Here is a 288,358-nt window from a genome sequence, read left to right as displayed (position 1 = left end):
ACATGAGGTCATTCTGGGGATGCCGTGGCTCCAGCGACATAATCCACGATTTGATTGGTCAACTCTTCAGCTGGTATCCTGGTCTCCATCCTGTTACCATACCTGTCTAGCTCAAGTTATTCCAGTGAGATCTTCCGGTACGTCCTTGTCATCAGGTCTCCCAGAAGCCTACCAAGACTTCGCTGACGTCTTCAGTGAAAAGGCAGCTGATAACCTGCCTCCTCACCGGGAGTGGGATTGCCCTATAGATCTCATCCCTGGTAAAAATCCTCCTTGTGGACGAACTTATCCTTTGTCAGTACCAGAGACTGAGGCTATGAGTACCTATATTAAAGAGAATCTCCAGAAAGGGTTTATGCGTCCGTCTTCTTCTCCTGCCGGAGCGGGATTCTTCTTCGTTAAAAAGAAGGATGGAGGATTACGCCCTTGCATTGACTATCGGGGTCTAAATGATGTGACTATTAAGAACAGCTATCCACTGCCGCTCATTACCGAACTCTTTGACAGGGTAAAAGGGGCTCGTATATTCACCAAGTTAGATCTTCGGGGAGCCTATAATTTGATCCGTATCCGTAGTGGTGATGAATGGAAGACCGCGTTCAACACCCGTGACGGTCACTACGAGTACCTGGTCATGCCCTTCGGGTTGAGTAATGCACCCGCAGTGTTTCAACACTTCGTAAATGAAATATTTCGAGATGTGCTGTATAAGTATGTAGTCGTTTACCTTGATGACATCCTCATCTTCTCTCAAGATCTCCAGTCCCACCGACAGCATGTCCGAGAAGTTCTGCGACGTCTTCGCCAGAACCAATTGTATGGAAAACTTTCGAAATGTGTCTTTGAAGTTCCATCCATACCCTTCCTAGGGTACATAATTTCCGGTACAAATCTTCGTATGGATCCTGAGAAACTCAAAGCCATTGAGTCCTGGTCAGTTCCAAATACCCTGAAAGCCATCCAGCGATTCCTTGGATTCGCCAATTATTACCGAAAATTCATTAAAGGTTTTTCCACCTTGATCGCTCCCATCTCCAATCTCACTCGCAAGGGGGCAGACCCTACCAACTGGTCGGAGGAGGCCCTGACTGCTTTCCAAAAGATCAAATACGCCTTCATTACGGCTCCGGTCCTGGCTCAGCCTAACGTCAACCAGCCTTTCGAGCTAGAGGTGGATGCTTCCACAGTTGGAGTTGGTGCCGTTTTGTCACAAGTGGGTACCGATGGCAAGATACATCCATGTGGGTTCTATTCACGCAAGTTCCTTCCTGCAGAAAAGAACTACGCCATAGGAGACCAAGAACTCCTGGCTATCAAACTAGCTCTAGAGGAATGGAGGTATCTCTTGGAAGGAGCTAAATTCCCCGTGACCATTTACACCGATCACAAGAACCTACTTTATTTGAAAACCGCACAGTGTCTCAACCCTCGTCAGTCTCGTTGGTCATTATTCTTCTCTCATTTCAATTTCAAGCTTCAGTTCCGACCAGGCTCACAAAACGTTAAAGCAGATGCTCTATCTCGTTCAATGGCTCCAGATGAAGAATCTTCCGATTCAGTCCTACACCCCATCCTGAATCCAATTGTCTTCGCCTCTACTCAAGTATCTCTAGTTCCACCTCCGGGGAAAACGTTTGTCTCTCCTGATCTCCGTTCCAGTCTCCTCTCTTGGGCGCATACATCCAAGTTCAATGGGCATCCCGGGGTCCAGAACACCTATAAGTTCCTGTCTCAAAACTACTGGTGGCCGAAAATGAAGGCAGATGTACAAGACTTTATTGCTGCCTGTCCTAAGTGTGCTCAGCATAAAACTTCACGTCAGGCTCCTGCTGGGCAATTAAGACCTTTGTCCATTCCAACTCGCCCGTGGTCTCATTTATCTATGGACTTTATCTCTGAGCTTCCACCATCCGATGGCTACAACACCATTTGGGTAGTCGTAGATAGATTCACGAAAATGGCCCACTTCGTCCCTCTCCGAGGTCTACCTTCAGCTCCTCAGTTGGCTCAAGTCTTCCTTAAAGAGATCTTCCGTCTCCACGGTCTACCCAGAGAAATCATATCTGACCGCGGAGTCCAATTTGTGGCAAGATTCTGGAGAGCTCTCTGTTCTGCGCTGCAAGTTAAGTTGAAATTCTCGTCTGCGTATCACCCTCAGACGAATGGGCAGACAGAGAGAGTGAATCAAGATCTTGAGACTTTTCTAAGACTCTATATCTCCTCTTCACAGGATGACTGGGTGAGCCTCCTTCCATGGGCTGAGTTCGCACATAATTTCCGCTATCATTCTGCTACTGAGACCACTCCCTTTTTTGCTGTTTATGGTCAACATCCCCGAGTTCCTGATTTTCAAGACCTTCCAGCCATCGATATTCCAGCTGCTTCTTCTGCTCTCCAGCACTTCTCTCAGATTTGGAAGAAGATTCATACTTCCCTCAAAAAGGCTTCCCAGCGTTACAAGTTATTCGCTGATCGCAAGAGACGTGCAGTCCCCAGTCTAAAAGTCGGTGATAGAGTCTGGTTGTCCACCCGTAACCTTCGTCTCCGAGTGCCTTCAATGAAGTACGCTCCTAGATACATTGGGCCTTTTTCAGTGGTTAGAGTAATCAGCCCGGTGGCATACAAGCTTCAGTTACCACAATACTTAAAGATACCCAATGCCTTCCACATTTCTCTCCTCAGACCTCTAGTACTCAACCGCTTCCAAAGAACTCTTCCTGTTGGTCCCAAAGTTCAAACTCAATGGGGCATCGAGTTCGAGATCGAGAAGGTGGTAGACTCTCGGATCCGGTATGGTCGCCTTCAGTATCTTATTGATTGGTCCGGGTATGGTCCTGAGGAGAGGAGTTGGGTTGATGCTACAGATGTCCACGCCCCCAGGTTGGTGAAAGAATTCCACAGGTCTAATCCTTCCAAGCCGCGTGGGTGTTCGGTGTCCACCCCTAAAGGGAGGGGTACTGTCATGAACCGGCATACAGCACTGTTACCTCTCTCACGCTGGAGCACTCCAGTTCACCTGCTTCCTAGTGTCCCTGTTGCTTAGGTGCTGAGCATGGCCACGCCCCCCTTGATACGCTCCACCAATGACTGCAAACCCTCTGGTACAAAGATCAGCTATTCCCAGCTAGCCTTGCCTTGGACTACAAGTCGCTACCAGCAACAAGTATCCTGGCTCTGTCTCAGTTCAGTTCCCTTGTTCTGACACAGTTACCTGTTCCTGCTCGTCTCCCTGTGTGATTCCTCCAGTCAATAATCTCCTGCTGGTTTTTCCAAGTTCCTGATTCTCTGCTCCAGTTACCCTCCGTGGAACTACTGCTCCCAGCAACCAGACTCCAGGTTCCAAGCTGCAGTACAAGCTGCCATTTCCAAGTGCAGCAGAGACTTCCAGCAGGTGTAATCACCAGCAAGCACCTGAGCAACAACCTGAGCTATCCAGCCTGTTAACCCATCTGGTGCTGAAGATTATCAGTGTAAGTCACCTGCCAAGCAAACCTGGTTTATACTGCTGCAGCATTACTGGCATTTCCTGTGTTGTTTACTGGACTTATACTGCTTGCCTTACTGTTTGGACTCTCAGCTTCCACGCTGATTATTTCCATTGCTCCTACCATTTGTTTCAATTGCCATATTGCCTGTCTGCATCTTCAATAATAAATACCAGCGCACATGCGCAGAAACTTCATCTCGCCTCCACGACTAATCCTTCCTTCCACCACTGACCCACAAGCACCAACACCGGGAACATCACTAACCCCAGATTTGACAGTGCTAATATCAGAGTATTACCCAAACCAGGCAGGGATCTGTCGGACCCGGCCTCATACAGACCTATTTCCTTGTTAAACCTGGACTACAAGCTTTTAACAAAAATTTTATCAGACAGGCTAAAACCGGTGGTCCCAAGCTTGGTCCACCCCGACCAGACTGGTTTTGTCGCTGGGCGTCACCCGGTGACGAATATCAGGAAAGTCCTGGCAGTACTCTCCCAATCCCAGGGTTCCGTGTCGGGGCCTTCAAGGGCAATCCTTTCACTGGATGCCGAGAAGGCCTTTGACATGGTTCACTGGGATCACCTATTCCACACTCTCGACCGATTTGGTTTCCCAGAGGAATTTATTATATGGCTGCAAACTCTGTATGGGGCCTCGTCCTCCAGAATCATATGTAACGGCTCTATCTCAGAACATTTCAAAGTACTCAGAGGCACAAGACAAGGCTGCCCCCTATCCCCTCTCCTGTTCGCTCTCGCCCTAGAACCCCTAGCCGTCGCTCTTCGCACATCCCCACTATTATGGTAGGACATACAGATATACGTGTGTCACTGTTTGCAGACGACATGCTGCTTTTCTTGTCAAATCCTCAACATTCCATCCCCGCATCCCTAGAAATTATCAATCAGTTCGGAACATTCTCAGGCTACAAAATAAATATTGCAAAATCTGAATTACTCAACATCTCTGGGCCCCCCCCCCCCCCCGGAGTTCCCAGATAGCCCAGAACTGAAAACCATTAGAATTCAAACCTCCCACATCAAATATCTTGGCATCCTTATACCAAATAAAATTGAAAATCTATATAAATTAAATTTTACCCCTACTATTTTGAAAATAACAAACTCCCTGGCAGGATGGAAAGATCTCCCTCTGTCCCTGTTGGGACGTACTGAAGTTGTAAAGACCATACTCCTCCCAAAACTAACGTATATCATGCAGCTACTCCCACTCAGTATCTCAAGGAAAGATGCCCTACACACCACAAAAATATATAGCTCATTCATCTGGCACTCAAAAAAGCCCAAAATATCCATGAAGAAGCTGCAACAACCAAAACACCTTGGAGGCCTTGGTTTCCCCGACCTACTCCTTTATTCTAAAGCCCTCCTCAACAGATATGCCCTAGACTGGATCCTTGACAGAGACCAATACACTATCCCCGACCTAGATAAAGCTGTACTCTCACCCAGTGGTGCAAGTAGAATTTTTTTCTTGGTGGTACTGATAGCCTCCACCAAAAATGGGCGTGGTCATGTGTCATGAGGGGGCGTGGTTACACAAAGCAAGAGGAGTGACTAAATGACAATAGTGGCGTGGCATCAGGAGACAGGGAATGAGAAACAGAGAATGACTGGGGGTGGGTTGGCTCTTGCTTGGGGTAGAGCCGGGCAAATTGTGCTTAAAATTGTGAAGCCTGCTCTTCATGCTGTCGGCGCCGCTGATGCCTGTCAGTGTGACAGGCTAAATCAGCAGTTGCTGATAGCTGCATACAGCACCAATCATAACGCTGGGTGGGAGGGCTGCGGATGCATCATATTTAGACTTAAAATAAAAATAGAATTGACAGTGGGTCAGGGGTAAGTGGTACTGCGTACCTGCAACAAATTTCTTACAGGTACTCCGTACCACGCCGTACCCCCTTACTTGCAGCACTGCTCTCACCTTATTCACCATGTGCATTGCTGCACTCCCCCAAAAAGCTAATACCAACCCTGATATTCTCCAATATCTTCTTTAAAGACACGTATGAGGCGTGGCTCTTCCTCTGTAAAACTCTTAAAAAAGACCCATCAAATTCTCCCTGGCTGACATTTTGGGGCAATCCAATGTTCACCCCGGCTGTAAACTCAGCGGTGTTTAACCGCATCAAATCAAAAGGACTATGCCTCACTTCCCAAGTCTATGACCCGGGAGGAGGCACGTATTCATTCTCGCAGCTACGAGAGAGCTTTGGACTCCCCCACAGTACTTTATTCCCTATCATGCAACTCACACACTATGTCAAATCCCTCCCAATAGACACTTTCTCCCAAACTCCTCTAGACCCATTCTACAGGATCACCTCCAAATTCCTTTAAAAAAAATTTAAAACAAAAATGATCTATGCAGAACTACTAGCTCCACACACTGAAGCCCTTTGGTCCCGAATCACACAATCTTGGACCCGAGACCTACCAGACACCCTCTCCCATGATACGCTATTTAAATACCACTCGAACATAATGAGTGTATTGAGAACTTCTTTATTGCAGGAAACGCATATTAAGACAATAAACAGAGCCTATATAACTCAATCACAAAGAAGTCACTATGTAGACGGAGAAACTGGGCATTGTCCAAAATGTAAAGGCAATCCTGCGACGATCCTCCATAATCTGTGGACCTGTGGACACATCAAAAAATTTTGGAATCAAATTATAAACTATATTAAGATAAACTTTGAAATTACCCCCACCCTCCACCCCATACCCATGCTCTTTGCCAATTTCGACAGATGGCAACTAAATACATACCAGACCAAACACATCCCCTTCCTTATCATATTGGTCACAGCAGCGAAGAAGCTGATCCTTAAAAACTGGATAACCCCTCATACCCCAACCTTACAAAACCTACTCCTCATGCTAACTAAAATGATGTACTTTGATAAATACGACTCCTCTCTCCCGAGGTCCTCTAGCACAGGATTCCTCAAAAGATGGGAACACTATGAGATGATCTCAAAACAGTAGACAACAGGACCAAATACACTCCTATTCCCTTTACCGGAATAAAGTTTTGACTCACGAGGAACACAAAATATGCTGAATGTCAATCAGAGTGCTTGTTAACCCAAGTTACCCCCCCCCGACCCCCCCCTTTTTTTTTTCCCTCTTCTATTCCATCTCTTCAACTCTTTTTCATTCTCTTCTAAATGTTTTAAAAGTGTTTTTATATTATGTGAATAACATTTGGTAACATGATTCTACTCAAACACAGTAAGGATACTTGGGATAGATATGAGAATACGGGACATCGCAATAATTAAAGGAAAAAACGACGGTCTCTGAGCGGGACTGCACCCATACTCCCCCTGAAATGCGATGCCCTGGACACCTCATTACCCTTATGAGCCAAATGTAGTACACAAAACTACACAGATCCTGAGAATCAAAAGCATCTACCCAAAGTGGACTTATGTTATCAGATGTGACCACTATACACCCTATATGTATGTCGCCTACTTTGATACAGCGTCCGTTGTTACTGTACTGTTTAAACAGCTTTATTTATATGCACCTTAAAATCAAATAAAATTTGTTTGAAAAAAAAAAGAAGGGAAATCCCAGTCCCGACACCTGTACAATACAGTGCAGTCCGGGTCCAGTGCATGAGCAGTACTGACGTATGTAGTGCGGATTTGCAGACCCCACGGATTTTATGGGCTGCTGCTCAGCAGCCCATAGAAAGGCATCCCAGATGGAGGGAACACCTCCAATGGGACTGCCTTGGTGACTGGCAGGTCGGACTTCCAATAGTCACAGTGAAGCCAGTGCAGTCTCACAGACTGCATCTGGTTTCACTACAGTGGCTCATTTTACCTGGGGGAGCTGCAGCCCATAGGTGAAAACCGCCACTGCAGACGTGCCAGGATTGTACTCGGGGAGGGTGGCAGCAAGAGATAAATGCAAGTGTGATAAGGAGAGATAAACGTCCAGCCAATTACCTGCCAACTGCAATGTTACAGGCTGTGTTTGAAAAAAGTCAGTAAGGAGCTGATTGGCTGGATGTTTATCTCTCCTTATCAAGCTTGAATTTATCTCTTGTTAAGGCTTAATGCCCCTTTATTTGGTATTGTCACGTTTTGTGAGCTTGCTGAAGCACCAGCCGGAGTATAACGGAGGCTGGGTGCTTTAATGTAGGGCTGTTGCATGAACGACAGAATGGAGTGAAGCAATTGAATAAAAATTTTTTTTTAATGAAGATACTGCGGTACAATAATATGGATGATGGCACAATGAAATAACTGTAGATATTGGTTGAATGACAAAGAAGACAATACTGATAATACTTATTGAAGAAGCTTGAAGATGATTGGAAGGTTGGATGGTTGGATGATTGAATGATAACAAGAAGGAATGGAAATAAGATGAAGTCCAATAGTAGATCTTGCTGATTGAGGTCATGGCTACCAGAATACCAGGGATAATAGCCATGGATATTACCATCAGGATTGCAGGAGGAAGATGACACCTTTGGAGTGTTTGACCTTGTCCTTATCCTAAAAGGTGGCGGAGGAGTTCCGTGGGAGGATATGGCTTGAGCAGTGGACGACCAGCAGGAATGATCACGATAGACTTCACCCAGAAGTTAGAGGACTTCCCAGCCTGAGGCCTAGAAGGACGCGGATACCATCATGGCCACGCCACCCGGAGCCAGCACGCCAAGACACTGCACACCAGAACTGACACCTGGCAATTGGACATGACGCCTGGGTGACAGAGTGACAGAATGTAACAGATCGGCGTTGGCATCTGCAGCAGAAGTGAGCGCCAGGGTAGAGGGGTAGAGGGCATAGCGTCAGAGGTCTGCAGGGCTGGAACAGCACAGGGAGCACGGGTAGCTGCAATGGTGGTCGTGACAGCACCCTCTCCCATATAAATGGCCCCAGGACACACTTTGGGTTTAGCTGGAAATTTTTTGTGAAAGTCCCGAATCATTCTGGGGGGCATGTACTTCAAAAGCATTGGTCCAAGATCTTTCTTCAGGCCCATAGCCTTTCCAATCAATCAAATATTGAAGACGTTTATACCTAATGCGAGAGTCAAGAATTCAGGCCACCTCATATTCAATGCCCCTATGCGTGAAGACTTTGGGAGATTTGGGAAGTGCAGCATGAAATTTGTTCAGAACTAAAGGTTTAAGTAAGGAAATGTGAAATGAATTTGGAATTCTTAAGTAATGAGGTAATTTCAATTTATAGGCAACTGGATTGATGATCTGTTTTATTGGAAAGGGACCGATAAAACGAGGCGCAAACTTCATCGATGGTACACGAAGACGAATATTGCGAGTGGACAGCCATACCTTATCACCGACTCTAAATGTGGGAATAGATCTTCTTCTTCTTCTATCAGCAAATTTCTTGTATTTCTGTGACGCTTTCAATAATGAACTCCTGACTTTCTTCCAATGCTGACGAAGTTGGCGAAGAGTCAAAGCTACCGCTGGGACACATGTCGAAGGTAGATGTTGGAAGTCAGGAACCCTGGGATGGAAGCCATAATTAATAAAAAATGGTGTAGAAGAGGAAGATGAATCGTATTGATTGTTGTGACCAAACTCGGCCCATGGTAACACCTCGACCCAATCATCCTGAGAGGATGAGACATGCAAACGCAAGAAAGTCTCTACATCTTGATTAACTCTCTCTGTTTGGCCGTTAGATTGAGGATGGTAGGCTGTGCTGAAATTGAGTTGGATTTTGAGAACTTTACATAGGGTTCGCCAGAATTTTGCGACGAACTGTATCCCACGATCTGAAACTATTTCTTTAGGAAGTCAGTGGGTTCTGAAGATCTCTTTGATGAAAAGATTTGCTAGTTTAGGAGCTGATGGTAAGCCACGGAGTGGTAAGAAATTAGCCATTTTAGAGAATCGATCTATGACCACCCAAATGGTGGTATGACCATCTGATGATGGGAGGTCGGTGATGAAGTCCATCGATATATGAGTCCAAGGACCTTGAGGGATGGAGAGTGGCATCAATGGACCAACTGGAGCTGAATGGGAGGGCTTGTGTTGAGCACAGAGGACAGGAAACAATATACTCTTTGACATCTTTTTTCAAGGCAGGCCACCAGTACCTTCGGGACAGAAATGCGTAGGTCTTTTGAATCCCCGGATGACCGGAGAATTTGGAGTCATGAGCCCAACGTAATATTTCTTTCCTTGAACTTGGTTTGACAAAGGTTTTACCTGGGGCAAATGATGCCTGTACAGTTGTTGCGGAAAAAGCAAGAGGATTAATAATAGGACTTCCCTTATAAGACTTGGATTCCTCTTCAGTCTCCTATGATCTAGACAGAGCATCTGCTTTGCGATTCTTTACTCCAGGACAGAAGGACAATTTAAAGTTGAATCTAGAAAATAATAACGCCCATCTGGCTTGTTGAGGATTTAGACACTGAGCATTTTTCAAATATAGAAAGTTCTTGTGATCAGTGATGATGTTTATGATGTGGGCCGCCCCCCTCTAGATATCGCCACTCTTCTAAAGCCATCTTGATCGCTAGTAGTTCTTGATCCTCAATAGCATAGTTTTGTTCAGCTGGGGAAAACTTTTTGGAAAAGAAGCCAGATGGATGCCAATGTCCGTCAGAACTTGTCTGGGAGAGAACAGCCCCTACGCCAATAGCAGAGGTGTCGACTTCCAGCGTAAAGGGTAAACTGACGTCTGGTTGGTCCAGGACTGGCGCTGAGATGAACTTTTCTTTGAGAAGAGAAAAAGCTTTGGAGGCATCTGGGGGCTAGTTGAAAGGTTTGACACCCTTACGAGTGAGAGCAGTTATTGAAGCTACAATAGTAGAAAAGCCTTTGATGAACTTTCTATAATAGTTTGCGAATCCAAGGGATCTTTGAACTCCTCAGAGGGTGTGAGGATGAGGCCATGTCTGGATTGCTTCAACTTTAGCTGGATCCATCTCCAGACCGGAGCCTGATACGATATACCCCAGAAAGGGTATGGATGAGACCTCATAAATAAATTTTTCTAGTTTACAGAAAAGAAGATTCTTTCTGAGGCGAGAAAGTACTTCTTTGACAATTTCTCGATGTTTCTGAAGACTATTGGCAAAAATCAGGATATCGTCGAGGTATACTACGACATGTTTGTAGAGAAGATCACGGAAGAGTTCGTTCAGATAGGATTGAAATACAGCTGGCACATTACTCAGGCCGAATGGCATGACGAGATATTCGTAATGTCCATCTCTGGTATTGAAAGCGGTCTTCCACTCGTCTCCTTCACGAATGCGAATAAGGTTATAAGCTCCTCGGAGGTCTAGTTTTGAAAAGATGGTAGCCCCTTTGATCCTGACAAACAGTTCTGTGATTAGAGGCAACGGGTAACGATTTTTTATGGTGATTTCGTTTAACCCTCGATAGTCAATGCAAGGCCGTAACCCTCCATCCTTTTTCTTGACGAAAAAGAAGCCAGCTCCAGCAGGAGAGGAAGAGGGGCAGATAAACCCTTTGGCTAGGTTTTCTTGTATATATTCCGACATAGCCTGTGTTTCAGGTAAGGACAAAGGGTAGGTGTGACCCCGAGGAGGACTCTTTCCAGGCATTAGGTCAATTGAGCAGTCCCAAGGACGATGAGGAGGCAACTTGTCAGTAGCTTGAACATCAGAGAAATCTTGATATGGAGTAGGTAACCCTTCAGGAACTTGAAGAGAGACTTGACATGTAGGTGCCACGGACTTAAGACATGACTTAGTGCAAGTGGCACCCCAGGTTTGGACCTGGGACGTTACCCAATTGATACTGGGATTATGGGCACATAGCCAGGGGAGACCCAATACGATTGGGTAAGAGGACTTAGGAATGACGAAGAACTGATTTTTTTCAGAATGTAGAAGTCCGATTTGTAAAGTCAATGGTTGGGTTTGAAGAGTAACTGTCTCACCCAGAATACGGCTACCATCTACGGCGGTGAGATAAACCGGGTGATGGAGAGGTATGGTAGGTAGATGCCATCGTTTGACAACATCGGTGGTGATGAAACTTTCTGCCGCTCCTGAATCTAGGAGAGCTGGCAGTTGTCTGAACTGATGTTTGACTTGCAAAGACACTTGAAGAATACAGTCTTTATTGTTTGGAGAGGTAACAACAACCCCTACACTGCCCTCTCTCTTACAGGTTAGGTTCTTGCATTTCCCGGTTTCTTGGGACAAGAATCAACAGCGTGATGTGGATCGGCACAGTAGAGATAGAGACATTCAGTACGACGACGCTTGTGTTCATCAGGAGTTAACTTGAAATGGTTAATCTGCATAGGTTCCTTCGCTGGTGGTGGTGGTGGAGGTGTAGGAATATTGAAGGATGAACTGGTATTAGCTCGACTTTTCTCTTGAGCCCTCTCTCTGAGCCTTAAAGCAATTTTTGTGCAAAGGGATATCAAATCTTCGAGTCTAGAGGGTAAATCTCTTGCTGCAAGCTCATCCTTGATTTTATTAGAGAGACCATTCATGAAGGCCGCAAGAAAGGCTTCCTCATTCCAGGCCAGTTCAGCTGCCAGAATCTTAAATTGTATTAGATACTGTCCTACTGTTTGAGTACCTTGACGTAGGCGAAGGATCTCAGTTGCAGCTGAGCTAAGTCGCCCTGGCTCATCAAAGATAATTTTGAAGGTGGAAATAAAACGAGGATAATCAGCTAGGAGTGGGTCCGCTTTTTCCCATAATGGAGATGCCCAATTTAGAGCAGAACCAGAAAGGAGGGATGTTACATATGCCACTTTGGTGCGATCGTTAGGGAAATATGAAGATTGAAGTTCGAAGTGAATTTCACATTGATTAATGAAGCCTCTACAGTTTTTTGGATTGCTATCAAATTTAATTGGAGTGGGAAGTTGGAGATGAGCTGTGTTACCTGTCATTGGAGACACGGGTCTAGGCGGTTGCGCTGGTGTGACTGCTGACCCTTGGCCCTTCTGAAGTGTTACTTGAATCGTATCCAGTCATTTTGACAGTCCTTGGAGGGCATGAATGACTTGCTCCTGTGCGACTTCCTGTTGATCTAGGCGGGCCGCCAGTTGTTGAACTGGAGCACCCCCTCGCTCCTGTCCCGATGCTGGATCCATGGAGTCAGTACAAACTGTTATGTTTCGTGAGCTTGCTGAAGCACCAGCCGGAGTGTAACGGAGCCCTGGCTGCAGAAGGCTGACAATTTGGCCTTTTACGTATATATAGCAGCACTACCTTCAAAGATTTTTCTGATCCCTCTGATGTGTCAGCTTATCTGAATGAACTTTCCCGCTACTCCACAGATGACCACTGATCACTGATAACCCTCCTCCAGCTGTCAATATGTAACCTCCATTTATATTCTGGACTCTCAAATATCAACAAAGATCTGGACACACTTTGATACCACATATATGGACAGCCACCTCTACAAACTACATCTCTTCTAGAGACTTGCCAAAATGCTTCTCAAAATATCTCCCTGCTCGGTGCTGTTGCTCCTTGGAAAATAAGAAAACACCATTGTGATACTCGTTTCCAGAAGATACTGAACACCGTTACCCAGTATTAGTGCAATCTGCACACCAATACAGTATCAGAACAATTTTCTAATACAATATACTGCTTCAAAAAATGTCTTAATAAGTTCCCTCTGTTCTTCGTTGTTTACAACTTCGTAAATATGTTTGTGGTTATAGGAAGTCTAACCCCAGGTCTCCACATCTGCGGGCTGATTCTATTGTCTTTACTCCCCCTATTTTACTGTTCCTTCTCTATCTTCTCTTTTACTCCTATCCCATCCCCCTTTGCACAGGTAACCCCAGATCAAGTAATGTCCACCACACTTGGCCACAAAAAGACCTCACTTCCACATTCGTGTTTGTCTATAGTGAGCTTCATAGACACAATAACCTTTCCTTGTATCTCCTTTTCTGGTTCCCACCATGAATCCCACTTTTAGAATAGCCACCTGGAATTTTGGTGGTATCAATTCGCCCATCAAGCGAAGGAAACTATTGGTCTATTTAAATAAATGTCACACTGACATCGCTTTCCCACAGGAGACACACCTAATGCCTTCTGAAGTTATGAAACTACTAATTTAACTCACTCTTCCTTCTCTTCCAGAGCCCGAGGGGTTGTTACGATTGCTCGTCGGTCTCTCGCACTGGAGGTATCACACTGATGTGGTAGATACGCAATTGCAATAATCAGTCCCCAAGGTAAAAAGTACACTATAGGGAACATATATGCCCCACCCCCATATTCTAAATCGTTCTATAGAATGGTCATAGCAGTTCTCTCCCCCTATATGAACACCAACCTCATCATAGGAGGTGACTTTAATATGATTTCATCCCAATATTTAGACAGATTTAATACAAGAGGATCCCTTTCATCCCTCCTGAAAATTGGTCTAAACTTCCTTATTAAATCACTGAATGTGATAGACGTATGGAGAGCTCCACATCCCACAGAAAAAGAATATACATGCTTGTCTGCTGCACATGGTTCCTTTTCCCGGATTGATTATCTTCTTGTTTCTCACACACTCTTCCCACTTATTACCGCTTCCAATATAGCTCCTATACTCATTTCAGATCATGCCCTAGTTTCCTTAGACATTTCACTAACAAATGAACCCGTCCCATCCCATTTATGGAGATTCCCCTCACGTTTCATGAAGTCTGACAAATTTAAGAGCTACTTGAAGGCAGCTGTGTCGGAGTTCAGCCTCAACAATGCTGATTGTAGACAGGCAAATCCACAATTATATTGGGTGACTATGAAAGCGGTCCTGAGAGGAGCCATTGTTTCCTTCACGGCTGCCTCCAACAAAGACTACACCAGACAGTATCTTACATTACAATCGTCCTTATCCAGTGCCTATACTGCATATCAGAAAAATCCCTCCCCTTCTCATAAAGAGCAATATATATTAGCAAAAACTCACATGGAAAGCTACGTTTCTGAAGTTGGTGAGAGATAAATGTTCTCAGTAAACCACAAATTTCATAAATTTGGAAACAAAACAGGCAAATTGCTATCTAACCTTTTGAAAGGTACAATGAAGCCAGCAGTAGTCCACCGATTGCGCACCCCACAAAACACTACAACAACTTCTAACAAAGAAATAGCACAGGTAATGCAAAAATTTTATACACCTCATCCCTATCCTCTACACCTTCACCCAATCCAGACGCGCCTTCTCATCCTTCCCCGCTTTGGGAAAAATTACAATTCCCCTCAATTTCACTAGATCAATCATCCATCCTTACCAGCCCAATCTCCACTGAAGAAATAGAAACGGACATAAAACAGCTGATACCCAACAAAGCTCCAGGCCCAGATGGGTACTGTGGAGATTTCTATAAACTTATGAAACACGAAGTCACCCCAATATTAGCCGTCTTCTTTAACTCCGTATTAATATCCGATACCTCCCTTACATTTTAACTCGGCAATCATAAAAATCCTCCCCAAACCGGGAAGGGATCTTTCTCTGCCTGGTTCATACCGCCCAATTTCTCTCTTAAATCTTGATTATAAAATCTTAACCAAAATTATCGCTGACAGCCTTAAGTTGATTCTCCCCTCTATCATTCATAACGATCAAATGGGATTCATCATGGGAGGACACTCCACCACAAATATACACAAAGTTATCGCAGTTCTAGCCCTCCCCCAATCACCCCCATCTCCACCAGATCACATGATCCTAGCTTTAGATGCTGAAAAAGCATTTGATCTGGTGGAATGGCCTCACCTATACCATACTCTCAAATGTTCAAAACCTACAAACTCTATACCAGACCCCACTTTCCCAAGTCTTGTGTAATGGTTTACTTTCCGAACCCTTTTTACTAGAATGGGGAACAAGGCAGGGATGCCCTCTGTCCCCATTGCTTTTTCGCCCTAGAACCCCTTGCTATGGCCCTTAGAGAATCCCCAATGTATAAAGGCATACCTATCGGCAAAAGAGAATTAAAAGTCTCTTTATTCACTGACGACATGTTGCCATTTATATCTAAACCCTAAACCTTGATACATGAGATTCTTAGATTCTCCAGCATGTCCCCACTCACTGTATGTCCCGTAGCATGCCCCTTCACTATATATTCACCTGCCTGACCCCCCCTTCTCTCTACTCTGCCCCCATTCACTGTATGCCCCCACTTTGCCCCCATTCACTGTATGCCCCCACTCTACCCCATTCAATGTATGCCCCCCACTTTGCCCCCATTCACTGTATGTCCCCAAGCATGCCCCTCCTTCAATGTATATTCTCCTGCCTGACCCCCTTTCTCTTTATGTCCACCAGCCTGCCCCCATTCACTGTATGTCCCCCAGCCTGCCCCCATTCACTGTATGTCCCCCAGCGTGCCCCTCTTTCACTGTATGTCCCACAGCATGCCCCTCCTTCACTGTATGTCCCCCAGCGTGCCCCTCCTTCACTGCATTTCCCCCAGCATGGCCCTCCTTCACTGTATGTCCCACACTCTGCTAATATTCACTGTATGTTCCCCAGCCCAGCCTGCCCCCATTCACTGTTTGTCCCCCAGCCTGCCATCCATTCACTGTATGTCCCCCACTCGACCCCTTCACTGTATATTCCCATAGACTGCACCTCCTTCGCTGTATGTACCCCATTCACTGTATGCCCCCTACTCTGCCCCATTCACTCTGTGTCCCCCAGCCTGCCCCCCTTCTCTGAATGTCCATCACTCTGCTTCCATTCACTGTATGTCCCCTAGCCTGACCCTCCTTCACTGTATGTACCACATACTGCCTCCCTTCACTGTATATTCCGCTGCAGGAGACAGATGCTTGGGCTCCCGCCGCTGCCCTCCTCCACTCCGCATAATATGGGGGGTGATATATGATAGCAGCAGCAGTAGTTGGACACATACTCATCTGAAAGACGGCAAACACGTCTCACAGTGGCAGCCGGCACCCCCTCATCGATACAGACAGCAAGCCACTAAGGTAAAGGCGCGATCGTCAGGGTCCCACCTCTAGAGTCCTGTACTGTGCGTCCCACGTCAGCCTCCAGCCGCCCGCTTCTGCCTGGAGGCCGCTTAAAGTGACATCAAGGGCCGGACTTTGGACATGCCTGTACTAAGCCTTTTAAAGTGATAAAATGGAGAGTGATAACCACCAACCAATTAGCTCTTACCTGTTATTTTTCAAATACAGCCCATGACATGGCAGGTAGGAGCTGATTGGCTGGTGGTTTATCACACTCCATTTTATCACTTTTCAAGGCTTAGTACATCTGGCCCATAGAACCATATTATCTGGTCATTATGTCAGTGTGAACAACGCATTGACAGTTCTTGGGTCACTTGTACACTGGGGCCCCCTCCTCACTAAGAGCCTAATTCAGACTTGACCGCAAAACACATTTTTTTCACAAATGGACAAAACCATGTTGCACTGCACTGTAACTTGCAGAGAAAGTTAAACTCCATACACGCTAGCTGATGCTACACTGATATTAGCGGCGGAGACCCGGCATGGAGGGGAGGCATCGGCAAGTGAATACACAATTGCCTGTGACAGGAGGGGGGAGGGAGTGGCAGTCATGCTGCAACTGCAGCAAGACCGTCATTAACCAGGACCTCCCTCATCTGAACATGCAGGATGAGGGAGGGGGTCATTAGCGATGCACGGGTTCCGTGCCATCACCAGTGCTCGCTGAACAAGCAGTAAATGGTGATTTTGTCAGATTGAACTGCATGTTGAGACGATTGGGGTTTTTGTTAACGCATGCATTGGTAACAATACAGTGGTTATGCACGGAACGATATGCACGATGCTATGGTAAATTATATCATTATCCTGCATATCGTTGTTACATGCTGTCAGAACTGTGACAGTCTGATTCCTGCCTTTTGCTTGGCAGCAGTAACAGCTGTTGTAATCTAGCATTATTGTGTGCGTACAGCTCAGCTGCTTCAGCTGTTGTAGACATGTCACCTGAGTTCAGAAGCTACTAGCCTCAGTGTGTGCACAGCTCAGCTGTTTTGGACTTGCTTGTTACCTGAGCTAATCCTGCTTCCTGTGATTCACCACCTTCCCCTTTATTTTTCAGCGAGCCATGCCATGCCAGTCATAGGAGTTTATTTACTAAATTGGGAGTTCTATTGAAGATAGGATGTTGTTCATAGCAACCAATCGCATAGCTCCCAACATGACCCTCTCCAGGTGGGACACAAGGCTCTGCTCCTGGACTTTCCTCATAAGGTATGATTACCTCCACCTGTGTTGAACAGGTTAATTGCTAATAAAGTTCTTTCAACACAGGTGATGGTAATCATACCTTATAAGGTAAGTCCAGGAGCAGAGCCTTGTGTCCCTCCTGGAGAGGGTCATGTTGGGAGGTATGTAATCCGAATATACTTCATATTTATATGGCACCTTCTAATCTAGAAGATAATAAATAGAACCTGATTAACTGCCCAAAGCAACATCCCATCTTCTGTAGAACTCCCTTCTAAAGCTGGATACACACTATTAGATTACCTTTCCAATCTGACTGGGTGATACAAAATTCTGGTAATGTGTGGAAACAAGTTACAATCAACCATTTGCTCTCAAAAACTGTGAAATGGACAAAAACAGTACTTTGCATAAATAAATGTAATTAATTTGTCTGAATAACCATTTTTGTCTGTTTTCCATATTTGGGAGCAAACAGTCAATTGTCATTTGCTCCCAGAAATTGCCAGATTTTTATTCCAACCAGTCCTATTGGAATTCAGGTAAATAAGCGCCTCTCTGTTCCCAGAGGGTGTTCCTGATCTCAGCTCCTGTTTTCCAGATTGTGTTCCTGGTTCTTGCCTTGTCCAAAAAGGTGTTCTGGTATCCTGGTGACATGTCCTGCCTTGCCTGGAATCCTGACAACCTGCCTTGCATTGCATTGCTTCTGTACCCTGTTAATTATCTGAATTCTAGTCACAGTAAAACCACTCTTAAGCCCCGTACACACGGGGGAGATATATTGCTGAGCAATATATTGCTCTGTGTCTCCTGTTCATCAGCGACCAGAGATGGTCGCTGATGAAAAAGAAACTGCCAGTGGGGACCCTGGCAGTGGAAATCAGCTGGTCGCAGGAGCATGTTCCTGCGACCAGCGATCACTACAGGGGTAAAAACGGGAGCGCGCATAGGGTTACCACCTAGTCCCTTTAATTCCGGACACATATTAATTACACAGGTTCTGTGGCTGGCTGACTTCAAGACTCCACTTCACCTGATTTTAAACTGCCACAGAACCTGTGTAATTAACATGTGTCCGGAATTAAAGGGACTAGGTGGTAACCCTAAGCGTGCACCTGGCGATATATCGCCGGTGCACACTCCCATCGCGGGCAATATGGTCGCTCAGCAACCATATTTCCCGCGATATTACACAAAATTGCCCCCGTGTGTACGCACCTTGATTACTTACTTGCTATATCAACCCTGCCTGCACTAACCCTTGCCTTGCCAGTTCATATTCTCCAGAAAAATTATCCTTGTCCAGTGCAGATACTAGGTGGCCCAGGCAGAGGGCAGAGACCTGCACGCCAGGTGCTGTACACCCCCCTCTTGTTAGACTCTGCGCCTCTGTTCTAGGTCATGCCAACCACCTGGTATCTGCCTACGCAGGGTCGGTGCTACCCACTCAGCATGTCTTGCAAATATGGACCAACACTCAGGTCAGTGTGGTCCAATATGGAAATACAGTAACTGGAAGATACTGTCAAGATACCTATACAAACCTTCTTTGTCTGGATCTTTGCTGGGTTACCACTGCAAATTCATATGTAGGAGTGGTGTTCCTTAGTGGATACTAAGCGGACGGTCATAGTGCACTGTTAAACCAATCATATCTAGCGGCAATGGACATGTGAGCGTGTGAGACACTCGCACATCCTTGGACACCAGCACGCCAGCCGCCATGATTGGATGAACACAGCTCCATCTGTATAGATACTGGGCCAGATTCAGCTTGTAACCCTGAAGTGTTGAAATCACTATTTGACAATTTCCACATTTCTGCACATACGCGTGTGTCAGAGCTCGCATGCGTAACCCCTGAATCTACAATCACTTAGGCTGAGGGGGCTGATGGACTGTTGCGGGGGCATTGCTTCAGCATTTCATGTGAGCAGTCTAGACAATGCAGGCGTTGTCAGGGGGAGGGCTTTGACGGCTGGGTGATGTCACACAAAACTGAAAACATGGCCATCCTGTGTCTGGCTTAATAGCTAGGCTGCGCAGCCAGGGTGCAGCTGATACTACGCAGATGCTTCGCTGTGTATCAAACCGCTCGCATCTCAGTGATGTGTCTGCACAATGTTGCAGGCACATCACAGGGTGGGACGTGGCAAGCAGAAGGAAGGAGGCAAAATGTATGGTTTGCAGGAGGGTGCCCGACACCCTAGCACTGGCCCTGTGCCTACGGTACACGTGTAATCTAAAAATCGTTCATGCATATCGGACAGTGGGGGTTATTCTAGTTCACTCGGAAAGGCACAATCACACTCTAATGGACAAAACCATGTGCACTGCAGGTGGGGCTGATGTAACATGTAACTGATGAGGAACTAAATCAACAATCAATTGATGAATAGTATAAATTTAATTGCATAAATCTTTACACATAAAATAATACAATGTTAATATATGAATAAATCATAGTTTAAAATTACATGGAGTGTGCACTTAATGGCCAGTTGGAAGTTGAATCTGTGCATATGTGGCACTTGGCGGCTCCACTTGTGTAGTGGACCCTTTGAAAAGAGTGTCCCCACTTTTTCTACCTATAAATGGATAAGGTTATCTTGCTCCTCGGACAATAATCATGGGAGGTGGAGAAATGCAGTCAAAAGACACTCACATATCTCACACTCACATATTCATTTTATTTCTATCCACATCATAAGTAAATACATATATAAAAAACCAATAAACATTTAATGGACAATTAGTAGAAGGCAGACATGTAAAAAAGTAGTATAATTCGTATATTTAGGCATGCGTTTTTTTGTTCCGGTCACGTGACTTCTTTGTTTATGTCACGTGATTCAGAATTGTAATATGACATTTCCATACCAATATAATATAATCTAATTCCTAATTTGTGAGACTAATTGTCCATTAAATGTTTATTGTTTTTTTATATATGTATTTACTTATGATGTGGATAGAAATAAAATGAATTTGGATGTTTTTTAAAGATACCACATCCATGAGTAACAGCTGGTGCAATTAGGCGCCATATTGGCACCCAGGTATAAATACAGCCTACCTGGAGATGAAAGATCACCTTTGAAAAAGCTGGGAGCCCCCCAGCGAAACGCGTTAGGTGCAGTGCCACCACTCTACCTCCAAACTTGGATTACAAATCGGGTAACCACTTTGTACCCGGGACTCCCTAATTATCGGACTGAGAACCACCATTGGGACTTACAAAGGAGATCCAGCAGCAACCATCGACCCACGGGGACCACATCAAGTCCAATCGAACAGTGGATAACATCCCAGATATGTGAGTGTCTTTTGACTGCATTTCTCCACCTCCCATGATTATTGTCCGAGGAGCAAGATAACCTTATCCATTTATAGGTAGAAAAAGTGGGGACACTCTTTTCAAAGGGTCCACTACACAAGTGGAGCCGCCAAGTGCCACATATGCACAGATTCAACTTCCAACTGGCCATTAAGTGCACACTCCATGTAATTTTAAACTATGATTTATTCATATATTAACATTGTATTATTTTATGTGTAAAGATTTATGCAATTAAATTTATACTATTCATCAATTGATTGTTGATTTAGTTCCTCAAAGAGCGCAGTTTTTCACCTTTTTTTTCTTGCTTTTCATATTGGGACTGGCAATCCCTAAACATAACTGCTGCTTGATTTGTAAGAGGAGGACATACGCAGCGCCTGATAAATTGCCCAGGGGCAATTCTTCGCCACTCTGATGTAACATGTGCAGAGAGAGTTAGATTTGGGTGTTTTATTCTTTCTGTGCAGGGTAAATACTGGCTGCTTTATTTTTACACTGCAATATAGATATCAGTTTGAAGTACAAACCCCACCCAAATCTAACTGATCTAGCGGCGGATCAGATTTGGTTAGTGATGACAAGGTGCACACTATCTCACAAAAGGGGTGTGTCACAGAATAGTGGATGACAGGGAGAGGCAGTGGGTGATGGGGCAATAGAGAAGATGATAAGCAGGGAGTTACTGACAAGCAGTGGAGGGCAAAATGAGGGTAATAAGGAGAGGTAGACCAGACACAAAGAAGCAGTAGGTAATAGGGAGTTTTAAAGGGTGACACAGAGTTGGTGAAAGTGAGTAGAGTGTGATGGAGAAAGCAGTGGGTTACAGGGGGAAGTAAAGTATAATAAAAAGAATCTGACAAGCAGAGGATGGCATGGAGAGGCAGAAGGTGAGCAGTGGTGGAGGGAGAGGCAGTAAGGGCCTTATTTTAGTTCACTCTTTCTGACAAAATCCTTCTTAGATGGACAAAATCATGTGCACTGCAGGTGGGGTAGATGTAACTTGTGCACAGAGCATTAGATTTGAGTGGGGTTTTACTTCAAAGTGAGATCTATATTGCAGTGTAAAAAGAAAGCATTCAGTATTTTTCCTAAACAAACAAAATAACTCACCCTAATCTAATTCTTTCTGCACATTTTACATCTTCCCCCCTGCAGTGCACATGGTTTTTTCCATCTAAGAAGGATTTTGTCAGAAAGAGTGAACTAGAATAAGGCCCTAAGTGACCAAGGGGGTTTACCGTGAGAGCTAAGGAGGGTAGGGAAAGAAGGGAGAGAGAGGAAGTAGACAGAGAGAGGAGGGAGGGAGGAGATTGAGAGAGATCCTCCCAAACAGGCAGTCACAGGTGTGATTGGGTTCCCCCGACTCTGCCCCCTCCCCTCTGTACAGGTATAAATGTGTACCCCCTTCCTCCCCAGAGCACATGTATGACTGGCATCCTCCTTATCTCATCCCCCCCAGTACAGGCGCTGCCAAACTGTGCGGTGGGGGCGAGCTTCAATAATAGTTACGCCACTGAGCAGATGAGATATTATTTGAAACCTTTAGTTGGTAGTAATTATGCCAGGCACGGATTCAGAGGGGGGCAAATGGGGTGAACTCCCAGGCGCAGGTCACATTAGATTCCTCTACTGTAATTAATCAACATAATTTGTTGATTGAGACTGCTTTTATCTTCTCAGCATCTCCAGTCCACAGTGCTGATAAGAGGAGGCCCAGGAACTCAGGAAGTTGTCAGCATGGTAACAATACTTTGCATAACACTAAAACTGCTTCAACATTCTCCCATGCATATAATGCTTTTGACATTTTTACCATTGAAAAAAGGTATGGAATCTGAATTGAATATAAAGCATTCTCCTTCATATTTTGAGCTGATAGGTATAGGGCAGGTAGCTTGAGTGTTGTGTCCCTGGCACAGATATACAGATAAATTGTAGCAGCAATGGTCAGTAGGGATTAATGTGTCTGCAATACAGTGTTTACAAGGGTTTACATGGGCTGGGAAATAGTATGCATAATCACTGGGGTGTTTTGAGACTGAATAAAAGTGGGATTTTTTGAGTAGCAGGCTTTATTATTTTATTTTAAGGGACAGAGGATTCAATTAGTATCCATGTTTACAATATATTTATTTTTGTGATAGCAGAGTCACTGGGAAGGGGAGGAGTTGGTAGTGGGAGGAGTCAGGACAAGGGGGAGGGTCAAGATTAAACAGTAACCCCCCCCCCCAGAAGAAAATTCTAGATCCGCCCCTGAACTATGCATAAATGAATGTGTGCCCTGCTGTCACGCTAGGGGTACCTTGTGGATCTGTCTGAGACCTGGAGGTCAGGGGTTCACGGCTTGAAGTAGACTGGAGAACAGCAGGTTTAATATAACGCTTTATTGTAGTACCAACACTGGAAGGTAAGACCATTTAGGGAAACTGCAGGACAAAGAACTCAGTGGATACTTGGGCAACAAGGGAATGTCCACCATAACAAGGAATGTCCAAGAGTCTCTGTCAGAGTGCCGAGAGGGACACTGACGACTGACCGCCGGTGCAGACGGCAGATAGCAGCGGTGGTTGAGTGTCGACGGACACGGATGACTGGCAGCAAGTGCAGATGGCCGACAGCTGGAGTGGAGAGGCATCAGCAGGCACGGATGACTGGCAGCAAGTGCAGATGGCCGACAGCTGGGATGGAGAGGCGTCAGCAGGCACGGATGACTGGCAGCAGGTGCAGCTGGTCGACAGCAGGAGTGGAGAAGTGTCAACAGGCACGGAGGGCTGGCAGCAGGTGCAGCTGGTCGACAGCAGGAGTAGAGAAGTGTCAACAGGCACGGAGAGGGCTGGCAGCAGGTGCAGCTGGTCGACAGCAGGAGTGCAGAAGTGTCAACAGGCACGGAGGACTGGCAGCAGGTGCAGCTGGTCGACAGCAGGAGTGGAGAAGTGTCAACAGGCACGGAGGGCTGGCAGCAGGGGCAGCTGGTCGATAGCAGGAGTGGAGAAGTGTCAACAGGCACGGAGGGCTGGCAGCAGGTGCAGCTGGTCGACAGCAGGAGTGGAGAAGTGTCAACAGGCACGGAGGGCTGGCAGCAGGTGCAGCTGGTCGACAGCAGGAGTGGAGAAGTGTCAACAGGCACGGAGGGCTGGCAGCAGGTGCAGCTGGTCGACAGCAGGAGTGGAGAAGTGTCAACAGGCACGGAGGGCTGGCAGCAGGTGCAGCTGGTCGACAGCAGGAGTGGAGAAGTGTCAACAGGCACGGAGGGCTGGCAGCAGGTGCAGCTGGTCGACAGCAGGAGTGGAGAAGTGTCAACAGGCACGAAGGGCTGGCAGAAGGTGCAGCTGGTCGACAGCAGGAGTGGAGAAGTGTCAACAGGCACGGAAGGCTGGCAGCAGGTGCAGCTGGTCGACAGCAGGAGTGGAAACGACTGGAGCAAACCTGAGAGAGCTGGAAGCAGGATGCAATTGCGATGTCCAGGAAACAGGTGTTGAACTGTAAGGACTGGAGGCAGAATGCAAATGCAGGGATCCAGGTAACAGGTGCTGATTAGAAGATAATGAATACAGGATACCGGTGTGGACTGCAGACAGGGAACACTGGAATCAAGGATTTCACAGAGCAAGGGCAGGAGCACAGGCAAAAGCTTCCTCCCAAGGGATTGACAACAAAGCACTGGCGCTTGTATGCCCCAGAGGGCTCTGCTTTATCCCCCAGGGCAGATCTTGATTGGAGGAGCTGAACTAGGGATCCGGCCCATTGGTTGGCTACCACAAGATGGCGACTGGAAACAAACAATTTTGGCTGGTTCTCATACTGGATGTGCACGCTACAGGCCCCAGAAAGATGGTCGCGGCCGGGAGACCCAAACGCCGCGCTCCCCGTCCTGCACCCGGATGGATGGCCCGCAGGCCCCGCCGCCGGAGATGAACAGGTGAGCGGCGCGTCTTAGCAGCGGCCGTGACACCTGCACTTTGTGCAGCAGGCTCCTTCCAGTCTCTGGGATGTTAGAGATTATGCAGGCCACTTTCTCATGACATTTAACTCAAGTGTTATCTTTCATGAAGAAATTGTGGGGTACATATATCTCATTCCCTTTTGTTAGTCTGTGTGGCAGGACCTGATGGTAGCTTTCCATAGGTTCTTACCATTCCATAAAGTGTTGGTAGCCATAGATTGTATCCACATTGGAATCAGAGCACTTCACCTTGTGGGTTATGTGTATGTTAATGATCATTCCCTCAATATGCAGTTGGTCTGTGATGCTCCCCTCGATATACTCATTTTGGTTACAGGTTTTCTGGGGTCTTGCCATTATGCCTCTATCCTGCGTCAGTCCGCCCTATGGGTGAAGTTTGAATGTGGACACATGCCAGAGGGTTCATTTTCTGTGTTTGCGTCTATGAAGGTCACCTGGATTTTGCAAAAGTGCTCCAGGGACTGTGCCATCTTTTTTTTTTTTTTTACAGTTGGGATGGGCTATGGCAGAGCCTGATGCTATCAGCTCTCTATAATATGGCCTACAGCTATGACCTCTGCAGAATAACTGGATACACAGGCATCTGGGAAGGACTGAGAAGGACTCTAAAAGAGGATACTAATGGTAAATAAACATACTTGTTAAAAACAAAATACACTGTTATGAGTAATTTGGTCAACATAACAATGCATTATAAGATTGAGGGGGTGGACCACACTCTATATGGGGTAGCGGTGGGTTGCAGTTGTGTGGGTGCATTATGTGAATAGAAAACTTGTACACTGGTGTGGTCATAAGAATATATATTTATTTTGAACTAAATAAATGAGGGTGCCCCAAATGGGGTGAGGGTAATTCTTGGGGTTCAGTTCGTGGGGGTACGTTCCTGCCGTTTCCAGTTAGGACACCGCCCTATCACACTGGGGGGAACTGGGAGTTGTGAAAGGGGGTCCTGTGAACTATGATGTTGCGGGGTACAAAGTCAATTCCTGGAGTGGTACTCGACAGGTGGGCCCGTGTGCTGTCACTTATGGAGAGCCCTTGTGGGAATGAGGGTGTCAACGGATCTCTTTTTACCATAAGATCTAGATGGGGACTTATGTCTCTATCATGTGGCTGCAGTTGAAATGATTGGGCCGGTGGAAATGCCACTGCACTGCTGTATGTCAAATTGTAGCTGGTGGAGTTGTGATTGACAACAGTAGTGAGGGTGGGATTCAATGTCAAGGGGGAGGGGGTTTGGCAAGGAACGGCATCCCACAACCTTGCCTCTTACCCTGTCCGTGCTCGGGCTGAGCGATGCGGTGCAGCTCTGTGTGTGGCTGCACAGTCGTGATCCGGTCCGTAGATGATGGAAAGTTGCGAGTGCGCCTGGCACCCGGTCTGCCTTGGACTTGGGTATCCTGGCATCCGTCAGATGCCTGGTTCCGCGTGATCCCCACTGTCAGGGTGACAATACTCGTGGATGCCGGTCTTACAGGACCTGGGCACACCAGAGCACGCCACTTCTGTGTTAGTGCACTCAACTCACTTGCGGGGAGGAGACTTAGCTGCCGGATGGCAGATGTTCATGTGTGGGGGCATGTGGGTGCTGTCCAATGCATTTCGGCTGTAAAGCCTTTGTCACGGATTACGGATTGGGACGCCGCTACTTGCTAACTTGTTGGAGAGAAATGAGGAGAGACCAGGAGGGTGTCAGGAAGAGACAAGGAATGAGAGGGTGACAGGGAGGGAAAGGAAGTGAGAGGGTGTCAGGGAGAGAAATGAAGTGAGAGGGTGTCAGGAAGAGAAGACCGGAAGAGAGGGTGGTAGGGATACAAGGGGGAGAGATGAAGTTAAAAGGTGTCAGAGAGAATGATAGGGTGTCAGGGAAGAGAAAGGGGAGAGATGGAGGGAGAGGGTGTCATGGAGAGAATGATAGAGGGGGTCTCAGGGAAGACAAAGGGAAAGAGAATGAGAGACAGGATGTCATGGAGAGAATGGGGGAAAGACAGAGATTGTGTCAGGAAAAGAGACAGGGAGAGAGAGAATGATATAGGGTGTCAGGGAAGAGATTGTGGGAGAGACAATGAGAGATAGGGGGTGATGGTGTGAGGGTGTAATGGAGAGAAAGGGTGAGACACAGGGTTTGAGAAAGAGGGGGTGTCAGGGAGAGAAAGGGGAGATGAAGTGAGAGGGAGTCACGGAGAGAATGGTGGAGAGACAGAGTGAAAGGGGGGATGTCAGGGAGTGACAGGAAGTGATAGAGAGGGGGTGTCGGGAGAGAGGGACTGTCAGAGAGAGAGGGAAAGTGTGGGGAAAGAGGTGAGGAGAGAGATAGAAGAGAAGGAGAGAGCAAGGGAAGAGAGCAGGTGAGAGGAAAAGAGGGAGAATGGAGGAGAGGGGGGCGAGGGGAAGGGAGAGCAGGGGTAATCTCCTCTGTCTCTTCCTCCCCTCTAAGCACAAGTGGGGGTTGTGTACCTCCTCTCATCAGTGCTACATTTTACACGGTCACCGGCAATGGTAGCACTGGGTCTTCTGCTCCAGCTCCCAGACACTGTGGGCCTGATTCTAATCGCGGAGCGATGTTTGGTGTCTGCGCATGTGCAGATGCCGAAATATCACAGACCAGTGCGGGTCAGCTAAATGCCCTGTTACTGGCGTTAAAATCACATACAGCACTGCAAAATTCTCAGCGCTGCGTGTGAACAAGAATAAGGTGCTGTGTCTGCTTCACACTCTCCCCATCGCTGAATTTGATGCATTTTCTCCCTGGGATGTGTCTCCTCCACCAGCTCCCGGGGCTACTTCACACTCCCCGCCCCCCCGGCACTGGGTCTCCTCCTACACCCCAGGGCATGGTCCCTAGCTCCTGCTCCCTGGCTCTGGATCTCCAGATCAAGCTCCTCCGTGTCGAAAACCACTGATAGGTGGCATAATTGAAATAAAATGAAAATAATTAAAAAAAAGGAAGCAGGGGATTGCTTTGGGGCTCCTGGGCCCTGTAGCAGTTGCATTCCCTGCACCTTCTATAGTTACACCATTGATTACTGATATGTTTTTGGCCTCACATTATTAAAAGGACGTAGGGCTTATTGAGCGTAGACACAAACAAGGCCTTTGACTCCGTGGCTTGGCCCCATCTGTATACAGTTCTAGAAAGAAGGGAATTTGACCAGGCTTTTGTGGACTTAATCAGATACTTTTATATCCAACCATCCACCTCCCTATTAATCAATGGCTGTAAAGGAACAAGTATCCAGATGTTCAGGGGTACACGGCAAGGCTGCCCGCTCTCTCCCCTATTATTTAATTTATGCATTGACCCACTGTTCCGTATCTTACAAGATTGGACGGAATTCAAGGGTGTTAAGATCGGCAATTCAGAACTAAAACTCTCGGCATTCGCGGACGATGTCCTACTATATATAGGCAACCCAGAACAATCCCTGGGAAAGATACTGAGCAGGCTGGAGGATTACGGAGAAATCTCTGGATATACAATCAATGCCTCCAAATCCACAGGGCTGTATTTACACCCCCGGGCACATACCCCCTCCTGGGGTGGGGGATTGCCGATTAAATGGGAAAAGGCTTCACTGGACTACTTGGGGATACACCTTCCGAAGCGAGGCGCAAACCTATATAGAATAAATATCTCAGAAGCAATCCAGACAACTGCTAGGGAACTGGAGGGGTGGAAACATCTAAAACTCTCATATATAGGTAGGGCTAACCTTATCAAGATGGTGACCTTCCCCCGCTGGCTGTATCTACTCCAGGCCCTACCACTACTGTTGACACAAGGCGATTTACGCTTGCTAGATTCACACTTTCGGAAATTTATCTGGGGCTCAAAATGTCCCCGTATCGGGCTATATAAACTGCAGCAGCCAGCTTTTAATGGGGGAATAAACTTCCCTAATATCTTACATTATAATCATTCCTCCATACTCCGCTTTTTAAGGGATTGGCTGCACGGGAGTGAAGTTTACGCTAACACACAAATAGAGGGGGAATTCCTGGCTGACGGTGGTTTGGTGAGCTTTCTGCACATTCATGATGGGGAGGTGGATGAACAGACTCGAATTAACCCCTTGTTGTGGTCGACCCGCAGATTATGGCACATCCTTAGACATAGGCTACATCTGAACGCCCATAAATCCCTCTTCTTACCTTTCCTGCACAATTTAGAATTTCAACATGGTGCGGCCGGCCATCCATTCAGGAGTCTTCGTGCCGAGGGCCTGTCCTCCGTCAGAGCTCTGATTAACTGGGACCTGAAAAAGCCAATGTCATTTGACAAGGCTTCGGAGGCCTTTCCAACATTGGGCAGACACCCTCTTGCATATATGCAGGCTAAGCACTATACCTTAGAGGTGACGCGCAACTTCTCAGAGACGGACTGGGCGAACACTCTCGATGGGATGCTCTTGTCTGGGGTGGCCGACCGCAAGGCCATATCAATACATTATAACTTCCTACGGCAGATTATAGATCACGACACCATCACCACAGGCATGAAAGCCTGGACCCAAATAATGCCGGACTTAACCTGTACCCAGTTGTCCAAGGCACTCTTGCGCTCTAGAAGGCTACTGCCCGCCATTCAATACCAGGAGATGTTCCTCAACATTTTTCACAAAGCATATTTTTCTCCCCACAGGCAATTCCTGGCCGGGATGACCCCCTCGGCAACCTGCCCGAGGTGTCAGACTGGTGAGGCAAACCTGTACCACTACTTTTGGAATTGTCCTATAATTAAATTATTATGGCTACGGGTTAGGAAGTTTGCGCAAGATCATTTAGTGAACTATGTACCCCTCACAGATCAATGGGCTATTTTCGGCATATTGCCAGAGGATCAAAGAATAACTAGGGGGTGCAAGAGACTCTTGGGGATTGTTAAGTCCATCCTGCAGACATGGATCGACGCTACCCCCCCTTCCTTACAGCTGTTCAAGACAAAGTTATTTCATGTCTTTAACATGGAGTGGATTGAATGTTTACTGGTTAAGGAACGATACACTAAAAAACTCTTTGACACCTGGGAGAGCTAAATAACAATACTCTCCTTGGAAATTAGAACAAAACTCCATAACTCACTCAAAGATACGCAATGGTATCTGCTGAGAACTATCTCAGGGGACCCCCCGGTGCTTTTGGATGTCTTAACACAGTAAATCCTGTTATAATGCACTCCCTGAGACAGCCCTGGGCCGTACGCGCCACATAAGAAGACACAGACATGACTTATGTTTTTTCCAACACATTTACTTAATGTTGAATTGTACGTCTGACATAATAATATTGAATAAGAACCTTGATTTCATATTGTACCTGCCAATTTCAATACCTTTTTTCTCTGTCATCTAATTGTAAACTGTGATTTATAGTGTTTCAATAAAAATATATTTGAAAAAAAAAAAAAAAAAAGGACGTAGGGCTTAATGTCACAATAGTACTGGCTTTAATATTAGGTGTAAAAACGGGTCCAAATTCGGACCTGTACAAAATGGTCTGAATCTGCCCCAAAGTCAGGAGCAGGAACATTCACAACTTCAAACTAAGTTCTCTCTTCAGATCTAAAGCCCTTCAAGTCCATAAGATATTCTAAACGCTCAAAGCATTGTTGGGAATCTAATATTTTCTTGACTCCACATTGAGACCATTTTAGGAAGTGTATTTTAGTTTTAGGAAGTGTTGTTTGGAAGTGGTTCAGCATCAAAGGCTTTAAGAAAGAGATGTGGAAGGTGTTAGGAATCCATGAGGTAAGTTTAAGCTTGAGCCTATAAAGAGAGAGAACTGTAATGATTGAGTAAGGGCCAGTGTATCAAGAGGTAAATTTCATTGATAGTATCCTTAAGTTCTGAGTCGAAAGACAAACTGGGTGACATTTAATAGACTGCGATAGTTTTTTTTTTTTTTTGCGAATTTTAGGCAACAAAATGGCGTTTTTGAACTTTTTCCCAAAATCGCGTACTTAATAGGGTGGGCTAAGTCCCATAATTTGCACATTTTGTGTGATAACTCGCACTTTCTTACTTGCCGGTTTTAATTCGCATTTTTATCGCATCCAGATGTTTTCGCATTGAAAAGTATCAAAATTGCTTATTTAATGGAATGCACAAACGGAATTCGCATTTCAAAAGTGACTAAAAATCGCCACTGGTGCAGACCAGGTCCTGATGGGCGAATTGACGCAGAAGCAACTTTTGTCAAGTGCAGAAATGGTTAAATTTCACGCAGGTGTCCTCATTTTTTTTTTTTTTTTTTTTTTAAATATTTTATTGGTTTAATGCATAAAAATTTGCATACAACATACAATGTTTTCAACACTTCACTTTGGGTTAGGTATTGCATACAGATCGTATAGGAATATACAATTACAGGTCTTTTCACAATTGAACAGCATGAAATTTTCCATATGTCTACATATTTTCATATGTTATCATGAGGCTATTCTCTCAGAAGGGGGGCGCACCGTTTGTTATCATCTCTAAGTCATACCAGGTTGTTGACTTGAGGCTGTTTCTTAGGGCATCTTTTATCGATTGGTTTAAAGTTAATATGTAGGGTAGCCATAAGCTGACAAATTTGCTCGTTAATTTTTCTTTATTTGTTATTGTTTCGGTCCAGTCCATTGTGAAAAGATACTGGATTCTGGGGTGTATTTGTGATAATGAGATAGGTGTTTTATCGACCCATTGTGAGAGAACAGCCTTCTTCCCTGCTGCCGCTATTTTGTTTAACAGGAGTCTTGTGTCCCTAGGTATCCTGCGTTCGTCTTGTTTGGAGTATATATTCCAAAAGACCCAGTCTTTGGATACTTGAAATTGTATTTTTAGTTGCGTGTTGATATATTGCTGTGTTGTTCCCCAGAAATCTGCCACAACTGGGCAGTCCCACAGACAATGTACCAAATCTGCCTCCTGAGCTTGACATTTATAGCAATTAGAATCTTGTGCATCTCCAATTAAAATTTTTAATTTTGGCGTGTAGTAAGATCTGTGAAGTATTTTCTGATGCATTTCTAAAAATGTGGTGGCTATTAGTTGCTTGTTCATATTGACATAAGACGCAAGAATTTTTTCCATGGGTATATGGGGGAACTCAGTCTGCCACTTTAACAGGCCCACCCGAGATGATTTAATATTGAGTAGTCTACGAGACCTTGAGTATATTTGTGAGGTAGATAATGTGGTTGAGTGATTTCTGACTGCGCTATCTAGGATATTGTTTTTATCGTTAGTTTTTAGCTCCCTTAAAGTTGTTGTTATATAACTGTGTACTTGTGCATATTGAAAAGGCGGGACATGAATGTTCGGGTATTTCTCTTGCATCTGAGGCCGAGTCATAGGTTTCATAGTGATAGGGTCTAGAAGCTGATATAAGTAGCGTAGCCCTTTTTTATGCCAATCAGGAAAACATGGGTGTGTCGAGTATGAAGTAAAAAATGGGTTGTCCTTTAGTGGCATAAACAGGGAGGTATACATCTTTAATTTTTGGCTGGCTCTTAGTGTCCGCCAAGCTACACACGTTGTGTTTAATAAGATATTATCCTTAATGTCTTTTTCAATTGTATTTGGATGTGTGTGTAATAACATTATTAGGTCTTTTTGTGGACTAAAGGCTTGTTCTCTGGATTTTTTGGTGTATGTATCACCACCCTTTATCCAGTCTAATGCTATTTTGTAATTCGCCGCTAAGGCGTAGTTCTTTAGGCACGGTAAGTTCAGGCCTCCTAGTTCTTTCTGTTGCTGGAGTTTGAAGAGAGAAACTCTGGGTTTCTTTCCACTCCATATGAATTTTGATAATGCTTTATTGAATGCCTTCAAATCTTGTTTTGTGGGCATTATAGGTAACATTTGGACTAAATAAAGTAATCTTGGGAAAGTTATCATCTTATATAAATGGCATCGGCCTACATATGATAGTGGCAGGTCTTTCCATTTCTGGAAATCTTGGTATGATTTTGAAAACGCTGGGGTATAATTCAGGTCATATAGCTTTTTAATGTCAGAATGTATAGTAATGCCTAGGTATTTAATTGTACTTATTGCCCACGAAAATGGGAAATTGTTTCCCCAACCCGACCTGGCCTGGGTTCCCAATGCCAATGCCGTTGTTTTAGAATAGTTTAATTTAAAACCTGTTGTCAGCTCCAATCGTTCTAAGGCCCTCACCAGTGTGGGTATAGCTTGTTTAGGTTTAGAAAAATATAGGAGTAGGTCGTCCGCAAATGCAGAGAATTTATACACATCTGTGCCAATTGTTATGCCTTCCCAGTCTCCAAGGGAGTCAAAATATCTAAGGATGGGATCTAGGGCTAAATTAAAAAGGAGGGGAGAAAGTGGACATCCCTGCCTTGTTCCTCTATATAGACGAAATTTTTGAGATTGCAAAGAATTTATAGTGATAGACGCCTCAGGTTCTTTATATAACATATTAAAAACATGTATGAACTCAGGTCCAAATTCCTGGTGAGCAAAAACCCTGGTTAGGTGAGACCATGATATCCTGTCAAATGCTTTATCTGCATCACAACTCAGGACTAGGCTATCATGGTCTCCCATCAGTTGTGATTGCGTTATTGCCGCTATAAGCATCCTGATGTTATGTGTTGATTGTCTGTTTCTGATAAAGCCCGTTTGAGCTGGGTGAAGCATGTCAGGGAGGATCAGTTGCAGTCTTTGTGCCATTATTTTAGAGAAGATTTTGAAATCCTGGTTTAACAGGGATATAGGTCTGTAGGATGATACGTCTGTAGGGTCTTTATTAGGTTTGGGGATCAGACTAATTTTTGCCTCATTAAAGGTCTCAGGAGTTGTGCCGCCAGCAAGTATTGAGTTATATAGTGTAAGTAAATGTGTTGTCAGTAAGTTAGGAAACATTTTGTAGTACGCTGCCGAGTAGCCGTCCGGGCCAGGTGATTTTCCGGTTGGCAGGGATGAGACCACCATATTAATTTCCATCTCTGATATAGGTGCCGTTAGTTGTTCTCTTTCTACGGGCAGTAATTTTTTAAGGTTTATTTGGCTTAGTAGTGATTCCCCATCTTGTGTGTCTTCTGGTGCCTTTGTATATAGGGATTTAAAGTAGTCTAGAAATATTTTTTCAATTTCTTTTGGGTCTGCGGTAAGTTTACCATTGTGTGTTTTCAGTGATGTGATATGTTTAAACCCTTTAGCTGCTTTTGTCATTGTTGCCAGTAGTTTCCCCGATTTATTGCCCCAGCGGAAGTACTTGTTTTTTTGGAAATTGATGTCCATTTGGGCCTTTTCTGTGCTTAACATGTCATAATGAGATTTAGCTTCTTTATATAGGTTCCTATTGTGGTCACTGGGTGTATCAATTAAAGTGGAATACGCATTTCTGACCCTTTCGCTGGCTTCCATGAATTTCGCGTTTAATTTTTTCTTTTGATGACTAACATATGAGATAATATGACCTCTTATGACTGGCTTCGACGCCATCCACAGTAGGTTGATATTTTGACTATGTTCCTTGTTGTCATTGAAGTAGTTGATTATGTTTTGATTCACGTATTTCTTAAAATCTGCAGAGTTGGCCATATAGTCCGGGAATCTCCAATTAGTGGAGGTTATTTGGGGTCTATGCAATTTAATGGTGAACCAGGTGGGTGCATGGTCCGAGATCAGAATATCTCCAATTGCCGCAGAAGTGACTATGTAGTAACGATCTAGGTATCAACCAATAGTCTAGTCTGGATGACGTATTATGAGGATGGGAATAAAATGTGTACTCCCTGTCGTTGGGATGGTGGTACCTCCATGGATTGATTAGTTGAAATGTGTCTATGAGTAATGATATACTGGGAGGGGTTTTCTTTCTGACACCACCCCCAGTTCTCCCTGTGGCATCTAATATCGGGTCAATTGTTATGTTAAGGTCTCCGCCTATTAATATCGGCCCTTCTGCCCAGTCTTGCAAGTGTGTAAATATATCAGTAAAAAAATCAGCATTTGAATTATTAGGGGCATATAGGCATGCTAACGTGTATTTTTCCCCTTCTAGGTTAACTTTCAGGAACAGGAATCTGCCTTCTGGATCTGCCCATTCTTGTGTGATTTCATATGCCAGATGTTTACTAAACAGTATTAGCACCCCTCTTGATTTGGATGTAAAAGATGCGTATTTGAAGTCCTTCAACCATTTGTCTCTAAGAACATTAGGATCACCTGCTTTCCAATGGGATTCTTGGAGGAATACCACATCAGGTTTGTATATTCTAAGGTGTCTAAGTATCTTTTTCCGTTTCAACGGAGTATTCAGGCCTTCTACGTTCCAGGATAAAAATTTAATATCTGTTTTAGACCTGTGTGCATTTCCTATCATATTAATGTTAGCCATAATTATCCAATGCCCACTCTGTGTGCTTTAATTATAAAGAAATATAACCTGTTTTTGAGGGGCCCCCTCCTGTCCCAGCCTTCAGGAGTGGGGAGTGTTGTGAATAACATTTTGCTGTGTTCCCTTATCGAACCTAATAATGATCTATGTAGAACATTGTATGTGCATATAAATTGAAACATAAACAGTAATAAACTTTGCATTATAACCATTGTTTTTGTTTTCTGTACCCAAATTGAGGTGCTGTTGTAGCTCCTCTTTATATCATAACATTTATACAGATAAGAATAGGGATATAGTTTCCCAACTATATGTGTTTCATAAGACCACCTAGGCCTAGGCGGAGAAACCAGTAATCGACATAACCAAGCAAAACTATAATAGCATATAACAGTAACTATAAAGTCTTGTGTGAGTCCCAATGACCTTCCTATCATGGACTAAAGAAATAGGTGACATATTTACGGTTTAGTCGGACGTTGATTTGCGTCAGCCCGTTTCTCCCCCAGTAGGGCTTGATCCAAGTGTTTTCAATGATTGCAGGAAATTTTTTGCCGGCTGGACTTCGTCGAAGTACGATGGTTTGTCGTTGTGTATGATTCTCAATTTTGCTGGGTACAATAGGGCGAACTTTATTCCACGTGTGAACAGTTCTTTGCAGATCGGTGTAAATTCCCTGCGTCGATTCGATACTTGGAGTGAAAAGTCCTGAAAAAGGAGGAGTCTGGAGGTCTCATATAACAGTTCCTTCTGTTTTCTGTAAGCTTCCAGAATTTTCATCTTGTCTAGATAGTTAAGTAGCTTGAAGATAACAGGACGTGGTCTTTGTTGTTGCTGTGTAGCCCTGTTTTCTGGGCCTATTCTATGAGCCCGTTCTACTATGATCGGGCTGTCTTGTATGCGGATGTTTAGGGCTTGAGGTAACCAGATGGTCACCAGATGTAGTAAGTCTCTGGGTTTGACTGACTCGGGGACCCCGATTAGGCGCAAGTTATTGCGTCGGTTTCGATTTTCCATATCTTCCATTCTGTCCTGCATTGCTAGGACTGCAGATACGTGATCATCTAGTAGGGTTTTTGTCTCTTGTAACTCATCCTCCAGGGTAGATATTCGTTCCTCTGCTTCATCCAATCTGGTTGCGTGTTGTTTTAGCTGGTTCACCGCCGAGGTGATTGCTTCTGTGAGTGGGGCTAGTTTGGTATCCAAAAGGGGGGATATTATTTCTGAGATCTCTCTCGCTCTCTGTATAGATATGTCACTGTATGATTGTGATGCGTTCAAATCAGCCAGGGGGTCACGTGGGCTAGGTGAATGGGGTGAAGCCGGGGAGCTTTCAACTTGCTGTTTTTCTTTTGCTTTATTCTGTTGTGTGCCCCTTTGGGTTCTTTGTGTTTTGGCCACATATTTCTCCATTGAGCTGAGATGTGATTATCTCTGCCTGATGTGATTAGAGTCACTGAGTTAGCAGTTCTTGTAAGAGGTACTCTGCAGGATATTTGTGTTCAATAGGCTGTTAAATGGGCAATAGTGTCCACTTCAATTCTGTTAGATGCAAGGTTTCCTTCCCTTCCCTTTTCCACACAATATATTGGTGTTAGGGTAATTAGTAAGGGGCTTCCCTTTTGTGTTGTGCTCAGGTAGGTGAAGGTTTTCAGTGGGCTGAGACTTCTGCCTCTATTTCTTGCGTTTTGATGCGCTATGCTGCAGTGACTCTAGTTCTTGTGCTCTCAGGGGACTCTATTGCAGCACGTTTTCCCAGCTACTGCACGAGTGGGTCATATGGTTCCTCTTTATTAGGTACCAGTCCAGTACTCAGCCGGTGTGTGTCAGTGTTATGCTGCTATTCTGTGTCCACTCACCGAATAAGAGGATACCTCTCCTCGTTGTAATCAGCTTGATGGTTCCCCTCTGTGACACGCCAGGGCTTAGGTAGCTTTGCTGTCTCCTCTTGTGGTTTATCACGGTTGTGCTTTTCCCCCCTTGCCTGCTGCAGCCGTAGGGAGTGTGTCGCGGGTGTATGCCTTCTGTGCGGCTTCTTCCCCCAAGATGGCGGCTGATCTCTAGCGCAGCCTTTCAGACGCTGGGCTCCGGAGTGAGGTGTAGGGCGCAGGTATTCCTGCTGTCTCCTCCCGTGTGTTCGCGCGGTCCCACTCACTCGTTTTCTCCCGCTGTATATGCCGTACGTGGCCGCGGGTGTGTATCTCCTGCGTCGTCTCTTCTCCAAGATGGCGGCGGGCCTCTGTTGCGCTTTCTAAAGCGCTGGACTCCGGGGTCGAGTAAGGCGGTGATGAGCCGGGAGATGTCTCCTCTTCCTCACCGATATCTCCGGTGCCGGTAGGTGTCTCGGGCGCTGTGTTTTTGATTGATATCTCTATCTATATGCGCCGGGCACGGAGAGCTCCTGTAAAACGCGGCCACCTCTCAGGTCCGCCTCCCGGAAGTCTCGGTGTCCTCATTTTTAATCATAAACTCCCCTACATATACTCCAACATCATTAAGGACACCTGTGAAGGTTTGAGAGATTGTGTAGAGTGGTGTGGAGCTGACTGTTTGTTACTTTGATCGTTTGGAGGAGGGAGGAAGCTGCGCGCCAGTTCCATGTACCCCGAGTACTGCGTGCTTCACGTAGGTATCATGCTAGGCTGTACCTGGACTCCCTCTCTGATCAACAGGTTGTGGAAATGTTTAGGCTGAACCGCAATAACCTGTTGGACTTATATGAGCAGGTGAGAGATGATTTGGACCCTTACAGGAGTGTCAACTATGCAGTGTCTGGGCTGCAGAAATTCATTTGTGCCCTCTACTTCTTGGCCACAGGTTCCACTCAGTTTGTGACCTCATGGTCGTTGGGGGTCTCACAAGCCACTTTCTCTAAACATTTCACTCAAGTGCTACTTGCTTTCAAGAATTTGTGGCGCACATATATCAGATTCCCACGTTGTGAGTCCGAGTGACAGGACCTTAAGGTGGCATTCTAGCGGCTCTCAGCATTCTCAAACATGGTGGGAGCCATAGATTGCACCCACATTTGGCTTCGGGCACCACGCATGAGGGGACACGTCTACGTCAATCGGCGTGGGTGTCACTCTCTGAACGTGCAAGTGGTATGTGATGCTAACCTAAAAATACTCAGTGTGGTTGCAGGCTACCCAGGGAACTGCCATGATGCCTATATACTGCGGCACTCAGCCCTCTGGGACCGATTCCATGACCACCAAATGCCGGAGGGCTGGCTACTTGGTAAGTACATTTTAATATATAGACATGTTTGCCCACTATGTATAGTGCTACAATGTGTTCATTTACATACTTAACAATTATTACACTCCTGTGTAGTGTCCCAATAGTGTGTAAACTTTACCCACAAATGTATCTAACCCTCAATCACTTTTAAAGCTGATGTCAGTCTGCCTAAAATATGGGTATGCTTGTTTGTAAAAACCATGAATATCCAACAGTGTACCCTGTACTATAGTGCATGTTTCATTAACTCTAAAGTGGTACTTTAGTGTGTAGTCTTTTCTGTTATGTCCAATATATAGGTGCAATCAGTCCCTCTCCCTTACCAGACTTCTTTCAATATTGGTGTTGTCCCCCTTGCTCATGTAAAACTAATGCACATAATAATGTTACCATACACTGTACTGACCTCATTTTTTCTGTAAAGGTGACTCAGGATATGGGTGTCTTCCATGGCTCATGACACCTCTGCAATCCCCGGATACTGCTTTACCGCCCAGCAAAAGTAGTGATGAATGTCCAGGCTTGCTGCATGTTACACAACATTGCCCTTTCCCAACCACGTTATGTGGAGGATGGCACTGCAGCAGTCGTGCAGGAAGCTGAAACTACCCAACCCACGGTAGTTAGGGGAATGCGGAGGGGGGATCTGATGCGTAGGGAGATAATCAGGCGCTATTTATCAGATAATTGCATTTTTAAACTACTGCTGGCCTATCCGTGTCCACCACATGAAGCCCACGAAGGACCTCTGGTGGTATGATTCTCTTGAGTTTTTGCTCATAGGAGTTATATGTGATGGGTTGGATGGTACCTCTTCCAGTGCGGCTGGCCTCTTTCACTTCGGTGGCCATCTTGGCTTTCAGTTGCCTTTTAATGTCATTGAATTGCTTCTTGACATTCCTGGTGTCCTTTTGTGGCTGCTTACTGCATTAACTGCGCCTGTAATAGAGTCCCACATGGCCCTCTTCTGCTGTGCAGTGGTCCTGTTGTTATGCTTCCCTAGCAGCCGGTCATATACAGGGACTATAGCGCGGACAAGTGACGCATTTTCCTCATAGGAAGACCGCAGCTTACATCCACTATTGGTGCGACCACTTTCTGCCTCCTCCTCTGTGGCCATGTCCCCCTCACCTCCATCTTCCTCCACCTCAGGCCAGTCAACATCAGACATGTGGGCCTCCTGCTGCTCCTCCTCGGACTGTGTGCTGAACAGGTCCTGTGTGAGTGGATAAGATGGGATGCAAAAGGGTCCTCCACCTCCTCCTGCTGTGCCTGCTCCTCCGGGGTCTGGCCTGGCCCAGACCTTGATGTGGCCATGCTGCCTGGCACACTGCTGCCTCTCCCTCTCACACTGCTGCCTCTCCCCCTGGCTCCTCTGGTGCTGCTGCCTGTGACTGGCCCACTGCTCCCTCTGCCACCTGCACTCACTCACACTCCTCTACCAGACATCGCTCCTCTCCTCTCCATGCTCCTTACTACCTTTCAAAGGTCAAAATGGTGCCTGTGACCCTTTATATAGGGGGTGTGATACATATTGTAGGGGACTTAGGTGGGCTAATAGGTTAGGTTATTTGGCATGCGGAGGCAGTGTTGTAATTCGCATTCTGGTTGGTCATAAACTCGCACATGACCAGCAGGGGAAATCGCTTTTTGGGCGCATTTTCGCATCCCATTAAATAATCGGTTTTATAGGAAAACCGAATTGAAAAAGTGCTATATGGTGCGATAAGGTGCAAGGTGAAATGTTACTAAAATTCGCATTCTATTAAATGTCACCCCCTATCTCCAATTTGTAAACTTGGAACTGCTCGTCTATGGTGGTCTGCAAATTTCTTAGAGCAAATTGATGCTTTTGTTAGTGAGGCATGAACATTCTTCCATATATCAGAAAGATATTGGAGCATAGAATTGACTTCTAGAACATCAAAAAACTAGTAAACTTTGGGATTTGGAATTTGTCAACTTGTGGATTAGTCTACAAACTATGAAGAAGGGTCTAAAACTAGAGTATGTATGGTAGGAATTATGTGCAAAGTCAGCCCATGGGAGCAACTCAGATTAATTTTCTTGAGAAGAGGAAAGAAAGACTGAGAAATGTTTCCAAATCTTAGTTCAGTCTTTCGGTTTGACCGTTACTTCATGGATGATAGGCCATGAAAAGTTTGTTTTTCTTGAAGAACGGAGGAGAGAGCATACCAGAACTTTGCTACAAATTGAATATTTCTATCAGAAATTAGTTCAATTGGAAGGCCATGAAGATGAATACTACTATAAATTATTGCACTAATTATTTGCTTTTGGAAACCCTTTATGAGGCACAAAATGCACCATCTTAGAGAACCGATCGATAATTATTCAAATGGTGTTGAATCCATTATAGGCAGAAAGGTTGGTGACTAAATTCAAGGATAAGTGGGTTCATGAATATTGAGGTATTGGTAACGGCTGGAGTTCACCTGCGAGAGCTTGTTGTGATTATTTGTCCTGAGAGAACCTTATACAAGAAGCAATAAAATCCTTAACGTCAGTACTGATTGAAGGCCACCAATAGTTATGCTGAAGGAACGCCAGTGCCTTAGAAAAGTGTTGCTATCTTTTGAGAGGTAAATTAATTTACCTTTTTTAAGATATATTTATTGGATATGGTAGCATAGACAATCAAAACATAGTAGTATTTCAGGCTTATGACATTAGCAGACAGGAATCCTGATGCCAATAAACACAAAAGTATACAATATTTAACCATATAATAAAACAAAAAGTAGAAATGAGGAAAGGTGTAATAACTGAGAGAGTCTGCCTTGCTGCCAGACAAATAAACCAAGAGAGAAATAAAAGCAGAGAGAAGTTAGAGGAAGAACAGAAAAAGAAGAAGAGAAAAAGAAATATAGGAAGAGAGAGGTAGAAAGAAAGAAAAGGGTGGGTCCTCGGCAGAAGTTCGATAACTTCACTCTTTTAGTGCAAGCTTGGTATCTAGAACTCCTGTTCTCTTATTCTTCTCAACAGGTAGGAATTTCTTTGAAAAGAAACCACAGGGGTAAAGTTTCTCACATGCAGACCTTTGTGATAACACTACTACTACACCAACTTATGAGCCATACACTTCTAAAATAAAAGTATGATTGGCAGCGGGTTGTAACAGAACTGGTGTGGATATGAATGCTTTCTTTAGAAGCTGGAATGCAGAAATAACCTCAGGGGAACATTTGGATGGGACTACTACTTCATGGGTAAGAGACACGATAGGGGCTACTTGTGTGGGGAATCCTTTAAAGAATTTACGATAATAGTTGGCAAAGCCAAGGAACCACTCAATAGCATGAAGAGTAGTTGGCAAACTTCAGTTATTGATTGCTTGAACTTTTTCTGGATCTATTTTTAATCTGGAGCCTGAAATAAAATATCCATGGAGGGTACCGAAGTCGAAATGACCAGAGAGGTGGTTTAAAGGGAGAAAGGCAGTTAGCCAAAACAGAGAATTGATGGTGCAGAGGTTATGATACAGTGTAAAGAGATGCATGATGAGTATGGAATTGATGGATAAGATTTGATGCAATATAAATATTACACAATTTAATGTGTGTGGAGTGTGTGTTTGTTTGTGTGCACATATTTATAATTAATCAAAACAAAATACATTTAACAGAAATTACAGAAACTCACTCTTTGAAGCTTTATCATATATGGACATTGCATTACAAACCTCTATAATAGAGGCAACATCTGTCTTATTGTGATTTTTCACTAAATCAAGATTTCTAGTTCAAACTTATAGCAGAAGCAGTGCTGGTATTTTTCCTTGCAGCTAAGACCTCCCAGGGAGTGGCACCTTTCGTGGCATGATCTCCTTGCCATATTGTGACATCATAGCCCAGCAATATCCAAGCTATTGTTTTATCTATAAAGGGTGCAGTGCAGGAAATCACACCGTACACCTTTCTATCATTAATGTGGTTTTCACCAGTTATTGAGTATGGGGTTTATTTATGGAGCATTGGGTCAAGGGCATATCTACCTCTTAGCCAGGATGGCACTCGCCATGGATGTTTGCCATGCCACTTGTCAAACTAAAGAGGTGTACACATGCTTCGAATTTTACAAGTTTTTGATTCATTTGATTTTGCTTATATAAGGCTTTTAAGATGCTTTTGATCTGAATTCGATTTGATGCGCGCTCTAGATCAGATAATAAATATCGAATTTGATCCAGTAAAATCGAATGTGTACACTGTGCCTTGAGTGCACTTAAAATAGATATGCAAAAGTGCAGGTCGAATGTGAAATCGAATGGAAAGCAAAAGCCAAATCGAAAGGGGGTGGAATTGGGGAAATCCAAAGCAAATTGATGCGTGTGTACACACCTTTACACCAGTGGCTGCTCTCTAATAATAATAAATATCATTCCCTGCTGCGGGATATAACAATGGCTGCTCTCTGTTCCTGCTTCCTATTGAGAATGATAGCAGAAATGCAACTAATTAGATATTCCCCTAAAGAGAGATTCAGTGAAACAAGATGAAAAGACCTGTCCAAAACAATTCATAGGAGTGCTTTAGCAAAACAATAATGCAGCAAAGTTAAAGTAATCCTCTGCAATAATAAATCTACAGAGTCCAACAAAATAATATCCCTAATGTAGTATCGTTCAGCCTGGTTGTTTTGGATGCTTGTTCTCCTGCAGAGGTCAGCAGAGTAATGTTTAATGGAGGTTCTGAGTTTAGAAGATAAATGTTTTCTACTACATTCTACGGTACTAGAATATGTCCTCTACCTGCTTGTCAGAATAAATATTTTTCTTATATTGTTATCAAATGTTTTATAATCAATGTATTGCTGAGAATATGACTAAGTTATAAAGCATGTGTTTTCTTTTTTTTCTGAAAATCAATTTTTTATTGTTTTCCATATATGAATAACATACAGACATAATAAATACAAGGCAGAGATAACAAAAGCAATCTAGACATTGGGATGAAGTTCAAGGATAGAAAATATACAATGCACAATTATTCAGGTCCATTCGTTCGGACCCCTTCGTTTGATAGTCCGATGGTGGGTGCATGCGCAGGGTAATTTCTGAGCATGTGCATACGCCGGGTGCATGTGGTCTTGGCGAATAGGGTGCTCGCTGGGCGCATGCACCCAAGTGTGTGGGCGTGGGGTGGCATATGCGTATGGGAATGGCCAGCATTTTATGAGCGTTCCCATGAGAATGCTGGGTGTTCTCATGCATTCTCTGGATGTCAATTGCCCACCCACTTCCTCCCGAGCGTCCAAGCATATGTAAGTGACGTAAGAGTCACTTTTATATTCATGCACCTTCTCCATCATTCGATGATCGCCGACAAGTAAGCTGCAAAAATCAAATAGTGCGGCATAAGAGATATGCCCTCTCGGGGTATTAATTTCTTATAGTAGTTCAGAGTAATGGTACCGGGTGAAAGGAGGAAGATTGTGGTATACCTTGAGTAGAGGCCTTTAGCATAGACCAGGATTGGAATTCAGAGAATTGCAATATTCTGGATTGTGTCTCGGCATCTAACGTGGTGATATAAACATCCCACTTACTGTGGAAGCATTTACTACTCTGGTGGATTAATGGGGAGGTGGTTTTACGGTCATAGTATAGTTGTTGAAGTAACATTTTATGCAAAGTAGACATGGAGGGTGCAAATTTAGATACCCAGTGTTTCAAGATTAAAATTTTAGCAATTGTAATGAAAAAGGGGTACATGCATTTGATGTTGGTCATTGAGGAGGCCCAGACACTAAAATTTATGCACAGACAAGCCATGGGTTGTGGTGTTAAGGAGAAACCAAAAACAGAATTAATGAAGGAAAGCAATTTATTCCAAAACAGTCGTATCTTAGAACATTCCCAGAAACAGTGAAAGAACGATGCTTGCGCCTTGCTGCACTTAGGACATCGGTCATCAGCAGGTGGAGTAAAGTATGCTCTGATCGAAGAAGGTAGATAGGCTCTATGTAGGGATTTGAAGTGTACTTCCTATAGGTAGGCAGAATTTAGCACTATCATGATGGAGGCATAATGTAAAAATAATAAGTCGTGGGAACCTCACACTTCCATTTCTCGGCTAAGGAGGAGGGAAAATTAGTTAGGAGGGAGTAGATACATTTGGTTTTGTACGGATGGGATTCCTAATATGTGAAAGCTTTGACTAAGTCTGACATAGGTGAGGATAAGTAAGGGTCCAATCGGAGCGAATGTACATAGTGGCGTGACTGGAGGTACATATAAAAATGGGCGTTGGGGATCGAGAATCTTTCCTTCAAACTGTCAAAAGGTACTATGTGACCACCATGGTAAAACATCTGATGCGCTGCGCATAACCCTCGCCCCTCACCACTGCAGAAAAGAAGGGTTGTGTAAGGAAGGAATAAAAGATGGGTTGCCCCATAGGGTTACATATACGGAGACGCAATGTGATTCAGCTTCAGTTTTTTATACAACTTCACCCAGCTAAGGTAGGTGTTATGAAAGAGGGGGTGGCTAAGGAGAGAAGGGGTATGAGGGTTTTTTTTGTATGCAAGAGAGCACAGTGAGAGTAGGGATGAACTATGGCTGCTTCCAATAGTAAGTCAGTGTAAATCCCGTGGAGTTAAAGTGCAGGGGGGTATCAGTGGATAGCAGCGAGTTAAAAACCGAGACTAGTATGGGACCTATCTTGGGCAGAAAAGCTTTGTAAAAATCATCATCTTACCCATCAGAACCCGGGGCCTTATAGGGTTTTAGACTTTTTTTACAGCTGAAGTGACATCCTCCAAGATAATGGGTGACTATAGTGCGGAGGATATTTCAAGCAATATAGATGGGAAGTCTAAATAGTCCCACAATCTTGATGGGGGGGGGGGGGGGTCTAGTGGATGTGGAGAAGGGCTATTAGAGGGCAGGGAAGAGGAATATAAATCTTAGTAAAAAAAAGCTGCATTATTTCAGCAATGTGTTTGTTGGAGGAGGCGAGTTTCCCATCAGCCATACGCAAGGATGTACAACTGCAGGTTTTTGGGAGCCCTTCAAAAGGTTAGTGAGAAGATGAGTTTTATTCCCAAATCTGGGAAATTTGTGGTTCACAGAAAAGAGATAGCGGTCGCCCATTTCCGATAAGTATTCGTCAAAGTGGGTCTTGGCCAATAAGTAAAGTTGGCTATGATGTGGGGAGGGAGAAGTCTTGAAAAGCTGAAAGGCCTCAGTTATGGAATTCTGTAAAAGCAAATATTTTTTGGAGCGTTCCCTGTTGGAGGCTGCAGTGAACGACATGATAGTACCCCTGCGCACTGCTTTAGAAGTCATCCAAAACAAGATCGGATTTGATCGGGCAGATTCAGCGTTATTGGAAGAGAAGTTTTCCCACGCAGTCTCCAACATGCAATGACATTTTGTGGATTTGCTAAATCTGGATGGGAATCTCCATAGTTTACATAAGCCAGGATCATCTGGGAAAGATATACTGGAAGCAACCACAATATGATCAGAAAGGAAGATAGGGGAGATGAGAGGTAGTTACCAGGGGAAAAAAGTGTGTGTGAGAGAAAGAGATAGTCAATACGGGAGAGCCATGTGCAGCGGAAAGGCATGTGTAATAACTGTCTGTGGGGTGAGCAGCACACCAAATATCCACCACACCCAAGACCTTAGCGAATAGGGGAATACCCAATTTGGGGAGCGTTATAGACCCTGTGGTAGCCTTTGACCTGTCTAGCAATGCTGAGGAAATAAGGTTAAAATCTCAGCCAATGATGAGATTGGTATATATATATATATACCAAAGGGGTAAGAAGGTGTCATGGCTATGAGTTTTGTGAACCCGGCATGTGCCTGTGCAAGAGGGTGGAAACAGACGAAGAGACAGAGATCAATCCCTGACCGGGAATCAAACCTGGGCTTCAGCAGAGAGACCCGTATCCTGACCACTGGATACTGAATGTATAGTTGTATGACTGGATTATACAGGTTATTAGTGTTCTATGGATGAGACAAGATATGAATAGGACTGTACCAGACTGGATACTGGAATCAACTGAACGGACTGGACTGGCTGGATACAGGATACGACTGGAGGCCGGAATGATTCACCAGGAGACTGGACCAAACGTCAGGAGGTGCACTGGTGCTGGAAGCCAGAAGCGCACAGGAGCTGGATAACATGCACCAAGGAAGTCAGTAGATACACACAGGAGGCTCGGATACAAAGCTTATGCTCGGTACCAAGCTGTGTGACTTAAGGAACTGACAGCCTTGGAGTCCCAGGTCTCTCTATGTATACCTAGCTGATGGATGACTGGAGACAGGTGATTCAGAGATTGTCAGGCTGACACAGGATTGGATAGTTCATAGTCAGACCATGTGATGTCAGTACTCCAGGTAGGATTTGAAGTGGAGAGAGGCCTAGTAGGCCATAAAAAAACTAAAGCCTAACATGCACATGGATTGCTGGCTTTCAGATCCAGATACCAAAGCGCAGATTTGCAGGGGTTAATCAAGGGCTGCACCAAGGTTGTACTAATTACTCATAAAGGAATTTAATGAAAGTTCAAATGGAGAAATGCTGAACTACTGCCAGCAGGAAGCTAAGGGATTACAGCTGTCAGAACCCTGGCTAGAGTCTTTCAGGTATGTAATTAGGGAGAGCTGACGATAGTTCCACACACACAGTGTTTGCAGCCTAGGTGCAGGCTGAATGAATCCAGGCAGAATATACTGAAAGACTATGTAGTAACTGGAGAACAGAAGAACAAACACCCAGGTTCGTGACAGAAGGGCTATCAATTTTTGGAGAAAGGACTTGGAGTATGGAGTTGGGGGCGTTAGCTAGGGTAAAGCATTTTCCAAACACAGTGACACATGCTATTGCGTATCTAACTCTTTCATCTGAAAACACCTGTGTTACCTATAGCGGAAGAGCTCTCCTGCAGAGAAGGACCACACCTCGTGCCTTGGAATTGTAAGATGATGAGGCAGCTACAGACCAGCCAAGTATCTGAAGTGTCAATGTCTCTGGGGGTGTTCGATGCATTTCCTGCAAAAAGACCAAGTCAGCATTTGTTTTGTTGAGATAAAGTAATATTTTTCTCTGTTTGGCCAGGGAATGTATGCCACCTACATTCCACATACGATGTGAAGATCAGGCATTATGTGGTATACCAATGGAAAAGGTGCAGTGCACAGTGAGAAAAAACAGAGTGTACATGTATACTATATGACAACAAGGAGTTGGAAAGGGAGGGGTATAGAAAGACAGGAAAATGAACAGCCCAGAATGCTAGCATTTAGGGCCAGACTTCCTGAAAAAGCAAAGAGCATTCAAATAAGCGTATATTAATCTGGTACATGCTATATACGCTTAACCAACCACCCCCAAAACATTATAAAGGAAAATAACAATCGAAGAAATGTAAGGGACCCTACCAGAACTTAAGGTGTGGGCCAACAGGCACAGCAACAAAAAAATCACAGACCATTACTGTTCTACCCCCATCTTATACTGTCAGAGATGAAGTAAGAGACAGCAGAAAGAGGGATTTCGTACTTACCGTAAATCCTTTTCTCCGAGTCCACAGGTGTCACTGGAGTTACACTGGGGAATAGAAGGTGACCACAGGGAGCATGGGCACTTTAAAGATAAAAATTAGTGTGGCCAACTCCTCCCCTTCTACTTCCCCTCTCAGGCAGTCCTAAAGATTGTGCCCGGAAGGGAGCAGGAATATAAAACTCACTTCCGAAGAGGAGGTTAAACATCACATAACATCATTCAATACATAAGTATAAAAAGAAAACATAAGTAGATAAGAACAGTGAGAAAACACTGCAACAACACATACAGAGTCAACAGACCATGTGTACATAAAAACATACAGTAGTAAAACCGTAACAGTGAAAACTCCAAAGTAAGAACCCTTAAAGGTAACCTGCCCTAGGGCTAGGTAGAGAACAGCACTGACGCGGGTGTCCAGTGACACCTGTGGACTCGGAGAAAAGGATTTACGGTAAGTACAAAATCCCGATTTCTCCTTTATCCACTAGGTGTCACTGGAGTTACACTGGGGATGTCCCAGAGCTTCCAACCCGGATGGGTGAGTGCTGAGAACCCCGTAATACCGTACAGCCAAACAATGAAGCTTGAGCCGCAAAGGTATCAAACCTGTAAAACTTAACAAAGGTTCTACTGCCCGACCATGTAGCAGCTCGGCAGAGTTGCTGGAGGGGGACCCCTCGGGTAGCCGCCCAATAGGGACCCACCATTCTTCGTTGAGTGTGCGGTTATGCAAGCAGGAGGAGTCCGAGAAGAAGTGACATAGGCCTGACGAATGCTCAGCCGAATCCACCTAGAAAGCGTTTGTTTAGATGCTGGCTACCTACGACGTAATGGGTCGTAGGTGACAAACAGAGCATCAGACTTTCTAATGGGGGCTGTGTGAGACACATAGATGCGCAGAGCTCTGACAACATCTAGTGATCTTGCCCCCGGCGAGTCCTCCGTGGATGCTGGAACCACAATGGGTTGGTTCAAGTGAACGGTAGATGCTACCTTAGGTAGAAAGGACAGACTAGTGCGGAGTTCCGCTCTGTCAGGAATGGAACTGAAGGAAGGGGGAACGAAAGGAGAGAGCCCCCAATTCAGATACGCGCCTGGCAGAGGCCAGTGCCAATAAAAGGACCGCCTTCTATGTCAGATAGCGAAGGTCCACCTCCTCCAAAGGTTCAAACACTGAAGTTTGAAAGAACTGGAGAACCAAGTCGAGGTCCCAGGGAGCCGTTGGAAGTCGAATGGGTGGTTGCAAACGCAGCACCCCCCGAAAGAAAGTCTGCACTTCAGGAAAGAAGGCCAGTTTCTTTTGGAAAAAGATGGAAAGAGCTGAGACCTGCACCTTTATGGTATTCAGCTTCAGACCCGAACTCAATACTTCTTGTAGAAAAAGGATGAGTCTCGCCTTTTTAAACAGGGTCGTGGAAACACCACGCCGCTCACACCAAACCACATAGGAACGCCAAATACGGTAATAGTGTGCTGAGGTGACCTCTTTCCTTGCATGTAGCATAGTAGGTATCACAAGAACCCTTACCCATGATTCCTGACAGGACTGGAGCCAGACGTGACTGAAGTTCCTTAGTGGAGCTCCCACCCTGGGGTCCCCCAGATGGGACGGAAGACTGTCATTTGGTGGTCTTGGGGTCCAGTGTGGTTGTAGAGGTGCCTCTGCCGCGACCTCTGGAACCTCGGTGTGATGAAGCACCACCTCTGGATTGATCCCGACTGTCAAAACACGACAGCTGGATTTCTGACGGCCACCGGCTATTTTCCCTTGTGGGGGTCAACGACCCCCATAGAGGGAGAATAGAATAGATGGCAAGCGTAGCGAGGCACCGTGCCCGCAGCGTGGCGAGCCCGCAAGGCATTTACCCAACGTCGGGATCCCGACTGTCAAAACACCGACAGCCGGGTTCCCGGTGGCCACCGGATATTTTCCCTCGTGGGGTACAGCGTGGCGAGCCCACAAGGGGCTTAGTTGCACTCACCATGCTGTCTGGGTCCAGCCAGTCGGGATCCCGATGTCGGGCTAATGACTGTCGGACCCCAGTACCACACCCAAAGTAGCATGGGGGAGAAAAGAGTCTCAGAGAGCCTTGTAACTGTGTCTAGAGGTGGCAGTGAGCAGAGTGGCGGGGAGAAACAGCCTACTCCATGAGCCGGTACTGGAAGTCTCCATAAAGCATGGGTTAATTAAAATATTTTTTAAGATGGTTTCATCCTGAATTGAAAATTTACAACAGACTGTATACATTGAAAAGGGGCAAAATCAGCAGTACAGACAGAAGACTGTGGGAACTAATTGGCTGGCTCTGATAAGCCTCAATCTTTATTGACCCATTGGATCTAAAATTACTTACTCTTATGAATTTAGATCTTTCCTGGGTCTCAATATATTGCAATAGTGTTTATCTGACTCTCCAGTCTGCTCAGGGCATTTGTGTACATGGGTCATTTGGAAATTTAAATTCTTTGGTGAAAAAAGTCGAGCACTTTGCATAAATCTATATTGCAATTATGGATACAAACAACTCCCTAACCATTGAATTAAACTCTAAATTTTTCAGCGTCACTTCAAAAAGAGGCATGTGCCAAAAATGCTTTCAATATCTTGGAGAGTTTCACAGAGGACTTACCACCCACTATCAAATACACTATTTTATACTTGTTTTCACAACACCCTGTGGTACCTATAATTTTGTTTTTGAGATTTTATTTTTCTGGACATTATGGTTTCATTGCAGTCATTGATAACTGATTGCATTGTATATTTAACAATAATCTTGTTATTTACCCTTTGAGTGACAACATGAAATGAAATGTTCGAAATATCAGCTAAAAGTGCCAGTACATTTGTTGAATACATTTAAATAAAAAATGTGTTTAAAAAAAAAAAGATATAAACTATATAAAAAGGTAAAATTTACATTATGATGAATTAAAAGGTTTGCTTGGCAATTTTTACACCTTTTTTGTCAAATTCACTTTTGCACTCAAAGGGTTAAAGTTAAAAAAAATTGGTGGCAGTACAGACTCAACCAGTAGATTAATACCAGCATCACAAAGTGCAGGAATGAGGAAGTGCAGTTATGAGGGGGAGTGATAACCACATTTTAAATAAAACCAAACAGCCTGAAAAGTGATATATAGAGAGCTGGATTATGATACCCCTTCCTTACCCTAATTTGCGAAGTACAGGCAATAGAGGCAAATACTTTATACCCAGAATGCTCTTGCTTGGCACATTCTATTTTTCTAATGAATCATACAACTGTATTTTCATTCAGTTGACAGCAACTGACAACACAAATCACAGTGTAGTGTAAGAATAGATCTTTTACAAGAGCAGTTCTTTCAGTATGTGGTCATCATTCAGACTTTCAGAATATGAACTACAGCACTTTTAGACAGAAGTTTAGAAACTTTAAATAGACACCTGTGCTTGGTTTCCGCATGCTCCTGAAAGGGGACGTGATCTCAGCAAAAGGAGTGTGATTTTGCCTCTATGCTGTGATTGTGAGTCATGCCAACATTATGGAGGCATAGCCAGTGTTCTGTGAGCAGCTTATCATGCCCCCGTCTGCTGTGAATAGATGGTATGCACATGCGGAGTAAGCAGAGTAGCAAACAACAACTGCCCCTTATCTCAGGACACTGCTGCCCCCGGGTGGGACAGCAGGTCAGTCCCAAATAAACAGGATTGATAAATCAGAATATTTGGGAGGTATGCTTCTTGATCGGTCATCAATGTATTTCTCATAGCATAGTTTATTGATGGCACTACTTTTTACTTTAGGTCCCAAGTGCATTGTCTTTGAGTAATCCTTCACTCCTCCCTCTCCTTCAAACCACACATTCAGCACCTCTCACAAACCTGCTATTTTCATAAAAAAAAAATGATTAAGCTATCCTTAATGCTGCAGCTTGGCTCATCTTACTCACCCAAAGCATTACATCCACCTCTCCTCTTCACAAGCCCTTCACTGGCTTCCCTTCACTTTCAGAATTTAAATCAAGCTTCGCACACTCACTTAACAAAACCCACCCACTTCTCTCCCATTTACATGTCCGACCTCATTTCCCTTTTCACTCCCACCCGTACTCCTTGCTCTGCTAATGAACTCCACCTCTCCTGCCTACTGATTTTTCTCCCACTACTACCTCCAAGACTTTTCATGTGCCGTTTCCTACCTCTGGAACTCTCCACCTCTCTACAAAACATCAAAGGGGCTCTAAAGACCCACTTCTTCACCAAACCCAGCCAAATATCACCTTACATTGTTGTATGCCTTCTACCCCTTCTGTGTCAACCCTGTTTGTCTCCCCTCCCCTTTAAGCTCCACAAGCAGGGCTCTTTTTCCTCATGTGCTTTTGCTGATCTTACCTAAACCATCTTTAATAACACCACATCCTGCAGTTTTCTGCCACCGATACTTATTCCAGCGCCATCTGCTGATGCAGCTGTGTTTATGTACCCTGTCCACTGTATTCAACTGTAAATCACTGTTTTAATTTATGTACTCTGTATTTGGGTGTGCAGAGCCCTTGTGGTGCCATATAAAGGATGATAATAATAAGCTTAGTCAGAATGTCGACATTTAGAAGGTGAACATGGTCAAATTCGTATAAATGTCAATTACATAGACAAAATGTCAATTTACATGGACCAAAAAAAAAATCAATATGGTTAACACAGTGATTGTCCACAGGCCCAATGTCAACAGTCCATGTTAGTGTTTAGCGCATAAATACCCCCAAAACACTAAGTTTATCATATAAATTGTTGACATTGAGACCATGCAGTGGGATGTAATACAGTCAGATCTCACCGGAGGTGCAGGATGCTGGCTAAACTTGGACTTTTCCTAAAGTGGCAATCATTTATAAGGCAAAACCATGCATTGGAAATGATTAGCACTTTAAAAAAATCATCAGAATTTACTGCGTGTTGGAATTCTGGTGTTAATATTCTGAATAGACTACTACGAGAGACACTTTAAAGATAGACTTAAACCACTAGTATAACAAGCAGATGGGAAACCTCCATCTGGAACTCCTCTTTCATAAACAGATTTTTAAAAGGAACATAACCAATCACTGGCAGGGCTGCAAGACCCAACAGGTAAACATTTTTACAATATCTCCCATAGCAACCTGTGATGGAAAAAGGACCTACATCAGTGAATCTATTATGTGTTTATTGTAGAATCTGTAACACATTGCCTACATCTACTTTGGGAACAATTTGGAGATATAATGAAGTCCACAATTCGAAATTCTCTGTGAAGTACAAAGATACCATACACCATTATATATATATATATATATATATATTTTTTTTCTGAGTCCCAAGCACCATTTTTGCCTATTTTGTCCTGGACAACCATCTCAGTACACCCCCAAAAATGCCCAAAGGCACCAAATTTCTTTTGAAAAAAAAAAGTCCCAAATAACTTTCTCTGAGAGCCTAAACAGTTAGAACTTAGGGAAAATCCCCTTTTCACAAAATACATTAGGATGTGGTTAGGTTAACCTTTGCAAGTGCAGGTATGTTATACTTAATCCAAACACAGTTATCGATAATATTCCAGTAACTAGTAGATAAATGGGAATGAGCCTTTAGTTTGTCTCCTACACATTTTCACTAAAGTCCACTATTCAAGGTGTTATTCCTCCTCATACAGACACCAATACATTTGCAGAATTACTAATATGGGGTCAGATGAGGACATTTCATGTAACCGTTCTCTCATGTAACCTCACCATCATGTGGTAAACAGAGTAAAGCTTTTCCTAAGATAAGCAGGCCGTAATTGCATTACAAGGTTTAAAGTTTTCTTTTTTAAAGAACTATGTTTCACTGTCCCCATTTTCGAATATCCCAAAAGATATTATGTGCACAATGTGTTTTTCCCCAATAGAAACAGGTGAGGTCTTCCAAAGAAACAACATGTAAAAATGACTATGAGCTTCTTACTGCTAATCATTACTGGTGGCAGTGGAACATAACCTCCGGCGTTTAAGTTGAGTTTTACAGTTGTGAGCTTTTCTTTTGTTTGGTAAACTGTGTATCTACTTCCCGCTATGCAGAATAGATAATTGGATGCTGCAGAATGAGCACACAGGGCTCACAGTTTGTAATTTGAGGTTCCTTTATGTGCAATGACCTCAAGGAGCATTCGTGGTAAATACAGCCTTGTCTGTGTAATTTCTGGGTGATTTCAAATGCACTTCACCAGGTTGGCACAACTGCTTTTATAGACACAAAACAACACAACGGTTGTAGCGGTCGTATTCATAGTATGAGATGTGAGACTTTATTGTGGGGCTGAAATGTACAATCAGATGCTGGCTGCGGTCTAACATCACATACTGCATTTTACATTCTTATGTAGAGATACAATAAAAGGTGCTTTTTGGGTAAGCTACCAGGAGCAGATGAAAGATTCTGGTAACATTTTAATACAAGATAAACATATTAAATCTTTACATAATCATGTCAACTTGTACTTCATTGACACACAATTAATTACATTTGGTCACAGAAATAAACCAAAAGGAAAAAAAAAAAAAGAAATCAGTGACATAAATAAATCTTCTATATTCTTTACAAAATCATGTAGCTTCAGTCTTTAATTAACTGGTACATATAAGGCACATTAGAATGTAGATGTATATATAAAATAAATTTCAGAATAAAATAAAAAAAAGAAAAGCAGAATTAAATTTGTGCTTCCTCTAGTCTTACTAATATTGGCAGCTTCTTAGAACTCCATTAAAAGCCAGGTAGCAATACATTGCATTGCAATATCCCTCATGGCACTTGGTGGAAGGTGGAAAGATCGGTCATAGATTCACATTACTTGTCCAGTTATTGAAACAGAAAGTGTAGGGAAGCATAGGATTAACTATGTCCTAACGTGTTGAAATGATTGCTTATTAAAATGTATTGCTTCACTAGAAATGACACTACAAATTTAGTATGTTTGCATAATGAATTTAAAAACGCCAATGCTATAGTCAGCATTGCATAATGACATCAGTTATAAAAATTGTCCTTTCCCTTCCCACATATAACACAGGTTTCACTTGAGGCGTAATTTACAGTAAAAACATCTTTCTCCTTTTTTATACTGTGCAAGACGAAATCGGTCTAATTAAAAAAGGCAAAAAGGACATTTTTAAAAATATAACACTCTGTTCCTTAGGAAGAAAAATTAACATCTTTGATGTCACACTTTCTTTTGCTGTCCAGCTTTTCCAATCAAAGGTCGGTGACTTTATTCTCTAATGCGGCGGCTATTTGCTGTAACCGGATTGCTAACTGCATGCGCTGTGCTGATGGATCCTCTTCTAGAGCATTTATGATCTAGAACACACACAAATCAGAAAGCAAACCGTTACACATACAGGCACATGAAAGTCTTACAATAAATTTAGGAAAAAAAACAAACCAGACAGCTTTATACACTAGGTAAGTTTACTGATGGCAAGCCTAATTAGGTATTGGTAACATACTCAAGCACATGAGAATATAAAGATTAATGAACAACCCTGAAGTTGCAAAGCCCAGTGTCTGAATTTATGGTAACATCGCTGTTGGTGCAGAAGGTTGTTTATAATTTCAGTTTGAAATGACGTGGCTTTAGAATTGGTTGGTGAAAGTCTGCAATCTAGGGGGAGATGTCGAAAGAGTTATTTGGGGAATTTAATAGGATGAGAGATTTGGTAAGAAATCTCCAGTTTTTTTAAAGCAGCAATCATTTACACTGCAAAACCAGTTTGTTTTTGAAATGTGATTGCCGCTTAAAAAAAAAATCACCCTTATTGTGTCACATGTGCTATAACCAGTACTAATTACATTAAACATACACATGCCACATACATATACAATTGAGAAAAGTAATTTTCTCTTTATCTCCTCCACACCGGCAGTCAAGATGTTAATAAGTATCATCGATCAATGATCGTTGATCGAATCCCCTTGCACTAACTTAGACATATACTCCCTCCCTCCGCTCTCACTCTTCCATCCTCTCTTCCACCCCAACCCCTCGACTCTCCTTCTAACCTCTACACCGATTGGATCTCTCCGTGGATGGGTCGGCGGTCCAGGACGGCTGCTGGGCAGGTACTCTGGTTCAATTTGTCTTGGTTGTCTACCATGTTGAGGTAGGACCAGACAGTTCGTTTGTATGTTTTACTTGCTATTATTCATAGCTCATTTATTCGTTCTTGTTTTTCTTTTTTGTTTATTTTTATTTATGATTTTGGATACTCTGACCACTATGTCAATTTAATGATATAGCCGGATGATAAATGGGGAGTTTATTTTAAAGAATATTTGTCGAGAAATATTAATAGTACCGTTTGATGACTATGCCTCTATGAACACCTCCGAGAAATACTTCCCGTCTTACCCATATAGTGAACTGTTAGAAAATGTTTTGGATCCTCATTGATGCTATTGTAATGTTATCATCCGAGTAAGGATGCACTGTATCACTGTTCTATTTTATGAGATTCAATAAAAAATATGTTGGAAAAATGAGGCAATGCATGAAAAGCTATAATGGCACAACATGGTACATCTCTGTTAGAATTAAGAAGCAGTTAATAAGATAGGTTTAAAGGATTAGTAAAACAGTACAGATGGTGTAATAGTTAGCATTACTGCCTCACAGAACTGAGGTTCATATCCTCCATACCCTAACTGTGTGGAGTTTGTATACATTCCCAATGCTTTTGTGGGTTTCCTCTAAATCTGTGTACACACGGTGCGATATTTGGCTATGCAATTTGTCTTGAAGACACAGTGAAAATCGCCTTGCCTGCACAGTCTATTTATCCATGTGATAGTGACCTCGCCATGCATCGGTATCGCAAGAGGGGAAACTGAGATTTTGGCAAACTTTCTATACGATAGATTATTATATATTCAAAATTGTAAACTAAAATCGCACCATGGAGGTTATTCTTATCACCACGCATAAACTTTTATGCGGATGTGAAGCCACTTTGTGCGAGCGGGCGGGGCAAAGTACTCATTCGCCGTCGCGTTCACACCTAGCAGGGCATGGGGTGTGGGCGAGGGGCTGTGCCCATAAGAACGCCCAGCATTTCATGGGCGCCCCCATGAAAACACTTGGCGTTCCCCTGTAAATGCACCCACTTCCCATACAGCAACATGGTCGGCCATCATCGAATGAATTTGTACCCACGTGCAAGGCTGAGAATGGATGTTTATGCTAAACATCTATTCGCATGCGAGTGGGGATATTTGGCGTGTGGGGGGCATTCCTGTGTTTAAATGACACCCAAAGCTGCAAATTTCGCAGCTTTGCATGTCAACCAGACTTACCCGACATGTGTTTACACACATACTAAGTTCTTTGGTTGCTAACGTGCAATGGACTAAAACACCAAACTTGCATGTTTTACTTTGTTAGGTGGGGTTGCATGTATTGGATGTACAATACTAATTAATAACTAAACTATAATGGGTATGGATTGTATCGTTGACCTAAAGATGGTTGACCGTCATAAGGTTGACATACTGGAAGGTCGACAGGGGTCTAGGTTGACATGGCACAAGGTCAAAAGGTCGTTAGGTCAGCACAAGCATTATGTCGACTGTCTAGGTCGACAGTCAAAAGCTCGACATGGGGGTTTTCACAGTTTTTTTTACCTGAATATCGACACAGTGGACACGGACACGCACCACGTCCCCTTGCATGGCTCGCTACGCTCTCCAGGCTTGGGGCACGGTGCCTCGCTGCGCTTAGCACACTATTTTATTCTCCTACCACGCCCTAGTGGATGGTAGGGCATGAAATACAGCCTGTCAGCACGTTGGCTCAAAAAACAGTGAAAAACCCCATGTCGATCTTTTGACTGTCGACCTAACGACCTTTAAAACTAGACCCCCTTCGACCTACCAGTATGTTGACCTAATGACTGTCGACCATCTTTAGGTCGACCAACCGTATCCCACTATAATATGACTATATATGAAACAACTATTCCGGAAACTTTGAAAATCCCAATAAATCGGAATATGGATCTGTGCAGCCCAATATTTCTAGAATTCGTATCCTCTTTGAGCACACTTACCTCATCATAATATTTCTTAGTATACTGGTACAGCTGGTGCAGTGCTACAAGTGTGTTCAATGATTCTGTATGTGCCTGTGGGTTACAAAACAGAATAAAATATAGGTATATATAGCAGCTGTTATTCTGTACCAAGCACGATCCTTAGGCGGGGCACAGACACAAGCCATAAGAGGCATGCATTGCATGCTGACATACATTAACCCCTTGAGTGTTATGACTGGAAGCTCTGGAGTACTAACGCCGGAGCGGAGGCGAGGGGGGGGTGTATGGCCCAGTGTGTATGGCCGGGCAATGAGCGCTGCTGCGCGCTCCCGCAACATCACCGGGAAATCTGTTCATCTGCTGGTTACACCAGCAGATGAGCGGCTTTCAGGACGGCTTTGCACAGCACTCCGCTCTGCAACGCCGCCCCCCCCCCCCCTCTCCGTCGGCGCCGGGCAGGGGGAAAGCCGCTCAGTGTGTATGCACTGAGCGGCTTTCCCCCAGCGATGATGTCATCATCGCTGTCCATACACGCTGGGCATAGTCGCCCAGTGTGTATGGACCTTTAGAACCACTAGTCTGCACTTAGGCCAGGTCTGCCAGCATTAGAGAGCTTTTTCACAACTGCTGAAGCATTTCTCTTCAATATAGTGGATTTAGATTTTGTGAATTCCAGTTTTCTTAACATTTTTGCATCTGTATTCTAAAAATATTTAGTCTTACATACCCTTGAAATTTCTGCTAAATGTGTATTCATGTCCTGGTCACTGACTTGTACCATTTGGCGAATTCCTTTGTAATAGCTGGAAAAAAAACAATTATTAATGGTCACATTTCTTCACTATTAAAGGATTCAGCGCTGGATAGTCATCATACTGCTTTAGGGCTAGTTACATACTAGCGTGCAAATGGTGGGCAACAGCTGCCATGTTCAGTGAATAAAGTAAAAAAAAATCTCTTCTATGTGCTCATACTAACCTCTGTTCATACTGGTGCCTGTGTGGGATGTACTCTAGTGAGGTTTGTTTGGTGCAGGTTGTAGAGCAGTTAATGCAAATTGCCACACTTCTAGATCTACTGATCTCAATGGGAGCTCAAAGTGTATAAATCCCCTATTAATTGACAGGAGTCCATTTTAATGAGCATTGTACACAATTTTTCTATTGATATAAGGGGCCCATTTTTTTTAAGAAAGGAAAATTCAGTGCTTCCATTTCAATGCAGCGGAGGTCTTCAAGTACAAAATTATATCCTATGAAACAAATGTTCTATAGAAATCAAAGCAGTCGCACAGCATCAGTCCAGCATGCCACTCTCCTACCTCTATAGAGATTCAGTTTGAGGTGTGATTACAAACCCTCCAAGTACAAAATTGAGAACATTTTCCTCTCTCAACTGAATCAATCTGCGTTGGAATCAAAGTATAGACAAGTCTCAGGACTAGAACAAAGCTAAGCACTGGAACATCCCAGGACAAGGAGAGGGATCGAACGCCTCTCTTTATTTTTAATAAGGTAATGAATAACTGTATGGGAGTAATATTTAAATGTTATTTTTAGAACTGCATGTCAGTGTTTTACTTACTTTCCTATACTATATTTTTAGAACGGTGTCTTAAGCTGGCCATACACTACTAGCGTTTGGCCATCTCATCCCCCAATTTGGGCCGATTACTTGGCCTGATCAGTCGGGATTGGGTGAAATCGTCCCAAATCGCAGTAGTGTATGGGGGGCCTTTAGAGAACACCTCTCATTATATTGGGACATATGAGGTGACAGTTTCTACTGCAGAGGTCCAGGTGTTCCTTGCCCAAAGCCTAGGAGTGACTGGTAGGAATCTCAGTGATCTCACATTTGTTTAACACTTGTGTTTTACCTGGAAGTTAGTAAGTAACTGGCCTAATAAACCTGCAACATTACATGTGGTTTGTAAAGCAAATCTAAAATGAATAAACATTAATACTTTAGCATGTTCTCTTTTGTACATACTGCTTTTATACATCATGCTATCTTAAATTGCACCATTTCATAGAAAAATGTTACTGGGAAATATATAATGAGGACTGGTAACATTACAGTGTACATATAGAGGCAGTCTGAGGACTTACTCTTCCACCATTTTCTTGTACGTTGAGATCTCTTTTGCATAAAGCAATTTGTTGCTGGGTGACTCCTATAGGCATGGAAACAAGTAAAAAAGTGTCCATAATTACACAAGAACACAGAGTACAAATGGTATGCCTGTACATGTATATGGTCCTGACCAGAAGAGGCGCAGTTCTTTCATACAACCTGACATACTGTAGGATTATACAGCAACATCATCTGCATCATTCACAGCCATACCAAAATATTTTCCCTTCTAAATGACACTGCAACTGTAAAAGCACTCGCTATAAGGTTTTACGTAGACTGTATGGCTTGGTAATGCACATGTTAGCATGAGCAGCGGGTGTCACTGTTCTACTGCAATTCATTCTCAATAAAAGGACCGCTACCAGCCATTGTGATACATGCAAAACACAGAGAGATTTTAGTTACATAGTTGCACTGCTTTGGTCCAAGCAGCGCTCCGCTACCCGTTCTTGTGTAACTGGCAGCAGTACACAAGGGGAAGATAAGCAATAGGACAAGCTGTCACACACACACACACCGTGCCTGCAGTGATATATATGACATGCCCAATTCTGCCTGACAGAGCAGTAATGCCATTCACACCGGCACTAAACATGACACATCTGCGACCATTTAAAAAAAAATAAGTAGATGAAAGCTGACAGATTATAGACCTCAATCTGCTGCTCCACTTACTCTGCTCAGTTTGTGCTCTGTCCTGCTGCACGCATCCATGAAAGTCTGTGCAATGACTGACAAGGAAGCATCCACCACTTCGTGCACATGTACATCAAAGATGAAATGAGGGTTCTTCAGTATATTAACCCAAAACCGCAGCGATAAACTGCAAGGAGGAAAGACACAATTTCATGTTATTACACACTGAACACAATATAACAGAATGATTATATCACAAAGATATTTATCCATATGTAATTAGCAACTAAGGGCATTTAGGCCCGATTCACTGATTTATGTAAACCTGTGACTGCAGATCTGGGGCTACAATGTCACTCACAGGAGTATACTAAGAAGGGACGTTGGCCATAGCAACCAATCAGAATCTACTTATTTATTTAGGTACTTATGTAATATCTGGGCTTCCGTTTTTCTTAAGAGACTGCGTCCTCTCGCGGGGCTCGCTGTGCTCGCCACGCTTCGGGCACGGTGGCTCGCTGCGCTCGCCACACTATATAAAATCAACTCCATGCGTAATTGGATAGTAGGGGTATGAAAAAATGGGGTGCATTTAACATGGGAGTCCAGATAATACATAAGTACCTTTATTTAGCACCTTGAGAAAATAATAGATATAATCTGATTGGCTGACCATTGCAACATCCTATGTGAAATAGAACTTCCATCTTTGTAAATAAACCTCACAGTGGCCCAAATACTGCAGCATGATTGTCGAGCTGCTGGTTTGGGGGTCAGCATAAAGAAGCATTGCAGAAAACAGGTGGGAGGGGAATGCATTCGATTATGATTAAGATGCACATCAGAGTGAAAAAAAAAAAAAAAAAAAGAGTAGCTCGGAATCTGGTGAGCCAGGAAAGGAAGATTGGTGCGTTGTAAAAATAGTGTGTGAGGACACATTTAAAAATCATAATCAGCATAATTTAAAGTATTCATATTCTATGGTTATTAAACTGTAAATGAAGCCTGTTATCTAGTGCCAGTATAAAAGCGTACCTGTTTGTTTTCCATATGTGTACCGTATCTTCATCTTTAATTTCATATTTCTCTGCTTGATCATCCAAAAAGTCAAAGAAATATTTAACAGCTGGTGGTACCACTTGATGGGAATTAAGAACACTCTGAAAAAAGTTATCCACAAACTGCTGGAGCGTACCCTGTTAAAATCAAAAAGAAACAAAATAAACCTATCATCACTGGACATCAGTACACAGAGACATGTATTGTCCAAATAGAGACATCACACATAAGATCACCTTGACAGACAGAAGCCTTGTCAGATAGATCTCCGTTATGGCTTTGGTCTGTTCTTTTGCTTTCATACTTCCTCTTTTAGATTTCCCTTCATCTACTTCATCTGCTGGACGGACGAGATGCCACACTTTGTTTTCGTCTTCTAGTAGTGCGTGCCCTAAAGTATGAAAACAGCAGAGATCCTTTAGCAACCAGCCTAGGCAAATACATATACTTTTAGGGGAAAACAGAAAGGGTAAATGTCCCCAGCTGTATTCAAGCACTATTTTGTCTACAAATTTACATTTCATGTTTAAGCCTCAGCTGCTGCAAAGCCCTAACAGGCCGAGTTAAAACAATTCAAAGTTTTTATCAGACAGAAGCAAACCTCCCAAATGTCGCATTTCCAGCAGGACAGTCCTGCTAATTACATTTCCCGCTATACAAACACTAACCTGCTGTCCCAATCCAAAATAATTAAATAAAATGAAAGATTTTTCTTTCATTTATCAGCCTGTATAAAATGTAGCAGCAGTGGGGAACAGCACGGAGGAGGAGGAACAGCACGATAGGCAGCAATAGCTGGCACTCAAGGCAGGAAGGAGATGTGTTGAGTTACCGCGCAAGGCATGTACCCAGCAAGTGGTGTGAACTGATGGCGGCGGTAGCCGCACATGCAATTTATCTGACGGGCAGCCACTAGACTGCTGTGCCGCCGCACAGTGTTTGAAAATCACTGCACCACTTACACAAACCATCCCTGGATAGAATCCTCATACAGGTTGAGTATCCCTTGAGATCAAAAGCATTTTGGATAACGGATTATTCATTATTTTGGAATATTTTTATATCCGTAGGAGGTATCTTGCATTTATGTTGTATAAACACATTAAACACATGAAATACACACAAATATAACAAGGTTTTAAAACATTAAACAAGGTTTGTGTCAGGCACTGAATTTGAATGCCAAGCAATCATTTTTTGCATATATTTAGTGCCAGTTACATCATGTCCCCAGTAGTACAATTTGGAAATGGTTTTTGGAATAATTTGGATGACGGATATTATAAGGTATACTCAACCTGTATTACTATTCTGCAGTCTGACTAACTTCTCGCTTCTATTCCTAGTCTTACATGTTGCTATTGCCAAAGAACCATACACCTTTCCTAAAACCTAGCCAGATGGCTTAATTTGGCATACTACCAACTCTGCAATTAAGCCATGCCTTGTGGTTTTCTTAAAATATGCTACTTTAATGTGCTGCTTACAAAAATCACTACTTGTAGAGGAGCAGCTTAGTATTTAAAAAACTAAAAAATTATGCAGGCTTCCTGGTTGATTTGCAGAGAAACTTTGAATTCAACAAAGGTGGTCAGATGGTACAATAACACTAAATAGAATATACATACTTTCTCCTGGGAAATCTTGGTGATTTTCCTCATGTTGCTGAGAAATTCCAATTCTTGATAAAATGAGTGTGGCATTATCTCTCACCTATATAAACACAAACATCGGAAACATTAATAGCTGCCAGCATTGTAATGTTACATTGCATGTTTTTTTGTGCAAACGGTAACCATCTGCACAACCACACATGAAATGTAAAATAAGGCCAACAAATCTGTGCACTCTGCTCTTGTGATAAGGGTTTATATGGAAATATGTGGTGGGTGGAGTTGTGTACAGTTAGAGGTATATTTATCCGGTGCTGAAGATGCCAACACTGGAGGTAAAGAGGGGTATTTAAATGCAGCCGGCGAGGGTAATTGTACGGCAAAGATGGCTTTTCCTTGCCAAAGACAAGCCATCCTCGCCTTATTCAATGTAAGGGACAAATTCTTGCCGTGAGAGGACGCCGAGGATCCCCTTAAACTGCGAGGTTCACCCCAAATGACGCAAGCCCCGCCGTTTTCATGGCCACACTCGCTATTTCCACCTCGACTCAGGGAAGTGGAAACAGGGAGTGAAGGGGGGGTGTGTTGATTACGGATGGGGAGCTATTGGCACTTCACGCCATCAGGGACAATGAATACCCCTCAGTTAGTGAGATCGAGCTATTGTGGACAATATTGTAGTGTATATATGGGAGGGGCCATAGACTGCATGCCCTAACTCTATGTAATGAGAGGTGCTACCATGAGGAGACTTGTAGTGCCACACAAAGTGTAGCCAGAAAAAGCATACTGAGGTTAGGGAGTTGAACAAATAGAACTCAAATTATAGCGAATGATCATTTTCTGTGCAATAAAAATGTAGATATTTGTCAGGTAATCAAATTAGTATAACTGAACCCTTGGTGATCACAAATGAAAAGATAAGGCAATAAACATGACTAACTATTTTAGAAGTGACAGATAAAAAATATTTATTTTAGAGGTAAAACATGCTTACATTGTAATGCATTAGTGTATTAATCCGTTTCCATCGGCCTTCTTTCTGTGAGGTTACATCCAAGTCTGACAATATCTGTGCTGTTGAGCCAGGTCTCCACTCTGAAAGATCATCGAGTTTCAGTAAAAGCTTGTGTAAAATGATATAAAGATGTGTCCACGTACATCTAGCTTCCGCGCATGTTCCACAGCAAATCTAGCCACGCTGTGGCTGTGTAGCACCAACCAATTTCTCATGCAACTTTTTAAAGTAAAATGTGTCTTATTTGCAAAGCAGTGAGGAATGAGATGCACAAGAATCGAATGCGGATTAAAATGATATGCAGTATGCCTGTATTCTGTGTGCGACTGCAGCTGTATCTGTATATCAAATGCTAAGCTACAGTGTTTTCAAACACTAACATACCATTTCATATTGTATACATATACAGGTGTGGTTTATTGAAATAGGTTGCGGGAAAAAAAAGATTGGAAGCACACCTTATGCGCAATGTGTAAATCAGAATTAACCAAGTTGCCACATCTGTGTAAAGAAAATATGTAGACTAGAGAAAAAAAAAAATCAAAGGACACAAAACTCTTCATAAACACTACAATGTGTACAGCCACACAAACTTACCTAGTGCTAAGCTGTCCGCTTTAGGCCGATGTGTGTAGGGAAGGTTTTTGTAAACCTGATCAACTATTTTCTCCTTAACTTGTGTGATTGTATCACAGTTTAACACTTTTACTGGCACCGGCTCCAACCCCTCATCTTGAACAATGACGTTAACAGTCTGTAGAAGAGATATAAGTCATTGGTTATCACTACTGAAATCGGCAATGATCTACAATTCTACATTTTCACTAGGACTGGTTTATGCGAGCTCTGATGAGATTAAACCAATGATAAGTGTGAATTATATGGAAACAAGTGGTACAATGATAAAGTCCTTGGGGTATCTATAAGCAAAAAACACCGAGATCACAAGTGTATGAACAGTACCACAAAACACATGATGTAAAGATCAGAGTATAAAGGAGCTAAATATCTACAAAACAACTGGGTAATCAACACAAGCCTATTTCCAAAATGATCACATTGGCAGGAGAACAGCCAAACACTGAGGGGTAAATTTACTAAGGTGGGAGTTTTTAGAAGTGTGAGATATTGCCCCTAGCAACCAGATTTTAGCTAGTATCCTCTAGAACAGGGGTGCTCAAACTATTTTGCTCAGTGACCGCGTCAGACAATAAAATTATTAGGAGACCCCTAGAAAGTTACTACTGAATGCCCGCCACATGTGTTGTCAGTGAAGAGAAGTGACCGCTATTGTAACAGGGAGGTAGTGGGTAATGCGGAGGGGGGGGGGGGGGGCTGGACATAAAGTCTGACCCCATGCTGAGGTGGTCAGGACCCACAATTTGAGATAAATGATAAATAGAATATTAGTTGCTAGTGGCAGCATCTCACACCTCTGAAACTCTAATTTTAGTAAATGTACATCTGACTGGCTGCTATTCTTAAATGTGGCATAAAGACTAATAAAACATATACATGCAAAATGTAAACACAGACAGCAGTCAATATTGGTGAATGATGAATACAAGGACACTGCAAAAGACCAATTTGTGCTTTCATCACCAAGGGGTATCTGCGGAGGCGTCTATGAAAATGTTCAGAATGCAACTAGCTGGCAGAGAAGTTCTGGAGACCTGTCCCTGCACGACAATTTTAGTACATCTAGTGAGAACTTTTGTTAAAAATGATTTACAATATGGACTAGTAATCATTGCAGCAAAGCACATATGCCCCACAGGATTAATATTTGCTGATGACTTAAGCATTACAGATACTTTAGTTTGTATGTAAACATTTTACTCCAATTGGAATACTGTTAAAAAAAGAACTGTTTGATGGGAACTTTCACTCAAATTATCCAGATACACCTTAGCTGCCCTCTATAGTAATTCAGAAAGAACAGGCATCTGATGCTCTCTGAGGTTCAATTCAAAATGATTGCTCTGACAGCACAAACTCACTGTGCCATCTATGCAATTGCATTCTTTCCAATTTAAAATAAAAGAGCACACTTACCAACTGTGAGTATTCTACATCGTCGCCCAGCAATCCTGTGTCATTCAGAGTGTATTTGGCTTTAATTTGCACTGCATCCACAGGCCCCTTCTCCACTTGGTGTTTGATTGCCTTGAAGAGTTTGTATAGATGTTCGCCAGCTGTGTCCTGCATTCGAAATAAAAAAAGAAAAACAGTAGGCAAAATGTATATAGGCATATATATTTTTAATGGTATTGTTAACCAGCCAAATCCTTATGCCCTGTGTTCCGGGCAAGCAGGAACATACACTCCACATGTTCTGCAAGCTATCATCCTCATATACACCACAACACAGTCATTTACCTTCAGATATTGATATAAACAAATGGACATCCAGTTGGAAAGCATCCGCTCAACAACGGTTTCTGATCTGTGAACATAAGAAACAATATAACCATTGGATTTGCATATATACTAAAGCTATAAATACTTGTACATTATGCCCACTAATGAAACATCACATCCATGAGTCATGCATGACACCAATGAAGACTCGCAGTTGGAAGAAGGGATGGCTAAATGAATACAGATTTCGGCATCAATGTATGTGGTGAAAGTGAGGAGAATAATTTTGTATACATTTTATACAATGTAACATCAAATATGGGATTCTGCAAACATAAAGGTTTCAAAAATATTGGCATGGAAAGTATCATAAAAAGCATGCAACACACGGAGCCTGACCAAGCCAATGAGCCATGCTTATACGTTTGATGCATTGTGCAAAATAAAGAGAGGCCAGATTAGACTGGTGGCCATGCTGTCTGTCAGTGAGCCTGATCTCCAGAGTTAGTGTAAAGCACAGGTTCTTAAACTCAGTCCCCACACAGTTTAACCTACAGGTGCACTCATTACTGACTGATATATTTTTAAAAATCCACAGGTGGAGCTAATTATTTCATTTGATTCTGTGAGGAGACCTGTAAAACATGCACTGTGTGGGGTCCTGAGGACTAACTTTGAGAACCTGTGGTGTAAAGCATTGCAGGGTATTAGTCACATGTGCACATATAAATGAGCCAGACGTTCCCTTACCTTCTCAGCATAAGCTTCGGATTCTTAGCCACATACTGCTCCATCAATTCCACGAATAAGGTGTTCATAATATCAGTATAGTATTCTAGCTTTCCATGCAAAGCAACTGTAAGCAGGGATGCAAAATAAAGCTTTTCCCTGGCAGAGAAGTCCTTCTGCTTTTCCAGTGTGTGGATAAACTAAGAAAAAATGACAGCGATTAAAATACTAAATAGATGGACAGTAGTTAGCATAGCTGAGGATTAAGTAAGCCATATAAATGTAAACTTCAGAATTATACAGTTGCGTAACTGGTATGACAATAAGACAGACACATAAGGAATACTCACAATAGTGAGGAAGGATTTGCTGTTGAGAAGGTTAGAAAACTGGTTGAGTGCCTGCTCTACAGTCTGTCTCCTGGCTTCTGGAATATCCAGTTTTCCAGTGATCATTACATCTTTCTCTCCATCCTTAGAGGGCCAGAAGAAAACTCTGTCCGTGTACATTTTGTAGTCCAGAACTGGAATTCCAGCTTCATTCAGATCACTGGTTTGGTCCTCCATCTCTATCATAAGATCTGAAAACAACAACGCATACAGATTGTTAAATAAAGACATTGACCAAAGAAGATTTTGAAGCATTCAATATTAAGATTCATTATAAAGTTGTTGATTCAGTGTAAACAAAACTGGCAAATAACATTAAATGTTTCGTTTTTAAGAGGATTCATAAAAAAATTGGTAAGTTTACATTTTAGTCAAGTAGTGCTATTACATCAGTCCCAAGCCCAGTGGAACTTCATATTAACTGATCTATCGGCCAACTAATTACCAGTATATTTACATCTAACTGTAGATATATATCTGTATCCCTCTACAGATCTCTATCCAGCAATCTAATTTATTATGAAAAAAAGAAAGTGTACAATTTGGGCCACCTAGCTGAAGATGATGGAGGGTGGAGGGTAGTATCATCCAGGCCTTGGAATATGTAGGAGTGTGGGAATACCCTCACTAGGTCTGCCCTGTGCCTACCCCTCAGTGTGTAGCTCACCGTTTTCTGTGGCTACAACCACACCCCCACAGCACCCGGGACCATCAGAAGTCCCAATGGCCATGGGTGCAGTTGAAAGTGAAGTTATAAGAGAGAGTTCCCCAACAAAGACAGATTGTTTTACCTGTGAATTCCTTCTTGCAACGGTCTCTAACACTCTCCTCCAATCCTTCCAGCTGCTGTTTCACTTTTTCATATTCTCTCTCTGCCTGTTGACTCTTTCTCCTTTAAACACAAATGTCATAAGTAAGATACAACTTGAACACAAAATAACTAACCAAATGCATCATTTTACTACATGCTGTAAATAGTAAGGATTTCCTTCCTTAGTTTGTTAGCTATGATGTATACTTAATGGACAATGAATAAAATTCATATACAAAATTAGTAAATCTCTTTCTAAATGTATACAGCTCCCATTTAGCCACATTGTGCGCTGTGTGGTTTGGTGTGTTGTGTCATTAAACTCATTAGTACGAGTAGCCAGACAGGTGATTCAAAGCATTGGGGCCCCTCAACTGGTCGGGGCCCGGTACGAGTGTCCCCTTTGACCCCCCTGTCGCCTGCCCTGTGCAGAGCTGCATATATAATGTTGTGTGCACTGACATTTTAACAAGCACTATAGTCAGATTACAGTTCACAACCAGATTGTGTCTACTGCAAAACTTTATTGCTATACACATTTTTGACTTAAAGTTTTCTGTGTGCTAGAAACATTAACCTTATGTATTAGCCACCTTATATTTTCTGTACTCCATCTTAGGCAAGCTCCATTTAGCATATACAGCTTTCTTTTCTCCCATCATACAGATATGATTGATATGTATGATATACAGCTTTCTTTTCTCCCATCATTACAGATATGATGGTACAGCGAGCCTGTAACCATCCTAGATACCAGCTCATTAGTGTAAGAGCGTACACATGGTTCGATGTAGTCTATTTTTCCATTAGACATTATAAGCCAAATCAAAATGAATGAAAATACATTTGAATCCTATTCGATCCCGATGAGCGGCCCCGCGGCATCGAAATCGAATAGGAAAATAGACTGTGCAGGCAAGACTGTATACTACAGATTTGTACTATATAGACTCAATTGAATGTGTGATTTGATTAGAGAGTAATTTGCACTTCTTGACCTAGACCTTATTAAAATCGTGATGCAACAATGAATCCCCCTTCTAGCTAGAAAAGCTGAGACATTACATACCGGTAGAAATAAATAGAAATGGCAATAATTAAAATCATTGGTATGAGGACCACTGGAATAATTATGTTTAGGGGAATTGCTGGTGTCTGTCCATATTCTACCTTTCCCAGGACCCATTCTCTGTTTCCAAATTGAACCTAAGTAGGATAAACATTAAAAAAAAATGAAATAAATTAAAATAAAACCATTTAAGCATGTACATGTAATAGAATAGGACTGGTTAAAAAAAAAAAGTTTGTGAAACAAATATTACTATAAAGTGTTAATTTGATCAAAATAGACTGAACAAGTATTGTGCCCTTTGGGATCAGAATTTTTGGCAATTTAATGCATAAACATATTCCCATTTAGATTTACAATGCCTTAATACATCAGCAATACTGTTATAGTCTAATTGGTCAATCCATCTGAAGGTTCATTCTGCCATGTGACAAATAAAGTAGTCCCATGGCCACAGAAAACAAGATCTACATGCATGCTTGGAGAAAAGCAGAACATACTGTGAACTCGGGTAAGTTGTCAGAGGTGTCCCTTTTGTGGCGTCTCCTGGGCTGAGGTTGCTCTTCTGGTGGGACGCAGTACAAGTCTGTGTTGGTGAGCGTATTTATCTTGCAGACACCTTCACCAACAAATGCTTTAGCCTCTTGTATGGTCATTGCACGATTAAGATTATATCCCTAGAGAATGAACAGAGAAAGTCAATAATCTAACCTTCCTTCGAACAAAAATATATGGCAAATGTCCATTATTGTATTGAAACCAGCTTTCACTGTCCCATGTGCACATTTTAGATGTAGAAGTTTACTGTGTGGTTATAAATCACATGGCCCCACGTCAACTCCAGTTTGCACGAGATCCTTCCACAGCACATAAAGTTATCTGCATTGTGCTGATGAATGGACCATTGTTGTAATAATATATAATGATGCATTGTAATATAAAAAACAGGTAAAGACCATAGATTAGAGATTGTGGAATATACTCAAGATCGAGACTGGGAGTTAACATATAATATAAATGAAATAGGTGTTGCAAACACCACGTAAGCCCTCAATACAAGTTCCACGGAACCAATCCCCATATACAGTATCCGAACGATACCCACCCTCACTGTACTTTTGACTACAATTCCCATCTTGTCCTTTTCTTTATGTATGTACACCCATTATTTTACCTCACGTTTTTATTTAGAAAAGATGGTAATTGACGTGACCACTCAGTCCTATTTCTTTATTATCTGACACTTTGAACACCTAAACAGATAAGGCAGCGCTCATGCCCACTCTCTAATTTAAAGATTGTGTGGTTTGGCAGATTATTATTTGGGATCACATGGGCATTTGGGATTAAATGTGTAATTAAAAAATGTGTCACCCCGTTCCTAGTGTCTGTCTTCAGTAACATTTTTATTGTAAATTTCTGCTTTTATTTTGTCTTGTAATATTAGTGAAAATTTCTAAACCGTTTCATTAAACTGTCCAGTGACCACACACTGACAAATAGGTCTGTTTAAATTGCTATATTGAGTCAGAAATAAATAACCATGTGGCAAAGTAAAAATAAAATCAGAACACTAGGTGGCACTACAAGCAAACTAAATCATTATCAGGTGGAATGCTGGACTTTGTACACACTGTAGTTAACTATTCTTTTCATCCAAAGACTGACATGTGGTTTGGTGCAATGCAGACACAAAACCTTAATATCTTAACTCAATAACTAAAAACCTATTTATTAAAACATAAAATACAAGCAATACAATAATATGAAAACCGAACAAAATATAAACTAATTCTACAATACACATGGGCCTACATTTGAACAAAACAATCTATCACCTGACCAATGTAATGAGCCCCGTTACCTTGGCATTAATGAGATTGTTCACTTGCTTCTTGATGCCATCTGTAAAGTTATCAAACGTGGGATCATCGACATAAATAAAAGAGAGATCAGTTGTTTGCAGAGGTGTCTCGTACCCATCCATTTTAATCACAGAAACAACCCCAGAGGCCTGGTAATGCTCTGGGACTTTAGGAGAAGCGAATATTATTACTGTGTCATTGACTCTTTCAAGGATGTCTTGCTTTTCAATCTGTAAAGAGTAAAGGAAAAATGTTGATCTCACTAAAATTGCACATTGTATAACTACATACGAGACGGAACTTTGAATAAATATTGTTCAGTAAAATAAATGACTACAGTAAAACGATGAACTTGAAGAGTGAATGTTACCACAGAGTTACTGAAAGAGAGAAGGAGCGACGATATCCAGTTTGGTATTTATACATTTGGCTTTAGAGTCAGCTGTTGAGCGACTAGTCCTGTGTACAGGACAACAGACAGCATGTTCTATAACACAATATAATGTCAACTAAATTATATAAATTGGTTGGGCACAGAACCATTTTTTCTTCATATGCTCCATGGGAACAGTAATATGGTGTATTGGCCATATTTGGGCTTTACAAATGCTTTATTAGAAATGTACTAGATTGCCAACACAAAGGCAAAAAATAATTATTATGTAGAATAAAAAATTATGCAATGGCTCCTTCAAGATCCTCAATCTCTTTTTAAGAATAAATGTTTGGCTTGGTTCCAGACTCCCTCCACAGTATGTTGGGTAACCTATTAGTTCGTGTGTGTGTGTGTGTGTGTGTGTGTGTGTGTGTGTGTGTGTGTGTGTGTGTGTGTGTGTGTGTGGTGTCTCACCCCCCCCCCCCCCCCCCCAATAAAAAAAAACAACAGACTAATTTTACGATTTTAGCCCTTTGATATCCAGATATACTATTAAATTCCGTTTTTCTTTTTAGATGAAAAATGTGCTGCTATTGTGGGAAAGTACATGGGATCCGGAATAAGTTTCAGGACCTATGTGTTAACGACACTCTGTAGGGCAGCTTAAGGCACCCAAAGCATAATCCCTGATAAGTGCTGGCATCGGGGCTATTTAGCAGTAGTAATACAGCTGTGAGCCAGCACCAAAAGGGTGTGTGGCCTCAGCAAAAGGGGCATGGCTTCATAATATTGATGCTATCACAAGCCACTTCCTGTTTGAGGTCACTGTTGGGGGCAATGCATAGTGCCCTGTGAGCTGCTGGCATGCACAAAGGATTTATTCACCGCTGCTAAGCAGAGTTATGAATGACAGTGGGACTTCCAAGTACTTCCTCACCATGGGATAATGCAGCCCCTGGGTGGGACAGCCCCAATACCCAGGACTGTACTGTGAAATTCAGGACAGTTGGGAGGTATGCTAAATTTAACAAATAAAATATTTTGCATGAATAAGACTACTATTGGCAACATTTAATGCTGTGTAAGGGGGCATATACACAGGGCGATTCTTTGCGGTTTTCTAAGCGATCTGTCTAGATATCTTAGAAGTTAAGCACACATTGCCCCATGTGTACACCCCATAGCGATGGCGAAACACTGATCTGCACGCCGCCATCACCTGCTCAGATCTTAAGCACATGCAGTCAAGATCCAGATAGATCGTCTGCATGTGCATAAAGAACACTGTGTGTGTGCGCGATCTAGTCGCCAGTCAAATTGCCTGCCCTACATCGCTTAGCACACTGGGAAAAGTAAGATCACCCTGTGTGTATGGGGCTTTAGAGCTGAACATACGGCAATGTTTCGTCTAGGAAAAAGCCAAATAAGAGCCAAGTAAATGCAGCCAATGGAATTCTAAAAATCTTGTCATGAAATCACTAAAAAAACAAACAAAAAATCCTGCAGATCTACTTTAGGCTAAAGCAAATTCCTAATAAAATGAAATAAAGAAAGCTCTCTTTTCTTAAAAAACAATGGGCCTAATTCAGGATGGATCGCTAATTAGAGAATCTGCAGTATGACAGATTATTGTGCATGAATATTGCAAATAAATATCTATATGCATTATCAGTCGAATTTTGATTGACAGGAAGCCACCGTTTAGGGGTGGAAACATGGTGTTTTTTGGGTGTGTTTGTGAAAAGGCAGGTGTGCCACAGCGTTTTTGGGGTGGTTCTCTGGCGTCAATGATGACCACTTCCAGCCTGGTTAGTGGAAGTCTTTTAGACTTACTCCGATGGAATTTTTTTTTCTTTTTTGCAGAATGCATCTCTATTTGCCAGGGGCGTTTATTCTTTCTTTCTGGTAGATTGTGGCAGGAAACGGCTTTTTCTTTCATTAGCCATCCACGCTGAATTAGGCCCAATGTTTGCATATATTTAATTATCTATATTGAAAGGATGGGGGCTGACAGAGCAATGAATATGTTGTTTATGCTGAAGTTAGTTTTACTATTATTCACTTACTTTCCAAAAGATTTGTATTGCATTGATGCTTATCTCTGTAGAGATGATGTGATACAAGGTTACTCACCAATTGCAAATCATTCCCATCCACCTGTCTTTTCTGCCTGTTTGATCTCCATGTGGCCATCATGCTGAAACTCTGAACAAGATTGAAGCCTTTCCCTGAAACGGTGATATTTCTTCCTCCACTATAACAACAAAAATAGCCACAGTTACAATGGTAACCTAAACATTTAAGTTCTACTGATAAATTTCAATATACGGTTTGCCCAACAGAAGTTAAAAAACAAAACAAAATGCTAGATATGTGACAGGACATTACAATGTAGACCTGTTTGCTGGTATGGTATGCTTTTTGTGCAAATCATTGCCGGCTAAACAGTCATAATGATTCTGTGTAAATGACAAGTGAACATGTTACCGGAAAATTAGGTTAAAAAAAAAACAAAAATCTGTTCAATGACCGTATATATTAGGAGTAGGTTATAAATGGATAATCGTAGAAGGGAGGTCCAAACAATTAAAACATATTAATTAATGCTACCTACTTATTAAACCTGGTCATATACACAGAGAACAGATTGCTCTCAACATTATGAACTCTATGAATTCGGTACTTGTTTCCTAGCACGGCCACACCGATTTACATCGGGGTGGTCGTGTCGGAAAAATCGGGTCGATCGCATCGCATGCGATTTGGTCGCATGCGATGCGATCGACGCGACCGACCGATTTTCGACCCGATTTTTTCATTGAATGAAATGTAAATCGGGTCCCTGGGACCCGATTTTACATTGGATTCAATGTAAAATATTCCCAACCCCCCCAAATTTCACGGCGTACACCCCACCCCACGATAGACGCCATCCCGAAGCGTGGCGAGCGCAGCGAGCCCGCGAGGGGCGTCGGTGCGCGTCTTCCGACCTTTTCATTCCCCTACTATCCACGTCGGCGTGGAGTTGAGAATAGAATAGTGTGGCGAGCGCAGCGAGCCACCGAGCCCGAAGCGTGGCGAGCGCAGCGAGCCCCGCGAGGGGACGCGTATACCTGTGAAGTTATATGCGTCCCCTCGCGGGGCGCGCTGCGCTCGCCACGCTTCGGGCACGGTGGCTCGCTGCGCTCGCCACACTATTCTATTCTCAACTCCACGCCGACGTGGATAGTAGGGGAATGAAAAGGTCGGAGGACGCGCACCGCCGCCCCTCGCGGGCTCGCTGCGCTCGCCACGCTTCGGGTTGGCGTCTATCGTGGGGTGACGACGGGGACATCTATAATGTGAAATGGGTCATATTGGCCCATTTCACATTTTTCAAATTTTTTCACGATTTCAATGTTAAAAAATCTTTTAACATTGAAGCCTATGGTCCCGACCGACGCGATGCCCCCGATATTTTACCTTTCCCGACACGATTTCAATGTTAAAATATTTTTTAACATTGAAGTCTATGGAAATATCGGGGGCATCGCGTCGGGACCAATGTTAATGGTCCCGACCGACGCGATGCCCCCGATATTGTCTCCTAGCTGGCAAAATGGACCTGATTTCAAAGGAAATCGGGTCCATCGTATGGATCGTGTACCTTAACTTAAAGGTACACGATCCATACGATTGTGGCCGTGCTAGGAAACAAGTACCATGAATTCTTCTGCGATTAGGTGCCTTTTACAAAGGAGTACTTACTTACTTACATGTTAGTTGGGCGCCCACTATAGTTAGAACGCTCATACCCCCACTATCCATGTCGGCATAGAGTTGATTTTATAAAGTGTGGGGAGCGCAGCGAGCCACCGAGGCTGAAGCGTGGTGAGTGTAGCGGAAACTAAGCAAATAGCTTAGTGGGAGCCCAACTAACATATAAGTACCAGGAAGGTTTATAAGTAAAACATCTGTTTGGTGCAATTTATCTTTAAATTAACTGTTTTTTCTTTAAAAAGAGTCAGCATTGATACATTTTACCCTAATACTTTATCATAACGCACCATTAATAGAGCATCACTGCCTAGGACACTCAAAAACTCTGATAAGGGAGATTCAATAAACCACAAGTTGATTGAAAGTAATCCTGGGACAACCCTCCCAATAAATAATGGTTTCTGAGGTATTTAAATAGAAACATTAAGCATGGCCAATAGATGTGATTGTACATGTCCTATTCCGAAAAATGAATTAAACTATGGGCAGTATTCAATGCTCCGGCGAGCGCGGCACAGCGTACATATTTTGGAATCAGTATTAAATCCCGGCGGTCATGATCCCGGCATTCAGAATCCCGATCGCCGAAATCCCGACAAGGGGGGGACACGTGGATTGCCCCCCCTTGCGGGCTCGCTGCGCTCGCCACGCAGCAGGCCCGGTGCCTCGCTACGCTCGGCACGCTAATTTATTCTCCCTCCAGGGGTGTCGTGGACACCCCTGGAGGGAGAAAGTGTCGGGATTTCGGCGATCGGGATTCCGGCGTCGGGATTCTGAACGCCGGGATCCCGACCGCCGGGATTTACACTGCATCCCCATATTTTTCACTCGTCACCATGCCTCCTGCTCACCCAATTAAACATGTCAGCTGCTCGCCGCCCCTGACGGCGAGCATTGACTAATGTGACGTACGAGGAGTAAATATAGGCAGTGTTTAAATATTGCAGAGAAATGCAGAAAAACGCAATTTAGCCTAAAAAAACCATTCCAAATCAGCAGACCACTAATGCTGTGTCTCCTCAAAGGCCAAATGAAGGAGTGAGGAAGAAGAGGTGAATCATGGGTAAGAACTGAGTTGAATCATGGGTAGAATAAACAGTGAGGAAAAAAATGCATCATGGGAAATTACCGCAAAAAAATAAAAATGTTAATGTGGCGCTTCTAAAGAAATAAAATAAAGATCCTTCAAATAATAAAAAAATAGACTTTGCAGACACCATAAAACAAAGATTTTTTATTTAATTTACGTACACAAATAACATTCATATACACACACACACACACACACACACACACACACACACACACATATATATATACATACATACACACACACCAAAAAGTTTAGCTTCTGTGCATTAATTTTTTTTTTTTTTTAAAGTTAAGAATTATAAAATACCAAGATAAAACACTTTTTGTCAGTAAACACTCTCATTCACTGAGTCCAAACCAACCTCTCAGAAAGTGAACAAAAAGGGATTTTAGCAATTACAAATGAATAATGAAAGACTTGGATTACAAGGAAGTTAATAAAGGAAATACCTGGCAAAACTTTGATCAGGGCTAAATTGATGAATAACAGGGTTACTTCTGTAGGAGAAGGTTCCAGCTTCTTTCACGGTTTCAGTACCATAGTACATCTTTACTCTGACATCCCCTTCCTTCTTAGATGCACTTGTAACACATACCAATTCTTCGCCGAATGTAATGCTATTGTAAAGAAAGCAATCAAAGGACATTATTCTCATTAATAAACAGTGTGAGACGCATGATGAGAGCAGTAAAGGAGCATTACACAATACATAGGGGCACGCTTCACACCTCAGATTTTCCATGGGCAAAAATAAGATAGCTTTCCAGCAAACCTTGCAGTGCTTAAGATTTTGACTGTACAGTCAAAATCAGAAACTCAAATTGCACCGTGTATTTGCACCTTTACTAGACTTTCCAACGTAACATACAGTTAACAAAACCAAACTACATTGCCCAAAAAAACCCCACACAACTTAAAAAAAATATGATAGCACAAGACAATTGATGTATGACCTTTTTAGTACCATACTTAGAGGTGGGCTGATCAGCCACCAGAATATATCAATATACTGTTCATTGTGTATACAGGGCAGGACTGTTTTATTCATTCTTGTAAATTGGTGACCATATACATGTACTTGTCAACACAATGACTGGCCTATACTCCCCATTTTCTACTCCCCTGGGGAATTGCCCTAACAGATTAAAGGGGAAAGGTACTAAGCTGTTGACATAGATAAAGTAAACAGTCTTCAACATGGCAGTATGGGGCAGATTGACTGGTACTTTTCCGCTGTTTGAAAAGTGACTGTTAGGAGCTGGCTGGTGTGTACTTTCTCTCTCTCTCTGCAAGGCTTAGTATGGTGACCCCCCCCCGCCAAACATGGGTGTGGATCAGCTCACAGACAAAGTCTAGGTCAGCAGTAAATAGATCGGCACCAAAAGGTCAACATGCACAAGGTTGACTGACAAAAGGTATACTCTGAAAATGTCAACACTTGAAAAAGTCAACATGAGTTTTCCACTTTTCTTGGTGTCAATGTTGACACCTGAGCACTTTCACATTGGGCCAATCGGAGTTCTTATAGATGGTAAAGTATGGCGGTCCAAAAAAATGGAAAATATTGCGAAAAACTCATGGTTGACCTTTTCATGTGTCTACCACTGCCATGTAGACCTTATGCATGTTGACCTAGACATTGTCATCCAAATACCCCTCAACCAGGGGCGGATTGGCCATTGAAGTCACCGGGAAGTTTCCCGGGAGGCCGGCCGCCCCTGAGGCCTAAAAGTGCAGGTGACACTGAATCCAGGTCACAGGAGAATAACTGAATCCCTCAGTGCCCCATCGCGAATGTATGTGATGGTAGCAACTAGCACTGCAGGAAACAAGGGGCCGGCCACTGCGGAGTTATGGGTAGCAGTGGCCGGCCCGGAAGCAGTTTCAACAAGTACCTGCCCCTGTTCCTGTTTCCCATCCAGCGCGCATTTGTACCTGTAGACTGACTGAGGAGCATGGAGGCCAGCCGGAGTGATCACCAGCAGCAGCTCATCAGCTGGTGGAGCTGCAGCTGCGAAGACACTGACAGCGGAGCTGCTGTAGGAGGATTGGGCTGCAGCACAGCATCAAAGGAGTCCTCCGTGACCAGTGGAGTCAGCAAGTGGAGGAGCAGAGAACCCCATGCAGGACGCTCTTCCTGCTCTGCTTCCTGGCTGCTGTTCTTTGTGGCTGCTGCTGCCTGTCACACTGCATGACAGGCAGCAGTGCCAGCAACATAAGGCTGAGGTTGAATTCCTTCTCAGCCAACTCCCAACCCCCCTTTAACTATACGGCCACCAGTGTCAGCAGTGATTGAACAGATGGGCGGAGCCACACGGGACGAGGGGGCGGAGCTACAGTGGAGCACAGCAGGGCTGATGAAAGGAGAGAATGGGCTGCCAGACAGATTTTAAGGTAAAAAAAAGTGTGTGAGAGGGAGTAATCCTGTCAGCAAATGGTGTGGGGGATTCAGTATGAAATCCCGGCGGTCGGGATCCCGGCGTTCAAAATCCCGACGCCGGAATCCCGACCGCCGATATCCCAACAAGGGGGGGACGTGGATCGCCCCCCCTTGCGGGCTCGCTTCGCTCGGCACGCTAATTTATTCTCCCTCCAGGGGTGTCGTGGACACCCACGGAGGGAGAAAGTGTCTGGATTTCGGCGGTCGGGATTCCAGCGTCGGGATTCTGAACGCCAGGATCCCGACCGCCAGGATTTAAACTGCATCCCAGTGTGGGCATTGTCCAGATGGAGCCATTCTCATTGCACCCATCCCCTGCACACCAATCGCCGCTGTGTGCTGGGTATTCTGGCATGTGTGCGTATCCGATGCTCCCCCCCATTCCCGGCACTGGACATGCGAGCATCCAAGATGCTTGCATGTCCACGTATGCAAAGGCTGAGACTGGGTCCATCTGTAAAAGCAGCATAGTACTGTCGGCAACTGGCGTGGGTATTAGGTATAAGCAGCGCTACTACTGTCTGCATCTGGTGTGAACGTTATGTATAAGCAGGGGCATAGGGAGGGCTGAGCCGGTGGAGCACAAGCTATGGGCGCTGACGGGGTACAGGGCGGCAGCGCGCACCGCAAATGATACCTGACTGTGTGCTGCTGCTGCTCGGCGCCTGCCCACCCACCCGGCTGCAGCTGCCCGCAAACCGAAATCTTCCCCCGCCCGTGACGGGTACTCCACTCCGTGCTCTGTCCTCCTGACGCCTTCCCAGGGCCGAGTTAACAATGGCGGCCCTGAACCTGCAAAATAGGCCTAAGCATCCGCAGATGCCTTCACTGCTTATACAGGATTTTTTCTATTGCTTGCTGCTAGTACAGCAGACTGTCGTGTTCTAGGCCCCACCCCCTCTGGCACCAACAACACTCCCACCCGTCCCCAGCGCTGATGAAGGAAATACCGGCATCCATGCTCCCTGTGGCTCAGCGCCGCCTCCGCCGTCGCAACAAATGATGTCACACAGCTGCCAGCTCGATAACATCGGAGAGACTCTGCAGTACATCCCCAGGCCAGGACTGGAGCAGACAGCAGTCACAGGTTAAGCTGCTCCGTAACAGCGTAAATAGCAGCCACATGTTACACAGACTTAAGTGTGAAGTCCACTTTCACGGCTATTTAGCAGTGACTAGCTTGTCCTCAGCCTGGAGCATGGACTGATTACAGATGGGCAGTCTTCAAGGGGCCCTAGGCCCACACTGCAGTAATTATTTCCCCAGCCTGCAAACTCTACCTAGCTGACAGCAGGGCAAAACACAGTGGGGGAGGAGCCTAATGTCTGAAGTGCCCGCCCCCTCCAGAGACCTGTGCTGAAGCTTAAGTAGATTGTTAAGGTAGTGTCCCTTCCTTCCTCTGTTTCTCCCTCTCTCCCCTGCCCCTCCCCCCTCCTTCTCTCTCCCTGTCCCCCATCTCTCCCTCACTCTCTCTCTCCCTCTCTCTCCCTCCCTCTCTCTCTCCCTCCCTCTCTCTCTCTCTCTCTTTGGGGTCCATTCATTATTGGACCGCATTTGCAATGGGATCTGTGTGGCATTTACCACCCAGGATCGCAGTGCAATATGCAATCCTTTGTGTCCTGCAGACACAGGGACTCAGAAAGGAACCCGTCCCTGCGCTTTTCATCGTTGGGTGCCGGCCCGGGTCTGTACATGCACGGTTAGCACTGACCCACGACCGACCCTGCTTCCTGCGGGGCAGTGCGGTCTGTAGCCCATGGGCTACCGCCATCTCAGAGTGGCGGTAGCCCCTGGACCCACTGTGATGCTGCCCAATGTTGATACATTGGGAAGCTTCGCATCCACCATAGTAACTTACGGAGCAGGAGGGACCGCAGCAGGGATCGGAGATTCCTGTTGCGGTCCCGCCTACATATATTCTTGTGATACTTAATATGTGCTGCTAAGGGAATTAGCCGCATATATTATATGATAAATGGGTCCTTGTCTCTTCAACAGCACAGGTGATACCCGCCACTGCTGGCACCGAGAGGGGAGAGACCAAGCGCTACCTGCAGTACAGCACAGGAAACCCACCACTGAACAGGACATCCAGCGCCAAACAGAAAATCAGTCCAGCTCCAAACATTGCCGGCACCCCTTAGCAGGAGACCCGGCACTACTGCCAGTGTACAAGAGACAAGTCACTGCTGGTGATGAAAGGGAGAATGGGAAACCCAGCGCTAACGGCTGATAAATGGAAGACCCGTCACTGCTGATGCTGTTGAGAACGAGACCTGCCACTGCCAGAGGTACACAGTGCCACTTGTACGGGGGGGAATTAGAAGGGACAAAATTATGCCCGTCAAAACCCTTTCAGACCAATGCTCTTCATCCTCCACCTCTCTTCTTTCCCTGCTTGCCCCACTGCCTCACCCCCCCCTACCCCTCTATCTCTGTCCCTATCTTAGTTCCCCTCCCCCTCTCCTCTCTCCATAATGTTTTTCATTCCCCCACCCCATCGCTCCCTGTACCCTTTTCTCTCTCCTTTTTTCTCTCTATCTCTCCTGTAATCTGTCACCCACCCCCTCTCTCCCCTGCTGTTTCTCTACTTTTTGTCTCCCCCTGCCCCTCTCTATCTCCTGTTCTTTTCCCCTTCCCCCTTCTCTTTCTCTCAACCCTATCTCATTCCCCTCCATCTCACCTCTCTTTATAGCTCTTTGTCTTGCCCTCTTTATCTCACTGACACACACTCTCTCTCTCCTTGACACGCGCTCTCTCCCTGACACTCACTACCTATCACTGTCTCTCCTCCCTCTCTATCTCCCTCTGACACATTTTCTTAATCCCCCTCACTCTCTCTCCCTGACACACTCTCTCCTGCTTGCTCCCCCTCTCTCCCTGATAACTTATCTCCCTTACTCACTATCCTCTCTTTCTCTCATTGGGGCCCATTTATCAAACCATATTTGCGGCTAAATCCCCGAAAACACCAGTTTTCGGGGTTTAACAGCAAATATTAAGTATCTCCTAAATGTATCAAAGGGGGACCGCAGCAAGGATCTCCGATCCCTGCTGTGATCCCCCCTGTACCACCGCCGGCCGCATCCCCCATAGGTTTCTATGGGGGATGCGAAGCTGCCCGATGTATTAACATTGGGCAGCCCGGCTTCGCATCCCTGGGCTATCGCCATTCTGATATGGCGATAGCCCATTGCAGCCTATGGCTGCGGGATTGCACTGCCGAGCTGGGCAGTGTGGTCGTGGGGTCAGCGCATAACCGCACACCCCCCGACTTCCGGCTCTGGGTATCGGAGGGACGGGCTCCTTTCGGAGCCCTGTCCCTGCGTCCCCATAATGATACATCCCGGCGGTTTTAAAAGCAACTGCAATGCAATGCCCGGCGATGTCACCACGCCAGCATCGCACATGAATGATAAATGCGCCCCATTGTCTCTTGCACTGACTCCCTCTCTCTCACTGACACCCTCTGTCTATCTTTCTTGCAGTGACACCCTTTTTCTCTTATTCACTCCTCTCTCTCACTGACACACTCTCTCTCTGACACCTACTTTCTATCTGTCTCTTGCTCTCTCCTTATCCCATTTCCCCCCCCCCCCTTTTCTCTATCTCCCTGACACTCTTTGTCGTTCACTCCACTCACTTTTTCTCTTGTGCCCCTAAGGGGACAGTGCTGGGGTTCAGAGTCAACTTTATTAAAGGCTGGGTACAGTGAAGCGATGTGTACCCAGCGAATATGATGACAGATTGGAACCTGGGTACACATTGAGCAATGTTAATGAAGGATGGAATGATCACGGTTCTGTCCTTAATTAGTCCCTGGTGATATTGTCAATTTTGATGTGCAACACAACAAACCTAACGACATCATTAGCAACCGCAGGCATTGCATATTGGGCATACAGTATACACTGCTTGATGTTCCCTGTTGTGAGCAATTTGACGGACCCTCTAAGTAGAGGGGAGGGTGATTGAGGTGTGTGAAGAAAGGTGAGTGGGACACAGACCACCCCCACATATCAGTAGTCACACCCCCTGTGGCGGCACAGTCAGTAATAGGCCTTTTATAAATTTCAGCTCCAGAGCCTTAATCTTGCACTGCTCCTGCCCACCCACCCGGCTGCAGCCGCCCGCAACATGGCAACTGATGTGGGCGTTGCATATAGGCAGTGCTACTACTGTCGGAAACTGGTGTGGGCATTACATATAGGCAGCGCTACCACCATCGGCAACTGGTGTGAGCGTTATGTATAGGCAGCAATACTACCGTCGGCAACTGGTGTGAGCGTTATATATATATGCAGCGCTACTAGTGTTGCCAACTGGTGTAAGCATTATGCATAAGCAACGCTACTCCTGTCTGCATCTGGTGTGGGTGTTAAGCAGCACTACTACTGTCGGCAACTGGTGTGGGTGTTAGGTATAAACAGCGCTACTACTGTCGGCAACTGGTGTGGGCATTATGCATAGTTACTTCTGTCGGCAACTGATGTGGACATTAGTTATAAGCAGCGCTACTACTGTCTGACACTGGTGTGAGCATTCGCTAAAAGCAGCCCTACTACTGTCAGAAACTGGTGTGAGCATTAAGTAAAAGCAAGTGCTACTACTGTCAGCAACTGGAGTGGGCATTGGGTTTAAGCAGTGCTACTACTGTCGGAAACTGATGTGGGCATATGTATAGGCAGCGCTACTAGTGTCAGCAACTGTTGTGGGCATTACATATAATCAGCCCTAAGACTTTCTGCAACTGGTGTGGGCGTTACGTATAGTCAGCGCTACTACTGTGGCCAATAGTGGGCATTACTGTATGTGTAAGAGGCACAACTACTGTGGACATAATGTGTGTGTGTGTGTGTGTGTGTGTAAGGGTTCTACTACTCTGGGCATTATATGTATAAGCAGCGCAACTACTGTGGACATTTTTTGTAATGGGCACTACTGTGAATCGTAATGTGAATAAGGGGCACTAGGTGCTGTGCAGGGCAATAACTAGGTGTGTGCCAGTGGTGCCTTGCCCATTTGCACTGTGGGTACATCATGTGGTCCAGCAGCTGCAGTTATTGATTGCCTGTCGGACCAAAAGCTCTGATTGGCTCAAAAGCTGGGGCCATATTTGAAAATCAATTCAGTGCCTCTGCAGGCTCTGCTGGGCTCAGGGCTAGACAGGATTGGATTACACAGTGAGCAGTACTGAAAGCATACTGCAATACGCACTTCTCTGGGCATTGTGAAAGGGGCACTACTGGTGGTATTATGTGTATAAGCACGAGTACTTGGGACATTACGCATAGCATAATGTCATATGGGCATTAAAGGGTTCAGCATATTGTGTAAGGGGAATTACGGTGTGTGGCAAAAAGTGTAATGGGCATTACGTTGTGTGGCATAATGTGTAAGCACATCACAATGTGTGGCATAATGTGAAATAGGCAGTAATGTGTGGCATAATGTGCATGTGGCATTACCGCGTGTGCCATAATGTATAATGGGCATATTGGTACTGTTACGTTAAGTTTTTTTTTCACTTTGTTGAAACTTTTTATAAGCATCTCCTTGTCATATTGCTTATATACCGAATCCACCCTTGATTGTACACCCGATGCAGCTAGCGATCAACCTGATTGACAAAAACTCCCACTTCGGACTCTGAGAACCACACATAACGGAGGGATGATGATACAGAGGTTTGGAACTTGAGTGAAGCACATACTTTCGGGTATAGTGCTCTCCATGGAACCACCTGTGGAACGCATCCTTCCGGTTACTATGCGTCCAAGTGACTCGAGCCGTAGAGACAGAAGTGAAGTCATCGGGCTGGACATGGGCGCAACGCTGCACCAGGTGAGTGTGATCTTCACTGTTTGTAAGCCCTATTTAAGGCAGCTTGTTTTACACTTACTGACCAAAAAAAATAAAGATTTGAAACGTTGAAATCTAATACAGTTTGGTCTATTTATTTACTGAAAAAAACGTGTGAGTGCCGTCCTGCTTCCTGCTCCATATTGACTGTTTTCAACAAACAGCCTGGGAAAGGCACTGGGGTATTATTTCTGTCAAAAACGGTGTGCCGGCCATATCAAAAAAGCTGGATGGCACTCCCAAGATTTTGTAATACTGCACGGCGGCAGATTCAAGAAATAAAAGTCAAACACCAAGCTAGTGTGTCAACGTTTCGGGCAAAGCCCTTTATCTTTGTCTTGAACATGTTCCCCCTCCCTGAGAAGTGCTCTCCATCCTCCCATTGTTCAGAATTAAACATGGGCTGAAAACTTTATATACATATTTTTAAGTGTATGTATTCAAAGTAATCAGCCTTGTTTCCTGCAGTGTCCATGGCTGAATTGCTTGGGCGTTGCAACACTAATGATTAGGTAGAAACACTGATAGTACTGATGTAGTAACCCCGCCTACTGCTATGCTGGCCCTGCCCATTTTGGTTTGGTGCTGCCCACATGAGGCCGCTTCCAGAAATTTTCCAGGGCCACTTTTGGTCCCCAATCCGCCCCTGCCCTCAACACATATGAAATATACATTACACACGTGAATTGTTATCCATAGCTTGCTCCATTGTTGTAGCCATCACTGTGGGCCCTTTTGTAGAATTACTTGGTGGACATATACTGACTTCCTCAAACCAATACAGAACTATTAGGGAATTTGGACTTTGAGTTTGGGATACCACTTTCTAGGAAATCCAGATAACCTTCTATGTTTTTATTATTATACTGTGTGTTTACTAGTATTTACTACTAACACACATGTGGATTTGTTTTTCGTTTTGCTGAGTGGAATGAAGACACCCATATTGATTTGAAAAATAGTGTTTGCGAATCATCTGAGTTTATTTCAGGCCCTCCATGTACAGGTGTGCAGATTTATGTTAATGTTATGCTATGGAAGTACAATATATATATAGTATTACATGAATTGCATAGAATTATGATGCGGAAACATAGAACATTTTTTAAACCATCTCTACAGGTTGCAATGGTAAATCTGTGTTGCTAGTGGCCGCAAATTGAACAATATGACCCAACACCGGCATCACAAGTCTACCATTTAAAATAATGTGGCTAGCCGACCGCTGCTTCATCTGCAATATTTCGTTGACAAATTATAGCGCTAGGTGGCTTCTATTGGTGTGCTTAAAAAAAAAAAAAAGTCCTGAAGAAAATAGACAAAAAAAGTTTTCGTACTATAAAAAAATGCCTCCTTTCATGAGTGAATGTTGTATTTTGTTCACTCATGAAAGGAAATTGTATTTTTTAAGCATAATGAATACGTAAATCCGAGGAGTGCGGTCTTCAGACTATGCAGCATATACAGTGCCTTGTTTGCAGAGGTGAACATTAGTTGAAGAGCAATTGGCTGAAGTTACTTATAATTTAAAAGAGAATTGATGGGAAATCATAGACCATTTGTTGCTAATCACTGCAAATCTTTTCAGCCAAATTGGCAAATCTCTAAGCAAAGCTTCAGAAAACAACAGGGACAGCTGGAACAATTTGGCATGTTCTCCTGCACAGCTTGAAGTCAAAGGTTCTACTGCGCAGCACAATAACCCCTTCTCTCACTCAGTGGTCCAACCAACTACTGGCCCTCCCAAAATGAAATAAATCATGCATGGTCTATATTATTAAAATAGTACGATAGTCATACTGAGCACAGAAGCTACACTTTACTTGTAGTTTAAAGATACCATCTCCATGAAAACCTATTATATACTTGGTTGCTGTAATCTAGACACTGCAAATAATTTCATATATCCCAGGACCTAGATAGTTAAAGTAAACAGCCCTAAAGCAGTGATTTCTTATGAGACGCAACGCAAGAGGAAGGGGCATTCCAAAAATCATTTCACTTAACAGTATAATCTGTCAGATGTGCTCATTATTATCTGCCCTAATTAGTGAAACATTTTAAACATAACTTGGCAGTCATCTGATGCAGATCCAAACCCTATTGTAGAACACCCTAAACAAAGCTCTAATTCCTCTGCTCTGTTGATCCAGCATTCAGTGAATTCCCTTCACTCCTAATTAATTTGCAAGTTCCATTCAAAATTCAGTGACTCTCTGCAAGACTATGACCCATTTCATTTGCCCGCTGATTGTATAGTATATTATTCCTAAAACACATGCCCCAGCCTGCTGTACTGATCTACAAGCTAGGATTTCAGGTTATTTTGCCCAGAACAAGTTATGAAAAGGGACATTACTCAGTACCGAGAGGAAGCTGGGAAACCACAAATAGAAGCATGACATACACTTCACAGTTGTTATCATCAAGGGTCACCCGGACATCATTTTTGGATCCCGTCTGTAAATTATTGCCAGTTATTGTTATGTGTGTTCCCCCAGCTAGAACACCTTCAGCGGGTTTTAAAGATGTAGGATCCGGTTCCTGGAAGCGAACATAAAGCCATTATTCATTGAAGCATATATTCCAATAAAGTATGTTACTATTTCATTCGATCGGGTGAATAAAGAATTAAGACTTAAGCTTTTGATTCTGTTGAAAACTTATAGGAAAATTACAAACCAACCTGATTATCTGAGCCTATAAATGAAGGAAGAGCCAAACAGAAGGTTTGAGCCCTCCCAAAAGGGCAGATGTCAGCTTTGATCTGAAGCTACCGTGCCAGACAGCATCAGAGATTCCACACTTCCTGTGTGTACTAGGACTGGAGCCAAGAGAAGTAGACAGCTTGTTGGTACCCCCCATCTGAAGCTGTCAGTATCCTCTGACACAAAGGAAGCACAGAGCACAGATCGGAAGAAGCCTCTGCAGTGGTGTCAGCATCAGTCTGCAGCTCACATTCTCATTTGCATTGCCTCTAGTTATGATAGGAACTTGGGAAGGGTTACTGCAGCTGAATCTTGATCATTACAGATCAAGTCCTGCGGCATTCTTAGGTGTCATTCTAGCCTTGTCACAAACGAGAACATGACTGTTGTTCACAGAAGGAAACTTTCATCTGCTTAAAATGTACAATACAAATCCTTTATTAAATTGCAAAATACCCATCAAAAAGAAGATTCCCTGTTTTAACCAATAAACATTTCTGAAATAAAATAAATTGAACAGAAGATCAGCTGACATATTAAAATCCCCTGGTTCTACAATGAGTTGGCTCCAGAGTGGTTTCACAGGGCTACACGTCAGGACTGTATTCCATTGAAGGCTAATTAGGCAAATAGGGAGATTTGACGAAGGACACAGGCTGCAGTGGAAAAGAGACCTCCAGTAACGATTGCATACAAAGTGTTTCAGGAGGTGGAGGTATTGGAAGCATAGATGGGCAGCACTCTGTGGGCCATATGTATCAAGCTTCAAAAGTGATAAAATGGAGAGTGATAAACAACCAGCCAATCAGCTTCTATCTGTCATTTTTCAAACTCAGCTTGTGACATGACAGTTACGGGCTGATTGGCTGGCTGTTTATTACTTTTTGAAGCTGGATACATCTGGCCCTCTGGGTGTAAAAAAAAATCTAATTCACATTAAAATTTGCTTTGTCAACGCTTCAGGTGTATTTTGTCAGGACACTGATACAGATTCCTCAGAAACATTGATAAAGCAAACTTATTTATTTTAAACTGACAAACTGTGTTGGAGGGGAGCACCCAGAAACATGCTGCATGCCGGTCAATGTTTCTATACAGAAGTTCACACACTATCCATATCTTTTCTTCTAGAATATCATATACAAGTTTAAGAGAGTCATAGGGAAACACTAAACCAATAAATCTCACAGTATTCTCTTGCATGCTCCATATCTTTAGCAGGATATACTATATATAAAAGAAAAACATAAAAAAAACTTACCTGGTAGGTAAAAATAAGATTGTCTGGTGATATTCCATGCTTCTTTTTTATGATTATTTTAATTATTCCTGACTGATCAGAAGGGGCAGCTCCGACCTCACACACAACCCTACAATTAGAAAACCGATTATTACTGTATTTACTGCTGCAGCTAAGAAAATCAATTTTACTTTTACTTCTTACTAAGAACTTGGAGATATAACTGTATTTATAAAATATAAAAAGGCTAGCCCTGCTCCTCATCTCTTTAGAGGGAATTTACAGTAAATGGTTTTTTTGTGACCACAAGAGTGCACCTAGTGAAGCAATTCAAGTGCTGCGCGTTATAGGATAGGACACAAGCGGCTTCTGACAATTGAAATGATGGGGGTTATTCAGACCTGATCGCAGCTCTGTAATTTTGCACGGTGGACAAATATTGAGAGACTGCGCATGCATCTGGGTCACAAAGTGTGTGCGTGACACAAGCCAGCAAAAAACAAAACTAACATCTTTTCTGATCGCAAGCCATTCGCTAGGAGATTTTCAGGAAGCCGCCGTTCGTGGGTGTCACCCAGCTGTTTTCTTGGAGTGTCAGGAAAAACACAGCGGTACACAGGTGTTTTCAGGCTGGGTGAGTGACGTCAGCCCCAGCCCCAATAACCCAATAAGCCTTTTCCTATCACTCTGGAAGAGTAGGTTCTGGGTTATGCACAGTAGAAAAATCATTCGATGGCGAGTGATTTGCAAATGGATTTGCGGCTGTGAGATGAGCTACAATATTTACGAAAGCCATTCGCAGCCTTGCACAGAGAGGGATATCCCTCTGGCAGGCCATCGGATTGCATGATGCTGCAATTTTACACTGCAGCGACTTGGACTGAATAACCCCCCGATATGTGGCATGCCTATATTCAGTGTGTGACAGCCACTGTATCTGCATAACGAATGGAACTTTACAGTGCTTTCCTGAAAAACACTGTGACATAGCATGTCGTATGCAGATACAGGGTTTTTGCAAATTTAATGGAAAAAGTTGCAAAAAAAGATGCCCGGTGTTATAGACTAGAATGGCTGTTTAACGTAAAAGGATGCTAGATGTACGTGGCTGTATATTTGCCATACTATCCCTTTAAACAGGGACACTAACTACACAGGTTCTGTGGCTAGCTGACTTCAAGCCTACAATCGGGATAGCAATGGCATTCATAGCATTGACTATCAACATAGCAAATTATATATATATATATATATATATATATATACACACATACATACATACATACATACACACACACACACACACATACACACGAGGTCTTAATTTAACAATATTTTTGCATTTTTTTTACAACTAGCTCATTAACCGCAAACAAATCTTCCAGTGAAAGACGGCACATTTCCACTTTTAGAGGTGTTGTAGCATCCAGCTCTGTGTGGTGTCTCACACTTTGAAATGTTGTAAAGTTATTCCCAACAGAAATACACACAATTATCAAGAGGTCTGCAGATCTGCTCCCGAAACTATACCAAATTATTCTGGTCCTTCTTTCACACCTCTCCACAGTGTGACTACTGCCTGCTACAAAGGAAAAGCCCTTTAACTATTGCTGTATTGATTTACTGTAGCTACATCAAATGGATAGCAAATCAGCACAGCTCAAAACAGTCAGGTGACCGCTCCGCATAGAACATCGGACTATATACATAGTTATCACCAAGAATATAAAGCATTTCAGTTCATCTTGCTCTCTGCTCTGATTTTGCCATGTACAGTAAAGTTTAAGTGTTCCATGAAGATCCACCCCCGCCCCCCCTCCCCTCTCTGTGGTTAGACTGCTATAGACGTCCGAACATGAAATGGATTCTAAATGTAACACACACCTGGGATCCATTTCAACTCAACAACCGTGCAGTAACATTGTGCTTTTAAAGGGTAATCCAACCATAAACTGATATTTATCCTTTACTACTTCTCTTTAGAGTATGGGTTCATAATATTGTCAAACACCAATAGAGGTGTTTTTAGAATGCAATTTGGATAGATTTCCACTTTAGGTTATTTAAAGGAGCATCTAGCTTCGCTTTCACTAAATGTCAGAACAAAAAGCAGGTCTATTTGCATTGGGGATACAGGCATGTGAAAAATAATTAATATTTTGCTTCTGTTTCTTTTTTTTTTTAGATTACACTGAAGTCACACTACACACTTAATCAAAGATTAAGCAGGGTACACACTTAACCAACCGACCAACCAATTTAGTAAGTTGCACACACACAATTACAAATCAGAAATTTGATATATGTCTGGCCAGAAATCACAACTAAGCAGTCATTTAGAGTTGCTCGTCCAAGTTGTGATGTTGTGTCAGTGGTCCATAACAGGTGAGTTGGTGCTCATATAAACAGACTGCAAGATAGATCAGCATCGGACATGCGGCAGCGCACATATGATGTCTGTGAAGGACATCATTCATAGACATATGTAGCCAGGCAGTTACTCAATTGGCTCCTCCTGTACCATTGATGGCATGTCCTCCATAACTTACAAAGGATCATTCCATCTGGTACAAGTTCGTCCAATAGAAAGCGCCTCCACCTCTCTCTTCTCGGTCACAAAATTCTCTGGTGTTGGCTCCTATGCTTAGCTGCACCACTGGGTCCAGCTTCTACACTCTCTGCCGCTCTTTAGGTCCAAGTGCCACCTCATCTGTCTAGCAGAGCCAATTCCTTACTAGACTATAAGCATTTGGGGAAGGGAAGGGAGGGGGCAATGTTGAGCCTAGGGGCTGCTTAACCCTTAAATCCGCCATTGCGTATTATTGTTTATGTGTCCTTTGTCAACATTAAGCAGATTATTTTTATTATGGGTAATTATGATAATTATGTGTAAATAGCAGGAAGTTCTACTTTAAAAGTACAGTATTTATCAAAGTTTGAATGGTTCCACGACATACTGTATGTAGGTGTATTACTGGTTAGAATTTACTGTAATGTATATTTTTGTCTTAATTAATTCAAGACACTAAAATTGTTAACACAACAGCCATACAGTGCATGGATAGCAGCCAGTTTAATGTTTGTACATGTCTGGCATTTTGTGATAGTATGTAGTCATTTCCTAGCATGCGTGCATTCCCCAACGGATGACATAATACAGACCATCCCAAGGTAAATTGTTTACATTTTTTAACTTACTGAAGAAAGGCAGAGACAGCTTTTACCATACAATTCTGTTAACCAATTCTTGGATGAATAGACATCCAAAAGCAAACCAGTAATCCAGGCTGGACTGTCCTGTTCCCTGAAACCATTAGCAGCTATAACATACACAAAAGTAGGTGTACCTCAGAGTAGAACCGATCTGGCAAGTGTTTCAATGAGTACAGTGGAATGTCCATATTTAAAGCAGTAACTATGCCAGTTGCTGATAAAAGCATATAACTGAAACAGAAAAACTTTCATGGGTCCAGGAACATGGCGACATCTGGCAGAAGAAAAGAAGCGGTGGCGCCGCTGGCCGGCGGCAGAAGATTGAAGAGGGCCGGAGAGGCCAGCGGGGTGGAATGCAAAAGAGCTAGGAAGCCATGGGCCACCCGCCCTTCCCCTCCCTAGACCACCAGATGATCAGGCATTAGGCCCATGGGCACAGTCAGGCCCTCTTGGCCCATGGATACAGTAAGCGGGCGTCTAGTGAGATGGCTTAGAAAATGCCAGAGGATTGCTACCTGTGTAGGCCCATTATATTAAGTGTTTTAGTATTGTTTATACAACATTAAAAATATAACTCCTCTCTGGTGTATCTACACAAGAAATGCTTTTCAATCAATTGAGAACTCCCACACAACAGACCATCAAAATAACATTAATAGTCACCTGGTAGAAACAGAGTATGCTTCTGGCTGGAATTTACAATCCACGTCTGCGACTTTAATTTCTTCTACATCCGTGGGGATTATTCCCAAATTAGATCCCATTATTGTCAGCAGTATACCTCCGTTTAATGGAGCAGCTTTTGGCGTAAACTAAGGACATAAGAACAGCAGACCTTAGAATGCACAAAGTAAACGAAAAAAAAAAAAAAAAACATTTTTCCTGACTTTAAAACACAACATATTTACACTTTCCTTAAATCATAACACATGTAGGGGGTGAACACAACAGGTTGCCCTGGTAGATTTAATAGAACTATGATAATATCACCTAAGAACATTGATCAAACATTGATAAAATCTAATATTTCTTTGTTGCAACCTGCAGTTTCTCAGAGCCAGTAGACAATATGTGATCATAAATCAACCAGATAGTTCAGAAGCAGGATAATTAGTGTGAGCAACAAACTATATGGCAGATGTATTAAGCCTGGAGAAGAGATGAATTCAACGGAGATAACACAGCATAAGCTATACAAGAACTGTAAATAAATAATAAAAGGAAATATATAAACACATCCCCAATTGAAAAAAATAAAATAACATATATATATATATATATATGACAATGTCACCCTTTCACTGCGCTGTAGTATAATTAAAAGTTGGGCAGCAGCTATGTATGTCCCCCCTGTTAGTGGGGGAAAAGGAAAATAGCAAAACAGGTAACAAAGTGCGCCCTATTAGAATATGTCCACCACCATAAGAATTTGTGACAATATAAATCACAATACAACAGATTTATTATGTTATAAGTATAAAATGACAATAAAACATTTTGTTCATCTGTGTGGAGTCATGAGTTCAACAACGGTCAACAGTATAAGGACACCCAACGCGTTTCGTCGTTAAGAACGACTTCCTCAGGGGTAACCGTCCGTAGGTAACCTAACCTCTTGGAGAAAGATGTTTCCTTCTCAGGTGAAAAAAAGCCTTTCAATTAGACTCGATATATAGAGGAGTGGACCCTTTTGTAGATCTCAATCCTGATGCCACACTGCATCTAAAACAAAGTCAATTTCCGTATAAAACAGGGGAAATAAAAGCAATATCCGGGGAGAATTCAGATAACTCCTTATAGCAGTAGCCAAATCCTTAATCATGTAGTGCAATAGTCACTATTAGAACCAGACTCCAGGTATATACATGTATATACATACACACACGTTTCTGCTACAGTTACAGTTATTGTGTCTTCCTTTAATGATGTCACCTATTATGTGCATTCGCTCACACTGCTTGGCAGGATGAGCCTTCCTTTCATGCTGCCATGTTCTGCTCTATGCTTTATATGCCAGCATAGACCATTTCTCCTTTTTATGCCTCTTTATTATTAGTAATTACTAGTGTTTTCTGTGTTTATCATTTTGCATGTCAGCATATTACATTTGTACCAGATTTTTGTACAGGAGCTCATCACATGCATCCATCACATGCCTGCTCAACAGCTGCCTTTTCCCCCCTGCATGTCAGGTCCCTCCGTCCAGTCTTCTCACTGCACTGTGCTGCACACACTACTCATTGGTTTCCATGGCAACCGCCAGCCACGGTGGTCCACGCCCCCTGTCACTTTGATGAACGCCGTCGCCCACTGCGCCGATGACATCATCAGATTCACGCCGGGAGCAGGTCAGGTGATGGTTGCACGAGGTGCCCCCTTCTCTGTATATATGTAAGTATCGGTTACTCACTCATGTCTTGATAAAGGGTATTGCGCCCGAAACGCACACACTTATGTTATGCATCTATTATTGCCTCTTTGATACATAGAAAAGCTTAGGAGTGCCATCCACCGTTGTTGGCATACTTTCCCTTTGGGGACAGATTGGCACTCAAGTTGTTGTTATTGGTATGTAAGTTCCTGGATTACACACACACACACACACACACACACACACACACACACACACACACACACACACACACACACACACACACACACACACACACACACACACATATATATAGAGAGAGAGAGAGAGAGAGAAAGAGATGAAGTTTCACTAGCTGCCAATAGATGGCAGTGTTTCGGTGACACTAGACATATATTGATGATTATATATAGCAGTCCAATTCAGCCGGCACTCAAACAAACTGAATACGTTGGCCTTGGTGCCTGGAAAACATACCAAATACCAGTCCAAATGAACAGCACTCAAGAGGCAATAGTGAATATAAGAAAGAAAGTCTATATTAGAATACAAGCTTTCGGGGTTTACCCCCTTCATAAGTTATAATTTCAGGACACTAAAATGTGCAGCCGACGTTTCGGAGTTTAATCCGTTCAAGGCATGACTTGCCTTCAGAACGGATTCAACTCGAATATGCTGGCTGCAATTTTTTGTGTGATTGCGGCTAGAACCGTCCACTACATACTCTCCACGGCTATTTACGTTTGGAAACATGGCGTGCCCTCATTTCCTATCTCTATGAGGTGAAGAACCGCCACTTGATGGAGCAAATTACTCAAAAGCAATGTTTTCAGGGACACTGACCTGTTTTGGACTTGGTGGATATGGAGAGAGAAAGCTGTGAAGACAGAGGTTGGAGGAAGGAGCAGATGGGACTGGGAGCGGGGTGGAGAGTTTGTGGGCTAGAAATGGTCACAGCTCAAAGTCAAAAGTAAAAACAGTCACAGCTCAAAGTCAATGTACATTGCAGAAGCCGTAATTACTTAATAGAGGTCATTGTCCTTTACGGAGAGTTATTTTTGGTGATTTATTGATCGGTTATCATTGTATATTCAATCTTGCACAGATTGTTCCATTATGCAGGAAATCTGCCAATTAAGCTACAGTACAGCCAACAGTATTATCGTATCAAAATGACCGATGGCTGTGCGCCCCTGAACGGAGCAACATTTGAATTACTGCGCATAACACTGGAATTTCTCTCATTGAGGTGAAAATCCACATTAGCCTTTTATAAAAAAAAAAATGAAGGAACTAATATGTTTTTTTTTTTAATTTTGTATTTATCTAATGTAAATATTAATGGAAGAATGTACAAAACTTTTGCTGTTATAGGACTATGCCCACAATCTGTGGTAGGATAAGAAAGCCTGTTTGCAGATCTCATTATTCATTACATCTTGGCATTATTTTCCCCATATTTCCTTCCTCTTCCCCCAGAGTCCCCTGTCAACCTTACTGAACTCAGAATGCATCAGTGTAACTGTATAAGCAGAAAGCATAGATAGGACCAGCATTTGGAGGGAACGTTGGCTCTTGTAGTGCCATTTGGAGGTTCTAGAGTTAGTTGGTTCTCCACTTAGATATATATTTGTATGTGCTATTCTCATGCAGCATAACAATAAGCAGATATATGACCCAGAGTTGTTGCTATTTCTATGTAGCCCTATGGAGCACAGTATCATGGAATGGACAGACATATGAAAGAACAGGCAATAAGGGGAAACTATTATGAAAATAAAGGTAGTAAGTGGAGGAGATCTTACGTCTGTGATGATAGGAGCTGGGCACTCTGTGGCACTTGTACCCCTGCACATCTCTTTATAGACACATTTGTTGTCACACCAGACACAGTGGTATTTTGGATCAGCCGCCAGGCACAAGCTGCAGTCACTTCTCCCATAAAAACAATTATACAGATTCACTAGGAATAAAACAAAATTGCAGTGTTAATAAAAGAGAATTATTATGAAATTGTAAAGAAGTTTCTGGTTTTGTCCAGTTTTACCGTGAATGCCCCTCCCTGCAGAATGTCAACAATATATACAATAACTTTAGAGACACTTTAAATGTACTCCAAAATCCACTAGATCATTTTATTTGCGGAAATACACTTGCCGACTAGAATTTATATTTTATGTATAAAAGTATCAAAAATCTTATTTGCCGCTTTTTGAGGGGAAACAGGAAGGACTCCCCCAATTTCATGTACAGTAGTTCACAGAGGTAACAGACTACAGCATTAATGCACAGCATCTGTAACTTGCCATTTCAAAAGGAATAGGTTGCATGCTTCATAAAAATGGCCTAAAATACATGCAATGTTAAACCATAAACACACTAGCATTACTCAAGGGGGTGGGGGTCGCACCAGAGTGTCATCCAAGAGTGGTTGCACCAAAGTGCCAGCTCCTGCTCCGTGGCAGGTGCTGTCCTCCTGTAGTGTATAGAGGCCAGCACTGCAGCCAGAGCACTCCCCAGGAGCAGCTTGCACCTCCTGGACACCTGGGGTGATGATAAATGAGGGTTTGGGCTGGGAGACCTATCATTCCGTAGAAACCACACCCCTTTCTGCAGCATGCAAGTAAAGTCCTGCACTGTGGTGCCATAGGGGCAATTGATGCCCCTGCAAAAACACAGGGTACATCTAGAAACACATTACTTCTTTGAAATGAAACATGATCTCATTAAAAGCGTAGAACACAATATAAAAGGCACCTAAAGCTCTAAGCAGGTATATAATGAAATATCAATTGCACAGTAAAAATGACTCTGAGCCCTTTACACATCAATCATTTTAATAATCTCATGCCACACAACTAAATCTCCTACTTTAAAATGTATACACTCATCGCCCAAAACAGATTCCTTCCCCTAGCCTGTTCCTCTCTACAGATACTGTATTCCTACTCCAGAAATATGCGTCCTTCTTAAATTACATATAGAGTGGGATGAATTAAAAAGAAAACACGGCCAAAAGCCCATTTTCAGGCACTGGCTGCATTTCCCATATGTACTAAGCCCGGCAATGTTTGCGGAGCATCCCTCTAAGTACCCGTACAGAGAGTTCAGAATTTCCAGTTTGCCATAAAAGGGGATTTTTGTAAGAACTTACCAGTCGAACCCCTTTCTCTGAGTCCATCCTGGTGACGCAGCTAACTTTGGGATGTCGGAGAGTCCGCAGGAGCCAAGACACCTATGCTCAAGTTTTTGGACGCAGACTCCTCCCTTCTGCATCCCATCATGCTTCAGTTCAACTTCTAAAGCACACTAGGATACATAACTCAGTACAATGCCTTAACATCTTACATGCACAATCATATAACCATAACTTGACAATCACATGAACGGTATAACTTACTGAGCGTAAGGGAGGGATCGCTGTGTCACCAGGATGGACTAAGAGAAAGGGGTTCGAATGGTAAGTTCTTACTAAAAGTTATTTTCTCTTTCATCCATCCTGGTGACACAGCTAACCTTGGGACGTTCACGAGCCGGTCCTTCGGGAGGGTACGCTCAGACTGACAGTTCTCATCTATGCCTGCCCAAATGAAGCGTCCTCCAACGCGAACTCAAGAAATCTGTAAAATTTGGTAAAGGCATGAACAGAGGACCAAGTGGCAGCCCTGCACAACTGCTACGCTGTAGCCCCATGACACACAGCCCAAGAGGAAGCAACTGATCTGGTGGTATGAGCATTGATCCATGAAGGAATAGGTCTACCTACGTTGGTGTAGACAAAGGCAATCACCGACCTTAACCATCTAGCAATGGTCTGCTTTGAAGCAGGCCACTATCTTATACACATCATACAGCACCAACAGCAAATCAGTTTTTTACTCTTTCCACGTATATCCGCCAGGCGCGAACAACGTCCAATTTTCTTAATTTGTCCCTATTTCTAGCCCTTTTGGGCGGGTAAAACACCGTTAGCACAATCTCCTGGTTCAAATGAAAACAAGATACTACCTTGGCTAGAAACTTAGGTACTGTTCGAAGCACAGCCCTATCTTCATGAAAAATCAAAAACGGAGACCTGCAGGACAAGGCTCCCAACTCCAAAACACGCCTAGCCAAAGCAATGGCTAACAAAATGGCAAGTTTCCATGAAAAATGTTTTTAAGGTCAACCGACCTTAACGGTTCAAAAGAAGGATTCTTTAAAACTGACAACCCCAAAGACAGATCCCAAGTTGCCACAGGCTGCCTATACGAGGGTTTAAGTCTCGTCACGCCCTGTAAAAAGGTCAGTACTTCAGGTAACTGAGCAACTCTTTTCTGAAAGAAAATAGATAACACAGAGAGCTGCACTTTTAAAGATTGCAGGCTCAGCCTGGCCGAAAATCCATCCTGAAGAAACTAACAGTCTAGACACCTTGAACCTAGAGGTGTGTACCCTTTGACGTTCACACCACCTGATAAAAATCTTCCAGACCCGATAATTTGCAGCTGACACAGGCTTGCGAACCCTTAGCATATACAGGAACAAAGATGGTGCCAGTCGCACTAGAAATATAATATTTGATGCAGGTTGTGACCCCTTTTAAATTGTATTTGCTGTATGGGTTTACTATTTTCCCTTTGGTATTTTTAATCTTATAGATAGGGGTGCTACCATGGACACAGAGCAAGGCAATTAAAGAAGAAAAGGATGGAGTGTCCCTGGGTGGTGCACAGAAAGAAGTTTATATAAAATATAACCTTTATTGGATTCTTTATTAAAAATGTTGCGAAATATTGACATACAAAAACAATACACAAAATGACAAGACAATGTGTTTAAAAAGGATACTCGATCCTCGCACAGTGGTTGCCTGCTGCACTCACTTCCCTAATAATGTTTCACTTTTCTGTAACTGCAAACGTTATACTGGTATTTTTACAAATAAAAGGATGTTATATATATCGACTGCAACCACCTCTTATTTTAGCGTATATTCTTTAATAATGTTTATAAAGAAGACGATTGTCTCATATTAAAGAGATAAATGCAGAATTTGCAGTTTGGTACGCGGATACATTGGTTTCAATCAGGTGTACAATATCGGGCAGTGTGTACCGCTCTTAAGTCCAGATTGGTGGACAAAAAACATATGTTTGTGCTGAATACTAAAATCCCTCGAGCCGGCCGGGCACAGGATACGGACGGAATTTCCGACACTGCGTCACCTGCCGCTCAGGGGGAGATCATTTGGCCGCGACCGCTGCTGGTGCTCAGGCGGGGATCGGGGTGTGTGCGTGTAGCACCTCCGATACCTACACCGCTCTGGGAACAGAAGGTGATGGGCGCCACAACCATCGCTTTTCTGTTGACACGGACCCAGTGTCGACTGGCATCTATGAATAACGCTGCTTTCTTAAACTAAACACAAATCAAAATGCATTCATGGGGGGGGGGAGGCAGGGGGATGCACACACTGTGGGTACAATGGTCTGCGTACGCTTCGCAAACAAGCTTCGGTCGGCCCTTCTGAGGAAATCCGCTTATACATTCCGGATCCCCAGAATGAACACCGCCGACAGGGCAGGGATGTTTATTTCTGCCCTCCTGAAAATCTGCGAGACTTCTAGCTGCGAGTCCCACCTGGATGGTTCAAGTAAGCCACAGCCGTGGCATCATCCAACTGTACCCGCACAGGAGAGATCCCCTACGAAAATCCTATGCCTGCAGAAGAGTATTCCAAACCACCCGTAGCTCCAATATGTTGATCGGCAGCCTGGATTCTTCCTTGGACCACAGAACCTGCAACCTTAGGTAAAGAGCTACTGCCCCCCAGCCCCTAAGACTGGCATCGGTTGTGATAACCAGCCAATCCCACAAGCAGAGCGAATGCCCCAGCTGCAGCTTCTCCAAATCCATCCACCAGATCAGGAACTCCCTTGTCTCTTGAGACAGCAACAACCGTTCCTGTTTCATGGTCCCTCACCAAAAGGCTGGAATGTTCCACTGAAAAATCCTTGAGCGAAACCTCGCAAACTGCAAGGTCTCGAATGTTGCCACCATCTTGCCTAACAACTTCATTCCCTGCCAAACTGTCGGGCTTGGAGACCGCAAGATCTGTAGCACCAGCTGTCGGATGTCCACTGCCTTGGATACTGGAAGAAATATCCGATGTAATTGAGTATCCAAAATCACCCCCAAAAACTGCAGTCTCTGTGTGGGACCTGGGAAGGTTTAAAACACATTCCTGCTCTTGTAAAAACTGAGTCGCAGTGTTCAAATGTTCCTGGAGTTTCTCCGCTGACTCCACCTTGAACAGGAGGTCGTCCAGGTAAGGGATAATAACTATCCCTTTCAGTCTGAAAGTTGCTGCCATGAAAGCCATCACTTTTGTAAAGACCCTCGGCACTGTGGCCAGACCGAAAGGCAGAACCTGGAACTGTAAATGTGTCTCTCCTACTGCAAAACATAGTAAGGACTGATGTCCCTTGCATATAGGCACATGCAGATAAGCATCTTGGATATCCACTGATGCTAGAAATTCCCCCGGCTCTATGCTTAATAGCACTGACCGTAGGGATTCCATGTGAAAATGGTCCACCCATAGATGCAGGTTCAAAGACTTTAAATTTAGAATGGGTCTGAAAAAAACCGTCGTTTGGGGACCAAGAAAATAATTGAATAAAATCCTTTCTTCCTTTCCTCCTGAGGTACCGGCAGAACTACCCCTTTGTCTATGAGAAACGATGCTGCCCCGAAAGAGCAGTCCACAAACGAGCCTCCCGTGGCAAAGGGGTAGGAAGAAATCTTCTTGGGGGTAACCCCCTGAGATTTATCTGGTAACCCCTGGAAACAACGGAATAAACCCAAGGATCCGTGGTGGAATTTTTTCACCTGTCCCGAAACTGCAGGAGGCAACCCCCCCCCCCCCCCCACTCTAAGGCCAGAACGGGGAGTCTCTGCTCCTTCATGCAGAGGACTTATCCTCTCCTTTGGAGACATGTATCATAGTAAAGGCCCCGAACCAGGATTTGGGGGCCCTCCCTTTACTGCCTTTCCTCTGTTGGATGCTGCCTTTCCTCTGTTGAATCAGGCTGGAGCTGACTCCCTACTGCTTCAGCCAACTTAATCATTGCCTTGGAACCCCAGGCAGAGGCAATAATGGGACAAAGTGTGAAACCCACTCCTTCAAAGACCGCCTTAAGGCATCCTTCCACTTTTTTGTCTACTTGATCCTTAAAAGCCGCACCACCCTGAACAGGCAAAGCCATGGCGTTGGACAATCTAGCTACAGGTGCATCTACCAAGGGAACCTTTTCCCATAATTTCACATGTTCCTCAGGCATGGGGTACATATTAGCAAACCTCTTAGACATAATGATTTTTTTGCCAGGAGCATTCCATGCTTTTCCCAGCAAGGAAACCATACTCTCATCCGAGTGAAAAGTCACAGAATCTCTGTGAATTTTCTTAAACACACAGTGTGCAGGCACCCTGTCTTCCTCAGACAAATTTTATGTCTGTTTTACAGCAAGGATCAAATCCTCAATACCAGGGACAAGAAGCTTCAGCTTCTTCCCTCTGGTCCCAGCACAAATCCTCCTCACACACACCCTCTTCCTCAGAATCCAAATTCAAAATTGGGGGTGTAGAAACTGGGTGTCCAGGTGAAATAATAATTTCATAAGACTTGGCAAACTGTTCCATAAAAGAGTTCATCTTATGAACCCCTTGTGCAGTGTCCTGCATGACCTGCAATAATACAGGATCCCCCTGAGATGGGGTAATGGAGCCTATAGAAGTTTGGAAGGAAGAAATTTCAAGAGACTTCACTAAGTTATATTTCTGCCTGTTTAATGCCTCCACCAAGGCATTCATGGACCTCTCTAACGCAGCAGCCCACGCAGGTTCAGACTGCTCAGACCTCTGGGCTTGCGCTCCACTGGGTACAGACTCACATGAGGGGCACAAATCCCCTTGATCCATCTGTTCACATGTTAATTTAACCCCCCAATACTTGCAGTTAAGTAACATGGCACGCACTCCCTCCCCCAAGGCAGCTGCATTACACCCTTCAGTCATGTCTAATACACAGTGCACAATGTCAGGCAAAGCACAGAATCATGTAACAGTGTACTTATCTGTCTGCTTTCTGCTGCCAGTGACCTTAGTGATCAGCGGAGGAAGCGCTGTCCAGGAGAAACTTCACTCTCTGTACTGTGAATGAACAGCCTTGCTTCAGCTCTGCAGCTTGAGGAGAAAATGGCACCAGCACACAGAGCAGGAAGAGACCAAGTCTCTGCTTTAGTGGGGAAGTACAGCCTTTTTGGAGCCTTTCCCCCTTTAGCTGCTCCCACAAGTGTTTCTCCTCACCTTCAGTCCCTCCTCTTCTCTCTGGGACCACTTGGAGTTGTCCAGCAGTGCTGGACTCCAGTAATAGACTTCAACTCCCACAGTGGGATTTCAGTCTATAAGCCCTTCCAAGATGGCGGCCGCCATCGCGGGGGGTCCGTCCCCCACGATGCCCCCTAAGCAGGGAGACTGTTCTGGACACCCCCAGAGCCCAGGAAAACCTCACAGAGCCTGAGGTGAAGCGCTGTGCAGAAAGAGCAGACAGCGTCCCTCTGCACACAGAGAGCTGACAGGACGCGCTTCTGTCAGCCTCTGCTGAGCTCTCACTGGGGCAGATGTATCATAGCAGCGCTTATCGCGCCGCTATGATACTTCCTGCTTCGCCTCAATAGCGAGGCGAAGCAGGAAGGGACATCGACAAGATGTATTAACATCTTGTCTGCCGAAGCGGGGGAGCGTTAACTCCCCCCTTCAGCGATGTCCCTTTCTGGAGATAGCGCATCAGTTAATACTGATGCGCTATCTCCTGACCCCCGGCCGGCCGCACTGGGCATGCGCGGGATCTCGCTGTTCACGCGAGATCCCCAGTGCAGCCCAGACCTAACAGCAGGGACAGCGCTGTCCCTGCTGTTTAGATAGGGCTTCGCCAGCCTGATGCTGGCGAAGCCAAAGCAGGCTTCGTGCGGAACGGTCAGCGATGCTGACCGTTCATACATTCGGCCTGCTATCATTTTGATAGCAGCGCCGATATGGACAGGGGCGCATAGCGCCCCTGTCCATTACCGCATCCTGGCACGATCATACATGGGGGAGAAGCGGTATCAGTGCACATAACGTGCGCTGATACCCCTTCTCCCCCATAACGACGGATCATACATCTGCCCCAATGTGTGCAAACTTCTTGTCAGAAGTAACACACTGGAATAAAATCTGCACTAACTAGTGAATTAATAAAATAATAAACTCCTAGCAACTCTATCTTTAAAAAATCCAAAGAAAAAAACAGGCTGCACCAGATCAGCATAGCACCCACTCCTGTGGGCACCTAAAATGAACTGAAGCATGATGGGACGCAGAAGGGAGGAGCCTGCGTCCAAAGACTTCAGCATAGGTGCCTTGGCTCCTGTTGACTCTCCTACATCCCAAGGTTAGCTGTGTCACCAGTATGGACAAAAGAGAAATCAGGGTTATCCAAATTGTGGCTGAACATGACACAGACAACATATATGACAACATATAAACTCTACAGTGTAAATGAAAACAGAGGCATCACCTTAGTGTGCCAGCTTTGTTTAAATAGCTGTTTAACACAACTGCTATTAATCACATCCTCCAGCTTTATGACAATGTTCTACCCAAATATATGCAGAGTACTTGGTCAGTACACTATTCGCATAAAGATTGGGCTTTCCCTCTTCTTGATAAATCTAGTCACAAGTTTTTATAAAATATAACAAAACAACAAGACTCTAAGGGTCAAATTTACTATGATGTGAAATACACTTCACATGTCATGTTGCTATGGGCAACCAATCAGATCCAGTCTACTATCTTCTAGAGGGTGGTAAATAAATAAGACGTAGATGGTGATTGGTTGGCCATAGCAACATGACCTGTGATGTGTATTTCACCCTAAATGTTAATAATTCAGCACATGAGAGCTATACTGTAAAATAAATATGGTTCTCTTCATGGAAATAATAATACTGAGCTAGAGTAAATGACCCTCACTCTGCAGATATAAATAGGAAAGTACTGCCACATGATCATACCATTCAGTTTGCTGTCAATCTTCTTCTTATTCACTTTAACGTAAATATCCAGCGGAACAATTTCCTTATTTTGCATTCGGAACTAAAAGGAAAGAAAAGGATGACAATGCATACAATCTGCCATGTACCGTTCTGTTTGTACAGTGAGCTATGGAAGGCTATGGTTATTAAAAAAGAATGGCAAATAACAGGGTATTTGGTTACCGGCATTTAATTTGATTAAAATTCCATATAACCTTAAATGCTTAAACATCCACAAAAACGTAATGGTACTTGTGTAATAGCACGGCGCCCGGCTACGCTACGTTTTCAGAATAGCCTAAGCTACACTGTCAACGTAGCCCAACGGCTGCCTACCGTAGGGACTCCGCGGCAGCCCGGCTCTGTCCCAGGCGTCCATAGCTCTGTCCCCGGCATCCATGGCAAGCCTAGTGAGCGCCTCTCACACAGTGCAGGTAACTGCCAGATCCCCTGCACTGGCGGAAGCCGGTGGAGAGGGGACCATGCGGGCACTGGCGGAGAGGCGCTCCAGCTGTCTGAGATGCAGGTGCGTCTCAGACGCAACCCTGCCGTGTCCGCAAGTGCGTCTTATTCACAATAAAGGAGGCATTTGCCAGTGCTCCATGTTACATACTGACAAATGCCTCCTTTTCAAACCCCCACTATCCACGCCAGCCTGAAGCGCAGCGAGCCTCGCGACGGGGCGCATTACGCATCCTTCTGACTTGTTCATACCCCCACTATCCACGTCGGCGTGGAGTTGAATTTATAAAGTGTGGCGAGTGCAGCGAGGGGACGGGGAATACATGTGAAGTAATCCGCGCCCCATCGCGGGGCTCGCCACACTTTATAAAATCAACTCCACACCGGCGTGGATAGTGGGGGTATGAACAAGTCGGGAGGGCGCGGGGCTCACTGCGCTCAACACACTTCGGGCTGGCGTGGATAGTGGGGGTGTTTCAGGAACACATTCACACCTGCCATATCATACATCTGAGACAGTAATGAAGACGTGTTAACTTTTAACTTGATTTTACGTAATAATAAAGAAGAAAAAGTCGAGATTCTGGCGCGCGGTGCCTCTGACGTTTGTTGCTCAATTTACAGGATCCCCAAAGGCGTTCAATGTTTTGTCTGTGAACCCCAGTCTCCGGATCTACGAAATTAAACCGGTGGTTCACCCAAGCATGGTGGTACCCTGCGTGCTCCAGCTGCTCGGTGTTATAGGCACGCAACATGCACTCCTTCATATTTAAGCGTTTGTGTCCATGGCAGCAAACGGTGCTGCTGAAAAAAAAAAAACAGGGACTCCTCCTCTGTCTGTGGCAAGTTAAACATTGTGACAGGTTCTGCAGCCATTATGCAGTCACTGACAGGGACGCTGACTCACTGGCCGCGGGAACACTACACTTCTACTGACTACGCTATCTACACTGGCCGCGTGAACACACCACTGATTCTGACAGCGCCGCTACGCTAACTGCGGGCGTCATGCTAATACACAAGTACCAATGTAATTTGTTGAAACAGTATATGTGATCATGTTTGTCTTTACTGAACATAATATGTGTAGATTTAGTTATTTACACATATAACAAGTTATGTGACACAAGCAGCTCATTTATGTAGCACATATGGGGGTATGTCATACCATTCCGATATTGTTTCGACAGAATGGATTAGTTACCCATTATTCAATGCAGCTGCCAAATCCGGATGTCTGATTTGGCCGCTGATTGATGCTCACCCGGCCGGCGCGGGGACCGTGTGAGCGCGGCGGGAGGCAGGATACTTCCAGAAAAGTCAAATTACCACTCCCAAACATGACATCATGTCTATCAAATTGCAAGGGATTGCGATGATATATTTTCGTATTTGTCTCTATTTTGTGTCTCGCATGGACGATATGATCATATGTATGAAGTCATTTGATAATAGATAGGATTGCAAATACCCACAACACCTCTCATCAACTCCGAATCAGATCCATTATCCAGCCATCTGGTCTGGACACAGAATGGCCACATAATGTTCAATTTAGCCCAACATATGAGTGGTCAAGCCAATAAATGGTTGGGTTTCTCAGCATTGACCACAATAGGGAGAAAGAAATGGATGTTTTGTTTAAAACAAAGTATTGATGAATTCAAATTGAAATGAACATGGCAGATCCCCACATAATCATGTTTGACAGTCTCACACTACTTTATTTAATAACTAATACATACCGCAGGGAGAGAGAGTGAGAACATCCCATTTTCTTCCAATACCGTGTCTTTGTACCTGAGCTCATCATTACCAGCAATAAACGATTCACCCTGCATTAGAGAAACATGAAGTATACTTAAATAATGTATGATCTATTTCGATTTTATTTCACAGAAATAACTAAACCATGTGTTAATAGTTTTCTCCCAGAAGAGAAACTGGGGGGTAATTCATTTGCGGACGAAAATAATTGCCTGGCTAAACCCTCATGGCACCTTACCACTATAGTAACAGGATCTTACTCAAAAGTGTTCGCCACCTCAATTGGGTAGCGAGCACTTTGGAGCAAATAGGGAGTGATTCAACCGGGCAAAGGGTGTGAGTTGGGCTGCCATTGACAGCATTTAAACCCTGTGGCAATGGCAACTTGCCCCTTTCACAGTTGTCTGCAAATACTTATTTTTTTTATCGAACTGAATGATTACAATTTAAAAAAAAAAAATTAAATATTTCTGATCATCATTTTCTTTTCTTTTTTTAAATTCGATCATCTTTATTAAAGTTTTTCATTTTCTTAGTACAAAGTACGTGTTCACTTTAAGTCCACCAGTTAGAGGACGCATGTAAAAAACCCTTTCTCCACTTGTGCAGTACTGTGAAAAATATTCATCTTCTTATTTACTTATTTGAAATGCAAACAGGAATTACTACTAGCATTTCTTTACGCACATCTCATATATAATATAGAAAGCTGTATTATTAAAGTTTTGACTCCCCGCCCCTCGTCCCTCCCCCCCAGAGATGCATGTCTAATATATGGTAAAAACATAGTACTCCGAACAAAACATATTATAAAATAGACAATGAAGAATGTTAAATTACCGCAAAATAGTCAAGATTCTTTCCATTAAATGTGATTGTCATTTTTTGCTCCATTGGGACATACAATGGTTCTGGCTCTAAGAACTGGGGGCACTTGTTTTCCTGAAAAGCAGTGGAGAACATAATGTAATAAATTCTGAATCATGTTAAGAGGAATACGATTTACAGTATATGTAGCAAAGCATTTATCCCATAACCATTGTGTCATAACAAGCTAACCAGATACAACATGCAGAGCTACTAATTAGCTAGTAATACCACCAATCTATTCCACTGCTAAAGTTAAAATCAGCCACTGATGTTCTGTTCGATGCCTCGCCAACACTCCTCCTAACATCATTTTTACTCATTCAATAAATAGAAAAAGTGAACACACAAATAAGAAACACACACACATATGGGATAAATAAAAGAAAACAATGAATAGGTAACCACAATATATGGCCAGGAGAGACGGCAACAAATTATAATATAAATATTGTTAACCATTTCTTAGGTCAAAATATTTTAATTACACCTGAATACTAAAAAAGTTACATTTTGCATCAGTGAATGACTCCATTGATCAAAATGATGTTGACAACCTTGTGTAGGATACATTTAGATGTAGGGCTTTTATGAAATACTTTTAATACAGAAAGTCAGGACAGGTCAGAGGTTTTCCATTTGAGCAATTCAGATCATGGTCAATCTCAAAAAGCAGCACAGATGTGATTACATACATCTATACTCAATGTGATAAAAGTTGCGCTATACGTAATGCATGAATACTGTGCCAGGCATCTTGCGTAAAAAAAAAAGCTATGTTACAGTGTTTTCCTGGAGAACACTATCATTCCATTACGTCTGCAGAAACTGCCTCACATACAGAACATCATTTTAATAAGCAGAAGCTGCCTGTGTGTACTATTTGCAAAATGTTTCAAATAAGACACAGTTTAATGGAAAAAGAAAGGCTGTTTAACGTGAAAGGAGGCTAGAAGTATGTGGACATCTCAGATCTTATTTGGAATCTAGAAAACCTATATGGATGTAAAAAATGCTAGGCAATCTCACTCCTTATCCAGTAATACCTACATATGACCCATTATTATTTATGGTTTATACAGCATCACAGCTTTATAAGCCATTAACAATAGTGCTGGAATAAGAATGTCCAATCAATTCATATTTTATTAGGGGGTGATTTTGGTCTGCATAGTCACCGAGCCATTCACAGGGAGAGGGGCGGGCTAGGGACGGATAGAGGCAGGGTCGAGTGTCGCCCATGGGAACGTCCAGCATTTTATGGGCCATGGGTATGCGGGTGGGACAAAGTGTGCTGGGGGCAGGCAGTGACATCAGCCGGCCGCCCTGTCTTCGTCCCGGCAGCCGCAAATACAATTTAGTCTTTGAATTATTTGCGACGGTTGGTGAAATCATTTGATGGTCGGGGGCCACTGAATGATTTCTCCTGCAGCTGCCGCATGCAGGGGGATGTGTCTTCAGCGGGACACAGCGGGGGTGGAGGAGGCAGGTATTCGCCAGGGCATTGGGGTGGGCTCTCTGGCACTCGGTAAGCTGTGGAATCAGCTCCTACTTTCAAAAATACTTTTAACCACAATATAAGTAAACGCTTGAGTAACTGGAACAGGTTTGATCTTGGCTGAAATGGTCATGGGCCTAATTCAGACATGATCGCAGGACAAATTTGTTCTTAAATGGGCAAAACCATGTGCACTACAAGTGGGGCATATGTAACATGAGCAAAGTATTTGATTTGGGCGAGTCATTTTGTTTCTGTGCAGGGTAAATACTGTCTGCTTTCTTTTAAATTTCAGTTTCAACACATCCCACCCAAACCTCTGCACATGCTACATTCGCCCCCCCCCCCCCCCCCTCCTCTGCAGTGCACATAGTTTTTCCCATTTTGAGAACAAAGCTGCAATAAAGTCTGAATTAGGCCCCATGTGCATGCTATAAACTGGCAAAACTGGCCAAAATTCCCAGCAAAAATTAAGTTGTACTGTAAAGTTGTACAACAATAAAAACGCAACTGAGTTCAGATACATTTGAAGTAGATCAAGATAACGTATACCACAGGTGGAAATCTATTAACATTACAAAATGAAAGTTGAGGACAAAATATTTAAATATATCATGAAATGTCTAATTTTTGCATATGGCTATTACATACACACAGAAAACACTGTCATGTTTCAAGAGTTAAAATACAAAACAAAAGCAAAAATAAAACAAAAGAACAGTCATTTGTAGCTGTGGTGATACAAGAGATTTTCCCTATGCAGTTAAAAATCTCTTTTTCCCCCATTCTTCTTTCCTGGTTTCTTACTTGTGAGCAGTCTTGTACTTACACAGCACTTAGACAAATCAATTACAAGTACTCAGATCGAAGCTGCACAACAAATTGCCATTTAGAGGAAGCAAACTAGATTGACAATTTAATCAGATTTATTAAAACGCCTGTATTAGCCATAAAACTTATACAATCAATAGGGGTACATAAGGTGGAATTGATTAATGCATAATGGTTGACATTTTTTACCTAACACAGGCAACACATTAATATGGACAGGCTTGACATTTTTTTTCTTTTTTCATTAATTGACCTACTATCCATGCAAAGCCATTGTTTTTGTGTCTAAAGTATAGGAGGTGTTAATGTGAGACATCACGGACGTTGTAATGGTTAGCATTACTGCCTCACAGTGCTGAGGTCATGGGTTCAATACCCACCGTGGCCCTAACTGTGCAGAGTTTGTATATTCTCCCCGTGCTTGCATGGGTTTACTCCGGTTTCCTCCCACAATCCAAAAATATACTGGTAGGTCAATTGGCTTCCAACAAAATTAACCCTAGCATGTCTGAGTGCACGTGTACATGTGCTACATGTGCTTGGGAATATAGATTGTATGCTCCACTGGGGCAGGGACTGATGTGAATGTTCAACTATACTCTGTAAAGCGCTGCGTAATATGTATGCGCTATATAACAAACTGTTAATAAATAAATAAATAAGACAGGATTTACACTTTGCTAATATGGTACTCTAGCTGCTAGCATATGTTACAGTTTTATTTGTCAATTAAAATTTTATTAGTTATCTTCATAAATCATATTCAGGCATTAGATACATGATGGGGTATTCACAATGCTCCGCCGATATTCGACGGGGGAAATAGCGTTGGGTCTCTCTTCAATGCGGTCTTTACCAACAGCATTGAAGAGGGTTCGCAGCAGAACGAGCCTGACTTTAGAAGCTGTCGGGCACGTTCTGCCGATAAAGTCCGTTGATTGTCGCGATCCTGGCCCCTGACCGACAATCCACGGCCATTTACGCGGAAGCGCCCACTTTTCGCCAATCGGCAGACATTAAATCCCGCCTGCAGATTTGCTGATGGTCAAAACCTGGATCATGGCTGTCGGGAGGGATAGACTGCTGTGATCCAGGATTGAATACCCCCATAAGATGGGAAAAAAAAGTGAGGGGGGGGGGGGGGGGGTGTAATTAACGCTATTGAGTGTAGTTTCTAGCCTGTATGGGGCTTAAGTCAATTTAAAGTGTGTAGTTTTCAAGTATTGGGCAGCACCTTAAACTATACGTTTCATAATCCATGATTACCCTTTATAATATTACATGCTTACCATGCTGATTGTAACAGGTTCATCATTTGTAGAAGGGTCAACACACTTATGATTGACAATGTCCCATCGACATTCCCACTCTGTATTTACACAAGATGTGCACCTGGGAATGAAGAGATGTTCCAGATTAGTAATGCTCTAAACAGGAAGCACGGAGCATGCAGCTATTTTAAAATTTACTTACGGCAAGTTTTCTGAGAGGTTCATTGATTCTTCACAGTTGTAGAACTGATATGAATAATTTGCTAATGGCACATATCCTGCATTTGCAAAGTATAGCTTGATGTCAACATTAACATAATCTGTAAAAAAATTAAAGGGTTTTAGCAAGAGAAGTTATGCAAAAAAAAAACCCTACAACATATTCAGTTAATATTTTTTTACCTTTGCCTGGCTCAGTGGCAGGAATATCATCTGGGTGAGGGCAAGAAATTGTCCCATCAACTCCCAATGTTGCGATCTGGATTTTTTCTCCAAAGTTGCACATCAGCTGGTCTTCTTCCAGTAATACTATGGAAGGCTCCAGTTTTAACACAACCTATTCCAGAAAAATAATAATTAGTGTAATGAAGTGGCAGTCCATCCTTTGTTGCACAGCCAATTCTAGTTTTCTCCTAAATGATGTGCGCTCACTACCATATCATATACACACATATATTTACATCTGTGCTTGTCATGCCAAGGTGCGCAAGCAAATATAGGTATAGTAATTTCAAAAGGCTGTACTCCATAGACTTTTTACAATGTTTAAGAGATGGGTCAACATATATATATATATATATATATATATATGCATATGCAACAAGGGGGTTATCGGAGTGCGCTATACAGAGTACCACCTAGCCAAATTAGACTTTCAGTATATTCCACTGATATATTAATCAGTCATTTTTAAAAACACATATCGTTCTTCCATCCACTTTTCAAATCAGGAAATGACTCCTAGTCAGACAAATGGTCCTTTATTCATAAAAACCCAACGCGTTTCGTCACAGAGGACTTCGTCAGGGGTATGGCAGAAGGAGTTATCAACCTCACAACAAAGTTTGTGTGGGTTAGTGTTTTCACACAGTTGTAAAAAAATCTAAAATACTTTAAGGGCTCAAATTTAGGAACATGTCCTGTTCTCAATCGGTGAAAGGATCTTCGTATAATCAGAGGATTAAATGACCATGGTAATCGTGACACATGGATAAGCTCCTCCTATTTGGATGATCTCTAAGTTAGACCCGCTGGACCGCAAGTGCCTTTGCTTCAGATCAGAGGCATTCCAATAGCCTTTGCCGCTGTATTTTTAAAATGACGCTGCTAGCAGACAAAAAGAAAAAATGCTGGGGTGTGACCCAAGACTCAGCATCCAAACACTTCTGATAGCAGGCTGCCTGCTATCAGAAGTGTTTGGATGCTGAGTGAAAACACTAACCCACACAAACTTTGTTGTGAGGTTGATAACTTCTTGTGCCATACCTCTGACTAAGTCCTCTGTGACGAAACGCGTTTTTATGAATAAAGGACCATTTGTCTGACTAGGAGTCATTTCCTAATTTGAAAAGTGGATGGAAGAACGATATGTGTTTTTAAAAATGACTGATTAATGTATCAGTGGAATATACTGAAAGTGTAATTTGGCTAGGTGGTACTCTGTATGGCGCGCTCCGATAACCCCCTTGTTGCATTTTGTACACCCCTGGTTCTCACTAACAGGAGAACCTTATTGGAGGAGCTGCTGTTAGATTAGGAATAGCGCACCACGGAGGTTAACCCATTTGTTGATTATATATATATATATATATATATATATATATATATATATACACACACACATATATACATACACATACATATATAGAGCCAGTGGAGACGGCGGCACTCAAAGGGACTTTAAGAAGAAATAAGACCACTCTGGGGTTCAAGTCCTGGAAGGCACCTGGGCAGGTAACCATTCCACAAGGAGGAGTGCCGGTCTTTCCCCATCCATCCATCCATCCATCCATCCATCCATCCATCCATCCATCCATACACACACACACACACACACACACACACATATATATATATATATATATATACACACACACACACACACACATATATATATATACACACACACATACATTTACACACACATACGCACACATATGGGCATCACCGGCTGAAAGGACATGTCACCTGGCACCGAAGCGCTGCTGCCGGCTCCCCTGCCCTGCTTGCCCGCTCCCTGCTGTGCCCGGCATCAATCAGTCAGCTCAGCAGACCCTGTTGCTTGGGGGAGCTAGTGCCAGCTAGCGCCAGCGGCATCTGCGGGACGCACTACCAGTGCAGGGAACTGGGAAGCGCATCGGGGTCTGCCGGAAGTGACAGGGAGAGCGCCCGCACACTGGGAGACCATATATTGTGCAGGTAGACATCCACCAACCCCATCCATCCCCTCTACTACACCCAGTGATGTCAGAGGCTCTGCCTCTGTGCCTACCAGAAAGCCCTGCCTCCTGGCTCAGTTTGAAGCCCCGCCTCCTGGAACTGACAGAAGTTCTGCATGTATGCTGCTTGTAAGAGCTTCTGATGAGGTGAGTAGAGCTAGTGCCCACCGGCCAGTAGGGATGCCGAGAGGGGAAGGGGGTGAGTGTGATTGCTCATTCAGGACATAACGAGCAGTTAGCACAGGGGTTGCAATTCTTCCTGCACATTTAGTTTACACATACTGTGTAAACTAGTACAGTATTTAGTTTACACATTTAGTTTACACATACTGCATCCTTCTCCGGTGAACCCCCACATTCGGCAAACCAACACCATCCACATGGGGCACCCCCGCACATGCAACTCCACCACCCGTAGTATCCCTACAACCGCCGCACCCCCACATCCACTTACGTGTGAAGAGCACCCATAGGGTGCGATGAATCACCTAGTATAGTATGTAATGGGCATCATGTGTGGCCTTATATGAAATTTGAATTACAGCATGTGGGTATTACAAAGTTCTCTAAAATGTGCAGTGGGCATTAGGGTGCGTGGTGGTGGTGTGGGGGGGGGGGGGGGCGCGTGAAACATGCCCTTGCTCCGGGCACTGTGGAACCTAGCTACACCACTGGCTGGAGCAATACTTTTTTTGAGGGCGTTAACTTATTGCACATATCAACGGTTAATTTAACTTAAAGCATGTATGCATGTGTTAACTTATTCTGCAATCCAAATAGTAAATGGGTGGTAAGTGTTTCACCTGATAATTATTCAGTTTTTTCCACTTGATAACTAAAGGTGGAAATAGGAAATCCCACTGTAGCCCTTCCAAAAGACAAACTAATATTGGATAACAGTATAGAAGTCTATTAGCCATTATAAAAGTATTTGGGATTCTTAAATTGTATCTAATGACTGTAATAACCATTATTCTAAAACAGTGACAAAATGATATAGAGCAAGTGTTTTTTTCTACAAAATCAACGCTCTGGTTAAATTGTCAGTGTATAAAAACGTATATATCGGTGTCATTTTAAACCACTTCTAAAAATATCATCCTGAAATACCTCTAACACCCACGTGCCCCCGTTTATAGAGCATCCCCGATATACAGGGCCAACATCAAATAAGCCATCTACCTGTATTTTCACTCAAAATGACAATGACTGGCCAACTTTACATAACCAAAAAATCTGAGTGGCTAATTAAATCATTAGCAGTGGTGTCCCAGTGGTTGTGACCCCATCCCTCCCCTCCCTTCTCCAACAACCATATTTCCAAGCAAGAATGGAAACTACTCACAATATCAAGTGCCTTAACACTCATATTATTCGGACTGGCACTTTCAATCTTCAGACAGACACCATCAGGACTCCACAACCAGTGATTTGTATCATCGGCGCGAATACAATTACTTTTTCTAGTACATCTGCAAAGGACAAAGTAACAGAGAAGGGATAACGAGTCAGATCTAGAGCAAATGGTGTCAATAAGACCAGTCCAGCAGTAGGTAAAGCAGGCATTTCATAATGTCGTCTTATAAGTAATGTCATTACACAACACAGCACCTTTGTGTATGACTTCCTCATAATCATCACTTTAAAGACATGGACTTTAATGGATAATCATTGGCAAACCAATTACATAAAATTAAATAACTAGCAAACAGAGTACAACGGACTACTCTTTCCAGTGTTTGGCAGCGGATGCTGGCACTCACAATACCGGCGCTGACATCCCAACTAACACAAGGAGACTGTCGCCAGAATATCGCCTGTAGGGATGCCAAAAGTTAAATACTCGGGCGGTTTAGATTAACGCCAGGGAAGGGGGGTGGTAAGGATTAGGGTAAGGCTAAAGGTGGGTTATCATTAGGCTGCGGGTAGGCACAGTTAGACACATTGAAGGGCGGATTACTGTAAGGCTGCAGGGTATAGTGGTTAGGCACTAGCATGGAGGGTTAGGTTGCAGGAAGGGAGAGGTAAGTATACTTCCCTTACCCCTGTCTGGATTCCCTCCATTGGGTTGCCAGCATCTGTATTCTGACTGCGAGCAACCCCAAACCCGGTCATCCCCTATCGGGAAAGTAATCAACAAATCACCAAACCTCTCCACTTCCTCACTGCTTTTATTAGTCATCGTGCACTCAACTGTGATAAGCAGAACAAACACAGATATGTATGGCCAATCCCAGAAGCCATTTAGGTGATGAAATTGGTGGTACAAAAATTTGTGGTTGGTATCTTCTCGCATAAAAAAGGTACAATATCCTTCTATTTAGTCTCTGGTAGATCTGTCAAGGTGGCATATTGTTGGCAGCTATATTTTTTATTCAATAAGTCTTTGAAGAATGGCAGAAATAACAATCATTTCCATAGCATAATCATCCTTTACCTAAAGTGGTCTTTACTTACTTTCCTTCTATGACACACCAACCACAGTAGGGATCTTTCGCTCGTGTGCATTCATTGCAGTTTGCGTATTGCTCACAGTCCTGAACAGGAACACGATGCACCTACACACACACAGAATTGTTTCAATATGGAAATAGGTCTAAACTCTGTCAAATTATCAATAGTGTATATAATTACATATCCATCTTCAATTCGTAACCAAAATTATTCCTGTATGAATATTTTCAAACTCATATTGCATCTAAACGTCACAGATATTCTACATTACTGAATGGTGTGCCCTAGCACTGCCGCCGATTATCAAATGCCAAAGATTCCTTCTTTATTGGCACACCCCAACTACCAGGATTGTTATATGCAATCCATAAATATATGTTGTGCTGCTGTTTTCATGAGTAAATAAAACTTGATCCTTGACATACATTTTTGATGTTTGTTATCTGTGTACATACAATAAGTAAAAGAAAAATAGTAGCACTAGACAATATAAATAAATAAAAGAGACACATATAATTTAATATATTGACATTAATAACCAGTAATGCACAATGATCAGAAGCAGAGCACCCAGCCACCTACCTGTCACCTTGCTTTTTGGATCCAGACCAGCCGCCACCGGAATTTTTGTCACTTCAGCCGCAGTTGCTATGGAAAAGCATCTCTCCCATTGCCATTTGAAGGATATCCCTGCTATGCAATCCAATTCGGATGCATTCCTCCAATGGATACCCACTGTGGTAAATATACATCTACTACTACAAACTAGAGAGAATATTTTCCAGATATTTATATAAGGACTACCTCTGGTGGTATAAATAGGAAAGGATCCTGATAATACTTCCAATTAGCAAAGTGTTCTAGGTGCCTGTGCTTCAAGGTTATATTAGATTTCTTAATTGTTATCATTGTGCATTACTGTTTATTTAGTCAATATATTAAATTATATTTATTTTTAATTTATATTATCTAGCGCTATTTTTCTTTTTCTTGTAACATTGTTAAAAGGGACCTCTCACTCCCTTTTTAGTAGCAGCTTCGCCACACACCCCATTTTAGCACCTGATTGTGTTGTCACGACAACCACACCTATACATACAATAAGTGACTAAAGCATGTGGACATATTTATACCTTTTTCTTAGTCATTACGTAAAGATGTTCTTTGGCGTCATCGAAAACCATTCCATTCTTGACAGTACTTTTGAGATCAAATGATACAGTCCTGTACTCCTTAGACTGTTCCCCCAAATAAGCCTACAAAAACAATTATATGTTCTAATTAAAACATGCAAATTTCAGTTAAAGTCGTTTAATTTAAAGATGGATAACTGACATCTATAACCCATTCTCTATAAATTCTGCATATATGGGGCCGAAGTGTTAAGCCTTAAAAAGAGATAAATGCAAGGGTGATAGAGAGAGATAAACGTCCAGCCAATCAGCTCGTTACGGACGTTTTCCAAACACAGCCTGTAACGTGACAGTTAGGTGGTGATAGGCTGGACATTTATCTCAATTTATCACCTTGCATTTATCTCTTTCGAAGGCTTAATACGTCTGCCCCATTATCTGCTGATTGAATAACTGTGCAAGAAATCATAGGTAATATACCAGGGTGTTTTCCATTGTTGTGGCCCGATTCTAAAGGAATAACTTGTCACTAACCAACCTGATATCCCAGTGTTTCAGGAATAAAGGCAGCTGTATGTGGAATACTGCACATTGTGCCAACAGAATTCTATGTTTAGTACTTGGCACACCGAGGGATTGTGCAGAAGGTGGGATGAAAGGAATATCTGAATAATTATTGTTTTCACTTTCTCCCTCAGCGACTTGGGAAAAAGCAATTTAAGATAAATAACTTATTGTAACTTAACCATAGCCTCCAAATAATGTATACATTTTGCAGAAGGACTATATCTAGACATACCTAGATAGCACATAATAGCAACAAGCAGGGCCTTAACTAGGTGTGTGCAAGTGGTGCCTTGTCCACAGCGCATTCGCACTGTGGGTGCACTATCAGGCTGCATGCTCCCCCTCATCACAGCTATGCTGATCCTCCACTCTCCTCAGGGCAGTGCCGCACCAAAATGTCTAGAGGTATTTTCTTTCAATGTGAAAGTATCCAACTGTGAAAGTCACAGGGGATACAAGTATTACATAGTACAGAGTTATTTTTTTAAAAGGGGAGTAGAAACAATATCCCAGAACATAAAAAAATAAAACTATAGATATGTTCCTTTACACCTATAACTGTTGGGGCATATTAAGCAAGATGCCTTGCACAATCACTGTGTTACTTTTGCCTCAATTTTGCACTGTGGGTTAGCGCAGCTAAGTTGTAAACTCCATGGTTAATAAGCTAAATTGGGCTACTTCTCTTAATTTTAGGATTGGTGTATATGGACACATCAGTAGAGCATTTTAGGGTGGGAACCACTGTCTCCTGATGATTTAGAGACAAGTATTTTAATGTTAAGTACATTTCTAAATCTCTGACCAATTGGGGACACTGGGATTCCTGGAGATGTCCCAAATATGCAAGCAAGAGTGGGTATACATATTTAGGAGAACTGGTGCAAAACACCAACCACTGCAAACTTACATTAAACATAAGTAACAGGTACAAAGGAAACCAGATGGGTCATGCAAACCTGCTACTATTCCTAGGCTCTGCACCAACCCAAAATGTGCTAGTATGTAAACTGAATCAGGCTGCCCTGTTACTAAGTAAGCCTGCCAATTTACTGAAATACTAAATCTAGAAACAGTTCACTAAAAAGACCGGAAACCACTATCATAGACACCTCACAGGTCCACTGAGAACAAGATCAGAGAGTAATGACAACAGCCAAAAAATGAAGATGGAAATTATAAACCACTGTAGGTTGAAATAGAAGGTTGTTCAAAGAACAGTCCCATTTCAAAAGCTCCCCCATCAATAGATAGAACAATAAGTGTAAAGTAAAAAGCTATCACATCACTGCATCCAAATATCTGAAAAAAAAAAAGAGTGCATGAAGGATGACAACAAAATGCTGAAATTCAAAGCAGTTAAGTAATATTTGTGGGGGTTTCATGATGTATATGATAATCTGCACAGCTAAAAATAGTAATGGATCGAACTACTAAAATATAAAGAGCAAAAGATTTTTTTTTTTTAGATCGTTTTCTAATCCAAGGTCTTCAATACCTTACCTAGACAAACCCCTAGCCACAAGTATCATGGCTTCAACAACTACACTATGTTAACCCAGGTGATGAAAAACGGCAAAGACCTAACAGGTCATGTCCAAGAGGTAGGCACAATGACTGGCCTAATGTCCTGGGTAGAATCCTCATGTACTAGGATTAACTTGGCCGGACTGGTGGAGCACTAAGCCAGACTCAAACCCCATGACACATACATGGCATCTATGAATATTGCAAATAGTCTCCTTGCTTTTGAAAGAAGTGCCGATATGCCATTGTTTTTTTTTTTTTAAATCAGGTATGTCTTTTTATTAGAAATTTTTTCCTTTTTAACATACATACAGAAAAGAAAGAAATAACAAGCATGACAATGCATTGTAGTACAGTGCTGTAAAGTTACAGTTACATGGTCTTGTGGAGTATCTGTTATGTTATACATTTCTAGAACATTCTAGAGCAAAAGTTGACATGTGGGACATTTTGCACTTTGTACTTAAATATATCATTACAACCTTTACAATAAAGAAAAGAAAAGAAAAGAAAGAGAGAAGAAAAAAAAAAAAATAAAAACATTGTGATTTGTCCTAACAACAGTTTGTGTCTTGGTCTTTTATTTGTTACATTTAGATGGTTAATTAGCGAGCAGCATGTTAAGGTTAGAGTTCCGAGGAGGCCGCACCCAGGCCGGCGCGGCCCCAGTGAGCCGGACCCACGCGGGGGGGGGGGGGGGGGGGGGGGGGGGGCAAGGGGGTGCCAATTTAATATCGTAGTATGGCCACTTAATCATCATCCATATCAGGGGGAGGGCCGAAGGCCAGAGCGGAGTCATTCCAACTGTCCCATTTGGCATGGTATTTTGGGAGGGCCTCCCGTTGTTGAAAGAGAAAACGTTCGTGCTCTGAGACTTGGTTGACTAGGGCACTCCAATGTTGAACACTAGGAGCGGACACGGCACACCAGTTACGTGCTACAATTGTCTTAGCCAGCGTAATTAGACATAATATATATTTATATATAGCAGGGGAGCATGTCTCATCCAAGTCCAGCGCAAATATACACAGGGGGGGTGTGAATGGAGGGAGAGAGGGCACCGTCAAGCGAATGCTATTCCACACTTTTTCCCAGAAGTCAAGCACCCTAGGGCAAACCCACAGCATGTGCCAAAAGTTGGCGTTCTCTGCACCGCACCTGGGGCAGTTTGAGTTGTCCCTAAGCCCAGCTCTATATAGTAGTGATGGGGTACGGTAGGACCTATGTAAAATGTAGAATGAGATCTGTTGAAATCTCACACATGGAGTCGAGGCTTTGACTGTTTCAAGTATTTGTGTCCATTGCTCGTCGGTAATAGGACCCAGATCCTCCTCCCAACCTCCCTTCAATTTATCTAATGTTTCGAGGTTCGCCCAGGAGTTTAGAACCGCATATATTGTTGAGACCCTTTTACGTTGCCCTAATCCCATTAGCATTTGTTTAACCGGTGAGTTAGACATAACTGGCGTGTTGCCATGAAACTGAGTCTGTACCGCGTGCCTTAGCTGAAAATACCTGAAGAAGGCTCTATTCGAGACATGGAATTCCGTACATAATTGTTGAAGGGATTTAAGGGTGCCCTCCACAAATATCTGTTGTATAGAAATTACTCCCGCCCTCCGCCATATATTGTCATCGGAGATGGTAAGGAGCTCATTGAATGTAGCGTTGTCCCAGAGAGGTGCTTCACAATCTATGTCTCTCCAGTCAAACATGACGTGGGCCTGTTTCCACACTAGCCTACATTGTCTAAATAATGGAGGAAGTCCCCTTATTGAACCATCTGCCAATAGGAAATGCAGCGGGAGACGACCTACCCCCAAAAGTTCATCGCACATATTAGGGAAAGTGGAGCCTCCTATTCCCCTAATCCACTCCGAAATGTGAACCAGCTGGGATGCCAAATAATACAAGCGGAGATTTGGAAGGCCTAGCCCACCCTCAGCACGGGTTCTAGTAAGAGTTTTGAAAGCCACCCTTGGTGCCCTATTCCCCCAGATAAAAGAAATAATCAAACTATTAATTTTAGTAAAGATTTTTTTTGGCACATATACAGGAGCATGCTGGAGGGCATACAGGTATTTGGGCTGGATAGACATTTTAAGTAGGTTAATTCGACCGGTCACAGACAGGGGAAGTTTTTTCCAGACATGTATTTTATTTTGAAAAATGCTCGTAATTGGGATTATATTATGGAGTACATAGTCTTTACTAACAGGGGTTATCCAGATGCCTAGGTATTTAAAGCGGGTAGTCCACTGTAGGGGGGAGCTGATCGGTGGGTGCTCCGGTACTTTACCTGAGAGTGGGAAAATGTTGGATTTATCCCAGTTGATTAATAGACCGGAGAACACTCCGAAAGTATTGACTGTATCAAGTAGAGCCGCAAGGGAGGGGCCAGCATCATCCAGAAACAAAAGCATATCATCTGCATATAATGCTACAACATCTGGATGCCCCCCTACCCATATCCCCCTAATCGCAGAGTTATTCCTAATTAGGCAAGCCAGTGGCTCTATTGCAAGAGCAAACAGGGTCGGGGAGAGCGGGCAGCCCTGCCTAGTCCCCCTTCCCAGCTCAAACCCGTCAGACAGACCACCATTAACAGATAACCGAGCTTTGGGCTCAAAATAGAGCAGGTTTACCCAACTTATAAAGTTGGGGCCAAATGCAAACCTACGCATGACCTCCCACAGATATGACCACTCAACCGAGTCAAAGGCCTTGGCGGCGTCCAAGGACACCACCACTGCCCCCGACCCGGCCACGTCACCTCTCTGCAGATGACAGAAGAGTCTGCGCAAGTTCTGCGTGGTCGATTTATTAGGCATAAAACCAGTCTGGTCACTGTGAATGATCGATGAAATAACAGTGTTGAGCCGAAGGGCGAGAATCTTTGCCAGTATTTTAATATCTGAGGTGAGAAGAGATATAGGGCGATATGATTCCGGGGCTGTGGGGTCCTTGCCCGGCTTAAGGATAACTATAATTGTTGCCTCTCTCATAGAGGGGGGGAGAGCTCCCTTCTCAAATAGGGCATTATATAATTTCAGCAGATAGGGAATAAAATGTTCTCTATATTTTTTATACACTTCAATAGGAATGCCGTCTCCCCCTGGTGCCTTCCTGTTAGGGAAGGACGCCAATGCAGTCTCAATCTCAGTATGGGAGATCGGGGCCTCCAGGGCCGCAACCGAGGAGGATGACAACTGGGGCAAAGAAAGTTTATCTAAATAGCCGCTTAATTGTTCCAAGCTATAATTGGCTTTGGTGGCATATAATTTTTCATAATATGTTTTAAATTCCTGTGCTATCTCTGGGGTGGAGTATAGAAGTTCGCCATTGCTGTTTTTGACACACTGAATGGTGCCCGCTCCTCTCTCATCCTTGCTAAGGTACGCCAAGTAGCTGCCTCCCACCTCCGCCTGGGCATACATAGAGTGTTGATTGAATAATAATTTACGCTTGGCCTTATCTCGCAAATAGGTGGCCCATTGTCTTCTCGAAGTATCCCAAAGTATGCGGTCGGCCGGGGTCCTTGAGATGATGTATCCCTCCTCCCTAGACTTGCATTCTGCCTCCAATCTAAGCTCTTCCCGCCTGCTAGTTTTCTTAATATTGGCTATTTTTTTTATAAAAGTCCCTCTCATGTATGCCTTAAAGGCGTCATGCTTTACCGTTGGGTCATTGTATGATTCATTGCAAGTCTCGAAAGTCTGCCAGTCATCTGTCAAACCCCTGTCATCCTTCAGTAGTGTCAACCAAAAGGGATTGAGCTTCCAGCTACCATATGGGGAGGTCCCTTGATTCTCTAAAACCACCATCAATGGTGAGTGGTCGGAAATACCCCTTTGCAGGTAGATAACCTCCAGGATTTTTGGAGATAGGTCAGGGGATATGAGAGCGAGGTCAATTCTGGATAGGGCATTAACACTAGCCGAATGGCACGAGAAGTGGCGCGCCAGGGGATTCCGCACTCTCCATATATCTATAAGGCCCAACTCGTCTATTAGTCTAGCAAACGGGGTAGGCTGAGTCTGAGGCAAGATGGTAGGGGGCGTGAGTTCGTTCCATTTATCAAGTTGTTTATCTAAATAGTTGTTGAAGTCTCCCAAACATATCACTGGAGTGCCAGGGGACAGAGAAACAAATGCCATAGCTATTTTCATTACCTCATTGTTGTAGGGGGGCGGTATGTACACCGCAAGGATATTTAATAGCTTGCGGTTAACATAGGCTCTTAAGAAAACGTACCTACCATACTGATCAATTTGACTGTGAACCAGTTGAAAGTTAACGGTTTTTCTAATTAAAACAGAGACCCCTCTAGCATTATTCGAGAAGGTTGAGTGATACATAAAGCCCACCCACGGTTTCTTCAGTGCTAAAGTTTTGCTACCTGTGATGTGTGTTTCTGAAATACAGGCAATATCCACTTTGTGACTTTTAAGCTGATTAAAGACCAAGGCCCGCTTGATACGGTGATTCATCCCCCTTACATTCCAGCTAAGCAACCTCAAGCCGTCTCCTTGACCAGCCATGGACCTAGTTGCAAGAGATTATTATATGCAGTTGCTATACCAAGAAACGGCCCCCAGTCCCGACCCAGCAAAAAGATTTTCCGCCCCTCCGCCCCCCCACCCAAGCCCAGACCACACCCCCCCCCTGTCATCAGTATGTTCACATAGCTACTCGCAACACATAGATAGAAACCAAGACACAATAAACCTATTATATAAAACAAACCCTCAAACCCCCCTCCCTGCATATCTACCCAACTAGATATACCTATTCCCTTAAACCAACCTAACAAACACTAAAGTTGCACAAGAAAAGAAATTGTGCACTAACAGATGGAACCCAAGAGGTTATAGGAAACAGTTATTCCTACAAGCTATTTACCTGCATGGGCTCCGCTAGACAATATGTACTGGTATCGTTGGATACCCTAAGCGCGTATCCCCGCCCACCATATAACATATAACCATTATGTTTATTTGTAAAGACCCTCCTCTCTACTGCGACATGTTAACTAGTAATCATACTGTCCAACATTACCACCACAGCAGAACAGGGTTACGTGTCAGCTACATCAGACAGAGATCCAAGAATTCAGTCCCGTGTTCTAGGAATGCGTTCCAGCCATGCCTCAGCCTCTCTGGCTGTATTAAAGAAGTGAGTAGTGTCCGCATGCACCACACGGAGGCGAGCCGGAAATATCATGGAGTACTGGATCTGTCTTTCTCTCAGACGCTTCTTGATGTTAATGAACAGGGATCTTGATTTCTGCACCTCAACTGCAAAGTCTGGGTAGACCGATACAGTGTGATTTTCAAATTTTAGTGGGCCTTGTGTCCTGGCCAGGCGTAGCAAGGCGTCCCGATCCTTGTAGTTGAGAAAGCGGGCAATAAATGTACGGGCCGGGGAGCCCGGTGGCGGAGCTCTAGAAGGTAAACGGTGGGCCCGTTCAACCGAGAACTGTGGGGTGAAGTCTTCACGTCTAAAAAGCTTGAGCAGCCAGGATTCTAGGAACTGTTCCGGAGCAGGTCCCTCGGCCCTCTCGGGAAGACCCACCAGACGCACGTTATTACGTCTAAGACGGCCCTCCATATCAGACAATTTGGCCTTTACAGTGTCCACTTGTGCCGCCAGTTCTGCAACCGTGGTTTTAAGGGGGGTGGCAATGTCTTCCAAGTCTGATATTCTGTGTTCCGTCTCACCAACCCTCTCACGAAGTTTCTGCATATCGTGCCTTATCAGGGTGATATCTGACTGGACTTGCCCTATTTTATCTGTGACCCTGTGCTCAGACGCTGCTATCGCCTCAAGGATTTGTTGGGTGGATTGGGCTGGGGGTGCCACGGACGCCGAGCCTGTGTCTCCATCAGGTGGGGACGGGGAGTCCTCAGGTTGCGGCGGGGTGGTGGACTGTGAGCCCCTGGCATATTTTTCAAGCCTAGAAGCTGCCGAGGCCTGTCCTGTTTTGCCCATGTTTAGCGAGTAGGGTAAAACTGAGCTGTGCTGGCTCTTCACCTCTCTGTACTTGATAACCCTCCCCGGTCTGAAGCTGATTTATGCAGTGGTGTAACTTGTGTGGGCAGTGTTGGCAGTCAGACTTCACAGCAGCTGGGGTATTGGAAGGGTGCAAGACGGATCCTTCACTATAGTTAAAGTTACAGTGCAGACTGTGTCTTGATAAACAGAGGGGTGTACAACAGGGGGCAGATCGGTGCAATGCTGTAGTGGTAGAAGGCGTTTGGTGTTGATCAGGTGAGGGCCTCTGCAGCTATGCTTATGTCTGATACCAGTTACAGACTGCCTTGAGTAAGTACAGCTTCTCAGGGTATCAGGAGATGGCGTCTGTATTGATCCTCTGAGGTCTCCCCTCCTCCAATTACTCCCAGGTTGCTCAAGTGGTATGTGGCATATAAAGGGGGAGCCTCTTCTGGTACCCTCAGTTCTTTACCCACTATCACACCCCTGGTTTTATCTCACCGGCTGTCTGGCTTCCGAGTCTCCGTGGGGGGGGGGGGGGGGTTTCCCCTCCTCAACAGCCCCACGCCGCGCGTGCGGTCTGGTGATGGCGTCCGTACAGCGCGGCTAGCGTGGTCTCACCTCAGCCGCTTGAGTCTCTGCTGGTGCCGCCTGGGGCCCGGCCAGTCCTTCAATCACCGCCCGGAGGCTAGAAGTAGCGTTCCGGGTGAGTCACACCGCGGGGTAATCGCCGCAGGCAGCTGGATCGTCTGCACGCCTGGATCCAAGATGGCGCCGGGACCGGGGAGACGCCGCCGCGCCCGGCCTGGATGTCTCATGCCGGGATATCTGTGCAGCGCTGGACTGTACCGGAGGGCTGGTAAGTATCTGGAGGGTCTCAGAGAGCTGTACAGGGGGGGAAGGCAGCGCCCAGGATCTCCAAAGCAGGATTTTTATCTAAGATTCTAGCGGAGCTCACAGAGCCAGCGTCCGCTCACATGCCGGTCCAAGCCACGCCCCCCGATATGCCATTGTGACGACATTCATGTTCCCCAATTGTTAAAAGATTGGTAAGGCAGCATATGTTTACAGTTTACTGCAGACACCAATTAAATACTTTAAACTGCATTTGAACCTTGTCGGCAAAATAAATATTCTGTATCTAACAGAAGCCCAGGAAGACCAAATGCTGGGAAGGATTTCTCATCGTAACTGAGATTTTAAGATATGGGGGAGGGTGAATTTACTAGATGGGAATTCAATTTCACCGGGGATGTTGCTATGGGCAACCAATCAGAATCTACTTCTTATTTTTTTATCACCTTCCAGAAGATAATGTAGTGTCTGATTGATTGCTCACAGCAACATTCCATGTGAATTTCCCCTGGGGAGTCTACATAATATGAGCTTGCACTAAGCCAGAAGATACCAGCTTCCACAAAAGGAAGGACAGCCACTATCCTTGTTCATTGTAGGACAGCTATCACTGATCTTCGTGAAAACACCCTGTCAGCAGCCAGGAGAGCCCAAAATAAAATTAGATTAAAAAGCAAATATTAGAAGGCAATAATGTCCCTCACTGATTGAAACATGCAAAAAATGCATCTTCTATCTCCTTGAACACACAACCATGCATCCAACAGTACTTGTATGTATGACTCACAAATGCAAACTACCAAGTGATCGCAATTTAATCCTGAGTCAGGGAGTGCTCTATTGGCCTCTACTAACTCCAGCCTCAGTTAAAATTACTGTACAAAAGGATAAAAACGTATAGTCCACGATAGGTGCAGCATTGGGAGTGGTAATGATATACAGTAGGTCAAGGATAGCAATGCAATGCGGGCAACTACCATAGGAGGCCTCCAATTAATGAGATCTCATCATTTAGATACTAGCGGGTCTGTTAATTGTGTGAAACCCGGAACCTACACTCCTATACTTCAAGAAAATCTTATATTTGAGGGGAGGAAGATAATTAAAGCCATTGTTTATCAAATAGGTGAAAGCATGACTTGTCAGGAACTAAAGGAAACTGTGCTCAGAATGTTTAGTACACGATTTACAGCCTGTTTCAAAATATCAATGTTCACTCTTCCAAAGGAATCCTCCACCATCTCACTATCCTGACCGATGGTGCCTTGGGCAGGAATTGAACTGATGACATCAGAGCTGTGAAACTGCAATGCTAATTGCTATACCATTCATGCTGGTAGGTAAAATCTTAATTGACATTGTACTGCCAGCATTAGCTTTGAAAATTGTCCCTTTATTTGACATAACTGAAAAGAGGAAGTAGAAGGAATTATAATTGTTACCAGTATATAAAATGTAATCACTTCTTTGAGGGTCATAGAGAGAGAGAGAGAGAGAGAGAGAGGAGATCAAGTTTGTGTAGAAATCCTGCTTAGCCTCTAGACCAGGCATGTCCAAACTATGGCCCTCCAGCTGTTGTGAAACTACAAGTCCCATCATCCCTTGCCACAGTTTTGCTATTCAAGAAGGATAAAACTATTGCAGGGCATGCTGGGATGTGTTGTTTAACAACAGTTGGAGGGCAACAGTTTGGACATGCCTGCTCTAGACACTATAGTATCCAGTGTCTCTGAATTGTACTCCAAAAATGCCAGTCATCCAGAAGTATTTGTCTACATGGCCACCACAGACCTGTAAATTACATATTCAGTTGAGTATCAGATACCGGACTTGGGGGGCGTGGGGTCAGACAATATGGTTAATTGTGTCATGTGGCTTGTAGGGAGGAGAAAATCCTAATTTATTTCTATAACATAAGCACCAGTAATAATGGTTACCAAACAGACCCTTTAAACATAATTGTGCCATAATGTTAAAGTGGCGGAATATTCCACTGGGTTACAAGCCTGATTTTGTACTCCAATACCTTTGCAGGGGCCTGATTTATTAATGTACCCTGGCACTAGGGCACTATGGAAAAGTGGTCAAAGGAAAAGGATCACCACCACTCAGGATAAGGGAGACTGAAAACGTTTAACTACAATTTTTAGAATGTGGTATTATTCCCATACCTATATTTGAAGTGTATGAGCCCGAAGTCCTAAGGGAGAAAATTGGCTAAATAAATTGTTATCATTATTAATAAATATGTCCCACACGTTTATAATTTTTAAGAGATAAAATAATCATCAAAGCTGAAGAAATCGTACTTACTTTTACCAATTTTCCTTCCGCTGTACCAAGAAACGCAATGGTGTGCTCATTCTCTACAGACACTGCTACAGCTGTATAGGGGTTAACCACCCGCGTGAGCACAGCTACTGCATTCACACCATTTTTGCTCTGCAGTGGGTAAGGCAAGTGTTCTGATCCACAAAGATATTTCAGGGACTCATTGACATTGGGAGTCTGGTTAAAAAAAAAAAAAAAAAAAACAAGCTCATTATATGCCTGTGTCATTGTGATTCTGCTTCATATTTTAGTGTACGATTTAAGGACTGCACTGATTAGGTACAAATGCACTTATAAAAAACTGATATGGTTCTTTGGTTGCATAGTATTGGAAACAATAAAAATAAGCAGTTACTATGGCCTTTTTATGTGTGTATGACACCACAAACTTGATTTATAAATATGAAGATGCAATAGTTAGGGTGTACTTTGACCGTGATCTGCACATGCAATCAAATAAAGTAGTTTACAATCAAACTAAACAAAAAAAACTAGAGCAAAACTAGACATACTACTAAGGCTAATGTGTTAAATAGAGCTAAACTGAAGAATGTAATGCCCATTTTGAAGCTTGCACAAAGAATAGCTGGCAATCACAGGTGATGTGAATCACCACCAACCTCTCCTCTCTTTACTTTACAGACTTAGTGCCCTTCTTATTCCATATACAGTTCCCAGTAACCCACATTCCAAGCATTCATAGCATTTCCATTCTATTGACCAACGGACCAGTTTTTCTTACTCTAAAGTCAAGAATTTTAAATTCCTGCTTTGAAGCCTGTTCTAACACGCTAAACAGTGCAGTCACATCAGAGAACCGAATTTAAGGATAATTAATAGAAGAAAACAGCTTTACCCAGTGGAAGCCTTGTCAGCTGGGAATGTCCTCTATGAATTTGACTGCCAGAGGAAGATCTGGGAAAGTGATTGGCTGGCAAGCATAGTGCTGATCCTAGAAGACTGCAGGGCTAGTCTCTCTTAGCTAGATCTGTCTAATTATCAGGACTGCTTTGTGATTTGCACATTCTGTTTTACCAGGCCAGATGTTCATACAATGTGCTAAATTGTCCGGGAATATTAAATTTATATGACATATGTGTCTTTAGTGATTGCTTTGTACTTTTCTAAACAGATCGCCTCAACAATTTTAATGTCACAGCTCACATACAGTAGCTATCGCTCTATAGGAAATGAGTTCATGCCATTAACTACTTAGGCAGTGTTTCTTAAGGAGTGTACACACGGAGCGATCCTGCTAGATTTTGACTACATAGTTAAAATTGCTTAGAAGGTTAGTAAAGATCTCTGTCAAGGTTAGACAAATCTCCCTATAATATTGCTTAAAAAAGAGTTGCCAGGCAAGAATATTTTGACTAGATTGTTGGCTGTCTAGTCAAAATCGCTGCTATTCACCGCTGAGGGAGATATTCACTAGGCGATCTGCAATGAATACCAACCAAGTATGTTAATTCGAGTATAGTCAAAATCGGCCATAGACAAAATAGTTCAGTCAAAATCGCTGTTGTATCTACTCAAATCGCTTAGTCAAAATCGCTTAAAGTTGCTCACTAGAAAAAAATCGCTCCTTGTGTACACCCCTTAAGTCATGGGGGAGATGTATTAAGCCTTAAAAAGAGATAAACGCTGGGGTGATAAAGAGATAAACATCCAGCCAATCACCTCCTAACTGACGTTTTTCAAACACAGCCTGTAATTTGTCAGTTAGGAGGTGATTGGCTGGAAGTTTATCTCTCATTGGGGCAGATGTATGAACCAGTGTTAAGTGCAGAAATGCACTTAACGCTGGTTAACTGGGGGGGGATTATGATTTCCCTAATGTATTACTAGCGCACCTAACGTTCGCTAGTGACAGCCCGCTGAGTTACGCTTGGCGGGGCTGTCCCCTGCAATCCCCCCCTGCGGCTGGGGGATGTATTAACAGCCGCTTCGCCAGCTCAGGTCTAGCGTTGTCCTATCCCCCACTGTGGGGACAATGCTAGCTCTGCTTCTGGCTTGGGCTGCGCTGGAGATCTCGCGATTTTAGCAAGATCTTGCGCATACCCAGAAAGCCAGCCGGGGGGGGGGGGGGGGGCGGAGCCGCAAGTGCGCATGCGCAGGACATGGGGGGAGCCGATAAGGAGAGCCATTAATGCTGGGCGTAACGGCTCTCCTTATCGGTTTGGGGAGGGGGGTTAATACATCTGCCTATAACGTGTGCCCGGTTCTCCACCTTATGCTGGAGAAGCGGGACTCGTTATTTAAAAAACATTATAGGCAGATTGATACATCTGCCCCTTTATCACCCTTGCATTTATCTCGTTAAGGCTTAATACATCTGCCCCATTGTTAGAAGATATCTTGATATGTGCATAGTCACTAGATCTATACCTGTAATGGTACACTGTATAACTTTAAGTAATGTTAAAGCACCTAAACAATGTAGACAGGCATCAGGTAAAAATAAACATACTTTGCAAAATAGGAAAATTAAGGATATACAAAATCAAAAGTTCAATCTGTACTTTTCAGCTGAGCAAATGTGGAGCTGGAGCTTGTAAAATGGTTGGATAATGACCGCAAACACAAGAAGATTGGGCAGTATTCAATGCCGTCAGCTGCGGGGACCCAGGGCAAGCTCCGTTGCCACTGGGCGCACGAGCGTCTTGTGCGCATGCCCCTAGCGGGAGACGGCCCCTGGCGGGGGCTGCCTATACGAATCGCCAGCCCCGGCAAGGAAGACAGCGGCTCCATCTTTATGTACAAGGTGATAATCCACCAGCCAATTAATTGACAGTTAGAAGCTGATTGGCTGGAGCATTATCACCTTGCACATAACGTTCTTTATACCACTTCTCCAAGCTTCATACATTTACTCCTCAGTTTGATTTATAACTGTATCCAATTGTAAAGCACAACAAATTTTGCTGAGCTATAAAAGAAACGGTTAATAAATATTCAGAAAACATATGAAAGCTATAATTAGAGATTTCCTGCTATCAAACAATTGTATACAACCAAAAAAATTTATTTTTATGATTTGTCTCTGTCACTATGTGGTCTAATAGTGTTATTTTTGATACTACATAACTGTGTAAAGCTGAATACACACTAGAGGAAGTTTTAAACTATTTGGCTGATTCCAATGGTTTGGAACAACAAACCATTTAAACCTTCCAGGGTGTATGCACATATCAGCGTAAATGCAGGAGGACTGAGGACATTGCTAGGGAAGGCTATGATGCTGTGTTCAGCATGGTCTGCGCCAGGGCTCCATCACTTCCGACATCAGCATTTGCCGATGCCGGCTCCCCTGCAGGGTACACACAGGGTCAGCTTCATTATAAGATCTGTGCATTCAAACACAGAAACATTAATAAATATAGATGTATATGTTAAGAGATACATTACCTGTTTTGATACACAACCTATTTTATCACCAAATGGCTTGGAAAAAATTGGTTCTCCATCTTTATTTAATAGTTCTGTAGTGCTAGTGTAACATTCTTCCCTATTTTCTTCAAATTTCTTGTTAATACTCTCCATAGAATACATGCAAAGAGCAGATTTCTCCTGATTATTTATGAAAGTGCTGAAAACTCCAAAGAGAACTTTACTGTCACTGGAAACCCCCATCGTCCTTGCTAACTCTTGTCCTGGATGGGCAAGGAATGCAGAAGTGCAGATGTTGTAGGGAACGTCATTCTGGTCTTTACATCCAAGATCCATCTCCACATAGGAAAAATAGTATAAATCCTTAATACACAATCGGGTGATGAGGGTCCGATTTCTTTTTGAGGTTTTGTCTATGCGACTAGAGACAAAGTAAACACGTTCTGTATCCTCAAACACTGTGACAAACTGCTGGAGATTGACAGATGAATAGCCGTACTTAAAGGTTGCAGAATCTGAAATGGTTTCAAAGGGTCCCCTGTCATCATTTACATTGAGTATTCTGGTACTAATAATTATTCCATTGTCATACTGACTTGTACCTTTCCCAACAAATAGAGCCTGTGTGACGTTGGGCATGTTGATTGATTTGGGCATATTGGCTATCAGACCTACAGTTTCGACTTGCTCGTCATTGCTGGCAACAAAAGACTTCTCTCCCTTGGTATCATCATAAAATAGCTCCTTTGAAATGTTGTTCATACCCCTCAAAGAGCAGATTCCTTTAAATAGGCTTCCACATACGATTACTCTATTATTTTGCTCATCGAGCAGAAGCAGTTTATTATAATTGTGTGTTAAGTCTGCATCTGTACATTGGCCAATAATAGTGGTCTCAATAGGTGGTGTACATTTCTTATGATCAAGTCTTGGTCCAGTGGTAAAATTGACAAGTAATTCAAGGTCACCAGCAAGCTGGTATAGGCGGTCAATTGCTCCGATGTAGACATTGCCCGTGACATGGTTAACAGTTAGATGGTTTAATTCTGTGTCACTCAAAAAAGATCGAAATTGTTCTGCTTTTGACACTTGTGTAACAGAAATCAAAATGCATGCAAGCTGAATCCATATGGCCATTTCTGGATGAAGCCTAGAAAAAGAAAAAAAAGAAAATGATCACTACCGCATTTTTAAAAACAGACACACACATACACACACACAAACTTTAATGCCAAAGATGAGCATTCCTCATCTAGCTTACTAGATTACATTATAAAATATTAAGAAAAAAATATAGTACATTCCAATTCAACTGACAACAATTTAATGGCAGCCAGGAGGTATTATTTGAACATAATTACTTTTTCCGTTCTCTTATTTTTCAATCTTCCCTCTCTATCTGTTATTCTCACCCTAATCCTCCCTTCTTGAAATTAGTGCAGAATTAGCATAAAATTGTAATAAATACAAGTTATGCCTGGGAATGTGGAATCCAGAGACAAGCACACTATTAAAAAAGTTTTACTCTAAGGGGGGTATGCAATCCCGGATCATGACGGTCGGTCTGTTTCGACAGCAGTGATCCTGGGCCGTTTGCAGTTTCCCATGCAGGAATTCAGCAGATGGGATTCAATGTCCCGCCTGCCAATCGTCGAAAAGGGGGAGTGTTCATTTAAACGGTCGTGGATTGTCGAGATACAGCCAGGATCACAATAATCCATGGCCCTTCAGCAGACCGGGCCCGATATCGTTAATGTGGTCAATAAAGACAACACTGAATAGGCACCCACCGCTATTTCCCCCGATTGCATACCCCCCTAAGTCACAGAGGAGGCAAAGTGAGGATAGTCCATACCTTCCAGCTGTCCCAATTTTGTAAGACAAACCAGAATTATTTTTCTCATAGGAGCACAGTTTTCCCAAAAGTGGGCATTTCAGTGGCAACAATTGGTGTTTGGGTGGATTGGGGCATAGATTAATTTGTGCCAACTACTTGCATCTAATTATTGGAAGGTAGCACTGAATTAAATATGGCTGATACCCAACCACAACCACAGTGTTGTGCAATAAAAAGCTTGCAGAAAGGTTTACCAGTTAACTTTTACACATGGTAAAATGATCTAATCCAAATCCTGATAGGACCACCGCACACATTACTGATGCCTGATTTGGTGCTGCTGGGTAGGTTAGAAAGAGCTGGAGGTTCAACACTATCACCGTAATAAGACAATACCTTATGGGAATACGTACAAAGCAACAACTGCTGTTCAAATGACGTTAACAACCTTTTATAGCATTTACTACAATAAAAAAAATAAAACCTCTTTTCATCTTAACAAAACCATAAAAATAGGGATTTAATTCTATACTGACTTGCAGATGTTAACCAGGGACTGCCTTGGTCAACTCTGTTTTAGGATCGTATGAAACCTGTTATTTTGGAAAGAAATGTTCAAATTAAGCAGGGTTCGAGGCAGGAGTGCCTTTAAGCTCCTTCGTTTGTTGCATATGCCCAGTGATTTGTAGCCATCTGATTTGCCTGGCATATAATAAAACCCAGATCTTAGTATCCATTGGGACTGGGTAAGGAGAGTGCATTGTGTGAGCTTACAATGGGTTCTAATAGGGAGTTTAGTTTGCTATTTTGTATTTCCAGGAGTATCATACTAATCTTATTGCTTGTTTACATTTTCTTACTGTTAACTTTACTTTATCTTTTCCAGTGTCCAACTTCACTCCTTTTATACCTTTCTCCACATACATGTATCTACTAAATTTTAGAACATTCAGATTTTGCCTCTTTTGTGCCTTTCCCTTTTCAAGGTTGAAAATATTGTTTTTAACATGCGCGTGCATTCTGCTGTGCAGACAATTCACCAAGGACAGTCCCACGAGGGACTGTCCTTGGTGGCCTCACTAGTAGTTTTCGGAAGCTGTTCCTTGCAATGGTTGGCATGGAGTTGGCCTTTTGACTTTACTCTCTTCATTCATCGAATTTCTTGGTGGACATTGGAGTACTGCGGTGACTTTTTTAATTTAGCATTTGCATTCCTATAATGCATGATTAGACAGAGGCTCAGAAACCTGTCTTATTTGAACAGAGACTGACCCAAATTTCAAGCTGTGCAGGTTCCACAGCAAATGGAACAGCACTGGTTGGAATATTAAGAAAAACTTACAAGAGGACCGCTGATCATAAGTATTGCACCATTTTTGGGAGTGTCTTGGAAGTTACAACTATTATAAACACTGCTATATGGGAATGCAAATGAATAATGCTTTACTTTTCACTACATACTGTAAAAACACTTTGACAGACCGCTGCATTAACAAGGACTGCTATACAAAATGATTCACTGCAGTAGCAGTAACATTTGCTCTCCTTTGAGAGTTTTTCAAAAACGGCAGTTTTAGGAACCATATCAATTAATGTATATTATTTTATTAGAATTTAATTAATATTGGCCAATATTGTGCGCTTGTATTTTATGTGAATTTTGACCTATAGATTGTAAGCTTGCAGCAGGGCCCTCTAACCTCCAAGTCTGTCTGTCGTTACCCAGTTTGTTTTATCACTGTCTACCATTGTAAAGCGCAACAGAATCTGCTGCGCTATATAAGAAATGGCAAATAAACAAATAAATAAATAAACTAAGTAAAACATTTTCGTAAAATATTCCAACCAGCGCGGTTTCATTTGTTATATGCTGCACTATATAAGGAACTAAATAAATAAATATATATATATATATATATATATATATATATATATATTTGGTTATGCATTTAAAGGGGGCAGGTATTTTCTTTCTGTCTCAGCAGCAGGTTGGAATACCATAAAAGACCAGCGCTCAATTGATTTTTTCGAGAGTTGTTTTGTTTTCCACAGCAAATGGCCCTGAAGTTTCATGAGCAGAGTCTACTTCATGCAAGGCTTACATATTGTCAATAGCGCTACATGCTTCCTTGTGCAAGGCGAATACTTGTGACTTGCTATTTTTGGAGAATGTGAAGTATACGCCTCAATTTTTCCCCTAAGGGATCCGGATTCGCTTTTAGACTCCTGGAAGTATTCTTTGGTACTTGTGTAGCTGTTTCACGGCGCATGATATATTGGATGCGATATCGGCCGATATCTCGGATGAGATATCGGCCGATATTTCGGCTGAGACACCGGCCGATATTTTGATGCGATCCGAATCGATTTTTGACCTGTTCATAACCCCACTATCCACTAAGCATGGAGTTGATTTTATATAGTGTGGCGAGCGCAGCAAGCCCCCGAGCCCAAAGCGTGGCGAGCCCCGCGAGGGGCCTCGGATTACTGCGCTCACCACACTATAAAAAAATCCAACTACATGCGTAGTGGATAGTGGGGTTATGAACAGGTCAAAAATTGCTTCCGATATATCAGGCGCCGTGAAACCACACAAGTACCTATTCTTTTTAGGGTTTAACCTCCCCCTGTCCCTCATTATCATGCTTGTTACAACAAAATAAGATACTTAGCACTTATATGACAGGTGAGACATTTTGTGTTACAGTCAATATGACCCTGTCTAAATGATTGGTGGGGCATTCCATTTTTAGGGGGACAAACACCACAGTGTGAATTCCCCTATGTTAGATGGTAGTGTACCGTAGTTTGCCATCCGCAGTATTTGAAATGGTTAGACTTTTTGACATGTGGTGGAATTGATGTGATCATGCAAACCAAGCCAAACTTCTATGCCACGTCTACTTGCTGGCGGCATGGTAGAGTTGTTTGGTCAGATATAGTGGCTATCTGGTTTGGGGGGAGGGGGAGAATAGATCCTTTGATTATAATTTGATTATTTAGTTAGGTAGGTAATCAGAAAAATTATTTCCAAAACAGTGCTTTACAAGCTTCTACACATTACAAGTATGAGTTTCTCATCTTTGACATTTGTCCTTTGATTCTTTCATACAATCTCAGTTATACCCAGAAAAAACAGCTACAACTGCACAACCAGCAAGAAACAGCACACCGAGGAGGTTTGTTAGTGAAACCGGCACAGGAAGGAATGATAACCACAGGATTCATAAAAGTATGTTACAATCATTTGGAGCTCATTATTAGCTTCCCAAATGGATTTACCCATAGAAATGCAAAAACAAAAGCATATGCATTCCAAATAATAATACTAAAAACAAGTGCATGTAAAAACACCAGTGAGGTTTGGTGAGAATTGAAATTATTTCTACAATTACATCTGTGCATTACAGTATTGTAGTAAAAAATGCAATGTAAAAATGTATGTAATATACCACAATAAGGTGGGTGTTTTAAGACAAAACATACAATCAGGCACTTACCATTTAAATAGTTTATTGAGTTGACAATGCAAATTGCCACACAATAACAAAACCAACTTTTAATAGTATTATTTGCCCACAAAGATTATATATTTTATAAAAAAACAAACGCAAACATGTTAATGGATTCCATTGAAAATAAAAATATGGTGGTTGATGAAGGAAAACTATTTTTTTTTATGACAACTCTTAAACAGTAAAAGTATCCCTGTAATACAGATTAAATCATATTGTAGTTATTAGCAAAGCATAAAGAGGTCAATCAAATAAGGAGCAAGTTGGGCCTCAAAGCTGTTCTTAAGACACACTAAAGGCCCCCATACATTAGGCCGACTTGTCCTTAGGACAAGTCGGACCCAATTCTCCTGTGAGCCGCCCAGGAGGCTCACATACAATTTGGCACTTGATGAGCCAAATTTGACATGTGATAAATCGCTTGCGATTTATCACGTCGGGGAGCAGGGGGCGGGCGGTGAGGTACAGGGGGGGGGGCGGCGGTGATCCTCATCAGGGGGAGCAGTGGGGCGGGCAGCGGGTCCCTGAGCGCTTGACTGGCGGCGCCGGCGAGTACTGACCTGGCCGGGGCGGTGTGATGATCACAGTCTCTCTCTCATTCAGCAGCACTGCGGGAGCAGCGGGACAGGACGAGCAGTGGCGGGTATTAGATTTTTAAAAAACCTGTCAAATGACTGGCCGTTCTCTGATTGGCTGAGAGCTCTCAGCCAACCAGAGAACGGCCAGTCATTTGACAGGTTATTTTAAAAATCTAATACCCGCCACTGCGCGTCCCACTCCCGTCCCGCAGCGCTGCTGAATGAGAGACTGTGATCATCACACCGCCCCGGGCCAGGTCAGCACTCGCCGGTGCCGCCAGCCAAGCGCTCAGGGACCCGCTGTCCGCCCCACTGCTCCCCCGGTTGTCTGCATGCATATGCCTGTCAGGTGGGCAGGCATATGCATACAGGGAGGTCGGACGTGATCGTACATGCTGACCGTCCGACCTCCCAGATCCGGTCCGATGCGCACGGGACCGTGCATCGGATCGGATCAGATATCACACACCCGCGGTTTTGGGCCGATTTCACCCGGTTATGGGCACAAAGTGAAATCGGATGAAATCGTCCCAAAATCGCATAGTGTATGGGGCCTTTACACTACAAATTCCACTTGCAATTCAGTTGCAAACTTGCATTGGTTTTTCAAAGGAAAGTCACACTTTTCTGTGCACATCTACTTAGCAGGTAGAAAGGTAGGGAAAACCTTTATATTAATGTAAAAAAAGTAAATAAAATGTTCAGACATATGGGTCATTCTATACCATTTAGATGGGCCGAATTCGGCCCCGTTCCGATGGTTGATGGACTGCGCATGTGCAAGTCCACTGTGCGAACGGCTGCTTCAATTTACAATGTCCCCGGGCTGTTCGCACAGGGCAGTGTGGGCAGTGAATGTGGGCGTCCCCATGAAAATGCTGCCGACGTCAGCTGCCGGTTGACTTCAGTGGAAATGCCGCATATATAAGTCAGTCTCCACTGACTTATAATGGCGTGGCCTGCAGAAATCATTAGATGGTCGATTCGGCTGGGAGTGCCATTTGGGACGTTGTAAGCTGTGAGCTTCATAACTTACCGAGTCAACCAGAATCAGGGCCATAGTGCAGAATGATCTGGTGAACTTAGTGAATTTTTATGATCTGAATGAATAATCATGCACTTGGACTTGGAGGTGGTTTACATATCATAAAATATATAGTCTGCAAAGCTTGCGAGCACAGCCCTTCTACAATTTTGACAAACTACCCAGTTTTCTTTATCCCTATTTCTAATTGTAAAGCATAACAGAACTTGCTGCTCTCCGTAAGAAATTGTTAATAATCATGTACAGGTTGAGTCTCCCTTATCCAAAATGCTCGGGACCAGAAGAATTTTGGATAACGGATTATTCCGTATTTTTAAATATTTTTATATTTGAATGATGTATCTTGAGGTATCTTGCATTTATGTTGTATAAGCACATCAAACACATGAAATACACACACATATATATTTATGCATGAAACAAGGTTTCAAAACATGAAACAAAGTTTATGTACAATCTCAGACACTGAATTTGAATGCCAAGCAATCACGTCCTTGCACATATTTAGTGGCAGTTAAATATGTCCCCAGTAGGTTTTTAGCAAAAAATAAAAGTACATTTTGGAGACCATGGTTTTCGGAATAATTTGGATAATGGATATTTGGATAAGGGATACTCAACCTGTATATAATTTCTAGAAGGTGATTTTTGGTGACTATCCCTTTTTCTACTTTCATACTTAACCAAAATGGATAAATGAGGTACAGGTTGAGTATACCTTATCCAATATCCATAGTTTCCAAAATGCAATTGTTTGAATGTATTTTTTTGGTAAAAGAACTACTGGGAACATGATAAGTAACTGGCACTAAATATGTGCAAGAAAATTATTACTTGGCAATCAAAGTCAGTGACGGACATAGTACACAAACTTTGTTTCATGTTTTGAAACCTTGTATCATACACAAATAAAATGTGGTTGTGTGTAGTTCATGTGTTTGATGCGTATATACAACATAGATGCAGTATACCTCATTGAAATAAAAATATTCTGAAATATGGAATAATCCGTTATCCAAAATTCTTCTGGTCCTGAGCATTTTGGATAAAGGATACTCAACCTGTACCATTTTGAAGATAAAGTTCTCTGCTTCCGAGGAATTGTTCATTTAGAATTGCATATTGTATGGTTTGTTTAAAAATCGAAGTTAAAAATTCACCAAGTTCTTTCCCTGGATGCATCGATACGGCACGGCTAAGATTATCAGTTTTATTCACAAGCAAAATTTTAGCACGGGCCATCTAGTTATAATTATAATACAATGTCATAATCTATCTTTCACAAACTCACTCCTAACTGAATTGACCCCATAGTGTTTACAGAAGTATAAAACATTGAAAGTTAATAGATCTAAATTTGTAACTAAGGGAAGCGGAAGCAAAACACATTTCTGCAGTGCCTAACACAGAGTATAAGCAAATGAACAATACAAGAAAACACCACCAATGCAAGGGAAGAAACAGATGGGGTAGAGAGTGAGAATGGAACAGAGGGTTAGGATGAGAGATCAGATTCAGGTTTACTCAAACATATGATTAGGTGGTTAGTAGGACAGGTAATAATGATTAGAATAAAACAAAGATGACAGCCTAATTGATACATCTTCAGAACCCGTAGATGTAGAGAATTCCAAAGGTAGGGAGCACCACAGAAAATGTTGAGAAGAAGGAACTGGAGGAAGTAATCATGGTCAGAAAATATAGAAATACATTTGTTATTCTCATCTGTTCTCCAGCTATATATCCTACAAGGGCAGTGGCTTTATTACCTGAGTGGAAATGAAGGGAGACAGCTAGCATACTTGTCTAGTTCCATTTTTAATAAGAACCCAGTCAAATAGGGACCCCATTGCTTAGAATCTTAACCAAAGGAGAAGTGAAATATATTTTTGAAAGGGTACCGTAACAATAATGTGAATGCTATGCTGTGATGAATAGCTAGTGCTTTATAACAAACACAATTATATTATCTTTTTTTCCACATAGAGAATATTTGACACTAACTTCATTCCAGAGCTCAACACAGACGGCTGTCATTTGTGTTGAGTATATCACTGTTCCCTCCCTAATTAGCCCATGAAGTCACGGATCATTGGAGGCTCTCTTAGGGACAGCAGAACACAGCTTAAATGTGGAGTGGATTTTCCCCCCTCCCTCTCCAAAATGTTTCCATGGTGATGCCTACAATATGGTTCCCTTGAGAGCTGAACTCAAAATGCAGAGCAGGAAAAGGAAGAAAAAAAAAATCATGAATTTCTAGCATTTCTCAGCAGTCAGCACACATTGCGCTTTTATTTTTAAAACTTTCATCATACAGTATTTATAAACCCAAATATGTATATTTTTAGAACAAAAATGTAGTAATTTTTTGTTGGTTTAGTGGCACTAGAGTTTCTTACAAAGCAGGAAAAAAGATATATATATTATTTCGCAAGGTGATGCTTATCCTTTTTGTTTGTTTCAACAGGGACCCCACATGGAGGTTATTCCTAACAGAATATACAGCTTATCCATCAATCAGTATATACCCTCAAACACAAATTCTAAAGCTCTGTACACACTGTGAAATATTGGCTAATGGCCAATTTTGACTAAGCGATTTTGACAAACTAATGTTAGTCTATGATCTAGTCAAAATTGCCTTGCCTGCAGTCTATCTGTGCTAGGATATACTGACGTCAGTATTTAGACCCCTCTTGCAGTCACCACCAACAATCTGGTTACCTTTGCTTTACCATGATAGGCTAGTGTCCCACTGAATGCTGTCCAGGAAAAGAGTGAGTGGTGGATATGGTTTAAATGGTAAGTACTTGGCGTAAATGTATTATACCTGCATCTGGGATACCAAAGTCGGTGCCAGACACTTCAAAGCACACCCGACTAGCGCTGATGTAGTGTGTCACCTCCGGCAGGCTCTACTAGACACGCAGGAGATCTTGCCCATCTCGCAAGATCTCCTGTGCAGTGCAGAGCTGGCATCTTTTGTCCCTGCGAGTGTGGTTCAGGGTTCCGACGTCGGGATCCCGACTGGCTGGACACAGACAGCGTGGCGAGTGCAACAAAGCCCCTTGCAGGCTTGCTACACTCGCCACGCTGCGGGCATAGTGGCTCGCTAAGCTCACCACCTATTCTATTCTCCCTCTATGGGGGTTGTGGACCCCAACGAGGGAGAATAGTCGCTGGACGTCGGGTATCCATGCGTCATTATTTTAACAGTCGGGATCCAGACGTCGGGTAAATGACATTGTCCGGCACCCGTCAATGCTGTGGTATATGGGCAGTAACACCTGCCGCTGTTGATATCGATAGCTGTGGGTGTCGGAACAGATATCACTACTCACAGTTCATATTTTGCTTACAGCATCGGCAGGCTAATTTCTGAATAGAGGCAAAAAAGAGAAAAGAATTGCACTGTGGATGCACACCAAAGAAAAACACAATATCCTAAAACTTAGCTTTTAATTTTTATTCAGAACTAAAAAGAAGCGAGACCTGCTTCCTGTGCAGATTGTTTATATATATGATCTCACAGGGTGATCTCCTTCTGGGGTTTGTGAAATATTCATAGAATTAAAAAGACTTTAGACATACCAACATGTAACATACATATGTGACGTGCGTTTAGCACAAAAAGAGAGAAAAAGTGATTTTATAGGGATAAAAAGTTCCCCTAAAACTGGCTACAAAGGATGCTGTGAGTTGGTTCTGATAACGTTCTTTTAGGATTTAATTCCTAAATCAGTCCTCAGTGTCGGATTATACCGAATGATGGGTGACCTACATGTGGGGTAAAACACAAAAGTGTACAACCAGCGGCAATAAAGCACATAACAGGTAAAATACCATCTAGTAGATATTAGGTGCTGACCCACAGAAGAACATTATAGGCCCTTTTGAAAGTGGGAATTAAATCCCCCAGAGAGGGATATTTACAACATTCCCTTCTCTGATTTAGGAATTAAATCCTAAAAGAACGTTATCAGAACCAACTCACAGCATCCTTTGTAGCCAGTTTTAGGGGAACTTTTTATTGTAAACATATATGGGAGGTATGGAATAGGAATACAATAGTGTGACCAGTGCAGCGAGGCACCATGCCCGAAGCATGACGTGCGAGGGGCCGCTGTATATATCTACAGTGTCTATGTCGACATAAGATTACATACACACAAAAAAATCATGACAAACTCATGTCGCCCTTGCTTATGTCAACCTTTTTGGAATTGTCAACCTAAGGTATATTGATTTTTTTCGGTGTTGACCTAGTCACTGTCTAACATTATACATTGTCTATAATTTATACAGTAACCCTCCAGTACAACCTATACATCATTTTCTTTTTACTATGAAGGAGTCTCTGTAGCCCTACAAACGCTGGAATTTCCATGGCTTAATATGACACAAACACCTGCAACTTTTTACATGTTCTGACCTAAACAAATTATTTTTTCATTTAAAAAATACATAGCACAGCCTTAGAATGCCAACATATGCTAAAAGGAAACTAGAGCAGCAAAAAAAGGGGGGTTTCACAGGCCATTCTATTTAGTGCAGAATGTGAGGCCTAAAAAGGAGTTCAGATTACAAGCTGAAAGTCCAGGGCATACATCCAAGGGAAATTCCAGCGAGTTACACAGTAACCCAACATGCATGAAATCGAAGGACAGATGCACTAGTCAGGTACTAAGTGAAAGTGAAAGTAATGCAAAGCTAACAATTATCTACAAAAATAATCAACAAAATGGCATACCAGAGAATGAGGCACTAGCTGGATGTTAACTGCATACCTCCCAACTGCTCCGGTTACCGCGGGAATGTCCCAGTTTTTTCGGGGCATTCCCGTGTCCTGTTCCCGCAGGGGGGCAGTTGGGAGAAGCAGAAGGCTGAAGACTGGGGTCAGAAATGAGAGCAGCTCCTGCATCGCCAGCATTTAGTTCTAACAGTAGGTGTGGGTGGTACTCACCACAGCAGGGGATAAAAGTGGTTAAACAGTATTAGACTATCCCTATAGATTGTAAGCTTGCAGCAGGGCCCTCTAACCTCCAAGTATGTCTGTTGTTACCCAGTTTGTTTTATCACGGTCTACTATTGTAAAGCGCAATGGAATCTGCTGCGCTATATAAGAAACTGTAAATAAATAAATATTAATAATTGCTGGGTGCTTGGTAAAGCAAGCCCTGAGCAGAGCTAAGCACAATGCACGTTTGTGTTTAAAGTAACTGAAAAAAGAAGCATTTGTGATGTTTAATCAGGGCCGGTGCTAGGGTGTCCGGCGCCCTCCTGCCAACCTGTAAAATTTGCGCCCTCTTACAAATACTGATGTGGTCAGTCTTATCTGCATTGTGCATGTGCCTGTGCCTAACCGTGGCCTGTTCATGGGAGCATACACACCATGTGATTTTATGAATTGTGGGTGCATGCACACCCATGGCACAGTGGGTGACAGGAGAGAGATAGAGGTGACAGGGAGAGAGTCAGCAGGTGACAGCAAAGAGAGGTGAAATGGAGAGAGTCAGCTCATCACAGGAGAGAGGTGACAGGGAGAGAGTCAGCGGGTGACAGGAGAGGTGACGGGGAGAGGCAAAGAGTCAGCGGGTGACAGGAGAGGTGACGGGGAGAGGCAAAGAGTTAGCAGGTGACAGGAGAGAAAGGTGACGGGGAGAGGGACAAAGTCAGAGGGTGACAAGAGAGAGGTGACAGAAGAGAGGGGTGAGAGTCAGCGGATCACCGGAGAGAGAGGTAACAGGGAGAGAGTCAGCAGGTGACAGGGAGTCAGCAGGTGACAGGGAGAGAGTCAGCAGGTGACAGGGAGAGAGTCAGCAGGTGACAGGGAGAGAGTCAGCAGGTGACAGGGAGAGAGGCAACAGGGAGAGTCAGGAGATCACAGGAGAGAGGGGTGACAGGCAGAGAGTCAGCAGGTGACAGGAAAGAGAGGTGACAGGGAGAGAGTCAGCAGGTCACAGGAGAGAGATGTAAAAGGGAGAGCCAGTGGGAGACAGGATAGAGGTCACTGGGTGACAAACAGAGCTATGCGCCCCCCCCCCCCAAAAAAATAAAAAAAATAAAAAATAGCAATATAACATTGACTCCCCCCACACATTGTTAGTATGCCATTACCCTCCTTCCTGTTTATTTGCAGCAGAACTGACCTGAGGGCGGCATTGCTAAGCAGCTGCTGTTCTATGTGCAGGTGGTGTGGGAGCTCCTGCTGCAGGCTGATACACTGTCCGGGCTGCTCGGCTCACCTAATGCCTGCCTGCTGGTTCCTCCAGTACAGTCATGTGACTTCCTGTTCTCGTCTCAACAGGAAGCAGCACAGCATTAGGACAGGAGGAGCTGCCCGGGGTCTGCTGTTAGAGCATACAGCTGCATAGAGCTTCAAAAGAGGGAGAGGGAGTAGTCACAGCTTCCCATCACTAATCTGCCACTGATGGTGGGAGGCCGCGGTGCTGCTTCCCGTGTTGTTGTTTGACAGGACAGCAGGGGAGGTATGGAGCAAAGGGAAGCGGTGGACACAGCCAGGTATCGGACTAGAGAAGCCGGTACTTAGTTTCACTGTAGTTTCACGGCGCCGCCGCGCGCACACTCTGGCTCAGAAACTTGGCAGACTGCCAGAGGCTCTGATTAACCGTGCGCGTGCCGCTCTAGCTGTACTGACAGCTACGTAAACAGCAGCAGCGCGCTGCCCAGGCGCTGGCAGGTCACTGTGGTACTTGTAGTTCCACAGTGAAATAGGCAGCGTACACGCCTGCAAGCCGCTAAGAAGGAGGGTGGCGCCTGGATTTAGGCGCCGCTAAGAAGGAGGGTGGCGTCTGGATTTAGGCGCAAAAGCCAGGCTCCCTGGGAGCCGCAAAGGTGGTTTAGCATCTAAATTTAGAGCCGCTAAGAAGGAGGGTGGCGCCTGGATTTAGGCGCAAAAGCCAGGCTCCCTGGGAGCCGCAAAGGTGGTTTAGCATCTAAATTTAGACGCTAAAGCGCCTGGATTTAGTTGGGTGTAGGGGTACATCTAAATTTAGATGCAAAAGCATCTAAATTTAGCTGGGTTTAGGGGTACACTATTAAAGCCCGTCCACAGTGGCAGTAGTCGACGCAACAGCTGTCGACCGTGTAAATCCCACTATCCACGCCCACCCGAAGCGTGGCGAGCCCCGCGAGGGGCGGCGGTACGCGTCCTACGACCTTTTCATACCCCCACTATCCACGTCGGCGTGGAGTTGAGAATAGAATAGTGTGGCGAGCGCAGCGAGCCACCGAGCCCGAAGCGTGGCGAGCGCAGCGAGCCCCGCGAGGGGACGCGGATACCTTCACAGTTATACGCGTCCCCTCGCAGGCTGCAAAGGTGTCCGTGGCGACGCGGACACCTGTGAAGCCCGCAAAGGGACGCGTTTACCTGTGAAGGTATCCGCGTCGGCTCGCTGCGCTCGCCACACTATTCTATTCTCAACTCCACGCCGCCGTGGATAGTGGGGGTAGGAAAAGGTCATAGGACGCGTACCGACGCCCCTCGCCACGCTTCGGGTGGGCGTGGATAGTGGGATTTACACGGTCGACAGCTGTTGCGTCGACTACTGCCACTGTGGACGGGCTTTAATAGTGTACCCCTAAACCCAGCTAAATTTAGATGCTTTTGCGTCTAAATTTAGATGTACCCCTACACCCAACTAAATCCAGGCGCTTTAGCGTCTAAATTTAGATGCTAAACCACCTTTGCGGCTCCCAGGGAGCCTGGCTTTTGCGCCTAAATCCAGGCGCCACCCTCCTTCTTAGCGGCGCCTAAATCCAGGCGCCACCCTCCTTCTTAGCGGCTTGCAGGCGTGTACGCTGCCTATTTCACTGTGGAACTACAGGTACCACAGTGACCTGCCAGCGCCTGGGCAGCGCGCTGCTGCTGTTTACGTAGCTGTCAGTACAGCTAGAGCGGCGCGAGCACACTCTGTCTGAGCTAGAGCGGCACGCGCACGGTTAATCAGAGCCTCTGGCAGTCTGCCAAGTTTCTGAGCCAGAGTGTGCGCGCGGCGGCGCCGTGAAACTACAGAAGTACCGAGAAGCCTTCATACTGTCTCTCACAGTGTACCAGGCGCAGCAGCAGGGATGCAGAGGAGGGAGAGGCGCCCCCCTGCTTTGCAGGTCTTGCTGAGCGGGTAGCGCCGGCCCTGTGATTAATCCCACTTTAACTCTCTATTTGGAGTGTATGAATGTTCTATTCTCTATTCACACATACTCAGTACAATATATTATATAATTTGTTTACTACTTTTATGGTGTACTCTAACAAACACATTTTAAAAAAAAACAAAAAAAACATTGATATACATACATAACTTCATGCGTGCAAAGTAACTAGATTGCATGGCGTCTTTTCCTGGTGATCTAGGAGATGGGATGCTGCCTGGTCCCAGTGGGTATGTATGGGTCAAAGAGTGGACAGAACTTAGATTGACAGTCACTAGTTCTGGTGTGAGGTCAGCTGTGCAGGGAGTGGAGCACCTTAAACATTCTGACATCCGGCAGTGTGACCAGGGGCTGGACTATCTCCCCAGGCAGTCTCATGCACACAGGAGCACCGCCCTCTGTTCACTATTTTATTGTATTAATAGTTATTTATATAGCGCACACATATTCCGCAGCGCTTTACAGAGAATATTTTAAAAATTCAGTCCCTGTCTTACAATATATATTCCCTACCACATGTACACGCACACACATTCACTCTTGGGTTAATTTTGTTAGAAGCCAATTAACCTACCAGTATATTTTTGGATTGTGGGAGGAAACCCGGAGCACCTGGAGTAAACCCACGCAAGCACAGGGAGAATATACAAACTCCGCACAGCCATTGTGGGAATCGAACCCATGACCTCAGCACTGTGAGGCATTTAATAGAACTAATAAACATCTTCTGGTTTTGAGAAATGCCTGCATCTGTTATTATCCTGAGGCAATGGCATTACTAGGGGTGACAGCAAAGTGCCAACTCCTCGTCAGGAGCTGGGTGCTGCACTGTAACATTACTTACAGCACCCAGCTACTGTCACAGTGTAGGAGCCAGCACTGCAGGTTTTCTGATGCAGCCACATGTCCAGACCCCCGCAGAAAACTATGGTTTGAGCCATGAAGCCACACCCTCTACCCGCGAGGCAACCATCTGTCTTGCAAATAAAAGCAGTATGACCACAGAAACCGGTGGGTAATTGGCAGTTAAAGGGAATGTCTATACCCAACAGGTTGCTAAGCACTCCTCCTTAAGGAATGGCAACATGTATAGATTGTAAGCTTGCGAGCAGGGCCCTATGACCTTAAATGCAAAGGGATAACAAAAATATTTGAATGTTGTTATACATATTCACAGACCTAGAACATGTAAAGAAGAGTTATACAGACCACCTTTGTCTATCAATAAGACTTTAATACCACGGAGCCAATACCTTCAACAGCATGAGACTTTTACAAGTTTGTACATTGTATTCTTATCATTGTAGAGACAGAAGTAGAAACAAATAAAAAGTTTCACTTTTCCAGGGGATGGGTGTAAAGAGATCACCCACAGACATTCTCTGCTTGCCAAGTATAAACCAGTCCAACAAGACTTGTTTGCAAAAGGTGTCAAAAATAAGAAAACATTTCTCTTTATTTCTGATTCATTGAAGACAACAGCAAATAGGCACAGATTAAAACATGACTAATCAACATAAGTGAAGGTGATAAACGCTTCTTAAAATTTTTACTTTATCCATTAGTGAGTCTCTGTCTGAGCAGTGAATACGCTACAATTGGGACATTGCGATCCAGAGTGGACCTGTAATAGGGTTGGGATCATTGGGTCAACCTAATGATGGTCAATAGTTATTAGGTCGAAACCGTTGGTTCGATGTATAGAAAGTATGGCACAAGGTCGACAGGTGTCTAGGTTGACATGGGGCAAGGTCGACAGGTGTCTAGGTGGACACATGCGTTAAGTCAACATGGGTTAGGTTGACATGGACACAGTTTTAAGTGCACCGCGTCCCCTCACCATGCTTCGGGCACACTATTTTATTCTCCCACCACGCCCTAGTGGATGGTAGGGCATGAAATACCACCTTTTGGCACATGTCGGTTAAAAGATAAAGTGAAACCCCCCATGTCGACATTTTGACTGTCGACCTAACGCATGTGTCGACCATGTCACATGTCGACTTAGACACCTGTCAACCTTGCTGTATGTCGACCCAACGGTGTCAACTTAATGACTGTCGACCATCATTAGGTTGACCAACCGACCGTATCCCTGGAATCAACCAACTTCTACACATACAGTATTACTTTTATTCCTTTCACATCGCAAACAAGGGTCGGACCCAGGATCGCCTGGTGCTTTCACATTAAACCCGGGTTGACCACTATTTCTTATAACCCACTTTGAATTGCTGGGTTGGTCGACCTGGGTTATAAGCTGTTGTGCTTTTACACCGCACCTCGACCCCGGTCTATATGTCAAAAACCCGGCAATAACCTGGGTCCAAATTGCGGTGTGAAAGGGGAATTAGTTTCCTCTACCCTATATATAAGGCCAGTCAGCATGACAAAAAGGAACAAGAGAGCATTAAACGGCCAGCACAGGATTATATCATGATGCGGCACCTGGCATGCATTCAGGTACCGCAATCATTTGCACAATGAAACACTTTGCTTGACAAAAAATGCCGAATTCTAGTAACTCAGATTAGAGAATGGTATTGATGAAATCACCAATCATGGGCATCCCATAAGTGGTTAGGTTGATCAAATGTGCAGACAATTCTATAAAACAGCAAGATAAAAATGTATTCTGCAATGTTGTACTATACTTGGCCAGTAAATTCATTTGCATACTAGACAGCTTTTTTTTTTAATAATAGAAAATAAAACTGTATGGTCAACAGATACTTACAATGTTTGTTTTTTATATTTAACTTCAGTCTTCGGAATCTGTGCCCAAGATTTCACCCTGAAAAGAAACATACCAAACAATGGCTATATCGTTGATGACATAAGTATTGTGTAATGTCTAAAACACTTATAGTATAAGAGATAAAATAAGAGATGTGACCAAATAATCTTCTGACCTAAGAAACCTTGTGTAAGATAGTGGCAGGAAAGTGCTCAGAGGAATGTGCTAGCTAATGCAGGCACAACAAAAATACCCCTCCTGACAAACTAGAGAATGCGCTTTCAGTAGAATGACTCATTCTCCGATCCTATCCGATGTCACATGCACACATTAGATGCTTTCACTTTGGCATCAGGTCACGCCATAACAAAATAATTGATTGCTAGTAAAAGTTTTGTGTTTTCTGAAGGACTGTTATTTTACAATTTTTTACAGTCACTACACACATAATATCAACTGCTGATCAAGACCACCATAGCCTCTGTTTCACAGATATTTTGTTTTAAGTCTCTCATCCTTTAAAGAATCGAAATATAGCTAAATCGACTTTTATCCCCCCCCCCCCCCCCCCCCCCGGAACCCTTGCTCCCCGCAGTCTACTGTCCCCCCAAACCCCAACAGATTGAATCTAATACCCCATTAGATTTTTCACCTATACCTAAACTCAGCCTAACCTCAAGACTCCTCCCCTCCCCCCCCTTTGCACAGTGCTTAAACCTAACCCCCCTGCCTAACCCACTCTGGCATACTTCCGTTCGGCATCCCGGGAGTAGGAATTTCAGTGCCAGCATTCTCATTGATATCAGGATTCTGGCACCGGTCCCCTGGTGGTAATGGGGATGCCCTCGTTCATGTTCCTGATTACCAGAATGGTAAACGCATCCCAAATAGACGGCTTGATTGTTTCATAAAGTCTCCCAGGTTTTCAATATAATTGTAATGGAGGTTTCAGTGCTATAAGGTGTTCGTAGGTGCACATAATGTTGCATTTAATGGTCAGCACAAATACTACTACTATCAAAAGTGGCATTAATAGGGTTGCTGCACCCTGTTATCTTGCTAGTTATGAGGGGATTTTTTTCCACCTGCAAAGGTGAAATAAATATCCCCCATAACTCCTGGCTTTGGGACTAATTGGATAGAACCAGGGGATCGATTACTCTGGTAATCTTTAGCAGCTAATTGAATTCTGCCCTAAGCCTACTTTATTCTTCAGTGTATATGAGTGTGCTCTGGAGGGTTTATTGGATAGGCACACACTACTGTATGGTGTGTACCTAGCTCCAAAAAATACATTCCATCTTGTCCAGATATAGAACGGCCTCTGAAGAGATAACTGAACATTTTGGAATAACTTTTATTCATACTTAGTGGGCCTTTTAATGCATGGAGTTTTTTTTTTCACAACAACAATTGAAACTATTTTCAATATACTTTCTGATTAAAAAAAAAACAAGAAAAACATAAAGGACACTTGATGAATTAAAAAATGAATATTTTTTAGCACTCCAGATTTATTTGACACTAGATAATTATAATGGTATTGCATAATAATTGAGGCTGTATGCAAAGTCTAACCTATGGTACAAAGTATAATTGAGCTTCCCCCGCTGATCTGCCAGCTAATGTAATTATTTTAAGACCCGTCTACTAGTTCACCTTATTATTCAAGAAAGATGTTGATAAAAAGAAATAACATTTTTTTTCTCAAAGGCTGCAAAACAATAGTTATAGTAATAATTAAAGTAAAGGCATTGAAATATAGGACCTTTTGTGCTTGTTCAAAAATAAAGTATTTAAATAAGCTTTTGTGAATATTTAATAAGAAGAGAGCTGATTTTGGGCACTATTATAAAAAAGAAATCCAAATGATGCTGCAGAAAAACCTGGCAGTAATAGAAGCACTGGCAATGCAAAGTTTATTAAAATGCAGAGTTTTGAAATGTAAAAGACAGTTATCTATACCCGCTAACTGAGACATGCCAAATATGGTTGCCACTGTATGGTAGACTGTATGGTTGTGGTTCCATTATGTGGCATTATGAATATACAGCATAATGGGTGGATTGTACTAAACTGAAAATGCGGTAAAACCCACGTTATCTGGGTTTTTTCCGCATATACATATGCATTAAAGCCCCACCTCCTGGGTTTTGCTGCAGGGTGTGTTTGTGTGTATGTTATGCCACTCCAGCTGACGTAACCCCTTAGTACCCCAAGAGCTGCCCTTTACAATACTAATCGCATATGTTAGTTCATAAGCGATAAGTATGATTGTCATGTGTGGCGGGGATCTACCGCAACTGCTTGGTACATCCCACCCAATAGATGGGTGTGCCTGAACACCAGAGGAGGAGTGCCCAGACTTCAGAAGTACTGTGGGCCAATTTCTAAATGGAAATAGTTGGCAATTAAGCTATTCCGTTTTATCCTGGTAAACTGGCTGCATGGAATTAGGTAAAATAACCAATGTGACTATGGCCCTCCAGCTGTTGTGAAAGTAGAAGTCCCATCATGCATTGCCACAGTTTTGCTATGAAGGAATGCTAAAATGATGGCAAGGCATGCTGGGCTGTGTAGACAATGTAGAATATGAGAGCCTCACAGTATATAATGTAATATCCTACAGAGTTTTCAGTTGTTTCACGTTACAGTGTAGGGGAAGCAAAAGGAATTCTAAACATGTGTTCACCATTGGCCTAACCTTTGTCACTACTTTTTTAGAAACAGCTGTAGCAGCAATCCCAAGAGACAAAAAGATGGAAAACAGGACCTTAAAAGCCTTCTTCCTAGGCCAGATGTTAAACAAAATAGGAATAAAGGCATAAACACAAGCTTGCATACATTTTGGCACGGTGTTCCAGGAGAATGTATGCGTAATGGAAAGGATACCAATAGTGCCATGGCCATGATGACACTATTCCATTAACAACCTGATAGATAGGCAGTATGGTAAGGTGTTCTCTGAAATCCACTGCATTTACCACAAGACATGCCATATCGTTCATTAGCCCTTAGCACAATTCCTAATGACAACAACACAGAACAGGAAAGCTGCTGGATGGCCATCTGTTATGTGCAGTCAAATAACAACTTACAAATCAGTACACATAATCAACGAATGAATTAAAAAAAACGACTCAATTAAAAAAGTAGTAATTAAGCAACCAGTTCATTAGTACAGGAGAAACATGAAGGACACTTATTTCATGTTGGTTCCAAAAATAGAAAGCAATCCTGCTGCCACCTATGTGAAAGACGGCAACTGTAGAGGGTGTGGCTGGCAGCAATTCAACTATCACTTACAGTTACACAGATTGTTAGGAGAACAAAAATTTGCTGAAGCCAGCATCTCCGTTTGTCTCGTCCAAACTTAGAGGAGATGGAGTGCTTACCTTTCTCATTATTTCACTATGTATAACCTTAAAAATAATCATCTCTATAGACTACTAAAATGAGAACATTAAGGTACATAATCTAGATGAGGGCAGTAACAGGGAGGAGCGGCTAATTGATGGAGGGGTTAGATTTTAAACCTTATGTACAAAAACCACAGCAATAATGACATGACATACAGTACTGACAACAGCAGTGAAGAGGTGAAGAAGCCACTATTGCCTGCCCTCTGGAATATCCAAGACTCTTGTGGGTACATTTACTAAGATTGGAGTTCTATTGAATAGGGCATGTTGCCCATAGCAACCGATTATATTCTATTGATTACATTTAAGAATGTGCTAAATAAATAAGAATTAGAATCTGATTAGTTGCCATGGGTAACATCCCCTTTTCAATAGAACTTCCATCTTATTCGCACATGAGCGCATGGACCAGAATAAGGTCCCTCATGTAGTAATGATAAAGTTGTGGTATCATCTTACCATACCATGGGAACTGCCAGCTTTTTCATTGCAACGCTGATGAAACGCTGGGTGTTCCCATGGGTGCTTCCCCCGGCCCGCAGCCCCACGCCGCACTGTTGTGTGCAAGCACCCAGCGAACACTGTGTTCTCCGTGGCCGCAGAAATGCGCATGCGCAGAACGGAAACATTGCGCTCCTGTGCAAATGCACATGGGAGCGCATGGACCAGAATAAGGTCCCTCATATAGTAATGATATAGTTGTGGTATCACTCAAAAAATCATTTTGCAGTTATTCAAATATATTTACAATAAACAGATATTTATCATTAGATTTAGAATGCTATTTTCTTGTTTTCCAAGTCTTAAATGATAACATTTTGCATGTACAAACTGGGATTATCATCTCTCATCCTAAAGTATACCATCACAACATGTGTGAACTATTTCATCACATTGGATAAAATGTAAACATGTCCTGAAGTTAAAATAGCCACTGGCATTTTATTTGCACAGCAATTATATTTTTAGAAAGCTGCTTGTTCCAAGTTTTTGCATTTACCAGGTGGCATTGTATAAATAACCTTACAGTGATCCTTGAAAATTGGTAAAAACAAATATCAAATGTGCATTTCACATGCATTTTATTATTATTATTATATATATATATATATATATATATTTAATATATTGTTATGGGTTCTTTGATAGATTTATAAAACTGAGGACTTGGGCCCTTATTGTTCACTCGCAAGGGCTAATTCCTTTCCCATGGACAAAACCATGTGCACTACATGTGGGGTAGATGTAACTTGTGCAGAGAGTTAGATTTGGTTGGGGTTTTACTTCAAAATGAATTCTATATTGCAGTGTCAAAATAAAGTCAGTATTTTTCCTGCACAGAAACAAAATAACTCACCCAAATCTAAATCTGCACGTTACACCCCCCCCCCCCCCCGCAGTGCACATGGTTTTGTCCATTTGAGAAGGAAGTTGCCGTTGCGAGTGAACCAGAATAAGGGCCCTGGTGAGAAGAATTCCCCTTTCGCATTGCATCTATATCCTAGGTTGACTGAAGACTGAATAAACTGTGGTGAGCAACATGGCAATTCAACCTCGGTTATAAGACGGGTTAAACCCGGGTCTCCTTTATAATGGGCGACCAGGTTCAGTGAGAGTTGGGCTCGAGCTCAAAATCCCCGGTCCCACCCAGTTTTAACGATGAGAAAGCTGTATTTGAGGATTAAAAATAAACCCACAGATTTGAAAGAGGGTGTACTTATTTCATATTACGATGTATATAAACACTTTTACCGGAAAATTCTGTTCTTGGGTCTTTTCTTTTAACTACTTTCTTAATAAAAGATTTTAAAGGATAACCCAACAATAACACAGCAACACCTTTTTCTGAAGGCCATGCAATGTGATCTAAAAGCATAAAATAAATCTACAGTTCCAGTTTGGAGAGGGTGTAAAATGCATTTGTTCCTTATGAAAACATGTAAAAGGGCACAATAATTATTGAAAAGAAGGCCCTTCAAAATAAATGAGCATGGCAGCCATCAGGAATGAAAAGATTGCTTTCCTGCAATAATACTTTCATAGCCAAAAAGTGAACTTGATAAATAAGCACCTAGGTGAGTAGAACTAGTGATGCCTTAATCAGGGGTGTCTTTAGAGAGGAGGAGGCCCATGTGCCGCCTTCTCGGCCAGGCCCTTTCCTCTCTGCTGGATCCTGGGATTGGCTCTAGGAGCAGTAGGGTCTGAGTGCTCTAGTGCTCAGACCCTACTGCGCATGTGTGTCAGCTGCACTGTGGAGTCTGAGCACCAAGACGCAGACCGCTGAAAAATGGCTGGCGTGTGGGCCCCAGGGGCCCGTGTGCACCACGCTTACTGCACTCATTACAGATACACCGCTGGCCTTATTGCATACTTCACAGAAAGCCCTTTATTACAAAACCTACTGCAACAGGCCTTGTGCACAGACTATTTTTAAGTCTAAGTGATTGACTGTAGAGTAAGAAAAAAAAAAAAAGAAAAGAAAAAACAACTCCATCAGCAGGTGACAAAAACAAATGTATGAACAAAAAAATTCTACTGCAATTATGAATCATTTACAGCTTAAAATGAAGCTCTTGAAAAACAAGTCAATGCCAATTAGTTTGCACACATACAGAAAAAAAACCCATACATATTCTAAATTAAGTCACAGCAAGAATAGGACTAAGCAGGAGCAAGTTCATTACAACTTTATAAGGATTACTAAAATATTAGAGAAATTTGGAGCCAAAGGCGCAATGTTAAGGCATACAGAAATCATTCCACATTTGACTAAGGGCCTAATTCAGATCTAGTTGCACAGACGCGAGGATGCAGTGAATGCTAAGGCTTTGTGAAGCATCTGTTTACAATAGCAGCATCTGCAATCAGAGTTCTGCATGTAAAGACACAGCATTGGATCACCATCATGACCAATGGCTGTTGGCACGCCTGCTCTGGGTACAATGCAGACCTTAAACGCGCTCACCATTTTGTAGAACAGTCCCTGTCAGCTCCCCTGTCATGCAGCTAAGAAAAATGTGATCATGTAGTATACATTCTGCACGTGCTAAATGGGTCCTGCGCATGCGGAGAACACCACACATTGGCTTTGTATGTATACCATCAGTGTTACATACTGTACAAAGCCGAACACTGTTCATCAAAATAATTTTTGACTGTTGTAATGGTCAAAAGGCAAAAGTTGACACATGAAAAAGGTTGACATACAAAAGGTTGACTTGAAAATATTTTTGGGTGTCAGTGTCGACATGGACACCATATAAATGTACCGTGTTCTCTCGCATAGCTCACTGCACTTGCCATGATTCGGGTACACTATTTTATTCTCCCTCTATGCCCACTGGGATGGTAAAGCATGAACATGTCATTTTTGTTAAAGAAATCATGAAAAATTCATGTCTACCAATTGTCCATTTCAACCTTTTTCATGTCTTTTACCTTTCAACCATTAGTGGTCGTCCTTTTGCATGTTGACCTATCCACCACATCCCTTCTTATGGCAGTTGGGATGCTGGGGTCGGATTCTGACCACAAGAACCCTAACTCAAGTTCTCCCACATTTTGAAAACTACACAAGTTTCTGCACTATACATATAAAGGAATTTATCTGTGAATAATCGGTACGGCAAAATTGCTTGATTCAGTGTATTCCCAATAGTGAATGCTTTGCAATCAACACTGCTTTTGAAGATTTTCTCTTCTGTAAAGTCCTGACCAGTTAGTTGACACAAGAGAAAATTAAATGGGATTCATTCATGCACGTTCAATTATTACAATAAACATGAATTAGAATGAAGGAAAATTGTCCAATGGAAATTGGAGGTGGACAACTGGGGACAATGGGGTTTATTCAATGCTCTTTAGCAAGCTGTGACGGTGAGCAGTGATTGCTCACCGTCACACCTCGCATGTCAGTATTCGACTGACTTCCCTGCAACCGCCGATTCCACCTCGCCAAAACCGTGAGGGTCACGGCTAAATGCAGCGGGCTCCCTGCATTAGCTTTGAACAGGGCCGGCGCCACCACTAGGTAGCTCTAGGCATTTGCCTAGGGCGCTGGCCACTGGAGGGCGGCAGTTCGCCCCTCGCCCCCAGCATGGAGGGTTAGCGCATGGTGTATAAAGCTGGCGGCGTCCCTGCAGTGATTAAGGTGCTGGAGCGGGCAGGGTTGTCCGTGCCGCGGGGGTACCTGCGGTGCTGTGTATAAAGCTGGTGGTGGCAGGGTCCCTGCAGTGAAAAGAAAATAACAAGCGCTATACAGCGGCGCGGGAAGCGCTTCTGGGTTTGAAAACACTTGCCGCACGCTGATTGGTTGAGATTCAGCCAATCAGCGGGTGGCCAGTGTTTTCAAAATCAGAAGCGCTTCCCGCACCGCCGCATAGCGCTAGTTATTTTCTATTCACTGCAGGGACCCCGCCGCCGCCAGCTTTATACACAGCGCCGCAGGTACCACCGCGGCACGGACACCCCTGCCCGCTCCAGCACCGTAATCACTGCAGGGACGCCCTGCAGGGACACAGTGCCGCAGGTACCCCCTGTGTGCTCCTGTCAGACGGCGCAGCAGGTATCCCCTGGCACCGGGGCGCCCCCACCCCGACTCGCCTGGGGCACTCCGGTGCCTTGCACCGGCCCTGGCTGCGAACCTCAGCGTTTGGGGGAATCTTTGCCGGCTTCTGACAGCGAGGACTCCCCGGAACGTTGAAATGGGTGAGCAGCCGGCGCGGGGGTTAAATGGCGAGGATGGCTTTTCCTTCCCCTTAAACAAGCCATCCTCGCCATTAAACCCTCTCACCGGCCGCATTGAATACACCCCACTAACACAATGGCACAGCTATATATAGTGTGCAATGTACTGTTCATGTCAAACTAACCTAACAAAACCAATACTTCCCAGCAAACACTAATCCATGGTTTTAGAAGGATAAAATAGTGTATGACAAGGAGCAAAGGAAAACTGGAACAAAGTAAAAATAATACTCCCCTCCCTCCAACGCAAGCAACTTTTTAGCGCCGATGTGTACTATATTATATGGTCAACAAAGTGTTAAGTGAATAAGCAACCCATGTACTTGAAGCATATGAGCAATGAGCACATGCCCTGTAGAGCTGAATAATGCTTGGTAAGCATTCCCACAACTGTGTCATGCCATAAACTTAAAGTATATCCTCCAAACACAACACGGGTTACACAGTCACTTTGCAGCAGACCAATAAAAGTAAAAAATATTCTAGCACACAAACATCAGAGGCTATGCAAGCTTCCCTGGAGATAGGTTGGCTGCAGATGTTATTTTATTCCAGAAACCATTTTGTTCAGCTGCAGAGCTCTGAGCAGACAATTCAAAAGCTAAATAGCCCTTGTCTAATGGTTATGTCATTCATACACAGACACAGCGCTGCTCATTACCATGGTAAATTGTGGTGTTTAATGCTATTTGGTTCTACTGAGTATGTGATGCATGTTACCTACACAAAGCATTAAGTAATGGTGAATGGATTCAAGCAGTATATGTGCTCCCTGTTTATACTTCACAACACTTTAGCGTCATCATAATAATAACATGAAATAATAATAATAATAATGTGGATACCCACCTAACGAAAAAAGGTAAGGATCAAATATTGCATTATAGAACGTCTTTCTTAATAAAAAAATTGATCAATAGAACAGGCAAAAAATGTTCCACAATCATTACTACAAAAATCGACATGCCCCTCTTTAAATGAAAAGAAAAAATATATATATATATTAATATGATTTATGTTGGCCATACACACTCCAATATAGACAGATCTGCTAAAAAAAAAAAAAAAAAAAGATCAGCCTGGCATGCCAGTTCAACCAGCAGGCCCGTCCAATGCAATCATTTGTATGTCGGCTGCATTAGACAGTGTAAACCCTAGCTGGGAAGTAACAGGGAAAGGTCTCCTTCCCAGGGGAGGAGTGAAAATATTGTGGCCAATGCACTGGAGATCCCACAGCATAGGTCCTTGTTATCTGCAGTGCCGGAGGCAAAATACCTTTGCGTCTGGCAGACATTTTGTCTGAATGTATATGTTAATACAGCCTACACACGGGGCTATTTCGGCCCATCATCTAAGTGATCTGACTAGAACGCTTAGAAAATGACCCATATCGCTCCATATGTAGGAGCGATAGCGATGCACAGACCTGTGCGTCGCTTTTACCGGATGATTAAGATCCTGCATGCAGGATAAATCTAGATACATCGCCAGTCAGGGCCAGTGCTCTCACCGGAGAACACAGTGCTGACACATCGCTGTACACCAATGTCTACATTGCAGAGATGGCTCAGCACAGTCGCTCCGTGTGTAGGCCCCTTAAGCTTTAAAAGTGTAGGAGGCAAGAGCATAATTAAAATTGCAGTAAAATATATATATTTTTAATTGAACCTAATTATTTTTATGTACAAAATTATGGAATTTGCCAATGACTCCACTTCATCCAACAACTGACAAGACAAATGTCAGGGAACAGAACAATTGTTTTTCATAACTACTGAATAATGACCTTGTTTGAGAATAAAGATAACCCATTCATCCTTCACCCTTCCACTGTCACTGGATGAACGCCACGCTTCCTACATAGTTTGGAGTGTAGGAGGCATGTTTTCTTTACTAGAACAAAGACGTGGATGTTTATGCTATCCAGTTTTACAATCCATAAATAAGTTATATTTTTGATATTCATTTAAAATATCCTTCTGCTTGAAAGTTCTGGTCCAAAAATCCAAATTATTTGATGCGAGACAAAAAACAAAAACAAAAAAACATTATTCTTGAAAAATGAATAGCTGCCAGTCAGACTAGTATACAGAATAAGCCAAACAAATTCTTGTCTTTTAAAATGCAGAATGTATCCTGCTCTTGAAGTTACTGCAGTGGCAGTTTTTACCCCCCCCCCCCCCCCCAGGTAAAATCCACCACTGTCTCTGTCTAAAGTGAAACCAAATGCAGTCTGTGAGAATGCTTTTGCTTCAATGTGACTGGCAGTGACTTCCTATTGGAAGTCCAACCTGCCAGTCACTCAAGGCAGTCCCATTGGGAGGTGTTCCCTCCCTCCAGGATGCCATATGTATGAAGTTACTGCGCATGCACTGGCCCCGTGCCAGGACCGAAAGGTGCGGGAACGCGGCAGAGGCAGTGGGGGGGGGGGGGGGGGCATTGAGGCAGCCCCCCTCCTACAAAAGGGTGGAGTTCAAATCACACTTTGGGGGAAATTTAATAGGATGAGATATTCAGAAAGTGAGATGTTAGGTAAGAAATCTCCAGATTTTTTAAAGCGGCAATAATTTTACACTGAAAACCCAGTTTGATTTTGCAGTGTAAATGATTGCGGCTTTTAAAAAACTGGATATTTCTTACCAAATCTCTCACTTTCTGAATCTCTCATCCTATTACATTTCACCCTTTTTGTGTACAGACCAAATCGCATAGGACAAATTGTATGGCTCAAATCGCACCCAGCACACATTTTACCATGAGTTAGCATCCTAAGAGCTTGTACTATGCAAATATAACTCATTCTATCTATTATGGCCAGAGCCATTTGCATTTATACTTCTGCTTTCACTGTGGAGGGTTTCTCTGTTTGCTGCTTACACTCAAAAGCATGCTTGAAAAGCAAAATGCAACGTGAATGGTCTATAATTTGAGTTGAATAGAAAACCTCCAAACGAGCAAATGTAAAAATAAAATATTTTTTATACTTGGAAAAGTAATTTTTTTTTTTTACTGGAATGGGTCATCTACATACCTACTAGGGTTAAATAAAAGTGGTTGCACCAGAATGTAATGGTAATTTTTACATTCATGCACCACCAGTCGGGATCCCCACTCTTTCTTTAAAAACCTAGCAACTATATCCCATGTAAAGGAAGCTAGTAAACCTTGTACATGCATTATCAGAAGGGAGGATCACATTTTCACTAAAAACTACTAATCTTGCTCTAAAGGTCACATGACATTCACCATTCTGATGGAAAGGATTGCTGAAGGATGACTTCTTCAAAACACACTTACTTACTGATCCTGTCAGATACATGACTAGGACATTGAGAGAGCCTCAGCGATGCAGACTAGCTGCCCAAACATAGTGAGGGAGGTAGTAGTTCGTTAGAGCCATGATTTGTTTTGCTGCCAGTATAGCAGTACTGACATTTATTTACATGAAAATCTGTTTTTGGATCGTGATTAAGCACCTAGGCACTGCACCGATACATGAGTCTATTAAGTTAATTACCCCATATCCTCACAATGGGCCTTATTTTGATTGATCCGCTCCCCAGCGCATTCACACGGGGGAGCAATGTTTTCTATCTGTGCATGTGCATACGCTGGGTGCAAGCGGGCGCAACTTGAACTACTAGTTCGCCGCCCCGTTCACACTTAGAAGTGCGGGTGGGGGTGATGGCCTGCACCCATGGGCGTTCTTATGCAAGCGCTAGGCATTCCCATGCAAATGGCGCCATGATGCGGGTGCCGGGGGCGGGCAGCTGACTTCAGCTGATGTCAGCTGCCCGCCCTCTTCCCATACAGGGAGCACGCAAAGCAAAGACACCAGAGAGTGTCTTAGTTTTACACGCACCTTCCAAATCATTCAATGGTCGGCCACCATCGAATGATTTGTCTCCCGCACCCAAGGCTGCAAATGGATTGTTATGCAAAACATCCTTTTGCAGCCGTGCGGGGTAATTCGCAGAGCAAGGGGGCTGTGCAAGTGGTTTTTTTTCCACATCGCTGCGACTTTTGTTTCGTGTGGACCAGAATAAGGCCCAATGTGTACAAATTAGGTCCAACCAATGTAGCTTTGGTACTTCTGCAGTCCCATCTTGATGACTGGAAGATTGAAAGCAGTATAAAGTTGTAGTGGTGCTCTCAGGAATTGAGAACTTGTATACTTGGTCACCAGATAATTATATGTCGTATATAGTGTTTAAGGTGAGCAGTGTACATAATCTGATAGTTATTACACAGCCAGGGATTTGTTAAAGCAAAGTCAGTGTAGCTCCATAAGAGATAAGCAAAGTTGACACTGTCTATCATTACGGACAGGTCCTGTGTTATGTAGATGAAACACTGGCATGTCAGTGGCTAGAGTAACTTACAGAAACAGAATTGCTGCCATTAGTAGAGAATTTATCACACTTTTTTTTGTTTAAAACTCTTTTTTTTTTTTCCAAAATATGTTTATTGATCCACACAAATCTCGACAAACATATGCATTAAGATTAGTACAAAGGCATTGAGTGAGGAACAACTCACCATTTTCCAAATTTTCCATAACAAACATAGATAATGAGAAGGAACATGTCCTGGTAACCTTGGCATTACTACAATATTAAGCCTAATATTGGTTTAGAATTGGTGATGGTTTGCATGAGGTTAGATAGTATCACCAATCAATAAAATTGGGTTACCAAAAATTAGCAACAATAACAAAAGTAACTATACGAAACTAAAAAAAGAAAAAATAACCAATCCGAAAAGAGAAAAAGAAAATAAAGAAAGATAAAAATAAAAGTAAAATTGTATATATATTTAAAGAATAAAACCTTAACAGTCCGCTTCCAACTTCAACCCGAGGACCCATCTATGGACTGATCCAGCCTTTGGCAGAGAGGAGGAGGAGAGGGAAAGGAGAACACAAGGGAAAGAGAGTAGATGAGTGAATGAGGGGTAGCTTGGGCCTAATAGTTAGATAATTATGGGGGGTCTATTTTGAAGGAGTTGAAGACTATACCATGAGGTGGACTGGAAGCAGGTCTGGATGGCCTCTTTTGTTCTCTGGGGCAGAATCTGAATGTATTTGTTCCATACCCCAAACAGGGCCGGGGTCATAGATTCCCTGTGTAGAGATGCCTCCAGCCAGTCCATGGTAAATAGGAAGAGTAGTCTAGAGGTTGCCATCTCTAGGGAGGGCGCCGTGTCCTGTATCCACTGTTGTAGGATAGCCTTTCTGCCCACCGCCGACAATAGTACAAGGAGTTTTTTGTCATGTTTGGGGACAGCTGTTTGGTCTGCCACATATCCGAATAAAGCCCAGGAGTCACTGCACTGGAATAATACTTTTAGTGAGGAGGCAGCAAAGTTATGTAACGAATTCCAGAATGTTTGAATATGAGGACACGACCATAGGATGTGATAAAGGTCTGCCTCAGGTGAGTGGCACTTTGGGCATTCGGAGGTTTCAGCAGCTCCTATCAGATGGCGGCGTTTAGGGGAGAGGTAAGCCCTATGTAGAATTTTGTAGGACATTTCTTGATACGAGCTGGCAGGAATAAGCTTCAGGTTCAAGAGGAATGTCGATAAAATGGTTTCGGGGTCAAGAGTCGTGATTTGTGAGGCCCATTTTTGAAGGACCGGGAGGTCTGATTCAGGATCTAATTCGGGGCGTGTTCGTGCGTATAAAGTGGAAATGGTATGTGTACGAGTACGTATGATAGAATCGAGAGGGTTTGTGATGTCTTGAGGTTTTAACTTGGGCAATATATGATTCAGGTAGTGGGTGGCTTGAAGAAAGGCGAATCTGTGTTGGGGAGCTAAATGAAAACGTGTCATGGCTTCGTCGAAGGTCAGCGTTGTTTAAAACTCTTATTACCATCTCACCTCCTCACACCCCAACCCCCTCTTTCACTTTAAGTTCACTTTAAGTTGGTGAACCAAACTGATTGGCCAGTTGTGTATCACAGAACTGTCAGGGCCCCAGGAAAAGTGCCTTATGTAGCAGCCCCAAAGGATCCAGCTGGAGGCCCTGCACTACAATCTTTTACCAGGTATCGCAATAAACCAAGGTAATCTCTTCTGTTTCACTGCCACTGTGCGTGGTATGGGGAATACAGAATCCTCTTGAGGGTAAGTAAATAAAGGAACTGACCTGGGCACAGGTTGGCTAGATGATTTTAGAACGAAACCAATGTTGAGGATATCCGTCACTCAATTTTAGCACCAACAGTCTAATAGTAATGGTAAACATTAGATTGACTGGTCCGAAATAGGCACATACATTTCAGAATTTATTTATTCCTTAGCAAGTAACATCTAATAGGCTTTTGTCAATTTCAGTTTCCAAAAGTATTATTGCTTTTTACATTTGCTGCTGCTTCCCCAGATGCAGAAACCAGGTATAAATGAAATAAAATGTAAAGCAAGATGCATTTGAGCTCAAGTAAAACTTTTTTGTTTTGTTTGTTGAGGAGCAATGTCTTTTGCTACTGCAACTGAGTGGTTCTCCTGCTCATACTACTCCCTCTAACTGCATTGTCACACAGAGCTAGGTTTTCAGTTGGAGCTGAGACACTAACCTCAGAATTGGGTTCTCCAATCAATCAGACACCCATTAGTATTTAACACGCCTGCCAGCTATGGGAATAACTGCGCAAAGCAGCTAAACCTAATCTAAAGAGTTTGATTGTGTATCCAAAACCCAGATATGGGCACTGAAAGTACAGACTTTTTGGTACTCTTTACCTAGAAGGGTGCCCATCGCGGCCATAGCGGGCATCGCATGTATCAAAAAATCGCATGCGATGCGACCGACGCGATTACCGCGATTTCCCATAGGGAACAATGTTAAATGTCCCAATTGACCCGATTTTCCATAGGGAACAATGTTAAAAGGCCCACAGAGGCCAAATAGCCACCCTGAAGTGTGAAATTGCCCCCCCCAATTGTTAACGCCATCCCACGATTTTTTGGTCGCATGCTATGCGACCGGCGCGATTTTTTCCCCTTACGATGTCCAAGATCAAAATCGTGGGCGCCCTTCTAGGTAAAGAGTACCGACTTTTTTTCTTGCAACTCCGAAGGCTGCGAGAAAAAAAGAGGATTGCTGTGGCTACCGAGCATTTGATTGGGGCAACAACTAAGTCAGATACACACACATTCCTGTAGACACCCAGCAAGGGTACACACCACATTGAATCGGCCCATTAGAGTCCTTTGTTGCATAAAACACAAAGTTTACTTTCACACACCAATTTAAAATGTGGGACACTTCTCAAAATGCATAGTTTGCAAAGCAAAATAATTAATTTGGTCATCATTACAATTAAGGCTCAACTGAAACATTTTTTTAAATGTTCATACCTACCATGTGACCAGAATCGTATAAAAAATTGGCCAGATCGCACTAGTGGATGGCGGCCTTTAGATGTACATTTACTATAGCTTTTAAAAATAAAAAAAGTGATGTTGCCCATAGCAACCAACCAGATTCTGTGGGGAATATTTACTAAGATGGGAGTTCTAGATCACATGGGATGTTGCTATGGGCAACCAATCAGAATCTACTTATTTATTCAGCACATTTTAGAAGACAATAGATAGGATGTAGCTAGGTGCATCCAATCAGATACTGATGTGAAATACAACTCCCATCTTAGTAAATTTCCCCGTCTGTCTGTCATTTATCTACTGCATCATAGAAAATGATAGGCAGAATCTGATTGGTTGATATGGGCATCACCAACTCTCTTCATTTTCATTATTGTTACCCTTACTGTAGCTAAAATTCAGTGATCGGTTATTTTCACAACAGACTGGCCTAGTTAATCCACTGGCTTCCAAGAGACCAGATAACATTTTAAATCCTTTGACGTAAACCTCCGATTTAGTGACCAGCATAAGCAGTCTGCTCTTACATACTTAACATTTTACAAACCAAAAAACTAAAACTAAATACATGGGACCACATTACACGGTGTAGCTTTTGCAAATGCCTTCATGAAATGTGTCAATTAGAAGTAATAAATGTAGCCACTACTTATTTGTAAACGGTATTGACACTCGGCACAGACGTAAAGAAATGTAGTCTATCCTCTTATAAGAGATTACAGATTTGTAAATTTCCTCCAGACTGGTTTTGAAATCTGTTGTGAAGTGCACCAGATGCCGATCTTCATAATGGATAAACAAACTGTCTTTATTCCACCCTCACACTGTCAGCTAAATTATCTAGTAAAACAGAAATACAGTAAAATACAGATCGAAAAAGCACAAAGCTGACAAAATACATTCTTTACCATCCCAGAAAAATATGTCAAAAGTAAAAGAAAACAAAGCATACCAGGGACATGACTCAGACCAAGCATATCCAATTACGACTGCACCGAAACCTCAAGAGGCGCTCATTTTCTTTCCCATGGAAAGCACACTGCAAGAAGTCATTTTGCTTTCTATAAATCATATACATTGAAGGGATGACATTCAGATCAACTTCAAAATCTTGAGAAAGTCTGGGCCAGGCACAAACCTCACACGATCCCACCAATTCTGACATTTAGCGCAAACACACATCTTTACATGATTTTATGGCTATTTCTCATCTTCCTGTGCAGCGGTGAGGTAACACATTAACTAGAAGCAACAGATGCAACAGAGTGAAAGAACATTTTGTAGCCAATGTACAGTACCATATATACTCGAGTATAAGCCTACTTTTTCAGAACATTTTTTATGCTGAAAAAGCCCCCCTCGGCTTATACTCGAGTGAGGGTCCCCACTTGAGTCAAATTAGGTGCCTCGGCTTATATTCGGGTCGACTTATACTCAAGTATATACGGTATATGAAGAAAAATCTCTAGAAGAAACACTATACTGTACTCTATTGTGACTAATATGTTGAGTGCTGCACTTCTGAAATCTATTAAAAACTTTTCTAAACAAAAGATAAAGGGTGTTTAAAAAGCCCAATAAATGATATTTGTTTTACATTTTTCAGTTTTGCTGACTTGTGAGAACAAATCTACCATATCATTTTGTTAACGCAGGGCGAACATAGGGGGAAGTAGAACCACTTTGTGCCAACAGGCATTCTTTAGTTCCCACTACGTCCCTGTTTTATAGTTCCTTTCATAATTTAAGCCAATTAGTGAAATTTTATTTTTAAGGTTTAGAAACTGGAAGAATGAGTCCTACAAAAGCTATTATAATAAATGAATGGCGAAGAGCCATTGAGGCCCTTTCTACAATAGGCCTGTGACCTGAAATTGACAAGGTTGTGTTGAGATGCTGGTCAGCGGTTTATTTTATTTATATTTTAGCACAGACATCAACGCCTTGCTTGGGACTGTTTTTTAAATTGCCAATCTATCTGTAAGCAGGAGGGTGCCGCCACTTTGTAACAAGTACTCTGCCACCAAAAATATATTCTATTCTTCCTGTATACTGAGCGATCAAAGAACAATACTCAATCTAATGGGCCCTACTACTGCCTGGGAAAGATGGAGATATACCCATATCACGATAATTGCTTCTGAAGCACTTCACCCCCCTGTGCACACTATTTAATTTACACATGCAGAGGATTTTATAGCAACCCAGACAGCTGCAATTATACGTTTCTCAAGTTAGTATTAATATTAATTCTACATTCTGCTAAAATAAACCATTCTTAGAGCACATCTGCCTGCAATCGCAGAGACTTGTTAACAAAGAAGGCAGCTAGCGAGCGGTGCTGAAAAGACTTTGTGCAGACAAATTGCCATTTTAAGTTCATATTTGTGTAAGCCTTTGTTTAGGTCTTACAAATGTATCATTACCAGAAATAATGCCTTTTTAACCCCTACGTGAAAGCTTTAATTACACGCCTGGTGTTGGTTTTCATTCATGCATAATGATTTTATGGTAAACTAAGGAGCAATGCAAATTAAATGTACTCTGCATCTAAGATGAAAACATGCAGTCATGATGTGAAAACACAACAGGGAACTGCCACCAACAAGTAATCCCAAGTGTAAAACGCTTTCAAAAAGATGCATGAGAGGCTCCTTGTGTTTCTTGAAAATTGTTTAAAATCAATACTCATCATCATATGGCTCGTTACTAACAGAAAGCAGCAAATAGATTCCAGAAGGCATGGGAATCCTGGGATTACCATTAGTCTGCCCCAGGAACCATCTCTTCCCAACACATGAATTAGAATTAAGGACCCCCCTTTATCTCCCCCTTTTGAACAATACCCTCTCCTGTTATAGAACCCTACCTAAAGCTGCATACACACTGGGCGATTTTGCCCAGCGTGTATGGACAGTGATGATGTGAAAATCGCTGAGTACATACACACTAAGACATTTTCCCCAGGCCAACAATTTTCACAGGGGGTGAATGGCTTTTAGTCTGCAGGTAAAACCATTAGATGAATGGCAATGCCGGTGTTTATGTGGGCGCTCGCATCAGCAATCACTGCCCATCGCTGGCCCATACACACTGGGCAGCTTTTGGTGTAACATCCTCAGAGAATTTCTCCCCATTTGGTAGTTTCCCCAAAATTCCTGGATAATAGATAAGCATGGTAAACAGTGCCACATTCCCAAAGTCATGAGGCATCCATACACAAATCCAAGGTATCGCATGCCGGATCCAACAAATCTTATGTGCGCCACATACAATTTGGGTACATTTCATCCAATTTCTCGGCCCGATTCATCTGAATCAGGTGAAAAGGGCCCAAATTGTATGGCCAGCTTAACAGTCAAATGTGTCTTACATATGTTATACTGTATGTTAACATATTATTGCCCTTTTAGCAGGTGGCACCACAAGGGGTCCGCAGTGCGTCACAAAGTATATAAGTAGAATGAACAAAAGAGTGGCTTACATTATTGAACAATACAGGAGAAAGTTTATAAATGTTGATGCATTTTTTTTCAAGGCATTTTTGGACTGCAAAATCAGATCGTTGTGGCTATGATTTCTTGTTAGCCGCTTTCAGTAATTAGAATATAGAATGATTATATGATGGAATGATTATATGATGGAGGATTAATGTGACCAAACCAAACCATAAGGCAGTAGACTTCGAATATTTATAACAATTTCACAAATGTTCCTAAAACACTGGAGCAGTAGCATCAAAAGCCATAGGATATACAAACATATTTTTATAGTTTCTAATCTATTCCCTTCACATGAGTTAAAGCCACAAACAGAATTGCACACAAAGTAGTGATTGAAATGATAACATTCTGGAAATAAAATGTTACATTTTATATGTAGACTCTTATTTTGAAGGCTGAACAAATAGATTCAGCCAACCAGAGGCCAGAGCCTACCAAAGTGCTGTCAAAGGCACCCCCTATTCTTCTGTGGACCTGGCAGCTAGTGTTATTTAATCCTCTATAGAGTCAGATTGCAGTCAGCAGTCCACTGGCATGTGGTGATAATAACTTCTTCTAGTTAAATTACATTTTTCCTGGCCATCAGGATGGTCTGTAGATGTGAGAATCATGGCCAGATGTCTGATTGCTCAAGTGTTTAGGTAGCCTCAAACAGATACTCTAAAGTAGGGGTGGGCAATAAGCGGCCCCTGACCCATCAATGCTGCGTGTAAAAAGGAGCTTAGTTGTATTTCTTTCTTTCAGAATGTCAGCACTGCACTGAGCTCTCTCCCATAATCTCTTCCTTTTAAATTCTAACATTTTGTTACATGCACCTATTATTGGTTAGTTTACCCATTCAATTGGGGGTGTTTTGAAATAATTAATTGATAATTATAATATATATATATATATATATATATATATATATATATATATATATATATATATATATATATATATATATATATATATATATATATATATATATTGTCCCCCTCCAGGATGAGGTTTCTTTTCCCTTCTTTAGCCTGATGCTGTTTTTTGACCAAACACTAGCTCCTTGATAAAGGTCCTTGTGTACGGACCGAAACATCGGGGCAATGCTTTGGATTAAAATTAAAAATTAATGATTTAGCTGACCCTTTGGACTGCTTCTTATATTTGTGAACAGCAACACAGTGGATTAGTGTTGCTAGTGGAGAGTGCCCCACATCTCCCATCTACGGATAGGAGAACAAGACTATATTTTGGGCATCGCTACCCTTTGTAGGGCACCCCACCATTGCTATATATCTAGTGCGAGTGCGGTCTCTCCCCCCTCTATATATATATATATAGCGGCACTCTCAGCAAACAGAAGAAGCAGGTACACGTTGTTAAATGAGCGACGTTTCAACGTCCTTTATTTGGACATTTTCTTCAGGCTGAGCCTGAAGAAAATGTCCAAATAAAGGACGTTGAAACATTGCTCATTTAACAACGTGTACCTGCTTCTTCTGTTTGCTGAGAGTGCCGCTCCAACCCCAACAAGTATTATATCTTAGTTTAGATGAGCTGTTAAACTAAACCCTTGATCGGTTCTAATGACATTATGAAATTATCGGTTCTGATGTCATTATTTAGTGCTCCTAATTTGGTAGTGAAAGCCAATGTCACAATTTTGCAGCCAGAGCATTGCCAGCTGGTTTACAGTATTATAATAATGATAAGGTTTGATAAGATACAAGATGTTTTCTGTTCTATGACAATATTTTTTAAGTGTAAATGCTAAAAACAAAATATATCAATTTAAATATAATATTTTTTAAGGAAAAGCCTTTTCTTCCAAGTCACGAGACTCATTAATTATCCCTAAGTGTAAATTAGAGTGGTAATTTTCACTACACTTCCCTTTAAAATTCAAATTTTCACTGATCTATCCTGCTTACCATTTCCTGTGATCCTGTCCACCATAATACTGTATTATGAGGACATTTATTTACCAACATTTCCTCTGAAAATTCCTCTGAGTATTAAATAAATCCGACTAACTGACCTGTTCCGGGACATTCCTGAGGACAAGATGAAGTGTGATGTTCAGAAGACAGGGCGGGGCTATGTGATAACACCTCAGTGATTTAAAAAAAATCATGGAATTACACAGTGAAGGAGGGGCTTAATGAATTGAATCAGAAAATTATGTCTTCAAGCCATTAGGCTGCCCATATCACTGACTGTGGAAGAGTAGTAGTCTCCCAGGCATTCCAGGACAGGAGGCAATTATGCAGCAACAAAAACCAATAGATCTAAATATTGAAATAAAAGAAAAAATATACTGAAATAGTAAAGGCTCAAGTTATGTAGTCATAAACTTATGTTCACTTGTCTACAAAGGGGTCAATCCAATTATTTGTGAAGGGTGCGAGTTGCCTTAAAATTTCACTGCTGCCACAGCATCCAATCTCGCACCCCTTGTGTTCTTCCCAAATTCACTCAAAATTATTGTCAGCGTTACTGGGCAGTGAGCACTTTCTATGAGTTTGGGCTGCCGTACAGCGAGGGTGAAAGAATCTCGCAAAAAATCGGATTGATCCCACAGTGTTTGTAACGCAAAAAAGTACAAAAAAAAAAAAAGATTAAACCAACTGCAAACTGCATCTGCAATAATTTGATTTTAGAGTCTCAATAAAATCTTAGAACTTTCTTTAGAGTGCTTTTGTTAATGGAAAATAAAAATCTGTCTGTATTAAGGCATATGTAATGATATGTAAAATGACTGCTAAGTGTTTCCTAGGCTAAGTGCAAACAGCCACAGAAACCAGATTTATTACAGAAATAAACCACCTCCCCATTAGACCCTATCCCTTCCTGACTCCTCTGCTACCTCTCTACATCCGCCTGATAACACTTTGCATATCTCTGAAATCTCTCCTTCTCATCTGGCACTGTCCCCTCTGTCTTTAAGCATGCCCGGGTCTTCCTTATTTTAAAAAACCCTACCCTTGATCCTAACACGCTCTCCAACTACCTACCCATCTCTCGCCAACCTTTTGCATCCAAACTCCTTGATTGCATGGTGTACAACCACCTTACTGGCTTTCTTTCCTCCCACTCCCTGCTTGATCCATTTAAGTCTGGCTTCTGTCCATCCACTGAAACTGCCCTCACGAAGTCTGCAATGATCTTCATGCTCCCAAATTTAAGGGTCACAACTCTTTGCTTATTCTTCTTGACTGCTCTGCTGCTCTGGACACTGTGGACCACCCTCTCCTCCTCCAAAACTTTCACTCCCTTAATCTGCAGGATAATGTTTTATCCAGACTTCCTACCACCTGTGACTGCTCCTTCTCAGTCTCCCTCTCATGGCTCCATCTCCCCTGCACTTCCACCGACAGTAGGTGTCCCCCAAGGCACTGTTCTTGGTACTCTTCTTTTCTCTCTCTCTAGGGGAGCCAATTTGACTTTCAAGATCACCTCTATGCTGATGATAATTAAATCTACCTCTCCTCTCCTGATCTCTCTTATGCTGTCCTCACTCGTATTTCTAACTGTCTCTCAGTTATCTCTTGTTGGAAGTCCAAGAGATTTCTTAAATTTAACATGTCTAAGACTGAGCTAATCATGTTCCCACCATCCCACATAACCTCAACTTCCCAAATGTCACTATATTCTCTAGCCCCTAAGTAAACTGCATTGGTGTTATTATTGATTCCCCTCTATCCTTTAAACCACACATTCAACATCTCTCACAGTCTTGCCATTTCTACCTCAAAACTATGTCCAGGATCAGACCCTTTCATAACCAGGAAGCTACAATCATCCATGCACTAGTAATCTCCATATTGGACTACTGTAATCTCCTCCTTTCTGGTATCCCTCAAACAGCCCTCTCTCCACTCCAACCTGCTGCTGTCCGGCTCATCTTTTTCTCCAAACGTACTATGTCCACTTACTCTGTATTACACACCCTACAGTGGCTCATCTTTCCCTTTATCTGATTCAAGCTCCTCACACTCACTTACAAAGCTCCCACCCATTCCTCTCCCACTTACATATCTGACATGGTCTCTTTTTACACTTCTACACACCCTCTTCACTCCACAAATGCCCACCGCCTCTCCTGCCAAATGGTTATTTCCTTCAATTCCTGCTTTTGTGATCCTTATCTCTGGAACTCTCTACCCCTCCCTATCACACTCTCCGCCTCCCTATAAAACTTTAAAAGGACTCTCTCGAGACAAATTTTTTCATTAAACCCAGCCATCTCTCATCCTAACTATCTGTTTATGCTCACTTCGACCCCTTAAGTGACACTCCTGTGTGTCTGGCCCTCCCCTTTAGAATGTAAGCACTCACAAACAAGGCCCTCTCTCCTCATGTGTTTTTCTTGGCATATATATTTATATGTATGTGTGTGTGTGTGTGTGTGTGTGTGTGTGTGTGTGTGTGTGTGTGTGTGTATGTATAGCTGCCACCCTAATTTGCTTCAGTGTCCTGTCACCTGAAGGAATGGTTTTTATTTGCCATGCACTTGTCCAAAATTATCTTGTACTGCAAGTCATTGTTTTTTTGTTTTTGCTCACTTATGTATTGTTAGGTGCTGTGGAACCCTTGTGGCACCATATAAATAAATAAACAATAATAATAATAATAATAATAATAATGGTACTGCAAGAATCTGTACGATTGATGTAGGACTTATTTGGGCATCTTCAAATGTAAACTCATACGCCTCAATGATTTTTTTGCCAGCCACTACAACAGACATCATTTGCCACATGCTAGGTACAAAAGATTCACTAGAAACATTCTTTCTTTCCCCATTTGCATGGTACGGAATCACACAGAGCTTTTAATACATGCCCACAGTACTCCCACAAGCCAGTTTTGTGCACTCATTGTTGTCACCACAAAACAACCAATTCCACAGAAAGACAAATCCATTCAAATTCTGTACAACCCAGGGAAGGAAGGACATATGCAAAATGCATACCTCATAATTAGACTCCACCAGCCTCAATGTGAGCAAGAATGGCTCCCTGGGTCCAAAATAAGCATTTGGCTGCGCTGCTACATATATTAGCTTTGTTTCTATATATAAAATATATTTTTTGATTTTCTTAAAAATCGGTGACTAGACACTCTACATGTGAAAATCGTTCGCTAGAATGCCCAGATCAAATGCAATCAGCTATAGGAACTAGCTGTGGTGGCAATTATGCCAATGAATATAGATGCATCACTGTTAGAGGATTTGCAGGTAGTAGCACTCTTCTGCTGTGCAGACAGTGTGGTGGAAATTGTACTGAGCTGGAATGAAGCTTGTTCGCTCCAGGCTCAGTATGTCATCTAGAAGCAGGTGTTCCCTGCATCTGTATTCTGTCTCGCACCTTTCAGAATGTTACTAAAGTCTGTGCTACATTGCAAGGAAATTAAATTGTTCTCCACTACATATTCTACCACTGAATTTCAGGATAAACCTAAAAGACAAAAGACAAAATCCTTACATTCGTAAAATAGAGCGTTTCATTGAGATTAGATTGATATATTTGCAGCATTTAAAATATATTTGTGCAAATCTTTCCCAATCCTTTTATAAAGATCACAAAATATAAGTACACACTTTCTGCATCTCTTCCGTCATACCTTCATCTAGGGATAGGGTCATTGGGTCTACAGCAAGTTGGTCGACAAGCATTGGGGTCGACACCGTTAGATCGACGCGGGAATAGGTCAACATGGGAATAGGTCAACATGGGAATAGGACGACAGGTCATTAGGACAACACAAGCATTAGGTCGACATGGGGTTTTTCTCTGTTTTTTTGAGCCGACATTTGTCTACAGGTGGTATATCATGCCCTACCATCCACTGGGGCGTGGTGGGAGAATAAAATAGTGTGCCTGAAGCATCGCTAGCTCTGGAAACGGTGTCCACGGTGTTGATATTCGGGTCAAAATCTGCGTAAAACCCGATGTCGAAATTTTCCTTTTGACTGTCAACATAGACACTGTCGACCTAATGCCTGTATTGACCTATTGACCTGTCGACCTAAACCCATGTCGACCTAATGCTTGTCGACCAACTTGCTGTAGACCAAACGATCCCAACTCCAACTAGAAGGGGCTCACCAGTATGTTCTTTAATCATTTCACATACATGAATGCTATATATATGGCCCGACTCTGTACAAATACCACAGCTCATAACATAAAGGTACTGGCAAACGAAACAGGGGATGATATCAAGCCAAAAGGAATAATCAGTTTTGAAGCACCAGGCTGCGCCTAACCGCCATCTCCTTCTGATGCCAATAATTGTCACCCACACCGGCTAGCAGAGCAGCAGTGAGCGACATATCTTTCAACATAGCTGACCCAACTGGGAAAGCTAATGCATAGCTTTCCTAAATGGAACAATCCCACCTAAATCAGTTGGGATGTATGCAAAAGGGTAAAAACAATACAAATAGTAGACAATGTATTCTTATTTCAGCAGAGGTGGCACACATTTGTAGAGTTTAAGACTATTGTGTAAACAAATCACCGAAACGAAGTATTATGTACAGATATGTCCACATACATCTATCCTACATATGTCATTGTGCCTCTAAAGCGCCGGGCATTTTTGCAATTTTTTTATTTAAATAACATCTAATTTGCATAAAATATTCCCCAGCAGCTTCTGCTGATTAAAATGATGTGCGGCAGGTCTATGTGCCAAATTCAGACCTGATCGCAGGTAAAACTTGTTAACAAATGGACAAAACTTTGGGTACTTATTTCCTAGCACGGCGCCCGTCGCAGGTGATCGCATACCTTAGCTTAAGGTAAACGATGGACGCGACCAACGCGATTTCAGGGCTATTTTTAGCCTTTTCCCCAACAATTAAAAAATCGCGTCCATCGCATGCCTTAAGTTAAGGCATGCGATGCGATGGACGTGATTTTACATAGGGAACAATGTTAAAAGGGCCAATGGACCAGATTTTTCATTGTATAGCCACCCTTATGGGTATTTGACATGACAAATGCCCCCCCCCCCCCACCCATGGTTAACGCCACCCCACGATGAACGCCAACCCGAAGCGTGGTGAGCGCAGCGAACCCGCGAGGGGCGTCAGTACGCGTCCTCCGACCTTTTCATACCCCCACTATCCACATTGGCGTGGAGTTGATTTTATATAGCGTGGCGAGCGCAGCGAGCCCCGCGAGGGGATGCGTAATACCTGTGAAGTAATGCGCGTGCGCTCGCCACGCTTCGGGCTATAAAATCGACAAAACACCCAGGGTGGATAGTGGGGGTATGAAAAGGTCGGAGGACGCGTACCGCCGCCGCTCGCCACGCTTCGGGTTGGCGTTGATCGTGGGGTCGCGTTAACAATGGGGGGGCATTTGACCCATCAGGGTTGGGAAACAATAAAAATTGGGGTCTGGGGGCCATTTAACATTGGGGCCAATGTAAAATCGGGTCTCAGGGACCATTTCACATTGATTCCAATGTAAAAATCGCGTTGATCGCATCGCATTGGCCATAATCTCCCAGTGTGTATGTACCTTTAAGGTAAGACATGTCCTTGTATTTAATTGTAAATACTGTAGAATTGTATATTTAAGGTGGATTTCCTGTAAGAGTCAACTACCTCCCCTTCAATGTGTTATTAAACCTATTTCTTGCACAGGAAATATAAGTGTCATTATTCTTGCTGTAAAAAGAAATGCTAAAATATGTACAGTTATTTGCCAGATGGTGCATATATATAACGTATTGTGTCTGTCCTACACACACTGGTAAAGCACTAGGCAACCATTGCAGTTTATGGCAGACCGAGTGTGCTGGAACCTGTAGTTCCTAACCTATAACCTGACATTGCATACTTTATTGCACCATAAAGACTTTACTAATGTGCCTGGAATCCATCATCAGACATAAACCACATTTGTTAGGGGAAAAAAAGGTTCCTTATTTGTACTTAGAATTGAGGATGTGATTAGAATATTTTTAGAAGGTTAGGTTATAGAATTGAAAGTAAAAAAAAGTGTTGAGTAAATGAAGTAATAAAAGTCTAAATTACAAAAGGGTACAAAAAGATGCCTCCAAAACAGTTTTTGGTACTTGTGTAGTTTCACATCGGCAGCTTACGCTACGTTTGAAGCTACGCTATTAACGTAGCCCAACGGCTGCCTTACTTGTGTAGTTTCACAGCGGCAGCCTAAGCTACATTATCAGCGTAGCCCAACAGCTGCCTTACTTGTGTAGTTTCACGGTGGCAGCCTAAGCTACGTTATCGGTGTAGGCGGCCACTGTGAAACTACACAAGTAACTACCGTACTGTTGCTGGGAACTGCATCTCTGTCCCCAGGAAGCCTATTCGGCACCGCCCCTGGCAAGCCTCTCTCGCATCCCCGGCGCCAGCATGATCCCCTCTCTTTGGTGGAGAGGAGATCATGCTGGCGCAGGCGGAGAGAGGCGCTCCATCTGTTTGACATGCATCTCAGACGCTCCTGCGTCTGAGTAGCTATTACGGCAGGGTACAGCAGCGCCTTTTCAAACCTCCACTTTCCACGGCAGCCCGAAGCGTGGTGAGGGGACGCAATAAGTGTCCACCCGACCTTTTCATACCCCCACGTCTGCGCGGAGTTGTTGTCTTTTATATAGTGTGGTGAGCGCAGCGAGCCACCGAGCCCGAAGTGTGGTGAGTGCAGCAAGCCCCGTAAGGGGACACTGATTACATGTAAGGTCATCCGCGTGTGCTCGCCACACTATATAAAATCAACCCTGCGCCGACGTGGATAGTGGGGGTATGAAAAGGTCAGGTGGACACGTAACACATCCGCTCGCCACACTTTGGGCTGCCGTGGATAGTGGGGGTTTGAAAAGGCGCTACAGAACCCCTAATGGTGTATTCAGGGTTGCTGTACCCTGCCGTAATAGCTAATTAGATGTAGGAGCGTCTCATTGGTGGAGCGTCTGACACGCTCCTGCGTGTCAAACAGATGGAGCGCCTCTTCGCCGGCGCCAGCATCATCCCCTCTCCATCAAAGAGAGGGGATCATACTGGCACTGGCGGTGTGAGAGGAGTTGAGTAGGCTTGCCAGGGACGCTGGGGACAGAGAGGCAGTTCCCGGCAACAGTACGGTAGTTTCTTGTGTCGTTTCACGGTGGCAGCCTACGCTGATAACGTAGCCAGGGACACTTAAGCGGCCGCGGGAACAGTACGCTACTTCTGACTGACTACACTAACTACGCTGGCTGCGGGAACACTACGCTGATTTTGACAGGAACGCTACGCTGACGGCGTAACTGCCGCGATGAAACTACAAGTACCGAGTTTTTATATATTTTAGTGGAACACGGCAGGGTGCATGTTTCCTGATATACCAATCACCTCCAGAAGTCAAAAGTAAAAACCTCCCACAGATGTTTGGAATGTCATACCCTGGTCTAAACTGGGTAGGTAACTTTTTAACTGTCTGTCACATTCCTGCCCTGTAGAATCTCTTAGTGCCTTGATAATCAACTACTGAGACTTATATTACCATTATGCAGAATAAACACTCTAGTCTAGATAGATAAAACTCTTCACTTTTAAAACCGAATACCCCCTATTGCTATATAAATTCACATGGTCCTAAAAAGTTGGACAGCCTCCCCCTGTACTAATACCAGCATGAGAGTAATAACCACTGAGACAAGTAATAAGGTCCAACAGCAACAGGAAGGTCACAATTTATACTAAAGTGTCTACCTTACACACAATATTCCTCAAGTACTAGTACAAGTACTAAAGAAATTACCTAAACCCAACTTCCCAATCTGGTCACATACAATTAGTGTGGCCAATCCCGGGATCGGCGGGATCCCGGGATTTGGCCTAAAAAAGTCTGAGGAGAATCCAATCCCGGGATTTCGGGATTAGACTGTGCATGCGCAGTCTAATGCCGGGCAGCGTCTGAGCACTCGCTCAGACGCTGCCCGGCTGTTCCCGTAACCTGACCCGGCGTGCGGCCTGCGTAGCATGACAGTAGAGGTCACGCTGCGCAGGCCACACGTCACCAGTGACCGCCTACCCGCCCGCCAGCACACCGGCCTGACTCCGCCCGCCTCTTCTCCGCCGCCCGCCTGCCTGCCTCCGCCCGCCTGCTGTCTTCTATGGAGGTGCACTTGCCGGGAGGCACCGTGCACCTCCAAACCCACTCCCGGCCGCCCGTCCGCAACCTAATGTATTTAGATGTGCGGGTCGGCCGGGGTGGGTCCTATGCTAAAAATGTTTTTTTTTGGTGGGGATGCCAATCCCGGTATCCCGGGATTGAGCATTTTTCAATCCCGGATCCCGGGATTGAAAAAATGCCCCGGGATTGGCATCCCTACATACAATCCAATCAAACCATCAAATTAAGTATTAACATCAGTAATGGGCCCCATACATCAGCAATCACAATTTATGGATTTCCAGATCCAGGGATTTTTTGGCCAGATAAATGGATTTTACAATCTATCTGAGTTTGCCCACACATTACAGATTTATTTCAGTGATCGGCAGATTTTTCCATCTAAAGATGCATCTTCATATCTGGAAATTGCCCAATCGATTGCTGTTCATAATGTAAATAGATGAAGAAGACGAATTGGGAATGCCCACACATATAAAAAAGATCTGCAGATAATACCAGATTATTAAACATGTTTAAAAACCTGATTAAGCAATCAATTGGCGATTTTGATTGGGATTGCCAAAAGGGGGAGCCCACACATCTAAAATTAATTATGGCAATCATCTCCATATCTGAAAATTGTCACAATTAATTGCTGATGTATGGGGCCCTTAACACGTCTGGCAATGAATCCAACACAGTTCTGTCAGATCAGAATTGTATGGTTTAGGAAGCAATTGGTTCTTAATTTGAAGGATTTTCAAATGTGCAGCTCAACTGTATGTTTCAGTGATTGCACAAAAATGCAGTTGTTCGTAAAAAAAAAAAAAAAGAAACAAACAAACAAGAAAATCAATGCGTGTGTAGCCAGCTTTAATGCCTTGCAATGTGGTTAAAACATACAGCATGTTACATTCATAAACCCGTAAACACACATTAAGCAAAAGTAAATGCGCACATGGGCAGATTATCACTTTGATCAATAATATATGGGGTTAGACCTGTCCACAAATTATTAATTTAAGCTAAATAAAAAGCCTGTAAAATGCATATTGTTAAGCCTTCACTGTTTTGTACCTTCACTGTAATCCAAGCAGAATACAAAGCAGCCAAATTTCCCCAAAGTTCTACCCCAGTTCTTCATTTTAACATTATGCTCAGCAAAGTTCCTGCGATAGTTACTAGAAGCATTTCACAACAGTTTCGAGTGAGCAGGAAGGGAAGAAGGACACAATATTTTCCCTTGACCTCTATATACCCCTTGCTTGTACGCTGTATTCTAAACATGAAATGCATATGCATGAGTCCAATGGAACAGCCTACTCCAGGTATAGCCTCTGGCAGAAAAGATTGGACAGAACAAACAATAGAAGATAGAAGCAGAGAGAACGCACAAACTATAAATGGGAATAATCACATTTAAAGCTGAAAGCACATCCTACGCACAAGCACATACCTTCTGTGTTTAGATCCATAACCACTTCCGTCTACAAAATAGTAGGACGAAATAAAAATAGAACTGAATCAAAACATGTCTGAAGAAAAAATGGAGAGTGAAGAGGCAGCCAGATTTCCTGGAAACTGAGGATTTGTGGGGAATGAAAGTTGCCGGGAGAGACGATGAAAAGAGGGCTGGCTGCTCAGATAACCAGGCTATGCAACGTAAAACAGATGTGTCACAACAAGTTTTGGGTGGAGAATGTGCTCACAATAGTAAGGAGACATTACAGTTTCTGCAGCACACACTGACTGGAGCACTCTGCAGGAAAGACTTTCACACTTCCCAAGCAGTAATACTACTGGGAACCAATAAGCAGCAAAACAACTAGATGAGTAACTCAAGTCATTAACCCATTCATGCTGTGAACTTGAAACTGAAAGTGACTACAAATGATTTCTAGGTATGCATTTATTAATTACACATACATATATGCAAGGCTCAGAAACGAATAAGCAGTAAAGAGGTTGGTGTATTTCGTAAAAACAAAATTTAGGACTCGTGAAATTAAAAGGGTTCAAATTTGATATCTCATTTTAGACAACCGGCACATACAGTAAATACATTTATACTAACTTTTTTTAGAGCAAAAAACTCGGAAATGTGTTATTTTTAGCACCATAGCACTCTATAGGGTCGATCCTATGATATGAGATGCGATAGGAGATGTGATATGTGATGAATTTTTACATGATTTTAAGAACTTTGTGAACTTATGTATGCATATGGCTAACTAAATGTAGTGCACACTAAAGTGTACCTCACACCCTCGCATGGCTTGGTTCACTCACTATGCTTGGGGGCTGGTTTGCGGACACTGGGTAGACAGTCACTGGCTGACACCTTGAAATGGTCGACATTGACAAAAGGGCGATACACACACTTATGGTCAACATTGAGCTTTTAACTTTTTTTTTCTTTTTAATACTTTACTACCCAAGTAGGTATAGAGTGGGAATATAATAGTGTGCAGAGCTCAACGAGGCACCGTGCCCGAAGCATGGTGAGCACAGTGAGCCAAGCGAGGGGACATGGTACACTTATATGGTGTCCATGTCAACACAGACAAAAAAAACAGGAAAAACTATGTTGACCATTTCAAGGTGTCAACTTAGTTACTGTCAACCATTAGTGGTCGATGTTGTGACTGTATACCTAGACATTGTTTACCATTTATACCGTAATCCTTTGGACCAGGTGTTCTGATCATCCGCCATATCTCCAGCATTATGAGACTGGTCTACTCTCGCCTCACATACTTTAGCTCTCACGCCCTATTAGACCCACTTCAGTCAGGCTTTCGTTCCCAACACTCCACTGAGACAGACTGACTAAAGTGGTGAATGATCTGGTAACTGCTAAAAGTCTAAAGGCCATTTCTCGCTACTTATTCTTCTAGATCTTTCTGCTGCGTTTGACATTGTGGATCACACTCTTCGGTACTTATGTAGTATCTGGACGCCCGATTATCGCATCGCATCCGACCAAATCGCATGCGATGCGATGGACCCGATTTTCCATAGGATTCTATGGGAAAAAAGAGTCCTTTTCATTTGACCACTATCCAACTACGCATGGAGTTGGATATAAACCTGTGGCGAGCGTAGCGAGCCCCACGAGGGGACGCGGATTCGTTAAAAAGTACTCCGCATCCGCTCGCCACAGGTTTATATCCAACTCCATGCGTAGTTGGATAGTGGGGAAATGAAAAGGACCCTTTTTCCCTTAGAATCCTATGTTAAAATGGACTCAGTCCATTTTAACATTGAATCCTATGGAAAAATCGGGTCCATCGCATCGCATCGCATGCGATGGACCCGATTTTTAAATCGGGCGTCCAGATACTACATAAGTACCCACTCTTCTCTTACAAACACTACACTCCCTAGGTCTTAATGATACAGCCCTTTCCTGTTTCTCATCTTACCTATCTGATCGCTCTTTCAGTGTTCGCTTCTCTGACTCTACTTCCTCTGTCAGTCGGAGTTCCGCAAGGTTCAGTCTTAGGTCCTCTGCTTTTCTCAATCTATACCTCATCTCTTGGCAAACTAATCAGCTCTTTTGGATTTCAGTATCACTTATATGCAGATGATACTCAAATCGATCTATCAACCTCAGAGTTGTCACCAGTGGTTTTGGGCAGAGTCTCTGAATGTCTCTCTGCCATCTCATCTTGGAAGCCTTTATCTTACCGTACTCAATATAAAACACTTCTACTCGCATATAAAGCTATTAACCATACTGCACCAGCATATATCTCTTTACTTATCACAAAATATCTCCTATCTCGACCACTGTGCTCTGCACAAGATCTGCGTCTCTCTTCTGCACGGATCACTAGCTCCCATTCATTATTACAGGACTTTCACCGGGCTGCTCCCATCCTATGGAATGCCCTTCCACCCAAAATAAGACTCTCCACTAGCCTCCAAACTTTCAAGTGTTCCCTGAAAACTCTCCTCTTCAGCCAAGCCTATCATATTTAAGTTCCACACGTAGAACCCTCTGAGGCACTTACGTATTATATAGCTTCCCTTCTAGACTTGCAACTTGGTGGGACTGCTATGCTATTACTGGTGCCTGTCGTTGTGATTCCCTACTATGTCCCTACAGATTGTAAGCTTGCAGCAGGGCCCTCCTACCTCCAAGTCTGTCTGTTACCCAGTTTGTTTTATCACGGTCTACTATTGTAAAGGGCCACGGAATCTGCTGCACTATATAAGAAACTGTAAATAAAATAAATAATAATGCTGTATCATATGAAGCCAATAAGATTGAGATTAAGTCAACACAATGGGTGCAGAATGAGAATTGTAGGACCACTGTTACCCAGGGACCTGTGTGTCACACACCCTACACCCATTATATATACACCCAAACTGAAAGAGAAAGAATGTCAAGCATGGCAAACTGCTCAAACCACTTGGTGAAACAGCTGGACCAGTCTGGAGCATCAATGTCTTCTACTTGCTGAATGAAGGTCTCCACTGCACCTTCAGGTGACTCAAAACGAGTGCCATGCATCTTGTACTTTGTACTTGTGGATACAATAAAGTACAAAAATCCACCACTTTCCTAGACTTTTGCACAGGTGTTATGGAGAAGGGAACCATAAGTGCTGGTTTTTGGAAACGACTTCCAGCACTTGCGATAGGCATTGGTTAACGTACTAGTCCCCAGTGATATTCTGCTTGGTTAGGCTGTGCTCACTTTGGAACTTCTGTGGTTTCATACCTCTAACTGTTGTCCTCTGGGCTGATTGTTTGGTGTCTATTTTGGACTGTGGATCCAGGATTCACCACTATTTATGCATATAGAGTGTGAGCAAGTCCCATCAAAACTGGCCAGCATGTTGTGGCACCAGCTCTAGAGTTATCTTGTTTAGACCAAGCTTTGTTGAAGCACCAAGCAGATAGTTCCAAGTGAGATTACAACCATCTTCTCTAACTGGGCCATGGTCATACTGTTATTCACTTCAATCATGACCAGCACAGCAGCAACATTTTACCCAGTGATGGAGGACACAGGTTGGCCACAGTGCTCAACTTCCAGAGATAGATATCTCCCCTGAAAAAATTCTGCAAACCATTCAAAGTGGTTGGGGACTCTTGTGAGAAATGAGAAAGGTCGCAAACTATAGAAAGAATTTCCAATTTCACAGACCAAGCTGACAAGAATAAGCAGGCTGCATACATAAAAACGTTAGGCTGTGTGTTAGTTAAAGTGGGATGCTATTCAAGGAGAGTAACTTTATTACCAGACCATTAGGAGAGGAGTAAAATCCCATAGAAAAGTCAAGAGAGTCAATTGGGAGTCCTGTACCACCTGAGAGGCAGAACCTGTCCAGGTGCTGTATGAAGGGTAAAATGAACCAGGCCCATGGAAACAAGCAAGCAACACTCAATAAAAGTAGGCTAATAAGAAACACAGGGATGGACAGAGACATACCATTTGACTGCCTTTTTTTCCTGAATTCTTGCAATGTTTCAGGAGTTTGCAGTGGATACTGCTATTGCTCCCTATGTTAACATATAGGGCCTGATTCAGGTTGTCTCACAAAGCAGCGGTAGTTCAGAGCTTTGTGAGCCTTATAATGCCGCCAGTGTGAATGTCCGCCCCCCACTTCTTGACTAATTTCCCTGCAAATAGATGTTTTGCATAAACATCCATACACAAGCTTGCATGCGGGCCCGGAATCATTTGATGGTCGATGACCTTCGAATGATTTCTGTAGCACTCGCTAATCCAAGTCACTGTCTGGTGGATTAGATTAGCGGTGCCCTGCTCAGAGGACAGGGTGGGCAGCTGACATTCCGTGACATCAGCCGACCACCCCCGAAAGGCAGGTGGCCACCCCAATTCGCATAGGGATGGCCAGCATTTTCCTGGGCGCACCCAGTGTTTTGGACATGCATATTCGCTTATGCGCAGATCTTCACCATAGAACTCGGAGTTCGGTAACCAGAATGACACCCATAGTGAGGAAAAATCCTGAAGACGATCCAAAACTTTAATCCATGTTTAGCGTAACCTTCTAGTATCCAGACTTTGGCCAGTTTCTTGGGGTTTTTGTTGCTTACAAAAAAATATGAACCAAGCCCTAAGTCATGCTTTACTGTATGTGGGACAGAGAGGTCTCTCCACATTTTTCTGTTGTGATGAGAGCAAGCGCAGCTTTTCTTGAACTGGCCTCATCCAGTCAGTCTTCCCAGTGAATGGATGCTCTGCATTTGCGCACAACTTCCATTTGCCATTTCTATGCAATGCAGAGTAGTAGATGTAAGGGCGATATTCCAACCTTGCCCCTTCCCTGACCAAATGTGCAACTGAATGTGGCTCTCAGCAGGGTTTGTGTATCAAGAGTGAAAATAGTAGAGACATAAGCCAGTGGAGAAGATTCCCAAAAAGCTTCATGTAATAGAATGTGCTTAATAAATGCCAATTCAAAGCTGATTGGTTGCGATCTGCAATTGCTCCACTGGGTTACTTTCCCACTGTTTACTGCTTGATACTCAACCACTACACAACATAGGCACATTAGTAGACATTAGTTTAACAACCTTCAGGTAACTCCTAGTGAACCTTTAAACCATTTGAATGTACAGTGGTGCTATTTTCAGTACAAAACTGGTTGCATATGTATGTCAGCCAACCTGTACTAACAGACAGAAAAGACTGTAGATAAATGATGTATCTTTGTCTCATAGGGAAGATGATGTTCCTACTAAATAATTATGCCTAATTTATGAGAATCATTTATATTGGTCAGATGGATGTACAGATTCCTATAAACCTAAATTTTACAAGATTCTAATTTTCCCAGATTTGTTTTAATAACTCAAACAATGGATTCTCTTGGTACAAACAGGTCAAAAGGGAAAATGCTGGCATTTACTTTAGTACCAATTAGAACATTTTCAAAAGCTAAATAAGAAATTTAGCTGATCTGACTGTTAATCTACCGTAATAACAGGATTCAAGTTATGAAAAATTCTTTAGTGAAATTCCTGTTTCAGGTATGCTTTGTTTTATGTGTGTAATTGTAATCTTTGGGCCCATGAGCCATGGAGTACTTTTATTAAACTGTACATGTACTAATATTTTCCAGCCTTAATGTACATGACATTAAATAACACATTTGAGACTGAAGCTTTGAATCCTTGATAAAAGCAACTATGTTTCTGGAGAAATGTGCATTAAAACAAATGCACATGATCTAGTTAATTATATGGAAGAGAAATGGAATGTATTTAATTCACATAGAACAGGTTTACACTAGGTGAGGGTTAGGCACTTAAAAGGGGAGCTTTGGATATGCACTAAAAAGGGGTAACACGGTAGGGGTATTTACGGTTGGGTGGGTAGTAGAAGAGGGTAAGTATACTACCTGTCTGTTCATCAGGATGCTGCTGTCTGTCTAACTACCTAGAAATGTCCACCGTACCTAGAAATTAAATTTCTCTGCCAAACTGCAAAGGGAAGGCACACAATATACAACATTAATATGCTGTGGATGAAACTGGTCACACCTGTGCAAGCTACTGAGCACAAAAAGGAGCAGGTACTACATAATTAATGCCTAAAATGGACTGATGTTTCACAGTAAAAAAAAGGTAACCCCTTTAGACATGCCCTTTAGGCAATGGAGATAATAATAAAGCATGTATAGCAGCTATATACAGCTGTAACATGTATGACTTCACCAGTGTACAAGAAAAGAGCAAAGCTTTCGGTACTTGTGTATTATTACGGCACCCGCAAAATCATCTGCATATCGCATGCAAAATTCGGATGCGATTTAGCGGCTGATTCTATGCCGATTTGCATGCTTTTCCATCCTTTCACACCCCCACTATCCAAGTTAGCCGAAGCACGGTGAGCCCCGCAAGGGGACGCAATACGCGTCCTACCGACCTGTTCATACCCCCACTATCCACGTTGGCATGGAGTTGATTATTACAAAGCGTGGTGAGCCACCGAGCCCCGTGAGGGGATGCGGAAAACGATCCTGAAGCGTGGCGAGTGCACACGGATTACTTGACGTGTATTCCGCATCCGCACGCCATGCTTCGGGATCGTTTTTCACATGCACTCGCCACGCTTCTGGCTCGCTGCGCTCGCCACACTTTATAATATCAACTCCACGCAGACGTGGATAGTGGGGGTATGAACAGGTCGCTTGCCACACTTTGGGCTGACTTGGATAGTGGGGGTGTAAAATGGAATAGCATGCAAATCGGCAAAAAATTGCATCGCGGATCGAATCGGCCGCTAAATCGTATGCGATATCTTGTACAAAAAAAAAAAGTGTTAAAAATGTGTTCACAAAAAAAAAAAAAAAAGGTGCATACACATGGAACGATGCCGGAAGCGCGCCGACACCATTCACGAGTGCATCAAATCGTTCAACATGTGTACACACGGAACAGAGTCTATGTAATGCACTATTCACTTTTCAACATAGTCCCCATGTGAGCCAAAGCTTGACGAGTTGGGTAAACCTGTCAGCGGTTGTTGTTGACACCAGGACAGAACGGCAGCTTTCACCTCGTCGTCAGAGTTAAAGTGTTGACCCTTACGGTGCTCTTTCATCTTTGGGAAGGGGGTTGCAGCACCTGCAGTTCAAGGAGGTTCTGCCACACCCGTCGTAAAGCCTGACCTGGTGCCCTGCGACTTTCACCTCTATCCAAAGATGAAAGAGTACCTTAAGTGACAACAGTTTAACTCTGACGATGAGGTGAAAGATGCCATTCGGTCCTGGTGTTGACAATTATCACCAGCTTACTTCTCCAATGTTTTGCCCGACTCGTCAAACGTTGGCGCATATGCGTGGTAAGGGATGGGGACTACGTTGAATAGTGAATTACATAGAGGGGTACTTGTTTCCTAGCACGGCGCCCAATTTTTTCATCTTATGCCATCACATCGCATGCCATATAGCTGCATACGATGCAATTTTTTATTGTATAAGCACCCAAATGGGTGCTTACAATGTTAAATGCACCCCCACACCACCCCGAATCCGAAGCACGGCAAGCACGCGAGGGGCGGCGGTACGAGTCCTCCGACCTTTTCATACCCCCACTATCCACGCCGGCGTGGAGTTGATTTTAGATAGTGTGGCGAGCGCAGCGAGCCACCGAGCCCGAAGCGTGGCGAGCCCCACGAGGGGACGTGCATTACTTTACATGTATTCCACGTCCACTCGCCATGCTTCGGGCTTGGTGGCTCGCTGTGCTAGCCACACTATATAAAGTTCAAGTCCACGCCGACGTGGATAGTGGGGATATGAAAAAGGTCGGAGGACGTGTACCGCCGCCCCTCACGGGCTCTCTGCGCTCGCCACACTTCGGGTTGGTGGTGATAGTGTGTGTGTGTGGGGGGGGGCATTTAACATTTTTAGGACCCATCTGGGTGGTTGTACAATAAAAAATTGTATACCATCGCATTGTATGCCATAAAATGCCATACAATTTTTTTATTGTACAACATCGCGCAGCATCGCATACCATATTTAGTCTTAAGTATACAATGCGATGGGCACCGTGCTGGGAAACAAGTACCCATAGAGGAGTTATCATGAACAAAAAAAGTGTTCAAATGTGTTCACAAATATAAACTTCTAGCCATTGAGGTTTGTATAAAATGGCAACTACAACCTGACTGGTTCCATTACAGCAGTACCAGGCTATTGGCGATGGAATGCTTGTGTTGATCTAATCATTGTTGGCATCCTAACAACATATTTTCTTTAGCCCATATGTTTATGTACACATAACATATGTTCTTGTGCCTTTGCTTAAACTAGTGATGCCTTGGTATTGGTTGTCTACTGGTATGTTAACTTTGTCTATTAGCTTAGCTGCCATATTAGGGGGAGTGGGGTGGGTTAAACATTTTTCTACCACTTCTATAGTACTGATCAGTTCACTTAAAAATAATTACAATAGCCATCTAAAAAAGGATAATTACAAAAAATTTGAATTTGTCTATAGTACGGGGTTGTAGTCATTTTCCCTGACTACTCTGATCAGTTTCCGAATCAAAGCATGTTCAGACAAAATGCCTCAATGTCACATTTAGGATACCATTTGTTTTTTATATTATACTTTTATTCTTTTTGCTTAATTTTACCAATTTACATATCTTTGCAGCACATTTCATGTGCCAGATGTCAGCTTTGTAATGCTGCAAGCCTCAGACCTATTTACATATTTTGCAACTAGTTCTGTATTCATTGATCCCTTGACACAGTGCTATTAGGCAGCACAATGTGTGCTGGTTCCATTTACATGAATTCAGTCCTCAGTTCCATTTCATCTATGAGACTTATTTATTCATAGACACATGACAACAGATCCCAAATGCAACTTACAAACAGTGATTTTTGTTCCCCCGGTCTCTTCACTATAAACACTAAGGGGCTGATTCAATTAGCAGCGTAAAGCAGAGATTTTACAGCAGTGTTAAATTACTGTGCACTTGGCAGGCTATTTTGAGCATGCTCAAGACTCAAGTCTCGTCTAAGAGGTCGCATGTTAAGCCTGCATGGCTTTACAGGTGAGAAGTGTGGGATATGGAGGGGAACTTACCCTAACAACCAAAAAGTGGCCAATTAGATGGTAGGACAGGAAACAAAGCGGTTAGTGGCCATAAGCAATAAAATTGGCAATTTATGAAACAAGACACTTTTCAGAGATAAACCTAAATTAAACAGTTTAAAAAATGTAAACAGGTAGAACATGTATGTGCATACTATATATGTAATTTATAGAAGTCTGAATTTGGCCAAAGAAAAACAATACTATGGCCTAACTGTGTGACACCACAGCTTCAAACAGCCCAATTTCGGGATCAGCATGATATGTCTACAGAGTCTTGGAAGGCAGTCAATAGGTCCACATTGACAAAAGGTCATCCTGATGATGTTCAACATGAGTTTGTCATACTTAAACAAGCACATGGACTCCGATTGGGAACGGAATGCAGCGTTTTCAGAGCAAGGCACCTGGGCCAATGCATGGTGAAGGAAGCAAGCCAAGCCAGGAGACTTGGTACACTAATTGGAAGGGTCAGAGTGCTCAGGTGTTGACATTGACACCATGAGACCCAGACTCACTGATGGTACTGTATACCAACAATCTCAATGGGTCATGTACACACACACGTACATATATGTTTTAACAGCTGCTATGCATCTGGTGTTTTGCATAGGCTTTCCACACTGCAGCAGATATTCTAGCACTGTTCTCCGGTGTTCCATTCCAGCAACCTTGAGGAGGAGAGAGTATGCTATAAAAAACTGATCAATGAAATGTCCAGACATTGATTTTATACCTGTTTTCCAAAACTGACTAATTCCAGACATTCCAGTTAATGGCTAGACAACGCTAGATCAATAAGTAGAATACTAATGCAGTACTTATTTGGATCAATTAGGAATTTGGGGAAAATAACATGCTAGCTTTGTAAAACGTTTTAGCTTATCTGTCTACTTCTTGAAGATGATGTGTGGAGGGCATGATGGGATGATTTGCATCTAACCGCATCATTACAATCCTAACCCAACCACATAACTAGTAAGTAAATGGAGAGCCAGTAATACCCCTTTCACATCGTAAATGCTGAATCATTTGCAAAATGTAGCCCCCATCAGCAACCAGAGTAACTGATGTCACACGGGGGTGAAGCAGATCATCATCAACCTGGGTTACCAGTTAACACTGCCCAGCAACCCGGGTCTGACCCAGGAAAAACCCTTCTTTAATCGTGGGTTGGAATGCCAGGTTGCTGGACCCAGGTATTTCCAAATAGAACTTTCACATCACACAGGGACCCGGGTCAACCCGACAACAAGCCAGGTCAGACCCAGGTTATTTGTGTGGTGTGAAATGGGTATTAGTAGCAACCTACACTTCTGGGAGGATTCCCCTGAACTCTCAAGACTGGAAAGAATTGGCATGTGCTATGCCAAGGGTAATCTACTTCCACACATAACAGCTCTTCTGCTATGGAAATATAAAAGGAAGATGGTCCAGGAGTAAGCAGGAAGCAGACTGTGTTAGATCCTATAACCCAGTGAAAATGTGGTTGCAAGAGTTTCGGCGCAGAACTTTACAGGTCTTATACACAAATAACATTACATTACCGATGCTGTAAAATATATCTCTATTTTTTATTTTTTTTTATTTTAAAGCTTAGCACAAACGGCTTAGCATACATTGCTGAGTGTGTATGGGCAATCTAGACACAGGCAAGTTCAAGGTAAATTTCCTAGCCTTAATCACTTCCCACACATCACTAAGCACACGTCTCAACTTGTGTACGCCCTTTTACTGAAGTAATACATTGCATTTGCTCATTTTATGAAGTAGAACATTTTTTTTTTAATTATGATCGTTTAAACCAAGGTCTCATTCCAGAGTTTCTGTGCAACTTATTCCATGCTAGTTCAAGGAGTTGAAGTTTCGCAATTACTAACAAAACTACAAAATATGCTGAAGAAGCCCAACAACCACTAAATTAAGTCAATTGTTGCCTATTTCGTATGTCACATGTATGCATTAAGATCCACACTAGCAAACATTTTATTATAGTCATCAGGAAATATTACTTTTTCAATGTAACACGAAAAAAATAAAATAAAAAAAAATAAAAAACGGTACTCTTTACTTAGAAGGGCGCCCATCTCGGCCATCTCGGGCATTGAATGCACTAAAAAATCAGGTGCGATGCGACAGACGAGATGCCCGAGATTTCCCATAGGGAACAATGTTAAATGTCTCAATTGACCCGATTTTCCTGTTCAATGCCTCAATTGACCCAATTTTTCCATAGGAAACAATGTTAAATGGGCCACAGAGGCCAAATAGGCACCCTGAAGTGAATAATGGCCACCCGAATTGTTAACGCCACCCCACGATCAACGTCAACCCGAAGCGTGGCGAGCGCAGCGAGCCCGCGAGGGGCGGCGGTACGCGTCCTACGACCTTTTCATACCCCCACTATCCACGTCGGCGTGTAGTTGAGAATAGAAAGTGTGGCGAGCGCAGAGAGCCACCGAGCCCGAAGCATGGCGAGCGCAGCGAGCCCCGCGGATACCTTCACAGGTATCCGCGTCCCCTCGCGGGCTTCACAGCTGTCCGCGTGCGCTCGCCACGCTTCGGGCTCGGTGGCTCGCTGCGCTCGCCAGACTTTCTATTCTCAACTCCACGCCGACGTGGATAGTGGGGGTATGAAAAGGTCGTAGGACGCGTACCGCCGCCCCTCGCCACGCATCGGGTTGACGTTGATCGTGGGGTGGCGTTAACAATTCGGGTGGCCATTATACACTTCAGGGTGCCTATTTGGCCTCTGTGGCCCATTTAACATTGTTTCCTATGGAAAAATCGGGTCAATTGAGGCATTGAACAGGAAAATTGGGTCAATTGAGACATTTAACATTGTTCCCTATGGGAAATCTCGGGCATCTCGTCGGTTGATCGCACCCGATTTTTTAGTGCATTCAATGCCCGAGATTTTTTACTAACGATGCCCACGATCAAAATCGTGGGCGCCCTTCTAAGTAAAGAGTACCTAAAAAACTTTTACCACATGATATAGTATAGGATACAAATGGAGGCAACAACAAAAATATGATCTAGTTAAAAAGGTATCCGGGTGGCTCATCGACAATGTCTAGGTCAATAGTTAGTCGGTCGACATAAGCAAAAATGTTTGACATGGGTGTGGACGACAAGTTTTTTTGGGGGGGGGGGGGGGGATTTGTAAATTTCTTTGAATTGTGATACACTTGGACTTTAATTGGGAACAGTAAAGCGCGTCAGGTAAAGTGGAAGCAGGACGATGCATCTGTCTCGAAGTATGGCGAGTGATGCAGTAAACTTATGCTGCTTTCAGACCACAAAACTGGCTATGACCAGGTATTTTGAAACATTTCTAAAAACGGGTCTGCCAGGTAAAACCCCTTTCACACCGCATCTCTTAAACGGGATCTTACCGTTTAAGTGCCGTTTTTTGACACTGGCAGACCCTTTTTTGGAAACTTTCCAAATACAGGATCAAAGCCAGTGCGGTCTTCAGCAACTCCCCCCCCCCCCCCTGTAACACGCTGTGTGACTGCGTGTTACAGTTAACACCCCCCCCAACCACACACCCAATGTGTTTAAGAAAGCCCCCCGTGCAGACAGTACCTCATGCCTTGCGGATCCCGGCTGTGCAGAATCCTGCTGCTTATGAAAAAAGTGACTTTCGGAAAATGTCTGCCCCCATACCGAAGACAGTTTTTTTAAACTGTCTTTCCTATGGGGCAGCCATTTTCCTTAAGTCACTTTTTTTTTTATAAGAAGCAGGAGCCGACAGGAGCAGGAGCCGACAGCAGGGATAGTAAGGCATGAGGCAGGGGGTTTTCTTAAACACATTGGGGGGGGGGGGGGGGGGGGCACTGCACTGTCAGAGGGGCGTGTTCAGGATGCACCATGCCGGGCAGAGCGCATGAAAAAACAGCGCTGGGGAGAACACTGAACCTTTTTCATGTCAACCAACGTGCAAAGGAGCTTCAGCTGAGCAATATAATAACCATAGAGGGGAATACATATGAAGGCCTGCTGGCAGTTAGAATACCAACATTGCTATTCTAAAGGGGGGAATTCCCACCCCATTAATGTCTAACTATAACCCTCATAACCTGCTGCTTAAACCTACCCCCCACTCTTGATTCCCATCTCCCTCTTCTAAGTGAATAACCCTCCACCATGCCCCACTTCCACCACGTAGCCTAATCCAAACTACCCCCTAGTGTCTAATTCAAAATCATCACCCTCCCCCAGCTGGCACCAGCATCCTTGTCGACATTAGTATTCTGCCAATGGTCTTCTGGTTCTTGTTGGATACCAGTAGTCTGATTCCAAGCAGGATGATCCCCATGGATCATCCCCATGGAAGACCTACTGTATAAAAAAAACTACCATTGAGGAGGAAAAATAAAAAGCACATGAAAAATGAATGCCCAATTATAATGCTTACAAATCTGGTCCCACCAGGGTTTTTTAATTGAACAAAATTGATCATTTCAAAAATGCACCAAATATATTATTGCAGCGATGATCATAAGAGGATTTGGGAAAAGCAATTTGGTTCCAAAAAAAGTCAACTAAAACTACTGATCTACCATTCAGTTTTAAGTATCTGCAATGCCCTTTCTGCCTGGTTTTTGTTTTGATTGTCAATAAAGCACAGTGCCAAACCTTTCAAATGCGTGGAGTTAATCTCTGTGAAAGTCATTTTACTCATGAGCAACTTTACGTTGTACTGTCAAGGGTTGTTCTAGCAGGTATTCATACATACTAGCTGAAAACAGAAAAACAAAAAGTACTGTTTATCCAAAAACACTATGTTGAAAGTAGAGAAAAATGTAAACTATGGATTAAGAAATCATAAATTCTACTTGACAAAATTTGACAATAATACTATAAAAGATGTTATAAAATACAGAAGGTGAGGAAAAAAATTTAATTACATTGCATGTGAATTGAATAGATTTTGTGAAATAGTAAAAACAAAACAAAAACAACATTTCCCTAACCCCCCACCCCCATACAAATGCACACACAAACACAAAATATAAGGAACACTGGGCATTATATGCTAGTTCTGTGGCATTTTTTTGCCTAGGCATAATCCTGCAAAGAGTAGTCATTAGATAGCTCATAGCATATACATATATATATATATACATATATATATATATATATATATATATATATATATATATATATATATATATATATATACACACACACTTGCTGATACATATCAGAAAGTTTCAAGGACTATTATATTACATTCATAGAATATTCTATTTTTATATTTTCTATGAATGTAATATAATAGTCCTTGAAACTTTCTGATATGTATCAGCAAGTAGAATATGCTTTGTATATATTATGTATTGTGTTTTAAATGTGTCTGAGTAATGATCCGATACCTTTTTAAATGATGGATTGCCGACCGGCACCTGTGTAAACATTATAAAAGAGTGTGGATGTCAGGGGATAGTCACACCCCCTGACGAAGTCCGTAGCTGTGACGAAACGCGTTGGGCGTGGTTACCTGTTCCCGACGTGGTGACGTCCTGGTCTGGTCCGTGCTGTATCCGTGGAAGTTCCCAGCTGACTGTCCGGTTCTGATGCGCTCCACCTGCAATTGATCACTGCCTGCGGTCTCTCCATCGGCGCCTGGTCCGGCTGTTATGCTCTGTCCACACGGCAAGCTTTCTGATTTTAACCCAATGTATGTCAGCATATATATATAAGTAAATATCTATAAATTTATTGCTGATTGGTGCGCTTCATTTCTCTCTTTTCTACACACATATATATATATATATATCCTAGACTGAGAAGATCATTGATTATAATATAAGAGAAACCCCTTAATGACATATTGAAAACTTTGTCAACAGAAAACCAGGAAATCACACGAACGCACGCACACACACACACACACACACTAGAGAAGGGCTGAAAGCCATAAATGTCACATTGTCTCAATAATCACACAATGCCCCCACATTACAGCTTGCCTGAGTCAGTAGCACGTGCTGCCCAAAATTATAAAGGAAAAAAGTGAACCCTGTAATTTCGTTATCACCCTGTCAAACGAGTTAATGGTCATTATCATGAGCAGATTCTTATGTTATCAAGAAGTCAGAACATCATTGGTACTTGTCAGGGGATAATTAGGCATAACTCTGCAATTAAGTCTGTGTAAATTTGCAGTTGTACTGTAGTTTCAGCTGCAACTTTCCACCACAAAACACTACATTAATATTCGCCTGCTCCCTGTGGTTCCAACAAATAACAAAAGCATTGTAATTTACTCTTCATCCCATTCTTGAGAGAGAGAGAGAGAAAAAAAAATGTACTGAATGCTGGGACAAAGGAACTGAACAATACAGGAAGCCATTCACAAGTATACATCCTGAGGACAAGAGATATTGCAGAAGCTGTGCAGGCGCACTAAAAGCTGGACAGATGTTTCTTGTCAACTATGGAATTCAAGCTGCAGACAGGTTATATATACAATACCATTAATATAGAAAGTCACTGGGGAGTTCTGGGCTGTTAAATGGTCTTGGATCACAAATCTCATGGCTATGCTACCAAAGGAAAAAAAGGAAAAGCTATAGTTTTTACATTTCATTCAAATTTCTGTTTTTTTATTGGTCTATGCCAAGTATGCAGATTTGGACAAATCCATTTACTCCAGACTTTGTAAAATAAATTAAATTAAAACAGTAGATGAGACTTTACTCAATAGGTAATACTAACTACAAGCCTGAACAAAACTGTACCAACTACTGTAAGTGGACCTGCCAGATAGCCAAAAGGCTCAATAGGTAATGTCCCAAGGCAAAACATACCATCCATGGTCGATGCTTCACAGTAGTCCAAACTCTCCAGCAAAGGAGAAAAAATTAAATCTGATATAGGACAAATTCCTCAACCTCCACATAGTGGAATGGATTTTTGCTTTGGTATCTTGCCTATAGTTTACACTGAAGAATAATTTTTGCGTTCACTCTGTTTGCTATGTTTGGAAGTGGTGACTCCTGTAATGGTACATATAAGCTGCCAGTCTAGGTGTGCCTTGGAGATATAAGTAATTTTTTTGTAGAAACTATACCAGCTGCCAGCACAGTTTCAGTATCCATTATGTTGGCTGCCCTGGGGTCTATTCATTATGCAGTGAAAAAGGTGGATAAGCGATTCATTCAGTGGGGAAGTAGCACATAGCAACCAATCGGCTTTTAAGTAACATTTATCAAGTGAAGTCTATTAAAGAATATGCAGCATCTGATTGGTTGCCATGGGGAAACTTCTCAACTCTCTTTACTGGTACATGATTAGACCCCTTAGGCTTTTGTGAAACCACTAAATCCTATTAAACAGAGAGCAATCTTGTGGTTTAGGCCACACAATGGCTACCTCCACTGTGTTTAAGTGAAGGGTTCACTTAAAGGCAAATGTGGGCAAAATAACAATATTCAATAGGAACCAGGGGAATTGTTTGTTTAATTAGCTGGCAAGGCCGAACTCCATTGCCATCAATAAAAAAGTCTCTCAAAAGTTACATGCCAGTAGTAGCTTATTTTAGGCACACTGAATACAAGGCACTCTTACTGAATAAATCTCTACTAAGTTTGATAGTGACCCACAAAATACTGTACTGTGCACAATATAGCAACACCACACACTAGAAGTAGAGAGAGCAAGTATTTGTCTACATCAGGGGTTCTCAAACTCGGTCCTTAGGACCCCACACAGTTCACATTTTTCCAGGTGACCCGGCAGGTGCACTCATTACACACTGACACATTCTAAAAGATCCACAGGTGGAGCTAATTATTTTACTTGGGATTCTGTGAGGAAACCTGCAAAACATGCACTATGTGGGGTCCTGAGGACAGAGTTTGAGAACCTGTGCTCTACATACTTTTGGTTAGAAGGTTAATGCAAATTGTTCGGTTTCTATGTCAACTTCTGCATTGTAAATTTTCACAGCTAGAAAGAAAAACACCTTGGCAAAAGCATTAAACCTGCCAGATACACACGCTCAAGATGTCCCAGCTGTTTAAGTTCCTTCATTTCACCACCAAGAGTGAGAGAAAATGAGGTATTTCAATTTCATATCCTCAGCCAAGATCAATTTACATGGTTGGGAGAAAGGAAACGACCTATTTTATGGCAGAAAATGCAGCTGATCCAAAGCATTTAAGAGGAGAAGTCTGACTAAGTTTCAGACTGTGGAAACTTACAAAACAGAGTTTAAGCTCTAGAAACACCTATATGGTTAACATTTTATATCACTGTATTTAAAAATTATTGAATTTCTGGAGTCCAGATATAAAAGTTGCTTTTCAGTTAAGGCTCAACCAATTGAAGTGGGTACTACTTCATTGGCATGTATTCAATGCCGGTGCGAGCGGCCGGCGAGGGGGTTAAACTGCGAGGATCGCAGAAAACCAGTAATCCTCGCAGTTTAACCCCCGCGCCGGCCGCTCGCACTATGCAACGTTCCGGGGGAATCCTCGCAGTCACAGAACTGCGAGGATTCCCCTAAACTGCGAGAGCCGAGGCTATTGCAGCAAACTCGCTGTAATAAGCCTCGATTATCGCAGCTTTTGGAGGCACATACAACAATTCTCCCTCGCTCAAAAAACGGAGCGAGGGGGAATTTGCGTATGAGGGGGGTCAGTTTAATACTGACAGGGTGAGCGGTGACTGCGAGCAAAAAGTCCTGCGCGCAGTCACCGCTCGCCCACAGCATTGAATATATGCCATTGAATCAAGCTTTTAGGTTTTGCCCATTTGAGAATGATTTTGCTTTTGCGATCAACTGTGAATCAGGCCCTTAATACATTTCTAAGAACAGTGTCATTAACAGTCTGAGAAAACGGGAAACCTGTGAAACACCTTAGAACAAAGTGTAAGCAAATTTTCTTTGATGCACCACATGTTAATTGATCCTTTCCTATCCAGTGTGTGCGCGATTGGATTTATGCATCTTTATTTGCAATCCATTTTAAATAAACTAAAAGTTTTTCATTTTTAAATGGATATAACATCAAAGTGCCTAACGAGGCTTATTTTTAAAGGTAGACATTTTTCCCCCTTCCAGAGGAAAAGCACATGTCTATGCACATACTATGTCAAATATAAAAATAAATAAATAGGCAGCTTCAAAGTACACAGAAATTCCAGATGTAATACAGACAGTCCAGATATCTCTGCAATCTATTAACTCAAATCATAAATAATGCTAAACCAATCAGTTTTTTAGGACGAAACAGAAAACCTTATGGTATAATCACAGATTGATTTCTTCCTATCTTTTTAAAGGACTAGCTTTGTGCCTGTTGTCATTCAATGAGGTGTTACAGATTTACATGCAAAGTATTAACTATTCAGACCTCAAGCTTGTATCCAAAAGCTTATTGGTATCTGTATGGCTGACAGGCGTCAAAGTTGACACCACATGGTGAACAGGGTTTTTTTTAGGTGAACTTTTTTTTCATGCTTTACTTTACTAATTGGTGTCCATGTGCTCAAAAACATTAAAAAAAACTTGACATTTTAATGTGTCACCATTACCATGTTGACCTAGTCCTTGTTGATAATATACCACACCCTATTTGCTTACCCAAACGCTGTACCCGAGGCCTTCCTATGTGTACAGAGTAAGGGCCAGATGCACTAAGCTTCAAAAGTGATAAAATGGAGAGTGATAAACAGACAGCCAATCAGCTCCTACCTGCCATGTCACAGGCTTTGTTTGAAAAATGTCAGGCAGTAGCTGATTGGCTGGTTGTTTATTACTCTTATCACTTTTGAAGCTTAGTGCATCTGGCCCTAAGCCTCTGTAATGAAAAAAGAGTAAAGTGTCCTATATATAACCAAAGTGATGTACAGATGTGCACAGCTTCAGCTTGCAAATGAGTCACAGTAAATGTTTGCTGCAAACTGTGTGCCCGTGAATTTTTTCGTCACATGCGTACGCAGCTATTTCCATAGAAATACATGCGTGCATAAACATTGTGGCAAGTGATAATTTGCAGGATGAGGAGTGCCACATCTGTATGTTAAATAAACTTTTAATTTTGACATGGGGTTGTAATTTTAAGTTGATAGACAACATAAGTTGGTTTATAATTAGTAAAAAGTAAATAATTTCATTTTTAAATCAACCATTTGTCATAGTGCTGCATTGGAACCAAGGACTTGATTCAAACATGTATGCAACTGCTGTCTCACCGGCAAACCTGTACGCAGCAGCTGTGCAAATATATGCAAATGTCAGTGCGGCCAGCATTTGTTGTGGTGCCCACTGACCACACACTGGAATGTCCCTTGTGAACAAATATGTAACCATCAGATGCGGACTGTAACCACGGTCAGAAGACCAACAAGGCACAGTGACTAAAAGAATTACTCCACTGCGTATAACAATCAACATTGTCCTAAAGCTGGGTATAAACTATACAAGATTTGCGAACAATATGCACAACAGCGATACAGTTAACTCTATGATCATGAATATCGTGTAATGTGTACCCACTATACCATTAACGATGCACACTCCACCAGCCTGTTGACCCAAACACTCCCACACCTGAAACTGCTGTCAAATTTGCCTATATCATCAATGACTGCATGTACAGCAGGGACCTAGATGATGTCACTTGACGTTAACCATCACGTTCAGTCTTTTTGCGCTAAAACTTACACAATATACTCCATGACTCCGACTCTGTATCCAGCATAATACATTTGGGCTGTGACTTGCTTGGTAGATGACCCTGTATAATACCCCTTTTCCATCTGCAAGCTGGGTCGCACCCAGGATTTTGTACCCGGCTCCAATCTGGGTGCGACCCGGCTTGTGAACCCATTCACACTAGAGACCCCACCCGGCATAAAGCCGGGCATGTGACGTCATCGGGAGATGCTCCCCGTGCCGGCTTTTGCATTGTAGTGAACGGGACAGGGGCGTATCGACCCCGGTTACCTGTTTACACTACAGAGTGACCCATGTTCAACCCTGGTCGCTACCTGGGTAGAAATGCCAGGTCTCACAACCTGGGTTATATCAACTGGTAACGTTTCCACTTGCCTAAAATCCTGGGTTTTGCGTGCTCCCGTGCAAAAACCCGGGCTAGTGGAAAAGGGGTATTCAGTTCAGTATACAAGAGACTTCCATATAAATCAAACACACAACTGAATTCAAGGAAAAACAATCTGGAAACATGATTAAGGTTTCACATAACATCCACAAAAACAGACAAACAAAATATCTATGCCATAGGTTGGAACCAGACAAACTATGATAACAAGCAGATAATCCCAACTTTTGATCTTGTTTATACCATACAAAACAACTTTTTTTCTGAAGCCATTCCAGAAAATTCAAGTATTTGAATAGTTAACACACATCAGTAGGCTGTATGAAGAAAAATAGTTTGCACACTACAGTACCATGGTGGCAGTCTTCACAGACAGGCTACAGGGTATTTTATTATTTGATCATCACTAGAATACCAAGAGTTCATTAAAGAAAAGCATAAACATTGATAGCCTAATGATCTTCATCTTGCGTGCAGTCCTAACGCTAATTAGATCGGGTGATCATAAATAGAGTTTAGTGTTAAATGACAGTACATAATAGAGAGACTTTGTGAGAATCGGTGAAGCTCAGCGTGTTACATTACTACATACTGTGTCTGGGCTATTTATGTGAACATCTACTGCATAAAACACCAAGTTGATAATTACAATAATTGTATGCTTGTTTGTGCTCATGTGAGGTTCTGAAATATATTAGAAGTATTGTACAAATAATCTTAAATTTTCATTAAAACCATCAAGCTCTGGGCTCGCTGTGGTAAGTATTCCTCAGATTGCTTAGTATGGGCCTAGTCATGCTATATTAACATGAAGCTCAGTGTGGGCCAGATGCACTAAGCTTCAAAAAGTGATCAAATGGAGTGCGATAAACAGACAGCCAATCAGCTCCTACCTGTCATAGGATGGGTTTCAAAAGTAGGAGCCGATTGGCTGGTTGTTTATCACCTGCACTTTATCAATTTTAAAGCTGGATACACATGGGGCAAGATTAACCAAACTAAAAATGCTGTAAAAACCCTGTTTTCTGGGTTTTTACCGCAATTTCATATGCAGCAAAGCCCCACCGCCGGGGCTTCGCTGCGGGGGTTACGCCAGTTCTATATGGCGTAACCCCATGGAAGCCTATGGGCTTCCCTTCACGTCCCCCACCACCCCGTGCGCCCCCGTCGATCCGCGCTGCCCTCCCCTCCCCTCACCTGTGTCCGGGCAGCCTCCTGCTGTGCTGCCCGGACCAGTGACCTCATCCTCCCTGCACAGCTTCCGGGTGCAGGGAGGAGGAAACTGAGCCCTAACAGCCGGGTAAGGGTGCAGGGAGGGAGGGGGAACCCGCTGCACATCGCCGCCCATCGCCTTTGAGTTAATAATCGCATATGTGACTACATATGCGATTATTAACAATGCGAATGCCGGCGATGTGCACCGGGGGTTATTGGAGAATCCCGCCCCTGGTCTTAAGTCTTAAAATGCATACAAGGCATTACTGTAGTTGCGGAATACAACAGTATCTTTACACCTCTTCTTTATTTTCATTAATTTCTCCACCCAATTTTATTGTTTCCCCAGCCTTTTTATGACCAAGCTAGCTGGTGCTGCATATCATTTTTCTCCCTACTGCCAGATTGCATGCAACAACTTTGACAGGTCTGCAGGCCCAGGTTTCCGTGCAGCTATACCAACTCTAACATACAGTAATGTTGACTATGCACGGATATATAATGGAGACCTGTGCTTTAGCACATTGGGGTATCATAGGTGCTGGAGGGCCTTCTGAAAATTATAATCTTCTATCCTGTCAAAGCAATTCCCCACACGTGGGAATGAGGGAGCTGTGTAGTTTCTCCACAATGCTTAATTGACACTCAAATCACTGGGTTGCTATAAATACATTCATATTAGACTAAAAATGTGTTAACAGGGGTGTGGATCAGTTGGTCATCAGCAAGTTGTTAGACAGTCATTAGGTCGACACCATTAGGTTGACATGCAGTAAGCTCAACTTTAGTCTAGGTCGATGGTCATTAGGTTGACATGTGTAAGGTTGACAGGGTCATTAGGTTGACAGCGAAAAAGTCAACTTTTTTTTTTTACAAATGTGTCGACACAGTCAACATAAACACTAAAACATACCACCACACCTGCTCGCCATGCTTCGGGCACGGTGCCCCGCTATTCTATTCTCCCACCACATCCTAGTGGACGGTAGGGCATGAAATACTGCCTGTCAGCAAGTGTCAACATGCACTCTAAAACGTACCACCACGTTGCCTTGCATGGCTCGCCATGCTTCGGGCACACTATTTTATGCTCTCACCACTCCCTAGTGGATGGTAGGGCATGAACTACCGCCTGTCGGCATATGTTGGCTCAAAAAACAGTAAAAAAAAAAAACCTGTCGCCCTAACGGCATGTCGCCCTAACGGCATGTCGCCCTAACGGCATGTCGCCCTAACGGCATGTCGCCCTACTTAGTGGTGACCCAATGACCGTATCCTATTAACAGCTGGAGGGGAAGAAAAACCTAATCTACAAGGAACACTAGCAAAACCTAGTCTGAAACGGTTAATGGGGAAAGAAAAAAGTTTTTGATCCAGATAGGCTTCAAACACAAAAATGACATTCAACCAATCAAAAGCCATACACAATTCATACTAAAGTAGTGAAAAGAGAAATCGTCCAAATCCATGTTTTTCAAGGTATGGAAACACAAATATCACCTACCTGTAAGATTCAGCAACCTCTGCTGATAGACGGTATTCACGTTGTGTTCTCAAAAGATTTCTATTCTGTAGCTTCAAGTCTGAAAGGTATAAAATAAATTAATAAATACCTAAATAAATAATAAGCAAGCATTAATCTGAAGATAAAGACAAGCCATTAAACGCTTCAAGGGCTGCTAAATAGCACACTGATCCCTACCTACAATAAAGAGAAAATAAATATAGCAGAAAAGTTTTTTATGGTGGCAAAGTGAAGACAGTTGGTTTATGTATAATTAGGAAATAAACACAGATAAGGAAACCTTGGCCGTCCTTCTCCATGAAGTTGAACAGTAGCCTATTGTTGTGAGTGAGAGGCAGGGAGCATTGCTGTGACTAATATGAGAAGTAAAGAGTAATCTATGCATTCCTGAAATTATTCAGGAAAATAACTTGCAGTGGATTTCACAAGGTAGCTAAAACAAGTGCCAAGTAAAACCATATGGAATATACAGAGTTTTGGCATTCTCTGATGAAGAAATTCTTTCATGACACAAAGGTCCATGATCCACATTACAAGTGGGTCTGTCTGGAACACCATAAGGATTTGGAGGATCCAAACATCTCACTTATGTTTGAAACTTTTATATAGATAAGAATTAAAAAACAACGCAAACCAGGAATTGTTACCTAAATAAGTAATGTATAAAAAACCCTCAAACATTTAATCCAAAATAGAAAATGTAACTAATGACTGAACTGGAAGGAAAAAAAAACCACAGGCAATGGATATTACCTAACATTTCTATATATAAATTACCTGCTAAAAAAGCAAAAATTAAGAAATCCTTCAAAAATGTTCCACTGCAGAATATAAACATTCATGTTCCTAGACCTGAGTGAATTATTTGTGTATTTTCCAAATGCCTTTAAAATGTATTAATTATAACTGTTCTATTAGAGAATCAACCTTGTGTTCTTTTTAGATTAATGATCGTACTATGTTCTATTTGTAAGGGGTATTCAATCCTGAATCCAACTGTCAGGACTGTCATATTCACGGCCATTTTCGACCCGTTCGAGTGTCAAGATTCACCAATTAGCGACCATTTCCGGCAATTCAGATTCTAAAGCTGGCCATACATCAGAAAGATCGATCTTAAGATCGATTGCGCTCATGATTGTGTACAATTTCCCTTGAAATCCCCGGCAGTCCTTGGTGGTTTTTGGACACACAATCTACACACAATCCATCTTACAATCAGTCATACAATCCATTTGCTGTATGATTGTGTATGCAAGATGTGCACACAATCTGCATACAATCCATCTTACAATCAATTGAGATTGTATGATTGGGTACAATATCTTTCTGATGTATGGCCACCTTAAGCCTTCAATGCTGTCGGAAATGGGAGCGTTGAATTGGCGAGTGCCATTTCCGCCAGCAGAAATAGTGCTACTACTGCATGCACGTCTTTGCTGCATCAGACAATAGAGGGGGGAAAATGGGTACAATCACATCAGCTCTATGATCACAGTTGAAACAATGAAGGTTTCAAAGAATAGAACACTATGCCTTCAGAAAAACATGGAGGCGGTTCGGTTCGGCTTTGGGGCTGCTTTGCTGTGACATTTGAATATGTGCAGGGCACAATTAAATCTTAAGTCTAATTTAGGCATTCTACAGCGAAACATACTACACAGTGTAACAGGTCATAGGTTATCCAACAGGGTAATGACCCAAATCACACCACTAAAAGCACAAAATAATGGATAACAACAAAAAATAAATAAATTGCAATGCATTGCATTGTAGAAGTAAACAAAAGAATGGCAACAAACAAACATTGTATCTTGAGTAATTCTGCCCCAGCATGGATACAAGGAACCTAAACATAGTTGTTTGATCAAACCAGAAGTAGACATAAATTAACATGTATACAGAAGACTTTCAATGGGCAAAATGCAGCACAGAGAACATTAAAGGTGAGCAAAAATAAGGTAATACTTCTTATATGCCAAATTGAATAATTTAAACAAATGCATAATAATACAAGCTGAAAACTGATGCTGACAATGGAATAATGCATGGGTCTTCAACCTATGGCCCTCCAGATGTTGTGAAACTACATGTTCCAACATGCATTGCCACATTTTTTCCTATAAGAGCATGCCAAAACTGTCAGGGCATGCTGGGAAATGTAGTTCCACAACATCTGGAGGGCCACAGGTTGAAGACCTGTGGAATAATGGGTTAAAGCAGCGGTTCTCAAACTGTGGGTCCTGACCCCAAAGTGGGTCCCACCCTTCTCAGCATTGGGTCGCGACCCCATGTTGTTGACCATCAGGCTGATGACTTTTCTAATCTTATGGGCACCATACATCAGCAATCACAATTTATGGATTTCCAGATCCAGGGATTTTTTGGCCAGATAAATGGATTTTACAATCTATCTGACTTTGCCCACACATTACAGATTTATTTCAGTGATCGGCAGATTTTTCCATCTAAAGATTGCATCTTCATATCTGGAAATTGCCCCAATCGATTGCTGTTCATAATGTAAATAGATGAAGAAGACGAATTGGGAATGCCCACACATATAAAAAAGATCTGCAGATAATACCAGATTATTAAACATGTTTAAAAACCTGATTAAGCAATCGATTGGCGATTTTGATTGGGATTGCCAAAAGGGGGAGCCCACACATCTAAAATTAATTGTGGCAATCATCTCCATATCTGAAAATTGTCACAATTAATTGCTGATGTATGGGGCCCTTTAGTTAGTGATTTAAGGAGTTTGAATAATCCATTGAATTGTCTGTTATTTTAGACTCCTCCCATCACTCTGTGCTTCCACAATGCTGCTATGTATCTGCTGTCTGCTGCCTACACACGAGATGTGATGGCCTTCTGCAGTAACTTGCTGGGGTCCTGTAATTATTTTTATTGTTTGATGGGGTCCCAGAGCAAAATAGTTTGAGGAACTCTGGGTTAAAGCGTACCATATAAACATGCAGCAAATGTAAAGTTAATCAAAAGAGGAATATTTAGCAAAATATCACAAAGACAGAAGTCAAGATAAGCACTACAAACATTAGTACAATCCTGCATATACATTTAACACAATTTATGAACATGCAACAAGAGAAACTCCCTTGTCACGACAGAAAGAATTGTCGAGTTAAATTTGAGGGAAGAGTGATTTCAAACAGTGGAGGTCAGGTGTACTCTTTGACATTGTATAGGCTGCAGGAATTATCTTGACAGATTTTACCCAAAATAACTCGACAAGTCGAGTTATGTTCAACTCGACAGTCGAGCAAACCGAAAACCAAATCAGGCGAGCTCTGCTCGACAAGTCGAGAAAACTAGACAATGAATAGTCGACCTCATAAATAACCAACCTCTCGTCGAGAAAACAACAAAGCTCAACAAAAATAATTAGCTCGACAGACATTGAATACCCCCCTAAATGTCATTCTAGTAGTTGAGCCTGATAGTCAGGAAAGTGTTTATAAGTCCAAGTGCACTTCTACATTTGTAAAATCTCTTTGTAGATGTGATATTAGGATGATTTTGAATTGTCATTGGAATGCCTTTTATCACTGATAATTCATTAACCTTCTTTCATAAAAGCTTAACAAAGTAATTAGACCTTGCTAGTTGTATTACAAAAGATTTTACTTTCAAAACAAACTCAAACTTCACATTTACCAACTACACAACCAAACCCCCCAAATAAATGTAATGTGCATTATTTTTTTTTTATGTGCATTTCTTTACAAATGGCAGGAAGCAAAACGGAGGTGAGCAGTGTATGTCTACGTTGCTAAAGAAACAAAGTATGTTCCACACAAGTCAATAAAGACACTGCATCAAAACAAAAAATATGTTATTACAGGTGTTATACAATAATACGGTAACAGGAAATATGAATAGTGTCACTTTTAAGTATATACAGTGATAAATACATGTAAAATAATACAAACTTATCTTTAAGCGTTACAATCCTACAGGCTTATTTCCTTTAACTAATTTTATAGATTTACCCAAGATGACTAACGATTTATAAAAAAAAAAAAAAAAAAAAAGAGACCTACATTTGTATGTCTACCATAGCAATTGTTCCCAGCATTGAGTCAGCTGAACTTAGACACAGACAATCCGAGTAAGCTCCCTGGCAGTAGTGTGATCACAGAGGGATGTGTATTTCAGAATATGAACATTTGAAATCCTTTGGGGGTATATTAATTTTTTTATTGTGGCTGTACAGTAGTTCATAGGCCTAATTTTTACTTTGCGTGGTTATGTGTACTGATACTCATGATGCACTCTAAGGGCTATTTCACACGCTCCGGCTCCTGCCGGGTGGTGAAACCCCGCACGGACAAAAGCCGTGCCGCACACAGTAGTTAATAATGGACACGATCGTGTCCATTCGCACGGGACGGCAACGGCTCGGCCGCCCGGATGCAGCCGGATCCCACCACTGGAAGGGACGGCTGCAGGGGCTGTGGCCATCCCCTCCATTGTAAACTTCTCAGTGCGGAACGGCTTCTTCTATGCAAAACAAGGCAGTTTTTGCTGCGTATAGGATCAACGCTTTCAAAATAAGGGCAGACTTGCATAAAGTCCCGTACAGCATACAACTGGGAGGCTATTACATTTCACCCAGGAAATTTTCCTATGTATGAACTTTGAATATGTGTTTCCATCAGATGAGTTGGCCATGGCCAACATGTCTGGCTAACTCACAACTGCATGTGGTTTGGGTAATTTGTCTAGAGAGCTCACTTTTCTGATTGACAGCTAGATACTAGAATCTCCATTACATAAGCAAGTTCCAGAGTCGCAACAAATCCGCAAATCATATCAAGATACCCAGAAGGCTAAAAACACTTTTAACATCCAGTTTGGAACCTGTTCATTCAATAAAGACTTAATTTTATACTTAAAAAACAAGTTTTACAGAAAGACATTGCAAAGTTTATTATTTCAGCTGCTTCTAAATGAAAAGCCTGTATTTTTTCAGGACGTGTTTGGCTCTGCAATTTAAGCTAAGTTAATTAGATTGCTTGTGCATGTCTGTCAACAGCAATGTAATTACCAAATGTAGTAATGGCAGCAGCCAAAAAAGAAACCAATTACACATATACAATGTAAAATATAGGTCTACATGAGATAAAGAACAAACATGCAACTGTCATGACTCGACCATTTACCCTTATTACATTCAAACATAGTTCACTTCCTTAACAGGACTGGCAGCTCCAGCTAAAACTGAACAAAAATGAGTAATTAGTAATCCATTATTTCCACACTATGCAATATTTTACAGCTCAATGGTGTGACAAAATAATTAGAAGTCCCATTTTCTATGCTCTAGAATTTTTTTTTTTATGAAATTATGTACAGATGCCAGACAGCTAAAATAACATACTAAAATTTTCTATACGGAACCTAATACTTTCCACATTCAGTTGACTACTGATATGGACATGCATGTCACAGGCAGATGCGTCCTCACACATTACTGTTGCAGTCGCACTAAACAGGCCATCTCGGCAAACCTCAGCTAGCATTTTTTTTTTTTACCTGAAAATGTATTTTAAATCACAATGCAATGTGACTCAGACACATCTAATCATATAATTTGATATGCTGCACTTCTACATCTTTGTGCAACTGAGTCCGAATCTATATAGGAAGTGCTATGTTTTAACGCCCGTGGCTTTATTCCCATGCCAAGTTCCGCTGTTCCACTTAAATAAACTCAGTCGAATACAGATTTACTTCTGGTGCCTTTTAGATACATCACATTGCATTGTGAATAAGACTTATTTTTAGGTAAAAAGACGGCAAACTATACGTCCAGCGCTACCAGAGTTGCACGGAATTTGGTGGCTGACACGCACCAGGCATCTCATGTCACGTGGCCTATTGAGACGAATTGTATTATGACACATCTGTATCACCCTGAGGGAGGGTTACACATTGTTGTGGTCCTGGATCTGAACGCAACCGTATGATATATCAAAGGGTACCAACAGACATGGGCAGATCCTGATGCATAACTCAATATTATGGATAGGAAAATGCTATTTTCTACAACTCTCTGGCAGCCATAGCACTTCTAGTTGGGGGCAATGAAAGGTGACCACGTGCACTTATGCCCTGTCAGATAATAACCTTATTGAAACTCATAAGATAAATGCTCTGGTATTCCAGTCATTTTGGAGCAACACTTGCTACTTTTTGATCTGATGTTTACATTGTGTTATTTAATGCAACAAACGAATTAAATAGGTGGTGCACAATAAGAAAACATTAAAAACAAAAAGCACTTAACATTTAAAAGAAAACCCATCTGATCATGCACAGATATTTGATTGTCCAACCAAGATAAAGCTATTCAAACCAATGATTTCAAAATTGCTTTTGTCCAAAACTGCTGTTCATATACAGTACAGGAGTAAAGGGTTTATTAGTAAATCACAGAATTGGCAATTATGCTCATTCATAGGATTTAAAATGTAGGGGCCAATTCAGTTGGCTGGGAAAGGGGCGAGTTGTCCTTACGGTGGTGAAGAAACGCCGACAGCAGCATTGCAATTAGCCCCCTATTGCCCGGTTTTCCCCACAGACTTGCAGATTTTTGTATGCAGCCTTATGGGTTTGCGAGTCTGGCGGTACCATAAGTCTGTCATACTGCCAGATTTACTCACAGCTAACTGCATTGAACCTTTAGTTTATGGATATTACTGACTGAGGCTTTCATTTTGCTCATTCACTAGTGTTATGTAAAGTATATTTTTATATATATTAAAAATACACAAGATCTAGGGGCATTACCTAGAATTTTGCAATCAAAACAGACAAGCATCCTAAACAATTCACATTTTCAAGTTTTGAGGCATAAGCTAAAAACTACCCATTTAGTTCCTAGATATTGTACACAAATACTTGAAATAAATGAGAAACTAATCTATCCCCATACAGGAAAAAAAAAACTTTTATGAATAATAAACCAGAATTTCTTTTAGCAGAGATACTTGAAAAGAGCAGAAAAGCTGAAGGTTTGATCTGTTATCACAGTGAGCTGCTCCTGGCTTTGAAGCATCTGACAGATTTATAGGAGATGATTGTAAAATAATTGTTGCTATATAATACCAAAAGGTCAGAATGAATAATGTATTAAAGGGCCACTAAGGAAGATTTTAAATAAAAAAGCAAGGTATGTATTTCAGTAGCAGATTACTCTATCAAGCTATTTAAGAAAATGGGTTGGTTTAGGGAGTTATTTTCTCCTATGTATATCAGCGCGAGTTGCAGATCCGTACATTAAGCTGAATTGCCTTCCCAACAAAATGTTACCGGTGACGCATTTAATATATATATTATGTATATAATATATATTATATATATATATATATATATATATATATATATATATATATATATAACATACAGTTTCGGCGGCACTTCCAAGTAAAGCAGACACAGTCAGGATTACAACAACGTTTCGAGGCGTTTATTCCCTCGTCATCAGGTCAAAATATTACACACAAAGAAAAGATTTAAATACATACATACCCGTGCGTGTTCCTCCTCCCGTCCAAGACGCCGTTCATTCACTTCCGCACACGTCATCCACGTACGCTGTACTACGTCACTGCGCACGGACGTATGTGCGTCATGCCGTCCAAACGGCCCCCGTAGTCCGGGAGACAGGACCTAAACATAGAATAAACTTTATTAACACCCTAACAAAAATGTGAGAAAAAAGAAATACAATAACAGCTTTAAAATCAAGTTAAAATAGAAAGAAAATACGAGAGTTCTAGAACAATGCAGACGCATATAGCTCCATAATAAACAACAATTAATATTGATTGACTTTAAGTTAATTATTAATAAATAAAGGAGCTTAAGGAAGAACTAACACCATGCCACTATAGAGGTCATACTATGGAAAGTAATCTGATCTAAGATGGAATATTTACAAAAGGCATTTGAGCCCCAAAAATTCATTAAGACCTTTAGGGGCTAAGGTTTGCAGGCGATAGATCCAGGTGGTCTCACATTGTAATAATTTACGTGATCTATCACCCCTTCTGATCGAGGGCGGGATGTGATCAATAAGGATAAATCTTAATGAAGAAATATTGTGGCCAGCCTGCAGAAAATGACGGGCCACTGGTTGGTCACTGGAGCCCGTGTCCAAGGCTTTTTTAATAGAGGAGCGATGGAGAGCCATACGTTCCTTTGCTGTCCTATCGGTCTTGCCAACGTAACTCTTGCCACAAGGGCAAGAAAGCAGATAAACAACATACCTAGTGGTACACGTTAATTTATGTTTAATGTAGTATTTTCTACCAGTGAGAGGATGGCAAAAAAATGATGAAGCCGTCATAGATCTACATGTGAGGCATCCCAGGCATCTGTAGCAACCATTCTTCCTAGATAGGAAGCCGTCACCACATACCTGGCTGCCAGTCATACCGGTCACATCTGTATGCACTACCCAGTCAAAAATATTGCGGCCACGTTGATAACAAGGCATAAGGCGGCACTCACTGAGACCAATCTTAGGGTCAGAAGTGATTATAGGCCATGGACACGGGCTCCAGTGACCAACCAGTGGCCCGTCATTTTCTGCTGGATCTATCGCCTGCAAACCTTAGCCCCTAAAGGTCTTAATGAATTTTTGGGGCTCAAATGCCTTTTGTAAATATTCCATCTTAGATCAGATTACTTTCCATAGTATGACCTCTATAGTGGCATGGTGTTAGTTCTTCCTTAAGCTCCTTTATTTATTAATAATTAACTTAAAGTCAATCAATATTAATTGTTGTTTATTATGGAGCTATATGCGTCTGCATTGTTCTAGAACTCTCGTATTTTCTTTCTATTTTAACTTGATTTTAAAGCTGTTATTGTATTTCTTTTTTCTCACATTTTTGTTAGGGTGTTAATAAAGTTTATTCTATGTTTAGGTCCTGTCTCCCGGACTACGGGGGCCGTTTGGACGGCATGACGCACATACGTCCGTGCGCAGTGACGTAGTACAGCGTACGTGGATGACGTGTGTGGAAGTGAATGAACGGCGTCTTGGACGGGAGGAGGAACACGCACGGGTATGTATGTATTTAAATCTTTTCTTTGTGTGTAATATTTTGACCTGATGACGAGGGAATAAACGCCTCGAAACGTTGTTGTAATCCTGACTGTGTCTGCTTTACTTGGAAGTGCCGCCGAAACTGTATGTTATATTGGGAACCAGGATTTACTGGAACCAGGCTTGGGCACCCACACAGAAGTTATTTATTACGTGGCTGTGCTGCTCAAATATGTCTATATATATATATATATATATATATATATATATATATATATATATATATATATATATATATAAAAATAAATGAGACTATGGGGGTGTTCAATTAGTCAGCTTTTCCAGCTAGCCAAAAAAAGGTGGATTTTGATATTTAACTGCGGCCGTTTTTTGGATGGATTTTAGTAATTTTTCTGTCGATACAGCTTCAATTTTTCTATTCTTTTTTTTAAACATACCTATTCTATGTGGACGCTTTCGGACAACTTTCTGCCGATGCAGTTTCCACTTTGTATAAAGATGAACCTGCATTGGTGGAAAATAGTAGAAAAATAACCAACTAAAACACATGGTTCAGCAAGTACTTAGCTGACCCAATTGCTTTAACTAGCACTTTACTTGTACAGGTTGTACTTAAAATGTAACCTAAAATCGGCACCTAATTGAATACCTCCCTGTAACTGTGGGGTCGATGATGTCCTTATTTTCTCATTGCTGCGCACAGTGTTTTATGAAAACCGCATTTTTAGCAGAAAAGTCTAGCAAGGAAACAAAAATGAATAGAATTCTTATATATTCCCTTTTGATTGGAAATGCCTGATTAATATGGCATAGTTTAGTTTAGATTGCAAACATTCTGTTAGCAGAGACCTAAACAACCTCAGAGCAGAAAAACCAGAACACATAATAAAAAGCCAATTAGAGAGATCTCATGCATTTGGAACAAGAACACAATGTTACACCGAGGTCAGTAACATCATTTACTTTTTAGAAGAGAACTGGTATCAAAAAGGAATCACCTGGCTGTTCACAGAACGCCAAGCTTCAAATGAAAACAGATCACTCGGCAGTACTTCAAAAACACATTCATGACAGGAGACCGATTCATAGACTGGGGATATTGTTATTCAACACTACAGCTACTGTACCAAACAGAAAAAAATGGGAATTAATTTTCTAAAGGCAGAAAATTGCTTTTACTTTATTAGATGAATAATACAATAAAAATGGCCCTGTTAACTCTCCCTTCTCTTGTCAGGTTGTGCAATTTCAGGCTGATTTAAAATGTATTGATTACAAGAGATTAAAAATAAACCATCTATTTATTATACTCTAAAATGAGAAGAAAATAAAAATAAATCATGTCAGTTTCTAAGATTTGACAGAAAGAGCTTACTCTTATCCACTTGTTGTGAATGGCGGCACTCGGAAATAAAGACAACAGGCTCCTTGAATGCCAACGTTTCTGAGCCACGCAGGCTCCTTGATAAAGGAGCCTGCATGGCTCAGAAACGTTGGCATCCAAGGAGCCTGTTGTCTTTATTTCCGAGAGCGGCCATTCACAACAAGTATATACATGCCCAGCAATTGCTGCAAGCATTTCGGAGGGCACCGGCGTTTTCAGCATCATTATCAACAGCAAGTACTGTGTTTGCACTTTCTGAGTGCCTCCCCAAGTCAATATATCTTTGCTGATGACACAAAATCGAGTACAGTTCTTAAAACAATCGAGGATGTAACCGCACTTCAAAATGATCTTAACAAGCTAGGTGAGTGGGCTAAAAAGTGGAAGATGAGGTTCAATGTGCATAAATGCAAGGTCATGCACCTCGGGAGGCATAACCAGTTAGCACCCGGGTAACATCTGATGTGGTATGAAGGCTGTCAATACCGTGTTCCTGCTCCGTTGTGATTCCAAAGAATAAAGTTTTGTGATTTTACCTTGGCTATCTGAAGTCCAGAGGGAAAAGATACCTTTATGGGAGTACACAGAGTTTGTCATCCGTAAGCATACATGTGAGCATCTTTATGCATATGCACGTGTGAGGTGACCCCATAAACTCACCCTGGGATCATTTGGAAGCTGTCTGGGTACACCGTTTTCCTTGATTCCTTTTTTCACCAGAAAGGGGAAATAGACTTTTTCTATAGTTTCAATACAATCTTTTGTCCCTGTTTTTTTCACATGTACATGGATATTTGGAGTACTTGAGACGGATTGGAACCCTGTGAATTGTCATCAATAATACAGGACTATACCTATAAGCGCACGTGAGACTTCTCTTGTTGTTGTATTATAACCAGTGTGCTAGTTACAACCTAAGCAGGGAGGCATTGGGTATTTCAGTACTGGAAAAGGATCTAGGAGTCCAAATAGATAACAAACTGGGGTGTAGTGCTCAATGTCACATAGCAACAAAAAAGGCCAAAAGAATTCCAGCAAGTAATAAAAAAGGGGCATGGAAACTAGGGACTCGTATTTATGCCATTGTACAAGGCATTGGTTAGACCTCACCTTGAATATGGAGTACAGTTCTGAGCCCCACACTATAAAAAGGACATCATAGAATTGAAAAAGAAAAAACAAAGAAGAGCAACTAAGCTAATCAGGGGAATGGAGAATTTAAACTACGAGGAGAGATAGAGCACTTTGGGACAATTTACACTAGAGAAGAGACGTTTAAGGGGGACATGCTCAACACGTACAAATATATCAGGGGTCAATATAAGGAACTATCAAGCACCCTTTTTACGGCAAGAAAGGAATCTAGGACACAAGGGCACGAGTTTAGACTAGAAGAAAGAAGATTTTGTTCCCTCAAAAGAAAAAATTTCTTTACGGTCAGAGCAGTCAAACTGTGGAAGGGAAGTGGTGTCGGCAGACACAATAAATACGGTCAAAATAAGGTTGGACAAACATTTATTGGATAAAAACATCCAAGGGTACTAATAAAATCATTCTGTCTTTTACAAGGCACAAGCTATTAAAACCTAGGTTGAACTCGATGGACGCAAGTTTTTATTCAACCTTATCTACTAACTATATATATATATATATATATATATATATATATATATATATATATATATATATATATATATATATACACACACACACACACACACACACACACACACACACACCTATATTTCCTATGTAAATGCACTCACATTCATTTAGGGTTCATTTTTTTGTTGAAGCCAATTAACCTATCAGTTTTTGGATACTGGGAGGAAACCTGAGCACCCAGAGGAAACCAACATACAGAATTTACAAACTCCTCAGTGCTTTAAAAGGTAGAATGCTAACCTTTACAACGTCCATTCTGCTCCAAAATATAGAATATACATACATACAAACATACATACAGTATAGTATAACATTCAGCTATGCACCAGTACCTATAACATACATGCTAAGTAACACATATTGCATGTGTATCAGCCTGGAACTTATGTAGTGTACTGCGAAACGCAAAGGTTACTTCCGGTGTCCACGTCACCCTCCTGTGTCCAAGCCACCATCTATTACCTTTAGTAAAGTTGTTGTGAGCAAAGCGGAGTGAGCGATGAGCCCGAAGTGTGGCGAGGAGAAAATAGTGATTCATCTAGCGGCTAACATAGCTGCGAAAGGGGTGGACACAAATGTCAGGAAGCACAGTTTGTTCGATACTCCTTCAATCTTCGCCATTGCCTGAATAAAGTGGTTTCCAATGCATTCTGCACTCATTGCCATGAGTTATTCATTATTCATGTAGTCTAAAGAGGACAGGCTGTCTATGTCATCCAACCTGCTTTTACCTACAATTTCATATAATGCATATGATAAAATGATAGCTAGAAATAGATTCATTGCTATAAGCAACTACTCCAGTTGGCCACTTTACAGGGTCTACATATCCCCTTTTACATTTGTATCTCCTGTGTGTTGCATGTGATTGTTTTTAATCCATATTGCACCATGGCAAGCAACTCTACACTGCTGCTACAATGCTTGTGCTGTCCTCCACTGGACCTACCGCCTACCCTGAACATCACAGTGCTTCAGTTCCCATAAACAGGAACCAAAAAAATTGGTAAAAACACCCTGCCAAAGGTAGCTCAATCTCCACTGGATCACAGTTTCACAATTAATTGACATTAGATTTAAATTACAAGTTATTCTGTTTTTACATAAGATGTGCTGAAGCAAGTATTAGCCCTTTCTGCACACACACTGCTAGACCTGAACACGTCAAGCACTACTGGATACTTGCAGAAACATGTCCTGTAGCATGTGTCAGGAACAGGAAACTCCCCAACACCGCACCATTTGAACTCTGAACTTTTTGTACAGGGCTTGCTGCCACAGAACTACGAAATTTCTACAAACATAAATCCCCATAAAGCAATTAAACTCTATTACCCAGAAGCTCACAATAATTATGGTGTTCACATCTGGAAATCCATCTATAAAAACATGCCTAATAAAACTAGATAGGGCTACATAAATTGAACCTGGTTATATCACATGGGAAAAAGACAGCAACTATCCTAAACACCGAGACCCCCATGGAAAGTTAGCAGCACATGCCACCACAACTTCCCGCTTGGGCTAATGACACCCCACTCCTGTCCCCACACAAATACAATTCTGCTTAATAAAATGAATGCAGATTTCGGAGTGATGTTAAGGAACTATATACACAATTCAGCAGCCGCCTAAACTGGGGTAACACAAGCTAGTCACCTTGTAAGTTTGTGGGCAGTACCATGCACTGCAACTAAACAATAAAACATCAAATTAGCCGCTGGTCTTTCCCTCTTAGGAGTCAAAACATTTATATCAGAATTTAGCATAGTCACTTTGATTTACTGCAATTTAATGAAGGTTTCTGTATCTCCTTGGTCATGAAAATATGGACAATCAATGCGGAGGGATTCTGGCAATTTGCACCATATGAAGCATGTGAACACTGTTAGCTCATAGCTCGATAGAGGTACGCACAAGACTTTCTTCATAACCACAACGTGGCCTATTCAGTCAAACCTTAATTGTAGGCTATCCACACAATATTTGGCTCTATGGAAAACGTGAATTGATATGTTTTCATTGGCAAAAGCAGACCGCCCCCCCCCTCCACCCCCTCAAACGTGATTTGCTGAATTTAACATAGAGCATTCTGACTTGTAGCCAATGCCATCTTCACCTATAGGCTATATTCCACACTTTTTTTTGTTTTTAGGGGCAGGACCAATAGAATGCCTCCACAGTGCTACCTGCATGCAGTAGTGCAGCAGGAGGCATCAGGATGTAATTACATATGCAAATCATTTTACTTGTTATTGATCACTGGAAGCCCATGTCCTGGCGGCTCAAGGATCACACATTCTGCTGGTGTAAAAAAAGATTCCTTATTGATAAACATTGCAATGATAAGGAATGTTTAATATCAAGGGTGGTATATGTAAAAGGCCAAACTAAGCCTCCTCACCTTTTTGCCAAAGACTACTAGAGGCCACTCGATCGACCAAATTAATCCTGAACAGAAAGTGAAACTAAAATTATAGGTTTCAAACGTCCTCGATATGGACAGAGGTAGGAGCTGTGAAGACCGTTTACAATGTAGGAGCAGATAGGGACTAAGCAGCCATTTTGGTGGTTTTTGTTTTTTTATCTAGTTAGTAATAAAATATGTACCCAAGTGAGGTCAGTATGGAGTGTTGTTGTCAGAAAGCACCCAAAAAAGGAAACAGGTAATATGTAACCAATACAAGTGATCAGGCACATGACCAGATCACCATAAAGAAGTATGATCAACAATTCATTGCGCTTCTTACCATTATTCTTTTGTAATTCAGTTTTGTTTAAAACTGTAGCATTCTGGTGTAAACAGGAAATGAGAACGTCCAATTATTAGGTTTGGTAGGTTTCAGTTTAAACACAAAAAAAAAAAAATCAATGTCTCAGGTCATCACTCCAGGGGTATGTAGTATTTGTTTACTGACCAGCATGCATAAGTCAATAATGAAAACAAGCCTCCTGATTATGCTGGACAGATACCTCACATATAAACAGTGTATGTCAGAGCCTTTATTACAGGAGAACATTTTGTTTGGCAGCTTCTGCTATTTTCTTCATAACCACATGCTTAAACTAAGCTAAAAGTCTGTTTGATGATATGAATGACCCGGTCTTCCTGTTTATAGTGGGTAATAGTTTGTTTAACACATTGTGAGACTGTTACCAAATAGCAGACTTTTCAAAGCGACCAGGCAAACTAGACTGCAGGGAGGAAACCTGTTCCCATTCCCTGGGTTCATGGGAATTGTCAAGAGTTATGGACTCGGCACCTAACACATATGACCCTACATGACATAATGAAACTCCACACTGCGTTACCAAACTTCCAGCTATGAGAAAAATTACCAAAAATAAATAAACTGCAAAAAGGAAATGTACTAGATAACGCAGATTCTAAAAAGGGGATCTATACCCGTTTGTATTATGGGTTACATTCAATAGTAGAGCCACCGTACCTTTCTTATTTAAAACTATAACCATCTTTTTTAATCCCTTCACTGCTGAGGATTTTCTCACTTTTGTACCGAGACAATTTTACTTTTTTTGCACTCATCATGAATACCAATGCTTTACATACAGCATAATATAATATATATATTTATTTCAGAATGCAGCTCTAAGACACTGGCGCATCCAATCACCCATATATATGTGTAGTGTTCAGTTTTGGGAAATTTTCAATATTTCCTCATATACTTTGTGAGGGACCCTTAAGACTTTTTGTATAGGTGTAGTCTGTGGGGTGGCAGCCTAATTCTCTATAAGCCGACTCGGATGGGGTTTTTTGGAAGGTATGGAGAGAAAACAGGCGCCTAACCAGTCTTCTGTACTGAAATGTATATACATTTATACCGATCAGAAGTTCAGTTTATAAGAAAACTTTTTAATTACTAAGAAGGATATGAACAGAATATATAAAAAAAAAATCATAAAACATATATAAGTACAATTAATACAGATGGGAGGGGAGTGGGTGGGGGGTACAGAGGGCAAGTAGGTATGTAAGTAATATAATAATTACTTACAATAATAATCAACGTTTATAACGTTTCGGGGTTAGTAAACCCCTTTATCAAGGGACCGGCTTTTATTTATGTACCGAAAGGGCAGCAGGGCGGCTGTTATAACAAAAAGTTATAATTTTTTTCCCAAAAAAACGTAAGGAGGTATTCAATTACCCACGCTTGGCGATCGCAGGTAAGAATGCCCGATAAAAAAAAAACATCAGCAAAATATTGGGTGGGGGTCAAAAAACGTAAGTTTTTAGTGTGGGTGCTGCACAGCTCAGTAATTATATGGTCCCCATGTCTGTGCTCCTCATTAGAGTACATCTAGTTTATATATATCAGTACTGTTACTGGCTGTGCAATCACCATGTGGCGCCGCTGAATGGCTGCCTGGGTACTGCACAGCTCGGTAAACATGTTCCCCATGTCCGTGTCCCTTTTAAGAATGCGTCTTGTGCATATCTGTATGTGTGATGTACATTTGTACAGGTTGAGTATCCCGTATCCAAAATGCTTGGGACCAGGAGAATTTTGGATAACGGATTATTCCGTATTTCGGAATATTTTAATATTTCAATGATGTATTTTGAAGTATCTTGCATTTATGCTGTATAAACACATAATATACACACAAATATATTTTATTACCACATAAAATACACACAAACATATTTTAATTGTTCAAAAAACAAGGTTTCAAAACGTGAAACAAAATGTGTGTACTATCTCAGCACTGAATTTGAATGCCAAGCAATCATTGTCTTGCACATATATAGTGCCAGTTACATATCATGTCCCCAGTGATGCTGTAACATATGTCCCCAGTGAGTTTTTAGCAAAAAAAAAATTTTTTTTCACTTTCTGGAATGTCCGTATTTCGGAATAATTCGGATAACGGATATTCGGATACGGGATACTCGACCTGTACTGCCATTGTTGCCTGTTCCTTGTACTGATAACCCTTTGTATTGCAGTATGTGCATTGTTATTTTTATTGTCTGTAAAGCGCCTTGAGTCCTGTTGGAGAAAGTGCGCTATATAAATAAAACTTACTTACTTACTTACAGATGTACCCCTATTCGTATTTTCAGAACATACCATTAGTCTTTTTACCCATTCCAAAAAAGGGAATTAAATACATATGTGATTTTTAGCCTTTAGAAGAATATAAAGCCCAAATACTACAGGTGAATACATTATGGTTCAGCATTAATTTACTGCCTTGATTTAAATGCTTACCATGACAAAGAAAAATATCACAGCGCAACAAGTGGTTACCATTTTTTTTAAACTAGGAAACCTACAGCATTAAAAAAATCAGGGGATTCATTTTTAATTCAATACAATATGGGTTATATTTAGACTAAGGTTGCTCCCAACTATGTAATAGTTTTCGGTTTGTGTTCTGTCAATGGGCCCGATTCAGACCTGATGGCAGTTAGAAATTTTTCTCAAAATTGGCAAATCTATGTTGCACAGGAGGTGGGGCAAATGTAGCCTGTGCAGAGAGGGAGATATAAAGTTATTGGTGAATTTTTGGGGTGTTTTATTTTTACACTGCAATTTAGATTTCTGTTTCAACACCCCACCCAAATCTAACTCTCTCTGCACAAGTTACATCTGCCACACCTGCAGTCAGTGGCGTAACTATATTCTATGCGCCCACCCCCCCCGATATTTTGGCAGCACCCCCCAGCCGCCCGCACTTACATCTGCGGGTCTGTAGCGGCCGCAGCATTACAATAGCCCTGCAGCCCCCCGGGGCCCGCACTTACACAGCGCCTCCCCACTACCGCGGGGGCTGCGGGGCTATTGTTCCGCCACTGCCTGCAGTACAGAATGGTTTTGTTCAATTTAAAAAAACAAAACGTTGCCCTGCGATCAAGTCTGAATTCAGCCCAATTTCTGGTATTCTACAGATGAGGATCGGAAGAGGTGACTCCTCCCTTTCAAACATGTACTTGTGCAGAAAACCGCTAGTCTCGGGTTTAAGGCATGAGCAATAGAAAAGCTCCGGGCACACGCCTCTTGAGATACATCTTTACAATACTATCGATTTCCAGTAATACTTAACTTTTCCATTAACACTTAACATTTGACCTCAATGAGCAAGAAAAATATGTTCTAAGCCTTTACTACATTCATATAGGATTAGCATTTCAATTCATATTTTATAACTATATAAAAATAGAGCAAAAGTAAACAGAATCCAAACATATTAACTCTTCAACAGTAATTATAAATCACATGAACACAAAAAAATATATACAATTTCTATGAAACAATTTTACAATAAGCATTTTTTTTTTTTACAGAAACATATACAACATTGAATGATGAATATTTTAGATAGAACATTGATTAATATTAGCTATACTCTGTAATATGTCTGGATTCAGTCCATCTTCTACAGGTCTTTGCTGTCAAAAAAACCTGCTGGACTCCCAGGCAACAGATTGAAGTGTGATTTTCAACAACCATGTCAAACTGAAGCTTATAAAATTGCTGATTTCTCACTTCCGAGAGGAAGAGCAATTCTTACACCTTTTCTATCTATGCCTCCCGCCATCCCCCTGTGAAAGCAGCACTTGATTTGACATGAGCTGGCAGCCATAATAATCTGCAGTTTTCAGGCTTGAAATTAGAGGTGCCAAATTTAACTACATAATGCAGGTGATGGAGTTGTTTAAACCAGATGCTAAATATGTACATATACGATGAGGAAAGAAAGTCAGATTAAATTTCAATTAACAGAATGTGGTTTTTTTTTTAATACATGAAATATTGCTACATATATTTAAATCAACTGGACATCATGAAAACGCATCAAACAGATTCAATTATGAAATTTGTTTACTATATAAGTAAATGGCAGTATAAACAGTATGGCCTGCATCCGTGTGACAAGAGCCATACTGAGTATCACTCCCATTGTGGCCACCACATGGTTGGAGCTGAGCGCGAGGCAGGTCACAGGTGTAGTCCACATGTCTCTGCTGCTGGACCCTCTCAGGGCTTTGCAGGAGGAAAAGCCCTGTCTAATGGCCATCTTGCCATCCTCCCCCTTCCCTGCCACCTCCCTGCTCTGTGGTTGTGTCACTCATCCAGTCACAGGATAGGTCCGCCCTACATACGGGGAGCACAAGATGGGCAGGCTCTGCGGGAGAATTCTGCCATAACGGAATGTTCATGCAACATGCTATATGTGTATTTTATTATATATTCCATATAATTTTGTTTAGCTTTATTTTTGACCGATAATATGCCCAAGGTCTACTGTACACTTAGTCGAAAGACCATTTCTTAAAACGTTTATTACAGCAGACTGCTTGTGTGTCACATATGTTAATTTATTGATTCAGGACAGTGATTAATGAGGTGCGATAGATTTCCATACAACTCTGGAAGCATGAACTGAACAAAAGATTTTCTGAGCCTTTCAGATAATAAAATAAAAAGTGAAAATACTATTTATCTCTACTAAAAAAAAAAAAAATAGAAGGATTTGATACACTTCATTTCACTTTAAAAAGAACACCTCTCATGCTGGCTCTCTTTCTTCCACACATTTCATTTTCCTGTATATTGAACTGCAGGAAATAATCTGCTTCCAACTGACAATGGCTGTCTTCCTCGAAACACAATGTAGTAGAAAATACACAAGATAAAATATGATACAGATTCAAGCATAGATTGAAAAGTGAACCACACAACTAGTCTCAACACCAATACAATTATAATAAATCTGAGCTACCACTTTACACATTAAATATAGACTATATGAATAAATGTCACATTTGCCTGTTGAAGCTGTTTTTCCTCACTGTCGACTAACCAGTGCTAGACTGAAGGGCTTGTGGACATGGACAGGAAAATGAGGACTCCATGGCCTCACTGCACCAAAGAATGGGTGTAATACAATGAAGCATAAAATTGTTGTTGTAGAGCGTTATAATCCAATATGACAAAGAGCAGGTGTCCCCTATTGGCAAAGCTGTAGAACAGACCCCATCCAGTGATAAACACAGACATTGCTTCTAACACTATCTAGTAAAAGGTTTGCTAAAAAAACACTTGATTATTAAAAACATTTGGTAAGAAATCTCGGTACTCTTTACCTAGAAGGGCGCCCGTCGCGGGCATCGCGGGTACATTTATGTCTGGCCGCGACGCGACTGACGCGATGCCCGCGATTTCCCATTGAAACCCATGTTAAACATGGAAATCGTGTCGGTCGCGGCCGGCCATAAATGTACCCGCGATGCCCGCGACGCGATGCTCCCGATTTCCCATAGGAATCAATGTTAAAAGGCGCGATGGACCCGATTTTACTGTTAAATGGCTCAATGGACCCGATTTGGCCATAGAAATCAATGTTAAATGGGCCACAGAGCCCATTAACCCTTAAATGTCCCCCCCAATTTTTAACGCCACCCCACGATCCACGTGAACCCGAAGCGTGGCGAGCGCAGCGAGCCCGCGAGGGGCGGCGGTACGCGTCCTCCGACCTTTTCATGCCCTACTATCCACTAGGGCGTGGAGTGAGAATATAATAGTGTGGCGAGCGCAGCGAGCCACCGAGCCCGAAGCGCGGCGAGCGCAGCGAGCCCCGCGAGGGGACGCGGATACCTTCACAGGTAGACGCGTCCCCTCGCGGGCTTCACAGGTGTCGGTGTCGCCACGGACACCTGTGAAGCCCGCGAGGGGACGCGTATAGCTGTGAAGGTATCCGCGTCCGCTCGCCACGCTTCGGGCTCGGTGGCTCGCTGCGCTCGCCACACTATTATATTCTCACTCCACGCCCTAGTGGATAGTAGGGCATGAAAAGGTCGGAGGACGCGTACCGCCGCCGCTCGCCACGCTTCGGGTTCGCGTGGATCGTGGGGTGGCGTTAAAAATTGGGGGGGACATTTAAGGGTTAATGGGCTCTGTGGCCCATTTAACATTGATTTCTATGGCCAAATCGGGTCCATTGAGGCATTTAACAGTCAAATCGCGGTCAATCAGCCTTTTTAACATTGATTCCTATGGGAAAATCGCGGTCATCGCGGCCATCCCGATTTACCCGCGATGACCGCGATTTTTACCCCCGATGACCGCGATTTCAATCGCTGGCGCCCTTCTAGGTAAAGAGTACCGAAATCTCCATTTTTTTTAAAGTGGCAATCATTTACAAGGCAAAATCAAACTGGTTTTGCCTTGTAAATGATTGCCGCTTTAAAAAAAAAAAGTATGTCACACACCCACCCCCAAAACGTGACATGTCTGAATGTTTTCTGATACACCCAGAAAACGGCAGATTTATACTAACTATGGTGCCTTCTCTTTATTCTTTTAACTTATAGGGGGGGTATTCAATGTGCCGCCGCTATTTCCGACGGGGGAAATAGCAGCGGCTCCCTATTATTTAGTGACAGTATTGAAGCGGGGTCACGGCAGAATGGGCCCGACTTTAGAAGCTGTCGGGCCCTTCTGCCGATAACGGCCGTTGTCACGGCCACGCCCTCTTTCAACATTTAATCCTGTCTGTCATTCAGCTGTCGGGCTGACCGCAAATGGGCCAGGATCACGGCTGTTGGCAGGGATCGACAGCCGTGATCCTAGATTGAATAACCCCCATACTCTGATACTCCACTTTATGTTTTTATTTGTTTGGTGCCCAGGGGTGGTTTGGATGGGGCAGCTTGGGTGTGCCCTGTACCCCAGAGGTGAAACCCTATAATGTTAGGGACCTGTCCGATGAGGTCACCTTGATGATTGGTGGGTAGGCTCATACATATACACACAAACATACATATACACACATATATATATATATATATATATATATATATATATATATATATATATATATATATATATATATATATATATATATATATATATATATATATACATATATATATATACATACATATATACACACACACACACACACACACACACACACATACATAATGCAACTAGTGTATGGTGCACCTGCTATTCTGTTTTTATGTTGTAATACTTAGTCTCAGTTAGGTAGCACATCCCATTATATGTAGCCAGGGTGTGCAGTCCAGGCCCCCTCCCCATGAACATAATAAAAGGGCTGGACTGGGAACAATCATTTGCCAAAGCTGTTAATTGTGGCTTAGGGAGATCATTACTTTAGTTCATAATTCAAAATCTCTATTTTAATCCATTACAAATGATACTATAAAGTGACTCCACATGAATGAGTTGGCATGTATAAGTCGCAAGTGAGCCCTGAATAAACCTCAGTATTTCATAACTTTCATAGATGTAAGGGAAAGACAATATGAATCTTTACCAAAGCTTTATGACAACTGCGTTTTAAAAGATTAAGAGAAATACAAAACCATGGGTGTCCCAGCAAAAAAATAAGAACATTTGCACTTGAGAAGATCACAAATTATAGGATGCACACATAATTAAAGGATGGGCCTGTGGAACAACACAGTTCTCATGATCAAGAGCTTTCTATGTACGTACAGTGTATGTAGAAGGGAAAACTTCCAGCAAACCAGCCTAGGAAAGCTTTCACACGCGTAGCACATTCACAACACCGAAATATGTACAAAAAAAAACACCCGTGCACCAATAAAACTGGCAATGAAGAATTGCAATAATCAGAAAAGTGAACAGACAATCTCTACATTTAAAGACGTTGATCCGCAGTAAAATGAGCAGGTGTGATTTCAGGTTCAGAAAAAGCGAAGCATCAGATCTGAACTGTCAATTAGTATCACATTTATAATACTTTTGTACTGTAAAAGTTGTCTGTAAAAGGGTAATTTAACAGAATAAATAACTTGTTTTCTACAGCTCTTTGTAACACATTCCAAAACAGCTGAGGATCACAGTTAGGTTGATAGAAGATAGGTTGACACCTGAAGAAGGTTGACCGGTACAAAAGGTTAACACAAGTTTTTTCTTTATGGGTTCCAGTTACCATTTTAAGCCACCTGGGACTTTAATTAGAGTACCCATTCGCTTGTCACAAAAACGGCGGGTTATTATTTACAATTGTTAGTCCATGTGGATGATAAAGGATTCTAAAAACAGTCACCCATTGTCATTTCAACCTTTTGTTCTTATCAATGCATGTTGTCCTATCATCTGAAACCCTTCCAAAATGGTAATAATCTCTAATGGGCCCTTCATACGGGCCAACATTCAGGCATTTTCTCAGCGATTTTTCTATATTGCTGAGAAAATGCCTGAAAACTGAATCTGGTGGCAATTAATAACCTAATCGGTCGGGGCCAGGGTTCTCAACAGAGAACACTGACCGCTAGCTGCAGAGCGCTGTGTGCTGAGAGAGCTTCGCTCAGAATGCTCATCGGCCCGTGTGTAGGGCCATTCAAAGGGAACCAATAACTTAGTAAACATAACATACACTACTTCCACATATTTTTTTAATGAGTGACGCACTCCATCAGCCAAGGTCAAACTTCGAAACTCCAATTTAACTGTGCATCTAGTGATGATGGAAATGATGGAAAATGATAAATGTCTGTCTGCCAAGCAGTCAAGATTTTCGAAATTTTAAACACTATCATGGCTGCCCTGCTACGGTGGAACTACAAGTCCCAGCTTTTTCTTAAGATTACTACTGGTTATGAACTTGCATAGCTCCTCTGCATCTGTCCACCTGCCTGTAACTTGCTTAATGTGCGTTTAAAGCAAAATGTAATAAAACATTACATGACAAAAGTGACAGCTCAGTAAGTAAATCAACCTCATGTTTAGAATTCATATAGAAAAGGAAAATTCCCTAAAAGCCAAAACATTTCTTTCTCTGTAATATACAGCTTGCCAGCAATGATGCACGTGGCCACATGCTGACTGCATTACTAAAAGTACAACGTTAGGCTATATTTCTGGGTAAATCATTTACTGTGCTCTTCTCTTTTGCATATTGTTGACTTTAAAATAGCTGCAGCCAATCAATCAGATTACAGATTGCACTACGCAACTGTCAGAGATACCACTGTGAAGACTCTTTTTGTGGTTTGCATTTCAATTGAATATGCATGAGAAGAGACTACGTGAAGCTCAGAAGAGCAGGTGATGAGTTTATACTAATATGCATGGCTGGGAAACATGTTACCTAAGAGCATTCAGAAATACAGAGTAAGGTAGAGAGGTGGGAGTATACATTGATGTTCCTTTTTATCCAACTGCTGCTTATCAGCACCATTCTGTCAATCTCCGGTGATCAAAAAAGGCATTGTGGGTATGCGAGAAGGATCAGGAGGAGCTTTATTAAGCCTTGGAGAGAAGGAAAGTGGAGAAGTTGCCCAAGCTTTTTGTAATTCGTCTAGCAAAGTCTTTGAAATGACAGTTAGGAGCAGTCTGGTTGCTTTAGGCATCTTCTCCATGTTGTTTGTAAAGCTTGATATATCTCCCCTTCAGTCTAGGAGAAGTTGCTATGGAAAAGTAAAATTAATACAATTTTAAAACAGCTAATTATACTTGTACACTTTTTGATCAAGGGAATAAGTCGCAGGTAATAGGTGTGTGATGACGCAAGTCATATGGTGGGGACCCAGATGACACCTGTATTCGGTTTTGAGCACTGCTTATTGAGTAAGCAAACTGCACGGTCAAGAAGCCAGTTGTATTGAACTAACGTCATACGCTTCAATAAAAGAAAGTTGATCAAAAAAATGAGAAGCCGGGTCCGGGAGGGTAGCCAAATATCAGATTTCTGATCAAAGTGATATAATGAGCATGCACAGAAAAGCAGCGACTCATACCATTTTACACTGCCTGAAATAACCCGGGTTTTTGTACGGGTACACGCAAAAACCTGGGATTGCAGGCAGTGTAAATGCAACCAGTTGGAACCAGTGCAGGTTTGAACATTGATTTAACCCGGCTTGCAGAGCAGTGTAAACAGGTTGATCCGACCGGGGACCTGTTCTCTGCAATGAAATAGCCGGAGCTGGGCATTATGTCAGGTAGGCAGACCAGTGGAAAAGTGTCACAAAGTGGGTTGCAGCCGCATACAAAATCCCACGTGTGACCTAGCTTTTTGGTATAAAAGATTAGGATATCATTATACCCAGCAAAATGGAAAGTAGTACAACTTTTTTCAAGAACTAGCCTAGTATAATCTTTAAGCTTGAACAAGTATGTTTCTGAATGTTCTCAATTAAGATCTTACACCTGTAGCAATAGCCATACAAGAAAAAAAAACGAAAATCTTTACACTTTTGAGCAATTTAAGTATCATTCAAAATTATGCCAGCTGCGAACAGGCATCATAATTGGTGTTTTGGCTGCAAAATCTCTTCAATCACATCCCACTAGAATATTAACACTGACCCAACCCTTCCTTACCCACCCTCACAGCCTAATCTTAACTCTTTATTTACCATCAGGATCCAGTGGGATTCAGCTGTCTTTATTTCCACTATTGGGCTCCTGACCGCATTCCTAAAAGGTATCCTAAGTCACAGAAGTGACAATAGGAGAGTTTTTACCACAGAGAGAGTAAAAGGGCCAGATGTATCAACTTCAAAAAGTGATAAAAAGCCAGCCAATCATCTCCTACCTGTTATTTTTCAAACCCAGTCTGTGACATGACAGGTAGGAGCTGATTGGGTGGTTTTTTATCACTCTCCATTTTATCACTTTTGAAGCTTGATACATCTGGCCCTCAGAGAGCAATTATAACAGTTTACTACAAATAGGTTTCCTGGATTGCTTATATACTGCAGTGGGAATATCTATTTTAACAAGTAGTTCTCCAATTCTGTCCTCAATACCCCAAACAGCTCATGTTTTCCAGGTCACCTGGGTTTTTTAAGTGTGACAGTTGGTCATATACTGTGCACTGGCTGGGTGGTGTGGAAAACGTGAACTAGCAGGGGTAATGAGGACTGGGGTTGTAATGTACAGATCTGAGGGGTCTATTTAATTAAGGCCCCCCTACTTGTCTGAGGGACAAGTTGGACCTGATTGACTTAAGATTTATCCTATGTGCAGGAGGATCAATCTCCTGTTAGACCCAATGTGCACGGGAACATACATTGGGTCCTACTGCATCAGGCACATCAGATTTTGTCAGATAAATTGGCCCATCCATCTGAATTGGGTCAAATCTGACAAAATCTTACAAGTGTAAGGGACCCTCTTGGAGAGAGATAAAGTGGACAGAGATCACGTTCCAACCAGCTACTGTAATATTTCAAGCACCTCTAAAATGACAGTTAGGAGCCAACTGGCTGGTACGTTATCTCTCGACATGGCTTAATAAAGAGACAGATAAGGCGCAGTAAATTTTTCAGTCAGCTGCTTACTGAAGTTGCTCCTCTGCTACAATTTGTCATGCCACCTGCCAGGAGTGTAACTAGACCTGTACGTGCTGCATAGAAAAATATTGAAAGAGCCAAGGGACAGTACTGGGCAGAGAGATAATGAGACAGTGATGGGGAGAGAGAACAGGAGAGACACAGCATTGAAGAGAAAGGCAGTGGCGAAAGTGAGAGGAAAAGACATTGTCGGAAAGAAAGAGAAATTCTCATATATGAATGTGTGTCTGCGTGGCAGTGTGCCACCCATCAGGCCGCAATACAGTACGTGTTGGGAGAAAGCCATGGTCTCCCGGCAGCTACATGCTGCATGCAGAGCAGGTTTTAGGTGTAATACGGTAGGAACCCTGTCGATATGTAAGAGAACTGGGTCTAGTGCGGCAGAGGGAAGAGCAGCTTCCCCATCTCTTTACCCGCAGTGGTAGGTTACCTCTGGCATGTTTCATTTATTCATCCTCCCACCCTGTATTGTGCATGTCAGTCAGTGTCATCTTGGCTGCATGAGCACGGGGGTATGTATGTCACCCCAATGATGCCCAGGGACATGTCCTGCACTACCAGGTACTAAAGGGCAGTGTCCAATGGGTTTGTGCATGGTTGGCACTCCTCCCCTTGGATGTCATTATATACATAAACCTATATAATAGTGTCATTACCTGTACAAGCAATCAGTTTGGGAGGTACAGGGCGGATCCATACAGACAAACACAGGGCTTCTAGAGGCTGGTTTTCAAGTGCAGGGGGGTGCCTGCTTAATGAAGAGGGGGAGCACCCTTCCCTAAACTAATCCTAGAATCAATACTACTTACCTGCCCCAGTCTTCCTCCCATCCTGCCCCTCACACACATTCATCCATCTATCTTTTTCTAACAGCTCCTTTTGTTGGCCCTGGTCCTCCTTCCCAGCTGAATCCTCCTTTACCTATCCAGTCCTCGCCTGCCCGCCGCATCGTTCTTTGCATTGCATGAAGAGAGTGAACCAGTGCCTCCCTGTCCAAGGACCCCCCTCCAAGTTCAGACTCCTGAGTGACACTGGTCATGCTGACGGCTACTCTGGGGTGACTGGGTGCAGGAGGAGCTGTGGGCCCTTAAGACAGCCATGCATGCTCTGTAGTTACGCCATTGCCACCTGAAAATGTACTTCTGTGGCACACCTTCAGATATACTCCCATATTCTGCTATGGCTCACCTGCAAATGTACTCCATATACTGTTATGGCTAGCTTTTAGCTTAATCTAGTCTTTAAGTGACAAATACTGCACATAGTAACATTCTGAACTGTCATACCTATCATTTAGGACAAGACGTACAGCTAACGCAGCGATTAAACTGCAATTTTTAATATTCCTTCCCGTTTTTCATAATAATTCCCCTGGTTTCCGGAGTCCATGTGCCAGACCACACATAATGCTTCTCATTGTGAATGCATTACACAGATCCATAACGCTCCATTCTAAGCTGTGGCTTCACTAGGGAGGTATCCAATCAGAGGCATGATTCGTAAACGCAATGTGGGCAGAGGTTGACTGACAGGAAACTGGCATATGGGGCAGATATCTGCGGCTTCCCGGGGTAAAAAAAATGCACATGTGCCTAGGTGTTCAATGGATGGTCCGTGACGTCAGTGCCAGCCTTGCTCAGCCAGTCTGTGTCGCAGATGACCGGTAGGGTCACTTACATTTCCAGACTGGAAAAATAATTTGATGGTTCGTGAATTGTGTTTGTAGTGGGTAGTGATCTGCAATAATTTCACAATTCATTTTTTTTACATGGTATCCAACTTGATCTCCTATAAAAAACAACTTAAACAATTACTTTCATATGAAAACACAGGTTTAGTAAATTCTGGGTGTTTTCACTGCTGCAACCAAGCCAACGCTTATTGTTTTTTTTACTTTGCCTACTTGAAGCAGTGAAAACAATACCACCCGATATGCCACAGCTCACACCAGATGATCCGAGCTAAGAGGCTATGGCTAACCTGCTGCAAAGCAATTACCCTCTACAGCAGTGTTTTTCAACCAGTGTGCCGTGGCACACTAGTGAGCCTTGAGCTGTTCTCAAGTGTGCCCCCACATCTAGAAATGCCCAAACCCATTTACAGCCACCACCAGTTCAAATGTTATTTACTGGTCTCTTCTTTTCATGTAAAGGGCCAATGTATTTTATTTTTGTTACCTGTGGGGACCAGTGTGATTGTTTTTAATGTGGGGGCCAATAGGTTTTTTTTTCCCTGTGGTGGCCAATGTGTTTTGCCCTGTGGGGATCTTAGGGTGTGCCGTGGCAATTTTAAAGTCTTATTTAGTGTGCCGCAAGGTAAAAAGGTTGAAAATCACTGCTCTACAGGGTATTTGCACAAGGGGTATTTTATTATCCTGTTTTGTTCACTTTTACAAAAGCACTACTGATGTTTTGGTTTTTGAACAGATTTTTAAATAAACCTTTTTTTCGGTTGGTTTTGCTTTTTAAAATTATTGACACATTAAAAATAGCTCCTAAATCATCAATAGCTTGCAGTTTGTATCCTTTGATGCAAAACACATACATAATTATTTTGTTTCAATTATTTTAACAGTGCAACAAAAGTTAAAACAATGTCAAGATTAAAGCTGGGTACAAACTACTGTATACAATACGCTGCACCTACAATAGAGATTATTAATGAATGGTTAGCATTACTGCATCACAGCACTGAGGTCATGGGTTTGATTTCCACCATGGCCCTAACTGTGGAGGTTGTATATTCTCCCCGTACTTGTGTGCAGGGCCGGTGCAAAACACCGGAGCGCCCCAGGCAGGGGGGACGCCTCAGCGCTCACCCGATCCACGGGGGGGGGGGGGTGCTGCGGCACGGGAGGGACCTGGGCTGTCACCCGATCCACGGAGGGGGGGGGGGGGTGTTTTGCCGGGTGATGGGTGCTGCGGGGGTTTGCTGGGTGAAGGGTGCTGCGGGAGGGACCTGGGCTCTGCTGCGGCGCTACACGGCTGAGCGGTGGGTGGGTTTGCCGGGCGATGCGGAGAGCTGCGGGACAAGTAAGTACCCAATCCGGGGGGGGGGGTGGTGAGGTGATGTGCCGGGTTATGGGTGCTGCGGTGCTCCACGGGTAAGAGGGGGCGGGCGGGTTTTGCCGGGGTGCAGGAAACTTACCCCTGCTGTCGGCATCCCTGCTGCTGCTCCGATCCTCTCTGCTGACGAAAGAGGGGGGTGCGCGGGTAATGCTCCGGTGGGGGGAGAGAGTTGTCGATGGCGTTGACCTCCATGGAGGGGGGGCTCCAAACTGCCGCCCTCCAGTGGCCGGCGCCCTAAGGCTGCCTAGTGGTGGCGCCGGCCCTGCTTGTGTGGATTTCCTCCGGGTACTCCAGTTTCCTCCCACAAATATATACTGGTAGGCTAATTGGCTCCCAACAAATTAACCTTAGAATGTGTGTGCATGTACGTGTGGTTGGGAATATAGATTGTAAGCTCTACTGGGGCACGGACTAATGTCAATGATTAAATATTCTCTGCAAAGTGCTGCGGAATATGTGTGCGCTATATAAGTAACTGGTAGTAATAATAATAATAATAATAATAATAATAATAATAATAATAATAAGTGGGTACCATATTATCTCAGAAGCAAAATACAACTAGAGCAAAAAAAATAAAAAAACCAGCACAAAATACGTAGGCTATACAACTTCCTTTTACTATTGTAAAAATAGGAATACCACAAAATCTTTATACAAAGTATGAATCAGACAGATATAAGCATGTCTATACATGCCTGTCAACTATTAGCTTGCCCTACCCAAGTCCAAGATAGTCCATTTCATAACATAACAGAGCTTGTGCATTCCATTTGGAAATCCCCTGCCTTGTCTGGCATTCTTCAGATGAATCCAGCTCAGCGACACTCCTTTTTCTTCTTTTTAAGAGCAGAAAAATCCCAATGCATTCATCAGACATTGAGTAAGCTCCATACTTTCAGCATTTTTAAAGGCTCATACTTTTTAAAAGGATATATATTATTTATTTGTGCTGAACATTCTTTATGTCAAACTTGGGTTAAGATGGAGACAGATTCAAATAGCAGCTGTTTATTTTAATAAAGCAGGGAAGCTGCAAGGAAAAAGGGTCTGGGGGAGGAGGTGGGGGTATGTGCTTGCTTAAGTTCTCCCTGCCAGCCTTAAAGGCCCATAAACACTAGGTGATTTTGCCCAGTGTGTATGGACAGCGATGATGGGGAAAATAGCCGGGCTGCAAAAAAAAAAGCTCAGTGCATACACATTGAGCGTTAATTTTTCCCGCCCCTTTAAGCAATGGAAAGCCGTCCGCTACATCGATCATCTTCTGGTAATACCACCAGATGAGCGGCATCCACCGGATGATGACGGGAGCACACCTCAGTTCTCATCGCTGGCCCATACACACTGGGCGGCTTTTGAGCTAAAAGCAGCTTAACATGACAAAACTGAGCGGCTTTCAGCTCAAAATCTCGCTGTGTGTGTGTGGGCCTTTAGGTTGCTCTATGGGCTGCGCAGAACGCAATCCATAGAAGTCAGTGCGCATGCACACCACCACAGTCATGGTTTTTCCCCCTTCTCCCTGACACGGACTATGGCAAGCCTATTCTCAGTCATCACCGCGGACAATAGAGTAATGTTATTTTAAAGAGCTGTTAAACGTGTCCCTTTTCTTATGCACAGTGGACTTCTAGTGAACAATACATTGGAAGCCAGTAACCATCCTGTTTAGGGGTGCATTTAGTAAAATATGCACAAATTAGTATAAATCATGGTCTGTATCTCTCTGCATTTATCCGAATAGTCATACAATGCATTAAAGCAGTGGAGACATCGATAATGGTTGTGGCCAATATGCCCTGTGTAAAAAGTAGGCGGGATCTCATGGTAAGGAGTGTCACCAAATGGAAAGCTCCCTGCTGACATTACTATGGGCGTGGAGTGCATTGCTGAATGTCCCCTATTTACATCGCTCTGGCAGCATGATCAGCATCCCCGAAACTGCTGGGCTTCCCCTAGATGCTAGTGTCTGCACTGACGCCTCCTTCTCAGGAGCCGGGCAAAGCAGGTGGTCACTCCATGTTACTGCTGAGCAGACAGCATTTTGGGTATCTCCCCATGGAAGGGTGACATATGGATGTGGTGTACACCCCGTCCCTCTCTTGTCATGCCTGTGCATTAAAGCACTGCCTTAGAAATTATATAACTACTATTATAGTAACATTGTTCACATTAGCCTGCATCCTTACACAGTGCTTGCCTCAGCATTAGTCAAGGACTTTCCTCAATGGCAGAGAGACAGGTGGGTGTAAGAAAGAGATTATACAGTAGGAAGACAGAGGGAGAATGGTTGAGAGAAGATGAATTCATTAGGGTTAGTGATTGGCAGTAACGATCAGCATCTCTGCCTCACAGCACTGTGTGCCGTTTAGATATTATCACTGGCCCTTGTGAGGGTTTCCTCTATGTATTCCACTTCCAAAAATATACTGCTACTGTAGGTTATTTGGCTTACAAAAACAAAGAATAAACCCAGTGTGCATGTACATATGTTTGAAGCAGACTAGATAGGTCAAGTGGTTCTTATCAGCCATCAAATTTAAGGTTTCTCCTTGTTTCTAATATTCATAATAATAGCACCCACGATGATGATTTATTACTCTGCTTAGTGTACTTAAATGACAGCTCACCTTAAAAGGCTGATGGGATGAGTATGGGGAGGAGCCAAGGGAGGGAGAAAGCAGCAACAGAACGTCTCCCCGGCTTTTCGCCACTTCTGTAAGCAAACTACACACATAACACATCAATAGATTATGTTACTGTATGTTTTGAACAAGACTTCATAATAAAGCCTTAGGATACTAGCAACAAACTGGATATAGGGAAACATGTTTGGGGGTCAAGCAGGCTTAAGAATAATGTTATGGTCTTGTTTGTGGATTTTTCACAGTGAGGTGGGGGGTGACATTAGGAATGTGCTACCCCAATTTATAATTTATAGATGGGAATCTGTCTGCGGTGCTTTTACTCAGAATGCAATTGACACTGGTGTCATGCAATAGTGGTTTTATTTCACTACCTCAAATTAACTAATGTTTTAAAATTGGCCTGTCTGGAAATAAACAGCAACAACACTACCTAAATTAACAGGAGGTCATGGAACACTATTATAAGGGTGTGTAATCTAGCACAGTAGAATACATTTTCTACACACTTAGCACCTTCGCTACAATGGAATCATTACATCATGCAATCGCTCCATTCAAATGGGGAGCACTCAAGCCTGCATGACCTGTAGTGTCATCTTAATCTGTTATGCTGTCACATATTAATGCCTTCTTTGTCCAATAGCAAAAATAAATAATAAATAGTGCTTCATTATATTAGGGAAAAGCCATGGATAAGATACACCACCAGTATACATTGGGGGGGGGGGGGGGGGGGGGGGGAATAATGTATTAAAAATATTTGATATATATTTAAAAGAAAAAACTAAAACAGATGGATTATATCTACCTAGTGTCCATGTGTAACCAAAACACTGCCATCCTCTGCCAGCGAGTGGAACTCCATCCTCTTTCACACATCCAGAAACAGAGGCAAACATACATACAGAAACACAGAGGAAATCACAAGGCAGCAGACTTAAGTCAACTACTATACACGTAAAGTCTATTGCACATCTAACAATCACAGAAAGCCTGCTAGGCGCTGTATACTTGATCACGATACAGTTTTAATAAGAAAATAAATTATTGTGTAGCAAACGCTTGCCCGCAGTTATGGAGGGTGCAGAGATTTTGGCTGCGAGACATAAAGCGCAAATCAAACTAATTTTGCCATGAAGACAAAAATGATGGCTTTAAATCTTGCAGTTAAATTGTGAAAATCTCATAACCACGGGGTATTACATTTGGCTCAACAAATCCTGTTTGAGGAACTTGCTTGGCATCACAGATTAGGGTGAAAGTTGGAATGGTAAGGTTATTTATTTTCTGAATCAATTAATTTGTGTGCTGTATAATTAAAACCAAAGATTAGGATTACCGCAGAAAAAACCACAATAAGTAAACAAGGTACACGTGCTCACTGCTCGATTGGGGTTTTCTCTTAAATGGAAACCCTCTCTGGGCATAAAACATTTTAAGATGAATTCTGTCCCAATTAAAAAAAAAATGATGGTGATCCTTTAGACAAAGAATGAACCTCACAATTAGCCTGAAAACTTACCTGCTACATAAAGGCTTACCAAAATATATGCATATAATAGCAATGCCTTTTACCTAAAATAAAGACACACTGTACGCATTTTTTTTTTTGTGATGTTACTCATTTCAAATACCAGTCTACAGGTGCCCACACACAAGAACTATTTTCCCCCCAGTTCCTTTGCTAAATCTTCTGATCTTACATGCTGTATGAAAGATCAGAAAATTGAGCAAAAGATCAATAGGAACGCACATGGGATCTTAAGATAAATATTTGGTGAAGACGTGAGTTTGCCTTAATTTAAGGGCTAATTTATGCGCACATCTTAAGAACGCAGATCTTTCGAGTGTGTGGGCACCTTAAGAAATAACATCTCTGTTGTCCAGCTGGTTCCGGTCGTTAAGTCGAAAGGGTCTAGTTTGACCACTATTGGGCAACAGGTCAACATGGCAATGGTCTATACATGAAAAGGTTGGCATGAGTTGTTCACAATTTAGGGGGGTATGCAATCGCCGTCGAGCATCTCCCGTAGGGGAGATGCTCGACGGGCCGTACTCAATGCTGTCTTCCCCGACAGCATTGAACAGGGTTTCCCGGCAGAACAAGCCCGACATCTCTAGCTGTCGGGCTCGTTCTGCCGAGAACAGCCGGGAAGTGACGAGCTGCCGGCTGCAGCTCGTCACTTCCCGGCCGCAACTCGCGGCCACGCCCCCTTCTCGTCCCGCTGCATCCAATCAGTCTGAATTGGATCCAGATTGATGGGATTGTGCCAAAATTGTTTTGGTGTATACACAGCATTACACTAATTGAGGTTCATGTGGACAGAATTTTGTTTGAAAAATTAGTTTCGACCGTTTCGATGTCGACCTTTTGTCAATTTCGACCTTTTTTCATGCGTCAACCTTTTCACTGCCGACTAATCATGGTTGATCTAATGACTGTCAATCTAGTAATCTACACCGTCTCATGCACCAATCAAGCAAAAACAGTATTTTTTCGGTCTAGTGTTGATTTTAGTTAGAAAAAAATTCCAGACATTCCATTACTGTTAGCTAATGACAAGGAAGCATTTAGGTATTGAAGTGTTCTCGGAAATATGTGATCAAAACTAAAAATGGTCTGGTTAACTAGCCCAGTGTTTTTCAAACATGGTCCTCATGGTCTACTCACAGTCAGGTATGGGTCATAGGGTTAACCCAATTATGGTCGACATGCCATAGGTTGACACCTTAAAAAAGGTCATATCGATATATTTTCATATCGATCTATTCTATATTGACCTATGGTTTGTGTCAATCTAATGAGTGTATGGACATAAGCCATGTTGACATATGGCCTGTTGACCAATAGTGGTCGCCCTATTGAGTCTTTTCCTAATTAGTGTCGACAAATCACCTGCATACCTCACAATCCACAGATTAGGGCTATTTGTGGCTGCAGCATAGGTGGTTAGATTAATTTAAACGGTACTTATATGTTGCCCTCTAAGCTATTTGCTTCGTTTCACACGTCCGCTCGCCACACTATATAAAATCAACTCCACGCGGACATGGATAGTGGGGGTATGAGCGTACTAACTATAGTGGGCGCCCAACTAACATATAAGTACCATTTAAACAAAGGTAACAATTAAGCAACTTCTGCTCATGCAAGGATATCATCACTCTAGGATTTTTTTTCTTGCAAGGTGCTATCCCCCAAAGCGGAGAATTGGCAGTAATTGCTCTAGAACCACTGTGACATTCCGTCATATGACTAATCAAACTAATTGTACATTTCCAATAAGCTTCATTTTTCAAATTACTCAAAACCATCAATGGCAAACCATCACAGGTTGTTAAGCATCGAGAATCTTCGTCCATCCCTAATATAGGTTGTGTTAACGCACTGTTAAAATAATTCCCCTTTGAAAAATAGTAAAAGCGTGTCTGGAATAGCCTATAATAATAATAATAAATAAATTTAAAAAACACATACATAAGACACACACATTATAGGACTAATTGAGTGGAATTAAGACCAGCTTGAATGGAGCTCTCTTAGTATAAGCATGGAAGTAAATGCCGCATTCAGACCTGATCACTGGGCAGCAAATTTGCAGCCAGAGCAATTATCAAATGACAGCACACATGCGCGGGGTCCCCCTGCGAACAAAGTCAGTGATGGCCGATGGATAGCCGTTAGCTGTATGTGGGCGGCCCCCCTGGAGTTGGGAGGGAGTGCCCCAGAAAAGGCAGGCGGCATTCAGCTGTTGGGTGAGAGGTCCACTGACATCAGCAGTGGCCTTCGTAGTGAGTAATTGCGAATGGTTTTTCCCCTGTGTGCACGGTTGCAAAAGTATTCTCAGTTGTGCACAGGAGAGGGGATTGACTCTGGCAGGGTGGAGTTTACCTGATCACTGTGCTCTGAAGATGCACTGTCCAGCAATCAGGTCTGAATCAGGACCCAAATGCGTATATTCACCAGAATACAGAGATATATGCTACTGTGAGGAGACCAGTCCCTATCCATGTGCTTGCTTTGATATACATTATCATAATAGCACACTGGAGCCAGCACAGTGGGCCTTATTCATATTTACACACAAATGCAATTGCAGTTCTCTAGACTATGAAGAGGCTAAGGTTAGCAAGTTAAAAGTGCCACCCAAGAATGTGGAGACACCCACTGGACTTATTGCATTTCTACTGTGTGAACAATTGCAGAGCCCTGCGATCATATAGTCACCTCTTAGACAGAGGGAAGACCCGCCCTGTGCATGGCTGTGAATGGCTTGAGAAAATATCTCCAGCCACCTGCAGATCCATACGCAATTAACTCACCATAAAATGATTTTCCCGCACTGACCCTTCCACAACTCTGTGAAAGATGCAGGCTGATCAAGGCCAGAGCCGACGTTACACGCCCTTCCTGGAAATGCCTGGGCATGCCTGCATTTTTTCGGTCACTCAGAAAACGGCAATTTCACACTCTGGCTTCCGGTCAGTCAAGCTGCGAGGGAATTGCGAATAAAAAAAATTGCTGATTGCGGTTACTCTTTGGCCTTGCGCATGTGCGCTATGATCCATATACATGGCAGTCGTTTGATAATTGCCATACAAATTTGCACAGAAGTGATCAGCTCCCATATATGCAATTTCAGAGAACATGGAACTAAGGGGTTGGTCACAGCAGTAGCAACTAATACTACTTTCAGACCGCAAATGCCGTGTCGCACACGGGATTAGGACACCGGTCCCATCCCCAGAGCAACACGGCAATGCGGTCTGAAAGTTCCGACACCGACACGGCATATTGGGGCGGTGCTGGGCGGCGGCGCGTCATCGGGGGCTCGGGAGGAGGCAGTACTTGGAGCTGACAGTGCTGCCTCCTCCATACTGTGAACGGGACACGGGTCGCTCGACCCAGGCACCCGTTCACACTGCACTTGACACGGGTCATAGCCGTGTTCAACCCTGGTTATTACCAGGGTTGAACACCCGTGTTGCTCGACCCTTTTCAGACCGCACCGTGACCCGTGTTTAGGCCCCGCGAACACGGCAATAAGCCATGTTCGGAGTGCGGTCTGAAAGCGGTATTAGATGCCATGCATGTGATCATACAGCCATCAGCAGATAAACACCTCAAAAACTGCCATGACATGCCTGCGCTTTACCAACTGCTCCCGTTAAACGCCCTGTTACCACGTCATATAAAATCACTCTCCAACAAAGTTCTCAGTGTGACTGGGATCACAGCAGCACCCTTGTTCACACGCATTGCTATCACAGCAAATGCACGCAGTGTGCAAACACACAAGAATATGTAACCTTGAATATCCTTGTTAACTTTTTTTATTGCAAAGTCTAACATATTACTGTCAGGTTTAGAATGAAGTATTGTACACACTGTACTGATGAGACCAAGCCAGCTTGCTTTGTCATAAAGGTTTTTTTTTACCCTTCACCTTCTTAGTCTCTTGAGATGGTGTAAAGTCTCATAGGAAACGTTAGTCTCGTTGTCAGTCAATAGGTCAACACCATATGATCAACGCATATTGTCGACATGTTTTTGTTTTAAACTTTTCATACTTTGCCATCCAAGCGGACTCTGACTGGGAACAGTAAAGACTGCTAAATTGCAGCAGTAATGGTGAGACAACTGAAGCATGGAAAGCAAAGTGAACCATGCAAGGGGGCGTGGCTATAAATTTGGGGTTCACGTACTCAGGGTGACATTGACCCCAAAAATTGTGAAAAACGAAATGACCTTTTCCACGTTTAACTTTTTCCAATGTCAGTCTTGTGCATGCATATACCACAACCAGGCAAGAAAGTACCAGATTGTTCATTTTAAATGAAGTAAAATATTTGTGGACAGGAAACAATGTTACAACTGGTTAAAACTATTAATGCTGTGTGTGTGTGTGTGTGTGTGTGTGTGTGTGTGTGTGTTAGGGGGGGGGGGGGGAAGGGGTATTAATTTGCTAATTGATCTCCTGGGACTATTTAATTAGCCCCGAAGGCAGTCCAAAGCTGGAGCTGATCAGAGTCTAGTTTTTATTGACTAAAAAGTTACCGGACAATTGAATTCTCCTATAGAAATGGTAAATTGTTCAGTACGTGTAATCCAATTAAAATAAGGTCTATAAACATTATCTGTACTTTTGCAAGCTTTGAATCATGACTTACAAGTAAATAGAGGGCATTCACAATGTTTCATTACATCTTTAAAAGGTGCCCAGACACTAGAACGATTTTTGGGCCGATCAGCCGATTTCCGATAAATCGGCCAATATATCGTCCAATGTTTACCGATCATCGGTCGAAAATCGGCCGATTTTGGTCCGATGCGCGCTCCCGTGGATCTTTAGCTGAATCTTCTGATCTTACATGCTGCACCAAAGATCAGAAGATTTAACAAAAGATCCATAGGAATGCACAGGGGATCTTAAGAGAAATCTTTGGTAAAGACGTGAGCTTGCCTGAAATCTTTTGGGTCAGATGTACTAAGCTTCAAAAGTGATAAAATGGAACGTGATAAACCACCAGCCAATCATCTCTTAACTACCATACTCCATGCTGTGTTTGAAAAATGATAGGCAGGAGCTGATTGGTTGGTGGTTTTTCACTCTCTATTTGATCACTTTTCAAGGCTTAGTACATCTCGCCCTTTGTCCAGGACGGAAAAAAGATTTTAAGGCTAATTTATGCGCACATCTTATATTCGCAGATCTTTCTAGTGTGTGGGCACCTTTACACAAATTGTTGGAAATAAATTGCCAAAATCAGTTTCAGGAATACGAGAGGCAGGAAGCCATAGGTTAAAGTAAGACGGCCCCCATAAAAACAATCATATGAAAGACTATGTTAAAAGAGGTATGAGGGATCTTTATAATATGAAAACACTAGTATGTATATGAAGTTAGCGTATCATCCTATTTACCAATATCCATAGCATTGTAAAATGCGATCATTTCGCCCCAATGCATCACCTCCGAAAGGAGCCCTGTCCCTGCGATGCCTGGAGCCGGAATCTGGGGGGTCTGCGCATGCGCGGTTGCATGCTGACCCCGCTGACCGCACTGGGCAGTGTGATGTGGGTTACGCCATATCAGAATGATACATCGGGCAGCTTCGCATCCCCCATAGAAACCTATGCAGCCGGCGGCGCTGCAGGGGATCGCAGCAGGGATCGGAGATTCCTGCTGCGGTCCCCTGTGATACATTAGGGGGATACGCAATATTTGCGGCTAACCCTAGAAAATGAGTGTTTTCGGGGATTTAGCCGCAAATATTACTTGATAAATGCGGCCCTATATAACAACAAGTCATGCTGTAGCACATGTACCCCTTAAAGCTATTGCCATCTCACTAATGTAAATAATATGTACATTAAAAGTATGGCATTTAGGCTTTTTCAGGCAGTTTGGTCTAGCACTTACCTTGGTTTTAAAAAATTCCCAAGGTGTAGTTATTCTGGAGGTGTCAAAGTATTTTTACAGTATGTGTGGCAGTTACACAAGTATTGATACATTGCTTACTTTGGGAGTAAAGTCCTTTGGAGAGCAGTGTATTTATTGCAGTCTGTGGGGCTAGCAAATACTCTAATGACATTTTCTCTATCACAATATTGAGCTTGCATTTGACAAACACAGTAAGTTTATCAAACCTGGATAAGATATATAATTAAATGTCAAACTAGACAGAGTAAAGGTGCATACACACTAGGTCAGGGGTCCTCAAACTCGATCATCCGGACCTCACACAATCCACGTTCTCCAGGTCACTTGGCAGGTGCATTTATTATTCTTTTACACCTTTTAAAAGATCCACAGGTGGAACTAATTATTTCACTTATGATTCTGTGAGGAGACCTGCAAAACATGCAATGTGTGGGGTCTGGTGGACCGAGGTTGAAAACCTGTGCACTAGATTTATCTTTACCCACATGCTCAATATCAACGTCCGACGTGCGAGGCGTTCGCACATGCGCAAATACCAAACATCGGCCGCCCGACCGCACAAGGAGCTGTCCGGCTCAATCAGAAAAAGGGCCTCTATGTGATCGCACACGGTGCAGTCTCTCTGATCAATATTAGTTTGCTTTGAATCATGACTTACAAGTAAATAGAGGGCATTCACAATTCATGTTTCATTACATCTTTTACACCAATTGTAGGAAATAAATTTCCAAAATCAGTTTCAGGAATACGAGAGGCAGGAAGCCATAGGTTAAAGTAAGACGGCCCCCATAAAAACAATCATATGCAAGCTCAGCATTTCACACTAGGTCAGGGGTTCTCAAACTCGATCATCCGGACCTCACACAATCCACGTTCTCCAGGTCACTTGGCAGGTGCATTTATTATTCTTTTACACCTTTTAAAAGATCCACAGGTGGAACTAATTATTTCACTTATGATTCTGTGAGGAGACCTGCAAAACATGCAATGTGTGGGGTCTGGTGGACCGAGTTTGAAAACCTGTGCACTAGATTTATCTTTACCCACATGCTCAATATCAATATAATTAACAATTTCATCTAGTGTTTATGCACTATATCTTTAATGATGCATGCTCCTGTAGATTATACACTATGGCCCTTATTCTAGTTGAATCAAACAGGTGCGTATTTCAGACAGGAACCGAGTGTTCATAGCCCCGCCTACCGTACGGATCGCTCACACCGTCCGAATGTGGTAAGACACCGAGCGTACGGGCCGCGAGTGGAAGTTTCATGTGAACACCTCCTCCATCTGTGGGAACCTCCCCCATCCTCCGATGGTCGCCGACCATTGAATGATGGATCGAGCGGTCAGGCAGCACCGAGTGCTCCAGACCTTTTCCGTATGAAAGCAGCGATATGGACGGGCAGCTGACATCCGGCTATGTCAGCTGTCCACCCCCACAGTGATATGTACGCCCAGCGTTTTCATGGGAACGCCCATGAAACGTGGTGTACGCATATGGTAATGAGCCCAAAAAGCCCTTCACACCTCTCTCCGCCCCCTGCTCGGATGGTTCCGTACCATCGTTTTCTGCACGGACCTCACTCTGTGGTCCGACGTGCGAGGCGTTCGCAAATGCGCAAATACCAAACATCGGCCGCCCGACCGCACAAGGAGCCGTCCAGCTCAATCAGAAAAAGGGCCTCTATGTGATCGCACACGGTGCAGTCTCTCTGATCAATATTAGTTTGCTTTGAATCATGACTTACAAGTAAATAGAGGGCATTCACAATTCATGTTTCATTACATCTTTTACACCAATTGTAGGAAATAAATTTCCAAAATCAGTTTCAGGAATACGAGAGGCAGGAAGCCATAGGTTAAAGTAAGACGGCCCCCATAAAAACAATCATATGCAAGCTCAGCATTTCCAGGGCAGAATCGATTCCCTTTCTACCGGCCAAGAGTAGTTACCAACCTGATTCCTATAGTCCTCAAGGCACACCAACAGTGCAGGTTTTAGTGATATCCAGGCTTCAGCACAGATGGTTTAATCAGAATGCCTCAGATACTAATTAAGTCACCTGTGCTCAAGCCTGGATATCTACAAAACCTGCACTGTTGGTGTGCCTTGAGGACCGTGGTTGGCAGGGCCCTCCTACCTTCATGTCGGTTTGTATCTACCCAGTTTGTTTTATCACTGTTGTTTCCAATTGTAGAGCGCAATGGAATATGCTGCACTATATAAGAAACTGTAAATAAATAAATCCTGTGGGTCGTAACAATGATGTCCTCCGTTGTCCGAGTCCTGTCATTTCTAATTAAATATTTCTCGGATACGCCCAATATTTGTATACAATATGCACAACAAATATATCGGTAACTATATTATTGTACATATCATGTACAGTAGTGTGTCTCACTATATCGCTAACGAGGCATTCTCCCATGGGTGATTACCTATGCCTCGGTCGTCTGAACACGCAGTCGAATCTGCATGTTCAGCGTGGGGCCAAGTGACGTCACTAAACAAGATCATTCAGTGTGTGTGTTTACCCTAATATCGTTAGACCCGGAGCACAGCCGATACCGCTAATGAATTGTCTAGTCTAGTGTGTATCCAGCGTAACTGAATATACCCCTAGAAGTAGATACAATGATAAACTGGATCATGACAGGGTAAAAACACAATAGTGATTTACTATTAAAAAAAAAAAAAAAAAAACCATTTCCTCCTAGTTTTAAATAAACAATCATTACAACTAATGGGGTGTACACACGGGGGGCGATATGCCGTGCTATGCATCGGGACTCGCATCACACGGCATGCATGGAGTGGCACAATTTAGACTATAGAGTGCAGATCTGCACTATATAGTCTTGGCTGCCCTCTCTATTTCACTGCCGATTTGCGCTCACATGGGAGCACGCCTCGGTAGCGCAAGTCCTAAAAAAGCATGCAATCTGCATGCGATATGGCTTCCGATGTTCACTATATCGGCAACTTCGGAATCCATATCTTACCGTCTGTACACACTATAAAACCAACTTGCTAAAGTACATGAAAATAAATACGTAACATTGACAAAAAAATAAAACACAAATATGTGCGTTCCGACTGTTTTTTTTCTAAATTACTTTGCACGGGAAGAATAAAATATAATTGAAGAAAATAAAAGTATTTAAAATGCACACTATGTATTGATTTAGCAAGCTTCATACAATAGTAATGTGAATGCACTTAATTCACAGGGACAATTAAACCTCGGTTTAAAAGGCTCCCACTGAGAGGAACAAATGCAAGGGTTTACAAATTACACTGTCAGGAAGCCAATAATGGATCAGATTGTGAATACATCAAAACAAAGTTCACATGCTGTTTAGTCAAAAATAAGAAGCACTGGAAAAAAGACTGATTCACGTCCAAGGATAATGCTGTTAAACAGAGTGTGCAGAAAACAGAAGAAGGTATAAGGAATAAAAACAAAACCATCAGAGAATATTGTGCACTCCACTATTCATCCTCGATACTTATGAGAAAATGTATTACTCGCCATTTACTACGCAATCCATAAATAACATTACACACAAATAAAGCAAACACTGTGCAAGAAAACTATTATGGTCAGCTTAAGCAGACTGAGAGAATAAGTATGTACTAAACAGACAGGCAACCTTCACTCACCGGGCTGAGCAGGGAGTCAACCAGATTTCTTGCCGGAGGAACGGTTTCTGCACGGAATCTGATTGATATGGGCAACATCATCTCATTCATTTTTAGAAGCTTTAGACCAGTGTTTTTCAACCCCTGTGCCGTGGCACACTGGTGTGCCTTGAGCTGTTCTCAAGTGTGACCCCAGATCTAGAGATGCCCAAACCAGTTTTCAGCAACCACCAGTTTAAATGTTATTTACTGGTCTCTTCTTTTCATGTAAAGGGCCAATTTATTTTATTTTTGTTACATGTGGGGAGTGTGATTGTTTTTATATGGGGGACAATAAGTTTGTTTTTTTTCCTGTGGGGGCCAATGTGTTTTACCCTGTGCGGATCTCAGTGTGCATTGGCAATTTTAAAATCTTATTTAGTGTGCCGCAAGGTAAAAAGGTTGAAAATCACTGCTTTAGACCACTTACCCTTATCTATCTACACAGACATCCCCTTAAGGCCCCCATACACTAGGACGACTTGTCCTGAGGACAAGTCGCCCCCGACTTCCCACTGAGCTTCCCCCGGCAGCTCCCCGGGGGAGCTTGATAAGATTGGCACTTGATGTGCCCTTTTTTACATGTGATAAATCGTCTCGATTTATCACATGTAAACCCGGGGAGCAGGGGGGGGGGGGCTGCAGAACAGGGCTGCTGGTGGGGGGCGCTGCTAAGGCAGTGTGCAGGGGACGCTGCGGGGGACAGTGACAGAGCTGGGCAGGGGGAGGCGGGAGCTGTCAGTGCTGGAAAAAAAAAGCCCATACAATGAATGGGCAGCCTATGATTGGCTGAGCGCTCTCTCAGCCAATTGCTGACTGGCTGAGAGAGCGCTCAGCCAATCACAGGCTGCCCATTCATTGTATGGGCTTTTTTTTTCCAGCGCTGACAGCTTTTCCTGCCCAGCTCTGTTACTGCCAACTCTGTGTCCCCCGCAGCACCCCCCGCATTGACGGCTCGCTGCTCCCTGCGGAGGTAGTGCAGGCTGGGACCGCAGGCGTTGAAGAGCAGAGACTGTCGGCGCAGTGGGAGAATAGAAAGAAATCTTATTCAAAAGACTGGGCGGCCGCTGATTGGCTGAGAGCTCACCTTTAAAGGTGCCCACACACTAGAACGATTTTTGGCCCGATTGGCCGATTTCCGATAAATCGGCCGATATATCGTACGATATTTACCGATAATCGGTCGAAAATCGTCCGATATCGGTCCGATGCGCACTCCCGTGGATCTTTAGCTGAATCTTCTGATCTTACGTGCTGCACGAAAGATCAGAAGATTTAACAAAAGATCCATAGGAATGCACACGGGATCTTGTGCGCTTGCCTGAAATCTTTCGTCCAGGACGGACAACAGTTTTCAAGGCTAATTTATGCGCACATCTTACGATCGCAGATCTTTCTAGTGTGTGGGCACCTTTAGATCCTTCTAGATTGGATCTTCTAAAAGGGCCTAGACACGTATCGATGAGTGTTCTGAGCAATGCTAGATCTATCAGATTGTTCAGCACACAGCGCTGAGCGATCTGTCAGGGTCAGGACACTGGCCCTGATCCTGGCAATTAACTAGATTTATCCAGCATGCTGTATATTAGTCGCCGGGGCGATAGCATTGCACGGGGCTGAGCATTGCTATCGCCACTATACATGGAGCGATGTAGGGGCTTTTTCGATGCCATCTAGTGAGATCACTTAGAACAAACCCCTTAATTGCTATGTGTGTAAGCCCCATAAGCTTTGCTTGTTAGCAAGACAATAACCAACTTGTACCACAGCCCTCACAGACAGATCTATTTAATTTAAAGCAATTTAAACACTTGAATTGTACACTGGTAGACTCTGATCAATAATTAGTGTGACCTCTGCAGATGGGTAATTAATCAGTCTATTAGGTATATCTTTGCAATGAGGATAGCTACTTCTGTAACCAATTATTTTTTGTTGCTGGTCTTCATTTGTACAAAAAAAAAAAAAATTCACATGTTTATTTTGGTTTTGTTTCCTGAATTATTGCATTTCATTGTTTCATTGACACAATGATTGTGATACATTGACAGGTTAAGTTGTACGGCCACCAGTGGAATATAATAATTGTCTGCCTCCATGCTATTGTGGATGAGAGTGTGTGAACGGGACTCCAGGTTCACCCACTCAGTTGCGACCCCATGCTGAGATGGGCGGGTCCCACTTTGGGGTAAGGACCCACAGTTTGAGAACCACTGTTCTAAGCAATCTAGTCAGATTGCTTAGAAAATCAGCTAAAAATCACCCCATGTGTATGCCCCTTAAGTTTTACTGTGTGCACCCTACTCAGCAATAAAGATTAAACACCTTGTCAAAACAGATAGGACAATGGAACTGAGCAAATGAAACACATTGAAGTAAGGGACAATGACTATTCAGCAACTGCCACTTTGAGTAGTTAAGTAAATTTAAATAAATACACATTTTTAAAAATTATGTACAGGAGTGTCTAAGTTAAAGTTTGTTGAGAATCTGCATAGTGATTTAAAAAGAAAAAAAAAAATGATTCACCAAAAATCCACACCCAACCTGATAAAACCCACCAACATTACAAAGAATGAGGGCGGTAACTGTGTAGGGTCCAGGTAGGCTAGTTGCTAGAGACTTATACATATAGATGCAGGTACAAATAGACTGTAATTGTAGCTAAAGGTAATTGTACCAAGAAATAAAGTATATTCTATGTAAAAAAAATAATAATAATAAAAAAAAAAAAGATTATGTGAAAAGTGCCAAAGGGGAGAACTGCCATAGTAACCTGATGCCTAGTCACTGGGATCTGCAATGCAAAAGCTAGCATTCACAGCAATTTAACACCACAGTACAAGGTGTTACCATCCCTTATTAGTTACACAATAGAAACATAGCATGCAGAAAATAAATAATAAATTCAATTAATGGTAAAAGCAAATTCAAACTCACATTTTATATCCAGTGGGATCTGCTTTTCCTCAGACCTTCCACATTATATAATCGCAAACAAAATACTGTTCTACATTAAATATTTGACACTGTACTGCTAAGCAACTGGAGACTAAAGCTGGGTACACAGTAGACGACATGGCAAAAGATGCAAAGTCGTCAGGGATTTCCCTTGAACTGCATGGAACTCCCTGACAAAGGATATGGGGCATAATTCTGCTTGGGCTGTAGTTTTGTGAAATTTACCCAAACTACAACCTGTGGTGGCAGGCAGCGGGGGAGGGGTCAGCGTTCACCCAGCAAGGCCACCTCACATGCCTGGTCCTGCCCTGTGATGTGTATGTGAGGCCCAAGCACATAACCAACTGCCCCCTGGCTGCGCAGCTGAGCTGTAAAGGCAGACCTCTGCACCTGCCGGTGGCTTCCGGGCTTTTCCTTACTGCCTTGTTGTGGCTCCCGGATTCAGGTCCTGATTTTAGGCACTTAATCCCAGCTGACAGCAGTACTGTAGCAAGGCGAGCTACCCAAACTATGACTGTGAGCTACTGGTAGCTCGCGAGCTACAGGTTGGGGACCACTGATCTAGTGCATATCTGTAAATGCTATTTATATCTGTACTGATTCTGATTAGACACTGAATGATTTTGTCTACTGCATAGCGAGTGGCCACATTCCAACAGTATGCGGTCACTGACAATACCCTCAGATCTACAGACGACAAAAGACATCACAAACAACTCACTATTAACAAAGTAGTGTGTACACACTAGAGCAGGGCTGGGCAATAAGTGGCCCTCCAGCTGTTGATGAACTACACATCCCAGCATGCTCTGCCTAAAGGTGCGTACACACGTACAGATTTTCTGTCTGATCTATCTGGTGGGAATAAAAACCTGGAAATGTATGGGAGCAACTGACAATCAAAAAATTGTTCCCAAACACTTGAAAACAGACAGTGATCAGTCAGACAAATTGTTTAATCATTCTAAGATAACAAATTTATGCAAGCATATATTTTTTTTCTGTTTTCCTGCATTTGGTTGGAAATTTTTGATTGTCAGTGGCTCCCATACATTTCCAGGTTTTTGTTCCCACCAGATAGATCAGACAGAAAATCTGTACGTGTGTACGTACTTTTAGTTTTGCTATTTGGCCATGCTTAAACTGATGAAAGGCATGCTGAGATGTGTAGTTCATCAACAGCTGGAGGGCCGCTTATTGCCCAGCCCTGTACTAGAGGATATGTGCATTAGGCATATTGTTTAAAATATCGTTTAAGGTGTACACAGCTTTAAAGTGGGTACACACCTGATAGATCAGCAGAACAAATCCAATCTTTTTACAGTTAAAACAAACCAGAGAGCATCAGATTTTCTGTATACTCACTACACCAGAGGTTCCCAATCTTTTTTGATTCACCGCACCCTAGAGAATCAGAATTTTTTTCACGGCACCCCTAGGTCCAAAAAAAATTAATTCAATTGGGTTTATATGCGATTCTTAGAGGCAGTTATGTGGTAAAGGGCAGGATTTGCTTCTGTTTGTACACATTTTATAATTGGCAGCCACCAGCACTGGTTTTGCTCCTAAATAATTAACCATTAATAGTTTGAGTTGGTCCTGGACCACCAAGCCGCGGCACCCCTGCATGTGTCCCGAGGCACCCCAGGGAGCCACGGCACACAGTTTGGGAACCACTGCACTACACAGTTATCATTCCTATAAGAATGATAAATTCCCTAAAGATTGTTGATGTGATGTTTTCTGCATGGCAGTGTCTTAACACAGGGCATGCTGCACTGACCAGCTGGAATTCCCAGATTGGCCCATTTATTGCACAGTGTGTACCTAGTATTAGAGAAACAAAATAAAAAAAGTAACCATTAACTGTAGCTAAAGGTTACTTGCAATTAGGATTTGTACATTTAGTTTACAAATGTAAATAAATACAGGAAACAAACAAATGTTGCAGTTCATGTCACTAGGGAGAGTTATAGGGTCTATCATTCTAATGACACTCATCACAGCAATATGGATGTTACTAAAGCTGAAATGTACTAATTTGGGGCTCCAATCAGAGCCCAAACTAAAACCCCACACCTCTGTAAAGGCTAATCTACTTCACTGGCAGAGAAGGGTCTGACTAAATTGCTTATATACTGTATGGCCAGCTGCACACTGTAATTTCACCCAGTGGGGATCAAGCAAGCTTTCCAGCTTTGCAGGTCCTCTATTACCAGGTACAGTATAACTAAAACCATCTGAAGGCTAATGGAGAAGATACTGCAAACCTCATACCATGCAGTAGGGGAAATACAATACTGCCAGAGAAAATCAGTGATTTCTCCATGTATCCATGTTATAAATCAGAGGAAGTAGCAATAACCCCTTCTGCAAAAAGTCCTAAGATAGTTGTTACACCTTCAAAAATGAAGCCCTTTATTTTGCAAACACAATCTACTTTTGTTTTGTAAAACATACAACATGGTAGTCACTACATTATTTTACACCTTCAGAAGTTAAGAGCGACTACAATGTGGATAAGAGTTTAATGTACAATGGAGTACTGTAGAATAGAATTCCAGTGGCCACTAGAAAGCCCCAAAAAGTACATTGTAGGAGGAACTTGTATTATAGTTGTACCACTAATACATTGAGCAGCCTAAGCCATTGATATATATATATATATATATACATACACTGAGATAACAGCTTATGTAACACTGAACACACTGACACCATTTCTCATTAAACTGGGAAATGTAGCACTGGGGGTTGGTCAAATCCCAACCGCAATATACAGTAAGGCAAACAAGACTGAGAAGGCCACCAGGGCAGGGACAAGAACCACAAGTACCAGCTGGCTCTAGCACTAGAACGGAATGCACATGTAATAATCCCGTACACGCCTCACACTAGTAGAGCCCAGGGGAGCTCACCCCACATTGCCTGCTGCAGTGAGCCCTGCTGGGCACAGCAACTACCCCACAGCGCGGATCAGGGGCTTCCACCAATGTAGCAGCAATGGGAACCTTGGGAGTCCTCATGATGACAGTCTCCCTGTTCTACAAGATAGGAACTATATTATTACAAATAGGCAGCTTTCCCTCTGCTGGGGGGTTAGATATGTTTGGATGCCCCTTATGGAGGCAGCTGCAGGTAGCGCGTACAAGAAGCCCATAAAGGGAAGTTCTCAGGAGCAGCAGGCAGGAGTCAGCAGCAGCATTCCAGGCTGTGCAGCCAGTGCAGGGAGCTGGCACACCCCCACCCCGCATGTGCCCGGGACTAGGTCACACATGACGGAGCACTACACTACATGTCAAAGTCCAGTCCAAACAGCTGCAGCTAACGCCGGTCGCCGTACGGAGACCCCCGCACACAGACAGCAGGGCTAAGCCGCAGGAGATAACCCCTTCCCAGCCCCCGCCATAGGAGATCAGTGCAGGGAGAGGCGCGGTATTGCCCAGCAGGCTGCAACAGGTGATGTGACACACAGCGTGCCAGCGGCTCTCACTCACCCAAGTTGTGTCTGGCTGCCGGGCTGATCCCCGGGTCTCTAGTCCAGCATCAGCGAGCATCCCGCGGCGCCCATATCAGTCCTGCCGGGGAGAGCTCCGGGCTGCTGCAGCTGCACGGGATCCCTGGGAGAGAGGAGGAGAGCCGGGCACAGACACACCTGTGGGCGCTGCACACATCCGCTCCCCAGCACAATGCCAGACAGGAAACAGAGAAAAAAAAAAAAAGCCCAGCGGAGAAAGGAGAAAGGAGAGAGAGAGAGGGAGAGACGGGTCCTCCCCCAGCTCCGCAGCATCGGGTTACACAGGCGGCTGGCCGTGCCCGGGAATGCTGCTGCTGCTGGGGTGTATGACACTGCCGCCCCCTCCTCGCCTTCACCACAAACAAAGCGGCTTATTCCCTCTCACTGTCGTACTATATGCACAACAACGCTGCTCATCCATCACACAATACAGACGCACAGTCACTGCTGCCACCGAGCAGCTTGGTCATTTGTTATTATCACTATTATTGTTTATATTATACACACATACACACACCCGCCTGACCCCTGCAAACTGCTGGGTCTCCGTATCATACAGCACAACAGGAACCTTTGCATTTTTGGTGGACTTTATACAAGAAATAATATCTATCCTTGTGTATCAATGCCTATTTCCCTATAGAATGTAAGCTTGCATGCAAGGCACTTATACATTTGACTGTCAATAGTTTGATGTAACACTATCTCCTATTGTAAAACGGAATATGCTGCGCTATACTGTATATGAAACTGTTAATAAATATCTCTCTATATACACGCATACATACCTATCTATCTATATATAGTATACACACATGCATGTGTAAATTACTAACCAAATCTTCCAATATTATCTCTCTCCAAGCTTTGATAAATATCCCCCATAAATAATCTATGAGAACTTTAAGTCCATTTGCAGGCCAACAGCGCTTCCACAGTGATGTCTTGCTTGTATCATTTAGTTGGAAAAAAAATAATTTTATGTTGTTTCGGCCAAGGCTATATGACATGTTTGGTTTGTATTTTTATTATAAATAAATTAATTAATTAAAAGCTTACCTATATACCACCACCTTCACCATGATTCGGTCCCAGTCACGCACCATCCGTCCGCTCGAGATGACATCACACAAGGGTGGCAAACTGTGCCTTGCCACGCACAGACGTTCGGTGCATTGCCTGGTAACCACAATAACAACAAATAAACATAGCACCAGAATGGCATTCATCATCACATGAGGATGCCAGGACTCTCTCCATGTTCGGTTTCTCATCACATGCTCAGGGCTACCATCAGAAATTGTGGGGCCCGGGACTGACAGTAGGGGGTGTGGTATGGGACTCCGACAGTCGGGATCCCGACAGTCATTATCCCGACGTCGGGATCCCGACTGCCCAGAGTCAGACAGCGTGGCTCGCGCGAGCCACCTATTCTATTCTCCCTCTATGGGGGTCGTGGACCCCCACGAGGAAAAATAGCGGGTGGCGGTCAAGCACCCGACTGTCGGCGTTTTGACAGTCGGGATCCCGACGTCGGGTTAACGACTATCGGGATCCCGACTGTCGGGAACCCGTCCGAACACCTGGAATGCCTGGTAAGACCTCTGTCTGCAACACTGGCTAAACTTTACATTTACATTGCTTCAAGAGAAATGTGAACGTGATTTATGAAAAATTATTCTTTATAAACTCCATTCCTGGGCCCCTTTTCGGTCAGGATTGCCGCCACGTCGGCCGGACCCAGGTAAAATGGAGGGGGTGGGGCCACAGGTGGTTACGTCTTTGTGAAAAAGAAATAAACGAGAGGCAGAGAGAGGACAGGCTGCCGCTGCAGCTGTCTCTCCCAGCTCAGCACACGGATCTTAGTAGTGTGTGCTGAGCTGGGGAGAGAGGCTGTGCTGCAGCGGGAGCCTGTTATCTCCCTCCACACTACCTGGCTCCCTCCCTGCAATGGTGGAGCGTTACCTGGGCCTAGGGATCCTGGGATTTCACAAAATCTTCCCCAAATCGCCAGGATTTCAAATTCAAATTTCAGGTTTAGACTGCGCATGCGCAGTCCAATGACGGGTAGCGAGTGAGCACTTGCTCAAATGCTGCCTGTCTGTCCTGACCTGGTGCGTGGCTCTGCACAGCATGATGTGATGCTAAAAGTCACACTATGCAGGCTGCACCCCCACACATACCTGCCCTGCTCCTTTGCCGCTGGCCCGGATGTTCAGTTGGCACCCCCGCTCCACTCACCGGCTGCTCCCCAGCCTCATCACCTGATACACCAAGTGTGTAAGTGAATGTGCGCGGCGTTTGGTTGGGTGGCATAGGAGTTTTTTTTTCTCCAGCCCAACCCCTCTCAATGCCTCTGTCCGCAGTCCCCATTGATGGCTGCCCTGCACATGCCAAATACCAAAGATGAAGAAAAATATTTAAGGTAAAGGTGGGTACAAACCAGGGTCGGACTGGCCATCTGGCACTTCTGGCAAATGCCAAAAGGGCCGATGGCCAGGTGGGCCGAATTTGTCCTGTGTGAGTGGCTACCAATCTCCGACTGGTCTGCAGAAACATGGCCGCCGGCCTCCTGCACTGAGGACATTTCTAGTGCAGGAGGCCGCTACAGAGACAGGGGGGTTGTGGCTATAGGCGTGTGCATGGGGTGCACAGGCACCTCCTAATGAATGGCACCCCCTGCACGATAGGAGCAGCCCCTAGTGACTGCGGTCACCGCACGTCTGGGAGGAAGTACCGGGCCCCGACTCCCCAGTACCCACACAATGCTGCTGCCGCTCAGAAGGGGGGAGAGTTCCGTGATTCGCGGGTAATAAGGGGACGGGGCTTAATGCCGCAAAATGCCCACCCCCATCAGAGATACCTCTTCGGCTGGATCAGGACACTACAGGTAGTGTGCCCTCCCCCTGCCCCAGGCCTCTCAATAACACCCTCTCTCTCTAACACTCTGCCCCCCTCCCTATGACACTCTGCTCTACCTGACACTGCTCCCCCTCTCTCTCTTTGTAGTTGCCCCCCCCCCCCCCCTCCATGGCACTATGCCCCCCTCTCCATGGCACTTTGCCCCCTGACAATGCTCCCCTCTCTCCATGGCACTCTGCCCCCCCCTCTCCATGGCACTCTGCCCCCCCATCTCTGACACTCTGCCCCCCTCTCTCTGACACTCTGCCCCCCTCTCTATCTGACACTGCTCCCCCTCTCTCTGACACTGCTCCCCCTCTCTGCCTGTCCATGTCCAGCCACTCCCAGTGTGCCCAGTCCAGTGCCCCAGTAAGTCAAGGGCAAGTGCAGCGCTACTGTGCTCCAGGCAACAGCCCTGTGTGTGCTGTCCCAGAGTCCTCCTAAGCCCTCTGAGCATGTAATCCCCCATGGCATCGAGCATGAAAGCCCTGGCATCAAGCATGAAACCCCTAGCAATTAACATGTAGGTAAGCAACAATTATGTGGCATCATATGTAATAGCCCTTACAGTGTGTGGTATAATATGTGATGTAATGGGCATTACGGCATGTGGCATAATGAGCATCACATGTGTCAAATAATGTGTAATGATGGGCATCACGGTGTGAGGTGTAATGGGCATCACAGTCTGAAGCATAAAGCGCAAGGAGCATCACGGTCTGAGGCGTAATGGGCATCACAGTGTGAGGCACAACATGTAATGGGCATCATGGTGTGAGGCGCAACATATAATGGGCATTATGCTGTGTGATGTAATTTATAATGGGCATTACGGTGTGTGGTGTAATGGGCATCACGGTGTGAGGTTTAATGGGCATTACGGTGTGAGGCGTAATGTGTATCATGGTGTGAGGCGTAATGTGTAATGGGCATCACAATGTGAGGTGTAATGGGCAGCACGGTCTGAGACGTAACGTGTAAGGAGCATCATGGTGTGAGGAGTAATGTGCATCACAGTGTGAGGCGCAATGTGTAATGGGCATCATAGTGTGAGGCGCAACATGTAATGGGCATCACGGTGTGTGGCGTAATGTGTATTGAAAATTACATTGTGTGGTGTAATGTACATTACGGTGTGAGGCATAATGTTTAATGGGGCATTATGGTGTGTGGCATAACATATAATAGGCATTATTGCATGTGGTATACTACGTAATGGGTGTGTAATGTGTAATAGGCATTATGGTGTAAATTTTTAAAGATTGTGTCCTATTCTGTAATGGTCACTAAGGTGTGTTCCATAATGTGTAATGCCTCCTTTTTCTGATGCCACGCCTCCTTTCCATAAGACCATACCCCTTTTTTGCCGCGCAAGGGTCCCGCCTACCACAGGTGGGCCTGTGTGCTCAAAATGCCAGGGCCGATATCTGGACCCAGTCCGGCCCTGGTACACACTGTATCATCGTGCATATCATTCCGTGTGAACATTAACTCCTGCAAATTGTTAACAATAACCCCCATCATCTGAACAGACAGTCCAATCTGATGATTGGCCAAGGTGGAAATTGTGGATATCAACATTTTGACAAAGTCAATCTTGTGCATGTTCACATTTTGGTATCAACTTAGCTATTGTCTGTCAGACATCTGTAAACCAAAATAGGCAGAGCACTGTAAACTGACTGATATTACTAGTAAATTCAGCTTCTATTATGTATGATATTGCTTGGTATAAAAGAAGCTGTAGGGGATTAGACTAGATGAAAGATGTACTAACCTTCAAAAGTGATAAAATGGAGAGTGATAAACAACCAGCCAATCAGCTCCTAACTGTAATTTTACAAACAGGCTGTATCGTGACATTTAGGAGCTGATTGTATGGTTGTTTATTACTCTCCATTTTATCACGTTTTAAGGCTTAGTGCATCTCGTCCTGGAACAGAGAAAGTTATACAAATTGTACCTTATTTTTTTAAAGCCCAAATATTTTCTGAATTCAGTATGCTGGTGTCAGTCAGCAGCTATAGGCCTTGCCCTTTTCTCACACTGGGGTTTATTTACTAAAGGTGCCCACACACTAGAAAGATCTGCGATTATAAGATGTGCGCATAAATTAGCCTTCAAATCTTTTGTCCGATCTGGACAAAAGATTTCAGGCAAGTGCACATCTTTACCAAAGATTTTTCTTAAGATCCCGTGTGCGTTACTATGGATCTTTTGTTAAACCTTCTGATCCTTTGTGCAGCACGTAAGATCAGAAGATTTAAGGCCCCCATACACTATACGATTTTGGGACGATTTCATCCGATTTCGGCACTTTGGGCCGATAACCGGATGAAATCGCCCCAAAATCGCAGGTGTGTGATATATGATCCAATCCGATGCGCATCGGACCGGATCAGGGAGGTCGGACGGTCAGCACATAAGATCATCCGACCTCCCTGTATGCTATGCATATGCCTGCCCACCTGTCAGGCATATGCATGCAGACACCGGGGGGCGGGGGAGCACGGCGGGCAGACACACTGACCTGGCCGGCATGCTGTGATAACAAATAGCAGCGCTGCCGCTGCGGGACGGGACGCTCAGTGGAGGCTATTAGATTTTTAAAATACCTGTCAAATGACCGGCCGTTCTGTGATTGGCTGAGAGCTCTCTCAGCCAATCACAGAACGGCCGGTCATTTGACAGGTATTTTGAAAATCTAATAGCCGCCACTGTGCGTCCCGTCCCGCAGCGGCAGCACTGCTATTTGTAATCACAGCATCCCGGCCAGGTCAGCATCACTCGCCACACCCGGGAACTCATTTGTGAGCCGCCGCCCGCCCCCACTACTGCCGCCGCCCGCCCCCACTACTGCCGCTGCCCGCCCCAACTACTGCCGCTGCCCGCCCCACTGCTCCTCACCGCCCTGCAGCTCCCCATTTGTTTTACATGTGATAAATCGCAAGCGATTTATCACATGTAAAAACTGGCTCATCAAGTGCCAAATTGTATGTGAGCCTCCCGGGGAGCTGCCGGGCGGCTCACAGGAGAATTGGGTCTGACTTGTCCTAAGGACAAGTCAGCCTTATGTATGGGGGCCTTTAGCAAAAGATCCACGGGAGCGAGCATCGCCCGATTTTCGACCGATTTTTGACCGATTTATCGAAAACCGGCCAATCGGCCCAAAAATCGTTCTAGTGTGTGGGCACCTTAAGATGGGAGTTCTCTTGAAGATGGGTGTTGCTATGTTGCTATGGGCAACCAATCAGATTATATCTATTATCTTCTAGAACAGGGGTGGCCAACCCGCGGCTCTCGAGCCGCATGCGGCTCTCCCCCTGTTAATGTGCGGCTCCTGCTCTTACTCAGCTGCCCGCCGCCCACCGTCTGTCCCTGTCCCCCATCCCTCCATTTCCCGCTGCTGCGGGACAGGAAGAGGGAGCGCGCTGTCAGATCCACTGCAGCGTCCCTCCTGACCCAGGGCCCAGACTGATAGGTGGCGCAGGAGCGCGGGGAGAGGTGACGTCAGGCGGTGCGGAGAGGCCACGTGTAGCGGCAGAGACAGGACCTCATGCAGGAGAGTGGCGGATCGGGTGCTGAGAGGGAGAGCTGAGGTGCCGCCAACCTCCCCAGTGTGAGCCGCTCCCGGAACCTCAAGTACCCGGCAATAAAGGGAGCAGCAGGAGCAGCCGGGCGCCTATCTGACCCGGCAGTGCAGGTGCGTGACCCGCAGAAGACACCCGGCACCTGGCCGTGCAGGAGCTGCTGAAAGAAGTGTCCAGCGCCTACCCCCTGCGCTGGGACAGACAGCAGGCAGCAGAGAAGAGGATCCGGCCGCAGCCTTACTACCCGGTGATGATTGACAGCCTGAACCGGCAGACGGGGGAGCAGCACCCAGGACTGGGATTGCAGAGCGTGACTGGTAGGAGCCGGCAACTGACATGGGCTGTAAGGTAGATGCACCCTAGATAACCCGCCTGTCCATCACCCCCTTAACCCACCGATCTTTGCCCCGCACCCACCTAGGCCACACAGGGGCATCAGTAGGCCTTTAAGACCCCCCTTCAGGGACACAGCCGCAGAACACACTGCACACACCCTGGGACACAGGAGATCAGCAGAAAGGGGCCTTGTGTAACGGGCATTACGGCATACAGAATAATGTTTAACGGGCATTATAAAGTACAAAATTATGTGTAACAGGCATTATGGCATTTTCTATAATGTGTGGTATAATGTGGCACCGTGGGGGCATACCCGGCACCGTGGGGGCATACCCAGCACTGTGGTGGGAGCAAATGTGTATCTGGCACTATTGGGGGCATATGTATATATGGCACTGCACTATTGGAGGCATATGTGTATCACACCCACCCAAGGGGTCCAAATAGATCATGCCCCTTTTTTTGGCTCACGCGCCTTCGGCGCGCGCATGTTGTTGGCTCTTTAGCTTGACTACAGATATTTTTCGGCTCTGTACGTCTGACCGGTTGGCCACCCCTGTTCTAGAAGGTGCTAAATAAGTTCTTATTGGTTAGTATGGGCAATATCCATCTTCAATAGAACTCCTGTCTTAAACCCCTTTCACATTGCACCTAATTACAGGGTTCATGCCGTTTTCTTGCCAGTTTGACCCAGTAATTGGTACGATGTGAAAGGGGTTACCGGTTACAGCAAACCAGTTTGTTGCCCTGTTGCTTTGCGGTGTGAACGGATTAATCAGGTCGAGTGACCCGTTTCCCGTTCACACTATGGAGGAGGCAGTGCTTGGAGCAGCTCCAGCTCTAAACACTGCCTCCTCCCCCCACCCCCAATGACACTCCACCGAACTGCTGCGCCCCCTATAATGTCAGCGAACCGGCAATATTGCCGGTTGAACAGACCACACATGCAGGGTCGCACCGGGACTGAACCGTTTCAAAGTCCAAGTGCAACCCTGCATTTGCAGTCTGAAAGCAGTATTAGTAAATAAACCCCACTGAGTGATGACAGCATCGTGTCTGCTCTACTCAAACATTTATATGTGCCATTTTCCTATTCCAAATAAGATAATAAGGCTGCAAAAAAGTGCTGCATACATTGCTTCTGTTTTTTTTTTAACATTTTTTTTAACATTTCTGTTATTCTACAAAACTGTACAGTTAAAAATGTGTTTCTTCCAAAAAAAGAGATGTAACAGATTAATACAATTCTTAAAATAATGTAGTTCTCAAAATTAAAAAAAATATATATAGCAGTTGATCAGTGCCAAATGAAGAACTATGACTGTCTTCTCATGGGTTTGAACAATATGGTGTCAGAATCCACAGCTATTATACTTGTTACAGTATGTAAAAAAACATGCCAAGACATGCCTCTGATTTAGACTAACTTCGTTGCATCTCAAACCCTCTCCATCTGATAACCATATACTCCATCTGATAACCATATACTATATATGATCAGAAGATATCCAAGCAACCCCCTCAATCTGTATTTACAGTTTACACCATGATTACCAACTTTCCTGGAATGTCCAAGAATGTTGCACATTTTTGTGGACTCTTCCAAACCCTCAAAACATACTACCCTACACTCTCAGAATGGCCAGGAGGCTACCCAAAATTGGGTCCCTCTCCCGGTCCATCCTGCCTGCTCCCCAGAGCCCCTGCACCCCTCTTCTCCACGGTCACAAATCCCAGAGAGGAGAGGAGGCAGGGCTAAAATGACACAATTTAAGCCCCCCTCTCTGCAGACCTGCACATCAGCATTTGTGAGGCATGGAGGTGGGGCTTGGTGATGTCATCCTCGTCCCTGCCTCAGATGCGTTGCCTCTCCAGGCTTCTGTTCACTTTATGAGTAAAGAAAGCTGTTAGGGACCTTGCTACATACTGGCCTACCCACCTGGAATGGCCGTGTGGCTCCTGCAAATCTGGTGGCACTCCCAGCCTCCGGAAAAGTGGGCAAGATCTCGCAGACCCCCGCAACCCCCCTTGGCCGCCCACTGACAGAGCACAAGTGGGAGGATCAAAGGGGGCCCAGTGCAATTTGCACTGAATTATAACATCTTAGCCCATCCCTGCTATATAGTGCCTGTTTTTACAGCACGCTATAGTAGGCGGGATGAGACGAGATTATGCAATCGTGCAACTAGGCCCCCACGTACAACCTGTAAACCAGACAGCCATGCCCCTTAAATGCCGAACATCCTCCAGTGGGAATGTATGCCTTGATATTGTTATTCATGCTGAATTGGATCTATGATGTGATTGTAGCAGTCTACAATGATGCAATGTTGCAGACATGACAACCCCCGCTGCACAACCCCTACATGTCATCATTCCCCTCTGTCATATTCCCAGTATGCCATACCATGTACCCCCCCTGCTATGCAAAACTGTCCTCCGGTAGAGGGCAGCCAGAATATCGACTAGTATGAAAATAATATGGGGTATGAATAAGAGAGAAAGAAGATGATCCTGATATGCAGATTTACATTCTGCCAATCTTACATACTGGACAGTATCCCCCCCCCCCCCCACGCCGGCCGCTTACTGTATTCAATGTTCCGGGGGAACCCTTGCTGTCAGATGACGGCAGAGGCATAACTACAACTTTGTGGGCCCCATAGCTAAATCTTAAAAGCCCCCCCCCAAGCTTTGTCATCACAATTATATTGACTGCGCCCCTATCATGTAGTGTGTATGGGCAGAAAGAAAGAAAGAGAGGGGGTTTTCAGAGCAAAAGGGGGAATGATTGAAAAAGGGACAGAAAGAGTGTTACGAAGAAAGCATGGGGAGAGAGGGAGAATATGGATGTAAAGACAGATGGTTGGGGGCATGGGCAGATAGACGGACAGAGCACAATATGGGGACATTGACGGACAGGAGGGGGCATAGATGGATAGATGAGAGGAGTCATGGACGGATAACAGGGTCATAAATGGATGGACAGAAGGGGGCATGGATGGACGGGAGAGAGCAAAGACAAATGGAAGGACAGAAGAGGGCACATGGATGGATACGAGAGGGCATAGACAAATGGAAGGAAAGAAGAGGGCACATGGATGGATGGGAGAGGGCATAGACAGATGAACGGATAGAAGAGGTATATTTGTTTGGATGTGAGGGGGCATAGACAGACAGGAGAGGGCACATAGACAGATGGACAGGAGGGGGCATAGACAAACAGGAGAGGGCATAGACGGATGGATAGGAGGGGGCATAGACAGGTGGAATGGACAGGAGGGGGCATATACGGATGTATGCGAGAGGGCATAGACAGATGGATGGACAGGAAGGGGTATAGAAGAACAGACATGACTGGTCTCCCTAACTATACCAGTTGCAGGTTTTATGGAGCTTGGGGTAGTGTGTGCTCGAATGCAATGCCACTACACCCTGTAAAGTTTATTATTATTTTGTAAAAATAGTTATTCTCAAGTACTGCTGCAAGGGTTTGGAGCCCAGCAATGTATTTACTAGAAGGGAGCCCATTCTGTGCAGATGAGTACAGGAATGGGCCAGACAGAGTTTCACACTGGATGAACTTACCCAGGCTTTTGGTCTGTAGCAATGCCAGACTTCTTGTCTGCAATGATTGATCCCTCTCCAATGGGGCTGAGGCCGGCGGCTAGCTTGTGGGCAGCTCCAGGGCTCTGGGGCCGGAACACGGTCACAGGCGACAAGGTGCGACGGGAGCCGGGGTCACAGCCTGCACTGGATGATCACAGATGAAGTTAGAGAGCAGACAGGGGAGAGTGCCAGCAGCGTCAGGATACAGCAGCGTGACCACCGGGTGACGCAGTGGACTGGAGGCACTGATGGGAATGAGGAGATGCAGAGCCAGATTAAGGTCTAAATGGGCCTGGAGCTGAAAATGATCAAGGGCCTATTATGCACAAAAATAGGGGTTGTGGCCAGCACCTAATAATGTGGGGGGCGTGACCAGTGTTCTGGTAGGGTGGTCTGCTCATGGGTGCGTACCTGGAAAAGGCAGGGGGCTGGCATAAGAAAAATGCAGAGAGATATATTGGCGGGTGCCCTCCAAAGGTGCACATGCAGGATGCCGATGTCCTAAGATACTTGCGGGGTGAGGCGGCACTCCAGTCATAAAAAAAATACTGGAAGCCAAAACTTGGTAGACAACATTTCAGCACCTTTTATGTGGTCACCTAAATTTATCACACCATATAACCCTTATACAAATCATGCAACACAATAGAAACCCCCTTATACTGTACTTGCCTCTTACACATTGTGCCACATGGAATGAGCCAAAATTCACACTATGGCACACAGATTGAGTCAAAATTCACGTTATGCCACACAGATTAAGGCAAAATTCACATTTTGCCACATGGATTGAGCCATAATACACATGATTATACCAAACAGATTGAGCAATAATGCACAATATGCTCCATAAATAGTGGCATTGCGCGCCATAATGCCCATTACATGTTAAGCCACGCACCATAATCTCCATTACGTATTATGCCAAACACCATAATGCCTATTAAAAATTATGCTACATAAGTGAACAAAAACCATATATATATATATATATATATATATATATATATATATATATATATATATATATATATATAAATAAAACAAGTACATACACATAAAAAAATCTTATATTAGGCAGTTAAAAAATTGCAATTAATTAATATAGGTCAAAAACCCTTTTATTGGGGTCATTTATTGGAAAAGTTCCAGATGATATTGGCTGATAAGGTTCATTTTGGAATTAATTTGTAAGCAAACAATCTGTATTCTTTAACGGAATAGGTAATATGCAGACAGTCAATGTTCCATAATGAAATTCGCCTGAACGGCTAGCATTATAATCAAAACTGTAAATGGATGATATTACCGGCTTTGTAGATATAATAGTCCCGCTGTATGAGGGTCCGCTTCTACCGGCGTTACTCAATTAGATTGGAGCCGGCACCGGTGGATATTATTGACCTATATTAATTAATTGCAATTTTTTAACTGCCTAATATAAGATTTTTTTATTTACTTGTTTTATATATATATATGGTTTTTGTTCACTTTAAATAAATAAAATATAATAGATCAATACAGTGCGCTCTCTATATACATTTTTTATTCTTTGGTCCAGATTGTTTCTGTTCTGGGAGCAACATCACAGCTGTATTTAACAAATTATTATTTTTAATCCATTTTTTTTAATTAATAGGTGCGCCTGATTATACTTATTTAAGTATTATCCTTTTCTTTATGCTACATAAATGTTGCTTACAAACATGTTCATTGCCAGGAGTTCCATGCTCATTGCCAGGGGTTCCATGCTCATTGCCATGTGGGATTACATGCTCATTGCCAAGGGGGAATACATGCTTGCTGTAACTGGGGGACAGCCACTGCCGGGCAGAAATTACAGCCATTGACAGCCGGGCAGAGAGCAAGGGGCTGCCCGGCTGTATTCAGAGCACTGCATGTCCCGCATATTTGAAATAATACCCCTTTCACACCAGAAAATGCAGGGATTTACCCGGGAATATGGTCCAAGGATCATGCAGGGACATTCCCGGAATGGCCCATTTTACACCAGCCTAGTCCCTGCATTTTCTGGTGTGAGGGGGAGAGAAAACCACCCCCGCCCCCCTTTAAACAACAGCTATATCTTCGGAACCAACTGACTATTTACATGTAGGCTTCGAATGATTTTGGTCCCGTGAAACTGGGCCGTTTGGCTCCAGAGAAATCTGTCAAACAACATGAACAGCCATGAAATTACATTTCAGAAATGAAAAAAAATTGGTTTACCCGCAATATCTCTAGAAAAAATGAACCCATATGGACTAGGTATCAGATTGAAGGCCCAGCGATTTGGTTTTGACTGAGATCAACCTCAAGCTTTTGTGATGCCGGAGGGGGAACTGGCAGCCGTTGGAACCGGGTGGAGGTCGGAATTAGCGGGTCCCATGTTATCCTATGGGGGAAACGTTCCAGGTTTGCCTGGCGGTATCTCCGGTTCCAGGGTGGCTACTGACGTGGGGCTGGGCTCGTTGGAAAGCCCTGGACCTCAGCTACAAATTTGGAGAATGGGCCTGGAGCTGTAGCTCCATCAGGCCCATTGTTAATCCGGCCCTGAGGAGATGGCGAATCAGTGCATCAGCCATACGGTTTCGCCTCCTTCCTCTCACTCAGTAAAGTACTGTACCCTGTGGGCCCCGAAACTGGCAGTAGCAGTGATTAAAAAAAAGAAGATTTTTTTAGAGGGTGCAGGAGACTCAAGTCACCGGGCCCCATAGCAGCTGCATCCCATGCAACCACTATAGTTACGCCACTGACGGCGAGGATTCCCCTAAACCGCGAGGATCTCGGCTAATGCAGGGAGCCCGCCGTTTCCATGTCGCTATAAAAACCCAGTGAGGTGGAAACGGCATGTGCAGGGAGGTCAGTTGAATACTGACCCTGTGAGCTGTGACGGCTCACAAAAAGCATTGAATATACTCCTCAATCTTTGGGCGGTATCCAATCAACTGTGTTTATTTGTCACAGCTAATGGATTTGCCAATGGCTATCCAATTAGCCCTGATACCTGGCACTTATCATGGATTATGCTACGAGTGCCTCAGGCCACATCTGCAGACGTCACTGAAAGTAACCATGGATCAGTTATAGCTTTTTCAGAGGCGATTCAGCTAAGAAGGCCTGGTTATATTGCTAATGAATAATTTCATACTTACCTGTGTGCCACATAAATACGTGCAGTGGGGTAAACGGACAGGTTATTTTATTGACTCCATCATAGTGCCTCTACAGCTGACATTCAGCTGCTTTGATTCTGTAGAAATGATTGATCTTTAATGTAAAGGGGAAACACTATTTCCCAATAGGTTTATTATCATTTTTATATATGCGAAGTCTTGGATTAAAAAGTGTTAATAGTGATGAAGGAAGAAACTTTTCTTTGCTGCTAATACCGAAGAACGGAATGAAAATAAAACATCTATTTATGTTTGTTGGATAAGAATCTCACAATTCAATATATGAGAAAAAGATTACGATATTACATTTATTTTTATCTTTTGAAGTTATTGTGGTAATCTAAAATAAATACTAACATGACTGGATTTTAGAGTTTAATCCCGTTTGCTCTTTGTACCTCATTTTCCATTTTTATGTTATCTTGACATAACAAGCTTTCCCTAGCTGTCTGTTTTGAATAAGAATAGAAAGGTTTGTACACAGTGACTGATAGAAGTGAAATAAATTCAGTGATATGATTTTATCTGTCATCAGACACAGCTACGTGATTGACGAACTGTAGATATGTGATGCGTGTAATGGGGCCTACACATGTAGCGATTTAGGGACATTTTTTAAGGGATCTCACTAGATCCCTTATGCCCGGTACACACCAGGGTGACCCGCTCACGATCCACATTGTGAGCGAGTCGTCCGACCCGCTTACAATCACGCGGAGCGCACGACCCGCTCACGATGTGCACCGTGAGCACCCGGGTGTATGGTCGTTTTCAGATCCTACCTGCTGCAGGTAGGATCTGAATAACGATCGACCGACCCGCGGGGCCGCGCATAGGATCGGGATCGGATCAGAACACGCAAAAAAGGGCCCAATCTACCTACAATCTACATCCAAGCAGTCTGGATTGGATCTAGATTGATGGGATTGGGCCCTTGTCATTCTGGTGTGTACCCTGCATTAGAAAATGCCCGTAAAAATGTTGACAGTGAAAGAACAAACTGGGTAACAACAGACAGACATGTAGGTAGAAGTGACACTTACTACCATGCTTCATTAATAATAGCCATTAACTGCTATGAAGGGAATCAGGTGAACCACCAAATTTTAACTTCTGGGTTCCAAGATTAATACCCTTTCGACCCGTTATCAGGTTAAAGTCACTGGGCCAGATGTATGAAGCTTCAAAAAGTGACTAACTGGAGTGATAAACTGGCTGGAGTGATAAACAACCAGCCAATCAGCTCCTACCTATAATTTTTCAAACCCAGCCTGTAACATGGCAGGTAGGAGCAGATGGGCTGTTTGTTTATCACTCTCCATTTTATCACTTTCTGAAGCTTGATACATCTGGCCCACTGTGTGAAAACAGTATATGACAAATACCAATACGGCTGTATATTTGTGTGATTGCTTTCCTTTTTTCCTTTTGGTCTTTACTGTTTTTCTACCATTGATTTATAACTGGGAGATATATCTATTTTCTTGCGATTGATCGGATTAACTTATTTTTTTAAATATTACAGCATAAAACATTCTAGCTAAAATGAAACAATACACTGTATGTCATGCTTAATGCTTGAAAAGTTGCATTTTATGCATTAATTGACCTTTAACTCTGTATTTCATAGCTTCAATTTGTTTTCAACAAAATGTTTACCTTTTAACTTGTATTGCGTCTGTTACTGATATTCTAGATCAAAATCTAGCAATGCTTCAAAGAAGACAATACATTTTACACATTTATGGTGTTTTAATGCTCTAATGCCCCTCCCTGCACAGATAAACAAATTGTTTATTTACAGTTGGACCATGGGATTGAGATTTGATGCAATTTATTGTTTGCTACACTCCACATCCAATAGTATGGTAATCACAGAGAAGACTGGAATCTGTGTCTGCTGTTTTCAACAAAACATGTCATTTAAGCAGTAAATGGAGATAAAATCACACAAACAGGCAGTGGGTAGTTCCAATAGCTGGGTCTCCTTTGGTATTAGACACTGCAGGATTACTCACAACATAGCTTTCATTTCAGACATTTTTACTAATCTTGTATTGACACTTTCCCCAAGAAATGTGAATAGCAATCTATAAAGACTGTACACAAAGGGCCTAATTCACTAGTGATCGGTTCCAGGGACCGTTGTTGCAGCTCTGCGTATAAGCGAATATATGCATGTGCAGGGCCGCTGTGCAAATGCCTCTGGTGACTATGACAGTCGCTGAGGTGTTCGCACAGAGGGGGGAGAGCAGGGGTTAGGACAGGGGGCTGGCGCATGGGGACACCCATCGTTTCCTGGGCGTGCTCACAAAAATGGAAACACAGGTGGGTCGAAGTATGCATGAAGTTGGCGGCTGATGTCACATTACGTCACCGCCTGTCCCGTTCTCGGACATTTCCGAGCCAAATAAAAGTCAGTTTAAACTGACTTTTATGTGCAAACGATGGGAAAAAATCATGTAATGGTCAGCGGCCGCTGATTGGCTGAGAGTGCGCTATCTCAGCCAATCAGAAGGCGGATAGTCATTTGACATGTTATTTTAAAGATGTAATAGCCGCCGCTGCCCGCCCGCTGAGTGACAGCATGAGGATTATCACTGCTGCCCGCCCCACTGTCACTGGCATCCCCCGCTGCAAGAAGAGACGCTGCTGCCAGCAAGCTGCACAGTGAGAGCACGGTGATTATCACCGCCGCCCGCCCCACTGTCACCGGCATCCCCCGCTGGGCACTCATCCGCCCCCCAGCCCACTGCAGGAGGTCGGACGTGATCGTACCTGCTGAACGTCCGACCTCCTGATCCGGTCTGATGCGCACGGGACCGCGCATCGAATCGGATCAAATGTCAAACACATGCGATTTTGGGACGATTTCACGCGATTTATCGGCCCAAGTGCCGAAATCGCATGGAATCGGCCCAAAATCGCATAGTGTATGGGGGCCTTTACATGTACGTTACAACTTTGGAGAAAAAAAAAGGAATGAGAGATAGATACAGTTACATTGAATCATCAGCACCATTTCCCAGCACTTTACCAAGTATAGTAGCTCTTACTAACTGCTTTGGGGCTCATCTACATTTGGATATAAGTCATTTTAACAGATTCCTCTCAGATGTAGCAGTACACACCCACGCTTCTAGGTGCCATGTTCACAATCTGTTTTCACAATCTCTCCATATATGGAACTAGACATGCCCTTTGGGTGGAGCATGACACGCCCCCTCAATGGGGCGATGTGCAAAATTCTACTACCAACAAACATCTCCCTGAAACTAGTTTTCAAAAGTAGGCAAGTATGAAATAAGCACATAAGCACAATTTATTGTGTAAATGCAAATGCAGGCATTTTAGTGTTTTGACTGTGCATTACTTCAGTAACTGATACTCTGCTCTAAAGGTCACAATTTCCTCTTACATCTGTTTGCTAACTACCCAAAGATTATAACGTCTTCCTGTTATTAAAACTAGTGCCAGTATCTTCCCTATTTTTGTGAATAGATATTTTGGTTTAGTACAGAAATGTAAATGATTTGCAGAGGCACTCCATGGCGCCTGCTCCCAGAATGATCATGCCATTGTGGCCCACCCTCCCTCATTATTAGAATGCTGGTTATCACACCGAGGCTATAGGGGGCTCCTGGAGACTTTTCCGGGTATGTGTATGAGGACTATACCTGTCTAAATTGTTAATAATTTCCCCAGACATAAAAGTGAGTGTGCTGAATAGCAGTTCCATGTAATGGGCATAGTCACTGCACATTGATAGGGAAATGTACTAAGATCTAATATGGAATGTGTACAAATGTCCCAGTCATACACATTCTCAGCTGGGAATCACACATCGGCTAAATTACAAAGGTAAAAATGTGACACACATGTACAAATCAATAGACCATTGATAAAACACGTTCACCTATCTCCAGAGACTTCAGTAGGGTATGGGTTATAGGGTCGACACATATTAGATCAACATGCATTGGGTCGACCAGAAAAGGTTGACATGGCTTACATCTACACATGAGATATGTCGACATAGCTAAGGTCGACAGGGTTTGAAGATCGGTACACGCATTTTTCAAGTTTTTTTAATCCCTGTCGACATAGTCGACATGGACACCATCGACGTGTACCACTGCGTTCGCCATGCTGCGGGCACGGTGCCTCGCTACGCTCACTACACTATTTTATTCTCCCTCCACGACCTAGTGGATGGTAGAGCATGAAATACCGCCTGTCGGCTAAAAAAAATCTGAAAAACTCATGTTGACCTTTTCACTGTTGACCTAGCCATTGTCATCCTAATGCTTGTGTCGACCTTCCAACCCTGTTGACCTTAGCCATGTCAACATATTTCATGTGTCGACCTTCAGTGGTCATATATATATATATATATATATATATATATGTGTATATATATTATTATTATTTATATACATTTACATAATACTTTAACTGTCCATTTCCGTGCTTTGCTCCGCCCCTGGGGTTAATATGTTGTGTGCTATGTGTAAACAGTATTGAACTCTGTGGCACACAGTAGTTTAGGAAGTGGTGGCAGTTGCTTATATATACTTATCAACCATAACATTAAAAGCACATGCCTAATATTTTGCCACAAAAATAGCTCGGGCACGTCAAAGCATGGACACCAAAGACAACTGAAGGTGTCCTGTGGTATTTTTCAGCAGCAGAATGTACTGTAAATTGCAAGGAGGGGCCTTCATGGCACTGACAATGTTTTTTCAGCACATCCCACAGATGCTTGATCGGATTAAGATTTGGAGGCCAACCCCTCGAATTCTTTGTCATGTTTTTCAGACCAATCTTGAATAAGTTGTGCACTGTGGCAGGTTGCATAATCCTGTTGAAAGAGGTCACTGCCATCAGGGCAACCAGTTCAGTTCTGAGACTCACGTGCCCAGTGTAGGCAGTTTTAGCGGTGGACACCGGTCAGCGTGGGCACTCTGATTGGACTGAGACTGTGTGTTCTGACACCTTTCTCTCATAGTCTTCATTAACTTTTTCAACAATTTGTGCTGCAATAGCTCTTATGTAAGACACTAGTCTTCAATTCTTACAAGCATCAATGAGCCTTGGGCACACATCCACATGTCATGTTGCCAGCTCATCAGCTGTTCTTTCCTTGGGCCACTTTTGTTAGGTACTAACCACTGCATACTGGGAACACTCCAGAGGACCTGCCATTTATGGAGATGCTCTGGCTCAATCGATCAGCTATCACAATTTGACCTTATCAAAATCGTTCAGATCTTTATGCTTACTGAATTTTCCTGTTTTCAAAACATCATTTTGAAGAACTGACTTCATTTGCTGATTAATATAGCCACCGCTTTTCAATGTTCACACCACCTGTCCATGGTTTTTAAATTCAATATTTTTTATTGATTTTTGCATATATGAAAAAAACAAGCAAACTAAGCATGTAAACACGACAATATACAGGTGGTACACATCAGGTGTTGTCGTATTATAGAAAAACCCTACAGGGAACAAGTAGCTATTGCAGGATATTGCAAACATTTCCTGTGGAAGTTATAGGAGCAGAAATACCCGAAGGCGCCATTCGGGTAAGTGTCTAATGTAAAGGAACAGGAATATGTCGAAATAGTCTTATAATAATGAGACATGTGATCCCACCTATCACAAAATATAACCAGGAAAACCATTTAGCCGTTCAGTGGTATCAGATTAGTGTATTTATATTAACTTGGCGAACAGAACCCCCCCCTCCAAAACCCCAAAGCAAACCTCCCTGTAACCCCCCACCCTGTATGACCTGACCCCAACTTCGGTATACTTGGATCCCGACAACCTATCTCCCCCCAACTAACTATACTACTATCTAATCCTATCCCCTACCCATAACCCATAAGAGAGAGGAGATTAGTGGCCTTTAGCTGCTATGTTAGCTAATTGCGCCAAAAAAAAAAACTAACCTCCCCCCCCCCTCGTTATCGGATAATAAACGAATGGACTGAATGGGGCATGACTCTGTAATTATTAAATAGTATAGCAAAAATGAAATAATATAGCAACGGATCTAAGCCAGGCCGTAGCCAGCTCTCCTGTATGAGCACGATAAAGAAAACCTTATTTAAATTAACAGGCATCCTACCATAAAAAACGACCAAATAAGCATAAATAAAGTAGCAGAGCACCTAGCAAAAAGCTGAATATTAAGAAAATATAAAGTGATACAATTAAGGGATTTTGTTACAAACAGGACAATATCAGAAAAATATCAGGACATGACCTGGGATAGATGAAAGCAAAATGTCAATCTGGCCGGAGGCCAGCAAAGGGATTAGCTCTCCTCTCCCCCCTCCCCCCCCCCCTCCAGGCCATCTAGGATACATAGCAAACGCATTGATATGTGAGCGCATCATGAAAGGGTCCATAATACTAGGATAGGGTCCTCGTAAAAGGTAGCAAAAAGCCGTGCAAACCAAGAATATAGCCATGTCCATAGTGTAGGTTGTCGCAGGATAGAACATGAGGGAAGCCACATCAGTAGGACAGGAGCTTGATATGAAGACCATAGTACGGGTAGCCACAGGGTGAGGCTTGTGAGATTCTGTAGCAACAGGATAAGGACCCTCTAAGGGGTGGTAGACAGTTCCACAATTATGTGTGATCTCAAATGTAGCCAAGCCGAAAGAGTAGGATGTGGGACAAGCAGCAGCACCATGAGATCCAAGCACGGGACACAAGGCAGCTTGGTTGTGGGAAGCAGTAGAAATTGCCTTGTCCTTATCATGCAGGCTGCCCTCTGTGTCCTCCGCAGTCTCCACCACACCAACAGGAGTACAGACAGGGGAATGACTGCTGTAAAATACACCGTCAAGCTTGCTCAAAAGCCTGGCAGTAGATGCACGGATCGCCAAAATTATGTTATGGGTGGAGAGTTCCATGTTTTGTATGACACTCAGTGAATAGAAGTATGGTCGTCACTGACTTAATAAGTCCTTAGCTTTGAAATAGCCACACCCAAGTAGAAGAACGATGGCTAGCACAACGCCAAATACACATAGGAGATCAGTGGCTTGGAGAGGGTCCAGTAAAGTAATATACAGAGGGCTCAAGGGAGATAAAGACACAGTATATGGCTCCACAGGTTGTGCTTAGAATGCAGACAGCCCAGTGCACTCAAATAGCAATGCAGCTGGCACAGTTAGACCTGCACAATAAGTAGATATATACTGTAGGTACTGAGTCCTTCAAACAGATGAGGTTTTTTATGTGCAGTTGTCAGGTTAGGATGTTTCTCAGCAAACACCACTGACCATAGCATATCAAGCAGGCTCTAGCAGGAATGGTATCAGTTCTCCAGCAGAAAGAGCAGTATTATGGAGGCAACTGGTGCCGGTGTGTCAGAGCCCTCCTGGCCAAGATAGCACCCCGCCTGCCACAGAGGCCCAAGATGGCGGCGGGCACCGATCCCGAGCCGCACCACCACACTATGTCTGCACACCAATGGCGCTCACCTGGTCCTCCAGCTGCAGTGCTACCAATGGAGCAGATGTCGGGCCGCAGCGCACCGAGCTCCAAGTCACCCCGGCACAGCCGTCGGGCAACGCCTCAGTCGGATCTGTGGAGGGGAAGAACCCAAGATGGCGCCCGGCAGCACGAGGAACGGAGATTCAGGCAGCCGGAACAGGCCTCTCGGGCCGCTGAGGAGAGCCGCCGACGACACAAGTGGGGCAGGAGATGATGCAGAGGGTAAGTGTAGGGGAACAGGAGGTCCCGGGTCCCGGTGCAGGATAAAAAGACAGGATATTTGCGGAGCCCACTCCACACACGTCCGCTCACGGATGTAGCCAAGCCACGCCCCCCTGTCCATGGTTTTAATGAGTCATGGTGGTGATGGTATAATGGGCACAGCGTAGTCTAGTCTCCTTGTAGGAGAAGCTCAGCAGCAGAATCTCAGCTATGGCGCATTTTGGGCAAGGTCGAAGGTCTTATCTGTGATTGACCTCTGTCTCCAAGATACCGGAGTGCTGGTGGGACTTATGTTTCCAGAAAACCCTCTGTTTCATACCATTAATTCTGAAACATGTCTAACTGGTTCTAATAATTTGAACCCATTATGACCATATTTTAAAGTAGCTGTCGACTGACATAACAATGTCTCTTAAATTGCTACTCATTTGATGAAACATTCAGACACTGTTTTCTAGGGCAAGAAAGACTGCACAGCATTTATAAATATAATAATATCCCCAAGCTAGAACTACTGTTATCCAGAAACAGTGCAAGGAACACATTCTAATTCCTACAGTATGTAGATTACAGTATGGGCAGTGCAGTGATGTAGAAACACAACTCTGAGCATAATGCAGGCTATTTTCATGTATGCCTGTATACTAGCCCATAGACAGCTTCAATCTTCAGTGCAGAAGTTATAATTGGTAGATGACAAGTTAAATATATTCAAAAATAATGTGTTGTCAGATATAAGTCATGACATTTGCGGAGAATGTTGTTTATCTTCATTTTTTCTGTTATCACACACAACGCATATATTTACAGCAGGTAATGTTTGATTTGTATGCTCAATAAATATAACTACTGTACTTATTTAGTCATGTCCCCTTTTTATGAGGCTTTAAGTTATTATTATATCCTTATAAGACAGGCATTCTCCTTATTGTAAATGCTAATACATACAGTATGTACACAACTGTACATAGCGCCTAATGTAGACCTATTTTCCTATCAAAATGGGAAAAAATGTTTTCTGCAGTGCTTTACAGAGAGAATATTTGAACATTCACTTCAGTCCCTTACAATATACATTCTCTACAACATGTACAGACACACACACACACACACACACACACACACACCACACACATGTATTCATTCTAGGGTTACATTTTTTTTTGTTGGGAGCCAATTAACCTACCAGTATATTTTTGGATTGTAGGTTGAGACCGCAGGGGCAAACGCAGGATTTCTAAAGGGGGGTTTCCAGATATGTGGGGTGTGTGCGTACAGTACATACAGTATATATATAAATATATATATATATATATATATATATATATATATATATATATATATATATATATATATATATATATATACACACACACACACACACACACACACACACACACGTATGCATGTATATGTTAATATATACACTATATATATGTGTGTTCCTTTAGATTAATGGTGCATAAAGCTGCTAACTGTTGCAGAACCTCAATGCTAATGTAGCACAGCATGCCAGGCTCATGTGTATCACTGTGGGGTTCCATTAAAGTATTCAACAATTGCATAGTGGGAGAGTGCATGTGAATACCTGCTCCCCACTATGTCGCGACATCCTTGTGTTTTGCAGCAACTTGTATAAGGACACATCCTAGTGTGTAAATATATACGTGTGTAACTGGCACTCCTGCCACTGCAGTAGTGGAACTTGTGAGTGATGGGCCTAGGTGCAAAAGTATAATTTGGGCCCCACATCAGTGAGTGACAGGGTACAAGCTGCTGGTTTGGGCAGCCTCAGTCCACAGGGGCCCGATGCAATGTACCTGCTTCTGCTTAAAAATTGGTAGTTCCACCTCTGGCTGGCTCAAGCACTAGCAGTGTGGTATAGGGCCAGGCTGTGTGTGTGGGGGGAAGGGTTATGGTTAGGCTGCTGCAGTGGAAGGTTAGGGTGAGGGTGGTAGGGGAGAGGGTTAGGGTATTACAGAGGCCCTGACAGGATACAGGCGTCACCCTATTGACCACTGACATCCAGAATATCATATGTATCCCCATAAATAAAACTATATATATATATATATATATATAATCACAATGCAACCGCACTCCAAGCCAGCTTTTGGTAAGAGGGGTGCTCCTTATGGCAGCAGCGTGTGCTCCTTCAATATAGCATATGACGGGCCCCTCAGGGTCCAATCAGGGCACTCACCAGACAATAGAATCGTGAAAAAATAGTAATTTAATACATCACCACATCAAGTGTAGGACCGCAGTCCCAGTCGACGTTTCGGCCGTGACCCGGCCTTTGTCAAGACAACAGCAGTGTTGCAGTGTTTTTTTTTTTTTTTTTCTGCACTTCACCATTATGTTCTGTTTGATTCAGTTGATGTGTCAGTGGTCTTGAGGAAGGGGCGTCAGCTCCGAAACTGTTGACCATGTATACTGACCAGTTTTGCACTTTTATGCTTTAATACAATTTACCCACGTTTTCTTTGAGTGCCGCCTCCTGTTTTCATTTTTTTGAAAATCGTCATTATATACTTCTGATGTGGAAGGCACCTCATCTGTTGACTTATTGGATATACTAAGTGCCGGTCCTCTCGACCTCTCTATATATATATATATATATATATATATATATATATATATATATATATATATATAAAAATATATATATATATATATATACACACACACACACACACACACACACACACACACACACACACACATACAGTATGCATAGGACAAATGTATACAAAGCTTTTGTTCCCCAAGATCGACACTCCACTCTTACCCCAGGCCATGAAGGCATGTGTTCTCCTAACCCTGACTCAGAAGTGCTCAGCATGGGGGGCTCGGGGAGCCAGAGACAGGCCGGCGCTGAGGAGCTTCGATTCCTTTAAGTTCAGCGTAACCAGCAACAGTAGATTTAGGGCAGCATGGCTGATTTCCACACTGCACCCATCAGCACAATCCTGCTCTGAGCTCCGGCATCTTTTCCCCTTTCTCAACCGCCGGGGCTGAGCAGAGTCAGCTTCTTCCTCCATATTTCAGACTCCACATAGCGGTGCCGTCATCTTCCCGCCTCTCACTTCCATCGGGACATAGAGGCACTGGCATCTTTTCCCCTCTCCCACCCACTTGGATCCGGGGCTGAGCGTCGCCAGCATCTTCCTCCAGCTTCCTGCCAAGCATAGCGGCGCTGTCATCATCTCCCCTCTTGCACGCACCCGCCAGACTGAGGGGCAGATTTATTAAGCTCGGTGAAGTGATAAAGAGTCTGGTTTTTATCACCGGCCACTCAGCTCCTAACTGTGAAGTTACTGGCTTGGTTTGAAATTACAGGTAGGAGCTGATTGGCTGGTGATGAAAAACAGACACATTATCACTTCACCGAGCTTCATAAATCTACCCGTGAATGCCTTCCATGAATTCCTTGCTGGGGCATAGCAGCATCAGCTGTAGTTCCACCCCTGTGCCACTGCCATATACATACTAAACACTCTCATGGAAAGGAGCATCACATCGCAGTGCCTGTCGCCGTGACTGCAGTCCGTCAAGGGGTTTCTGGGTACTCAGAACCCCCCCCCCTGCGTGAGCCACTGAGACCAGAGTCCCAGATTAAACCCACGCATGGGGAGAATATACAAACTCCCCACAATTAGGGCCATGGTGGGACTCGAACCCATGACTTCAGTGCTGTGAGGCAGTAATGCTAACCATTACACCATCCGTGCTGCCCTAAAGTCACACTTGCACTCTTGGGGTAAATTTAATAAAATGCGAGTTCTATTGAAGATGGGGGTGTTGCCCATTGAATCCAATCAGATTTTATCTCTCTTCTAGAAGGTGCTAAATAAATATGAAGTAGAACCTGGGGTTAATTTACTAAGATGGGAGTTCTATTGAATATAGGGTGTTGCCATAAGTAAATCTAATCACATTTATTTTGTAGCAAATTTCAGTAAAACATAGATTTGCACATTACATATTCACAAATCAACAACTACAGTGGGAGTCTAAATTGAAGTTAGTAAATCTCTTTCCTCCACAAGTTACCCACGCAGACATTAGGTCATTTACACATATTTTCTTATTCCTAATTATTTAAATGGTGATCCTATTGCTCACTGCTCAGCTGCCTTCTCCCCTCAATGTTAAGCATGTGACAGGTTAGTATAGACTAGATGCCAGCCATGCTTTTGCCTTTCTGAAGCACTATATTGAATATAGTATACAGTATTACAGTGTATCAGTGAGGTGGAGAGATACATAGAAACATACATCAAATGATTTCAATGCAGGCTGGGAGCTGACATGAGCAATGTAAAGGACGCGACTGATCTGCTAGGATTTTCAGCTAGAGTACTATAGTATTAATATATAATGAGACGTTCCCAAACAATGTGCTGCAGCACCCTGGGATGCCCTGGTTTGGGAGTCCAGAACCAATTTAAATTATTTATGGTCAAAGCAGCGATGTTTTAAGAGAGGAGAGTGCGTCGCCACATGCAAGCTCCATTTGGCATCCTCCTTTCTGACAGCGAGTAGACTCTGGCTTTATGCAAAAGTCTACTGCATTTGCGCAGGTCTCCAGGAACATGGCACATGTGCCTTCTTCTCAGTGACATCTCTTCTGCACATGCGCAAATCACTGGAAATGTGGCTACAGGGGTAAGTATTATTATCTGGGTGCAGGGTGTGCAGTGTGGGTCCCCTGTATAGATGCGCTTATGGGTCAATGTGACAGACAAACCCAGTGCTTGTGGCTACCAGTCATAAACTACTGTATGTGAAGCAAATTATGTCCATCAACACATAATTTACCCTAAGGAAGACATATAAACACAATTGACTTTTTCATAGTTAATATTTATATTTTAGTTTCTCAATAAGGGCAACATGTTCTAAGCTTGAAAAATGATAAAATGGAGAGTGATAAACCAACATCCAATCTGCTCTTACCTGCCATGTCACAAGCTGTATTTGAAAAATGAAAGGTAGGAGCTAATTGGTTGGTGGTTTATCACTCTCCATTTTATCACTTTCCAATGCTTACTACATCTTGCCCTAAGACTTGTAGCATGGGCATTTATTTTGAAGGTACTAATACAGATGTTCAGGTGTCTCTGTTATCATTCACAAAGGCAATCCATATTGCTGTCCATGGGGGTGCTGCTATTGGCTATTGCTTATTAGCTACTGTCTGGCATGATAAGGCACATGTGCATTAGCGTTGCCGGGCCCTTACTCAGATGTAAAGTAATAGTTTAATCTCCTACTTAGGGCTGCATTTATCAAATAATATTTGTGGCTAAATCCCCCAAAACACCCGTTTTCGGGGGTTAACCGCAAATATTAAGTATCCCCCTAATTTATCACAGGGGACCGCAGCAGGAATCTCCGTTCCCTGCTGCGATCCCCCCCTGCAGCACCGCCGAGCGCATCCCCCATAAGTCTCTATGGGGGATGCAAAGCTGCCCGAAGTATCAATACCGGGCAGTCCGGTTTCGCACCCCCTGGGCTATCGCCATTCTGATATGGCGATAGCCCATTGTAGCCTATGGCTACACATCGCACTGCCCGATCCGCAGTGCGGTCAGCGGGGTCGCGCGCGCGGGGAAGGGGGGTCAGCGCTCAGGACGGGCTCTTTTCGGTGCCTTGGCCCTGCCCCCTGGCCGGTAATACATTGGGGTGAAATGATCGCATTTTACAATCCTGCGATCCTGGGCGGTAAATGCGATCAATAGTAAATGGGGTCATTAATGTCTTACCCTTATCACAGCCTGCTTCCCAGCAAGAGACCTTTCTTAAAAAACATTTTGCGGCAATAAAATAAATGATATCACAGGGGAAATTTACATATATTATATGGGCAACACTTTTGTTGGTAAGCTGCTCAATCAGAGGTCTGTCACTCAGGTGCCAAAAGGGAGGGGCAATTCTGGTTAGGAAAACAACATTTTGTATCCCAATTGCACACTGAGTGAGAGATATCTACATAATAATCAGATAACACAGAGATTTTGGTTGCAGATATACGCAACCAAAATCTCTGTGTTATCTGATTATTATGTAGATATCTCTCACTCAGTGTGCAATTGGGATACAAAATATATTATATGGGGACAGCAATGTGCTCTTATACTAACAATACAACAGAAAAGAACTGCAATATGTCTTGCATTATATAATAATTAATAAAAAGTGTTTTAACTAAATTTAGTGATAGCCATGCAGAAACGGCTAACTGCAGTCCCCATGTGAGTAACTGGGCAGTTTATGTTTGATAAATTATCCTTTTAAACTTGTATTAACATAACATACAAAGAAATAAAATATAAAAAAAAATGGTTAGCGCAATTAATATAGTTACAATAAAATGATATTGCTTTACAGTAATGTAAAAATATAATAAAGTATTTAAGTTGTACTGCTGTAATGTTAAGCACAGTCCCTGTTAAGAGAAATACTAATTATTAAATAGGGAAGAGTTCAGTAACATGCAATAACTGTAACATATCCCCATGACCTAGTTGTAGACAAAGATTATCCATTCATTTTATGCAAATGCTAGTATGTTTTACAGTCAGTATAAAGGGACAGACGAGACATATACTGTTTCACAGTACTTGCTGTGTATACAAAGTAGGATGTGCAACATACATTTAACTACTGTTCCAATTATTATGCTTCATTTGTGCAGTGGCTGCATCCCGTTCAGTTTCAATCAAAGGCCACGCAAAATACGACATATAAATTAGGAACATACACCAACATAGAATTTTTTAGGGATTACTGGCAGTTTATAGGATTATTTTTGGTACTTATGTAGTATCTGGGCTGCCGATTTTTTGATTGTATGCCTTAAGTTAAGGCATACAATCAGATGCGATGCGATGCGATATCGCATCGCATCGCATCCGATATCGGATGCGATATCGGATGCGATGACCCGATTTTTCCATAGGAATCAATGTTAAAATGATTCCTATGGAAAAATGGGTCCTTTTCATACCCCTACTATCCAAGTGGGCATGGAGTTGGATATAAACCTGTGGCGAGCGTAGCGAGCCACCGAGCCCGAAGCGTGGCGAGCGAAGCGAGCCCCGCGAGGGGACGGTATTCGTCCCCTCGCGGGGCTCGCTTCGCTCGCCACGCTTCGGGCTCGGTGGCTCGCTACGCTCGCCACAGGTTTATATCCAACTCCATGCCCACTTGGATAGTAGGGGTATGAAAAGGACCCATTTTTCCCATTGAATTCCATGTTAAAATGGACTCAGTCCATTTTAACATTGATTCCTATGGAAAAATCGGGTCATCGCATCGCATCGCATCGCATCGAATCGCATGGTCGCATGCGATGCGATGCGATCTCCCGATCCGACCCGATTTAGAAATCGGCAGCCCAGTTACTACATAAGTACCTTATTTTTAAATGGGAATACTCTCAGATAATGTATTTCTTAAGCAAGATTTGATTTTGAATGGAGAAATGTTAGTAAACTCAAATTTTCAGTCAAGCTTGTGATTTATTGCTAACCTCTAAATGACTTTGTCTCTAGATTGTTCACATCTCTCCAGATGTCAGATCTATTGCTTGCAGACTACTGACATGCACTGAAGTGAAAATTCCCAACAGTTTTGCTGCACTGACCCATATGCTACTGTATAGGTAGTTACTGATGGTAACCTAATTTACAGTGCTAAGCCCATCACAGCTGCTGAAGTTAGGTACAGATGCTACATAAACATACAATTCTAAAACAAATAATGAACTATATATCTATGACGTTATCATAGTTTAGTAAGAGGGGCATTCAGAATACTGCCACAATGCAGTGGTGATCCATTCTTAAGGTGCCCATACACAGTACAATGGTGCTGTGTACTAGATGGTATGCAATCGAGTTAATCGCACCGTGTATGGGCACCTTTAGTAAGAGGATACCCAGACTGCTCACACATTGGGCCTTATTCTAGTTCACTCTTTCTGAGAAAATCCTTCTTAGATGGACAAAACCATGTGCACTGCAGGGGGGCAGATGTAACATGTGCAGAGAGAATTAGATTTGGGTGAGTTATTTTGTTTCTGTGCAGGGCAAATACTGGCTGCTTTATTTTTACACTGTAATATAGATCTCACTTTGAAGTAAAACCCCACCCAAATCTAATTCTCTCTGCACAAGTAACATCTGCCCCCTGCAGTGCACATGGTTTTTTCCATCTAAGAAGGATTTTGTCAGAAAGAGTGAACTAGAATAAGGACCATTGTTACATATTTGAGTCTTCTGTGACAATTTTTCCTGAGAATTGGCATAATAATCTTCAATCATTCCTTGCTACAATTGTGATGACTGCCCTAGCTAGTCACGGAATAATTGCAGCTGCTAATGAACAGCTCTAACGGTACCCCAACGATGTGTTCAATGATCATCTTAGCTGTCACAGGATATCAGCCATCCGCGTGTTCTCAGAGCTGCATGCCACAAATATAGGTCAGTCAAGACTTATTTGCAAACAAGGTAAAAAAATAATTCAGTGACCATCGAATAATGTTTTCCCCGTACGTTCCAATGCAAATGGATGTTTATGCTAAACATACATTAGCATTGTAGTGGGGATGTTCACGCGGTGGCAGGCATTCTCTCACCCGGCGGCGTTAGCTGGCTTGCTAAGCAGCCCGCCGGTATACCAATGACAATGTCCAACATTTTCATGGGGACGCCTATAAAACGCAGGGCGTTCCCATGCGCCATCCCCCTGACTGCTCCAGCAGTGCCTCGGAGGCAAATGCCTCGGTGACTGCGCGGAAGGCATCCACACAGTGGCCCTGCACATACGTATATTAGTATATATGCATGTGCAGAGCAAAAACATCGGTCCCCGGAGCGAATACACTGGGGACCGTTCGGACGTGAATCAGGCCCTTTGTTAGGAACTGTTCCAAATCTTTGGTCTTTTTGTGTATAACCTTAATGGATACCAGTTGGAACACACCAAGCAGTTTCCACCGCACCTGCTGACAATTAGTCGTTTTACTAAGTGATGTCAGCTGTGACAAGTTTACATTGCTGCTAAGTTACTCATATGTTTTTGCAAATCGTTAAAATAATGACTCAGTATTAAAGTAAATATAAATTATCTTTCACTTTCAAGACTCTATAAAAAGACTTTTTAGGTGACCCAGTTGGTCATGATCCATGTCAGTACCACTCTTGTGCCAGTGGTCAGGGTAGTAGAGAGCTCAGGTGCTTTTTAGGGTGTGTGGCCTAATTGTGGGAGACGTGGCCATGTACCATTACAATAAAATACAGAACAAAATAGAAGTTTGACACACTACAGCCTAGTGGGCAAAAATTGCTTGAAAACTCATATCGACATGTTGACACGACGGCTTGTTAAATGTCGGTAATTGATCATATCGGTATGATGAATGTCAGTATATTGACTGTGTTGGTATTTTGACTGTCGGACAATGGGTATTGGTATAATGACCGTTGGCAGTGGCATAGCTACGTATGTGGCAGACCCCGCGGTGGCTTGGGGGAGCGGCGCCAGTGGGGTCTGTGGTGGGCGCCGATGGCTGTAGTGACAGGTGACCCAGGAAGCAGTGAGTGCTAAGCTGGTCCCGCACTTTACATATCTAATGGGACCCAGTGCAGTGCATATGTAATGAGCGTGTCCCCGCCCTGTGCATATGTAATGAGCGGGTCCCGCTCATTACATGTGCACAGGGTGGGTACCTGCTCATTATATATGCACTGTACTGGGTCCCCACTCATTAGATATGCATCGACCAGCTCAGCACTCACTGCTGCCTGTGTTGCCTGCCAGCTCAGCCAGCAGTGCCCATAGTCTATCGCCTCGCCCCTTGTTGGGGGCGCCAGAAAATTTTTGGCAGGGGGAAGAAAAATTTCTAGCTACGCCAATGACCGCTGGTAAAATATCCATTTGTAAATTAACTGCTAACCCACAGCAGCATGTGCTGGTTTGAGAAGAGCTGCTTCTGCCAGGAAACATGGGCCCCACTTAGCTTCTCTATCAGGCCTGGGCCTGGGTAATTAGTACCCCCTTCCCTCCTCTCTCGGTGCCATTACCAGTGGTGCTGCGCTCTCCTATGGCACCCTCCTGAATAGCCCTGGATCTGTGTCTGATCCTGCAGCCTAGTAGAGTACAATAACATCAATGGACCAATCTCTTTTACTAATCACAGAAAAGGGCCGTACACACGTTTGGATTTTTGGCCATTTTCGATTCGATTTTGCTTATAGGAGCAAAATCAGATCGAATCCTGTAAGAAATCGTTTCGGTTTGTTGTTCCTTTCGATCTAAATTCGATTCGATGCGCGCTCCCGTTTTCGCCAAATCGAACAAAAAAATCCTCTATGCAGCCAAGGAAATCTCGAAAGGGATCTAGTAAATCGAATGTGTTTTTGTTGTTTTCGATTGGAATTCGATTCGATTTCGATTGAGCATTAGATATGAGTCATGCAGCCATTTGACTTTTTTTTTAAAGAAGGTTGCAGATCGAAGGGATATAGAAAGTAGAACGAAATCGAAATCGAATCGATTGCACAAGTGCAAATCGAATTTCACATCGAAGGAAAAATCGAAAGGTGGTGGAGGGGGGGAATCGAAATCGGATCTACATCGAATCGAAATCGATTCGAAGTCGATGCGTGTGTACGGCCCTAAAGTCTGATCTGAGAAAGATGGGCTTTCAGTGGCCAGGTAGAAAGTGCCTGCACCCGACTGGCAGCTGCACATGCAATTCGATATTACAACTGCCCAGTTTAAAGAGCTAGTTTATGGTAATAAAAAGGCATCACCCCAACACATTTTAGATATGTAAGTATACCAGCTAGCAATGGTGCTGAAACAGATTATTTCAAAATATAGGAGACACTGTGGCTTTAATTAATCTTGTGCACTTTAAGGTTATGATCCTTTTTAACCAATGTATTACCTGCAAGTGTTCAATTTATTTATTTGATGTACAGTATTATTACTGATTTTACTACATGTGTCGATGGATTCAGTGTTCATGAGCGGTAGAAGGAACAATGGTGGTCCAGCTGGCATTCAGCTGAAAATAATCCCGATAGGGGCCCTCTGTCACTACCTCCCTAACCCTCTCTACCTTATCCTTAACCCTAACCCTCCCCCCTGCAGCCTAACGCTCACCGTTAGTGCATAATCCTAACCACCCCCTATAATGCCTAACCCTAACCCCCATTTTAAGTGCCTAAACCTAAACTGCCCCTCTGCAGCCCAACCCTAACCTCCCAACCCCTTAACCCTACTCCTCCCCCCTTGTGCTTATACCTAATGCTGGGATTGTGATCGCTGGCATCCCAATTGCCAGCATGGTACCAGCATACCATGGCAACACATCAATTGTACATTTTGTGTTATTATTGTTTCTCAAAGATTTTTAAAGTATTGGCTTAATGGAAAAAAGTTAACTCGTCCAGTACATTTGGAATCCAACCTAACTAGCTTCCAGGGTTGGTTCCTGGAAGAGGATATGTATGGATGATTGGTGGTCAGGATGCTGGCAGTCTTAATTAATGCCTGATTCCAGCGCCGGTCTCCGGGCCTCCCGTAGTCGGGATGCCGGTGTCCTGACCATTGGGATGCTGACTGTATTCCCTGGGTAGGACCTAAGTTAAGGAGCACTATAAATGGTTAAGCCTCTGCTGCCATTTACAACAAGGGGGAGATCCATGAGGACATTGCTTTCTGCAGCGCAAACACTATCTATCTAGGGGTGTGACCAGTAACATCAGGGGGCTAAACCAGAGTATCTACTGGAGCTAATCTCGCCCTTGTGCCTGTATACAGTGTAAAGGGCTCTGACCTGGGAATAATTTGGACCTGAGCAGCGGTGGAAAGGGGTCAGTCTCAGATTTGACCCAGTTTGGAATTGTGACCTGATTCAGTAAGGATCTCAAAAGCAAAATCTTTCTCTAATTGGAAAAACCATGGGCCTTATTCGAGTTCACTCTTTCAGACAAAATCCTTCTTAGATGGACAAAACCATGTGCACTGCAGGTGGGCAGATGTAACTTGTGCAGATCTAATTAGATTTGGGTGGGGTTTTACTTCAAAGTGAGATCTATATTGCAGAGTTAAAATAAAGCAGCCAATATTTACCCTGCAAAGAATCACCAAAAAATCACCAAATCTATTTCTATCTGTACATGTTACATCTGGCCCCCTGCAGTGCACATGGTTTTGTCCATCTAAGAAGGATTTTGTCAGAAAGAGTGAACTCGAATAAGGCCCCATGTGCGCTGCAGGTGGGGCAGATGTAACATGTGCAGAGAGAGTTAGATTTGTTTGAGTTATTTTGATTCTGTGCAGAGAAAATACTGTCTGCTTTGTTTGTACACTGCAATTTAGATTTCAGATTGAATATACTTCACCGAAATCTAAAGGTGCGTACAAACTGGCAGATATATCAACATCGGGCAGTGTGTACCTTTGATATATTATGGGGGATTATGAGTGACTGAGGCTCTGGCCAATGATGACCATTCACCCAGTCGGTGAAGGTCATGGCCACCCATAATCCCCCACACTCAACCCTCTGTGCATTGAACTGTGGAGCCTTCCAACCCCCATTTTGTTCCTGATATTACGGCAAAGAATACCTGGAGAGGAATCCATTAGGAGGAAGGTCCATCGTGTCCGGGTACCAGAGTTTTCCAGGACTGTGGTTTGGCACAGCCTGAAGGTGAGAAGGTGCGGTGCCAGGTAAGTGGTCAGGATACACCTGCACGGCAGCAGGCACCACACCGCCCTGCCCACAACATCCGCCTCACACCTTCACCTGTGGGGAGCTAGGTAATTGATAAGAAAGGTGTTTCACCACAGGTGATGGCAATCATACATTACCAGGGAAGTCCAGGAACAGAGCATATTCTCCCTGAAGGAGAGGGTCAGTCAGGTAGGCAACCATGCTGATGCCCAATATATCTAAAGATATATCTGTGCATTGTGCAGTGTGTACGGGCAATCCGCCGACTGCCGGTACAGCCACGCTGGAAGCCACCAGTGATTGACAATCTAAATTCACCTGCCCATTTGTGATGTCAGTCCCAACGGATCGGGCAGCATGTATGGAGAACACGCTGCCCATTCAGTCTGTAGATATATCTGATTGATCTGCAGATATATCTATTA

General features: G+C 43.1%; 1 protein-coding gene across 4 annotated transcripts; it reads right to left on the bottom strand.

Annotated features, from left to right (window-relative positions):
- Positions 1-54,453: 54,453 nt before the first annotated feature.
- Positions 54,454-254,003, bottom strand: PLXNB2 (plexin B2). 4 transcript variants are annotated; one of them, XM_083182863.1, is made up of 38 exons: positions 253,793-254,003; positions 203,987-204,065; positions 150,413-150,469; positions 132,547-133,678; positions 129,121-129,315; positions 117,865-117,987; positions 116,735-116,835; positions 115,623-115,749; positions 112,242-112,395; positions 112,042-112,159; positions 111,858-111,960; positions 108,213-108,314; positions 107,351-107,440; positions 105,123-105,204; positions 96,825-96,982; positions 93,312-93,460; positions 89,457-89,565; positions 87,895-88,031; positions 77,635-77,802; positions 74,467-74,587; positions 71,957-72,187; positions 70,593-70,769; positions 70,093-70,229; positions 69,004-69,104; positions 68,174-68,403; positions 67,845-68,023; positions 67,113-67,179; positions 66,789-66,935; positions 65,331-65,487; positions 64,713-64,813; positions 63,731-63,815; positions 62,339-62,493; positions 62,079-62,239; positions 61,083-61,230; positions 60,380-60,444; positions 58,999-59,074; positions 58,287-58,361; positions 54,454-55,542 (listed from the first exon to the last, which is right to left on the bottom strand). In XM_083182863.1, the coding sequence occupies exons 4-38, from the start codon at positions 133,663-133,665 to the stop codon at positions 55,438-55,440; spliced, it is 5,553 nt and encodes a 1,850-aa protein (XP_083038989.1). In that variant the 5' UTR covers positions 133,666-133,678; positions 150,413-150,469; positions 203,987-204,065; positions 253,793-254,003; the 3' UTR covers positions 54,454-55,437. The 4 variants fall into 4 exon arrangements, with proteins under 4 accessions (XP_083038989.1, XP_083038991.1, XP_083038990.1 ...); XM_083182865.1 differs by lacking the exon at positions 150,413-150,469; XM_083182864.1 differs by lacking the exons at positions 203,987-204,065; positions 253,793-254,003 and adding an exon at positions 181,044-181,332.
- Positions 254,004-288,358: the final 34,355 nt, after the last annotated feature.

The sequence above is a fragment of the Crinia signifera genome, chromosome 4, assembly GCF_055691185.1.
Source record: "Crinia signifera chromosome 4, ASM5569118v1, whole genome shotgun sequence".
NCBI classification, from domain to species: domain Eukaryota; kingdom Metazoa; phylum Chordata; class Amphibia; order Anura; family Myobatrachidae; genus Crinia; species Crinia signifera.
The sequence above is the reverse complement of the archived record's forward strand: the minus strand, read 5'-3'. Positions and strand labels throughout refer to the sequence as shown.

What these genes read in the sequence shown, in the direction of transcription:
- PLXNB2 (XM_083182863.1), bottom strand. Translation starts at nt 133,665, where the DNA reads ATGGCCATATGGATTCAGCTTGCATGCATTTTGATTTCTGTTACACAA. An exon ending in AGCGGACAGCTTAGCACTAG is followed by an intron (nt 64,814 to 65,330) that starts GTAAGTTTGTGT and finishes ATGATCTTTCAG; the next exon opens with AGTGGAGACCTGGCTCAACA. An exon ending in CAAGGCTTCTGTCTGTCAAG is followed by an intron (nt 62,240 to 62,338) that starts GTGATCTTATGT and finishes TGATTTTAACAG; the next exon opens with GGTACGCTCCAGCAGTTTGT.